The 268,630-nt window shown below is 29.2% G+C and overlaps 5 protein-coding genes and 1 long non-coding RNA gene across 7 annotated transcripts; 2 read left to right on the forward strand and 4 right to left on the reverse strand.

Moving 5' to 3' along the window:
- Positions 1-32,927: 32,927 nt before the first annotated feature.
- On the reverse strand, positions 32,928-60,870 carry LOC136982913 (NACHT and WD repeat domain-containing protein 2-like). The gene is given in 14 exon segments (XM_067279477.1): positions 32,928-33,844; positions 33,913-34,037; positions 34,110-34,294; positions 34,368-34,566; positions 34,975-36,461; positions 36,531-36,676; positions 36,679-36,733; positions 36,855-37,195; positions 37,263-37,649; positions 37,734-38,049; positions 41,547-41,746; positions 41,824-41,989; positions 43,051-43,258; positions 60,743-60,870. Coding segments are annotated over 14 exon segments (4,098 nt in total). The 5' UTR covers positions 60,811-60,870; the 3' UTR covers positions 32,928-33,629.
- On the forward strand, positions 45,783-47,240 carry LOC136982948 (uncharacterized). Its single transcript, XR_010881951.1, has 2 exons — positions 45,783-45,870; positions 46,883-47,240. It is a non-coding gene; the product is annotated as an uncharacterized lncRNA (long non-coding RNA).
- Positions 60,871-65,043: 4,173 nt separating the features above from the next.
- On the reverse strand, positions 65,044-94,401 carry CIAPIN1 (cytokine induced apoptosis inhibitor 1). The gene is made up of 8 exons (XM_067279524.1): positions 94,217-94,401; positions 88,422-88,578; positions 88,052-88,201; positions 84,635-84,711; positions 84,399-84,546; positions 81,289-81,432; positions 81,099-81,220; positions 65,044-65,565 (listed from the first exon to the last, which is right to left on the reverse strand). The coding sequence occupies exons 2-8, from the start codon at positions 88,573-88,575 to the stop codon at positions 65,452-65,454; spliced, it is 909 nt and encodes a 302-aa protein (XP_067135625.1). The 5' UTR covers positions 88,576-88,578; positions 94,217-94,401; the 3' UTR covers positions 65,044-65,451.
- Positions 94,402-97,697: 3,296 nt separating this feature from the next.
- Positions 97,698-144,403, forward strand: LOC136982918 (deubiquitinase OTUD6B). Of its 2 annotated transcripts, XM_067279488.1 has the most exons (10): positions 97,701-97,845; positions 124,054-124,193; positions 124,260-124,355; positions 129,900-130,037; positions 137,539-137,558; positions 137,630-137,675; positions 137,745-137,853; positions 137,936-137,997; positions 143,773-143,879; positions 143,945-144,403. In XM_067279488.1, exons 1-10 carry the CDS (start codon positions 97,764-97,766, stop codon positions 144,027-144,029), a joined length of 885 nt encoding a protein of 294 aa, XP_067135589.1. In that variant the 5' UTR covers positions 97,701-97,763; the 3' UTR covers positions 144,030-144,403. The 2 variants fall into 2 exon arrangements, with proteins under 2 accessions (XP_067135588.1, XP_067135589.1); XM_067279487.1 differs by lacking the exons at positions 124,054-124,193; positions 124,260-124,355; positions 129,900-130,037; ... (4 more) ...; positions 143,773-143,879; positions 143,945-144,403 and adding an exon at positions 103,090-105,178 and having other exon boundaries at positions 97,698-97,845.
- Positions 144,404-149,549: 5,146 nt separating this feature from the next.
- On the reverse strand, positions 149,550-181,869 carry Ptp61F (Protein tyrosine phosphatase 61F). Its single transcript, XM_067279472.1, has 9 exons — positions 181,671-181,869; positions 162,910-163,006; positions 162,567-162,667; positions 162,396-162,494; positions 162,163-162,312; positions 156,509-156,718; positions 151,721-151,933; positions 150,989-151,305; positions 149,550-150,917 (listed from the first exon to the last, which is right to left on the reverse strand). The coding sequence occupies exons 1-9, from the start codon at positions 181,725-181,727 to the stop codon at positions 150,725-150,727; spliced, it is 1,437 nt and encodes a 478-aa protein (XP_067135573.1). The 5' UTR covers positions 181,728-181,869; the 3' UTR covers positions 149,550-150,724.
- Positions 181,870-217,644: 35,775 nt separating this feature from the next.
- Positions 217,645-243,786, reverse strand: LOC136982909 (dual specificity protein phosphatase 22-like). Its single transcript, XM_067279473.1, has 5 exons — positions 243,061-243,786; positions 228,780-228,896; positions 226,268-226,392; positions 223,131-223,302; positions 217,645-219,885 (listed from the first exon to the last, which is right to left on the reverse strand). Exons 1-5 carry the CDS (start codon positions 243,079-243,081, stop codon positions 219,277-219,279), a joined length of 1,044 nt encoding a protein of 347 aa, XP_067135574.1. The 5' UTR covers positions 243,082-243,786; the 3' UTR covers positions 217,645-219,276.
- Between the last annotated feature and the right edge of the window lie 24,844 nt (positions 243,787-268,630).

Below are 268,630 nucleotides of genomic sequence, written 5' to 3' on the forward strand. Positions count from 1 at the left end.
ATTTAATCGTTAACTATATGATATTTATCGGCATTTAACTTATATTTTCTTCGAAAGTTCAAGGCATTTTCGTTATTTGAATATGTATAAACGTTGTTAAGTTTGTAGTTTGAAGTATTTTTCATGAATATATGCTGATATTCAATCGGGTCAAATATAATTTATGAAGATTCTCGCTGAAGTTTTCACGTGTCTATATTTTTTTCAAGTAGATACGAATAGTTAAAAGAAAAAAGTATTAATGAATGATGATGCATTTTGATATTAAATATTATTTTCAATAGCTAATAATATGTAATCAAAACTCGATAAACCAGTTTTTTACTTAATAATACATTAAATATTCACTTTGTATAAAAATTATAGAAAATCATTAGAAAAAAAATGATCAAGTAGAAAATTGATCGGCTTAAAAAAAAGGCAAAAATCATAATTCTATAATTATAATTTAAGTCATTTTTTTCTCAAATACATTTTAAAAAATGTTGATAACAAGGTTAACAAATTGTATATTTAGGCTCTGTAGATTTTTGTAGAAAAAAAAAAATAATAATAATAAAAATTCTACACAATATGTTTAATCAATTATTAATGATTAATCAATTATTAATCAATTATTAATGATTCTTTGAAAAATATTCGACATAATTTTCAAATACCATTAACATTCCTGATAAATTTTTATAAACGATTCTTTTCCCACACGCCTTTGTTTCCCTTTATAAATACCGTAGTAAATTTATTTTAGCATCGGTTATAATTTCTCGTAAAATGAAAAACATTTGTGGATGGCCCGCTCTTAAATATTTTGCTGCCGGTTAGTTATTTAAATTGAGGAAGTGACGTACGTTCGGTTCGTGGGGAGTAAGCGAATAAGCATCTAAAACGTATTATTATTATAAATTGTGTACTTTGTATTATTTTTTTAAATTCTAAAAATCTTTTATAAAATTAATAAATGGGGGGAAAACGCCGAGAATTAAATACGTTTTAACGCAAAGAATCGTTTGGCGACATCTTATTGGTCAAAGTTTCCCGCTAAGAATTCGAAATATGCAGAGGGCGTTGTTCTGGGTCAGGTCAAATTGACTTATCCAAGATTTGTCACTTATTGCTTCGTTCGGCAGAAAATCCAATTCTTAAACCACAAGAATGTTGTGAGTAAAGCAAAAGGTATTAATATAATAAACCATTTACAAACAATTTAAAATTATTCAAATTTATTTATTTTATTTTTTTTTAATAATGGTCTTCTGTGACGTAAATCGCCTTAACTTGTTGATTCGTTGAAAATTTTATATAGATAGATAAATTGTTAAGACACGTGTGACGTGTGTAATATATTTGATTTTATTTATTATCTGTTTATTATATTAATAATTTATCGCATTCTCGTAGTAACGTCTGGAAAATTCCAGACGAAATTATTGTTTGAGTTCGGGTTTTAACGAAGCGCGACGTCGTTTATTTTATTGACTTGGAGAAGATTATAAACGCGTAATTGTATCGATCGATGATTGTTAAGAAATTAATAATTGCAGTTTTAACAGTGAACTTCACAAAAATCAAGAGATCGAATTATATGTCTAATTGTCGCTTTAGGTTCTCTCTTTCTCTCTTATAGGAAATATCAATATTTTAATACGGATAATGAAAATATAGTAACTAGAGCTTGAAAATAATTGGTTAATTTGTTTCATTAACATTAATTAGATTATAGTAGAAGCAGTCTTATTTTTTTCTTCTGTGTTTTACTTAATTAATACGGATTTAATGAAGGGGAAAAAATGGGTTTAAATGTATAAATAATTAAAATTTCGTTGAAAATAAACTTTAATATGTTAAATAATTAATAATACAAATTTTTAATATTAAGTAGTGTTCATTGATACAGGCCTGTTGCTTAATTTAAGAAAAGGAATTTGCTTTTATTTTTTTTTTTTGTCTTTTTTTTATTCCGAATTTATTTTTCTTTAATGTTTTTCTGTAATTAGTTTAAATTTGTTTACTTGATCGAACTTTTACATTTTTAATAATAAAAGTAATTTTTTTTTTTAATCATAAATACTTCGTTTCAACTGAAACACGAAATTTCTATATAATGTAATTGTTCTCAATGTTCAAAATATTTTTTTTATATATATAAAAATACAGTTTATTAAACAGATTTATCTCAAAGGTAAATGGGATTTAAGGTTTAAGAATGTAGTTTATTATTGAATCAAATTAAGTCTTTAATAAATTGCAAGATTTAAAATTTTGGAAGGCATCGATAAAAATTGTATCCTTATAACAAATTATATCAAGTTTAAAATTTTCTATGATAAAACCATGTATATATTGTAAATATTCTTGTTATATATCTAATAAATATTTAGATAAATAATAGAAAAAAAAATGTTTACTTAATACATGTTTTAGGAAAATTTGACTTTTGGTTACTAAATTTAAAAATGATATTTCAAATTACATAACTTTGATGTAAAAAATTGATTTATTACGAAGCTATGAATTAAATATTTAATCCGAATGGAAAATTAAACCAGAATCTTCTAATTTATAATCTTATTGAATGCATTCAATTCCGTAGTTATCCATACGAAAATATAATAATTTCAATTAAGCAGAACGTGCGGATATTTCGATTACTGTATATAAAAGATTTGATAATTTCTATCTCCAAACGTGTATATTTTTTCATAACAACTTATTTAAAATGATCTCATATCAGTATCTAAATTATAAGCAATGAAATTTGTAACACACTAGTAGTTTTTTGTTTTGTTCGATGTTTAGCAAGTCGAGAAAGATTAAAAATTGAAGATAGTGTATATTAATCTAATTAAAATGATATTTATAAGAACTTGTTATCGTGAAACATTTTATATAATTTAAGCATAATTTATTCAAATACTACCATATTGCAGAGAATTTGAAATTAAGATTGGCATTTTAAATTAATAATTCAATAAAACTGTTACTGTACAATAATCAGGAATTAAGAAATAATACTTTTGAATTCGTGTGAATGCTAACACGAAATATTTCGTACGGTTTTATTATTATTATTAAGTGCCGGTGATAAGATTGCTATTTAAATAATTTAACTAAATATTTTAAAAATAAATGTATAATTTCAAATCATAAGTATATCACACGGCATTTGAATAAATCATTAATATCATGGTATAGTTTTATATTTGGCGAAAGAAATTTCATGAAATGAGATATATTTAAAATCATTTTGAAATGCTGTATTTTGGTTCATTCATTCATTACTTTTTATTAACGTATCTTTGTACATACATGTATATTTTTGTTTTATTTTGTATTTTAAACACGCAAAATATATTATTTATTGATACTTTTAGCTATTCACTCCTTTTTGGAGTTCGTATTTCTAAATGCCGCTGATGATGCAAAACGGACAGAAAATTGAGAAGTATTTTTGAAATAATTATTTTGATGAAATTAAGAGTGATGTATTTAATAGCATGCTTATAGAAATTATATATGAAGTTTTTAGTTTTAAATTTGAAAATTATCATCACAGCAACAAATAAGTGTGACAATAATTATTTTTCCGGAAACGTTTTTAAATAACAATTTAGTCCTAGAGCTCTGTATAATATTTGCGATCTTAATAAAAGGCTTACGATCTCAGCGCCTCTTGCGGTCAGCAGAAAAACATTTATAAGAATAATAATAGAGAATTGTATTTATTATTATAGTATATGTTAAGGAATATAAGTACTTTTATGAGTAACTGTACGTTATCGAATACTTTTAAAATTAGCTGATCGGTATAGAATTACCTGATGACCTTGCAACGGCAAAAGAAAGATTGGCAAATAACTAATTTTAGATATTACGTCAGTATGTAACGGAAATTAAATATAAATTCGTCTCCACTAGGAATTTAATAAAATAGATTTCAATTTTCTTGTTATAATATTATCTTGCTATTGGATTTTAAGCAATTTGTAGTATCTTTTACCATAAGAGAATTCAAGCGATCTCTATATACCTTTCCACTTTTTATGGTTGCTACTTCCTCTTTCTTCGTTTCCGATTTTTTTTAATCGGATATCTTCAGTACAAGTGTTTATGTTTTTATATTGTTGTTTATTCGTTCTTTTAAAACAAGAATGTATTTTAATTATTTCTTCATATCGTTCTAATTCGGAAACCCTTAGAAGCGTTTTCAAATTTATGTTTTAATCTTCATACTCCTTCTTTTCGCAGTTTGTTCTCATAGAGACTTAAATAGCCTACGTAATCAGTTTATTTAAGTTTACAATATTTCTTTGTTTCGTTGAATCTTGCTTGCAAATGCATTCGTGAATAATTTAAGACTTAATTACAATTTAGCTTATAGGATGGAATATAAGATCGAAATATCTTCATAGACGATTTATAGTTAATTTTTTCAATTAATAATAATAATATACTTGGAATATATTGTTTACATACATAAGATTTCAGATTATTTTCTATATTTTTCATAAACATGTACTTTTATTAGTGTAATATATTTCGAAAGCTACGAATAAATATCAATTTTCTGAACTGCTTTCGTAGACTTTAACTGTTTTTAATTTAAAGAATTACGTTGAATTAAAGTGTAAATATTAGACTAATAAAGAGAATTATATACTGTATATTTAGAATAATAAATCAGTTTGATTTTTCTTTTCTATAATTTGATAAACTACAGATAGTTATGTATTTCAGCAAAGCTTTCTTCTTATTATGACAAATATTTTAAATCGTTTTTTTATCAAGAAAATATTTATATAATAAAATTATTATAACACCGAAATGTTTATTCGAAATATATAGCTGTAGTTCAAAAATATTTAATCGTATTTAATTTTCAAAATTACAATTATAATGTTTGATAAAATTATATATAAATATGAAAGCATATATTTAATCTATTATTGATTATAAACGTAGATACTTTGTTGTGGAGGTTTTTATTTTTGATACGCTATTTCCCATTTTAAATATGCGTGATTTAAATAATATTTATTAAGATCATACGATTTTTATATATCTTTCATTTCGTGTAATGTATTTCGTACTGTTTCCAAATTTAATTTTTTAAAATATTTACTTACTTATTGCTTTTAACGACTTAATAGAAATTGTAATATATATATATATTTCTAATTATTAATACAGCAAACTGAAAATTGAACTGACCTATTGTATTAATAGGATAATTATTTCTGTGGGGTGAAATAGTTTTTGTAAGGAATGGAAGTTCGATTTTATTCTAAAACTTCAAATTTTTCTACATATATTTGTCAGTTATTTATTCTTAATTATTTCAAATCGAATTTTTAATTATAATAATTTATCTTTTTTTCGTGATTAATCAATTAATAGTAATAAATCTAAATAATATATAAAAACGGAGATATTGATATTTTCTATGAATGGTAGAATAATAATCTTTCGGATAACAGAGAAAGTATAAATGTGTCCCTATTCCGGGCCCCTTCACTTCCTCTATTTTCATCTGGTGGGGTGTGGTGGAGGACTGTGACACTTTCCCCTAATTTTAGGCCTTCCCCATGGGGGAAAAATCCCCAATGTAGGGTCAGTAGAACCCAGGCCCAGAGGCCAGGCTTGGGGTAGAAATGTGCAGTTCGCGCTACTTGCAAAGCTTTGTTAGATTTTCGTTTGGAAAGAATTTTAGTTTGGATATTAATTCAAAATGAATTTACATTAATTGTTTAGTTATACATTAATTTATAAATAGTTAATGTATATTACGAATTTAAGTGCAGATATTAACTGTTTTAAAATAATATAAATTCTGTTAATTTTTAAAATATAAATAAATAAATAAATAAATTATATATATATATATAAATATATATATATATTTGTCTAATTTTATTGCGTATATTTTAGTATAAAATAAGAGGTTTTAAGATTTATTATAATACACATTGCTTTTAAAATAATTTAAAAATTCTTTCTATGCGTGAGTTGATATATCATGCTTACTCGTGTTACTTCATCAATTATTTCGAATCGAATTCGATTAGTGTCGATATTTTTAATAACTAAAAGTCTAATTTAAGCTTTTATTTTTAATAATTTATCGATAACATATTTGAATTCTTTCTTGTCAAGTTGACGCTAATAATAATAGTTAATTAAATTTAATCATGTTTGAAATGTCTAAATAAATTTATTCATATAATATTTTCAATTATAATAAATCCACATAATTTTATCAATAAAACTTTAATTTAGATCCAATAAATTTAAACTTTTTATTTCAAAATGAATAATTCGGTGTTTATAATTATTCTTTGACCTCATTAATTAGGTCGGGCTGAATAATTCAAAGATTTGAGTTCTTCAGTTTTATACGCTACGATGTTGTTTATAATCTCTACATAATTGTTATGGAATATCCATCTTCTGGCGGATATAAATCTTTTTTTAAAAAAAATTAATTATGAAACTAGATAAAATGATTATTCTGAGTGATAATACTGTTTACTCTTTTTATATTGTTTGAATATATTTTATCAACTTCTTATATAAAGTACAATATAAGTTTTGTAAGTAGTCAACAAAGAAAATGAATAGAAAGGCCAATGACGTGGTTCAAATACATCCATTCAATTCCAGTTTGATTCTAAAGAGCTTTATCTGTTCGACCACAGATCAAACAAGTATGAAGAAGTGCAAATGTAGACTCACTTGTCAACTTAAAAATGGGGCGGAAAATGCCTTGTGTGATGTCGAAGCATTATAATTTTTGTAGGCTGTAGGCAGTTGTTATAGGCTACTGAATTGTATTACACAGCGATTTTCGGTTACATTAGTTAAAATAAACTATTTAATTAAATCGAATATTTGGAGTGGATTATTTTATTTTTTAGTTAAAACGTAAAAGAAATGAAATATTTTTAGTTTCATTTAAAAATATTTTTCTGTTAATTGTAAACAGTTTATCCAAAAATTTTTAATTACATTTAAATAATAAAAATCCAGAATGACAAATATAGTAAAATAAAATAATTTACTACAGAATAGTAATATATTCATGTAAACTGCTGCTGTTTCTCAACTATTATACGTGAAAATTTTTCAAGTACGGGAGAAAAATTAATTTCTTAAAGTTTTTTAAGCTTCTGTATGTGTACTGAATTTCCCTATTCTATTTAATAAAAGTTTTTATTTCGTTATATATATATACATATATATATATATATATATATACATTAAAACTATTTTTTCGAAACCTTTTTGTGTACTATTATGTACAATTATAATTTATTAACAAAGTATATTATTACAAATAAATTAAGAATTTAGTTTTACTTTATAAAAAATTTAATATTAGAAATAACAAAATTTAATTTTTATAAGTTCTAATCTAATCTAATTTTAAATGTTAAACGAAGAAATAACACGAACATAATATTACTGTCAATAAAATATCTTCTAATCTATCCAAGTAATTTAGAATCAGGAAGTTATAACCTGCCATCTTTCTATTTCGTTACGATAAAATCAAAATTTATAAGCGTTATAACATTCAAAAAATATTTATAGTGTTGTAATTTTATTCAAATTTTATATTCAAAATTTTTGAATTTATATCACCATGAAAAATTAAAATGCTATTTTGTTTCGTTGTGATTACATGTGATTACATTTCTTGATGCGTGACGTATATTTTCGATAAGTTGTGCATCTATTTAAATATTTAAAACTTGCGCCAAAATGAACAGTTAAAACAGCTTACTTTAAAACAAACTTCGACCAGAAAATATTTCATAAAACGTTAAAAAAAACTGAAAATTGAAACTTTTTTTAATTCAAATTGAAACTCAATAGTGCGGAAAATAATGTTCTTACTAACAAACGGAAGATAAAATAACAATGAAAATAATCATGATTGTTTTAAAGTACTAAATAATTGTTGTTGTAATGATTTTAGTGATATAATAAATATTCTTATATTTCAAAATAAAAATTAATTTTTATTAATTTAAAAAAAATCTTCTTATTGATGTGCACATGCACGCATTTATTTACAGATTTAATTTATGTTAACCACATTCATAACTTAATATATTAAGAAATATAATATTCAAAACATAGGCTTAATAGCTAAAACAATTAAATTTTTAATATTATAGTCAATTAAATAGGCACTCAAACATAAATTAAGGAAAACCGGTTTATTAAAAAAAATCACCGATAAAATAGATACTTTTTGATAGGTAAACATATATTTTACACGAATCATTAAATATAAGACGAATTATAATTTCTCTATTTTTAAAAAATATTAATACAAATTAATGGAACTTTCTTAAATAAATTTAATAAGTTTTAATCATATTATTAAATACTAGTTTAAATTAACCCCTACTGCTAAACAACTACAGTATCATAATAATAAGTGAATTGTTCTTCATGAAACTGCACGATTATAAGCTTTAAATAAATCGCAGAAATTTTAATATATTACTATACACATAGTAAAATACAGGGGCATATAATATAGGCTATATATTAATATACGAGCATATTATTTATAACAAGTGTAAACTTTTCTATAAAATACGCACTCGTTAAATTTCACATGCAAATTGGAAATTTTGTTTATAAAAATTTAAGTATAAATTGGTAATTAAATTTGTGAAATAACATAAATTGTAAAAAAATAACCATCTTGAGCCTGCTTTCATTAATAATTAATAATAATCCTTATTACATTTCTATCTATACTTAGGGATTTATCAAATACGTTAAAAAAAGGTAGGCATTTTAAAAAATACGTTATTTACTTATATGTCTTTATTAAGATTAGAATACAAAAATAAATTATATAAATTAACTAACAAAATAAATTAACATATTTAATATATAAATAATTTATATATTTTTAAAAACTTAAAAATATTAATAAAAATTTAGAAATATCGAAAAATTAGATATTTCTTAGCAAAACATTTACATGAGGTTTCGATAGGAATAAATACAGACCAGTCGAAATGCATGAGTGGGGATGAAGATTTGTATATCATCTCACAGGAAGGGCACCTTCCAAACATCACCAATTTTTCGGAAACTTTAATTGCACAGAAAATATTCTAAGCGATGACACGACGAATCCTTCACGTAAATCACAATAAGAAGTCAGATCCAATTATACAAGAACTTCCGCTGTTCATTCACACTTACTAATTCCGATCTGGTAAGTTCCGAAGAAGAATTGAGAAATCAAAACATTCCCCACCTGACTGTAGTTAGAAGACGTTATTGAAGTTTCACTCAGTCTTGTCATTTCATTGGATCACTCATGTTATCTCCAATAATTTAGTCCAATGAGATGTATCAGTTCTTGTGAATTTACAGCGTGGGTGGGGCTGGCGCGAAACGCTATTGGTTAAGCCAAGACAGCCACAAACCTAGTCCACTAATAGGGTTTGAAGATGTTCTGCTTATACCAATCAAATGGTAGTTTAATTATGTAGCTTGTTAGTGTCATGGCGGTCGAAGTGAGAGGACCGTTGTTGTTGGAAGATCCGTAATTTTCAATCTTGTTATACTACGAAACAACTTATAATAATATAAAATGGAAGGTTTTAAGTCTGCCGTAAGTTAACTTTGACAGGTTTAGAAGAACAACTGTTGATTCTTCATTCATATTGTGCTATTCATTTAAAGAAGTTTCTGGATTGGTTTCCGATGAAAAGTAAGTTTTTTCTTTTTTTTTAATCTCCTATTCACTTAATTATTTCCAATAATAATCCCGGAAATGGTTGTCCTTACTTATTTAAAGGGTTAATCATTTTTTAAATTAAAATTTATCAACTTTGGGAAATTTTTTTAAAAAATTTTATTTATATTCTTCATCATATATATCTAGTATTTTTTCTATTTGACATGTGCTCCATTACAGTTCTTTAAAATGTTTCAATTATTATCAATGGAAATTTCCAACTGCTACTTGCAATTTATCTGTTTAGTCATTTTCCATGTCGAACACGTGCTTAATGGATAGTTCTAAAGTTGTCTTCTCTTCAAAATTATATGTCTATCTTCATATCTCCGTGGTCCTTCAAAACTTTCCGATATTCCATATCTTTCACCGTATTCAGATAACTACATGCTGATTTTCAGCAGTGTTTATTCGTGTTCTTTAATACAGTATTTACTTACATTCGAATCCTTAAGGTGAAGTTCGGAAATCGATTAATAAATTTTTAAAGTTATTTAAAAAAAAAACTTTTTAAATGAAAAATAAATGCGAGTTTTTATTCTTGAAACTATAATTTATTTAATTTTAAGATTGATTTTTTTTTTTATGAAATCACATCAAAACTTCAATGTAATTTATAATAATATATTAACTTTGTAAATAACATAATTTTTTTAAAAACTACATTAATGTTCATTTCAAATAATGAAGCTGGACTGTTGCAAATTTTAATAAATCAAGATTCGGTGATACCGTTTCATTTGTAAATGATAGGCCTATAATGAAAATAATTAAAATTTATTATATAGAATATATATATGTTATAAAAATTAAATATTGTATTTTATTTTGACCTATTTGAAGTAACTCTGTCATACTTTATTTAAATAAAATACTGCTCAAACTTCCCTACATTGAATTGTTTGAATTTCTTATTATAGGATTTTGAGTAAGGAGTTTGTTTCATTTCAAATGGTGCAAGGTTTTTAATAATTTCTATGTTCAAATCTGATTTTATCATTATGAACTTAAAATTAAATATGATAGTGTTTTTTGAATAAATATTAATGTGTTGTATATAAACTAAAATGATATACAGTATAGTATTAGTCATTTGAATAAGAAAAAGTAAGTATAATATAATGTTATCAATAGTGAATAGTCTTATTTGAAATATACTTTTTAAAGAAAAATTATTGATTTATTAAGGAATAAGTTTATCTTTTTAGTATCACAGTTAGAATTTAGTATTTTTGTACTTAATACATTGTAGTTTTTTGTAGTTCATTTAAACAGCTTTCATTTACTTTAAATTTCAAATTTAGTTGTTTCCTATTTCTTTCTTAATTTTAATGAAGTTTAAAAAACAGTATATTTTTAATATTTTGTTTTTTTTAGATAATAATTAGCATTAACTATGTTTGTAATTATAAGTTTAAATGAAATTTTTATTAAGGCTCAATATTTTTTGATTTATTAAGACTATGAAATTAATATTACTAATTATTAGAACTTCAGAAAATATATATTTAAAATTTTATATACCACAAAAATCAGTATATAATAAAATAGAATCTTAATATTCTTTAATATTTTTTTTTAATAATAAATTTACATGTTTTAATGTTTGTATATCAAAATAAATTTGAAAGTTATAAGAATAATGAATATTTACCATTTATAAATTCAAATATTAGATAATTTTGAATACCAAATGAATGCATAAAAATGATAACTTTAAATAGAATCAAATATATAAAATAATTGGTTGGTCCAGATATTTCAAATGTAAAGTTCAAATGATTTAAAAAAAGAAGAGATTTTTCTTTTTTATAGAATTATTTAAATTGTGCAATTAATATGATTGTTAATATTAGGATAATGTTAAAAATTTAAATTTGAATAAATAAATTTTTCTTTATTTGATCATTTTCTCATGTAAAATAGTTATTTTTTATAGTTTTCATGTATTTTTACAAATATATAAATAAATAAATATATGTTTATATCATGCATTTTGTGAACAGTACATTAACAGACACTAATTCATATAATCAAAATATCTATTTAAGATATAATTTTTTAATTTTTTAAGAATAGACTTAAATAAATTGTTAAAACTGTCAAAAAAAACTTAACGTAAACTATAACCATGGTTAGATTAAATACAATGTGTTAAAATTACATATGATAGTTTAAAAATTTTTTTTATTATTTCTCTTACTAAATATTCTAAAATAAATTTTTTTCTATAAGTTTTATCATTTTTGAGTATTGAAGCTATTTTTAAAATGTAATAACTAACATAATATATTAGTTTTTTTTTAAATTTCTTTATATTGAATTGTTTACCGAGTTGTTATTTAAAAATGATTAATTAATAAATTAGAATACTTAATTCAAAAATGTAGAATTTATAATACTAACAATTCATGAGTTATAAAGACAATAATTTATGTATGCTCAGGATAAATGCTAATTTCAATGATGATGATATAAGTCTGAGTACTAATTGTAATAGCTTAAAATTGATATAAATTTTTCAATAAAATATTTGACTTTGTTTTTTATTATTAAAGAATAACAATGTAGGAAATATTAATTTACAATTTATAAATGTATCTTTCTGTGAAAGGTTTTGTTAATATAAAATATATTTACATTTTTCTTTACTGTTAACATAGTTTATTCTGTATAGGTGTTCATAAATTCTCTTAATTCATTTATCTGAAAGGCTATTTAAACTAACTGACTTATAAAAATTATTAAATTCAAATTTATATTTTCAAAAAATAAGTCGTTACAATATATTCTAAGATATCCTACCTATTTTCTAAATAAAACAGTTTAAATATTAAAATTATAATTATTTAATTGTGTATTAAATTGTAATGTATATTGTAGTAATAATTAAGAATAGAAAACTGGGTTTAATTTTGCTCATTTGAGATTGCTTTATAATTTAGGCCTATAATCCATTTTTGAATCTAAAATAGAGAATTCTAGCAAAATAGAGAGAATGCTAATTATGTTGATCTATCATTATATATAGTATAAAGTATGTTGATTTGAAAATTCTGCTTAGAAGCTGTTAGGTAACTAGTTATTTTGTACAAAAATACTTTATTCACAACTTGAATTTATAGCATCAGGTTAACTCTTAGTATTTAATAATATGCAAGTTATAACATTTTTATGTTTAATAAGTTATTTTTTCAAAATTGCAAGGTTTAATTCTGTAAATTTTTAAAAATTTCTTAAATATTAGTAATAATTAAAGCTAGTAAATTAAAATGTTGTTACACTTTTAATTCAAAAATCAAATAGTTTTTCAATATCCACAGTTTTTAATCTAATTTTTTATTATTTTATTTTATTGTGTAATTAATAATAATGCTTATAATAGCTTGTAAAAAGTATTGAGAGTTTAATTCTTTATTAATTTGTTCTAGGCTTTTGTTAAATAAGATTGGGTTGTATATTATTTAGAACTAATAAAAATCCTTATAATGACAAGTATCTTGATAATTTAGAGACTTAAATTTTGACAATCTTTTCTTCTTAAATTCAAAAAAAAATCTTATTTATAAATTTTGTCTTTCTAGAAAAATACCTATAAATATGGGCAAAACACAAATTTTCTTTCAGAAAATAAGTAAACTGACAATAAATTTAGAATCAGCAATGGTTTTATAAATTATTTATACTATGATTTTAAGTATTCTCAATGAGAGGATTGTTTCAATAAAAAATTTTAATTTTATATATAATAAAGTAAAAAAATATAACCTTTACACAACGAAGATCTGATAATCCAGTTTCAGTTGTTAGACATCTGAAGTTATCTTGTTTGAAAAATGCCTTCCATTTACTCATTAATATGGCAACATATTATAGACCTATCATTATTGTATGAATATCTGGTCAAATTATACCATTTAGTCATACAACAATACTATAAAATTTATAAATTCTATCTAGTTTAGATGTAAATTTAATGTCTATTCTTTTCACTCATACTGTTTTAAGCTTTTATATATCAAATTATGTTAGTATTTATTTCTTTGATAATACAGATAAAATTTATGTGCAAATTTTTATATGATGATAGATGATCTAGTATATTTGCAATGTGATCTTGTCAGATTTCTTGTTGGTTCCAAATGATTACAGTTTAATACAACACAATAAAATTCTAGTTTGTTGTATATTAGATTGATTTTCAAAATGTAGGAGTTTTAAAAGAATATTAGAAATTTATAATTTCTGATAAGAAATAACTAATAATTTCAAATTTCATGAATACTATAAAGAAATTTAAACACCCAGAAATAAAATTATTATTGTGTTATAATAAAAATATTTCACAAAAATCCTAGAAGTGAAAATAATATTTAATTAAATAAATTTAAAGGTTATTTCAAAGTTACTTAAGAACTTTAATTTTTATAATTAGTTTTAGAAAAATTACTTTGAGATTTAGCTTTAATTTCTACTGTATATATTTATACTTTGATCATGGAAGTTAGATGTAATTATTAAAAATAAAAGTTATCATCTTTAAAAACTAAAATTCCTAACCTATTGTAGTATTTTCAGTTTAAAAACTTGAATAATGAATAATAATTAGATATTAGATCTACATTTATTTATCTAATTTGAATATAAATTCTCTTTTAAGTTATTGGAACATCCATAATGTTTTAATTACAAATAAACATATGAACAAGAATATTCAGTTTTCACAAAGTTTTTGACTAAATGTTTTTCCTTTTTCCCTTTTGGTAGCTTTATTAATGTATTAAATACAAAATTCTTTATTAGATTAATATACCTAATTATACATAAGATGATAACAAATACTTATAAATCAACCATTTTATAAAATCAGCTAAATATTAGTTTCCTTATTAGTATGTATTTTTAATTAAACAAACTATAAAATAAAAAATATATGAATTATCACAGCATTATTCAAATAAAGTATTATGAAGTAATTTATGAAGAAAACAAGAATTTGGTTTAAATCTTTTCAATTTCTTGTTTTTCTTTTGTTGAATTTTATTAGTGTTCATATTCAAAAACAAATTTTGAAATAAAGTTCTTAACAATAAATGATAGTTTTGTCATTATCATAAGATTATTCATTAATATATGAATTCTTTTCTACTTCTCCAATAAAAATGTTGGTTGTTTTTTAATACTACATTTATACAATATAAATTAAATATTCTCTAATTGTGTGCATAATATAGAATAATAAAGCTACAAAAATAATTATTTTGTCATAGTTGTAAAAAGATAAGAATTTTTAAAATAATTCTTAAATCCTTATAAATAAGGGTTTTTTTGTAATCATAAAATCATGAAAAGTTACATTTTGATTAAATAAATATTCTGTTTATTTAATCAAAGCACAAATACTTGGTTTTTAATAGTAAATAATAAACCAAGTAAAGATTTGAATTATGCTAGATATATTAATGATTTGGTGAGTTAATATATTTAGTTACCAATTAATGATAGTATGATGCTATCTGATATTAATTTCCATTTTTATTTTAAAAAAATGGGAAAAATTGAATTATTATTAAAGATTTTCTTTACTACAATTTTGACCATTTATTATTTTTAATGAATTGACTAAATAGTTGATAGTTAATTTGTTAAATCCATTAATTGACTTTTTAATTTGTTTCAAATAAATATATTATTTCTTTGTTTCATGCATAGAATATCACACTTCAAAATTAATTAAAAGTTTTATTACTCTATAATTTACAATATAAGAAGTAAAACTGAATTCATGTTTATATATTGATGCAACAATGAAATATAGATTTAAAATCTAAAAAACAAAACCCAAAAAGTTTATTATTTTTCTGAAGTCTTTAAGAAATTATAAATTTATATATACATACATTGTGTGTGTGTGTGTTGTGTGTGTGTGTGTGTGTGTGTGGGATATTGCAGGTTAATTTTATCAGTGATTTTTCTCAAATTCTATATTTAAAGAATTTAGCATATTACATAAGATATAAGCTTATTTTTGTCATTATATTTTAAATTAGCTTAGCTTTTTTTTTTATTTGGAAAATTTTCAGTATAGCATTTAATGCAAAATAGTAATAGTTTTGTTAAAATCTGTTTCAATGCAATTATTTTATCAAAAAACATATTATGCAAGAACAATGTTGTTTACTACAGTATTTGGTTGGGAATTTTGCTTGGAGAAAAGTTTTAATTTTTTATAGTTATTGATGAATTCATAGTATTTTGTAAGAATCATAATGCTTACTTACTGACATTAATATTAATGTTGCTTACTGCTAGTATTGTTTTGCATTAGTACATCCATGCTATATATTAATGTGCAGCATTAACAGCAAAATAAAATTGCTTAATCAGCCTGTTGGGCAACTTCCCAACATATATACAAGAGTCTGTTTAGTAAGTATCAAATAGGGATAATGTGTTACATTTTTGGACTTGTAACTCTGCTACAATGCATCTGTTTCTATTTTTGCACTAAATGCTATAGATGACGATGATGAATAATTTAAAAATTGAAAAAAAAACCAATTTGGCCATGTTTTAAATATTTGAATTTGTAATATTGTAATTACTACATTATAATTCATTTTATCAGTTATGTTCTCATACAATTTTAGGCTTCAAAATAAATGTTATTCATTTGAAAGCTGTGAATTAATGTAAAAATTAAACTAAATATTGTAATTATTATATTTATTTAATCGATGATTGTTAAATGCATAGCTTTCAACTGAACAATAACATTAATTTTAAAGCCTAAAATTGCATGAGGACACATGATAATTGAATTAAATTGTAACACTTTCCATATAGAATAACAAATATTCAAGTTTTAATTATAAATAGTGTTAAGAATTCACTATGGTCAATAAAAGATCAATTAATTAATCCTTATTCACTTGCATCCTTCTAATATTTTATACTTTGTTTACTGTGGTTTTTTCATTAATCTAAATAATTATTTTTTAATGTATAATATGCAAACAAATATAACATTTTTAAGTATTTTAGTATGCAAAAATAAAGAATAAATAAAAGGAAAATATTCTAAATGAATTGAAATGGAACAAATATAGTTCATTTTAAAATGTTATCTTTTAAATGTATAAATTTAATTAAGCAAAAAGAAATTCACAATTAGAAAAAAGGTGATTTGAAATTAAATAAGGCCTAAAGTTTCATGATTTTTTAAATTTCAAGTTAATATAGTTAAGTAATTTTACATTTTACAATATATATAGCATTTATAAATTTATATAGTTTTTAGATCAAATCAAATAAATTAATTCAGACTAATTGTCAAAAGTAATTTAATTTGAAATTATTTTAACAATCTTAAATGTTCTTAAAAATAGTATTTTTCTTTAATTTGTATTTATATTTCTTCATTTAGTTATTGTTTTTTACTTACTTTGATAACCTTTTCAATAACTAATCAAATTGTAATTTACATAGCTAAACTATTCAATTTTATTTCTTGATGTGGACTTAGGATTGTGATCATTCTAAATGACTAATAAAATAAACTGTGGTCTAATCTTAAAGGATCAGTGTTAGTCTTATTCTTTCAATAATTATATCAATTCATTGTTGTATTATTTAAAATTAATATTAGTTGATTTAATGTATAATATAAAATCTTATTTATTCAGATTTTCCTTTGCAAAAGATATATTTGAACCAAAAATTAAAATGGACCATATAAAAAAAAGTAAATAATTATCAGACTTTTAAAATAATGTATTTTATTGTGTATAATAGTGTTTGTTTGATTTAAATATTTACTTTCATCAAGGATATTTTTCCGATTTTATCAGTTAGGTTTCTTAGAAAAATAGTATTCAATGTTTCTAAATATTGAAACATTATTTTTGAAAACCTATGAATTTACTGTTTTTGGATATCTAAAACTAAGTATTGAATCATAAATTAGAATTTTACTTAAAATTAAGTTTGAAATTAAAATCAATTTCTATTGAAATTTTATTTAAGATAGATAAAATTTTAAATATTTGAAATATAAAATGTTTAGAAATATTTGAAGATAAATAATTTAACAAAACAGCTAAAAAATGTGCAAAACAATTTTTCTTTAATACCAATCTTACAAGTTAGACATTCAATATATGGTCTCACCTTTGGATCTTTTTCAAACAAGCTTCATTCACATTCATTTCATTGCTTTGGATAATTTTAAAGCAGTTTCATGGTTGATATGCTACAGTTTTGTGTAATAAATACACACATACTACAGATCAGTTAATTTTGATTTTTAAATATATATAATTATTATTATAATAAATGTCTTAAGTTTCTTTTTTAAATAGTAGATATCTTATTCTAATTTTAAACAAGAGGATAATTATGTCTATAACTACACATAATATTAAAGTAACTAATTCACAAATTCTTAGAAATTTCAGAGTAATTTTACTTTTAAAATATCCTACATTTTAAAAGTGAAATTTCTCAACTTTTAATTTCATTCAATTAAAAATAATCTTGAACTGTGTTTATGTATTTTTATTGTCTGGAAATTTTATATTGATCATTGAATGAATGAGAAATGGCTTTATTAGATATATATATATATATATATACAGTAGAGCATCGATTATCTGACTTAATTGGGGACTAGGGTTGGTTGGATAATCGAAAAGTATGAAAAAATACATTATTAGTATAGTGTATTAGGCCTGGTTTAAATACTAGCCTCCCTTTCGTGGTCGAGCCAGTGCTGCCAGCTAAAACATGCAAAAATTTAACAAAAATAATATTAAAGTAGCCAAGACATAACCAAATATTGTAGCGCCACATCACTAGCGGACATTTGAATTTGCCGATTAGAACGCGGTCGGTTAACCGATGTGACGGTTGATCGGGGGTCGGATAATCGATGCTCTACTGTATTTATATTTATGATAGTTTGTAGAATTGACTACCATATAATTCTTTCTTAGTGACTAAAGTATACAAATTAGTTCAAAAATCTAATCTTAAAGAAGTATTATTACATCAGAATTGATAACTATTTCTTATATATTAAGTATTAATGATGATTTTGACTTATCAACTTTTATTGTTTTAGTTTGAAATTTTAAAAATTAATAAATTAATGAGATTGAAAATTTAACAAAGTCAATGTTCAGTTTTTAATGGAGCACAGTGAAAATTTTGTGATTATGGATTTCATTTTATCCTGCTTTCTTTTTCCAATATAAATCTAATCATTTCATTAGTATAAAACAATTCAAGCAAAAGTTTTTCAAATTTGTATACAGTGTTGAATTATATATATTAAATTTATCTGTATTAAAGCTTTTATATAAAACTATTAATTATATATAATTAAGTTTTAATATATATTATTTAGTCAAAAATTTAATGAATTAGCACAGCTCTAAAGTGTCGATTTTTCAGGATGTAAAAAAAATTTTTAAAGTTAAGGTTACAAATATTCCAATGTACTTTTTAATCTGGTGATTTGGTAAAAGTTTTAACTTGCATTTGATTGTATAAAAAACAATTTCTTCCATTTATCAATATTTGTAAACTTATTCTCATTTAAAAATACAAGTCCCTTGCAAGGAATTCTCCCCCCCCCATTTTTTTCAAAAAAAATACAGTGAACTCTGTATAACAATGGATACTTTCTGCATTATACAAACTACATGTGTTAGGTATGAATTGTGAGTGTGATGTAATGGCAAAATTGTCAATAAATTAGAAATGTTTTATGAATATTGGTCCATATAATGCATTATAAGGGGGTCCATGGATGTTTTAAAAGATTTAAGGTTCAAGTAATTCTTAATGCTTTTTAAAAATAAATTTTATTGTTACTGTATAAATTCTTCCAAAGTTTGATTTCAATTATTGCTAGCATTTAAGTTACTAGATGTATTCATTTTAGTGCCTTCAGTGTTTAGGCAGAATTTTGATTTTTGCAAAAACTGTCCTAGATTTTTCTTTTTGATCGTTGCATATTTCAATCTACTTATTAGAATATAATTAATTTTAATTATTTTATAATTTTATGTTCAAAAACATTTCAATGAAATTTTCACAATATTTCTTTTAAAATATTATCCATTCATGTCTTAGTGCATTGATAAAAGCCATTTTTTCACCATATATCGGAAGTTTTTCTCCAAATTCTACTAAAACTTCTAAGCTAATTTTGTCCTGCTTATCAGACATATAAAATTTCTATAGCTTCTAGGCATTTTTGAATTAAAGTTTTAAGTAGAAACAATGATAAATGTTCTCTTTGAACATCAAAATGTTTTTTCATTTGATAAGAATAGTAACTTGTTCTGATAGGGTTACTATATTTTTATAATAATTTGAATATTTATACATTGAACTATTAAAATCTTTTATTTAATGAAATTTTGAATTTTATTCAAGGTTCATTTAAAATTGCTATATTGAAATCAATTGCTATTTTTAAATTCTTTAATGAAATTGATTAAGTCTTAATAATTCCTTTTTTTAAAAAATTTTCTTCATAAGCTGATAATTTAATGATTGTCATTGCAATTTCAGTCTAATTTTAGCATTTTAAAGATCTTTATCAATTTTTCTTGATAGGTACTTAAAAACCTTAAAAATCTTGAACCGTGTATAAAGCAATTAAATAAATAAAATTTGTATTGAAACTTAATTTAGTTATTTCTTTTTTTACAAATTTACTATTATGTTAATTTTACTAAACAATTTAAATAGAAAGCTATTCTATAAATTCAATGTCTTAATATCCAAATGAAAATGAATAAGCAAATATAATTTCAGAAAATTCACGTGTCATTGTATTAGTTATTTTGAATGTAACTTAAAAAGCATATATTTTATAATTATACTCGCTCTATAAAATTCATATGTTTTATCTACAAATTACTTTACATTCAAATATATTTAGGAATAGAAAATTTATATCGAAAAACAGATATATATTATACAAATTCAAAAATTATTTTAAAATTATAAGCTATACATGATTTGCTGTTTTCATGAAATTAATTTTAAATTCATAAGTCAAATATTTTAAATAGTTAGATTTGATACTAAGTTAATAATCTTTTTATACTTTTACCATAGAATTGTATGTGAAAAAAGCTTACTTTTAATAACTAGTAATGTCTTTGTTAGATTTTATAAGATATTAAAGGCTTATCCATTCACAATTTTTTCTTTCCTTCTAAATTGTAAACAAACAACATTGCAACTTGCATTTATTTTATAAATCATTATCCATATTTGATTGATAAATTATATAAATTTTATCTTTTTATAATCCTTTTGGTCTGTATCTTTATATAACTGAATATTTTTTTAGTTTTGAAATAAATCATATATTTTTTTATTAATTTAATCATTTATCCAACTGTCTGTAGAAATTTATTTATACTTTTTACATTCTTTGTTAAATAATATATTATATATACTGTATATTGTATGTTATTTCCTGTGTACTTTTCTTTCAATAGGGATATCCTTAATTATTGAAATATTATTATTCAAACTATATATTACATAAATATAATGAAATTTTTATAAGTGTAGTTTTTAATGAGTATTTAATTTCTTGTATTGATGTAGAAAAATAAATCATAAATATTTTTTCATTTTAGATAATTTTATCATTATTGTAATATTCCTTAAAATAACAAATTTAATTCTGAACAACAACAAATTTTAATTTCTGGTTATTTTATTGATTTTATTTCTATATGCATTTATAGAATATGTGCAATTAAAGGGAATTATATATGATAAAAATAAGTCAGTCAACTTAATATTTAAACTATTCATTAATGACTACAGATAAAGCTTTCATTTTAGCTAAATCTATTTGAAAATTTTATAAATTGATGAATTTGAAATATGAAAAAAACATTTGTATTTCTAACTTCTAGACAGATGAAATATTTAGTTTTTATAATAACAATAAACATCCTTTAAATATCATCATAACTTATATTTTAAATAATAAATCAAGAACTGATTGTATTTAAAATATGATTAATATATATATACAACTTATTTCATTTAGTAAGTTTTTTTCTCATTTTGATTATTTACTCTTATTCTTCTACTTAATATTTTAATTAATTTCATTTCTAACTGTAATATGAAATTAATCTTAATATTTTACATAATTTTTTTTATTTATATTACATTTTTAAAAAGCTTATGAAGAATGCTGAAAATCTAATGGGACTACTAACAGACTATTTCTGTTATGAGCTGTGATAAAAGCTATTGTATTTAGCTTTTTTGTTTAAAGCTTTAAAATGAAATTAAGTTTTCATATGTGTTTGTATTAATTTTTTTTTTTTAATTTCTAATTTATTTTTATATAATGCCAATTTATTATAATTACCTTGAAACATTTTCAATATTTTCAGGAAAATTGTGTATCATATATAGTTCATTGTTATTAATAAATTTAAAAATATTTGTATAATAACAAAATTTAATTATAATGGAATCGTACACAAAAGAATTATATTGATCATATTTGTATTTCATGTTATATTAATGATTAGAACACAAATCTTTAATGGTGTTACTCTTTCTGTTTTTGTTATAAAAACAAAAAAATATAACTTGAATTGAAATTACTTTTAAATTAGAAATTAGTAAATTGAAATTAGATTAGGATATGCTGGAAAGAAAATATTTTAAGCTGTGTTTTAAACTTTTTGTTAATTTTTTTTTTTTAAATCATTGTGTATACTTCCTTTTTTTAATGAGTTGAATAATTGTATATGTGAATTAATAATTTTAGTAAATAAATTTAGAAATGAAATTAAGGACTTTTGATTAGCTTTGTTAAAATTTTAAAATATTGTAAGGTTAAAGGATGAGTAACTTTAGTAGTCTCGTAAGTTAATGAATGAATACTTATTATTTTTAATCATAAAGATTGCATTTCTAACTTCCAAAAATTGAATAAACTAATGAAAGCATGCTGATTTATTTTTTTTATCATGAATCACTTATAAATTAGGTAAATATAAATTAATAAACTTAAAACTATAAGAAATAATTGAATTAATGATAAAAGTTTTTTAATCAGAATTTTCATATGAATAAGCATCACTTTTATCAAAATACAAAAGATTATATTATTAACATTTGTTATGTATTACAAATATTTGTCTTAATGACTTGATTATGTTGAAACATTTGGTAAGATAGGCAAATACAAATAATCTTTAATTTTTGCTTAACTTTTTAATGTTTTCCATTAAAAAAAGTACATAGTATGTATTCATCTAACATTTCTAAATGCTTTCAGGTCCACAGACCTATTTTATATTTATTAAAAATTGTCCTAAGATGTTTTACAATAAAAGCGGGCCTGTTTTTGTTTATAGCACTATTTTCATATGAACTTTGCAATTTACTTTTGTAAAAGTAAATATTTTGCAGAAGAATTAATATTTAAAAATCTGTATTTTCAACATTTAATTTTGTATATATTTTTTTTCAATATAATTTCTTAGTATGTTTTTATTGCAAGATAAATTTAATTGGACAAAAATAGAAAATGTTATATAAATTTTTGAAATCTTATTTAAAATATTGATATCTAAAATTATCTTGTTTCAGTTTCTATCATGTTTGTATTCTGATTTTCAATTATTAAATCTTCAGAATATAATGTAAATCAAATTTATAACTTTTGAAAACACTTTAAAAATTTAGAAGTAATACTTAAGTGAGATGATTTATCCTCATGCTCTTTAGTCTAAAAAATTATGAAATAATACTGAAATAATTTATGTTCAATTTATAGGTCTTTTCCCAGAAATTACTTGCCTTGTATGTATATTTGCATAAAAGCATTCATGATTGATAGTTTTATGCAAAGCTAAGTTGGTAGCAATATAGTACAGACAATTCAAACAAAATATATAAAATTGGCATAATTGATTTTGATTATCGTTGTTTTAAATTAAACTATGGGGAAAATTTGTTTTTGAAATAGAAGACTTATTTTAATTATCAGATTAAATATGTTTTCTAAATATCATTCAAGTATAAATAAAACACTTATAATGTTAACAGACTATTTGAAAATGTTATATTTAATTAAAATACAGATTTAATAAAATAAATTGTCTTTTTTTTATAAAATTTTACTAGCATTGTGGATATAGATATTTTTGTAATAGAGAAAAGTATATGATGATTAATTAGAAAGAAATGCTTAAATGTGATTCTAAATTTTACTACAGACATTTTCTTTTGAAATGTCAATATCAAGTATAATAGTTCATATTCACTATTTTCATTAATTTCATTATTAAGAATGAAAGCAAAATTTAAACAATTAGCATTTATTTTTACTTTAACCAATAAGCTTGCCTGTATTTAATTTCAAATTCTTGATTCTGATTGTTAACACAGAAACAAGTGTGACAAATTTCAGTTGATTAAACACATTTCTCGCAGTGTGCTTTTAAGTATAATTAATTTAGGTGTAGTAAAATCACTATAGGAAAATTTTTTCTGAAAAATTATATGTATATATATGATAGTCCCAGTATGTATAAATAAATATATATATATGATAGTGAAAAAAATTCTACTTTAATAGATAAGTTTTTAGCATTTTATTTCAAAATAAAACAATTTTATATTACATTTGAAAGTTGCTAGTGAAGTGATGTGTATAATTTGGCATTAATTAATCAAACATTTTTATTTGTAACTTATATTTGTATTTAAAAAAAAAATTGAAATTCAAATCACAAGTCTTGATGATATACTGTAATGTAGAAAGTTCATATTTAAATAAGTTTACTTTTAATTTAAACATTAAAAGTAAACTGTTAGAAAATTTTGTATTAGAAATTTGTATTCAGCTCCTTTTTTGTTTCATTATATGAAAAACACTTTACTAAAATAAATATTGTTTTCTTATTAACAGTGCCATTTAGTTTGTATGTATGTACTGTACATAATATTAAAAAAACATAATATTTTAATATATTAATTAGTAGTATAAAATACTTTGTATTAGCAATGTTATAGCTTGATGAATAATTTAAAATTTTAACATATAATATTACATCATTTCATAAAGAATTCACTATGTAGTGTATTTCCAAATAAATATTTTAAACGTGACTATGCTCTCTACTTTCTTCATGTAATTTTTAAAACTTATTTATGTAACTAAAGTTAAAATTTATAGAAATATATAAAGAAGAATTTCTGCCTTTTTGAATTAGGAATTTATCAAAATATTAATTATAACTAGCTAGAACCTGTTAAAAATTCAGTTTGATCGGAATGACTTTCACAATAAGTCAATATCATGTCAGAATTTTGAATCATATTCATACTGAATAAAATCTCTCACAAGTGAATTTCGTAAATTATTTTCAAAATTTGAGAAAGACAATATTAATAAATTATAATATTCACAAAAACAGATAAATATAACTAATGAATAAAATTAAAGATGTCAAATTCTGAATTATTATTTATTATATTTTAGCATTATTGTCAAAATAGATATTTTCTTATTAGATGCTTAATTAAAACTGCATTTAGTTAACTAAAAAATCATAAATTGAGAAATTTTTAGAAGTATTTTTCTGTATGTTGTAATATAATCCAGCTTATGAAAGTGCAGAACAAATCACAATTCCATGAATTTGTTCTGCACTACCATAAACTGGATTCTAAACTTTATGGAATTGTTGAGTAAAGCATAAAGAATTAAGAAACACAAACATGAGTAAAACAAAGTTTATTAATTACAAAATAGAGATTTCAGGATATATTCAATTCCTTTATCACATATATGCATGCACTCATACATATATAATATATATATGTATATATTGTGTGTGTATATACTGTATAAATGATAAAAATTAAAAATAGGAAATATTCAAAAATCCTAAATGTATATTATAGGCACAAAATAAAAATCTTAATTTTAGTAATTACTTACAAGTAGAAATCCTAATCTCTAACACAAACTATGGAAAGTATTAAATTATTAATTTTCATTAAAGTTTAAGACTCAATTTTGGTTTGATTTTGAATTTTATCATTCGTGTATTCATTTTTTCTTCTTAATTTACTGAAGTGAAATATAACAGAACTTAAGATGTAGTTATTATATATAATATAATGTTATATTATATAATATAACATTATATATATATTATAATGTTGAAAATAATACATCAACTGATTTAGTTATGAAGCTATTTCTAAAACTTGGCTTAAATTTCTTTCCAAATTTTCATTGAGTGTCACTTAATTTTATATTCTGTACTATTTTGTATTTAAATCTTGGATTGTTTAAATTAGCAAGAAGTAAAATTATTCTAGCCTTTGCAAATTTTTAAAATTTTATTTTTGAAGCTTAACAATTTTCTTTAATGAGTAGAAATATTTATCATTTTCTCCTTTTAAATTAAATTTGATTTTATGAAATATTTTAAAATAATTATAGATATAACAGAAAAATATAAATTGTTAACTAAATTGCAACTGTTTTACAAAAATATTAACTAAAGTCATATATCTAATTTATATAAGAGTTTTGATATGGTTTCTTTTATATTTCATTGTTTATATTATATTTTCACCTGATTTTTATATATAAAATTTTATTAAATATAACTAATCTGCTGCAATAGTTTTGTCTTTAATTATTATTGATAACAATATATAAATTGTTATCAAAGAATTACATTTTGGTTAAATGATCTGTGAAGTTCATATTCAGATTACAATTCAATTTACAGATGGAATGGTGTATAACATACGATATCAAGAAGAAAACATATATTGCAAAAATTCTTAGAACAATTTCAAATTAAATTTTGTTTTGATAAGACTATATGCTGTATATATAAATACTATACTCTTAATATTAAATGTTACACCATTCTAATCTGTTTCATTTCAGTTTGGACAGTCAAACATATGATCAACATTTCTTTTAATAATGTGTTGACTACCTGTAAACTATTAAATGGTCACTTTGAGAACAACTTAATTTAATAATTGTAAATAGTGTAGCTTAGAAGGGAAATCTAGAAAATTATTCAATACTTTCCATTCTTAATGCAATATTATTAAAATATAAAATACATTATTGCAGAAGTAAAATAATTACCAAAACAGGTATCGTATGTAGGCCTAAGTTTGAGTTTAAAAAAAAATTTTTAATTACAGAAATATAGTATAAAATGTTTAATCTAACTGTAATTATTTTGCATAGTTTATTTTTAGAATTTTCTTTTATTAATTATTTGGAAGAATTTAATTTTCTGTATTTTTTGAATTTTTTCTAAAAAGATTTCGTTGGGATTAAAACTTTTAGAATCACGTGAGTCATACATCTGAAATAATTCTTTTCAGTTAATATTAAAGCAACAGTTAAATTTCTGACATTTTAAATAACTTGGGACTTTATATTTCGTTTTTCCTCGTTTTTTAAACAGATAATGATTAGATTACTATAAATCCGAAATATTTGATTAATATGAAAAATCTAAATTAATTTGATATATTAGAATTAAAAAACTCTTAACATATTAACACTTATAAAATATTAATTAACGATGGTATAGATTTTATAGTATCTTAAATATGTTTTTCTTATCAAAACTGTTTATATATCTTACAAATTTTTATCTGATGTTGACAAACGCTATCGATCCGGCCAGCAATACAATTTTTCCATATTGCTTGACGAAGAAAATTACAATGTTAGAAGGATATTTTACTGAACGGTTTTGTATGAAGGTATTAGTAATGTTGAAGTGACGAATCCGCTAGTAAACTAACAAGGCTTTAAAAACTAGTGTCGCAAGCTTTAGGTTTCTAGCGTCCAGCCTATAGTCGATTCTATATAACCCTCTCGTGCTCATCAGTAACACCTGCTAACCTCTCTATTGTTGTACACGTGTGTGCTTTGATTTCTTAGGTGCCCTCCATTCTTTGTTGTAAATCTAAAGCCACAGTTGTTAAAACGAAAACAGCATTTTGTAATGATCTGATTTACAAGGCTTATAATTCATCATTTCGTCGTAAAAAGTTTAGTTTCCTCCATCTGGTTTGAATTTTTTTTTAAAAATTGCCGTGTTTACTTTGTAGTAAACAATCGTGTTCTTAAGGCGTTTGACACGAAATTTGTTTAAAGGATTTCGACAATTAACGTAATTCGTTTATTGGTATGAACTATGTACTTAGTTCGTTGGTTGTAAATTCAGGTTATCACATCGCCCTCAAATTGTTGAACTTTTATTTACTTAAGTTTTGAAATACTTTTAAATGACTCTAACCGAAAGCAGTATTGCTTTATAGGATTGTTCGTACAGAAAAACTTGTTATATTGGAAAAGACTTATTTATTTACTTAGGTGCGTTCACTTCCCTTCTGCAGTTTCTGGGTCGTTTTTCCCACATCATGGGAATGAAGCTCCTGATCTGATTTTGTGACCTTATTCCACGACCCTTCGACAAACATGCGATTTAGGCAATGCGTAAAATCTTTCTTCACTATCCCTTTTTCCGATCCCAAGTTACCTTTACTGGCCTCTTATGTCGATCAGTGATTCGGAAAAATTTGCCTTTCTTCCCCGCACATTTGAAAGCCGGCTTTCGAACGCTCTTCTAAAAAGCCATTGCAATACACATACAGTAACGTCGTTTACGTCGGAAAAATCTAATTTTTAATTTTTCTCGTTTAAACGTAATTTTAACGCCAGCAAAAAAAACTTTTTTAACGTGTGAATGGAAAATGGATGTAGCATTTTGATAAAAGAAAAAACCGCCCACCCTCCCGCGGGTGAAATGGATTGTGCCATACTCTTGTGAATGAACTGCACGGTAAGGGCGACTTCATACAAGCTTCGACTACTCTCAATGGATACGATTTTGGCGGGAAAAACAGGACTCTAATCTCCCGTTTTCCGTCCGTCCATCAATTTATCGTAAAGAGGATCGCTTTCTTTTTCGAGCCGTGTTGCAGTTAGTAAGAAACGAAACAGTTGAGACGCGTAAGTACTTGTTCGTTGTGCAGTCATTCATAATTGTCAATCTACTCAACATTCATTGACATTTTGCCTTTGGTACTAACTGCTGCTTCGAACACCAGGAGCCGTCTGTATTTGGCATTTTGCCAGAGAATCTAACTATCCACTCACTATAACCGGCGATATTGCTATATTGTGGTACACGTTTCCCTCGTGGTGCGCGCAACGTAAAGTCTTCCAACGTTTCGGATTTATACTTTGCATTTCTCTCGCCAAATTGGAATATTTTAAAACACACGGTAAGATGTTATTTTAATGTCGGAATCCATTCTAACTTTAAAAATTCTCTAACCGGCAATTCACGGTGTTTTCGAAATAATGCTGCGTCGTTGCGTCATTCCTAACTCGGCGATCGCGTTATTAATTTTACCTCGATTCTTGCGCTGGTAACCGAAGAGTTCGACGCGTTAACATTGTTATAGCTTAGTTAAGCCTAATAGATGTCTTCCCGCCGAGTTCCTCCTACTTGATATTAACATCGTTCTTCTGTCCAATCGTTACGTCGCTTTTATCGGATCGTAACGCCCCTTCCTTTGATGACTTTTTATTGAGGATGAACCGTGTTCTTTTTTAAAATGTGTTGTAAAGTTATCTAATAGTATATTAAAGTAAGACGACCGAATCGTGGTTCGTAATTGCCAAATCTGTATTCGATTCGGTTAAAAATTTTTTATCCGAATTAAAAGGTAATACGGGGCATTCAAAATCATTTCGATTCAATTATCTGTTCTGCAGTAATATTTAGAACTTGATCATCGGTAATTTATTATATCTGTCTTGTAGAACGAAATATTCCAACATCCTTCTCGATATCTATCCACTGTTACCTCTTGTTAAATCCAAAACCATTTATTTTATATAATATAAAATAATTAATGAAATAAGAATTACGTGGAAATTTTTTGTTCTTTAAATATGCTATGTGGGTAAAATTTTAGTTAAAAGAAGTTATTTGCGTATGGAATATTTATGAGAATAAGTGAATATATATGTAGAGTTTGTGTGCGCGTGCCTGTGTACTTATACGTACTGTACATACATAAATACAGAATTCTTTGAGGTAGTATAAGGTATCATACCTACACACAGATCTTATATTATGCCAATATTTCTAACTCTGCTTTGAATGGTCATTTTAAGCCAATGCAAATGTTTAATAAGTTATCTTCAATAAAATTGGTGTTCCAAATATTTCTTATTTCGGAAACTGAAATTATTTAGTCATAAAATGAACTCGTGAATTTATTTTTTATGGTAGAAATAGTTGAGTTTTCCATGAGAAGCTACCGAATCATTCTATTTAACTATGTTATTATAAAATCATTAGTGTGTATTATTTTGTTGCTTGTAATTAGAATTGTACACTTTATTTAGAAGTTTAGATCTAGGCTGGATTTAAAGAATGTCTGGTCGTTTTCGTGGTTTTTACCTAGTGTCACAGCGGGCGACATATTGTTCCTTATCGCCTTACCTGCCCGAAGAATGTTGGGAATTTCACCGGATATGAACCCCACACATAACTGATGGATGGGAAAGATGTTGAACTGCTAAGCCTAAAGTCGGCTAGGCGCCTGGTATTTCACCCCAGGGGTCAAGTGCCTGGTCGGAGTTCCTGGAAAGTGTTCCCCGATATTGCCCTCTGCTGTCAAACATGCGAAGTAGTAACGACACTTATTCTTTTAGTGACGTTCGTTAATATTAGGAAAGTATCTTCGTAGCAGCGCGGAAGTTGTTTTCTTCCGGATTTTTCGCCCTTGTTATTACTCAATAAAATGTCGATTTCGTTCCTTGCCGGTTCGATGCTCGTCATTTTAATACGAGTGAAAATCAAACAATTGCCCGTGTCGCGTAAAACCGTTGGTGTATCGACCTTGAAATCGTGGCGAAAAAGTTTGTTTAAAATCTTAAATTTCTTGGGTTTAATCATTGGCTTAAAACTAATTTCAATGATCGATTGTTATGTGTTATGATAATAGCAAAATGCTGATTTCTCTTGTTCCGTTCCGACATTAAGTGCTTTTAACTTCAGCTATGTCAGCATTGATTCTCCTCCTTGGTCATTCGTGAATGATGTTAGAGTATCACGTACTTGCGTGATCAGAGTTGTCGTACGTGAGAGATCTTATTCGAGTGGTACGAATATGTTCCATTCGGTGTAGAGTCTCCTGATATTTCACCCCACAGATGATATTTGGAAGATGGCGAGTTGAGGTAATGGGGCCCTCGTTAGGGGACCAGACGCCATTGATCGAATCACCGTTGTTCGTTAATTCTCTTTGGGAATAAGAATTAAACATATCCAACGTAAAAATCATTGATTATTCTTAATTAGAAAGTATCTATTACTGTTTGCTGACACAACAAACGACTACATGTGTTTCTGTATGAAATAACAGCAATCATACTTTCTTAGCCTACGCTATCATAGCGGAAGTGGCATGGTCTGGTCGTGTTCCATTCTAGTATTAAGGGAGATGATAGGATATGAGGGAGTTAAACTAATATCGTTTTATAAATTGCTATTTTTCAATCTGCAAAATGTTATAAATTCTCTCTTTACAGATTTCGTCCGAAATGGAAACGCCGCAACGAGTAAGTACCTATTTTGGTAATATTAATAATTATTTTTAAAGGTTTTACGGAAATTAATGTTTTATAGCAAATTCTTTTTAACAGAAATAGTAATCTTTACCGTGAAAGACATGGGTAGTGAGATGCTACTAGGATCCATCTCACTACCTTGTCTTTGACGGAAAGGATGTCTTTACACGTCTTTACATATATGTCGACATGATTTTTTTTCAGTGTACGATCCCGATTCCCAGCGAAGCCATCAAAGTGGTCGTGAAATGTGTGATAAATCTTACTCATATCACAGCCACCTTTGATGAGCTAAACTGAGGAAACATCCGAAATTCACGAAACGATGCAGGATGATCGAAGAATAAGTTTAACCATTCTTTGCTCGTCAAAATGGCTATGGTGTGTTGATTTTCGATAACCATATCACAGCCATATTGATGAGTTGTGGATTGTTATTGTCGAACGAAGTCTTCTGCAGTCGGGTCTGACAGGATTGTTTACTAGCCGTTCCGCTCACAAAGTGGCTGTTGTATGTTGTTTTCTTCCATATCACAGCCAGCTTTGATGAGTGAGATGGGTAGCACAGCTGCGAATCCAAGACTCGGATCCATTACCAAAATTTCACTTACACGACTGCTAATTTTTATTTCACAACAGTATTTCGTAATTAGAATATTTTCTAAAACTAATGTTCAAAACTTATTATTCCGTATTAAATTTTTTCATGCCTTTTTAACCGAAGATTATTAAGTTCTGCTTTATTATCTCTTAATCCAATAATAATCGCCGGCTTAAAATTAATAAATAAATTCGCAAATGTTTTTAACTCATGTTTCTAGTCGTCAGAGTGGTTTTTGATATGTAAAACTCCTCTCCATATCACAGCCAGCTTTGATGAGTAGAACCATGGGTAATGTAGCTTCTGCCTTGAATTAAAAAATATTTTTTCTTTTAAAAAAACCAAAAAAAAAACTAGTCCGAGAACTTAGTTTGGGTAAATATTTAAATTTTATTTTGATTAATCCTTACAAGTTTTGAACATGGAAAACGAAAACGTGTTTTGTTTAGCTTTATAAAAGAACTGGAAATGTTTGTGAATAAAGCGTCATTTTAAAAAGTGCAAATCAACAAACAGAAGAGGGGGGAGAACTGTTTACTGGGTGATTCAAGAGGTTAATGACGTCAATGTAATGACGCTTTTATAAGATTTATGTTTCGGCCACGTCGATTCGACGACAAACGAGTTGACTTTTGATGTTAACCAATAGAATTGAGATAATTTAATACCGTAAAAGTAATAAGGATTCTTCTTAATACAAAAATATATCAAGACGATTACTAGTAAACATTTGGTTAGTGGAAATTAGGACGACTTTGTTTATTATTAGCTTCTTCTTTTACGTTCTTTCGTCTTGTAAAATTATGATGTAATGAGAAAGTAATCCAATAAAATTATGCAGATTCTTGAAATTTCATTTTTTTTTACTTTGATCACTTAAACTTTGAACACGACAACTCTAATGTCAAAGAACTTGTGCTTATTTGGCACAATTCATGTTTCCATCAAACATACAAATAGTATATACATAAAAACGACAACTGTAGGAAGTCTTTAGAGAGATAAACTAGATACGTCACTTAGAAGCGTAAAAAATGCGCAAATAATTACACAATGAGATACTGCTTTTTTAATGTGAACATCTAAAAGTAAAAACAAAAATCGCATTTTCTCACAACATTGTGTCATTACAAAAGATTAATTTTTTTAAAGATATTAGATTGGTTTTTAAATGTAAGTTTATGGAGTAAAACTAAATCAAAAATGCCATTTGATAAGAAAAGAATATTTACAATAAACTGGATAAACATTATTTACAATAAATGAAGTACTACCTGCATAGCACGATAAGGAACAGTTCCGTTAATAAAATACAATAATTTTTCTTCGAACCACCTCGTCTTTTAACTTGCTCGAAATGTTCCGATACGAAAATTTTTGGCAGTTTGTATACACTGATTCTAACGGAATTTGATATACAAATTATTACTGATGAACAAAAAACAACAGCGAACTTCATTTTCTTATTTCCGTCAGTTTTTTTTTACAAAAGCATCTTGTGCTGATTATCACAGTTTATTTCGTTTGTTGGTTTTTCTCGATTTTTAACCGTGCTGACTAACACAGAAAACTTTTCCTTTATGTTCTGGTTTCCCGTAATGACCTGTAGAAATTTGTTCATCAGCGGTCGTATTATGACAAACCACTAATGTAACTATATCTCGCTTTCCGTCTAATCCTAACACAATAGCTTTCCCGTCCATAGAAAGTTCACAACATATCAGCGATTGATCTGGAGTGAATACTGCTAAACACTCACCTAGGAGGGAAAACAAAAATTACTTAACATTTGTGGTCAAACTGATATAAAAATAACGCACAACTTACCCTTGGTCACGTCCCATAATCGTAGACTTCGATCTCTTCCCAGTGAATCGTATGTGAGACACCTGGACCCCGTTTCGCTCATTCGTATCTGATCTACTGGTGCAGTATGGCCCCTTAAAGTAAATCTGGTAGAAACCGATAAACCGTTTAGTAATTCCCGATTATAAACAGCAGTAGTATAAATCTAGAGCCCATACCTTCGTGCGCCCGTAACTAAATCCCAAATTAGAAGCCAGGTGTTTTCTAAGCCGTTAACTATACATCCTCCTTGGGACGAAATAGCGATACTGCAACTATTGCTCTCCGGTTTCCATTTTTTGAACAACGTTCCACTTTGTAAATCGTACACGATGATGAAATTAGGCGACGTATCGTGAAGTTCCTAAGAAATTCTTTGCTATTATTTTTTTCCATTCTTTTTATAATAAAACAATTACTTTTACAAAAGGACTTACTCTGCAAACAGATACGACGTAATGTCCATCATCGCTGATGGCAGAAAGTCGTGTGATGAACTCGTGATGAGGGATGCGAAGGTCATATACTAATTTACGATTTGACAAATCCCATACAAGTAAAGGAAATGGCTTTTGGGTTTCGTCACCGCACACACATATCCTTCCATTAGCACTGACTAATAAACTGTTGAGGAATCTAAATAAAATAATTCGTTTTATATTTAAAAATTGTCCATTTTCGGAATTTCTTTTTAGTTATCGGTCCCATGAATAATAATAATAATAATATCGTTGCACAATTTAAGACGCGCCTATCGAGTAGGACTACCCTACATTAGTATATAAGGAGAATTTTAATACAAATTAACGTATTAGCAATTTAAATGCTATGTTAATTATCACGACACTTCATAATTAGCATTATTTTTATATACAATGAGCCTAATATATTTAACATCCTTTAAAATAATTTTTTATAGTGAAAACATTTTATGAATATAAAATTTCACCCTTTATAATTTCACGGAGTTGATTAATATTTATAATTTGCTCATTGTGATGATTATTTTAAAATACAGTATTTAAATAATGTCGGCACACTTACCTGTCTTCGCCCACTTTAAAAGTAGTCTCTAAATCACCGGTAGTCAAATTCATCATATTAACGTACATTCTGTTGCGTGAGAGAGCAACTACATAATTTTGGTCGTGCAGTCCGTAATAGGGCATTTTTTGATTCATAACTCCTTTTAATTTTATAATCAAGTTTCCATCGTCCAAGTCGTACACTTTAAGTTCACGATTGCATAAGACTAATGCCTTGTGTTTATCGATTAATTTGATATCTCTAGGTTGCGTCACACCAGTTACAGTTCTGACGGGAATTTGTTCGTATATATTCCATACCGTGATCTCTCCCCTCTCCATCGATAGAGAGATCATGTGTGAATCATCGTCTTTGATTCTGTATAGACTCATCGGTACTTTGTTGTCTTTGGTATCTTCGTTAGCCTGAAGAGGTTCGCGAAGACAAGGTTTTAGCGGCAGAAGATTAGTTATGGAGGGGCAAGAGGAGGTTTCGAACAAAGTCCTGATCGATGGATACTTTTCGCAGTTGCTGTTATCGGTCATAATTTTCATTAATCGTCCGTACATCTGAGCAAAAAATTGCGAACCGTCGTATCGAAGAGAATAGCTGGATAATTGGATTAATTGGTACATTAATTCTATTTCTTCGTCGACCGTGTCCAAGGTTTGTTTATATATAGTTAAATCTTCTAGAAATTGATAAGGATCGGAACCTTGAAACTTAAGTAAAAGCCAATTTGGATCGAGTAGGAACTTCTTTTTTATCTCGTCTTCCGAAGTCAAACAACACAGGGGTAGTTCGTCCAGTTTACGACGATTTGGACAATTATCGAACATAATGGGCTGCTCCATAATATACCTGTGATTTCCGTTTTCCGTGTCTTCTCCCTCGTGTTTTTCCTGGTAGTAATCCTTTATAGCGTTGACACATTTCTCTAGAATATTTTTATCCACGTATTTCTCGCGCAATACATTAGCGATTCCGTAACTACAGAAAGTTAATAATCTTCCGCCGATTACTTTCGATCGGAGTTCACGACGCAGACACGAACGAATAAAATTCCAAGTGAAACACGGAACCCGTTGTATGCGGCACTTTCTGCCCCCGTAGATTCGTGTCAGGACGTCGTCGTTGCACGACAAGATATCTAAAAGTTCACTATCCGATAAGCCGTGTTTTGCGGTTACGAGTAAGCCGAAGATGAAGAACAACACATTAGATCCCACGTAATCGGAAATTTCTTTGATTATTAAATCTTCAACGTTGTTATCGGCTAACGTTTCGTAGCCCGTGTCATCGCTACTCCATTTTATGCAATAATGACCTAATAATTGGGCGTAATTAACGCTCGGCGATTTCTCCAAACAAGTTTTCACCGATTGGAACTGTTGTGCCGTTAACTGCCTCTGATGTTTTTTTAAGATTTCTCTTACCAGATCGATTCGTTCCTCTATGCTAATGTGATCGACAGAAACAAAACACGACTCTTCGCTGATCAATTTCTGTCAAGTATAAAAAAATGCGTTAATAGTTTTTGCCAGCTTTAAAAAGATAACAAGAAGAAAATCTACCTTGATCTCTTCAAACTCTCCCGTGTCGTCTCGCACCGTCAATAAAAGCTTGACATGATTAGGTAGTTCCTTAGGAAGCCATTTTAAGTCACGATTACTGTAATTGGCCGTTTGATCCAAGCCGTCGATGACGATGACCAGAGGCGTTGAGCGGACACTTTTTCTAATAATATTCCGAGAGCGGAGCCGTGTTTTTCGATACTCTACAATTATTATCCAATATTTCATCAGGGATTTTGAGTAAATTGCTACATTTCTAAATGAAACTAATATACTTTATAAAATAATAATAAACACAAACCATAAAATGGAATATGTGGATACCTCAGAAGCCACTGACGGGTGTTCTCCATAAAGAGCGCAACACTGTTCGCTTATACTGCGCAGTAAATGTTCCTGAGTTGATGATTCGGGAGTAATGTTTACGAATCTTACCACCGCGGCGGCATCCGGTAGCCACTCGCTGCATTTTTCCATTAATTTCGCTATTAATCCCGATTTACCGCATCCGGGAGGGCCGTGAAGTATGAGCGGCGTAGAAACTTTACTGTCCAAATATTCTTTGCACTTGGCTAACAGACTCTCTCTCCCTGTAAAATACTGTCCGTGTCGTTTGCACTCGTTGGCCTGCTGCATTAATTCGACACGCAAAGACCGCTCGATTCCTAAGAAAACGCATCCAAATGAATACTCTTCCCGGCTAAAAAAGTACTATTTAGATGTAAATATTACCTGAATAAAGCGTGTGCGCCTCTTCCATTAAGTCGTCTTCGATTACCGCATCGATCATTTTTTGCAGCTCTTCTCTCATGGTTTCGCATAGGTTTTCCAAGTAGCGGGCGTGTTCCGGTAATTCGTGGTTGGAAAGTCCACTCTCGTTCCACTTGACGTAAAATACTAATTTTTGCGTATCCGGCAAGTGGTCTTCCAGGTAACGCTTCATCCTGTCCACTCGTTTCCAGTCCGTGACGTTTAGAGGTCGACGAAGGCTCTCTTCCGGCGCTACGCTTTCTCCTTCTCCCTGAGGAGGAAGATGTGTAAATCTTCTCTGCACCCAAATGCATCTCTTGGCCTGGTGCAAGTCGTCCGAAACGATGTTCAAGATTTCGTCTTCGAAGACTGCCACCAAAAAACAAAAGAAAGAAAAAATAATTACTGCAACTCGGTCGTGCCATCTAGCGATAAGAATTAGCAAACATTTACCTGTAGATAAATATTTGTCTCTCTGATCTTGTTGCAGTATTTTTTTGAAAGTTTCCACGATTTTCCTCGATTCCGCTCTCCACAGATTCATGGCTTCTTGTCTGTCGGTCCAGTTTTCGCTGTTGATGTTGGGAATGTGGTCCGAAATGGGACGCAAGACGTAAGAAGTAGACTCCGAGTTCGTGTCTAACTTGTACCATTTTTGAAAAGTTTGCTTTTCTTCTTCCAATTCCACGCCGTCCATCAACGTTTCGAAGTCCGATTGTGGCATGGCACGGGGCGGTACCGATGCTCCAAGGTTGTCGTTCAAGAAAACCTTGAAATTTTTATTGTTAAAGATTTATTATAGCGAAGAAGAGCGATAAGAACGCGCACCGTAATATGTGTTGGCGTAGACGCCGATCCTTACTTTCTATTCTCGCGCTTTCGTGTTCCGATAAAATTGAGGAAATCATCGATAGAATTAATTCCAAATAAATTTTATTTATGGGAAGAGTAGAAGAAAATTACCTAAGATTTTTTTATGGCCGGGAAGAAAGTCGTTCTCCCTTTAGAACCGTATTGTCGAATTGTCGGCTCAAATTCGAAGCCTCGGCCATGTACGAACATTAACTAAGATTACCGTTATAGAATATCCCGGGCGCAATAAAGTAAAACGTCAGACCCCCGGAAATTTTAAGTGGTGATGAAATCTGATCGCAGTTGTCTTTAAAAACCAGTCCTGTGTATTTGATACCGCTATTTTCTAACAGTTGTCTCGCAGGGATACTAAATCAAAAACTAATTGTATAGGAAATTTCGGAGAATATTTATTCCATTATTCCCTAGCTCCTTTTTCACTTCCCCGTAACTACTGGCCTTTTTCAAATTTATGGTGAAAAAATGTTTAAGGTCGTTAATACAAAAGTATTTTGGTTCTTAATTTCACTTCAAAGTAGAGCCGTTATTTCTTTTGTTATAATAATAATAAGATCCAGAAATGATCTAACTTTTATTCTCCCACGGACATTTTAATCGCCTTTACTTATTCTAGACCATATTTGTAATTAAAATAGACCATCTGAAACGAACACGTTAACAGCTAAGAAGTGTTCGTCCGGACATTTATCTCGATGGTGCGTATGGAAAAAATTAAGGGGGGAAAACGAGGTTGGGGAACACCTAAGCGGGTCAACTTGGAATGCGTGTTTTCGATTTTGACTATCGAAAAATCTACGTGCCTTTTTATAAAGGTTTAATTAATAAAACTGCTTAAAAGGTCAAGACGCTACGCGGTTGAAGATTTTGGTAATTTAATTGTTAAAATTAAATTACAAGTATAATGTAAGAATTCTCATTAGAAACTGTTCGCAGTACATACAAATTAACCTTACACTAAAATAATCTATGGATATTTAAAAGTTTTCTTTAAAAAAATTCTGACAAATATGAGAGCTTTTTTTTATACCCGTTCGAATCAAAAGGAAATTTTCTCTAGCACGTATATACGCACTAAAGGCAATCACAACGTAATTATGTTAATTTAAATATTAAACAACAAATTAAAATAAATACTTGGTCTTAAAATTAAAATTTACACCCGATAACCTCTAAGAATAATGTGTTAAACGGCGGATAGAGTAAATTCAGAGTTAATAGGTTATATGTAATATACTGTATATGTTACGGCGTGTATTTCGAAAATTGCTAGGTAAAGAAATATATTCTTAACTTGTAGCGACTAATTTTCGCCCGTAAATAATTGCTAACTAATAATTTTAATTTGCGCCATCATAATTCATAAATTATACAAGTTATTCGAAACGAACCGATTAGCAATTTTGGATATAATTTTACAACTTTACAAAGTACAAACATCCATTAGCTGAAAGCAAAATGGAGAAGTAACTCCCATAATACCACCAATGGCAGTTAAAATCCGAATTGCCAAATACAAATTTAAGGAAACCATATTGGAAAATATTGGTTTCTTTTTTAACTCTCGGTTTCAATTACGTTAAATACTAAGAAAATCGAAACACATTATCCAGCAATTACAAAAATAATAATTAATAAAAACGTATTAATTAAATTGAAAACTGGCTTCTGGCCCATTCGATTATCGGTAAAAACGGATCGAATCCGTCCTTGACCCCATTGCGTCATTAATCTGTTAGTTTAGGGGCTAACAGTTCGGAAAAACATTTTCACCAGTCCGCAATATCCTATGGAATTTACGCTTATATTTAATATCAAGCCCGACGTAGACGCGTTTATCTAATCTGGCATTATAACCAAATTTATTGACATTATTTAAGTTTTATCAATTCCGAGCGTACAAACTTTTCTATCGACCTTATCTTTGGATAAAGTCGTACCTTTACGTTCCGGTACAGAAACATCTATCCCTACTTCCAAATAACTACGGCCACTTTTCTCCGTTGTAAACATAAATCTGGAATAAAGAATTACGCCCCGGGGCCGAGCGAAAATAAACTATTTGGAAGGGGGAAAGATTCGTTTTGAAACGTAGTTTCCGATTAGGTGTTTCTAATTATCGCAAACGTGGAAACGATGCCATATAAGTTACCGCTACGTGCGGATTTAATTAAGACATTTAACGGCCGAACACCTTTTTTCGAACAGGACCGACCATTCAATTTTCTCTTAATCATTGTTTTTCGCCGTTTCAAGGACGAACCGGGAAATAATAAACTAAAAAAAATGACAACCGTTTCTTTCGTAATAAATGTGTTTTTAGTGTAGAAAAGTCGCATTTGTTTTGGACCCAAACCAAAAACGTTGGCGAGATTCGGGAAGAAACGTTTTCGGATAATATAAAAAGGCCAGAAAATTCCCGACTCAACCATGGGCCGTCCGTTATACGGACGAGATAATCCGATAATTTATATATATTTATTGCAAAAGATTTTTCGTCCACGAAACTTGGTTACCGATCGAGACGAAGGAAGTTTTCGTAACTTCTTTCCGTTCGTCTTTTTGATGGACTTTTCGCGTGGAGTGCATTCCGATGGTCGCGTTTAAAAAATTAAATATAAATCTTAAAATCTCGATTATCGTCGGTCACGCTTTTTAAGAATAACGAATTTCTCAACAATTAACATTATCTGGCCGACGAACGTCGCCTCGTCTTACACCGATATGTCGGTCGCGCCACCTGGAGGCTTTTTTCTTACTTAATCCAAATTTTTAAAATTTAAAAATAATTCTCGTAATACGAATGATCGAAATCTGAACTTCCTAAAACACGCATTTTTTGAGGAAATGTCATCTACGACTTGACTTTTTTCTTGCATTAATTAACGAGAAGCCCTTCGTATTTCTTTCGGGAAGACTGGTGTCCGATAGAACATCGATTATTTGTCGGATGCGCGCGTGTCACCCTTCACTCTTCCGCCGAAAATCGCATCGATCACGAAATTTAAAACAATGCGGATTGGTCGTTGATCACTTATAATCGCATTCGTCGGCAGTTATTTCGTGATAAAAATTCGGCCTCCGTACTAATTACATAAAACCGTCCGTGTAAATCGATCCTAATCGGGAATGCCCTTTCGAATTTCGACCCATCCGAAAACTTTTACCGCTATTTTAAAACTTAATTTACCTTGTTATTTGCATAAGTCAATGCCGCGCCGAAAATCGACCGAATTAAAATATTTAACATCTATTTTATAATCCCCAACTTCCTTATTCTAAAAATTGGCTTTCGTCTAACGCTGATAAGTTATTTGAAATTGATAACGGGATTTTTCGCCCGAGTATACGCATTCAGATGATAATTTTCTAAATGAATAAATATATCGAACTCACCAGAGCCAACAAGTGTCTCCTCTGCTTCAGATCTTCCATGACGTTTATGCAGAGTTCTCGAAAACTATGATTGTAAAGACAGTCTCCCGGTATTCCCCAGTGGAGATCCACCACGTTTAATTCGTATCCCTGTTTGGCACAGTGATATCTCAGTTTTGGAAATACGTTCTCGATCAAAGCACTCCTTTCCACTTCCGTGTCTGCGAGTAAAATCGGTTTAAACGATAACGAATTTGCTCCTACGTGGAAAGATGTCGCCGTCATAAAAACTGCTTACCGTAATATCCGGCGCATAAGAAGAGCGCTATCTCTTTGGAAGGAACCACGATTTCGTTTTCGATTTTTCCCATTAGCAAATTGCGAATGTTTTCGGGAAATTTCTGAAGATCGGGAAGTCCTACGTTTTCGGCGTTTTGCATGTCTTTGTTTATGGATGAAGATATCTGAGTGGAATATAAAATGTTAATAACTGAAAACGCGCGACTATGGATTTTTAAGAATTAAAACTAAGATCGTTACGTATCTAAGCATTTAAATTTAATTTCCTCGGATATATCGAGATTTATCCAGACGGTCGACCACTAAGCGACTAATTTGAAATTTGGCTGAATCGACAACTCTATATATCTATAATAAACGTAAAATGGCTGAATACGGTACATTCGAGAGATTAAGAGATTTATTTGTGGAGATTGGAGAAAAATTAAATTTATAACTTTTTTGTTAAGTTTGAAAATCTACCGAAAAATTATCGAGATGTCGTTTGTTTCCAACTTTTCTGCTTTTAACAGCAAATATCACTTGTTTTAATCGAAAAAAGAAATAACGGGAAGAGCTCTCTCGCTCGATTTCCATGGCACTCAAACGAGACCTTAGGGGACCATTACCAAGTCGATCATTTTCAATTATATATTGATATAAAATTTAATTGATAACAATAGCTTAAAAGGAATACTTTGTCGAATTATGGTCGAAATTTCCACTTAGAAATATTGTTTTTTAAGCTTAAATATTTTTGACACACACTCAAAATTAAAAATGCGTGTGGCGCCATCTGTTGCGGGATGCTATTAAAAATAACTTTTATATTATTAATACTGTATAAAAAGGCTTAAAAACTTTTTTCTACGTTTAAACTTAAAAATGTTGCAAATCCCAATAACGAGTAAAATTTTCATTAAATTCAATTCCCTCTATCCCCAACCCTTTGACTTCCGTACTCCAAAATTTAATAGCATCAATGTTCTTCATATACAAGTCGTCATGCCAAATTTCCTTCCTTCGTCTTTACCCGTCTCAAAAGATCGAAAATTTGACACGATAACAATATTTTCCCGGCTGTGTGACATAACACGGCAAAGTAAAACGAATCTCGGATCACAATAAATTCGAACTAAATATATAACACTGATATTTAGAAAATTAAGAGAGGAATTTTTCGGATTCCTGGGTGCTACGCTTCTTACAACAGAGGATTTGAGGATATTTTTGGCATTTGACCTACCGAACCACCGGTGGGTGGTGGTGAAGTGGCAGACATTTCGCTCCATTCTCCTCCGGTGCTGTCGGATTTTGCTCCGGCAGACGTGGGCAGTTGTTCGGGTCCGTGAGCCGCGTCGCTTGGAAGTCGTGAAGATGGTGGAGATTCTTTTCCATAAGGTATGCTGTCCGTCGATCTTATGGAACTTCTTCGCCTGTCCTGAATGGGAGAACTGCGAGCAAAAAATATTATAAGATTTACAAAACAAATTCCTTTCGGTTTAATCGATAGGCAGCAGTGTCCCTACGGAAAGTCCATCCTCTTAATTATTAAATACATTTTACAGTTTAAATTTATTCATTTTCTAATTCGAAAATTGGAAAAAAGAGGAGGAAACTCTACAGAAAAAAAAAAAAATTATAAATCTAGTTTAATGAAATAACGGTTTTACAAAAATAAACAATAGTTTAAATGATTTAATTATATTATCTGCTTCAATTTAGTAATCTAACACTCGCATCTCAGAACTTTATTATAACACTTCCGGATAAAGTGTTAACTTCTGTGATGCGAGTGTTAGCCTCAAGTGTATGTGACTCCTTTTTCCTTTACACTGTATAAGACCTAATATAAGCGAGTCTTCATTGACGGGTTAAATTACTAAATTTATGATTTAATTACTTGCACTACAATATAATTATAGTTAATAAATTTATTTTACCATTAAAAAAATCTTTTAAAAATTTAATTTAACCACTGCTCCCTTTAATAGAGGAAAATTACATAAATTTAAATTTAATCTTTTTTTAGTTTCGTTTGTATTCACTTTAGTAAAAATAATATACAAAATGATCATCAGGCAAATGTGTTCTGTCCCATTAGAATTTAACAAGGTATTAGTTTCGTGAAATGTCAAAATAATAAAAACAAATCCTAGTTTTTTGTGATAATTTTAATTTTTTCTCTTATAATAACTTATTTTATAAAGTATTATTAATACTCTGCACATTTAATTAATAGTTAATGTTATATTTCTGCATTATTAAAACTTATTTCGGTCGGAAGAATCGATATTAGGCTATGTCTAGGACGATGATGAATAAATTTGAAAGTAATCCCATTACGTAATTTAGGTTTTCCAATAATTATCTTAAAAATCGACAAAATAATAATTGTTATTTTTCTGTCTATATATTCCTGTAAATTCTTTAAAACGTTAAACATTTTAATAAAAACTTGAAATGGGCGCCGAGATGATTAAAAAAATCAGCCTATCGCTCTGGGGATTGAATTCGGGTGAGCAACTCCAGGAATTTTTCGGAAGGGCGGTCTGTCCCTATGGGTCTGACAGAAAAGGACTATAATTTAGAAAGCTCTCCTAGTACCCATAAAGCAGAAAAATAAAAAAGGCTTACACTTAATCCTTTTATATATATATATATATAAGGGCTGAATTGTCTTCGACTTATTACAGCTTGATTAGCTTCCACTAGAAGGGTCCGGATTCGAGTTTGCTCAAAGAGAATTCCGTCTTTCCTCCTGAACCATTCTCGACAACTTCCAAATGGAAACTGGTTGAGTGAGAAAACTAGAACTTTCTTTTTATGACAAAGGAATAACAGTTGTAAATTGGATAATTAGCATTAAAAAAACGCTTCTTGACAGATTTAACTAAAGCAACCTTTCCTTAACCAATTTCGATACATAATTAACAATCATTTTGTCAATCTTAATTAAATAAAACTAAAATTTTCACCAAATTTCCTATAGATCTTAATTTAATAATCGCATCCCGTATCCTTTATAATCTGAAATACAGCAATATCGTAAGGCGAATTTCATCTAAAATACCACAAATGCAAATTTAGTACATTTTTCCCGTGTTTATATAAATTTTATAAATTCAATTTTGTTTTCGTTTTGGTAAACTGCCCTAAGTGTACCGATGATAATTTTATATAAGATTTGTTTATAATTTTAAATATATACTTGAATCCATTATGCAAGCCGAACATACCAATAGGCTGAGAATGATATTAATGACAGAATAAATGAATGAATGAATGCTTAAAAATATATATATGTTACACTAGGCTAAATATTAAAAATATTCTATAGAATATAAATTATTATTATTATTATCATACGTATGAATAAGTAGAAAACCTCGCAGTTATATTCAACTCAACTCTTAAGAACTCTCGAAATTGTTCTATTACCATTCTCAATTTTGTCTATCGTTGATAAATCTGATCCGAATCGCAATTAACCATTATGGAAATAAGAGATGCGAATCCAAATTTCTCAATGTACAAGTAAATATTCTTGCACCAATGGCAGATTTAAGTATGGGCCATCATAATTGGTCATTAGTATTTCGAGAAATAAATCCAATGGATAATTCGATACAATGTTGTGTCATTTCGGGCAAACTCAGTTCGTAATGAGATCGGCCAGAATGAATGTGCGCGCGAGATTTTGAAATTTTAGAAAAAATATTCTAGAAAATCTTTTAAAATTTAATATAATAATTCGAAATTTTTATCAAGAACTAGGAACAAATGTTTCCTGTGTTGACAGTCAGTTCCTCAGAGAGATCTTTATCTCCCATGACTAAAAGGCTGATTAAACCCAAAAGACTCATCATGACACCCAGTCAGAAGATCTTAATTCTTAATCTCTATTGGAGGAGAAAAATAGTATAAATAGGGGATACGCGCTAAACTCGGGGCACTTCAGCACAACACATTGTCTAGTATCCTCTTCTGACTGAGTGCCATAGTTCCTCATACAAGTAACTTCTTCCCAAAGAAATTGCTTCACATAAATCAAGATTTTACAGAGGTAATATAATATCGTTTGTAAACTCTCTCTCCTATCTCCCATTTTAGGGATTATTATATTGTTAACGCTCTCTAGTTAGATAGAATGCTTAGTTATTTTATTTGTAATTTCTTTTACTTTTTATATTATTAAATTTTATTTCCTTGTTAACTTGATGTCGTTGGAAACCAACGACATCAAGTTAACAAGGAAATAAAATTTAATAATATAAAAAGTAATCATGATAAAAGTTGAATGAAAAGTTCATGATAAGAGATCTCTTACTCACGTGTCTCCCCACTCGTCAGTTAATTAGCCCTCCTTTTTAATATTTTAAACGCGTAATAGGGCGCAAATTTCATCCCTATTTGTTGTCAACATCCTGACGGGCGACAAGATTATACGATCGTACGTCTCCATTTTTTTAACGTCATCCTTCGACATCGAGGTCGAATCTTACCGATTTTGTGTCGAGTAAGTGGTCACCGGGTATCGCCCGTGACCCTCGGCTTATCTCACAAGAGACAAAGAATGAAATCTCACCCATACGATTTACAAAAATGTAGCCTATCAAATTCGAATCCGGATCCGCCGCGGAGGCAAGAATGCCTCTTGTTGCACGGCCACATATTGAAACGAGTTAATTATGGATACGGTCCGAATAATCGAAAAATATTTTGTATAAATAATTTCCATCGTCCATTTGTGCTTTTTCATTTTTCGATTCCTCACTACGGGCACTAAGAGGTTCATTCTCATTACACATTGTGGGTTCGGTCAAGTCCACACTGGAAGCGGTCGAGGCAGACTTCCCGTGAAAACCTCCTGGGGTTGCCCACCAGAATTTGATACCGGGTCCTACAGACAGATAGCTGACGCCTTAATCGTCTAGGCCATCCAACAGTTATGTTCAACGCCAGCAGTAGCGTAGCGCCATTGAAGATATGGAAGACATATCTTCCCCTGAAAATATTGTACTTCATTCATTTTATCAAGCACCCTTTTCTTTAAAATTAAAATTTTTTTTCCGTAGGCTACCACTCTGGGAACCTTTTTTTTGGAAGGGAGGAGAAAGCCGCCCCCAGACCGGCTGCAGTTTCCTCCCATTCACGAACGGAGGATTCCCGTTTCTATTTCTTGATCCTCTATAACTTCATCCTCACGAAAAATGAATGCTAGAAACGTAAAAGTTTTACTATTTGAAAATAATAAGAAAAATAAGAAATGGAATGGAATAAGAAAGGAAATAAAAAATAACAACTGTATGATTTAGACGTGCTATTTTTGATCACATATTACCAACTCTATCTTTCAGACATTGTACAATAAAAAAGAAATCCTAACAATATCATAATAAAAAAAAAAGAAAATAATAAAATGTTTCTATTTTATCGATAAATTTTGTATTATTTTAAATTGAATACGAACTTTGATTATTTTTTAATCTATCGGCGAAGCTTCTCGGAAATAAAAACGAGTTGCGTTGGAAATTTGGTAATAAGAATTGATATCAATAACGTTAAATTTCACTTATTTTAAAATATCGCCTACAAAAAGATAATTAGAAATGTAAAAGGGTTGGATTTAAAATAATTCTTTTCGTGAAATTCTAAAGGTCTCAAATATTCCTACATTTCCACTAAAAGTTTTCATTAAAGACTCAAATATTCCTACTATTTACGTTGCAATAACATAATTAATTATATATTACATAACATATTTTACAAATATATAATTTTGAATGGATTATTTACAATAATCCAGACAAATATTTCTGATAAAATATAAAGGAAAACCTCTTATTTACGATCGACTATAAATAAATCTCCTTTTCCTACGATGTTACACAATATCAGTGTTACGTAATATTATCAAATATGTAGCGTTAATATCGAAATTTTTCATTAAAGATTTTTTATTAGCATCTTAGATTGGTTCAATTTAATTAGTATATCGTCATTTCCTACAAAAACTTGAAAAAATGTTTTAATATATTTTAAAATTAATTAAATTATATATTATTTACAACATTTCAAAATAAATTAAGTTATTTATGACTTTTAGACGTCATATAAAGTTTTTTTTTTTTTTTATATTGGTTAGAAGAGAGGACTTACTACTCGCCTGGTGTTTTATATTTAAAACCATAAAACCAATTAAAAAGTTTCATTTTTAAGTTCATTATATATTCTATATTATGATTTTATCCATAAATTTTATATTATTTTATTTTATTAGATATCAAATTGTACTTATAAAATTAATTAAAATGAATATAATGATTTTATCAAGTCCACTTAAGGTACTAATTCATTCTTAAAGTTTTTAAAGTCTGCGATTCTAAGATTACATCCAGTCCGTCGATGAATGTTTATCGTTAATTTCGAATTAATTTGAACGAAATCTATCGATTCTTTGTTTGATAAGATATTAAAATCATTCGAAATTTTATACGCCTTTCGAATATTTCATTCTAATCCGGACTCCGAAGAAGACACATTTTATTTTCAATAATTTTTTTAAGTTGATTTTATCACTCGATTTTACACATATTTTTTACATTTTTCCCCCTAACATTTCCCTCTATTTTGCTTACTTTGGAAAAAAATATTATCACAAATTAAAAGTAATAATAATGCTTCATTTTGAATGTCGAGGACTCATACTGCGTATTCATAATCAGTGGCGTGTTATCCAATAGGAAAAAAGAAAATTGCCTGGGGTCCCTAGCAACAGGAGCCCCGAACCAACGTTTTATAAGAAAATATTTTCCCCAGAAAATTACCCGAAGAAACACTGTACGTGGGGCCTTCTATTTCAAATTTGCCCGAGCCCCACGAAGCTAAAACGCGCCAACCGTTATAATTAGTCTGTAGTTGTGCTTATATTTTATCAAATATGCTAAAAAAAGAGAGAGAGAGAGAAAATTTTTCGAACTGTTGACTCAATAAAAAAATATAATTTACACGATTTTTCTTTCAGTACTAAACTATCATTGCTGATGATTGGGAATTTTCATTTGGGAACATCAGTTTTGAATTTTAGTCGGCATCCCTACTGATTATATTTATCTAGATCATCCTTTTGCTCTATTTCATTTTGTCTAAACAGATTTTAATGATAATTTATTTTAAAAAGCACCGGAGGAAGAAAAAATTATCAGCGAATTTCCGAATTACTTCGCATCAGATGATTAAATTTCCAAATCACAAGAATTGGAAATGAATTTCCTACGTCTAAATTTGTCCCTCACTTCGAATAACAAATAGACTATAGCTTTGAAATTTTAAGTAATATTGATTCCTCTTTATCATAAGGGTCGCACGATACATAATTTATAAATCGTTTCATTTCCCATAACAACCTTCTTTCTAGATTATATTACTTTGAAAGGTAATGAGCCTAGACGTTTCTTATGATAAATTTAATCGCTATATATTTATCCCTGAATCAATTGTTTACTTGTATTAAAATACGAAAATTTATGTCTTAATCAGCTCATAAAATTCTGACGTGGATAGAATTTCTGTTTTGATCGGTACATGCACTATAGAACTTTATAATAAAGTATTACAGAAGTATAAGATCCTATTCACCCGTGTATCAGCTTCTCTATATTGTTAATTTTATACGTGAATAAAATAATTCAAAATGATTTTAAAAATATTTCGGATAACTTTGCGATTAATTTTCGAGTAGAGATCTCGTTTAAATTACTTTATTCCACATCAGATATTTAATTAAGGGCAAGATTAAGTTTTAATTTCACAAATTTAATCGTTATTTATTTACCAAATTTATAAGATAATACTTTGAATTAGGCGTATTTTTGTTAAATAATGTATTAAGGTATCAGTAATTTTTTTATTTTTATCTGCGGTTACTATAATATTGATTTCTTCGGGGTGAACTTCGGGGATTTCTTCAAATTGATACATTATCATAATATGATATTAATTATTTATCCAGGTAGAAACTCGAATTTTTTGTAATAAATTGTAAAAATTTTAAACTTTCCTATTCCATCTCATATTCTCGAGGATTGTATAAGAGGAATAATAAATATAAATGTATAGAATTACTATTCATACGCTTAATGATAATCGTAAGTATAGTTTATTAGAAGAAGAATAAATCTAATCTGTTCGAAAGAATAAATTTTGACTTATTGACGACTAAATTAATTAATTTATAAAGGACTTATCTGCATCAGTGGGTTACATCAGTTTTACAGTCTGTATAAGAAAATTTAAGTAGTACAGCATGGTGGGGCTCGGACGAATTTGAATTAGGGGGCCCCCATGTACTGTACAGTGTTGACTTCAGACATTTTTCTTCGGGGAATTTTTTGGAGAAATATTTTCTTATAAAAGATTGGTTTGGGGTTCCACTAACAGGCAACTGCCCTTTTTGCCCATCGGACAACGCGTCACTGGGTAGTAAGGCGCACAAACTTTACGAAAATTATCCGTAAAGTTGTAAAAAAAAAGTAATTAATTTCTACCCGGCGTTTATTTTCTTTTAATTAAACTAAAAACAAGGACATCGGTGCAACTATGTTTATAACAATCTTTCTGTTTATTCAGTAATACTCCTTGACAAACATCAGAGATATATGCAAATTCGCCTATCGAAAATAACACTTTTAATGTAATACTAATCTTTATTATTAATTTCTCGCGGTATTATACTTAACAAATACTTCACCACTTCGATAATTTAAAACAGTTATGCTACATGATTTTTTACCTCAATTAACATTCTGACGAACGTGGAGATAAATATACCTTCGATTGCCACTTAGGACGTAGAGCAAAGAGTAAATCTTTATATTCGAACCATTTGAATATCTTTAAATATTACAATATTTGTGTCTGTGTTAGACCAATTAACTCAAATGCCAAATATGTTTGGAATATTAATCATTAAGGTTTGAAACACGCATTTCAAATTATCGCGGCAGTAAAAATATTATTTTAATCTCAATATTAGAATAAAAATTTATGAATATTATCGTCAAAATTTCTAAGTTTACTTAACGTTATTACGTGTATAAACTGTTATCCGATATCTTCGCCTAATTATAAAATGATTAAACGGTAACCGAACTGTAAACTTTATTAAATAATTTATATAATTATAATGTTTAAACCGAAGAATGCAGCTATTAAAAGACTAAAAGTTTCATTTTAAAAAATACACGAATATAAAAAAATAGAACAACTCATTCTCTATAATAAGTAAAATGACTTTTAGACTTCAATCTAAAAATGGCATTTATAGATTTTTCCGGTCTTTCTTCTTAAATTATTACCATTAGGAAATTCTAATTATATTCTTAAACAAATTTTTTTACAGATAATTAATATATAACAACGTATAATAATTGTAATAGATAAATAATACCAGGAAATTTGAATAAATTATGATTAATTCATTTTATAAAAATTGTAACTACATCGATTAGTTTTATATATATGTAAAAAATTACCTTTATTATTCGGGTTAAATTATATATTCTAATCGAATAAAAACTAAAGATATTTAAAAATTCTTTTTAATTTTAAAATAATAAGTCCGTTAATATGCTGTATAAGTTATATGTTCTTGATCTTTAAAGGGAGTGCTTCTTAAAGCAGATTTTTAAAGATAAAGGAAAAGAACATTGCCGCCATCTTTAAATAGGAAACTGCAATGTGTTGTAACGGTAAACGAATAATTATCACGAAGATTGACAGCTGAAAAAAAGGTTAATGCAGCGTCCTATCGGCAAAAAAGACAATTGTCTGGGGCCTCCACTAACGGGTCCTCATACGAATCTTTTATAAGAAAATATTTTCCCAAGAAAGACGTCCGAAATCAACGTTGTACGTGGGGGCTTCATATTTCAAATTTGCTTGGGGGACCACGAAGATATAAGGCGCCCCTGGGTTAATGTTTATAAAATAGTAGTACATCACGACTTTTTCGAGTAGTACGGTACAACAGAAGAGTAATAATTTCGCGGAGCGAAGCCGATTAAAAAAAAAAAAAAAATGCCATTATTATAAATCGAATGCTGTCTTTTCTAATGATTGTTTTAATAGGCTGTATCAATTTTTAATTCGAGTAAAATCCAAAAGTAAAATTTCGAGGATTAAAGGATTCCATTTTCTATTATAACAGACTGAAATAAATTTATTCTAGGCTTATAATACAAAGATAATATTAATTAATACGAAATTATAAGATAGTGTTATTATCGATAAGTAAATGGATTCCCTGTAATTATTTGTAATTTTTCTATTCGAGATAACGATTTAATGCCGTTTTTATGAATAGAAAACAATAGAAATCTGTCTATCATAAAATTTTCGAGAAAATTTAGGATTTCGTAAGAATGGTTCGAAGAAAAGTTCAATGCTTCTTCGATTAATTTTTCAAGATACTTCAATATCCTCCTACTAAAAATTGTGTATTATATCGGTAAATAAAAAATAAATCGGCGTGTATTTAATACATGAATCTTAGTTCAAATATATCGCATTCAATTTCTCCCTTTGAGATAGTGAAATGTTTAAATTTTTCACGAAATAAGTTTTTAAACAACACTTCTGAATAAGAAATGAAAATCACATTGTTCTTCAATGAAATTGTCGGAGAATTTGTTTCTTAATATAAAGTAAGATTTAACTTTTAGATATCACATCTACTAAAAGCTAATTTTTATGTAAGTTATTTATTATATAATTATTTGATACAAATAATATCGAAAATATCAGTAAATGGTTTTCAGTTGTGGATGAAAAGATCCTCTCGATACACGAATTTTTGTTATAAAACTCCCATTTTAACTCGGTAACTTTTCACCAAATTATAAAATATTAATATTTTACTCCAAAATAATTTCTATAAAGCTAAATTATATTGGTTTCTGATAAATTAGCCTAAATATATAAATAAATCATGCTTACGAATTGAGCCATATACCTGTTTAAAAAAATAAAATTTCGTAGCGATTTTCATTAGAGAATTTTTATTTGACTAATAAAAAGTCGCTTCTTCTAGACCGGAATTATAAAAATAAAGAAAATTTTACCACTAATTAACGGTAAAAATATAAATATAATATATATCCATTTTGTTGATACGGTAGAGAATTCTCTTACATTTTACATTTTAACGTAATAAAATCGAATATGAAATTTTAAAATATAACTGAATGTTACATTAAAATGTAATATCAATTTCTAATTATAAGAATATAATTAAAATCGAATGTAATGATTTTATGTAATCCACATTCTCATACAACGCCATTAATTCATTTTTAACTTTTTAAAGTCTGCAATAGCTTATCCAAAGATTACATTCAGATGGCCTGATGCACGCTTATCGTTAATTTCGAGTTAATTTAGAGAAACTGCATCGATTCTTCGTTCAATAGGAAATTAAATATGTGTTCTGCAATTATGTATCTTTCGAATTTTTAAACTAATTGTTATTTTCCTTTCGCCTCTAGTTTAAACTCTCGACAGTTTTCCAATGCTAAAATCTGTTATCAATTCAAAATGTGAATATGATTATTCCGAATTAATATACTTTTTTTAAAAATTTCATTTATTAATTTTGGAAGAATTCAATTTATTCCGTATAAAAATTAAAATTACGATATAAATAAAGGATGATAAATAATAAAAATTTCAGAAAATAAAGATGGAAGGAACGTCTTCATTGCTAATTTCTCTCTTACCACGAAACATCTACATGTTTTAACCTATTTTGAGTTACCTCAATTTTGATAAACAAGCAAAAAACATTAATATCTTCCATCGAAAAAATGCAATTTTAATACTATTTTAGGAAATTTGCCATTTGATAATTCGATCCATTGAATACATTTTGATTTTCGGCTTGATTTAGTAAAATCCATAAAAGTAGATGTGATAAGACGTTGATAACAAAAGAATTACATCGAAATTTCGCTTTAAAAAAAGAAAAGATCTAACGTCGAATCTATCGATTTCCATTCTCCGAAAATTTTTTCAAGGGTGTGGTGGAACATGCACTTACCCAAGCGCTTCTGTGAGCTAAAATATGGGTTGGGCAACCAATGATGAATGGCATTCTAATTGCTCGTCGTGAAAACTGATGAAATATAATATGCCGCACACTCTAAATGTATTTCGTCCGCTACTATTTACATAATTATGAATTTCCTTAAAGCTTACGTCATACGTAACCACTATTTATAAATGTAGGCATAAGTAACCTATCTAAAAAAAAATGCAAATAACTCGCAGTAGATTATATTTTTAACATACAACAATAGCAAAGTAGCCAACTACATACAAAAAAAGAAATTGCAATCAAATGAATAAATGTATTATAACTTGCAATTTAAAAAAATTGTAGACCCATATATTCCCACTGTCTGTCTGTCATTCCTTAATACGTAGTTAGTTAGATGAAAATAGAGACCTGACGTGGATATGGAAAGCTTGGGGGCAGAAGGCCTCGATTAACTACTAATTTGAGGTGGAGAGCATATACTTTAAATTAAATATATCAAAAATTCGCAGACCGGCATTGTCACCACGTCACAATTAATAATTACTCGTACTATATTACACTCCACCATTGTTACGGTAAAGTCTTTCTAATCCGGCGATTCTTTGCACAGAGGAATCCGGATTAGCAAAAGTGCCGGATTACTGAGGGTATATGACTGGTGGCCCTTCCGTACCGATTCTTTTTGGAGCTTTATTTTGTTATTGTGAAATTATTCCCAGAGATACAGTAATTGCAAGTTTAATTCTTTATTAAAGTATTGTTAATATATTTATCCGAGAGCACGAAATCGAAGTTATTTAAATACTTTGTCCCTCTTTTTTCGAAAATAGTTTATCTAGACTTTCTAAGAATAATAAGCCTAATTTTTCTGGCCTGCTGTCATTAGTAAACTAAGAAGCTTCCTTGTATAAAGTATTTGATGGATTATAAATCATTTATTGTGCTGACTTTTATCAAATTCTGAAAAAACATGCACGAATTAAATTAAACAGGGTTAAGTTCTTAACAAGAAACGAAACGACGGGCGACGTTCCCTAATATTTTAGATTAATTCCTTTTAGAGTTTTGGAGGATCGAATTATCATCCAGAAATCAGGTCGCGACATTCCAGGAGTCTTCTGTAGGAATGTACTGCACTTAGGCAATTGTGATATTCATTCATTTCTACTAATCTGTTAAATCAGATATATTGTAACAATAAAATTAATTAAAATGGACATTTTCTCAAGAAATAAGGTTCAACAGCAGTTTAAAGTATATCTCAGAATCTTAATGTATACTTTACAGATAAAGACTGTACACAGACTCTATACTATTCTATATACATTATTTACATATATTTACATAGAATCTATAAGATCCTAAGTTCTGTATTTTACTTTTCCGACCATTATATAGGGCCTATAACAAAGGGGAAAGTATAGCGATCGGTCAAAAAATGATCCTCCCCCCAAGATTTTTACATTTTTGGAATCAGGACTCCTTCAAACGTCGAAAAAATAAAAAAAATCGGGTTTTTTCTGTATGTATGGATGTTAGTGTGTGTGTAGGGGACACGATTTTGTTCACCCTGTTTGAAGCTTAACAACGCTTGTCCTTGTGGCGAAAATTTTTGAAATTTTGCAGAGAGGTTTGTTTATTAGAGGGGTTGATGCTATTAAATGTTGGTGATTAAAGGTCGAGGGAGTGGAGAGATAACGAGGGTCGTGTATATCTCCAGTAGGATCGGACTTAATGACGATTTTACTCGTTATTAGTATTTACATTTTTTTTATAAAATCCATCGCTACCCTCAAAATTAGCTTTTTGCTATTTTGTAACAGTTAAAAATATAAAAATTTTTTAAATAAAATATGATAACAGATGGCGCTATCGAGTGTCGCCGGGAAAATTAAGCAACTCGTTGTTAAATTTTTTTGTTACAGATGTTGCATTTATCTAATTTTTTCGAGAAAATAATAGAAATATAATATGTTAAATTCATATTACTTAAGATTTCCACTTGTTTACGTGTATACCAGAATGGAAAAAACGAGAAAGTAATATAAAACAGAAAATTCAGAAGAAAATCCAATTAATTTATCCTATTAATTTTAATCAAGAAAAAATAAATCATATGAAAATAAAAAATAAAAAAATTTAAATCTCATTTCTTGGAAATCTATAAATAGATTATTTCATTCTCATTTCCTGGACAACCACATGTAATACAGGAATAGGAAGATAATTATAGTATTATCTTCCTATAGTAATTATTTAATTTTGTGCTTTGTGAGTTATGTACAGTAGACAGGAGTAGCCTTATTAATTAGTTCATTGACTGATCTTTCATGATCTTGCGTGTACTTTAAAATTACATGGCATACAATCGCATTTTTAAAACTGCGATGAATATAATTTTAAAGCATGTATAAGATGATAAAAGACGTTTCGACGAACTAATTAATAAGATCGTTACCACTTACATAACTTGCGAGATACAAAACTAAATCGGCGAACTACATCACTTTTAATAATAAATTTTAATTAGTAAATTGTATAATGCATGCTATTATTAATTTGTATTGTATTTTACACAAAATAGACTCTTTTTCTCCCCCCATTCTTTCTAACGTAACTATCATATCGTTATAATTTAAGTTCAGTTTATTCTAAATTATTAATTTCAGAAAATAATATATGCGGTTACACTCGCTCACTAGGTGATATCCGAGTCACACACGCGCCAATTTAATATTTTAGTTAGACGATAAACCGGAATATTTCCGATTTTATATTATGTCGGTGTCACTGAAACTATAATCTGCTTCGAATTGTTTGGACTACGAAGCTTCAGGATTTAACAGATTATTCTTCTACCGAAGTATACGTTTATACACTTCTGAAGCTTGATGAACATACAACGTATTGTATTCCTGTAGGAATGAATTAATATTTTATTCATTCTACATGAGCTAAGAAAATATATAAAATGTATATAAATGAATAAAGAATGAAACAAAAACAATCATTTTGTATGAAATACAATAATAAAACATTATTATGGAGCTATAAAAATTTGTTTTATTTTTTATGTGGCATAAGATATAATAAGTCTAAGGGCTATCTACAAAAACAAATCGATCCTCTCTCTCTCTCTCCTCTTGGAGACTTATAAATGTAACAAGATATTTTCATTACAGAATATTTAGACTTTTTTAAAAATTTATTCCATATTTACTTAAATTTAATTATTTAAATCAAAATATACGAGTTTTACAATGCTAAACGATAATTTAAAATAATTAAGTTGTAACAATGTCACAACTTGCGAGAGGAATTTAACTGTGTAATTAAAATTAACTAATACTATAGTGCTAATTATATTATTTCAATATTACCTATTCGACCGAAAAATCCTATGGAAGTAATGTAATATTTATTCAAAATTAAAAAAATAAAAGAAATAAACTGAATAAAACACAAATAACAACATAAAAATTCGTTTAAACATTTTATATAAAGAAAATATAAAAAGTGATAAAAACTTCTGAAGCTTTCAGTTCATTACTGGCCACATGCCTAAAAGGAAAATAAAATTTAATACGTTTGAATTTTATTCATGTTTTAAGGATTTTGAAAAGTATGTTTTAAATTTATAAAAACTACAATGAGATTTGTTTATATAATTAAAATAAGAAGAAGGAGCAGGAGGAGCAGGAGGAGAATGAAAAAAGATAAAATTATAACCAAATTTTTTAAAGATTTTTTTCAATAGTCATTTTTGTAACGAAAATAAATTATTATTATATTTTATATCAGAGAAATATTATAAATGGATTAATTAGTTATGCCTAAATTAGTATCGTTCTTTAATTAAAATTATTTTAGCACGGATACAATCATTTTAATTATAGTTTAATCGACGGACTCGCCTAACGTGAATTTTATTTCGATAATAAACATAAATTTACAGATAAATAAATCATAATAATTATTTTTTTCTCTTCCAAAAAATTTTTACTTTGATTTTTTTTTAATTTTGTAAGTTATTGAACAATTGCTCATATTGTTGCTTAACAATTTTTGATAATTAAAACGACCCTTTAAATTTATTTAGATAATTACAACTGTTGGGTTAGTTTTATTGGTGCAAATATGGTTTCACCGTATCCATTCTATTGATAATTTGACTAGTTTAATTATAAATTAGTTAGAGTTAGATAACCTAATAAATAGGATTTAACAATTTTAATAATAGTAAGTTCATTGTTAGTTTTCATCCCTTTTTGGTTTTTAATATACTTAACAATATTTATTATTAATAGTGAAACCGTCTACCAGAATTCGGAAAATGTGGGAGAAAATAAGACATTTACTGGTCCCAAATAATATGATATATCACATTGTCATTGTATTGAAAAATTTTATGCTCGATAGTTTTAGTTCTTTAGTGTATGGGTTACATTAAAAATCGTAAATACAGTGCACTGTATATATTAAATATTCCTTTGTATTGGTTAACTATTAGTGTTATAATTATTATGCTGGTGCCATGTGTTTGTAAGCTGATGAGTGGTCCTTGTACCCGAAATGCATTCTTACCTAAATTTGAAATGTGATTATTAAAGAATAACTTTTTTGTAAAATATCTGGTCCTTCTTTCTGTCGGCCTTGGTGTGATAAGCCCTCCAAATTGTTAAATCCTATTTATTAGGTTATCTAACTCTATAGTCGTGGGCTAAAAGCGTCATTTATTATTAGTTTAAGTGTAATAAAAAATTTTTAGAATGAATTTTATAGCAAATAATCTGTACATATCAGAGAGATTTTGCATCTTTCATCTTAAAATAAACAAGATATAACTTTCTGAAATAAAATAAATAAGTGAGTAAAAATGTAGGCCTACACAATTAAATTATTGTAAGAATGTATACTCTATTATTAAAAATTCGAATCTTTTGGTCAATCACCCACTTTTTTATTGTTAGTTTACCTTTCCATATTTGAATTTATTAAAATTTCTGTAATTAACGCTCTTAAATTTAATGAACAGAAACAGAATATTTTTCTAATTCTAATCAATGATTTGCTTACATTTAGCATTCACGCGGTATTTTTGCTATTTCCTTTATCAAAAATATTTAAACCTACAAAAAAACAAAAAAAATCATTCTACAGAGACTAATAAGAAAAAATAAAAGAGGCTGGCTGCCATTACTCCAATTCTTTGAACTATTAGACATTTTCTTTATTATTAGAGCAATTTCCGGATGCCAAGAGAAACATTTCTAGATATATTCGATTGTTCTTCATAATTTTCGATGCTACTGACTGATATTAATTATCAGTCGATAGTAATTAATTGATCTTACGATAATTGGTAACTCGTCTGCTTAGTCATTGTATAGAAAGAGCAGGCGTTTTCCGGAGATTTCCATTCTCTAACATTCACCAGAGCATTCACACAGAGATTACGATCGGAATGCATTTAAAATTATCCAACATGTAATCACGCTACTTTCGATGCAATATTCAATAATCTATATCATATAGAAAGGTTGACGGAAATATTTCGCATTCCACCTTCGTGTCGCCTTCAGAATTATTGCAGTTTATCTGCACATATCCTATTATGCATTAGTAAGGAATGCAAACTCGCATATCGTTCTACTTATGGCCCGCGGGCCAAATCTAATTCTATATTTACAATCTATAAATTAATCAACTTTATCTTTAAAAAAATTTTTTTTTTTATTGCTGCTGCTGTTAGAAAAATCTATACAAGTTTAAAGCTACTTTTCGTAAGTAACACATTTTATTTAAGGTGTATCGATCTCACTCGTCTACGAAATAGTTTATGTCGCTACTATAAAAAAAAATTAAAATATCACGATATAAATCTTAAAAAATCAAAAATTTAGTAAATATTTTTTTAGATAAAAAATTTTATTTCAAAATATTAAGCACAGACAAAACGATAAACTATATGCATATAGAGTAATCGCTTGTATAAATCTTAAAACTTAATCCCTAGATTCTCAAAAAATCGAACACACTAATTTTCTTCCTTAATATTGAAATATGTTTATAAATATATTAAATTATAATAACTAGTAGATCAGAATCAATAATCATTTCCCTGTAAAACCCATAATGTTTCATGTTAGATGTTTCTTTAAATTTAACAAAAGGCCTTCAATTATATCCGTTTGTTACTCTAGATATATTTGTATCAATTTATTCTTCAATAATATAGATATTTTCAGGAGTTACACATTAATATCTCATTTTTCATTCATCATCATCGTGAATAATATCGGTTTAAATCCGTTCATTATAAGTTCAAGGTGTTCTTCATCTATTTTCTAATACAAATCCAATTTTGCATATATTTATCAAAAATAAAATGCAAATCCATTGCAACGGATGATATTTGATAATAGGCCTATTTCTTAAATAATTATAAACATCAAATGCTATTAAATTCTCCATTTAAAGGTAAATTTCCATAGATACGAGCATAATGGGGCCCAGGCATATTTGAATTAGAGGGTCCCACGTACAGTGTTGACTTTGGACATTTTTCTTCGAGGGAATTTTTTAAGGGATGTATTTTCTCATAGAAGATTGGTTTAGTGGGGGCCACAGGCAATTGCCTTTTTTGCCTTTAGTATAATTAAATAGGAGATCGTTTTCATATTCATCTTAAATAAAATTATAGATCAGATTTACGGAAAAGGGTCATATATTAAATCTAAAACAATAAAATAGATTAGTTAGAGTCCCATTTAATTATTTTTATTTTTCAAACAGTTATTTAAAAATATATAAGTAATGAATAAAAAAAAAATGTACTTACTATCCTCCGTGAGAAGTATGTCTTTCCTTATTCTTTTTCTTTTGGGCCGACGAGCAACTACTCCCCATATTTAATTTTTCAAAATGTCCAAATCAGGATTTCGAATTATTTTCAAAAATCATTTGGAAAATAATCTACAAATTAAATAAAAAAAAAAAAAAAAATAGAAATTACCTAAAAGTATCACACACGCGCGCACACAGATATATCGATTTATTCAAAAATAAAAATAACGATTCACTATTTTACGCGATCTTCAGGATATGATCAATAGGTCACGTGAACTGACGAACAAAGGTCAAGCTACTTCTGTTCTTACTCCGTTATTTTCCAAGACAATTATGGAACTGTGGACACACGTAACGTAAACAAGAATTTAAACGGTATCATCGTTTGTTTTTCTAGTCGTATTTTTTTGAGAAAATGAAGTCTTTTAAGGAAAGGAAATACCGTTAAATGTCCGCACGCGACAACAGCCAACCTCTCTAACCAATCTGTCGTCGGCAAGAAAAAATAAAACAGAATTTCCTTTTACGTTCTGAATAAATTTCTCTCGTTTTTCTGTTTCTACAGACCCATTTTTTTCCACGCGTAAATATTTTTTTCTTCCCCTTGTTTCAGACGGAAATTTATCGATTTATTTCGACCGATCGTCCCGAATTTCACCGTCGACACGACGGAAACAATGTTAAAATTCCTTCGCTCGTAAGATAAATATTTACAGTTTGCCTTCACCGTTAATTAGATACAAACAACGTTAGAGACGAAAGTATAACGAGGTGAAGTCTATTTTTCCCAGGAATTTTCTATAATAAATTGCTTTACTTCACGCCGAAGAGCATTAAACTCCTATAAATCGATCAATTAGTAGGAATGTACGGATTCTTTTACAGATAGCCGAGAATTTCGCTGGAAGAAACACGTAAAAAATAAAAAATAAAATAACAATATATATATATATATATACTGATCGACTAGAATAACTCGGACTTACAATACTGGTTGACTTATTCCCGACTCGGTCCCCTGTAAACCACTTTCCCAGCGTTGCAGCGAAGTATTGCGCCGAAGACTAAACTGAAATTTGTATCCTTAACGACTCGCAATTCGATCAAATTTTCTTAGCTTCTACCAATCTCTACAGTCAAGATGTTGGTTTTACTCTTCGTTCATCGCCATTTTGTGCGGTTTCGTATCTACTGCGCATTCTTGCCGTGTCATTTATCGATTCCGGTCAGACGTGTGGCCCTATTGTTCGACGTGGTACCGACGAAAAATAAGTCCGTAAATGATTTAAACACAAATTATTTATCACAACTAAATTCAAAGATGTAATCACGATTTAGGGAATTTTTTCTTTTTTTTTTAAAAAAAAAATAATTAATTCTTTCCCTAAAATCTACCAAAACTTTTGACCTATTTCAGTGTCATCGCCGGACGACAAAAATTCATTTTTTCCCTCATCTTAATTTAATATATATATTATTATATTTTATGGCGTATAAAAATATTAGAGGGGGAGATTTATTTTTAAATGCGCGATTGACGTTAATTTTAATCGTTATTTCGTCCTTTAATATATTCGGATTTAAAATTTGTAACGGTAGGGAAAAATGAGGGAAAAAACCCTAAATAATTAGATCAGAATCGGATAATTTAACACGAGGTGGAAGGACGATATACGTAATGTTAATTATCTTTAGAATTGATAGGATACGAGCGAAAAAGCATTAAAAATCTTTAAATTTGCTTTGAATTTTAATAAATTGCATCAATCCAAAGAGGACATCTCATTATTACTAATCTCTGTCACATTTTATGCATAGTTTGCCACACCCAGGCTTATTTTAGCAGAAAATTCCGATTTATGCTGGAAATTATCTTTGAATTATTTCATTTATAGAATTGTTTTACATTAAAGATAGAAAATTTATTCAAAACATTAAATTTAAAATTTTCTATCGACTAATATTTTAAGAGAAAAATCTAATAATAATCATTTCCCCCTTTCTTAAAACGAAAATGAATCGAAATTAATTCAAACCTTATTTTCGCTCGTGCCGGGTTGATTTAATCGCGCGCTCTGGTGAGCGAAATTCAAAATAATTAACGAAAAATATATTTTTTTGTACTATAAAATAATTTTTTTAAACGTTAAATACATTAAACGGACGACATTTTACAATTTTTTTTCGTTTTAATTATTTTTTTTTACTTTAAAATTTTTGAATAAATCAAAACACATGCTCAAAAATAAAAAAATAAAAAACTAGTAAATAGCAATGTTTACGTTTAAATAGTGAAAGTTTTATTAAACGCTAGTTTAAAAAGGACCAATTAAAACACGCGAAACATTTTTTAAAATGTATAAATAACCACAACTATCCAAACAAAATAATACAATTTACCATTTATCCTAAATTTACATGTTATGAAGTATTGACGAGGAAAATATTTTCAGAATATCACAATATTACAATTCGAAAATTCCGATATTTAACGTCGGAAAATGGAATTATATGGAGAAATTAATGACTTAAAACAAGCATACCTGTCAAACGAATGTGTGGCGGCTTCTTCGACAGAGCACACTGCATCCCGTTCTTCCTTTCGGAATACAGTCTTGCTTACGTCTTAACAACAATCTATGACGTCAAGCGCACGTCGATGACGTCGATATCACGAACTCCCGACTATTATTTTTCTTAAACTAATTCGTGATTAGATAGGAGAAAGCATTTTTCGAGGTAAACAATCGCTGCTGTCTTTAATCGATTTTTTTTTTCCTAATATAAAATCTGAAGGCGATTCCTAGCAGTTAAACGCTTAGCAAGCGTATGCATAATGCGAGTTGATGTGTGTGTTATTTTTTTCGAAAAGAGCGTACAACTGTATCGAATAACACTAGGTTAGTTTTTTTTTTCCTTTCGATAAAAGGCTGTCACGCTATTGTCTTCGTTCGCTTAATTCCTTACGGTCGTGACGCTCGAATGTTACAGTACAAGATCGATTTTTAACAATGTTTTAATTTTAGTTAGCGTTTATTGGTGACGTAAAACCTCGAATACAAAAAAATAATTTTGCTATAAAAACAATCTTTACGTTGTAATAACGTAATATATTTTACCTTGCAGATGAGCTCGGCGTTGATCAGGCAAGTAAGTTAATTCTCGTAACAATGGAGAATTAACTTACTCGATGATAACCTTGTATAAAAATGATTAATTTTAAATTCTAAAAAATCTTGTTTGGAACATTATATTTCGAATTTAAAACGGATTTAAATGTTCGAATTCGTCTATTTTGGATTTATTGTTTTCGGCTTACCCGAAGAGTGGAAATGATTAAAATATTTATTAATTTTCAAAATGTATACTACATGTACCGCTATTTACTTTCCTTCTCTATTATTTACACTTTATACTGACTAAAACTAACTTTCTCCTCCTTTACTCTACTAAAACGCAGTCAAAAACGCAAAAGACCGCATTTAAAATAGTATAGTAAAAGCTAAATATTTTAGGATAAGCCTTAATCCTCCCCCTCTCCTAGCGGGGGGAATTCGAAAACCCCCTTCTTAATGTACATTCCCTGACTGTGTACCAAATTTAAGCTTCTAACCGTTTGGGCTACGCGCTTATCATCATCATCATCAACCCATCTCGATTATATTATACGATTAAGTAAATTCAATCGGAAGAATTTCGAAAATACGTTCGATTCCTTGACAAATTTCGATCGATTTGCGCTCATTAATTACCATAAAAATGCGTTTTAAAGAATTAAATTCTTTATAAATTAAAAATAATTTAAACATTCTTTAAAAAAATATCTCGTATTTTTCAGCGCCAACACGTTATTACATCGTTTAAAACTATGGCAATTTCGGCATTCGACGGTTAAAATGGCATGACAACACGACATAAAAGTAAATGTTTATCGCTAAAATACCGTAATTGGTTGAAAGTAATTTATCGATCAATAGTAAACAAATATTTACACGATTCTGCCACATCGATATTCATTAAGAAAGTTAATTGCTAAGATTGTTTTAATACGAATAAATCAAATCTCGATCGCGTTTATATTGACGATATCCGGAATTAATCTACGATGATTTAATGCAAAAATATCTGTAACAAATAATGACAGAAAATTGTTCTGTTTCAAAAATATAGCCTAAAATTAAAGATAGAGTAAATTAAGTAATCCGGAACGTGATACTAAAAAAGCTCGAGATTACACGAACAATAAATTATCATCTAAATTGTTTCCACACATTAACACAGACGAGGATAATATAGATTGAAATATTCTTTATTGAAGAAAATAGAGGTGGTGTTTTTATTAATACGTTAGGAAGTATATTAAGGGAACCGAATAAAATATTTTGTACAGAAATTTCATTAAATTTACATAAAATTAAACTGAACGCAGGAAAATTATTTAAATGGTAAGGATTATTATTTTTTTTTTCTAATTGACAATCTTTTATCAATATATATTCTTCTAACTTCGTATTATCATTCTTCTGATATCTCTCATAGTTTTATATTGTTTTTCTTACTGTCACTGATGCCCAAACATTACTTTTTTCGATACCTTGTGTCCGACCAAATTTGGATTGGTGGACTTACGTGGCCCGAATTTTTTTTCTTTACAATTACGAATATGTCGAATTTTTTTTCTGTACAATTACGAATAGATGTTCATATGTCGGATTTGAGTTGCATTTCTCCAAGAGTAATTTTCTCGCCCGGTTTAAAAGCGGGCATGCCCAAATAAGGACAGGAGGAGCAGCGAAATGCGTCACCTAAATAGCACTGAAACAAAAGAATTTAGATATAAATATACAATCATTATATATATATTAATATAAATTTTTAAAATATAAAGTTTCGTAATATATCTTTATTATCTGGAAGACAAAAATGTCACCAAATTAATCATTCGCATTAAAATCAATAATTATTCTTTAAAAGCTTAGCCACAAAGGGGGGGGGAATGTATATTCTGAAACATTTTAATAATAAAATTTCTAGAAATTACGAATTCTTAATTAACATATATACGAAAATGCAATTTTCATTTCTATAAATACAGTAAAACCTGTATAAATCGGATCGCGTGATACCGAATATTTTTTCGATTTGGCAAGTTTCCGTTTTAGTCAGGTTTTACTGTAATACGTAAATAATATAGTTTATATTCTCAAAATAAATTATCAATAAAATGTAGAAAGTGGATATTTTTGAATAGATTAAAACATTTCAGTGATTATTCAAAATGTTTATACGGTTTTGATGTGTGTCCTGCACAAAAGTTGTCATTATCAATCAAAGCAGCCATTAAAAAAGTGACCACACTCCTTGCATCTGATGGCATTTTTAAAATAATGGCCTAATCCATAATTGAAAAGACAAGGCGGAAAATGGTATTATTATTCTAAGACGGTTTGTCCTCGACTCTCAGCTGAGTGCGTGAATTATCCATGTAATCCAGCATAATTCAAATATGAATCCTGATTAATCAAGAGAATCTACGAATGTATTTCTTCTAGCAGCTGTTAATATTACGGTGATTTTGCTATCCGCACAATTTTCTTTGATCAGGTTTACCAACAATTTAAAGCCAAACACCATTAAATTAGAACTGCAATTAAACATTCTCATTTGCATAATTTTTCTTATAAATTTCAATGGGTCAAAAATTAGATTTAAAAATGCAAAAACAAATCCTAAAAAAGTTCGAGTTTGAAGTCTTACTTCATCGTAGTAATAACTGCTCCTTTCCTTACATCTGAAATGCAACCAAGTGGAAGTAGGAAACAATACTAAGAAGTATCTGCAGACGTGCAGTAATAATTTCTCTGCAACAATTGCGAGAAGTGGACTACTAGAGAAAGATAAAAGAAAATTTCGAACACGAACAGGTCGGGTTGTGATTGGAACAATAAGTAACTTCGCTTGGAGAAACGGAAATTGGTCGATTGCACGGAAGAGAAAAAAAAATGGCAAGATTAAATATTGATATAAGAGGATATTACCTTAATCAATTTATTGAATAAAAAAAACTATATGATTACTAATTAATTCATTGAGTATTGCCAGACGTTTTACTTCAGTACTTAACGGAATTAGATCAGACCATCTCAAAATATACGGGGCATTGAGAGAGCCACATCGGTTTCATCATAGAAGACGATACAATCAGTGAAAACAGAGTCATGTTCATTTTTAAACGAGAATACCCCATATTTTTAGAATTAATTATTGTAATTCTACATCAAAAACAGACTTCAACCCAGAACATTTTTTCAAACGTGTATAGTACAGAAGTCGTGAGTATTTCAAGTAGTCACGTCATGTACTGTACACGTAAATCTGGATATATGAAGTTCATTAAAAAAAAAAGATGCTAAAAACATCATTAGGAAACTATTATTATTTGAGGAAATCATTCCTTTTCTTCAAAATAATGAACCGATACAAAACTAGTTCCACAGCCAACAAGCACGTCATAAAGAGACGACGTTAATCTTGATTCATCAAATAACAATTTTCTTGATTTTTAAAGCATTTTCTTCCTTTCTTTCAGTGAACTTCATACCACATCCACGAATTCACGCGTGCACCATGCGACAGCCGCGTAAAACTTCAAACGCTCATAACTTCTGATAAGTGCAGCTTTCGAAACAATGTTTTAGATAAAAGTTAGTTTGTTTTTGATGTATAATCATAATATGCAATAAAAAAAAACAGGTGTTCCTATTTAAGAAATGAAGTTTACCGTGTTTTCATTGCTTGTAACGTCATTATGATGAAACGGATAATTTCAAGAGGTCAGATAGCTAATATTTTTGGTTCAATGATGTGTATTTTTCGAGTAATTCCAGTGGACTGATTAAAATGGACCACTTTATGTTATATATAGTTAACTTTAAAATGTTCTCAATGCGGTCGATCGCCTGGAAAGCATGAGTTTTATGAATGATAAAGTTTCTAGAAAGCCTCTTAAAAGTTTCCTGGCTCATCTACATATAGGAGGAGCGGATATTTATCATTAAACAGAGTTTATTTCATCTTCGTCTCTTGTTTCCCGTGCTTGATTTTTTTTTACTTCAGCAATGATGTCATCTTAGGATAAGTTTGAAAACAGCTAAGTTATTGTCAAGATTGACAAAATCTTCGAACAACACTTTTTCATCACTAATTCCAGTAATGAGATAGGCCCGGTCATTCTCGATATAGTCGAAGGATTCTGATGGAAATTCTAATTTGTTCAAAGCGTCAACAAATTGTTGACTGAAATATGCATTATGTGAAGCAATACAAAATTTGAAATCTTCAGATCGGGGAATTGTTGATTTCGGCAATCATGCAAGTGTCTAAGTTAGAAAAAAAAAGCTCTGACATCATCCGTACTTTCTTATTTGCTGCATATTATCTAGGTAACATCTTGATATTTCGGAAACGTTACGGTTTCAAAGGTTTTCAAAATCCTTAAAATTATAACGTTTTATCTTTTTTCAAAATAAATAACGATGAAAATTTTTCATTTCCTGCCATGTTTGTTCCCAAAAGAAGTTACACGATCCTTGTTTTTTCATCTCAGTGACATGAATCATCTTTAAACACTATTGATTTGTCCAGCCGACATTTAGAAAATAAGCCAGTTTCGTCTTTTAGAATGTCACCCGAGTTATAGTTTTATACAATTTCTGGTAAACTTTTCAATCATTCGCGCAACCTTCTTCTCAGTTTTGAATTTTCACCACATATTTTATTGAAAACAATTCTGTGTTTCTTCTTAAATTTATCCAGCCATCTGCTACTAAGCTTTGAATCCCGCATGTCTCCACTTTTGTCTGAATTGCTCAGTTCTCCTCTAACAAGTTTTCCGTCGACAGGAATATTCTTATTTCTACTGTATGAACTTCTTCAGCACGCACTTTTCAGTATCTGAATGCTCACATTTACGCTTTCCAAAATTCTCTTCTTTCTCTTCATATCTAAGAAACGTACTCAATGGAATGCCAAATTCTTTCGCAATTTCTGATTTTTCTTTTTGCCTTCTTTCACTGTCTGTACCATGGATAATTTTTCTGCTATCTTTAGTTTTCTCTGGTTTGCCTTTTCTAGATAGCTTAAATTATTGAAATTCGTCTTAAAATCAAATTTAAATTTAAAAGTTTGGTTTTTATTTGATGGAATACAGCAACAACACAGGTGATTTGTCAAGAGGGGATACCTCCTAGAAGTGTATGGTAAACTGACCTCATATTTAGGTGAAGAAAACCCAGAAAACTCCATGTGACCAGCCTGATGATCAGGAACAAATCTATGACCAATCACCAGTGTTTGTGGTTTTATCTATTCAGTCAGTGTGCCAAAATTTACTTGAGTGTACCTTTTTCCAAGCATAAACATATCGATATTCTCCTAATGTATTTTTGAAACTAATCCATTCTTGAAACCTTTTTAAATATTTTCTTTAGAGCTGGTAAAAAAAGACAATAGAATAATAGGATACAGGATACTATCTACTTATTTTTTATGTAGAAGCATACAATATATAACTTGACACCAACTCTCTGGGTATCTACAAGTTCTCAAGATGCTATTAAATGAACAAAGTCCATTCCTGCAGCAGTATTATTTTTCATACTAATGATACTATTAACAGCCTGATCCAGTTGGACAATCCAAAATAAAATTTGGTTTTTAAATTGAGGCAGTCATCATGCCATTATTTTCTTCAATACATCTTTAAAAAAAATCCATTTATCTCAAATTTTACCAATCAAGTTAATGGTTCTATTTGAATAAAAACTGTCCTTAATAGTAATCACATCTTGTTGTTAAAGCTTAAAATACTAACTGCACTCAAATAGTAACAGAGTCCACTGTTCAAAGATTTCTGAAAACTTAGGGAAAAAAATGCAAAATTAATAAATATAGTACAAACTAAAGTACCATATTTATTTAATAAACTTTAATAGAAAATGAAATATGTAAAAATGTACAATTTATTGTAGACATTATTTTTAATTATTTTCTTATTATTGGTATAGAAGGTAACATTCATTATAAAGATGCTAGTTAGCTTTCAGGTATAATTTGCTTTAAAAATCAAAATTTTCATAAATATTTGAATACTTTATACAAGACATCAAATATATATATGAAAAGGAAATAACAACTGCCCTCAAATTGTAATCACAGAAAATATGCAGTTTACAATAGTAGCTGCAACAGCTACTATTGTAAACTGCATATTTTCTGTGATTACAATTCATATAAAACTGGTATCCTAAAATGAAATGAATTATTTTTTTCCCAGAATGATGATGAATCTCTACAATTTAATAACTAGTTATCAAGCTTTTGAAATATTACAATATTTTGAAAGCTAAAAAGAGAAAATATATTTATTCATTTTAGATATTTACCTAAATTTTCTGAGTAACTATTTCTCCTAAATTGATACAAAGCTACATTCTTATGTCGTTTAACTTAAAACATTATGAATCAAACTAAACTGTTGTAATTTTTACTTTCAGTACCTCATTATCAAATTTTTTAAATATTTGTTCTATATTGATATAGCTGTTACTGTCTAATTCAAATTACTTCTTCAAAAAATAATGTTCAACTTTTCTTTGATTATATAAATTTTATACTCAATAATCATAATATGGTCTATTCTGGAGTGGACAACTTTTTAAGTGTGCAAGCCAGAATTGCCTAATCAATGAGGCAAACTTTCCTCAATTTTCTCACATGCTAACCAAAATTTTTTAAATCATATTATTTAGTGTCTTAAGTACTGAAAGGGACCAACAAGTTTCACAGATCTCAAGACTGTTGACGGTTACCTATGCCAGACGTACAGAGAAGCATGCCAACGCTTAGAACTACTGGAAAACGACAACCACTGGGAATTAACACTACAAGAAGCCTCAATCACAGCCTCAGCTGAACAAATCAGAGACTTATTTGCCATAATTCTAACAACATGTAACCCATCGAATCCAAAACAGCTATGGGACTCTCTTTGAGTGATGACATACTGTACCAAATCCAACAAGCTCATCCAGAATTGGCCATTGAATTCAACAACATCTTCAATGAAACACTCATTCACCTCGTAGATAAATGTTTAGCAATAAAAAACCAGACCTTAGTACAACTTGGGATGCCAGCACCATGAAAAGATGCTTTCAGTGTGCTAAACTTTGAAATTACAAAGGAAAAAAGCTACATCATCAATGAACTACTTCAATACATTGCTCACAACAAACCACTCTTCAATGACAATCAAAATAAAAATTTACAACGTTATCATGGACCGGATCAACAACAACACTGGCGGAATTATTTACAGGTATACCCGCCTTACGTCGGTAATTGGTTCCAGGAGAGACGACGTAAGCTGAATTTACTTGTCTCCGAATTTACTTGTCACTAAGCTAAACCACAAATTACCATTTCCAGTTCTGTATTTTATTTAGCATTTTTAATAATATATTTTTAATAAGAATCTATTTGAAGCTCACAAACAAATAAATTTTAGTTTTTAATACAGTACAGAAAAAATAATCTAAATTTACGAATACATGTACTGTACTGTACATACATACTTGTAAACGTACATGTTTACAATTTGGTGATGTTTACAGTACATTGCAGACTCTTTATTTGTGAATGTTGTTTCTCTAAGACATTATAAAATAAGATGATTTTTTAAGGTTAAATAACAAATACAGTTATTAAAATTATTTTGCAATAGTAGAAAATAATTTATGTAAAATTTACCAATATCGAGTGGCGCTGACAACGACGCCAAATGGTAGATATTGAAACTACCGTGGAAAATGCCAATAATGAGCACTCAAAGACCGCTAAATAAGACAATACAGAAACACAGATGTTTTCATGTTTCCTTCTCTAGGATTTATGATGATTATATTAACATTTACTGTAAATGTACATATTTAATATGATTTTATGTGCTTTTAATGCGTTTTTAGTGATATTATGACTTCAATATTTGTGGCGGACGGATGTAAAGTTGAATAAAATGACTTAAACTTGATTTTTACTTTTCCATATACTTTTTTGACAAATGATGTATAATTGAAAATAATGTACTGGTAACTCGAGGTATACCTGTACTTAGATGCACCAGGCGGCACTGGGAAAACGTTTCTAATAAATCTATTGCTGGCGGAAATATGTGCTAAACAACACATCGCACTTGCACTGGCATCATCCAGCATTGCAGCCACACTTATGGAAGGAGGACGAACTGCCCATTCGGCCCTACAACTACTGTTGAATATAGCCGAAGAACAATTCCCGGTATGTAAAATCTCAAGAGGATCTGGATGGGGTGAACTTCTAAAACAAGCTAAAATTATCTTCTGGGACGAATGCACAATGGCATGGACAGAACATTACAAGACTTGCGAGGAAACTCTGAAGTGATGGGAGGAGCTCTCTCAAACTCCCAGGAGATTTTTGACAAACACTTCCAGTTATCCCCAATTCAACACCAGCAGACGAGATCAATGCATGCTTAAAAAAAAAATCACATATCTGGCCACACATACAAATACTGCAACTAACAAAAAATATGAGAGTTGAACTCTTGAAAGACGAAACAGCAGCACATTTTGCTCAAAAACTTTTACAAATAGGCAAAGGCACATATCCCACTGATCAGACGACTGGCCTCATTGAACTCAACAGTGATTTTTGCAACGTAGCCACTACTGAAAACAAACTCATCGACCAAATTTATCCAAACATTGTTCACAACTATACCAATCCATTGTGGCTATTTTAAAGGGCAATTTTGGCAACTAAAAATAATATTGTCGATGATATCAACTTTAATATTCAAAAGAAAATTCCCGGTGAGGAGAGACTATACAAATCGATTGACATGATGGTAAATGTTGAAGAAAGTGTCAACTTCCCTACAGAATTTCTAAACTGTTTGCAAGTACCAGGAATGCCATTATACTGCCTTCAACTGAAAATTGGATCTCCAATTATATTACTCAGAAATTTGAACTCACTGAAACCATGTAATGGAACAAGGATGATCATCAAACAGCTATTGAATAACATCATCAAAGCCAAACTTATGACTGGAAAGGACAAAGGACACACAGTATTTATCCCCAGAATACCACTGATCTCTACTGAACTGCCATTCCAATTTAAAAGACTGCAATTTCTAATCAAATTAGCCTATAGTTTTACAATTAACAAAGCACAAGGACACACTTTAAAACATTGCAGCATCAACCTCAAAGATTCCTGATTCTCTCACGGTCAACTATACGTAGCTTGCTCTCGAGTAAGAAATTCGAAAAATTTGTATATATATATCCTGGATAACAAAATGAAAAATGTTTATAAACAAGTATTGTAAATAGTTAGAATATGTTTTCAATAAAATTTTTTTACCTCTTATATTTTAAAGTTTATCCTTTTATTCCAACTACCACACAATCTCATATCAATTCCCTGAGCAAAGCCAGGTACCCCAGCTAGTTTAAAATATAGGCCTTGATTTTAGTAGTGTCTTGCCACTGTACATCATAGTTTTCTTGTTAACAATAGAATCGTGGTGGTCATCTATCTAACTCTGTTTAGAGGAAAATTTTTGAATTGAAATAATGCAACTTCTGACCCAAAATGAAGTTCATATATAGTTAATCAGGGCCTCTTGCCCCTAATCTTTCTATATCTGATCTTAATTTTCATTTATCTAACATCATTCTCAAGATTAAGAAAGGACAGACAAATGGACAACAGTGGGAATTTGTAGGTCTACAGTTTTTTCAAATTGCAGCCCATAAAGAATTGACTAACTACCTTTTCTTCAATAAACTACTTGTGTACTTTCTGCCATTTATTAAAACTAAATCATCTCTTACTTTGATATAAATCATCTTTCTTAACTTCAACGTTGTATGAAATCAACTTTGACTGCAATTTCATGACTTTTTGGTCATATCAGAACTCATTTGTACACACTCCCATCCTACTAAACTGAGTGTTTTTTTCTCAAAAATGCTTTGAACAGTATTTTTGATTATTATTAACACTATTATTTATTGGTTAAAACTATATCATCATTTATTAGTTCAAGTTTATTTCTTGTAAATTCCAAAAGGAATTTCTTCAAATTATTTTCTATTCTTTTTCTGTACAGTAGACTCTCCCTCATCCCTTAATTTAGGATATTCTGAAAGAATTTTCAAATTATTTAATAAATATTAATTATAATTATTAAAATTTAATAAGAGAGGGGGCCTGATGCTTACCTCCAGTACCAAATTACTTTTCACTACTATTAATTAATAATTAATAGTAGTGAAAAAATAGCCCAAGTTTAATCAAAGCCAAACAATTTACTGTAATGATACAGTAAATTGTTTGGCTTTGATTAAACTTGTTTTTTTTCCAACAATTCAGACATTGAATTTCTGAAAAATTTACATTAATTTGTTTATTTACAGTTATCAAATTAGAATCAGTGTGTCCAAATTTGAGCTTGCATTCCTCATGTTATTTATGGAATGCTGATTCTTAAATATTGAATCAACAGTTCTAAACTATTGTCTAACTGACAGTCAGAATGACTATTTTAAGTCATTGAATGACCTCTCTTACAAAGAGAACATTGTAAAGGATACAGATTTAATTCAATACTGGCAATTAACAATAAAAGAAAAACATCTAAGGCAGGGTGACCAACCTTTTGCATACCATGTGCCAATTTTTTGACAGACAAGTTCAGATGCGCCATATAACTCACACTTTTTATACTGTCTTATGTTCATTATTAGGGGTTGATAAATAGAGATAAGAATAAATCTGCTTCGCTTAGGGGAGAAAAAGAAATAACTTAATTATGCAGTTAAATTAATTAATTTATGCCAGTTTATTGAAGCACCAATTTACAATAGTCAGCAATGATTTGTAACCAAACATTTTTTAAAAAGTAGCCCAAAAGTAGCTAACCCCTAAAAAATTCTTTTAACCCAAGATTTGTTGATAAAATTAAAAATACCATTCGTGATTTTCCAGCAATAACTTTAATCACAATAAATGTTTTCGGCCATTTACACGCCTGTAAACTGATCGGAAATAAAGATCGCAAGACTCCAAATACATGCATACACTGTAATTTACTATGTGGAGAACAGTCATTTTATCTGCAAAGTAGACTGTACAGAATTGTGCAACAAATAAACTTGCCAAGACAGACTATAAAAAATTAATTTTTATATGTAATATTATTAATAACAAAGAAGCCAAATCTGGCCTTGTTGCTCAGAACTGACTGAAGCATCACTTGTAATCGTCCAATGCGCCACATTTTGGCCACCCGATCTAAGGCATGGTGCATCTTAACAGATTTAACAATTCTGCTCTTACTTTAAAGTACAGAATTATCATTTCTACATTAATTTTCATCTGCTCTATGTAGATGTCAGTACCCTTCTAAAAATATTATAATTTTAATATACAGGTACAGTAGACCCCCCTATAACATGCATTCGTATAACAAGGCAAAAAAATTGCAATCGTGTTCGTATAACATGCTAAAAGAGACTCGTATAATACGGTAAAACATCATTGCGGACACGTGTTGTGACAGGATTGGTCGAATCTGGAGCAATAGCGGATATTGTACAAACCATTGAGTTTAAACGAGCACTGGACCTACTAAATGACAATTATTATTCAACGACCATAAAAATTATATTTTTATTAATGATGTCACCAAAGTTAAGTTATTTTTCTGTGAAAAATTCGCCGATCAGGAAACATGCCTGTCATTCGATCGAGCCGCTCCGCGACGAAAACAAACTTAAGCAATGGTGTCGTCGAATGGTGTGCACTCGGTAAGTAATCCTACAAATTTTTGTTTATAGTATAGTTTATATGGATTATTCCCAAAAAATTATACATGATTTGGAAATGTTAAGTCAAATTAGTCTAGAATTGATTAATTTTATGGAAGAAAACCTTTCAAACAGCCATAGCCCCTAAACTGCACACATGCCGGGCTGTAATTGGCTCATGTATTTAAGTGACTCGTACAACATGGATTCATATAACATGAAATGTATCTACCATGTTATAGGGGGGGTCTACTGTATAAGCGAACAACTTAAAAATGAATGATGAAAAATTAATTTATTATCCAAGAATTTTGTATAGAAAGTAAATGTATTAAAAAAGTAAATAAATGTAGAAAGTCTATATTCTTTAATGATAAGAATATAAAAATAAATAAATTTATTTAAGATAAATATATACTTAAAGATTAGATATTAGCAAAACTGTCTTAAGTGGATGAGACAGAAATGTACAAGTTAATACTTAATAATTCAATCTAAATTTCCCAGATGTGGAATATGTTAATATGTTTCTTCTTTTTACCTCTATGTCTTTACTGTTTTACATTTCTGTGTATGTATTGTCTACAGGTAAAAATAAAGATATTTTGTTTTGACTTTTGACTAAGATCTATTCTCTTTGCTAATCAGAAACTACACCAGTATAATAAGTCCTATTAATAAACAAAGTCAAAGTAGGCAATATATACACAGATATGTTAATATATCTTCACAAATATGAATACAGGTATACCTCAGGTTACATCACTTAAGTCATTCTCGATTATACATCATTTGTCAAAAAAATATACATATATGAAAAAATAAAAATCAAGTTTAAATCATTTTATTTGACTTTACGTCTGTCCGCCACAAATATTGAAATCGTAATATCACTAGAAAAGCGTTAGAAGCACATAAAATCACGTTACTATACAATAAATAAGAGTAAAAGTATATAAAATCATGTTAAAATACATACATTTACAGTAAATGTTAATACTGTACATCATAAATCCTAGAGAACAAAATATGAAAACATCTGTGACTCTGTGTTGTCTTATTTAGCGGTCTTTATTGGTAAATTTTACATAAATTAGTTTATTTTTACTATTGCAAAATAATTTTAATAACTGTGTTTGTTATTAACCTTACAAAATCATTTTATTTTATAATGTCTTAGAGCAAACCACATTAACAAAAAAGAGTCCGTGATGTTCTGTAAACATTGCCAAATTGTAAACATGTACATTTAAAAGTTTATAGTACCATATATGTATTCGTAAATTTAGATAAATTTTAGTTTTTAATATAGTACAGAAGAAAAGTAATTTGTTTGTAAGCTTAAAATAGATTCTTATTAACCATATATTATTAAAAATGCATTAATAAATAAAATACAGAACTGGGAATGGTTATTTGTGGTTGAGCCTAGTGACAAGTAAATTCAACTTAAGTTGTTTCTCAACTTGTCGCCTCTCCTGGAACTAATTACCAACATACATATACAGGTATACCTCACCCTAATTATAATGATGCACAATTTTAAGGTTCTTAGCTATATTATATAATTAAAAATAAAAGAAATACTGTGTTTTAGAGACATATATTGAAATAAGACATAATTGTTTATGATATAGCAAATATCATACTTTCAGTAGTTTTATTGGATTTAAAATACTTCCAGTATTTTAAATCCAATAAAAGATAACTTTTATTGGATTTAAAATAAGTAAAAAAATGAAGGCACCTTATCCAATGTGATGTTATTATTAAAATTTAATAAATATAATAAATCATACATTGGTTTTTATCAATAAAAAAATCTATATAATTATCCAACTATTGTATAGTTGAAAGATATATATCAAAATAAATTTTAGTATCAAGTTAAAGAAAATGAAAAACTCTATTTTAAAAATTTATCACTCAGATAAACAAAATAATGAATAAAAGTATGAGCACAGAAAATTAAAAAATTACAAAAAAACCTTACTTTTTTTTATACTGATTTTCAAGACAATATTGCAAGAAATGATCAATCATAAAGTAATCTATTATGCAATTCTTTTGCTTAAACTCAAATGATTGATACATTTAATATAGAATTAAAGAAATATATATAAATTAAGATTATTAACAAAAATATTTCTTTTGTTTTTTTTTAATAGTCACAATGAATATATCTTTTCAGGCAATGTCATTCTGCTGATAATTATTGTTTTTCTATTCTACAAACATGTATCTCACTCTTATCTGTCATTATTTTCTCTAAAGGACCAATACAAACCTTATGGGAAATAAGTTCCAGTGAATTAGGCTAAATCTTTGATATTTTGTTGTTCTAGCAGTGCTGCTCAAAAATCTCCACAGGCATCAAAGTCAAAAATGGGCAGTTTAAGAGTTAAGTGTTCAAGTTGCAAAAAGAGTAATTTATTTGTTGTGAAGCCCGTAAATCTTTTCTGTAAATATAAAATATTTTCAAAAGTTATTCACATTTGCCATATTATCTGGATTTCTTTGTGGAAAAATCATGTGACAAATACAAGTTTGATTATCACGCTGTTTGTGTTCATTCTGCACCAGTAGATACTGTACACTCTGAGTGGCACATAGGCACTCCCTTCTCTCAACAAATTCACTCCAGAGATATTCAATAATGGTTGAAAAGGAACTCTGTTGGGATTTATTTTATATTTTGAAATGTAAAATATTTTGAACTTTACAACGCATGCATAAATGATGCTGATTTTGCATCTTGGATGCTTGGCAAATCAAAAACTGCCTAGTTTTTACTACATGCCTATGGAGATGTCTGATCATGATCACTAAAACTACAAAATATCAAATATTCAGCCAAATTCACCTAGACCCACCTTCCTTAAGGTTCATGAGGGTCTTTTCATTTGGTTTACATATTTAAGGTAACATTCTCCTGGAATTATCTTATTAAACTGCTATCATTTCAAAGTTTCACAATATAATTTGTCCCCCAATCATTAAAACAAATATTTAGTGTAATTATTCTCAACTCTCTTCATTTTATATTATCCTATCTACTGGAAAAATATTAATAAGAATTTTTAAATACTTTTAAAATAGTCACATATTAGATTTTATGCAGAAGCAATAAACTAAATTACTGTTTGGATGACAGGACACCAATTGAACATACAGCTAATTTTAGTTAGTTGTACTGTACATCATGACTTAAATCACGTGTTATTAATAATTAAATTGTTTTATTAATTTACTATTTGTAACTGAACATAAAGTTAAGCAGTGCGTTGCGTTTTTGGTAATTGATTGGTCTGTAGGTAGTAACATCATAAAAGTTTATTTTAACAAATTTGTGATCATTTCAAAAAAAAAAAAAAATCTATGGCCTTTTGCAAATTTTTCTATAGAAAACAAAAAATAGCAAAATTTGATGACACTAAATCCAAACACAAATGTATCTACAAAGGTCTTATACAGATACAACACTATCACAAATAAATAATAATCTTACAAAATTTATTAAAATTTTTAAAAAAGCCTTTCTTCTAAGGAAAAAAAAAAACTTAAAAATTCAATTCAAAATTTTTGGTATGCCTTAAAAACAGGAAAAAATGTACTATAATAATGTAAAATATGTACAGCACAATGTGTACAGGGCATACCATCAAAACTTGCACAGAGTATATAAAAAATAACCCAAGAATCACACCTCTACGACTCAAAGTTTGAGAAAATTTCAAAAGAAAATGTATGACATCACATCCAGTGCACAGAAAATAAGCTTTATTGGAAACATGAATATGGGTACTTGCATATGACATTATGCTTACATAGGAAGATGCTTAAAATGTCTATCAAGCACATCGAGGCATGCATGTGCATGCTGTAGATGGATGACTGTACATGATCTTGGTTGATTGTCTTCATGCTGCATTCACTTTTGTGGACAACACAATGCTGGATTGTGTGCAGTCAGTCATTCTATGGTGTGCACATGCATGCCTCAGTATGCACAGTGATCATTTTGAGCATCTTCCTATGTAAGCATAATGTCATATGCAAGTACCAATGTTAATGTTTGCAATAAAGCTTATTTTCTGTGCACTAGATGTGACATCATATATTTTCTTTGCATTTTTCTTGAAAACTGTGGGTTGTAGAAATATGGTTTTTGGGTCAGTTTTCTATATTTCAAGTGAAAATTCTTGCTCTGCAGAGTTTATGCAATCTTGACAGGACACCTTGTATAAATTCCATACATATAAACAACAAAAATAACACTTACAATATCATATTAAACCAATTCTAAATTTTATGAAATGTTAAAAATCAAATAACTTGTTTTATCATAATTATCATATTCATTAATTTACCGTAAATTGTTTAATATTACATATTTTTATTAGTTCTGAAAAATGCACCATTTACAATATAATAATAATGATGATGTTTTGCTTACAAATTAGAATAAGATTATTCAAATATGAAATCTTTATATATTTTACATAAAGCAAAACATTTTTAATGTGCAACAGGCACTCCTTGAAATTATGAAATTTTTATAGAATAGACCAATGATGGAAAGCCTTTTTCAAAGATGGGTCAAAAGTAAATATGAAATTTATTAACTCTCAATCCCAGACCAAATATTTTATTTGAGTATTTTATTGAAGAATAGCAAAATTAAAGTTTAAAGTGTAAAAAGAAAAAAATCCAGACTGAGTTAAAGTTGAGTTTCAAGTTAACATCCAATTTTCTCAAATTTTTCTGTGATCATAAATTTCCTGCTATCAAGCCATTTCTGAAGAATTCGTTCAGAGAATGATTACAAAATTATACACAGTTCAGATGTGTTGTCAAGGCACTCCCTTGTGTCCCAATCAGAACACTAGTAACACACTTCCAGTAAAAGGATGTTGATACAAGGTTGTAATGACATGTTTTTTGCTTGGAGATGTAGTGTTTAACTATCTTAATCATCTGTATTCACATGGAATATAAGAAAAAATGACCATAGATCAATAAGAATATCAAAGGGTAGAGGGTATATGAAAAAAAATACGATCAAGTTAAAAATATCAACAATTTTGACTTATTGAGACTGTATTATATGGAGAACACTATGTACTGCACCAAGAACAGTTTAGACAGATTAGAGTTAACACAGTTGAAAGTGAATTTTCCTGTATGTCAATATTTTTAAAAGTCAAAAATATTATATAATATAAACATAGACATAGTTATAAAATAATTTGTAACTATAAAAAATTTTCAAATTCAGCTTTGTTGGAACTGAATTTGAAAATTTTTTTAATACAAAATGCAAGATTAACAATTAACAAACATTTATATATCATATCATATGTCTAAGCGTTTAAAAAAGTCTTTAAAATTCAATGTTGAAATGATCTAAATCATATCAAAACTTACATTTCCACAAGAAGAAGTTTTATTGGTAACAGAAGTTTTTGCCTTTTCTTGTTCTAATTCTTCAGCTAAACCACAAGTGCAATTTTTACAAGCTTTTCTTTTTTTTACACTGTCACACCCAACTATAAAAATTTTTAAGTATATAAATAATTCTAATTAAAATTCTATTCAAATAACCAACTTCACTTACTTTTCAAAGATTCTGGATCAGGTTTTTTTAAATCTTCTTCATCTAATAATTGATCAGAATCCAGCAATTCCACATTTTCATCTAAAATATCTGATGATGACAAAGCCCAAATTTTTGAAACATTTTCATTTGATTTTGTTTGTCCTGTAAAAGTATAAGTAACAATATTTTAAAATTAAATCTATGTATAAAATTTTATATATATATTAACTATATCAATAATTCTAATGTTTCTTTTATGAATTCATATTAAGTTTTTTGGTAAAATATTATGAAATAAATCAGGTCATTTGCTGTAATCATTTGTAATCTAATTGAAAAATATTAAATTTATCCAAACATATAAAATTAATGCAAAAGATGGCATTATTTTAGATAGGATAACAGCATGAATGATTTTCAAAATAGATATTCATCTGATAAAAAAAAATCAGAATCAAAGAATTACATCTCATTTCTCTACATTCAAAAAAATAGTATTTATAAACAATAAATTCTACATTGTTATTTGCAAGCTTTGAAAAATGTCATTTGTACACCAATGATGATTAAAGTACAGTAGAGCTAGTCTGAATTAATTGGGATCAAGTTAGCCAAATAATTGAAATAATGCAGAAGCAAGCAGTAAAACAGGTTTGGTTTATGTAGATCCAACACCATCAATGACTTTTTGTTTGTGTGTAAGTACAGTATAGATCTGCTGTTCTAACAAGCCATGTCAAACACTGATTTATTAATTTTGCACAGTATTATTACAGTACTACGATAATACAATTTTTTTTTTGTTGTGAAATTCTAAATCTTTTTGTACCATTAATACCATTTAAATTCAACTGGAAAATACAAAATATGTATAATTTTTGCAAGCTAAAAAATTTCCTCTCCACCGACTGAAACATGCTCGAATTAGCGGTGTTTGGACTAGCGGGACTCTACATTTTTTGTTGCTAAGAGTTTTCTTAGTAAGAAAATGTAAGAGTATTTTCAGTTCAATTAACTGAAGCTATTTCTTACATTAATAATAGATATTAAGTATTAACAACTAGACAGAAATGTTTAAATTAAGTAACTTTTGTAATTTTTTCAATCAGTTTAAATTTATACTTTTAATGTTACAAGTGAAATAAAATATGTAAATTAGTAAAATCTAAAATCATTATAAAACCAGATCCAGATAATTTTCTTATACTCAACAGCATTGAGAGTTTCTTTGAATCTGTTATTTTTAAAATAGACAAACACTTGTCCAAAATTATAGCAACACACACATGTACATGGCAAAAATGCATAAATAAATGGTCCTTCATTGTAATGAATCATCCAAATGCCTTCCCTCAAGTATGCCTGATAAGTTACTGATATATCAGGTATATTTCTCCACTGTTAGTAGTTTTAGCAATGATTGATTGTCAGAAACAATCATTGTACTTCATAAGGAATATATGATAATAAATTATGAAATTATCAAAAAATACTAGGTTTGCAATTTTGCTTATTATTTTAATTTTACATTGTGGTACTACATGTAGTAATATCATTATCTATTAATACCATTGGTTATAATAAAGCTATATCAAATCAATAGTGAATATTCAATACATCTGGAAAAATAGCCTGTATGGAATGATATTCATTCCAGTTAATATAAATAAATACAAATGTGTATTTCTTAGCTATATTAACTACAGTATTACTATTTCATATATAGCTATTTGCAAAATAGTCATGGTTATCAATATAGAAAATTGGCATCAAGGATAAGACTTTCTACAATAAAATTGCATATAACAAATATAGTATATCCAAATATATGCCAAACCTTTAAAATTAGATGGTTTTGAATTTAAAAAAAAAATGCTTATTCTTAAAAAATTTTCAATAAATGCTATAGATAAATTAATTAGATAATTAATGGTATTTTTATCATAAAAAGAAAATTAATTATAGCGGAACAGAAATGTTTTGAAAACTATAAAAACTTTCTATTACAATAAAATTGTCATCATAAAAATAAAAAATGATAAGATCAATTATAAATTTTTATTTATTCTAATTTTATAGGTCATTAAGTTTCATCAAAATTTTAAATGAAATAAATTATCATATTCTGCATTATTTATAATTCTAATTCAAGCAAGCACTTATGATTCACTTTTAAACCCATATTTGTAATATCAAATACAGAATAAGTTACATTATGGACAAAAAAGCTTTATATAATTAAAATATCAACTAACAAATAGTACAGTAAATCATAAATAGGCAAACCTATTCCATCTTCATAGCTTCATCTATGGTTTATTATAGCAATTATGCTATCTGCACCAATTATATAATTAGGCAACTCTTCTTAAATTATCAACTAATCAGTTGCTTCAAAATATTAATTAATAGTTGAAGGTGCAAAGATAGTCATTCATCAATAATTCAACTTCGTTGATTATTTTATGAAATCATGTGATGCTAGAAACATAACCAAATGATTGCCTTACATATATATTAATCAGGCTATAACTCTGCTAATTTAATGATTAATACTAGGTAATTTGCAACTAGAGGTAGATGTTAGATGCCATCCCTTAATTAAATTAATAATTATAATTTTAATAATTTAATAAATAATTTAGAATTATCTGGAAGGAAAGAACTGACCCAGAGCTGGGCTTAAACCTGCAACCTTTCGCTTGCCGTGCAGTGCACTTGCTAGTTGCACCACCTAGACGCCAAGCTAGCCTTTGCTTCCAGATGTATTTAAATTTAGGTATAAGCTTACGTGGTTAATCATGGTTAATCATAGTTATAGCCTGATTATTTAAGGTGATTGATTGGTTATGTTTCTATATACATATTGGGTCTCACAATGTTTGATATACTCATGTGATGCTATTAAAATCTCTCATTTTCCCCCTCAAATTATATAATCTATACATCTTTTATTCATATTGATTTATCAAAAAATATGGATTACAATTTTCGCAATTATCAGTTAATATATTTTATGCAGTCAAGCTTACATATTTTGTCTATTAAAAGTCATTCTTTCTTGAAGATTCTAAATTATATATCAATTTTTTTATATGTTGGCAAAGTTTTAAAATATGATTTCTTACCTGTTCTAATATTTGGTAATTTCAGAGAAGAACCTATCTCAAATTTTGGCTTAAAAGCTTTTACTTCAATAAGAGAAACATCACAATCAACACCACATTCTTTCTTTAATTCATCTAATTGTGAAGATGTTAAAGGAATAGTTTCTGGCTAAAATAAAAAATAATCTTAATTAGAAATAAATTATTAAAAATATTTCAAAAATTTAATAATTATAAAAATATCACTGTATACTTACATCACTTATATCTACAAATCCAGATAACTTCAAAGCAGAAAAAAGTTTGGTAGAGGTACGTATTTGAAGTCCAATATCTGAATTAAAACAAATCACTCTCTTTCATATGAATTGAAAATACAAAAAAAAATTCACAAAGAAAATCATTATATTTTCATCAACTTATAATGTGCCTTATAATAAAACAGCATATAATGTATCTTAGAATGAAACAAAACTTATGTTAGATTTATTTAAGGAAGTAATTAAAAATTTAATATCCACTATTAATATTTAAAATATCTTAAAAGTTTCTGTACACTGTACAAAAGTAAATAAAATTCTTACACTATGATTGAGAAGAATTCTAGTAAGAATTTTGGAATTTTTAGTTTTAGTTTTTTTTTATAAGATTGCTGGAATATGATCTGAACTATAAGTAGTAGAATTTAGGAAATATAGCTTTAATAACTTCAGAAAAAGAAAAGGAATGATGATATCTGAAAATATGATAGAAAAGAGGTTTGATATTGGCTTCAGGTTGTAAATGGGAAAACCTGTGTTTAAAGTTATTATAAATATCATAAACAGATTCATCTGGAATAGCCATACATTTGGGAGGATTCTTTTAGAAAAATTAGGAATAAAACTCCAAAAAGTATGGGAGTCAGATGCAAAAGATGAGATTACATTGTTAAAATAAGTACGAAATGAAAGGTTGCATTCCTGATAGAACTGTTCTTGGATAATGTGTAGGTATAGATCTCTAGAATTGCCTAATCTTTTCCATTTGTTCCACTGAAGATTTTATAAATTTGATTAATTGATTTCATTACCAGGACTTCTATTAACAAAAAATGAAAAAGCAAGGTAATTTTAAGAAAAATATTCAATATCATATTTTCTTTAAAATGTTAAGTGCTACTAACATTCAATTCTTAATTTTTTTTTCTAATTTCAATTTCCTTCTTAATTTTTAATGTAATTTTTATTCATTTCCATAGTTTCCAAATGAGAAGCTCAAATGCAAAAAGTAATATGTCCACTAAGGAAAAAATTGACACTGCTTAGATTTTACTTAAATCTTTGCTCCAGACTCGTTACTATTTGAAACAAGCCATTATATTTTCTCTCGAATCTCATTTTAACGGATTGCAGAACAATGGAGAGAAGACTGGGTAGAAACATGCATGCTTATTCTAGTTCTCAGCACCATTGAATAAGGTTGTAGTTGAACTTTCGTTTTGAAATGAACTTGTGGCCATTGAAGAGTTCAGGCAATTCTGATGGAGCAGAAATCCCTTCTTGGATCTCAAAGATCTTCAAATTTTGTTTCCATCTTGGTTTGGGAGAGATCTGCTATTTAAAAATTCACCTAAGCTTCTTAATATACCTAAGGACTGGGTGGTTTATCTAAGACCACCCAATATCTATTGGCATTTGTTTATTGATAAAGTCTGGGTTTTATTTCCATTAATATGAAATTGATATCTAGTTCCTTTTCATAAGTTCCAAGTTTCATAACACTCCTTTGTTTTTTATCATCATCATCAGTCTCTATTGAACAAACTTAGCAAGAATGCAGAATATTCTAGAAGCCTAGAACTGAGAGCTAAAAAGCAGTTGGTTTTATCATGGTATAGCAGTACTTGATTCATTTATAAGTACAAATAATAAGCTAAGTGTTATTTACCATATAAAACAAATCGAGGAGCCATGACTTATCAAAAAATTTTGTTTATTCCGTTAATTTTCAAGAAAAAAATCCTATCAACATTCTAGAACAGGAATTTCCAAACTTTTTCATAGATTTTCTTAAAAGGAGCCAATACATAACTCCTTTTGAGAAATCTTTTTCCACTGATCCCCTTGAATATTATATACTGTACTATTTACTATAATTATATATAATATAATAATTATATATGCAACACTCTCCTACATAATTTATAAAAAACATCTTCCTGCATTTATTCAAGAGCAAAAACTAACATTTTTAATATTTTAAAATAAATTTTTTATATTTGCAAAGTTTTATTGACCCCTTCACACTTTCATTGACCCAAGGGGTCAATATCAACTCCATTGAGAAACCCTGTCTTAGAACTATGAATCTTTGAGATTCTATGTTGCAGATACAATCATTCTCCACCTCTTTTTTTTCACCACAATGATTCTCCAGTTATATAGCCTTAGTAATTTTAGGCCTTCTATTTTGTCTCCATTATTTTTTGTGGCTATCCTCAAAGTCAGATTCCTTTTCCATCATTTGTCTGTAGACAAATTTTGGCATCCAATCTAGATGCATTCTTTCAACATAATCCAGCAATTTAATTTGATTAACTTTAAAATTCTTGTTATATATGTGACACTGTGCAGCTAAAGTATTTCTGTGAGATAAACAATAGTAAACTAAAATGAAAAACAGCTATAACAGTTTGAAAATACAAGTCTACAGAGAACTTTTGATCTGGTATAAAATAATGGATGTCAAAAAAAAACCCCTCAAAAAATATGTTTATTCAAAAGTTTTTACACTTAAAATGTAGAAAAAGTAGGGCATGCTAAAGGAGGACAAAGTAAGACATTTTAACAAAGTATGAAAAGTACAAGTGGAAGTCCTGCATTATTGAAGTAAATTTTCCATGCTTTTAATAAAAACATATCATACTCATTTTTAAACTTGTTTACATTATTTTTTTATATTATCTAGAAAATATTTACCAAAACTTAATGTAAATTTTAAAAAATGTTCTGTTTCATAAATTAATAAAATGTCAGAATTTAAACAAAAATCTTATTAATGTGTTCCTTTTGATAATGTGAGTTAATGATGACTTTACTATTAATAACAATTATTATATGTAATTGTGATGAAATAGCATGTTAGAAAAGTTATCTAATACTGTACTTTATTTTTAAAAAATTATGTTTCTTTAATAATTAAAAAAGTTTAATTTTTTAGTTTACAAATTTTATCAACTGTTGATTCTTTTTACCTCTATGTCCTTAATATAGAAACGAAAAAGTAAAACATTGTCTACTTGGATACCTATGATAAGTATGTTGTCTTGTTTTTGGATGCTTTATGTTGATATTAGTGTTGTATTAATTAATTAATATTGGACAGTAAAGAAAACGTAAGTGATTTTATCTTATCTCAAATATTGTTGGATATAATATCATTGTTTAAAAAGTTTTATACAATTGTTATAACATGTAAATCTGCTGAAGAGGGGCCTATAAGTCCAAAACGCACAAAAAGAATGTACAGGTAAAATAAAGATATTTTGTTTTGACTTTTGACTAAGACTTCCTCTCTTTGCTAATCAGAAAGTAACCAGTATAATAAGCTCTATTTATAAACAAAGTCAAACAAACAAAACAATATAAAAACAAAAAATTAATCAACTACCTTAAAACTAAAATATTTCATACCTTGAGCTGTTACAGGTTCTCTTAAAATAATTTTTCCACCAGGTTTTAAAATTCTAGCAATTTCTGTTAATAATTCAGCTGGGTGATAATTGGCAGAAACGGACATAATTCCACAAGCAACAATATCAAAAGAAGATCCTACTCTACATGCTGAAATAAAATTATATAAATTTTAAAACTACAAAAAAATGCAGTCATAAATCATTTTCTTTAAATATGAAACTTTATAAATTACATTATTTCACTACATAATATAAAAAGATAATTTATTTTGATGACCTTTGATCTTAGAAATAAAGTTCACTGTTCTCTTTAAATGATAATTCTACTTAAAATTGATTAACATAAACTTTATGTTTAAAGTCCTTACACATTACTAAGCGATCAATGTTTTCAACAGCAACAAGTCCTTTCTCTCCAACTTGTTCTTTCAGATTCTGAACCATATCTGTTAAAATATCTTCAGCTACTGTTATACCCCATAACAGTAGCACCTTTTGCCCAATCTGTGGGGTCAATGTCATTTTCTGAAATAATCAAATAAAATATATGATTAAAAATTATTTTTGATATGTGAATATTGTATAGCTATATATAAAAACATAATTCAGATTATACACACACACACACACACACATTATATATATATACATACATATATATATATATAATGCATATGATGGAAGAAAAAAAAAAAAACTTATAATATCCAAAATATAAATAAAATATTTCAAGATTATTAATAAGATTTTTTCAGTTAAATTTATCTTGAATATTTATTATTATACACTTAAAATATATGTGATGAAAATGTTTAATTTTTCAAAATTAAATTATTTCTTCAATTTATTTTTAATTGATTAAAAAAAAATTTCTAGAAAAAGTTATAAAAATTGCTATAAATTATATCTTAAGGAGAATAATTTTGTACTTCACTCTCTTATTTGATTAAGGGCATAATAAAAGTTCCAACATATTCATTAATAGATAAATATGTTCATCTATTAATACAGTTTTCTAATGATAACAGAAATGATCCAGAAAGGTCATCATCATCAATTAGAAGTTATACAAATTTTAAAATTCCATAAATGTTTTGATAGATATAAAACATAACAGTCAAGTTACATTTCACAATTCTGACATTTATAAAATAAGTGAAATATTTTTAACAAATTGTTAGAATATTTTTCATTCACGATTCATTCGATTTTTTGCTTTTCAGATTAATGATAAATATTAGGATATTATACAATTTCAAAATTAATTTTAAATTTTCTGACTTTTAAGATAGTTTATGGACAAGTTTGTCCATGAAATAATAATAATAATAATAATAGTAATAGATTTTTCTTTATTGTAAAAAATTAAAATTAACAAATTGATAATTGTGATGAGTACACTTTTCTTTCTAAATTATGAATTTTCTGATTTTACAGTAATATGAAAAACTACAGACATTTTATATTAATAAATTAGATATGCCTTGCCAAACCTATTTGCATTTCACTTCTATATAACATTCCCCATCATATCTTTGCATGCTATAGCAAATAGTAGTTATAGTATCTCCAAACAAAGGAAACATTGTTTATTACACTTAGGTAACAACTTCAGATATTATCTATCAATATAAAACATTTTTATAAAATAAGATATTCTTCCTTCTTATTTATGAACTGTATTGATATTAAATGCTATTTTCATAAAATTTTTGTGAAGGCCCTTGGGCCAAAAAAACCCCATTAATTAATTGTATAATATCCTAATATTTATCAATTAATTTTATATTTAGATTTTCTGATTTTCAAGAAACCAACTTACTGACTGTTAATTAAAAATTCATATGCAATACAAATATTATATATTTTTATATCACATAAAATTGAGAATTAAAAACATATTTTAAATACAGTGCAAATTAACTAATAACTTTATAACATAACAGTTCATTTCTTTTTAATTATAGACAAAAATTTTACCTAAAATTTTTGTCTATAATTAAAAAGAAATGAACTGTTATGTTATAAAGTTATTAGTTAATTTGCACTGTATTTAAAATATGTTTTTAATTCTCAATTTTATGTGATATAAAAATATATAATATTTGTATTGCATATGAATTTTTAATTAACAGTCAGTAAGTTGGTTTCTTGAAAATCAGAAAATCTAAATATAAAATTAATTGATAAATATTAGGATATTATACAATTAATTAATGGGGTTTTTTTAGCCCAAGGGCCTTCACAAAAATTTTATGAAAATAGCATTTAATATCAATACAGTTCATAAATAAGAAGGAAGAATATCTTATTTTATAAAAATGTTTTATATTGATAGATAATATCTGAAGTTGTTACCTAAATGTAATAAACAATGTTTCCTTTGTTTGGAGATACTATAACTACTATTTGCTATAGCATGCAAAGATATGATGGGGAATGTTATATAGAAGTGAAATGCCAATAGGTTTGGCAAGGCATATCTAATTTCTAATTATTTTCTCAATGATTAATATTGGGCTTAGTAAGCCTATCTGTAACAAGAACTTTTATAATATCAATCTTTATTACTTATAAGTAACATTAAAACTAATTTTTAAAATATTCAGATTTAATGAATCTAAATATTTATTTAAATTCATATATTTTTAATTGCTAACTATAATATCAAAATATAAATCTTATTTCCTTAAGAATAAAAATAGATTGTTATATAAATAATTCTTATATGTATATTTATTTATTTCCTTTTATAAAATTAAAATGAGATTTGAAGAAATATAAATTATATTGTGAAATACTTGGGAAAAAAAATGAAGTAACTATGACATTTGATAACAAACTTTCATCTACTTCCAATTTGACTATGATTTAATAATTTAATTTTTAAATATTTCATTTAAATTCTGCTGCTCCAAAAATTTTGTTAATTGAAATTATTATTTTTAATTATCATTAAAATGAGAGGTATTCATCTAATTTTAGAATCATATCATTTGATAACAAAAGGAATAAAATATAGAATATGTATAAAATTACCTTCATTTGCTTTTAAGTAATAATTTATCTTTACTTGTTCATATAAGTTAAAAGTCTTGCACTATTTTCATTTCAAAAGCACTAAAGATACATTAATTTTGTTATTGAAGTTACGTAGGAAGTCATATATAGATAACCAAATGGGATCTTTAAATTACGCCCACCAGTGGCCAAGCGGTCTTCGTACCCTGAGCACTGAGAGTTCTGTCATGGGTTTGTGCCTCGCTCAAACAGACTGGCCACGTGGAGTTTACCGGGTTTTCTCCACGTCTGTAATGCCTAAATAGGGACCAGTTTCCCTTAAAAAGACCTCCAGGAAGACATTCCCCCAGGCAGATCACCCAAAGTGTTGCATTGCCATAATTAAACAAACAAACAAATCTTTAAATTACTTTCAAAGATCACTTAGATTGTTACCTTATAATGAGAGGAGATAATGTGAAAGTTCCAATGATAAAGAGACCATTTAATTAGTCTAAAACCATTTTCTGGATTCAAATAAATACATTTAGAACTGCATAATTTGCAACTTTAAATTTAATGAGGAGTAAAAGTGATTTCATTTTATATGACCTTGAAAAGTTCTTTTAACCACAAGGTTATCTTGTGATAAGTTTTCCTACATTAAATACATCACAGCCATATTACAAGACTATTTTCATGTCTGTTGTTTTTGTTGATTCCTTATTTTCATTTCTTTAAAATATTCTATTTAACCTAGATCATAAATTATATAAAAGCTAGCTTTCTCAAAGCTTTATAAAGAAACACTAAATTAAACTAGCCACTGTAATTAATTTAATAAAGATAGCAATACACCTTTAATAATGGGTAAGGTTGGAAAAATTCCACCTGATTAACAGGCTTTCTTTAGACAAATAGACGTAAGAAGAATCAGCTAGACACAAGGAAAAGGAAATCCATCTCATCTTAGTCTTTTAAATTATATGCTACCATCAGTCTATCTCCCCTGTTTGTTTACTCTATCCTATTTATCCTATCTAGCACCACATTCCTCTTACATCTGTTCACACCTGAAGATAGTCCATCAACAGGGTCATAAACTGTTAATACCCACTGTTAAAGGTGTATCATTAAAAATTATTAAATGTACTGTACAGTTAAAACTGTAAGAAGTGATAAAAGAAATTAATCAAATACAATTAATTAACACTAAAAATATTTAAGGAAAAATTAAATACAAAACAATTTCAAAAATAATTTGATTATATAATTATATAAAAAAATAAATTCTTTTAAGTGTAAAATTTTCACTTATAATCATTGTAATATATATATATATTTGTTGAAATCATTAGAATTGTAATTATTAAAATAAAATAAAATTTATTGCATTGTTTGCACAGTAATGAATTCATAATGCATGAATTTATAATCATCCAAGGATTACTGAACTATGAATCCAAGGATAAAATTCAAGGAAAAATTTTATAATGCTGTACTGCATTAACTTAAAAAGTTTAAATAATAAAAATATAAAATCAAATCAATAATAAAAATAAAAAGCAAATTTTTATGTAATTTTTTAATACACAGTTTGAAAAATATGATAAGAAGCTATTTTTAAGCTGTTCACATGCTTCTAATGTCAAATTGAAGTATCGACAAAAAACAGTTTTTTTTTCTAAATGTTGAAAAACAAAATACTTACTTATATATAATAATAATGTCAGAGAAATTTAATATAATTGTATATCAGTTTTAAATCATTAAAATATTTCTATATTGAAAAAAATAATTACTACTAAGATATTTTATTACTATTCATTCAAAAACTTATGAAATTATTATTCCAATATTTTAATTTTGTAACTGTTTAATGTCAATAACACTATAATAAAAATAAATACTTCAAGAAATTTAATATACATTTATTAATCACTACATTTATTTTAGTTTCTATATTTTATAATATAAAGAAAGATTATTTGTTTAGTTTATTAAATATTTACATCAATAGACACATCAACCAGTTAAAGTAGTTCACGTTACAACGAAGAAAACAGTCAATTTAAAAGTAATACTGAATAAATTTGATCAATATTTGGGTGCACAAAATTTATTCTTTATATAAATGAACAAAATTTATGTACATTTTAACGGACCAATTTATCAACAATACAAATATATATATTTTCTTTCTATATAGCACCAAAGAGGGGTTGGGAATATAAACCAACCAGAATTGCATTTGTAATCCAATTTTTTAAAAAATAAAGATGTTTCTAACCGTAATACTGTGAGATAGTCTACTGAACAAGGTTTTGGATTAAAGAGAGATTCACATACAAGAACCAATAGACAGCAACTATATTACAGTGCGAATACAAACAACATTTGAATCGGGTCGTACTCTAAGATATATTATTAAACCGAGATTTACCGTACTCGTAGCTTTTACTTAATTTTAATTAAGATTTATCAGAAATTTTAACTCAATTATAGAACTAACTATTGATAAAAAAGTGAATTTTGTTAAAATAATATACCAAAATATATTTAACAAACTCCAAAGCACCAAATCTTAAATTTCATCACATGTAGAAAAGTGGAAAAAAATTGACTAATCATTTTTCTTAATGTTTATAAACTGGAAAGTTCAACTTTTTCTTGCACATATGATCAAATTTCAAATTAAGACAGTTTTTTTAAAAACATAAGAAATTATATTAAAGTAAAATAAAATCTGTTAAAAAACACTTAATATAAGTTAATTCAGTTTAAACAAAAAGGAATTTTAAAATTATTCAATTCTTTTTATCTGTAAACCTACTTTATCTTAGATAAAACTTCACAAACATTTAAAATGAGGAAAATTAATAAATTGTATAGGTCATTGATGAACCTTATGGCGACATATTAATGACTTGTATATGCTTATAAATTATCTATGTTTGTTATAATTTATATACAATTATCTATGTAACTTCAATTATAATTGAATTTACATTTAAATGTAGTTTATCGTTAAATTTAAAACAAATTTTAATCGATATAATTTGATATAAGTTTATTAGCTTTATTATTGCAGAATGTTATTAGAATTCATGCAAAGTTGCACAATAATTAATAATTATAATGTTAATCAAATTAAAAAATTTACCTCTCGTTTAAAGTTAAGCTAAATTCTATTCTCCCAGAATAGAATTTTCAATCCAAAAGTCAATTTGAGCGTTTTATTATTAAATAATCGTTAGCGGTTGCTAAACATCGATAACCTTGTGTAATCAATGGAAGATCACGTCAAAGTTCTTTCTGCTTGTCCAACAAGCTGATATTTGCGATGTAACCGCCACCTTTGGCATTTTAATTCATATAATTTTTTTTTTTTTTTAAATCAACGAATATTATAATACTTATAAATATTTTAAGTGTATTACTTAGTTAAAACTATTAGCTATTAATAATATATGCTTATTATTGGCTTTTAGTGGAAACTTAAATTCTTATATTGTAGAGATATAATTATCATTTGAATAAAGCAAATCTTTTCGTTCACTTTTGCGTTTTAGTGTTTGGATACTTCGGGTCGAAAATCCCCAGGAATTTTTTGTGGCGGTGGTCCGTCCGGATACGTCGGGTCCCGTCCCTCACCACCCGGCTGCCCCACTGTGGGCCTGGTCGAATCCATAATGGGCTTGCTAAAAGACGACCACAGGACGGAAAGAGTTTTAAAAAAAGTGTTCGGATACTATCGATAACAATACCCATCGATATCTATCCATACTTTTATGCAAAACATCGATAATATCGATACTATCGATTATCCGATTTACAATCGATTGCTAACTTATTCGTGTAAAGTGGACATCAAATGAAGACAAATGTAAACGATCGGATTCATTTAATAAACAAACAAACTTCAATTAAAATTTTTTTTTCAGAAATATTAAATATTTTACATTTCTCTGCTTTAATCGACTTCTTTTTTCGGAGATAATGTCTCCAGTTGTCGAGAAGGTTCTCTCGGAGCTGACAAAGGAATTACAAATAAGGCCGTATTTATGATAAATTGTTTTCGGATTATCGAAATAAGAATATCTATCGTTGTTGATCCAAAGATGAAACGAGTTGGAATTTGGAAGTTCGATAGATCGTTCGATATACTGCCGAAAAGCAATAATTGCGTCCGCTGTTGAATTATTTGTATTTGGTGAATGTCTACTCTTTCTTCAAAAATCAAAAGGAGTGGGTGCATTATTTAGACTTATTTCTTTATTTTCTTGTTCGTTTTCAAGTCCGGATGATTCGGCATCCATTCAAGTTGAATTTATGTTTTTTACTTCACAACTGAATGCATAAGTAGACACTGGGCATCTTCAATATTACTCTTTATTCAGGAATATCTTACACACTGATACGCATTTTTGGCATAGGCCTACGCCCCTCTTCTGTCGGCTTTTTCTTCACGACATTTAGTAAGAGGTGTGCTAACTAATCATACGTTCTTTTTTATTTTTTAAAATACATATACAGTAGAGCATCGATTATCCGACTCAATTGGGAACTGGGGTTGATCGGATAACTGAAAAGTCGGATAACCGAAAAGTATAAAAAAATACATTATTAGTATAGTGTATTAGGCCTGGTTTAAATACTAGCCTCTCTTTCGTGGTCGAGCCAGTGCTGCCAGCTAAAACATGCGAAAATTTAACAAAAATAATATTAAAGTAGCCAAGACATAACCAAATATTGTAGCGCCACATCACTAGCGGACATTTGAATTTGCCGACTAGAACGCGGTCGGTTAACCGATAAGTCGGTTAATCGGGGGTCGGATAATCGATGCTCTACTGTATTTACAGTTGAAATTTACCGACAGTGCTCGCTGTTTTCTGAAGTGCTGTTCAGAAAATAGCGAGGTTGAGACCAAAGTTTTAAACGGGAAAACGTGTACGTCGGACGTTCGGCGCCGCTTTCCTGTAAGCCTAGAAGTTTGACAATGGCGTTTGGAATGTCGAGCATGACTTTCCAAACGCCATTGTCAAACTTAATCGCTTTACTATCTGGTGGAGAGTGATGCCTCCGACAAGAAAAACAACGTTGTAAAAACAGGATAATAAAAAAAAAGGAGAGGGAAAGAAGAAGAGAGAGAAGTCAGAAGGGATCACGGCTCTCGACGAGGAAGGTCGAGGAGAACGGGCTCTGAGTCGGAACGATGGAAGTTAGGAAATGAAACTCGACGAGAGAGGTCGAGGAGAAGAAGCCATCCGGTCTGTTAAAGGAGAACAAGAACTTCCTACTGGACTGTCAATTTTATTGGACGGATTCGACACCGACAATATTGAGAAAAGTGGATTATCGACGAAGTGAACGGGCGAGATCTACTAAAAGTGAAAAGAAAGAGCCAAGACAGGCCTCGTCGATAGGAGTAGATGATCGGAGACAACAGTAACCCCGCCCAGTATCCAGAGCATCCAGAGCAAAAACCTGGGTATTTCCACCTTCCCCTTATTCTGTCCTTATATTCTCTCTTTCTTCCTTCTTATAGTTTGTAAGTAGATTGAGTATAGATATAGACACTAGTAATAATAATTGTGTTATTTTATGTATACCGAATTTTGTATCCTCACCGCCTTACATGTTGGGATTCAATGTACAAAGAACCTGATAACATAGCGAATTAAAGAATAGTTTGTAAGTTAACAAGAAAGTGTTTGTTAATTCTCGTTTTGTTCGCGAAAAACGAAACTAATAACGTTTCATTCGCTGTCGGTTATCACACCTGTACAAAGGTGTCAGGTTTACGGAATTTTGGACCAGCTGACAGCCGGAACATGATTTAACACGCGATTCCTTCCTACCAAACTTTATTTTCAAGTCTATTTTTCATGGTTACAATTTCTGAGTGACCCTCGTGCTCAATGTTGTCTGTAGACGGCCAGATGGCCGAGCGGTTAAGGTGACAGCCTACCGCTCTGGGGATCCGGGATCGAAAAATCCCCAGGAATTTTTTTGGCGCTGGTCTCAAATCCAAGTATCAGTTCCAGAAGCGAACTGGATTTCCACTTCTGTATCACAGTTATAAGTTAATATTTATTAACTTATAATTATTAAAATTAGTTTTAATAAAGCCCGATAATTCGGATTATCTTTATAGCTAATTCTCATTGGTTATCTAATTCGAACCATCTAATATACGAGGGGGTATATAATCTTAAAACAAGTTTTCTAATTGGATAATACCTTGTGCTTTTTTTTTTTTTTTTTTTTTTTTTAACTCTTTCCGCCCTGTGGGCACTAAGAGGGCCTCTTTTAGAAGGCCCATTATGGGTTCGGCCAGGCCCACAATGGGGCGACCGGGTGATGAGGGACGGGGCCCGACATATCCGAACGGACCACCCCCCGAAAAATTCCTGGGGATTATTCGACCCGTTCGGATTCGATCCCGGGTCCCCCAGAGCGGTAGGCTGCCACCTTTACCGCTCGGCCATCCGGCCGTCCTATATCTTGTGCTAGAAACTACGTGCTCAAATCCCTATTCGTTAGCTTCTGTGATATATTATTTTTGAACTGATACGAGAACATCATTTTAAATAGTAATAATTAAAAATATATACGTCATACTATTTTTTCAATTTCGTATTTATATAGAAATCTATATTCTCACATACGTATCTTTGTTTTTCTGTTGTGACGTCACATCAAAAATGTCGACGGACGAAGTGGAAGAGTTGACATCCGAAGAGAGATTGATGCAGGCTCATAAGAGAGAAAGAAAAGAATTACAAGGTATGTATTTGAAATGTTAATTATTGTAATGTTACAGTCTGCTTTTATTTTTCATTAATAATGCGTTAAGTTAGGATTTAAGTTAGAGAACTGATTGTAACAAGATACAGTATTTTGAATCAATTCAGATTATCGAGTGCATCAGTTTCTAGTTTTAAGTATATATGAATTTAGGAGATTCACTTTGGTACTTTAGCCAGAGACGATTTTTCTTTTAATAAGTGTATAAATTAAGGAATTGTAACTAAATGATCTAAAAAAGTCAACATAGATCATATATATTTCTGTAGATGTTACTTTTAGGTTATTTCTCTCTCTATATATATATATATATATATATATATATGTGTGTGTATATTTCTGTATGCAAAGTATCTAAAAGGGTAAAATTACTGAGGAATTTGCCATCCCCAGAACTAGATCCCCTGTACAAGCATAAAAAGTCAATGGAACAGTACCTGCACATGCAACTCTTTGCAAGATATTTACCTCCAAAGTAACACTTACATTAAACCTTGTAACTGGAGTGGTTGTGCTATATGATAGCTAATGTTTTCGAGGTCCCTTCTGGGCTCTTCTTCGGGCTTTTGTATAAATAATAAGCCGGACATTGAGAATCGAATATTTTTTCTTTTGAAGAGTTTACCATTCATTTGATTTAAAAATGAAACAAGAGATGTTTTGTGTAAAGTGTATGCGCTCTGTACTATTGTTGACATAATTTTTTAAAAATGTTATTATCTAGCACGGCGGTTCCCAGCCTTTTTTGAAGAGGGATCATTTTAATTTCGTTGTTAGCAGGGACTACAAGGTTTAAGAAAAATAAACTGTGCCAATCTAAAAATAAACTTTAATCAAAACTTTTAACATAATTAATCGTTAAACTCAAGAGTAACATGCTTTAACATTACTATTATATTACAAAACATAACATTTTTAGTGAAAATTAAATTCAGTTTGTATCAGTGTGGGAATAATAATTTAAAATGAATAAAAGTTTTAAATTTTTGTGGACCATATTTTTAGCTCTTGCGGACCACTGGTTGGGAACCGCTGATCTAGCAGGATCTGCCACGCTGTTGAAAGGGCCATCTTTTCTTTAAAATTGATGCATGTGGTGTTGCATCCTGCTCTAAATATCTCCATAGCCTCCAACCATTTGAGATGTTTGGGGTGGGTGGTGGTGAGGATAATGTGCGCCGCGTCAAAGTTTGCCATAATGTCCTGATCGGTCACATGTGTTGAGAGAGCCGTTGTAGTTCTGTTATGTTGTATGTCAGCTTTATGTTCTTTAATCCTTATCCCCAATGTACATTTGGTTGAGCCAATATAAACCATTTCTCTGTCGAATCTGTGGTCTCTGAGTGGGATGGTATAAATTCCCGGTAGTCTGACCGGGTTCGGAGGGTCTTTTCCATTGCATAGTATTTGGAAAATGGTTTGGCATCTTCTGTATGTTATTCGGCTTATTATTTATACAAAAGCCTGAAGAAGAGCCCAGAAGGGGCCTCAGAAACATTAGCTATGGTCAATATAACATACAGAAGATGCCAAAGCATTTTCCAAATACTACGCAACAGAAAAGACCCTCCGAACCCGGTCAGACTACCGGGAATTTATACCATCCCACTCAGAGACCACAGATTCGACAGAGAAATGGTTTATATTGGCTCAACCAAACGTACATTGGGGATAAGGATTAAAGAACATAAAGCTGACATACAACATAACAGAACTACAACGGCTCTCTCAACACATGTGACCGATCAGGACATTATGGCAAACTTTGACGCGGCGCACAATATCCTCACCACCACCCACCCCAAACATCTCAAATGGTTGGAGGCTATGGAGATATTTAGAGCAGGATGCAACACCACATGCATCAATTTTAAAGAAAAGATGGTCCTTTCAACAGTGTGGCAGATCTTGCTAGATAATAACATTTTAAAAAAAATTATGCCAACAATAGTACAGAGTGCATGCACTTTACGCAAAACATCTCTCGTTTCATTTTTAAATCAGCTGGAAGGCTTGCATGTGTGGTGATTCGAATGGTAAACTTTTCAAAAGAAAAAATATTCAATTCTCAATGTCCGGCTTTTTATTTATACAAAAGCCTGAAGAAGAGCCTAGAAGGGGCCTTGAAAACATTAGCTATCATATAACACAACCACTCCAGTTACACGGTTTAACATAAGTGTTATTTTTACCTCATCCTGGTGTATGGAGATGATTAATTACCTTCAAAGGTCAGTTTTTACTGTGAACTGGTACTACTGCCTATTCTCCATGCTCTGCATGTAACCGTGTGCTTTGGTGTAAGTGATAGTGAGCACCAAAACACCTGCAATGCTATATAGTTTTATAAGTTATGGGGATGAGCCCCACACCCCCTAAAACAATATAACATCAAGTACTCCACAAATAGTCAAGTGTGCTATTACAGGTCTGCATGGTTGCATGGGCTATATAATTAAACACAACAGTCTTAGCAGAGTAATGTGACTCCCGATTACATGCATCCTGGAAGTAGGCTGATTTCGGGATTGCCTACAGCTCACAAAGGTTTAGAGTGTGTGTAGAGGTATGGTTTCTTTAATTGTTTGTTCTTATGGATATGGTCTACAGCTTTGGTAAGGTCCCAACTGTATCATTCACAGGTGTGATTGTGCCTCTAAAACTTTTACCTAAATTTTGTGTTTTGGAGATTGGCATTTTGAAGTTTGTTTTTTTAAACAATATTATGCCAATGTCCTATTTGATTATACTTTTTTTCAAGATACATATTGTCTTCTGACAAATGTATATTTCAGCTGATTCATTTTCCTATTTTTAAATAATTAAACAACATTTAATGAACCAAAGGTAACTTTGTAAAAATGAGTTTATTGATCCAGTGTGGATCAATAAAGCATTTTTTAGAAAGTTACTCTTAAAAAAGAAAAAGAGTATGTTATTCACTAGACACCAACCAAATGCCGAAATTCTATCGAGCTAGATATGGCTAATTACTAAATAAATTACGTAACCAATTTGGCTCTAGAGGGAGGCATTAGGCGCCATCTCTTATTAACTTCTAGGGCCAAATTTGTTATGTAATTTATTTAGTAATTAACCATATCTAGCCTGATAGAATTTCGGCATTTGGTTGGTGTCTAGCTTATAATATATTGGGTCTAGCGATGTTTATATATGAGTATGTTATTCATTTTGAATTCACATTGATACAATAGTATAACAAAAAAGCAATTGATTATTCATACTTATTTATTCAGCAATTTTAAAAGTATACATCTCTATAATGCTAAGAATTTTTGTTCATAACTCTTTAATGTTTGTTGGTCAATTTATTAGCAAAGGAATTCTGAAAAATTTACATAAATTCATGAAATTTAAGGATTATTTAATTTATAATTATAAACAATTAAAAACTATATTTAAATGTATTAATTTAACTATGTACTGTATGCAAGAAAGATATGAACTTTTACTCCATTGCTAAGATATTTTAAAATCAAATTATTGCTTTTTATTTTTTAATAATAATTGTTTTGAAAGAAATATCAATCTGTATTGTGCAGATTTAGAGAAAAACTAAGATCTGATCATTTCTCATCAAAGTGAAAATTTAGTTTAAAGTGTATAAAAATTTTCGCATGAATTTATTGTGCAAATTTGAAATTTATCAAAGCTTGTAAAATATCTTTGAAAGAAATCTAAATAGTTATTTATAATATTTACCAAAAAACATATATTATTATTACCATTAACACAACTAACTATTTTGAATACTGCAAGAAAAAATATTCATTTAAATATTCATTAATATGTATTAGATGATAGCCAAATTAGCCAAGATGGTTAAAGTATTAGTCAACCACTCTGGAAGACCTAGAATCAAATCCCTTTGACCAACCCTAGAAATTTTTAGGGGGCAGTTGTACTGGATATGTCAGGTCCTGTCATTCACTTGTCTGCTGCCATTGTGGACCTGGCTAAATGTGGACCTCATGATGGGTATGATTAAAAAGATACTTGTAGTGTTCATAGGATAAAAGACACCAAATTAAAAAAATATATATTTGTGTTAGATAAGGAAACATCATATGCATAGCATATTGATCAGCTTTCTAAATTCATAATTAAAAGTCAAGATTAAGCCATCAGCATAAATTATTGAAAATGTTTGGCTAAAGCAATTAAGACATAAGCCTACTGATGTGAGAGATCCAGGAACAAATCTGGATGAGTTTAAAAACCCCCAAGAATTTTTTGCAGGGTGCTTTCCAGATATGTTGGGCTTCATCCTTTACCACCTAGTTTGCCCATTATGAGCTTGGTACATTATAGATTTGATAAAAAGGCCCTCTTAGAGGTCATAAGATAGAGTTAAAAAAAAAAAAACCCAAAACAAAGTTTTTCTTTTAAAAACATAGAATGTTGTACCACTCAATATCAAAAAGATTATAAATAATAAGCAACTTTGTTTATTGATGTTAATGAAATTTGTTAACGTCAATAAACAGAGTTACTTCTTATTTATATTTCTTCAAAAAGTTTTCAAAAAATAGAATTTATTTTTCTCAGATAGAAATACCTTACAAGTACTGTATATTATAATCATAATTTTAAGTAAAGTAAAAAAGAGCTATATTAGAATATAAAGAAATTGTCATAGAAAAAGATAGTTATTAGCTAGAAATTATTTTGATTGATAAAATCATAAAATAGTATAGTTTATCTAATACTCTGTAGATCACAAAAATTGCAAAGATTACTGTTAAATATATTTTTATAGCGATATCAAGATTCAGTAGCAGATCTTTATTTTGGCTGTGATTATCGAAAAATTTTGTAAATTACTAATTTGCAAAATTTTTGGATAGACATATCTATTTAAGAATGTATAAAGCAGCAATTTTTATAATATTTGAATTGAAGAATATTTTAAAAACTGTAAGTTCTTACATTATATTTTAATTGTTTAATAGAAAATTGATTATTTAAGTGACAGATTTTGTGAAAGTTCGGTAATTTCCGATAATTTGTATTTTTATTCGTTTAAGTTTTGTTAATATATTATAAATTTATATATAATGTGTATTTTTAACATTTGATTAAGAAAGATTGAACCAATTGTTGATGAAATTTATTTTGTTTATAAATAGTTAAAAATATAGCAACTTCAGTTGATTGATTGAATTTATTGTGCTAGAAAAAAATTTTTTTTTTTGTTCTCAGGATCTGATACAGAATGGAAAATATTGAGTTACCAGGAATTTGAAAAGCGATATAATAAAACAATTTCTATTTCTTTCAACTTGAATGAAGTGTGTTCAACTGCTGTGACACAATATTTAAGAACTCATGCTATATCTCTAGGATGTAGTGAAAAATGTTTATTATTTCCTCTTCTCACTTGTTGTGCTGCATGTATGGGAAATGAAGCAATTATTGAAGTAACTTCTGAATGGAAAGAATCTCCTGTTTTGTGGACATTAGTGATTTCTCCAGTTACACTTAAAAGAGTGAATATCATCGAAGTTTTGAAACATCAGTTGTTGGAAGTATGGAATGAATTGAATAATATTTCATCTTCAGACGACACAGAAAAAATGATTCCACAGTTTATGTTTGAATTTTTTGATATAGATGGATTGTATGAATTACTAAAACAAAACAATGGTCATGGTTTTGGGATGTACACAAATATTGAAATTCTTCAAAAACAGGTGACATCGTCAATAGAAAAAGAAATACTTTTAAAACTAAATAATGCATTACCGTGGATATTAAATAAGAAGTCAATAGGTGGTATAATTAAAAATACTTGTGTTAATGTAACAGCTTTTTCTGAACCTGATAAATTATTTAGTATTATTTCTAGAGATAATGACTTTGCACAGTTTCTTCAAAATTGTTTTATCATCATTTGCAGTGAAGAAAAGCAATTTAGTTTTAAACATTTATTATTAGGTAGTTGTAAAGATTTTAAAAAGTTATTTAAGGATATTTTTACTCTTCACAAAAATTCCAAAATTACTTATAAATTTACTCCAGAAGCTCTTAATACTTTCCATAGGGTACAAAAAGAATTAATGGAAACGATAAGAATGCATCAGTGGAACATAAGAAAACTTCAGTTTTTCTCTTCAAGTTTATTAATTCGTCTGGCTTGTATATTACATGTTTTAGATAATATTGTAGAAGCTGTAATTTGGAATCAGTCAGTGGATATTTTTACTTGGAATAATGAAATTTCTGTTGAAGCAATTTTACATGCAAAATATTTACTTTGTTTCATACTTCTAAATCATGCAATGATAACAGAACCTTATACCAGAAATATGGTATTTATTAAAAATATAATTCAATCAATGTCTGAAGAGAGAAGAGACATTTCTTCAACAATATCAAATGCACATAAAAATGCAAGTTATTCTAGAACGGATGCTAATGGTGTACAAAATGTTAGTGCAGTCCCTTGTGCATCATCAATTACTCATGATAAACTCACAACCAACATTAATGAACCTTTCGTAGTGACACCTGGTATTCCTTTGTCAACATTAAGAAATGATAGTTCTCTTAGTGATATACACAAAAATGTAACTTCTGTTTCAAATTCCAGTGTTCTTCAGAGTATGTTAGTTTCAAAAACATCTAATGAAAAAGATGCTTCAATATCAAAACCTTCAAATTCTCAAATAGTCATATCATCCGAAAATATAGCAGATGTTTTAAAAAAATATACATACTCTTCAGATATTAAAGAATTCATAAAAGAATATCAAAATGAAATTAAAAACTTTTTAATTTGTCCAGAACGTGACTTGACTTTGCAACTTGTTACACAAAAGAAATTTTTTCATGATCCACAATCATCTGGCGAAGATCTAAATAAAGGTTATACAATTAGTTTTACACGTAATTGTCTTTCAAAATTGGAGCAGATGGGTTTTGGAACATATACAAACCTCGGTGAAAGAATTCGTAGATACACTTTTGTGAAAACACCTTACTCACAATTAAAAGCAGAATGTAAAAAGTTTTTATCAGATTTTAGTATTAATGAAAAAGACTATGATACCTGTTTTGAAAGTGATTCAGCAACCACATCTCAAAATATAACCAATGATTCTGCAAGTCATTCAACAGATCAAAAGAAGGAAACTACTGAAGATGTTGTTATTTTGGATTGAATTTTATTAAAACTTTAATAATTAAAAAGTTGTTATATATTTATCTATGTTACAGAAATTTGATCTATAGTAATATTGTACAATAACGTATTGGATGTAAGAGAATGAATCATTCCAAAAATAAATGTCTAGTAGTAAATAAACTCTAGTGGTGTGGAAAATATCAAAATGTATTAAAATTAGTTTAACTTCATATGGAAAAGTGTAAGCATTTTCCCATTAGATCAATTTTATCTTATATATATATGTATGTGTGTGTGTGTGTGTGTGTGTGTGTGTGTGTGTGTGTTAAAAAAACAAATATCATATACCTAGTCAGTATTCATTATTCTTTTTATTCCTTTCATTTTTGAGTAAATTATAACAATAAGCAGCTTATCATCATCTGTACTCTGTCCAGGAAGAAACTTTAATGGGACAAATGTTTTCAGCCTCTTTAAGGGACCTGCCTTGGGTTTTCAAGCCATTTTAAAGTTGAATGTATTTAATGCAAAAGCTTGTGAATCAGTAAAGATAATCTTTAAATTTCTTTAAATTAAATATTTAAATAACGTATTCCTTTGTGGTGTTGTTTTTTTTAAATATTTAAAGTTTTTATTTGTAAATCCCAACAATAGTTTTATTATATTATTGTAAATATTTCAAACTGTATTCCAGAGGCAGGCCCAGCCCTTAAAGAGGCTGAAAACATTTGCCCCATTAAAGTTTTTTGCTGGAAAGAATATGAAAGGTATTAAGTTGTGTATTCTTAGTGTTCCAGCTTCTCAAGAGTATATTGGAATAAATTTTTATACTCTTTTTATAAACATTGTTAATTTGTTTTAGTTAATGTTTAACTTAAAATAAAAGTAAAAATATTTTTAATTAATTGTTTAATTATATAATGGTATTTTTAAAAAAGCTTGAAATTTTGCATCATTGAATGTAATAATTTATAATTTATTATAATCAGGTGTAAAAAGCATAAAATAAATCTATTTAGTTGAGATCAAATGGCTTTTAAATTCAACAATTATAATATATTGAAATTTGAATAGATTTCATGGGACATTTTTTAGCAATTATATTCAGTGCATGAAATTTGTATTTTATTATTTAAATTATAAGTTTTATTCCTTAATTTTCCTAATTTTCTAACCTGTCTTTTCCTTAGAAAGTGATACTCAAGTAGATTTTTAAATTTTCAAGTGAAAAGAAGCATAAGAGTCAAAATATTCAGTCTATGAAAGTGTTCATCTATTTAGTTCACAAATTTTTACATACAGATTTATGACTTTACATCTATCCAATTTGAAAATTATAATTTTTAAAAATTTTTCTCATGCTTATAACATTCATATCTCAATTTTTTCATTGTATAATAATTATATTATACAGTCAAACCTGTTTTTATGCGGTCTTTTTTTGCATGATTTTTTATTTGTGCGATTTTTTTTGTGCGGTATAGTTGGCGACTAGTCTCGTGCGATTTGTCATGTCTCACGTTGACTTATTATAGCTAAATAAACTTAATATAGCATAAATGAACTTATTATAGTAATATTATTGCACGAATATGCAAAAAATGAAATAATTTATTTTTTAAGTCAACAAAACACCACTTGGACAAAAATATGTAAAACAGACGATAGACGAGACGATGCAGTCAAGTGCTGACATCTGTTGTCAATAAATTCTATTTCGTACGGTTTTGAGTTATTTTCTATGTGAGACTTTTTTTATGCGGTCCCTATTGACTGCATTAAAAAAATATTTTTTTAATTGTGTTGCGAAAACTATTTTTTATAGCCACTCGTGAAGTTTCGTGCGTTTTTTTTTATGCGGTTCCTATCACCGCATAAAAACAGGTTTGACTGTATTAATTAACAATGTTATTAATTATTAATAACTTTGTTATTTAAGACACTTTTTATTTATATTGTAACTTGAAACTTAATCACATTTTTTCTTATGTATATAGTTTCTCCTATTTGTTAATAAGTTAACTTGATTAATTGTAATACCTTATAAAGCAAAGTAAATTTTTTCTTATAAATTCAAAAATTTTGTTTTTACTTTTTAAGAATTATATCTTAAAGATTAGGTTTTTAACAGTCAATGCTTTCTTTATAAATGTGAAGATTTTTATTGGAATATTTGAAGATTATAGAATTAAATGTTGATATATGTATTTTATCTAATTGACAATTTTAAAGTATTAAACTAAATAAGAATTTTTAATGTTAAACTAATAGTAATTTTTTTAATATAGTACAGATATTTTATTATTATCCTAATCTGTACTAATCTGTTGTTTTAATATGATCAAATGTCTGGTTTGATATTTACATGTTTAATGTATTTTAATTGTTAAAATAAAGTAATCTAACTAAAATTATATTCTGGTCGTTTTTTTATAATTAAAAACCAGAAAGAACTTTTATAATAATAATAATTTTCCTTCCAACAATTTGTTAAAACTGCATTGTCTTAATTTGAGTTTTTAGTTTACTCTGAGATAATCAAAGACAAAATTATTTCTCTAGTTATCACATCGAAATAATTTAGATATGAAGCATATAATAAAACATAAAGTTATGTTATTAAATGTATTTTTATGTATCTGATAGTCTGACTCTCTTTATCCTTAGCAATCAAATTAACAGCAAATGATACATTATTTGATAGAACTATCAATATAGAATGTTCAGGAAAGCAAAAAGTTTTAGGTGGCAAGTTCAGTTGGCAAAAAAATTCAGTAGAAGTTCAGTAAAATTCAGGGTGACAAAGCTTAGATTTCTCATTGTGGTTCTTCTTTGGCTTGGGAACATAAATGAAGATTATAAATGGTACAATTGGTAGCCCATAAATGGTGTAGACTTGGTTTTCGGGCCTCATATTCATCCTATAGACCAGGGATGGGCAACCTGCGGCCTTCGGTCTGCATGCGGCCTGAAGCAATATTTTTTGTGGCCCGCGTCTCATAAAATATGAATAAATATATCAATTTTCCAGCTTAAAGAAATATGCAGCAAAAATTCAAACATTATTTTCTACAACTTATGTATGTGAATAATTTTTCCACAATAAATTTAGTAAAAAAACAAGAAACCGGCTAACAGACACATCAAATCTAATTTAAAACTAGCAGTGACTAATATTTAACCAAATATTTCTGATATATTACGTTTACATCTGTGTCAGAAGCTAAATTAAGTATACCTATGCTAATTTATAATTATATGCGAATAAAGAATTGTGATTTACCGACATTTTCCCCCTCTTTTCTCTTGTATGCGGCACGCATCAGTTCAAAAGATTTGAAATGCGGCCCTTACATAGAAAAAGGTCGCCCATCCCTGCTATAGACCTACTAATACAGGATCAATTTTTTCCTAAACAAAGCATGTGTAATGCATATTCTTGACTTTGCTATTCCTTCTTGTATTTGTGTATTTAATGCAAAAGCTTGTGAATCAGTAAAGATAATCTTTAAATTTCTTTAAATTAAATATTTAAATAACGTAATCCTTTGTGGTGTTGTTTTTTTAAATATTTAAAGTTTTTATTTGTAAATCCCAACAATAGTTTTATTATATTATTGTCAACCATAGACTTATTGTATTAATAGGACTATTATACTGGTTGCTGATTTTTGCAAAGGAGGAATTCTTATTCAGAAAACATTAATTTTTAATTTTTCGTCTCTTGTTTTCCCTGTACACACAATATACACGATATTTGTGTTTCGGACCACTAGGTCCCTCTTCAGCAGGTTTACCACAACAATGTGCTAAAAACAAGATATATAACATTTAAAAATTTTTTTACAATACTTTAAAACCTGACAATAATATATTTAACTTACAGTTTTCTTGTATCTGATTACATTAAAATATGCGTAAAATCACATTCAGAAGAATCACAATTATAATTTTATTTAAATACACCTTTCTGTATTAAAAAATTTTTTAAAACTTATTTAAATTTACAAATCTTAAAGTTGTTGATAAAATAAATTCAACTTACATAACCATCCTTGTTCATTCAAATGCATAAATTACACTTCACCTTTCACTTTTGTCTTTTTATACCCCTTGCCTATTGTGACTAGATCAACATGCAAAACTTTTTAATAATAATACTATAATAAAATTGGCAAGTCTACCAGAAATAATACTGATGAATATTAGACTTAACTTTTATCATCCTAGTCTTAAATATCTTAAAGCATGTTTCCAATAAAAAAGAAGATAAATATGATATGTATGACAAATGGATTATAATACTCATAGGAGTTCAGAAAAGGGGTAAAAAAAATAGCACTAGCTATATATTCTTCAGAATAAAAAACAAAGCTACATTACTCCAATTTTTTACCTTTTACCTTAATGTTTTTCTTATTTGTTGTTTAATTTAATTTCTAACAATTTTATGCTGTTGTAATTGTATTTGTACACTTAACCAGAAATTGTTGGTCTTGAAAAAGACTTTTAAAGATGTTATACTTTAATTCATTGTCTGCAGTCTGTAAATACCACTCATTTCACTTTCAGAATCTGACTCCAAATGAATTATTAGAAAGGATGAATCATTTCTTTCTTGAAGAACATCCAGTTCTCAAAATTGCATCTGTTTTTCAGTGACATGCCGGACAAAAGATGTCCATATTTCACGAGTAATTTTACTTACTTCTTTGAATAATTTTTTTATATTGGACAATTTAAATGTAATATTATTCCAAACCACTTAATGGCAGAAGTCAAAGTAATTTATGGCGTGCAGCAGCAGCTATATCATCTGTTTGATAGCAAATGTGTACCTTCTTTCTTTACACCAGAAGCATCAGTTCAGGCTTCACTTGTTCTGGTTGCCAAGAAAGGCCTTTTTTTGCAGACCATTTTCTGATGATCTCTTTCTTCCATGACCTTATACTGTGATGTGAGACATTCTCCATTATGATCACACTTGATGGTGGGAGTTTTGGCAGCAACTTAGAAGATCATTTTTCAAAGTAGACACCATTGCCTGTATTTTTTGACTAGACAGGAGAAGAACATTCTCTCCAAAGTATTCTGTGCATCTACAGTGAGCACAAATCAGCCCTTTCCATATGGCTCTTTCACTTCAGATAATAAGCCTCTTAAAAATGCATTCTTATCAGATTTTAGTTTTATCTTGACAACTGTGTCCAGCATTTACCAAGTTTCATCAAGTGAAAATATCTTTCTTCTGAATGATATTGTCAAAAATTTCTGATATACTGTATTTACTCGCATATAAGACGAGGTTTTTATTTATTTTTCACTGCTTCAAAAACCTAGGTTGACCTATATGCACAAGTGAAGGATTCTTTATGTCTTTGCAATAATTTTTGTGAACCGTGTATAGTTCATGCTGCCATCATAGCAGGGTGCTATCGAGGTTAAGGTGAGTGTCGCTTTCAAAGAGAAGGTCTGAAAATAGCTGGTCATTTAGCAGCAATCATTATTAATGTAATTATTTCATATTTGTTAAATTGGTATTTTTAATGTATATTTGCACATTCTGGATCATAAAAACAAAACTTTTTCTAGTCATGTGTATTATAATCTTTTGGTTTTGCTACGTGAGTATCAAGTGCGTGGAAAAGCATTTCTGAAGAGCTGATAGCAAAGTCATTCGGTAAATACTGCATTTCAAATTCACTCAATGGATCAGAGGACAATGTTTTGTGGAGTGAGAGTGAAAAAGAGGAGAGTTGTAATGAAGCTTTCGAGGACAAGTCCAAATAGACAAAAGGTGATAGCATCAAGAAAACATGGTTGTTTGCCTTAATACATGCATTTGATAATATTCTATTTGTGATTAAACAAAATAAAATTAGAATTGTATTAATAAATCTAATTTTCTTTATTTTAATCTTTAAAGTCACACCTCATCCTATATGCGAGATCGTCTTATTTGCGAGTAAATATGGTATCTGTGCCTCCAAGCTATAATTTCATATTTATTGGTCAGCACAATCTTTCTTGTGATTATGGTAAATGATAGTGATGATAATGATTTCTTTCAAAATTTTATGTAGTATTTTGGAAATGATCAGAAAATTAAGATTACTATTTACATCATTCATTATTTTGTTTGACATCAGTGACTTGTTTCTGAAAAATATTTATGTATAATACATCAAACTGCACTGCAAGAGAAACTGTCACACTTGTCATCATATCTCTCTGATCTAGAATTTCCATCTGCTACATATCATTGCTTCTCTGCTGCAAAGATGGCAAAATTCAACATACTGGTCAGCCTTGCAGTCTCTTCAACTGCTTCTTCTGTGGTTAGGATAAGATTAGCTTTCCTAATGTGTGAATATACATTTCAGCAACTTTTTTGTTTGACTTCTTAATAGTTTTTCCTTTACGGTCAGTTTGAAAATAACAATGAGAAGTATCTACCAAAGGTGGTAACATAGTTGTCAGTTGCCAAAATATGTCTTGTTGCTTGCATTGTGTAAAAAGTCAATAATTGCATCTTCAATATTTTGGTCATATTAAAAACTCATGTTCTTGAGGCAGAAACAAACTTTTAACTAAGTTAAATATATAATTTTAGAACACCAAACAAAAAGGAAATATATTAGGAAAGGAAATAACTTAATATTGAACATTTGACCATTTTTCAAAATCAATACATTTACAGGTAATGTTTTTTTATACAACAAGAATATTACAATTTATTCTATATTTATAAAATATAAACAACAACAACTCTATAAACCCAATTTTTGATTAAAGCCAGATGATTTTCTGAATATTATTTTTGGGCTGTGATTAGGATAAGGTAATAATTAACATGAAGTAATTTGTCTAGAGGTAGGCAGTTAAACTGTCATCTTGTGATAATTTTAATAATTATGGTAAATTAATTTTTAATTTAGACTTTTGGTAGAAAAGAGTCAGCTTGTGCAGGACTTGAACCCACAACTTCTGCTTACCATGCCAATTATGATATCTGCCTCTCCATCTGATCTTTGCTTCCAGAACTATTATTATTATTTATTTAGTACAAGGTACAAATACTTTTTGTACAGGGAATAAAATAAAAAGGAAAACACCAAACAAAGATTGTCCCATAATGAACAAATACAGTAAATGTAATACAATAAAAAGGTAATCTCTGTACAAGTCCAAGTCCGTATATGCAAAAACCAAAACATAATATACAATAATCATTACATATATGCAACATCCTGTGCATAATACAATTTCAGTAAATAAATAATATCCAGTACAAAAATATAATTACAAAAACATAATACAAAAACCCATACATGATAATTAGTACATATTCCAAACATACACAATTAACTAGTAAGCGAACTGTGATGACCTGATGCCATAGCATTAGAAATGAGCAGAATTTAAAATAATAAAATAAAACTAACAAATAAAAATTAAATAAATTTACCTACCTGAAAAAAATACGAAAATAAGATTTATGCAAAACAGGTTAGCTAGAGGTTGTCACAGCCAATCAACACCAGATTAACCCCCAAGAGAGCTGAATCTAACATTCTTTTAATACTGAGCAACACTGCCGCCCTTAGAACTATTATGTATTTCAGAACTTGTATGATTATATCTAGGTATAATCATACAGATCACTAATGGTGCCAATTGGAAACAACTTTAAGTATCTATGCCCTCCTCCAAGGCATTCAGCTAACTAATGCTTTATTCTGGCATTGCGTGTGTGCGTGTGCGTGTATGGGTGTGTGTAAACAACAATTCAACAAACCCAATTTTGATTAAAATCAGACAATCTGCTAAATAATTTTCCTGATTATTTGGCAGATTGTTTAGCTTTAATAAAATACTTATCTTAAAATCATTGTGACACTTTTTCCTGTCATGACAAAACCAAAATAGAAAAGGCAGACAATGGACAAAATAATTAATAAGTGATACTTACCAATAACAATTATTATTGTGGAACAAAGAGGGGTGGTTTTTGTAATAATTAATATAAACACAAATAGTGTTGTTAAGATTATAGGATGATCTCAGTTTATTTTATAACCATTTACTATTGAGACCTTGTGGATAATTATTGCTTATAGAAAGATGTTTTATTTAATAACATACTTATTTTATAATATACATTTTGACCAATTTACTAGTTTGGCTCTCTTCAGTTGTACCATAAAAATTAAAGTACATAAAATACCATGGTATTGACATCCTGAAAGTTACAATTTATAAATTATTCTAAGGGATATTTTTATGATAATTACTTAGTAAAACAGTTAATAAAAAAAGTGTTTTTATAAGTAACTTTTTAATTTTTTTTATTAATAATGTTTCCAGTTCTTTAATTTAAATTAAAGAACTGGAAACATTAAATTATTATTTTTATTTTTTTACATACTTATAAAAATTTTTTTTTAAATATTTAACTATTTAATTGTAAGTAATTATAAAAATTTTGTAAAATATCCCTTAGAATAATTTATAAATAGTAACTTTTATGTACTTTAATTTTTATGGTACAACTGAAGAGGGTCAAACTAGTAATTTGGCCAAATTGCATATTGTAAAAGAAGTATGATATTAAATAAAACATCTTTCTAAAAGTAATTATTATCCACAAGGTCTCAATAGTAAGTGGTTATAGAATAAACTGACAAGGAGACCCTACAGCTTTGGGGAAATGGATTTTGATGATCTTTGGTGTAGAGGTAGTACACCATGTGAGCGTACTATCTGTAAAATACTAAAGTGCAATACTCAAATATAATCGAGGAAAACGAACTTAATTTATTGAAGCAATATTATATAATTACATATCATTGTCAGATGTACATGATCCTGAATGATACTTTGGTAAAAACATTCAAAACAAAAATTCTGTCTACACCAAGAACAACAAATAAATGCTGCTTTTTTACAATTGCAAGGTACTTGTAAACGATCTGATGAGAAAAAACACTTCATTTACATTTGTAAAAAACTTTCTTATATCACAGAGTCCACTAGCATACCAAGCATATTTTATCATGTCACAAAATATTGGTGCTGATAATTGATGATGGATAATTGAATGTATTTTCAGGCAATCCTCTTGAGAATGAATTTCATAATTTTTATCCAGTAGTTCAGCGTTATTTTGTAATCGTTTAATAAAATTTTTTATTTGTCTATAAAAATAGACATCACATGGTTGAACTAATGGAGTACATTTTGGTGGTATAATTTTAATTGTGCTTGTAGGCATTTTTTCGTTATCTTGGAATACTTCATCATACAGTTCTGCTTTTGTTTGTCCTGTCCATCAGTCAATGAGTAAAAGAAATTTATTCTTCTGAACATATGGCATCAAACATTTTGTCAGAAAATTTGTATAGAGATCAGTGGTCAGTTTTTTTGATTTTGATGATGTGACTGTAACATTTGTATATTTTTTTTATATATTCTTCCACGTTTCTCTTTATTCTTGGCCCAAAATTACCTGTAGGCTCTTGTAAACAAATATAAACATATGGTAATAATTTTCCAGATAATGTTATACCATATTGTGCTGTATATGTGTGTGAAACCTTGTTCTTGTCTTGTGTTCTTACGAACACTGTTTTACTTCCTTTTTCCATTAATGTTCTGTTGAATTTGATTGGTATTGACATCCTGAAAATGTAACAAAATTATGATAAGTCTTATGGTTTACTTTGATTAAATGTAATAATGGAATATAAAGTACTTGGTTTATAGTTAAAAATTTTATATACCTGTTTGATCTCTATTGATGATGAAGTCACTATCAAAGTTTGATAATCATTTTGTTTGAATATGAAATGTTTCTGCAGAGGCCAAGATATCTTCCATGCTACATGCTTCTTTTTGTGATACAAATTTGAATCCAAATTTGTGATCGTTTTTTGTTTTTTTTCATTGACAAATGTAGTGTTTTTGCTTGAATTTATCTACCCACTGGTTTGACGCTTTAAATTGCAAATCAGGAAACTGACTAGCAGCAGCTAAAGCCCATTGCTGTAAATTTCTTGTGGTCACTTGTTTATAATTTTGTCTCACTTCAACAAAGCAGTCATATGTCCAAGAATTAATCAAATGATATTTATCAAAAATAGTTCCACCACATTCAACATCTTTTTCCCATAATTTTAAATGATCCATTCTTTTCAAATGACTACATCCGTTTTTTTGTAATGTTTGTAGTTTCCACATAGAGTGGGCTTTTGCTACTTGTAAAACTTTGATTTTATATTCCAGTGAAATATATTCCTTCATTCTATATTTTTTTCATCAGGTACAGTACATAGTCATCAGATGAGTCATCTTTAACTGCTTCGAAATTTCCTTCTGTACACTCTTCTTGGGAATAAATGAATTCGTCATCAATTATAAAGTTTTTTTCATTCAACACATCCAATGTATTACTGTATAATTCTGTGCTTATCAGCATAGCATCTTCAGATAGTGTATCAGATGTTGTTGCAATTAAATTATTTTCGAAAAGTAAACTCTCATAATATACTACTCCATCTTTTAGCCGCTGCTTCGATACATCACTGTATAAAGAGTTATCATCAACAGTTTTTTCGTCACAACGTGAAGAACTTGCTTCGCTTGATAACATTTTTTTAATTATAAAATAATTTTTCAAAATAAATTTCACTGCACAAATATGTCTATTCATGTTGAAATTCAGAAACGAACTGTTAAAGAGTGAGTGAAAAAGACTCTAGATCCATGTTCAAACCCGGCATAAGTAGCTCCCTCTCAACTTGAAAAAGGTGGGTTTTTCAAAGTAAAAATATTAGACTTGGAATAGTAGAAATTGAAATAAATAAATAATAAAAAACTACCAAAAAAATCAATAAATAATAAAAAAATAAATGAATGAGTACATAAATACATAATAATAATAATAATAATAATAATAAGACACATGCAGAAAATGTCACATCATGCCAGAAACTATACAACACATCACCTCTGGTTGCAAGCTCTTGGCACAGACAGATTATTTACACAGACATAATCAAGTAGCAAATATAATACACCAAGAGCTTGCAAAGAAACACAAATTAGTAGACATCCATGAACCATACTACAAATACATTCCACAGACAGTATTGGAAAACAACACGCACAAAATATACTACGACAGAGCCATAATCACAGATAAAACAATTTACCACAACAGACCAGACATCACACTCATTGACAAACACAATAAAATCACATACATTATAGACATATCCATTCCAAACACTCACAATATACAAAACGCATGCACTGAAAAAATTAGCAAGTACACAGAACTTGCCCAGGAAATAAGGCATCTGTGGAGGATGGATAGGGTGCTTATTGTACCTGTTGTTCTCTCCTCTACAGGTGTCATACCACACACACTACACAAAAGCCTGGGCACATTAGAATTGAATAGAAACACATACATCACACTACAGAAGGCCACTATATTGAATACATGTCATATTGTGAGAAAATTCCTGAATACAGACACACACACTGATACACTTCTTTAATTTCTGTTTTGGTTACTATGCCTTGACTTTGGTCCGGCATAGTACACAACCACCGGTGTTAACCGAGTATCTCTCACTTAACCCAACATAATAATAATAATAATAATAATAACAACTCTCCCATGGTCACCACCTAGTCGTGGTGGGAGAGCCCAGTAATTTTACTGATCCATAGGGCAATGCAGGCTGGAGCACAAGCTCCTGGTAGGGACACCCATGCCAGTAAGGTCTATGGGGAGAAATGAAGCTAAGAGTGACCACACACCCACATTCTGTGGAGATATGTATCATGGTAGTAACCAGATCTAAATGTGATACCGGCTCGGACGTCGCCCGGGTTAACAAGGTCCGCGTTCGTGAGTTAGGCAGAGGCTCACGTTCGAAAAATAGGCCACAGTCTCCCTTGGTTACCGGTGGCGAAAGCAGCACCGGCCCAAGCATGGCTACTGCAATGCCCTCAACAGATGTGAGGAACCAACCCAGCCTTGGTGTTTCTGTGGCAATGCATCCACAGACCACAAAGGCTGGAAAACCACGCCAACGGATGAAATGGACTGTAGAAATGAATGAGTTTATCATCCGTACTTACTACACGATCACAAAACTCGAAACAAACATGACAGCATACAGACAACAACTACACCTTAGATTCACACAACAGTATCCTCATCTCACTGTCACCGAACAAAGGGTTGTTGATCAAAAAAGAACAATTATACACAACAACCTTATTCCACAAACAACACTTGAACTTATCAAACAACAGGTTGCTGATCAAATACATCAACAGACAGAAACATCTAACATTAATGAAGATCATGTAACCTGTCAGGATAATCCAGCAACAAGCATTGATAATAACACACATACAACAATTACCACTAATGATACTACAGACACTTCCTCATCCATCACTGATAACATAGACATGGATTTAGTTAATACGCTCTCACTTATATTTCAGGAAACACTCACTAAATATACAGGCACAGATCCCACACAAAGACCACGAATACCAAAAATCAACACGTCAAAGGAAGTAGGAAAAACACTAAATTATGTAAACACTCACTTACTACCACACTACATTCATTCAATTTCTACACTCGCAGACATTCATACATTAGTTTATGCTGGGGCAGTCACAGTAGTGACACAACATGGACTGAAAGTACAATCACAGACAAATACACAGAAAACACAATTCTATCACAAACCTGCCTGGCAGAGAAGAATAGAAACACAAATAAATGACATTAGACAGCAATTAGGCAGGCTGACACAATACACTAAAAACAACATAACACCTAAATTAAGGAAACAGCTCAAAAACATTTTCAAGAAAATAAAAACACACACAAAACACGAACATCACAACACACGCATTACAGAATACATTGATACACTAAAACAAAAACTTGCTGCCAAAGCACGTAGACTCAAACGATACAAAACATGTACACTACGAAAACAACAAAATAAATTATTTACAAACAATGAAAAACTCTTTTACAGACAAATTAATAACAAAGCAAACACTGATACACAGCACAGTGGCACACCAACAGAAGAAGAACTCACAACATATTGGTCTTCTCTTTGGTCCAGTGCTGTCACGCACAATGCTGAAGCAGGCTGGATCGAGGAGGAGAACAGAAACTTACACAACATACCAACTATGCCCTGTGTTGAAATAAGCATACATGATTTCCAATACACTGTTAACAGAACACACAACTGGAAGACACCTGGTGTAGACAACATTCACAATTTCTGGTACAAAAAGTTTACATCCCTGCACCAGGAACTAGCTAAACACCTAACACACATCATCATCAATCCACAAGACATGCCAAATTTTCTTACTCAGGGCATCACCTACATGAAACCTAAAAACAACAATACCACAGACCCCACACAATACAGACCAATTACATGTCTTCCAACACTCTACAAATTATTGACATCCTGTATTGCAAACAAAATATACAAACATGTTGAAGAACACGACATTCTAACAGAACAACAAAAAGGTTGCCGTAGAAATCACAAGGGATGCAAAGAACAGTTACTCATAGATTCAGTCATTCTACGGCAAGCACACAAACAACACAGAAACATACACATGGCATATATAGACTACAGAAAAGCATTCGACAGTGTTCCACACAGTTGGCTGCTACATATTCTACACATGTACAAAATACATCCATCACTCATTACATTCTTCCAAAACGCTATGCAGCACTGGAGAACAACACTACATCTCAGGGTTCATAACACTTCCATACAAACAAACCAAATCTTTATTAGGCGAGGAATTTTTCAAGGAGATTCCTTGAGTCCTCTCTGGTTCTGCCTAGCCTTGAATCCATTATCCAACATGTTAAACAACACACAATATGGCTACAATATCAGGCATGAAAAAACAACACAGTATACACTGTCACATCTCATGTACATGGATGACATAAAACTTTATGCATCCACACAAAAACAACTTCATCAACTCCTACAAATCACACATTCATACACCAAGGACATACAAATGGAATTTGGCCTAGATAAATGCAAAACACTTCACATAGAAAAAGGAATCCTGAAGAAAGAAGATTTTGCACTTGGAAATGGAGACGTTATTGAATCCATGGAAGAGGGCGAGTTCTACAAGTATTTAGGATTCCAACAGGCCAAACTAACAGAACATGCACAAATAAAGCAAAGATTAATTAAAGAATACCAAAGTAGGTTAAATGCTATTCTCAGAACACAGTTAAATGCAAAACACACAGTTAAAGCAATAAACACATATGTCATCCCAGTACTCACATATTCTTTTGGAGTTATACATTGGACTCACACAGATCTTGAGCAACTCCAAAGGAAAACAAGAACAACACTTACTAAGCATAAACAACATCATCCTAAATCCGCCACAGAAAGATTAACCCTTCCACGTAAAGATGGCGGACGTGGCCTGATTGACATAGTTAACCTTCACTACAAACAAATACAGTCACTGCGAGAGTTTTTCTACAAAAAACAAGAAACATCACAATTACATAAAGCAGTAACTCTAGCAGACTCGAATAACACACCATTAAACTTACACTCACATCATATGGACACAACACAACATATAAAAAGCATAGACACCATTAAGCAATCGTGGGCTCGAAAGGCACTCCATGGCAGGCATCCTTATGATCTGGCCCATGATTTTGTTGACAAAACTGCGTCAAACAGCTGGTTAGCTCGGGGATGCCTCTTTGGGGAGACGGAAGGATTCATGATTGCCATACAGGATCAGGTCATAAATACTAAAAACTACAGAAAACACATACTCAAAGATGCAACACTCACAAATGACACATGCAGAAAATGTCACATCATGCCAGAAACTATACAACACATCACCTCTGGTTGCAAGCTCTTGGCACAAACAGATTATTTACACAGACATAATCAAGTAGCAAATATAATACACCAAGAGCTTGCAAAGAAACACAAATTAGTAGACATCCACGAACCATATTACAAATACATTCCACAGACAGTATTGGAAAACAACACGCACAAAATGTACTACGACAGAGCCATAATCACAGATAAAACAATTTACCACAACAGACCAGACATCACACTCATTGACAAACACAATAAAATCACATACATTATAGACATATCCATTCCAAACACTCACAATATACAAAACGCATGCACTGAAAAAATTAGCAAGTACACAGAACTCGCCCAGGAAATAAGGCATCTGTGGAGGATGGATAGGGTGCTTATTGTACCTGTTGTTCTCTCCTCTACAGGTGTCATACCACACACACTACACAAAAGCCTGGGCACATTACAATTGAATAGAAACACATACATCACACTACAGAAGGCCACTATATTGAATACATGTCATATTGTGAGAAAATTCCTGAATACAGACACACACACTGATACACTTCTTTAATTTCTGTTTTGGTTACTATGCCTTGACTTTGGTCCGGCATAGTACACAGCCACCGGTGTTAACCGAGTATATCTCACTTAACCCAATATAATAATAATAATCTTTATTTGGTGTAAAAGGCTTTCGTCTGTTACAAGGGCGTTTTATTTAAACGCATATTTACATCTCATATAATAACGTCTTAACAACATTGATATTTTCTATTTACTGATCTATAGAATTTCATTAATATTTTGTCACAATTATCATTTAATAAATTGTTTAACGTAGTTATGTAACATATAAATTGTGTTAGTATTAGCTCTATCAAATGTCTTATACATTTTCTTCTCACTAGTACAGTTAGCCAGTGGCCCAATTTGGAGCCTTTGTAGTTTATCCTTTTTGTTACAGCATTCGCATATAATATGAAGTTTAGATAAATTTTTGGTACAATTTGGACATTTAGATTGGGTGTAGTCTATATATTTATCATTTATAATTATTTCATTTTTATTTAGCCTAATCTGTATAAAAAACTTTTTAATGTTAAAGGCTAGGTTTGTCAATATATAGTTGTTATTTACTGGGTAATTTAGAATTGTTGTATACCAGCTTGTGTTTTCCTGTTTTCATAAATCTTCAATGTCTTGAACAATGGAGTGCTCCATATTGTATGTATGATCCAAAAACAGTTTTATAGAGAAACCATATTTATTTACTATCTTCGATAGCTGAATTATCCAGCTTTGTCTTAAATCCGTTTCCCTTGATTTGTGGTATAGTAAAAACAGTAATTTTGTTGTTATGTCTTCTGCCTTAATAATTTTTTTTAAAAATATTAAATATCTTTTTATTAGTATAGTATTTAATCTGAATCTATTTGTTTCTAATCTTAAGGTGCTGCCCAGGATATTATATTCTAGCTGGAATATCTTACGTATAAATATATTCTGTATTTTTTCAGTCATTAAATTTATCCATACTCCAAATTGGGGCCGCATAGCCCATTGAATTCATCACAAGCAAATTAAAAAGTTGAAAATGTGTTCCTAAGTTCTTTAGTTTAACCTTACAGAATAGACCAATTAAAATACTTATTACAATTTTTGCTTTGTTTAGTGAATTTTTATAATGTTTCTCAAACGAGAGGTTAAGTGTAAATGTTGTTCCTAAAAATTTAATTTTCTTGGCTATTTTCACTTCTTCTTTATTAATAAAAAAGGACATGTGCTTTTTGGATACATTACTACCATTTCTGAATATTATTATTATTGATTTTTTTGGATTTATTTTAACTCTTGATTTTTCCAAGTATTCACAAATTTGTTGAATCTTTCTACAGAGTGCAGCTGCAGTAGGAACTACCAGCGCAATGTCATCAGCATATGATATAGTATGTATAGCCTGATTTTTGATTTGAATTCCATCTTCGTCTCTTTTAAAGCAATTATTTAGATCAATAGATAAAAGTTGAAAAGATATGGGGACAACGGATCTCTTTGTAATAGTCCTCTGTAGGTAATGAACAGTGTCCAAATATTGTTTAATGATTGTCTTATATTTTCCAAACAGCAACCCTATCATTTTTATCAGAAGTTCATTTGCCTCACATCTCTTCATTTTACTCTGTAGGTCTGTAATGCTAATCATATCATATGCTTTTTCAAGATCCAAAAAAAGGGCAAACACTTTATGTCTTTTCTTAAGCAACTGTATTTGGATTAGTGAAAACAACAACACAAAGAGGGCTGTCTGGGTACTACCCCCTTCTACAAATGCGAATTGCGTATCATTTCTATATTTATTAGCGGCTGTCCAATGATTGAATTTACCAGCTAATACTGCAGTGAATACTTTCCGTAGACAAGACAAAAGAGCTATTGGTCTATAGTTGGTTGGGTCCTGTCTGTTCCCTTGTTTAAATATCATGGTAAAAATGATTTCGTTCCATTTGGCCGGTATTATACTATAACTGTAGAATTGATTGAATTGTCTGGTTAAATATTGAATGATTTCTAGTGGCAGCATTTTGATAAGTGAATTAGGTATTGTGTCCAGTCCCGGTGTTGATTTGTCTTTAAGTTTTTTAATACAGTTCTGAAGTTCTTTCGTCTTAATTATCTCGTCTTGATGAATTTCTGGTCTTGTCTTAGTTCCCATATAGTTTTGACAAAAATTTTTCTGTTAGTTTTCTGAGAATTTATTATAGTATTTAAGCCAAATATTATATCCTACTCTAGTCTGTATGTCCAAACCTGACTTTCTTTTGCAAAAACTGTTGATTATCCTCCAGAAAACTCTTGATTCTTTAGCTTCTGATAATTTCTTACTGATGTTTGAAAAATATAGTTTCTTTTTGGCTTTGATTAAATTATTATACATTTTCTTATACTTTAGATAATTCATTAGTGCTTTGCTGGTATTTGTTCTTCTGAAGACCTGTAAACTCTTTTGTTTTTTAATTTTGTAGCTATAACATGTATACATAAATACATTATAAGTATTTATGAATAAAAAAAAAGTATACACAACAATAGAATCGAACCTGAGCACACAAGCGTACAAGTCAGGAGCGTTACCACTCATGCCACAGCACGCTCAAGCAGAAGTATGCATAACTTATAAATAAAGTGCTAAAGAAAACTTATTTGAAGAAAACTCGATTATATTTGAGCATTGCACTTTAGTATTTTACACCAAAGATCATCAAAATCCATTTCCCCAAGGCCGTAGGGTCTCCTTGTGAGATTATCATGTAATCTCAAACACACTATTTGTGTTTATATTAATTAGGACAAAATAATGTTTATGACAAATGCTATGCAAAAAATTTAATGATAATTTGCAACATTATTTGGTACTAAATTTTACTGCAGAAACATAACCTTTCTTGATAGCTACACACTGACTTTGTTCTTTGTCCTGTGCAAAGTACAGAGGCATCACTTTTGTATGTAAGATACATCAGTTTTTGAGTGCATTTTATATACCATCAAATGTAGTAAACACACATCATTCTATCTTAGCATTCCTGACAATAATAATGTATTGATGTAGATTAATGATACTAGGTTTATTAATTAGAAAAGTCAGCAATCTCAGAAAAATGATATTTTACAATATGAAGAAGAATGAGTTTTAACAGTGACAATCTCGTAATATTACTAATGAAAATATTTTTAAATATTGTCTAATTAGAATAAAAAACAATTAACCGATAGTATTTTCATATTAAGTTACTTCTATCCTAGATTATTCAGAAGTAATTTGAATTTAATGATAAATTTAATAATGTCATATTAAGAATTTGAATCTAGATAGATATTTTTGATTCAGTTGTAAAATAGATTTTAAAGTAAAGTAAATTTCATCAGTTTTATAATATTTATATATGCCCTAGCTATAAAATCTTGTTAATAAATTTAAATTTCAAAATATCAGTACAAAAATTTAAATCATAAAATCTGAATTGATATTAATGTGTTATATTTTAAAATAATTTAAAAATTATTTCAAAACAGCAAAAATTCAAAGCTTAAAACACAGTGTTCCTAAAGGAGACAAGAAGAAAAAGAAAGAAATAACAATAGAAATAGCCCGATTAGAACTGGAATTATCAAAAAAACATGAAACTGAATTGGCAGATTTGAAATTAAATGAGGTAAATAATAATAAAATTTTGAGAAATATTAAATATATTATTTTCTAAAACCTTATTTATTTTTAGATTAATAATATAGATCAACAACTGGCACAAATGACTGAGACAGCATGTTTAATGAAAGAAAAAGTTCCAAGAATTACAAAAGCTCAAAAAAGACGTGTATGTATTTAAAGAAAATTTGAATAACAAAATATTAAAGTAATAATAAATTTTAATTGATGAGTAATGTGAAAATTGAATTTCTTATAAAGAAATAATGATAATACATAATTTTCTATCATATGTACTGTATATGTAAATTTATTCTGACTAGAAGCAGTCCTAGAATTATATCAAATTTCTGTTTATTACTAATTTATTATACAGGGTGATCACAATTAAAGAGTAGGTGTTCACTACTCTGTGTAGAAAGAACTATTGGGCAATTCTCAATCAAATTTAGTATATCATACTGTCCTGATTGTGTAATTTTGGTTTTTGGAAAAAATCTTTCTTCAAACTTCAGCCTCTAGGATGAAATTTGGCATTGCTCTCATCTTAATGTGCATATTATGTACATTTACTAACAAATTTCAAGAATTAAGAAACAAAGTGCAATTATTTCAATTACAGATGTATGTGGAGCTGATGTTATATCAAAAAAATGGCTCTGTATTAAAAAAAGTCCACAAAAACCTTTGTATCTCCAGTTGTAAAGTTTCTTATTTAACGTTTTTGATCATAAACAGATCATCTTTAGGTCCAAATACACAACCGAATCAGAATGCAAATAGAACATACTAGTTTAAAAAATTGGAACAACCAATAAACGAATACATAATGTACTTAGATATAAAATAAAATAAAATGCAATAAAAAATAAAAATGAAATATCAACAATGATTTTTAAAGCATGACAATATTTATGTGAAAAACAATTACCCCCACTGATTGATGATAAACATGATTTATGGATGCAGATTATAACTGCGCATTATATTTAAATAATATTTTAATTTTCATAATTTTAAAAAATTATAGCTGATATTTTGTTTTTATTTTAATTTAATTTAATTTTATTTTATATCTTAAGTACACTATGTACTTATTTATTGGTTGTTCCAATTTTTTAAACTAGTATGTTCTATTTCACATTCTAATTTTGTTGTGTATTTGGACCTGAAGATCTGTTTAAGATTGAAAATGTTGGTGACAAAGTTTTGGAGTAATATATATACAGTAGACCCCCACTATAACATGGTAGATACATTCTGTGTTTTATGAATTCCGTGTTGTACGAGTCACTTAGATTTTACAAATATATGAGCCGTTCACAGCCCGGCACTTGTGCAGTACGGCTGTTTGAAAGGTTTTCTTCCATAAAATTAATCAATTCTAGACTAATTTGACTCGAACATTTCCAAAACATGTATAATTTTTTGATTTTTTGGGAATAATCCTTTATATGGATTATTCCCAAAAAATCAATCATAGTTTATATCTATGCTATAAACAAAAAATTGTAGGAATACTTACCGAGTGTGCACTGTTTGAAGACACCGTTGCTTAAGCATGTTTTTGTCATGGAGCGGCTCATTGAACGACGGATGTGTTTTCTAATAAGTTATTCTTTTTGCGAAAAATTCGCTGAACTTTGGAGATATCATTAATAGAAATATAATTTTTATGGCCATTGAATAATAAATGTTTTTAGTAGGTCTGCTGCTCGTTTAAACTCAATGGTTTGTGCAATGTCCACTATTGGTCCAGATTTGACCAATCCTGTCGAGACACGAGTCGGCCATGACATTCTTTTACCATGTTATACGAAGCCTCTTTTAGTGTGTTATTCGAACACGATTGCAATTTTTCCGCCGTGTTATATGAATCCGTCTTATATGAACTCATGTTATAAGGGGGGTCTACTGTATATATTACTCCAAAACTTTGTCACCAACAAATTCCATATATATACGTGGGATTTGTTGGTGACAAATTTAGTATGCATACTGTAAGGATACTAAAGTATGCATGCTGGTACATACATTACATTAAGGATATTGCTGTTTCCTTAATGTCTATATTACATATGTTTTCTAATAAATTTTGCATAGAATTTGTTGGTGAATATATACATTTTTGTCAGACCAAACATTTTATGACTTTTTATATGCAAAATTTGTTATCAATAGTAATATACACATTAAGGGAACAGCAATGCCAAACTTTGCCTTAGTGGCTGAATTTTAAAGTAAAATTTTCATATTTATGTTTGATAGTATGTATACTAAATTTGATTGAGATTTGCTCAATAGTTCTCTCTACAGAGAACTCTGAACTCTAGTTCTACAGAGACTAATAAAATACACTACTGGCCAATAAAATTGCTACACCAGGAAGGAATGCAAATAACAGAATGATATTTATTAGACACATACATTATAGGGGAAAGAACAAGTAACCAAATTTTTAGGAAATTTGGATATAGTTAGATAGATCTGGGTATAGATCTTGAGAAATCAATACCCAGAGCAGTCATTTCTGACAGCAATAACAGCACTTATCTGCCTGGGCATGGAGTCAAACAGAGATTGGATGGCAAGTATGGGTACAGCAGCCATGCAACTTCAACATTATGCCACTAGTCATTGACCGTAGTGACTGGCGAATGGTGGTGTGCCAGTTGCTTGGCAACCATTGACCAGACATTTTCAATTCGTGAGAGATCAGGAGAATGTGCTAGCCAGGGCAACAGTTGAACATGTTCTGTATCAAGGAAGGTCAGGACAATACAGGCAACATGTGGTCGTGCATTGTCCTGCTGAAACATAGCGTTACGGAGGCCTCCAAGAATTGGCAGAGCCACGGGCCTTAACACATCAGAAATGTGACAGCTGCTGTTCAAAGGGCTGGAAATGCGAACAAGAGGTGATCGAGACATATATCCAATGGCACCCCATACCATTACTCCAGATAATGGGCCAGTATGATGAAGTCGAATGCATGCTGGCAATGTGCGTTCTCCACAATGCCACCAAACACGGATGTGGCCATCACGGTGCTCTAATCAGAATCAGGATTCATCTGAACAGACATCATGACACCATTCTTGCATCCAGGTTCGTCATTGATCATACCATTGGATGTGCTCCTGCCTGTGATGCAGCGTCAAGGGTGGCCAAAACCATGGTCACCGTGCTGACAGTGCATGCTACTGCAAATGTCGTCAAACAGTTCGTGCAGACACTTGTTGTCTTGCAAACGACCCCATTTCTTGACTAAGGGTTTGTGACTTAGCTGTATGATCCATTAAGGCCATGTGGATAAGATGTCTGTCTTCTTGGCTGTTAGTGATGGGGGCCACTGAGATCCTGCATGGTGTTTCCTTATGACTGTCCTGAACCCATTGATTCCATATTCTGCTGACAGTCATGGGATCGTGACAAACGTCAGCAGCAATGCTGCAGTACGATATGCCACAATCTCGGTAGACTACGATCAAAGTCAGACACGTGCTGATAGACATTTTTCCTTCTTACACAAGGCATAACGACAACGTTCTTACCAGAAAACCTATTATTTACTAGTAGACAGTAGAGTATGTCCACAAAATAGAATAGTCCATACGATGTTTTTGTGAATAATCGAGGTGAATATTACCTGAATGCCTGACTTAGTGTGAATATTTGCATCAATTGCATGGCAGTGTTGCCAGATGCAAGAAAATAAAATTTGTTCAATTCCATTCTCTGACAATTTCAAAACATCCAAATGCATTTTGCCTTTGCAATCAGGCCTCATCAGTGGATACAATTAACTGCCGGTTGCTGTTCTTTTTATGGCGAGTGATCACTTTCCAACGTTCATCTACATTCATTCCGGTATTCAGATTTATCACATTTGCATGTGATATGATACAAAAATGTTCAATAATTCTTCTTTTAATACAATGTATAACTTTATATAATATTTTAACATTATTTCTGTCTATAATTAAATTTCCCACAGAAAACATTTTTACATTTTCCGTAAATACCACGGAGATTCTTGTCTTTTTAACCTAATGGCTGCTTCATGTTCTTTTAGCCGTATTTCCTTCCCGTTTCTCCAATATAATACTTTGGTCTAAGACACGTACGCGATAATCTATAAACAACGCCTGCAGTTTCTAGTTGTTTTTTGTGTATATTTTGATCTTCATTATTTATAACATTAATTATATTCATCACCTTATTTTTCTGCTTTGCCACTATGCGCATAGAAAAATTTTTTAAAACCTTTTTTAAAAACTGGTTTATATTTTTCAAATAAATTATTTATATAAGGAAACTTAATATATAAATTATGTATTGTTTGATTCTTAACTTTATATCTATTTTTTATATAACAGTTGTACCACTTACACACAGTGTTTTTTGGGTAATTATTTAATAAATATTTTTTGAATAGTTGTCTCGTTGCAGTTTCTATGTCATCAAGTAGTGTCGTCCTGTTTAGTATCTTCTTTAGCTCCATTAGAAATACATTATTCTTTGTTTCTATAGGACAATATGAATAATAATTAATGGTTTTTCTTGCATTGCATAGTTTTTCATACTTACAAAAAGAATTTTTGTATCTTCTCTTTTAATAGTAAATACTTTTCGTAAGATATGAAAACTATGCAATGCAAGAAAAACCATTAATTATTATTCATATTGTCCTATAGAAACAAAGAATAATGTATTTCTAATGGAGCTAAAGAAGATACTAAACAGGACGACACTACTTGATGACATAGAAACTGCAACGAGACAACTATTCAAAAAATATTTATTAAATAATTACCCAAAAAACACTGTGTGTAAGTGGTACAACTGTTATATAAAAAATAGATATAAAGTTAAGAATCAAACAATACATAATTTATATATTAAGTTTCCTTATATAAATAATTTATTTGAAAAATATAAACCAGTTTTTAAAAAAGGTTTTAAAAAATTTTTCTATGCGCATAGTGGCAAAGCAGAAAAATAAGGTGATGAATATAATTAATGTTATAAATAATGAAGATCAAAATATACACAAAAAACAACTAGAAACTGCAGGCGTTGTTTATAGATTATCGCGTACGTGTCTTAGACCAAAGTATTATATTGGAGAAACGGGAAGGAAATACGGCTAAAAGAACATGAAGCAGCCATTAGGTTAAAAAGACAAGAATCTCCGTGGTATTTACGGAAAATGTAAAAATGTTTTCTGTGGGAAATTTAATTATAGACAGAAATAATGTTAAAATATTATATAAAGTTATACATTGTATTAAAAGAAGAATTATTGAACATTTTTGTATCATATCACATGCAAATGTGATAAATCTGAATACCGGAATGAATGTAGATGAACGTTGGAAAGTGATCACTCGCCATAAAAAGAACAGCAACTGGCAGTTAATTGTATCCACTGATGAGGCCTGATTGCAAAGGCAAAATGCATTTGGATGTTTTGAAATTGTCGAGAATGGAATTGTTAAGAATAAAAGTTTAGTATTTCTTTGTTACTTCATTTGTCTGCCTGATTAAGTCTTTCGAAGTTGGATTAGTAAAGAGCATATTTACTTGTTTTAACCTAGAACTATATTTTTTTTATTTGTAGAATCTACAATCTTATTAAGAATTTTACTAATTCCATTGTTTTAATTTTTACTTATACATTTACAACATCTTAAATCTTATTAAAATTTAGGAACGTAAAGCTAATAAAGAGAAGGAAAGAGAACAACTTATAGCACAACAAGAGAAGGAAAATCTTACAGGTGCTCGAAATGTGGAAGCTGAAAAATTAAAAAAGTTGCTTAAGGAAAAACAATTAGCAATTTTTGAGGTAAAGTAACCTATTTTCAAATTAATTCAAATTGTTATCTTAAAATATGATATAAGAATTAAAAACCATTAATCAATGTTAAATGTTTATAACATACTTGTAAACTTAAATGACTGTGAAAATGGTTAAACATTGATAAATTAATAATTAATCAATTAACTATTAGATTTGAATCCATTCAACAATTGTATATACTTTTTTAAGTGCTTATCACCCGTATATCTTATTGTATCATCTGATAAAAATATACTGGAAGGATCAGAATTGTTACAATTGGCATATCCCTCTGACATTTTACGTAGTTTTGGATCTCAACTGTTTTGATTTAAAATGTGTTTTTATACTCAGGTGAAAGAAATTATTTCTATATGCAAAGTTGCTGAACTATTATTAATTCATACCACAGCCTCAAGTATCTTCTCTGACATTATTGCAGCATGCCTCATTTTTTTTAACTTTATCAAGGTCTATAAACACAAGCTCAGAACACCAATGTTCCCTATGGAGCTGCCATATTGGATCTGTAGTTCCAGATCATAGTATAGATTTCAGTTTGCATGCCATGGAATTCCTTTTATAATTTCAAATAGAGTATCTTTTCATTTATAGGTTATTCTGACATATAATTAAATGCTTTAACTAAATAGGTTTCAAAATAAAAAGCTATGTCATTGATTCATATAATAAAGTACAAGGATAAATTTATTTAGTTTTTAAATGCAAAATTAGAGAAGAAATTTGGAGATATTTCTTAAAATAAGAACATATTTAGTTTTCTATATTCACATGCAAATTTCTATTACGTAAACTGCAAACAAGAGCTCAGAGCAAACATTTTTATAAATTAGAATTAGATCAAGAGAAAAGAAAACCATTCTCACAAACTTTAAATATGTAAAGTAAACCTTCAAAAGTATTTGCAAGAGATAATAAGAAAGTTCCTAAATGAAGGAAATAATGCAAATAAGATTATTATGCAAATAAACCAAATTTAATTATTTTTACAGAAAATTAAATAAGTATATTTATTAAAAATTTATTGAACAGTAGACTATATCAACAAATAGAAATATTAACTTCAACTTTTATTTATTATTTATTTCAAAATAAAATGATTATTAAGCAACAATTATTCATTAGAATATGCAATTTGTACTGTTACATTACTCTCAATTATTATGAAATATTAATTTAAATGACTGAAAGTTTTAATTCCAATTATGACATTTTATTTTAAATTTTAAAGTGTGATTTCAGTCCACAAACGATATATTATAACATTTACTCTGTTTAATAAGTTACATAATGTTGTTATACAATCTGTCAGAAAACTAAAACTTTACCACAAACAGTCTATAGACTAGTACTGGTCTGAGAATCATGTTTTAATCTAATTTAAAGAGGGTTAATTAAAACCACTTTAATGTTGCATACTGCAAACATTTTAGAGTAAGTGTTAAATATTAAAGCTCTTTATATAAGTTTATATACTGGATTTTTGTTTTTATCTAACAACATAAAATTTTTAAAAGAAATCTGTATTAAAACCTGATACTGTATTTTCCAATTTCACTAAAACTGTTACTTTGGAAAATGCAACATGTTCGAAAATGCAACATGTTCAAACTGAATGACAGTACATGCAGCAAATAGCATTATTTGTATCAAAATATGAATTTATAAAAGCAATAATTACAAAAAATACATAATTTCAGTTAAATTTTTCTTATTGAATATATTCAAGCAATCTTGTTCCTGCTAAAGGAAAACATCAACTAGAAGAGGAAAATAATTTTCTGTTGTTTTCTAAGCAAGTAATCATTATTTATTAAAACATTTATTATTATATTGCAAATCTCACGTAGCAGAAATCTTTACAATAATTAATAATAATAATTTAACTAATGTAAATAAAATGTTCATGAAAAATAATTAATTAGTGAATATTTCTTATGATAATATTATGTGATCCCTGTGATAAATATTTTTTTAAATCTGAAAAAGCAATATTTAATGTCCTAAAAACATTTGTTAAAAAAAAAGCTTCTAAAATGTACACAGAGCATGTTTTTACTTAATGTAAGAAAGTTGAGTACATTATCAAAGAATAAAGTGCCATTTTGTGACAGCACTTCTTCAATTCTTTACAATGAAAATTTATAATTATTCAGTTCTAATAAATCTGCTTCCTCTGTATATAATCATTAATAAACCATTACTTATATTAACTCTTAAATCATCACTCTCCTGGATCTATCTGTGGAAAAATGGAACAATCCATTTTTCCACTGATAGATTTTTCCTACACCTTTAACTGACAAACTTTTACAATTCAGTGCTGAATACAAACCATTTTAAAAAAAATAGATAACAAGAAATTTAACTAATCGAGATTGAATAAAACAAATAACCAAATTTATTCTAGAAACACCGTATACACAATATCTAAAGACTTACTATGACGACTGCCGCTATGCATCACGGTATCGTGTCCGACCTTGTGTTTACAGATCTTGAATTTACTGATGATGACAGCAACAGCAGAACGAAGTTTTTCAAAACTAAAATTAATCAAAATTTATTTAAGAAGCAGCATGTCACAACATCATCTTAGCTCTGGCTATTAGTCTATATCAATTGAAAAAACAATAGCTTGTCAACTTGATCTGAAGAAAGTGATTGACTGATTTGCAAATGAAAAAGCAAGAAAACAACAATTTTGAAGTTTTTTCATGTAGTATTATGTATTTGTTTTGAAACTAAACTTGCATGCACTTTGTCAATACAGTTTATGTAATATTTAGTAAATATTATTATGTACTCCATACTTAAACAATTATATTTTGTTTTATTATCATATTTATATTTATTAAATTGAATATCTTATTGTTGAAATGCATCGAATCTCAAAAAACTTGTTATTAATTAAGGTTTTAATATACTAATATACTAATTAAGGTTTTAATAAAATAATTAGATATACGTTTTTAAATTAAATGTTAAAAATAAATTTTGCGAGACCTCTTCTGAGGAACAAGGGGCCCACCAATTCTACTTGCTGTAGGATGCTGAATATGTAGCTATGCCACTGCATATGCTCAACATAGTATACTTCAGTGAATTGTGGTGATTGCCTTATTACTTTTTGAAATAATTGGCTGAGGAAAGACTTTTGTTATCACCTTGTGTATAACAAAAGTCTACACTTCTTGTATATTCGATAACACTAGTAAAAGAACTAGCCATTTTCAAGCCTGAGTCCATTGAGACTTTTGATCAATTAGTGAAGAACTATAGCAATTTCAGCCAATTTCACCATGGGCCAAAATCCATAAGGATAGTGTGACGTCCTTTTACTTTAGTTAGTGTTACCACCCGTCCAGTTTTCACTTGGACAGTCTGGGAATTGACTTACTGTCTGGGTGAACTATTAATTTTGTCTGGGAATTTCATAGAAATTGTGAAATTATGATGAAACAAAGTTCTTGCAAATATTTTTATAAATTTACACCATTTGAACAGCGAAAGACCTCACACTCACTGAAACTCATTTGCCATTCCGCTATGTTACTCTGTTTATGCCATGTGACGCGCGACCTGCCTCTCGACCTTTTTTTTTTCTTCTTTTTTTTTTTTGTACGTCTGTACACATCTTCTATGGAGCTAAATTATCTGTTCTTTCTTTCTTAATTTAGGTTACATATATTACTCTTAAGCAAGTCCCTAGTCCCTAACTGTAACTAATTTAGAACCGGCATGCACGTTATTTTTCACATTGTAAAGTGACATTGCTCATACGTCAGGAACTTCTGTTCGAACAAACCTGACCTGCCGTCTGGATCAGTGATTTTGTAAAGGTGGCAACACTAACTTTAGTGCATATACATGTGATAACCATTTGTCAATCAATATTGCCAACTATATATTATTTTTTGAGAAAATGCAGGAAAATGAAATTTTAATATCTACTTTGTCTTAAGATCAGTATATTGTTAGATCATTTTAAAATTCAGAGTTCTCCTCACCAGGAAAACTTGAAAAAGCAAGAAATTTTGTAGTAGTCAAGGAAACTCTTATATTTTACATTAAGTTCAAGAATTCATTCATTTCTCTGGAACATACACTAAATTGATGGCTTTGGAATGAAGTTTTTAAAGTTAAAAATGTTTTAAAATCATTTTGCAGTTTCTGATGTTATGTGCCTATGTACACAATATACAATAGTCTTAACCAATGATGATGATATTCTATGTAAGTAGCAAGTATGAAAATGAAACTTAATTAATTTAACTATGATACAGTTAATTCTTAAATTAGAATTTTTGGAAAATTGTAATTCAAAACATATTAAAGTAAGTAGATTATTTAATTTGGAATATAACATAATAATATATATATTGATAGTTTCCAAATAATGCTAATATGTTTTTCTCACTGACTCTAACATACCCTGCAACACAAAAGACAGGGTTACACAAGTTAGGGTTCAAATCAAGTGCCAGGCCTGGACTTAATTCAAAATATAATGATCCACAATAATATTTATTAGATTGAACAGTATTAGTTATATATAAACAACAATGATTATAACAAGAGTATATATTTCAAATAAAAAAAAAGTCAAGATCAGTTATATACAAAATAAACTATTAATCAATGAAAGAAATTCTTTTCCATATAAATGGAACAAATCTCCACCAAAATAATTAAACAAAGAATACGCTTCTTACAAGCTAATCACTTATGAAAGAATGCCAGACCATTCATTTCGATGAACGTTGCTAACAGGAGTTACACTACACTGTTGAACAGACGTGTCATCTTTTATCTGTATCAGTGTAACTCCGCATTGTCCTGTTTACATGTCCTGTGTCATGGGATCAATCACTGGTGTAAATTAGTATATTTACACTTTTATTTTTGAAATTAGTATATTTTGGGGGTTTCTTAGGAGTTTCCATCCAAAAAAAGATCCCATAAAGAAAGTAACTATAAGTAAAAATAATGCCCAAAACAAAATAACGATTGGACTTTGACTCCTTACAACTGTACTTATCAAAACTTCTCAAATTTATATTAAAATCATATGTGCAATTTAAACATTTTAAACATGGTAATACAGTGGGTGATCGGTTAATGAACATAATCCGTCCCAAGACTTTGTTTGCTATCCGAATTGTTCGTTAACTGATTATCGATTTACCATAGGTTTTTATGGGAATTTGATTAATTCATTCTGGAGACCCCAAAAAATAAAAAAATATATTCTTTTTTACTATGTTTATTTGTATGTAATAATAAAAATACGTATATACACAGTCTTGCATTTTTATTAGTCATGTTTTTTCCATTTGTGGGGGTTAAAGAATCTGTCTAATGTCGATTGTATTTCTCTCTTTTTCAGGATTTTTCAGAAGTAATTAATAGCATTGTAATTGTAGAGATCCCTAAGCCTATTAACCTCAACGTGGTTTGGATACCATTCTAATATCGTTGTTCTGACATCCTCCCTCTTCTTCAGAAGATCTTTAATAGCAGATGTCAACATTAATCCTCTTTTTCAGAAGAAAACATATCTCGCCAAGTTTCTTGGTGTTTTTCATTCAAGAGTTCTTCATGTTCTTCTGTCGTCAGATCAGTTTCTGGTTCCATTATGAGCTCTTCAATGTTCTTTATTTCTCAGATGTGATTTTTGTTACTCCTTTAGCTGCTTGAGTCTTCTTGATTATACAGTATCTTTCTTAGATAAGATTGAACTGCAGCCTACTGTAGACCTGTTTAAGCCATACTGCCCAGCAACATCAGAGATCTTCTGCCCACTCTCTACCTTTGCTATTATACTCTCACCTTTCGAAAATAAAAACGGATGCAAAACTTAACGAGTGCCTGCTCGACAGTCTCGCGAATACTATAAAAGAGTTGCTTCTGTCAGAAAAATAAAAGATTGGAATTACAAGGGAGAGTTTCAAAGTTTGGAGGAATACTATTCAATCAGTATATACCGGGTTGAGCAGTCATCTCCTGCACTCCGAAAAGTTTTGAATTGTTGCCTGAAGACAAGGGAAGACCAATCGGTATTCATTATTTTATGTTGCTTTTTTTTGCGTTTGTTTTGTGAGGTGTTTGTTATCTGAACACGTGTTTGTTGTTCAAGCATAAAAATCTTTTGTGAAAGTGTTCATTATCCGATTTGTTCATTAACCGATCACCCACTGTAATATGTAAGGTCGCCGACGGGGATCCGTTACTCCTGTGTCAGGATGAACCTAAGGGACGTTTGCATGTGGGTGTGGCGGAGGAGGCAAATGATGACAAGTGTTTTACATAAGGAAACCCGTTTATTGGATAACATATATGCTTACATCCACAATTGACAGTCCACTTCTCTACAGTCCTTCGGAGTGGCGAGGATTTTCCTTCCGTTAAAGCCCCAGGGCGGACGAGATGAGATGAGATTGCTGGACAGATGTTCGCAGAGGTGCTGAGGCGTCCTATATTGTTGGCGGCGACACAACACAACACAGATCATGGCTCTTTGCAGGATGCAGAGGAGACGCTCCCCGACCTTGGAGATTCCGATTTTTAGTTTTTCGCTCGCTATTCCAATTTCCGATTGGCCCCTCATCCCCTTTCCCATTTTCCGATTGGTCTCTCCTTTGTTTCTAGGCGAAACTATGGACGACTCAAGTCATGGAGAAGGTCCAATTCGGAGTGTCCATCTGGTGCCTTTCTGACCATTGTGTTCGGAGATTGTTGATAAATTTACAAGACTCGAACTCATAATTTAGCCCGTTAATTGCGATTTCTGTCATCTAGGAACTTTTATGATTCAAGCGCGATGTTTTTCTATCTATTAAAACTGTCCCCCCTTCCGAAGTTGTCTTCTTAGATCGACTATTTATGAGCACTCAAACCAGAATTTCACTTATTTATGAGCTTTTGTGTCATAATTCTGTTTATTTATGGGCTTTCATGTCAGAATTCTACCCTTCTGTTTGACATAGACGGATCGTTTTTAACACGTGTTTCAGCATGTGTTCCGACACTCGTTGTTTACATTTTGTGTCATGATGTCTAGATCAAGAGTTTTTTTTTTTCCTCTCTCTCTCTCTTTTCTATATAATCTATTGTTATGATTTAAATGCAAGAATTTCATGATTTACACACCTCGTCTGCAAACTCACAAATACACATTTTGTAACATTGTCTTTTGATTAATTTTAAACAATAAAATCTTTGCCATCTCATATTAAATGCCAACTTGACGTGCTTTAAACACACTTGCAATGATTTTGTGTCTTTTATTGCAATACAGATTCAAATCCTTAATAAATGATAAATTAAATTTTCAAAATCATAGTGAAAGCAATTGTTTTATAAGAATTAATTAATTTTTAATTTATTTGGTAACCTATTAATTAAATAGTTAATTAGTTTTACATAATGTTTAAATGAAACAATTTAAATTAAATTAACGATTACATTGAATTTTTAATTTCAGGTCCCCTCAGATGGAAATTGGTAGGTTCATATTTTATATATTAATAATTCAAGTACATTTTAAACTAATTTTAATTACATTTACATTTCAGTTTATACAAAGCAGTTGAACATCAGCTTTCATTACAGAATATAACTGTAAGTAACCTTACACGCATGAAATTATTATCTCAATGATATATTTTACAAAAGTTTTATATTTATTAGACAACAGTAGAACAACTTAGGAAATTAACATCAGAATATATGCTTTCACATACAGATGATTTTCTCCCTTTCTTAACTAATCATAATACAGATGATATAATGACTATGGGTAAATATGATTTTAAGAAAATAATATTTTTTTATTAAATTTTGTGGGATGTATACAATATTATTTATTAAATTTTATTTAGATGAATTTCAACGTTATTGTGATGATATTGTTTATACATCTACATGGGGAGGCCAAGTGGAAGTAAGGATTAAATTTGCTTATAATTACAAATTTACTTAGTTAAAAGTTTTTTAAATTTTTGCAGTTTTAGATAATCTGATACTATGTTTAGAGTTTTTATCACTAAAATTTATTTTCTGATAAGTTTGTTTATTAATAAATTTCAAATTTCATTCTTCTTGAATAGAGATTCAAAATAGATTTTTCTGTTAGAATGTAAATTTACGGGTTAATTATTGTTTTTGTTCTGGAGTGCAAAATTAACAATTCCGCATTTTTTCATATTGCACAATAAAAGATGCATTTCTGAGAAGAAAAACACAATTTTGGAAGAAATAAATATATAAATCAATCTTTTGGATAAATGATAATCAGAACACAAATTACAAATGTTAATGAAATGGTGTAATTTCTTTATTTGACTGCACTTTGCTTCTTGATAGGCATTTGGATTCATTTATCTTTATGTACTAAAATGTAACATTTAATTGCATCCTACTGTATATTATGTAGAGTTTTGAATTTAATAGATTTTTGGCATTTTCTAAAGTATACATATTAATATTTTGACAATTTTAGATTTCGTTATATTGTAAATTATAATAAGTTCTGTTAAAAAATTTTATTGAAAGTTTTATTTTAAATATACAAAGGAATATTTACAGAAGAAAAAATTTAACTTTAAGAGATTAAATATAATTTTTCATTTCCCATTTGAATTTACTAATTTGCTTTAAATCATTTTGAAAAAATTTGAACTTATTGTGTTACAAATATTACAAAATAAGTAAACAGAAAAAATGTGTTTCTGGATAGAATCTGAACCTACATCCTTTAGTTAGTTTGATAACATGCTGAATATTCTAATCCTCAGGATAGATTCATTCTGCCATCTAATGGGATTCTTTAATTCCTCCCTTTCATGTATATTTGAAAGATGGTCCTCATACAGTATGATAAATTGAGAAAAATTACCAAAATACATTTATGTTTTAATAGTTAAATCAAATTTGAAAAAAGCTACAACTAAAATGTTTTCTATTTTTTGTTACTACTACTAAAGATCTTTAAAGATTCAAATAAATCATTTGTATATTGTGAGTTTCAGGATTTAGTGTAATCTTATATAATTTTCTTTTTAAACCCTGAATAACTGAATGAAAGAATTTTTCAATATACTTTAATGAAAACATTAAAAATATAAGATTTTCCTGCTGACCAAAAATATTTTTTTTCTTAATTCTATTGATTTGAATTAATTTGTTAACTTAACTACTAGATTCAAAATTTTAATTTAATTTAGTTTTTACAAAAACTTCACTAGAATGGGATTTGCCTAAAGTGTTTTTTCCTAAAGATTGTTCATTGAATTACAATCTCAAGGAAAAGCTGGCCACTTCATAATAATAATATTTTGCCAATTTCACCAAGCATGTGCTTGTATTAATGTGTAGGAACTTTTAGCAAGACAAAGTGTTGACTGTATTCTTTTAATGCATTGTAAATATATGGGTTATGAGAGTGATCTTGCAGTATTGTTGATATTCAATACTGAGTATTTTGGTCAATGGAAAGGCCAATTTCAGCATTCTGGTAAAGATGAAAGCTGCCTAAACCATCAGGCTTTCTCCAGAGAAATTTTTAGAAAAGAAACATGGTTTTTTTTATTTGAACTTCAGGAATAATTTGAAAACTCATGTCCATCCAGGGGTTGTGCTGCATAGCACCAAAATTACCACTTGGTGATATTTTTATTAAAGTGGTGATAAAAATATAATAACTAACAATAAAAATCCTTGTTGCTTATTTCCACATTCAGCATGAAATTGAATTACAAAGCACACTTCAGGAAAAATAGCAGAATGTCTAGCTCCCATGCACCACACCTAGTGATTTCATGATGTCATGTGGCAAGTTTGGGCAGAAAAGTAAGAAGTAATGTTGAGAACCAAAGGCACTTTTTGTGCAATGCCACCCAGTGTTTCCAGACTGGGGATTTTTCTTTATCGACTGACAGAAGTTTGGGGAATTTTTTGAGGTGACTTTTTTCACTAGACTAAAACACAAATTTTGACACAACAGAATATGTGAAATACTGTTTAAACATTGTGATCAAACATGTTATTCGGAATTATTCATTACAGAATTTTTTAAAATTGATTCCTATTGCTAACAACGAGAGGACCAGATGTTCTGGTCTTTGATTCAAACAAAACTTGGTGAGCACGAAGCCTTAAACACAAACAGTTCCTTGTCCAAATATTAGGATCTACTTCTCAAGCATTTCCAAAAATTTGGCCTCTAAAAATTTTAATTTTGCTTATAAGTCTGGAAATTTCACTTGTCTGAGTGCAATAGCTGAGTGGATAAGATGCTAGGCAGTGGAGCTATCCAATGGAAGTTTCAACCTACTGAATTTTAGTTCAGTTTTGTTTTTTTTAATATGTAACATAATTTTATTGTATCATTAGCATTATTATTATTATTCCTCGTGTTTAAAGCTTATAAAACAAGAGATTAAATTGTAATGTCATTTTTCCTGTTTAGCAAAAATGAGTCTCTGTAGATTTAACTCTTTTTATGTTGTTAACAAAATTTTATTTCTTCATATTTATTTTCAGATATGATGGTATTGTGACATTTGAAGTGTAACAAACATGAGTGCGTGAACAATGTACCTTGAACCTGTTACCAGTGTGCGTTAAACGTACGATAAAGTCTATCACAAACGTTTTTGAACTGTCAAAAGTTCTTCAGGTGAATAACTGATAGAACACAGAACAAAAAGAACACGAATATTTAAAATTAGATTGAATCCATGCCTCGTGAAAATCATTATGCTGGACCTGTACACTTTGTATGGGTGGATGGTGTTGGCAATTAAAGATCGGTGTGTATAAATTAACAATTAAAAAAATAAAATGCTGCAACTAAGTTGCTCTATTTTTGTAACACTTGTCTTTTCATTCATATGCAGTAACCTCTGAAGCTTATTTGCTTGTAAGGACTTATACTTTTTATGTAATCACAAGTGAAAATATGTGAAAATAAATGAAGGAATAAGTTTAACCTCTTTTACTTTGTTAATTTAATCTACAGAGACTCGTTTTCGCTAAATAGGAAAAGTGACGTCACAATTTAATCTCTTGTTTCATAAGCTTTAAACACGAGGAATAATAATAGTAATGAGTGATTATTTATTGTGCAATTGAACCCAAGAGGGCGCCGCCCACACAGAAGGCCCAAGAAACGATGGATGGATACCATCAGGGAGAACATGCACATTGCCAACCTCAACTTGGAAGATGCCAAAGATCGTGCCAAGTGGAGACGACAGTTGCAACAAAGCTGACCCCTACTATGGGAAAAGGCAAAGAAAGAGAGAGAGTGATTATTTATTGTGACATCATCACAATGCCGGGCTGCAATTTTTAATCATATTTTTAATTTATTTCACTTAAAATATATGCTCTCCACCTGAAATTAGTGGTATCTTGTCCCTGTACATCATACTTTTCCATTAACAATAGTTGTGCCAACCATCTATTAACTGCTTTAACCTATTGGATGGTCAAAGTTTTCTCCATTGCGTGTGACGCCATGTTAAATTTGCGTCGATGTTAAGCCTAACGAAAATTACACGTTTTTGAAAAGAATAATCGTGGCTATTGTATCATTCGAAATTATTTTTTTATTTTGCGCAAACAAAATAGATATAATTTTTTTGGTTATTACATTTATTAATATATTTCGAAAGTTAATTTTGATATAAAAATTATAACAACTAGCAACATCTAGTTTCAAAAATGTTCTAATGCTGAAATGAGATATCTCAGTCGAGGTCAGAGGACACGACCCTGAGATACGTCACAGGACGGGTTAAAGGGGAACTTTTGAATTGAAATAATGTGACTTCTGGATTGCATTGGAAGTTCATATCTAGTCAGTCAGGACCTCCTGCCCCTAAGCTTCATATCTTGTCTCAGATTTCCATTCTCAAGATTAAGGAAAGATGTATAGACAGATGGACGATAGTGGAAATTTGTAGATCTACAATTTTTTTTCAAATTGCAGTCTAATAATAATGCTAATGATACAATAAAATAATTATGTTACACAAAAACAAAAAAACAAAACTGAACTAAAATTTTGAAGGTTTATTGGGTAGCTACACTGCCTAGTATCTTATCCATTCTGCTATCACCTCTCAGACACGTGAAATTTCCAAACTTATAAGCAAAACCTCAATTTTTTGAAGCCAAATTTTTGGAAATGCTTGAGAAGTGGATCCTAATATTTGGACAAGGAACTGTTGTGTTTAAGACTACATGCTAACTAAGTTTCATTTGAATCAGAGACCCAACATCTGGCCCTCTTCTTGTAAGTGACAGCTTAAACGTTTTGCTTTCCAGATGCCAAATTGATAAGGCCACCAGCAGCTGCATTAAGTAAAACTGTTGGCAACAAATAATTTAAAGTGGCAAAAAAATTTAAAACTGGCAAAATGGTGGCGATATTTTTGAATTTTTCAGAGCAACCCCTGCCCATCTAAGTTAAATATCTCCTCATCACTTAATATCACTTGAAATAAAAATTTCTTGTTGTTCTGTTTTAATGCCACAACATAAGGTGATTCCATTTAATTACCTTGGTGCTGTTTTCCAATTCTTGCTCATGTTCCCTTGACAAATTCAACCTAGCTGCCTTCTGGTTAGGTGTCAGACACTTTCTATTTTGGTATACTAAATTCTTATTTTGTGTAATTGTTCTAAGAATGAAATCTTTAGAAACAGATGAAGTTCATGAAAACTGCAAATGAATTCGAATGTTTCAAATTCATTTTAAGTTTTTGTTGATATTTGATATTGCTCTATTGATACAGTATTTGTCTCTCTTACTGTTGTGGGACATCTTACATGTTTTTAAAACCATAACTATGTTGTTTTGTCACAAAATTTTATATTGCTCCAGTTTATCTCTTTCTAGCTGATCATTATACTGCAATTTGATCTACAAGTATCCTTTGATTAATATGGTTAATCAATCACTCAATGCTACCACTTTAATCAGAATCGCATTAATCAAATACAATAGTGGTACCTCGGTACTTGATTGAACAATCACCACCTGCTAGAACAAATTTTCAGTTAGCAAATTTGATATATTTGTTGTTAACACTATTTGCTCATATAGCTGTTAAAACTGCATTAACTTAGATCTTTACTTAATTAAAATATCTGCCATGTATAAAAAGGAATTGCCCCAATTAATTTCACACGTTAATCAAATCCCATGGTAAGCAAGGGATACTTGTATTTTGAAATCCAAAAGTTTTCCTTTTCACAAGGCTGCTGCTTTCTTTCAAATAAGACAGTTTTGTTGCTTTACTAACATGTAGTGTCATTTTTACAATACTGATATTTGCCACTGTAACAATTTCTTTTTATTTAAAATCTTAAACAAATGTCTTCTTTTTCTCTCTATAATCTCAATATTAAATGTTTGTCTTATGTCTAGTTTGTCCTTTTGGATTTATTGAAGACTCAATGCTTTTTACACTGAGAAATTTGTTTTTCAGGAGAATTATCTAACCAGTAGTTTTTGTTTTATAATTTAATAAAATTTGCATGTATTGAAGTTAAAAAAATAGCTAAAAACTCTGCCGAAGCTTACTTTTATTAGTTTAAATAATTTATGTAGCTTTGTATTATAAATAATCAACATAAATATATAAGAAAAAAGATCAGAAAAATGTAAAATTATGTTTTTGTAATAGTATAAATTTAAAATTTTTAGCTCAGTGCACTCTCTCATATATACAAAGTACCTATTGAAATAATTCAAGCAGATGGTCCACAGTTGGTTATTGGAGAAGAGTATGAAAAATCTCCTCTAGTACTCTGGTAAGGAATAATGTAATATAACAATTGCTTAAGTTTGAATTATTAACTAACGATGAATATTTTAGTTACCATAGACATATTTATGGACTCGGAGAACATTATAATTCCACAATAGCAAGAGAAGATAATCCTGAAAATGCAGAATCATGACAAGAATAAATTTAAAATAAGATTACTGTCTGTGTTAATATTGACAAATTGAAATATGATCTTGTAATTGAATTACAACATGCATTTAAAAAATTAACATAAATAAAAATAATAATGTAAAATTATTACATATCAATTCAATGTCAGTGTTGTTACACTAATAACAGTGTGAATTTTGACAAAATTTTGTGATATAACAAAGCAATATGTAAGTTAGAAAACTTCACTTTTTATTGAGTATTTGGAATTGAATAATGTAACTGAAATTACATGATAGTAACATGCTAAGGCAATTCTTCTGATTAAATTTCTTTATGGAATGATTCAAGTTATTTGTAATATGAATTATGGATTATAAAATATGTTATATCAGACATTTTTGAATTATTGCATATATTTTAATAATTTTTGTATATGAAATTTTAATTGTGTATTATATTCAAAATCTTAAAACTTATTTTCTGTAATAATGAATATCCGAATCTTTGTAAATTGCAAACATTTTTGAACCAGTTAACAAACCATCTTCAGGCATACTAAAACGGAATTCCTGTTCCTTTTTAGTATGTCTAAATATAGTCTGATTTTCAATCCAGTTAATTAATGGGCTATGTTAAAAGCAAGTTTTAATTAAATAACTGCTTCTATATAGGAGAAATTTGGATAAGACATTCTTGTGTAAAGATTAACTGGAAATTAATTTTGAATTTATTAATTCTAGTTCAAATAATTGAGTGTGAGGCCAAAACAATAATGGGCTTCCTAAAAGAGACACTGTGACCACGGGGAGAGTTAAAAAAGTTCACACTGAAATATGAGCCACTGCGAAATGAATGAAACAAACAAACACTAATTTCATTTTTACTTTTTCGGCTCATTATATATAACAGATGGAAACTATGGCAATCAGTCAAAAAATGACTCCCCCAAAGATTTTTAATTTTTTTGACTCTGAAGACCTTGTAACATCTAGAAATGCAAAAAAATTTGAGTTGTTTTTTCTAAATGTATGGTGTGGGGGAGAGCGACCTTTTTCAACCACTTTGAAGCTTAATAATTTGTGCCTTTTGTTGAAAAGTTCCAAAATTTTTCAGGGAGGTTTAGTTATTAGATGTTTCTAGAAATTTTCACAAAAATTGGACCATTGGTTCCAGAAATATTGAAGGATGGGACTATATCTTTCGAACCAATCTGAGGACAAAGTTAATAATGGTAGCAATTATTAGGGGTGAATTCCCAGGTTCCACAGAACAGTAGGCTGCCACCTTGACCACTCACTATCTTCCAATGTGAACTAGAGGTGGGTAGTTCTGGTCTCTGAACGGTTCCACACCAAGTATCGAGACTAGAGGTGGGAATTCCAATTCTGCTTCTGGAGCTGGACTGATGGAACTGATCTGAGTGAGATAGCATCTAGCCCAGTAGTGGCAAACCTATGGCATGCAAGGAGAAATCATCTGGCACATAACATATATGATTTTGATTTATCATCTGTCTTTTTCAATCATCATTTCAGTTTATCGTCCAATCAGCCTTTTTTCTATCAGCTAAAGCATATTCATTTTATTTATTTAAATATCGTTGTTTGTGTGCCAAAGTTTTAAACTTCAAATATCTTTAATGGATCAGCTAGTCACTGTCAGCAATGAAAATGCCAACATGCAATTAAAACTATACAGTGAAATTTATATATAAATATTTAGTTCCAATAGTCACACAGTACATGTAAACAAACACAACTGATTGAAAATGAGAAATTTGTCAAAACTTACTTTATGTAACATTTTAAAATGTCAAGAGTCAATTTGCATGTAAGAACAAGATTATTTTAGAAGCAAAACATTAAAATTTTAAATTGTGTGTCTTGCATAGGTGTAATTTTATATACCACCATCTGCTCCCTTGAAAACATGAACTAAATCACGTTTCACAAACTTGAGATATAAGATCTCTAAGTTATCTCTGGCTAATCCATGATGATGCATTCTCTATTTATATGGGAGTTAATTTCCTTAATGTATTGAGAGTTTATAAATTTTTTGAAATTTTCAAATAATAGTTAAACTTATCTTGAATGACTGAAGTGTTTGACAGATGGCATTGAAAATCATCACTAACTTTTGCACAAAATAGTGCTTTAGCTCCTCCTCAATATAAAGTAAGTTATTACATTAATAGTACAGATACTTAGACAAAAAAAAAAAAAAAAAGAGTACAGATACCAGCAAAAGTGTATAGCTTGCATGTTCATATTTTCAATTTTTCTGTTCTGACCTATGAATATGGTGGATATGAAAAAGGCTTTTTTTCTATACCCTCCATGGGTTTATTAAGATCACATTATGAATGACTGGGTGGTTTGTCATAGACATATAGAAAGAAAAAAAAATGATACAAATTTAATATTTTGTCTCTTAAAATCCAAACTGCTGCAAAATACAAAATATTTTAATGAATCGATATTAAAAAAACATTGTTTTTAATTATACATAAATTTAAACACTTAGGAAAACAGAAAAGGAGAATTAAACCAAACTCAAAAACTGCAACATACCATGCTGTGATTGGCCTCAGCAAACTTCAAAAGAAATACACTGATGAAAAAGTACAGTAGAGCATTGATTATCTGAAAGCATTCCAGTTGGACTGTGTCGTGCCAAATCATATATTTCTTTTTTATCAAAAATGTTCACTTTAGAAGTTAATCTAATTTGTTTTTATATTTTAAAATATATTTAATTTTGTCTGTACAAAATAAAGAAACAATTTTTAACAATACAATAGCCACAATATTATAAAAATTTTCATTAGGCTTAACATCGACAAAAATTCAATGCAAAGCGACACGCAACGGAGAAAAATTTCAACATGGGATATATTAATATACTAATTACACGGGATAATTTAATATAATATATTAATTAAAAATGTATTTTTTCGTACATAATTGGTTATCCGAAAAACCGATTTTCCAAACAACCCAGTCCCCAATTGATTCGGATAATCGATGTTCTACTGTAGTTTTCTACTTTTTTAACCACTTTATTCATCCAAAAACCACTTCTAGCATTAGATGAACATTAAGTTGAAAATGAAGCACTTAATAGGTCTCAATGGAGTAACAAAGATTTAATGTCTCCAACTCGAATTTCTTTAACTCAAATTTTCTGCAAGTCGAAGGTTTTCACAGTCCCCGACACTGATTTATGTTACTTTCAACTTCCCTGACTCAAATTTTAATATTTATCAAAGGGATCCCAATTTTAAGACAGTTGTGTATCTATTGTCCAAAACCCATTTGCAAGCAATGTTACAGTCCAAAGTGAGAGGTCCTGTCACTATCTCAACAAGATGTACCCACAGAACTGTTCAATTCCATTAATTACATTGAACAATTTTCTGAAAAGCATTGCATGGGCTGTTTAAAACAAACAAACTATCAAAGATTCTTTACATAATGCAAGAGAGGTAAAAATACAATCTATTCAGAACTGACATTTTTCACTCTCATCTGCTACAGATACCATAGTTTTTCCCCCACTCCTTGGAGCTTATATATACAGTAAACCTCTAACTCTATGATTAGTATCAGTATTCAAGAAGAGTTCCTTCTGAGTTCAAGAAGTACTCAGAAACAGTTAATTCTCAGATGTTTTATTTATAAACAGTTCTTCTTGAACTCGGGTGAATATTGGATTTGAAGGACAATTTAGTTTATTTGTCCAAAAACCCGTTTTAAACTGGTTAAAAAAAAATTTAACTGAGTATATCCAGACAATATTGGTAATTTTTACTATCTTATTAAAAGTAGTTTTCTTCTTGCATATTGTATATTCATGTTAATAGCTTATTATAAAAGGCAATGCAATCTACACAATAATAGTAAGTGCATGTAGGAAATTGTGGTCTTTCCATGTCAGTTAATTTTTATAGTCTAAAAATAGTGTTTTGCATCAAACCATTTCTTTTGAAACTATGCAGGAATTTTCTCTGCTTTCTGCTTGGTGAAATACTTTCACTTATTTTGTTGTTTCCACATCTCAAAGATTCATACTCATTTACAATTTCCTCTGCCATAGTTCTAAGCACAAAAATGGGGGATTTACAATCTCTTCCCAGTATTTAAATTAACCCTTCATAAAAAAAGCAACTCCAGAGCCTGCACCAGATTTTCAGATTGTAAATGTTTCTGCTGTAACATTGTACAGCACAATTACACCTGAGCAGCCCTACCTCAGTATTTTGTTCTAATCCTTCTAAAACTTTAATATAAAAATTTATTCTTGGGTCTTATCTTCAATTCAGAATGGCATTTCAAATATTGTCATTTCAGGAACTACAGTTTTATTTGATGGATAAGTTATATCAAACAAAAAACTTATTTGTTAGTTTACTTACATCTTCCAAAAGGATCTGAAACTAACAGATGAATTCCATTTAAATTCCTATATTTGAACTGGCTGAAATTAAGTCAGTTCATGTTATTAATGTATATTTTGTAAATTGAATATTTGAACTACTGAGAAATACAATGCTGAACAGTAAAAACACTGTAAAAAACCTTAAAGTGGTTAAAGTAATTTTTAACTTCTAATCTTTGTGGCTGCTTTGAATATTTGTAAATTAAATTCTACATAATTGCACAATCAGTTTTACACCATACATTTCAGTTTACTTGAAAAGTTAAATTTAAGACAATATCTTCGAAAATATTTTAAAAATTTTTTTGAATAAAAGTGTTTTTAATATTCCTTTAATGTCGTTTTTTTTAAATAAAAAAAATCATTTAAGGCTTAATTGTCTCGTACAAAAATCGGTTCTCTTATGTTTAAGCATTCAGAGATGCTACAAGTTGCAAATACCGTACTTACTCTCATATAAGACACAGTTTTTATTCATTTATCACAGCTTCAAATTCCACGGTTGTCCTATATGAATGAGCAAATAATTTTTGTGAACCGTGTATTCGCATCTTTTACTGGATGCTTACCCTCTTGTTTTTAAAAACAAATATTTTATCTGGGTCATTTGAATTGTTCTTATATATTGACAGGAGTAAAGATGAATAGCAATAGGAAAAGCAAAGCTTTTGAATTGAATTCCAGATTGAAATTCCAAAAATCACAGGAGCACGATATAAGTTTTTATCAATTCCCACGTGAAAATAGATGATAATTCGGAAAAACTCATAACAGTTGAATCCACTCTGTCTATTACACTTAAGAATTGGCAAAAAAAAAGGTTTCCGATTGTCCAGCTTTATGTGAACAAATTATGTCGATTTTACAAGATTTTTTTCTTAAAGCTTAAAATGTTAGTAATTTTTGTGGAACAATGTGTGCATTTACATTCATTTGATGTTTTACTCGTGATTAAATGAAATAAAATTATAATTGTATTAATAAATCTAATTTCCTTTATTTTGATCTTTAAATAAGCTCCTCGTCCTATATGCGAGGTCGTCTTATATATTAAAATTACCGTATTTACTCGAATATATCTTATAATAAATAACAGACATTATAATTGAAATAATTTATTATTCATTGTTAGAATAACATATTTAACTTCAGAAACAATCATTAGAATATATATCTTGTTTGCAATGAAAAGTAATTAAAAATAAATTGTAAATTGGACAATTTTATGGATTATACAAAAAAAGTTAGAAAATTATGGAATGAATTTGTTGCCTGTTTTTTTTCCTTTATCAAATTTTATACAAATATCTAAATAGTTAATGCTCTTAAATATTCAATGAATAAAATTTTTGTTTAACAACATCTACCTTAAAATTTATTTTATGATTGACTTTTAAAATATTTGTAAGAATCTATTAAGGAAAAAAAGATAAATCTACTTTCACGCGAATGCGAGATAAAATTGTTATTCGGAGATTAAGTATATCTTAGATAAAAAAAAATTTGATAAACTGATTATTTTAAATTAAAAATAATTTCGGTTTTAAAATTTGTTTTGATTTGAAAAACATTCTTGTACAGTTGTATATTGCACTGTCACAAATTGAGCTACTTCTATCAGTATAAATTGAATTACTGATGATGATTGCTGTACATAGTGTAATGTGAGTAAATAAATTTTTAGGATTTCCATCTGGTGACCAAAAATATTTTTGAAGTTGTACTTAAGAAAATATCAAAAATAAATATGATTAAAAATCACTACAAGTAGAAATCCTGAAAATTTTCAAATATGAAGTTGGCTTTTATATCACAAGTGAATTTCTTGCAAAAAGTCTATTTAGAAAACAATCGAGTGCAAAAAGTTCTTTAACATATTTTAAAAAATTGATTAAAGTTCTTTTCTTTTTAGCAAAGTAGGAATTATTTGAATTATTTAGAAATTTTCAGAAAGACAATTGTGAAAATAAATGGAAATTGTCTACAAAATGCTTTCTAAGTCCGTACAAATATTATAAAAATATTTTAGAAATTGAAAAATATATAAAACATGGAACATATCTATTAGTATTCCATTGTATAAAAATGATAGTTCTGCTGCATTAAAGCACATCACAACATAAAACTGTTCAGCAAATAAGCTGATTATAATGAGAAAAAAAACTTTCAACATAAATTACTTCGATTAATTTAAAAATGATACAGGATTGAGACATAAAATTCAAAAAGTATCACGAATTCTTTTCTTTCTATTTAAATAATAAGGGATGGCATTTAGCTTTTAATGTAATAGACCAAAACTCCTGTCCCTAAAAGTAATATTAAACCACCTAAGGAATATTTTATTAAAGATTTTCGACGTGACCAAGCTTCTGCCTCCTGCTGTTTCCTTCTGATCTTTTGAATCAATTGGTTTGTTTTCTTTATTCGTTCTTCTCTATTTCGTTTCCGTAATTGTGAATATTCACTGTAAAAAAAAATTTTATAATTAAAGAAAATTTGAGTATAAATTCTAACAAAAAAAATTCTTTAACAAACCTTTCTTCTGTTGAAACTGTAGATTGTGGTTTAAGACTCTTTGTCTCAACAGTAGCATTCAAATGACTGCCTGCAGAATTCTCTATTGCTTTGGTGGTTGGATTTTCTGTTTCTGGAGGAGGAAACTTGACTGACACGGGAGATAAATCTGATTTAAGTCGAGGAGGTAGTGGTGGAGGTTCAACTATTTCGTATTCTTTATCATTAATACCTTCAGATATATCCGATTCAATTTCCTCGTTATCTCCTTCCGACATTGGCTGATGAGATTCTTGAGTGTCGTCATTTTCATCTGTATTTACTAAATTATCTTCATCCTGTAAAAACAAAATTTGTCAAAAAATTATCATCATTTGGTTAATATTATTTGTAATTTTGTATTAATATAGCTGATTTATTCAAGTTGCTGCTAATAAATTTTAATAGAAAGAAAAAAACTTTTCAGAATGTAATCTTTGTTCCTAAACATAAGATTAAGAGAATTAAGAGTAGAAAAATAAATAGTTTTCACTATAATTGCTATTAAAAATGTTTCCATTCAGAGAATGTGACAATATTCATTTTAGAAGAATAAGGTGCATAAAATATTCTGAAGAATGAAAAATAATAAACCATTCCTAGCAGGATGTTTTCCATTAAAAAACAGCATTAATACTTACTTAACAATTTCAGAATTTATCAGTAAACATAACACATTTTTTAAAAGTAATTAATGCAAAAGCTGAAAAATACCTTTTTATTATCAATATTTTCATTAGAATTTAATGAATTTGCAATTTGTTTTTTATTATTTTCTCTATTTAATATTTTCTTTGCTCCTTCAATGATTGCTAAGTAGGAGAATCTTAATTGATCTGGTGTTTGAATTAGACCCATTCTATAACGTCGCATTTCCAGTAAAATTTCTTGAATGTTCACTGAATTTGAATCTCCACTTTCTTCAATCTGTTAAAAAATAAATAAATTACATATATATTTAAATGGATTTCTTGAATTTATTACATATATTGCAATTTTAAACTATAAAAAACATTAGTATTAAAAAACAATTTTGCACATCGTAATTTTCCACCTCTGATGTCATGGAGATCTTATGATTGCCACAAGAGGTAATCATAACAAATGTTTGTCAGTTATTCATGACTGACGGCAAGTTCTTACAGCCTTGAACACCCATCTCGTGTTCAAAGCTGTAAGAAGGTCTAGCATCCCAGGTTAACATTTTAAAAATGTTTCTACAGCTTTTTTTCATGCCCAAAAAATACAGATAATTTTCTGATTCTTCAAAGAAACAACATAGCTCTACCATCATTTATTTCCAGCTGAACTTGTTTCACATTAAATCACACTATCACAAATTCTAAAGGGCTCTTTAAGGGAGACTGATCAAGGATATTCACTGTTCTGTAAACAAAACAATACCTTGTAAACTGAACAATATATGATGTTGAAATTGGCAAATGCAGGTAACAGACACATTGAATTTGGCAATTATGAAAAATCTTGTAATGAACAGCAATTGTTTGAAAATCAGCAGAAAATCAGTCTTATACATGTTAACATGGGTAAGGCAGTGATTTTCATTTGATCATGTTAAAAAATAGCATGTGATTGTAGGTTAAGGAATGGAATTTAACAAATTTTCATTTTGAAAGTGTTCAACTATTAGAAGATTAAAGCTATATTATTCTTTTCACCAAAATTGAAAAAATAATTTGATTAGTATAATTACATATTGAAACTATCATAAGATGTTTCTTTCAATGAATCTTTCAAATATGCAGCAGTAGCACTGATTTACATATTCTTATAATCTGTTAATATTCATTCAACACAGAATTTCACCAATAAAGATTTTTATGTAAGATCTCGCACTAATGATAAAGTACTCTTAAGATATTATTTATAAAACTTGTATACTTAATTCTATACTGCAGTAGAATAGAATTTTGCCAAAGAGAGATTCAGCTCAGATAAATTATCCACTTACAGTAAAACCATGAAATCCAAACCTATGCAAATCCTGACATTTTTTACAGTCCTGATCAAAATCTATGTTTTACTAAAAACAGCACATCCGGAAATTTGTACCCCTAGGATTCAAGATCAAGACAGTTAATTTGAAGTTCCATCTAATGAAAATATATTCCAAAATCAAGACTTTTCATATACAGTGGAACCTTGCTTAATGAGCACCTCACAATGAGTATTTCACATAACAAGCAAAACAAATTGTAAAAAATTAATCACTTAACAAGCGATGTTTTGCATAATGAGTGGCGAAGAGACGGGAAGTCCTGAATTGTGTGCATGCTCCATCAGTCTGTGTTTAGCACTCGTTCTGCTAGCATCTTAGTGTCGCTCGTGATCATACATTTTTCCAAACTTGTGTTCACACATATTATATATAAACATCGACAATCATAGCCCATTATATAGTAAACACACCAAATGATATGCCAAATTCTTGGGCTAGGTAAAGGCTATAATTAAATATTAGAAATTGATTAATTTGACTAGAGGTAGGAGTTATGCTGCATCTTGTACTAAATTTAATTACCAATTCCAAATTAAATTTTAAAAATGTCTAATAATTATAAATAAATAATTTATAATTTAATACGAGATGCACCATAACTGCCTCTAGTCAAATTAATCAATTTGTAATATTTAATTATAGCCTTTACCTAGCCCAAGAATTTGACATATCATTTGGTGTCTATCAGATATCTGTGAAGTTTTTTGTTTTCTGCAAATCAAATTCACATTCCCGGTTGGTTCATTCCGCACTAAATGAATAGATGATGATGATTCATACTCCTTAACAATAATTTTCTTTGAATAAACATTATACATAAAATATTTGAATATTTTTTTGGGCATGGAACGCATTATCGTATTTTACATTAATTTATATGGGAAAAATTGTTTCACATTACGAGTAAGATTCTGGAATGAATTATGCTTGTTAAGCAAGGTTCCACTGTACTTTTAAATGTCTGTTGACAGCTCACTTTGAATTAACATGTTAATTGTGTACATTTAAAATCTATTGTACATTGTTCAGGAAAGTATTTTGAATATTTAAGTAATTATAAAAATAAAAATAACTAAAATAATGAGTAAGTACTAGACACCAACTAAATGCTGAAACTATCGGGCTAGTTTAAGGTTGAACTAAATGAATTACATACCAATTTGGCTCTAGAGGTAAGCGTCAGGCACCATCTCATATTAACATTAATTAATTAAATTATAATTATTAATTTAAATAATTTAGAACTACTGAGAGGAAAAAAAATTGGCCTGGTGCGGGACTCTAACCCGCAACTCCTGCTTACCATCCAGATGCATTGCAGGAGGTCCAGATAGCTGGCAACTGGCAAGGCACCTCTGGACGGTAAGCAGGAGTTGTGGGTTTGAGTCCCGCTCCGGGCCAATTTTTTTCCTCCCAGTAGTTCTAAATTATTTAAATTAATAATTATAATTTAATTAATTTATGTTAATACGAGATGGTGCCTAACGCTTACCTCTAGAGCCAAATTGGTATGTAATTCATTTAGTAATTAGCCTTAAATTAGCCTGATAGTGTTTTGGCATTTGGTTGGTGTCTAGTCTTATAATATATCAGATTTAGCATTGTTGTTTATATAATGAGTAAGTAAATATCAAATTTTTATAGTCTCTTTCACATTCTAAGCATTAACAAAAAAATTTCAAATGTTTAATGGTACAGATGAATTTCTGTACTTGATTTTGATAGAAATGATATAATACAATACAATATTGTAAGTATAAAATGAAAAATCATTGCAATCACCCAAAAGCTCACTTGTATTATCTTTTGCATGAACTACATTCAGTTTCTTACATATTGCCACATGGAAACTGGATAAATGTTGTAATTGAATCTAGCTGAAGACAACCTTGGAGAATGTACCAAGTAATCACATCTAAGACATTTAGTCCATTAGCTAAAAAATCAGCTAATGGAATAAATGTCTTGGTTGGGGTTACTTGGTATGTTCTCATATGGCGATGACAATTATAGGAAACAAGTCGAAAGACTTGATGCAGGCATCAGGGCATACTAAATTGTGGTATAAAAAAAACTCACACACACAACCTCTGGCAATTTCTAGGTTTGCCGCTACACTTTGTTGGCACTTGATACACTGACAGAAACTACCCATTTTTTCAGCTTTATATAGCAGATTATTCAGAAGTGCTTTGTAAATACTGGTTTTGAAGAAAATCGAAGATGTTATTACTGATGATATGGCCACAAAAAGTTTATCATCATAGGATACTTTGCAAAGATAATGGAATCAGCATCCAGCGTAACTATTAAATATTTTTAGAATTTGACAATTTAACTGGCCTTGTATTTTGCATCATCTATCAATGATGATAACCAAAAAATCTTAACACTCACCAAAAGAGAAGTTGTCATGACATGCTGCCAACCAAAGGTGAGATTATTAACTTTTTCTTTGTTTGCATCTATTTTTTAATTGCAAAAGGTATTTATTTCATTTATATAATGAGGTATGCAACGTCAATGTCATTTATGTAGATTAAGAATGTTAAGATAGCCTAAAATAAAATAGTATTTTATGAAGTAGCAAAATATTTGTCCGAAATGAATTCCCAAGAAATTTACTTCTAAATTATAGAACTTCTGTATAACCAGACACCATCTCTAGTCCCTCAGTGTCCAGATTTCATGGTTTCACTGTAATTACAAAAATTTTCAATATGATAAAAATGAACTGAATTCATTCAGATAAACAGACTTAACTATGATTTAAAATCGAAAAAGTTTTAAAAATACTTATAGGAAAGTTCTATTGTCAAAAACTTAATCAAAACTGAAAAATGTAATAAAATCAATAATTTCAAATCTTCTGATATTTATAGTAACCATAATTATTATTCAATTTAAAGGACGTTTTCATATACTTATTAAAATACCAATAAAAACATGTTATAGTTAAAATATTCTTAGAGCAAACTGGATGTGAGACAATGAGATACAAAAACATATCTTATTGACTTCCAACAATGGGTTTAATATAATAAAAATGTTTGATCTATTCATAGGTCTTTCTCAGTTTGTTCTATTTATATAGATTCTAACTGAGAATTAACTAATGATTTCAATCTATGAATGGGTCGAAAACATTTTTTTTTTGGTGTTAAACCCACTGCTGATGAAAGTCAATAAAAGCACATTACTACTAATTGTCTTTATATAAAATAAAGCATTAAGATTAAGTTTCCTAATATATAATAAAATAGCTTAAATAATAATGAGGGCCAATATTGAAAAAACATTTATTCAAATAAAAATTTTCTTCTTTCACAATTAAATAATGTGGTTTAAGGTATTCTAAAAATGATTTTTGTTATTTGATAAAATATTGTGTATAGTATACAATATATAACATTAATTTTACACTAAAAAAACACACTGAAAAAAAGGAAAGAATTATATTATATTTAAACAAAAATACTTACTAAAACAAGACACGAATCAACAAGACAAAATGTTCCAGAACGTCCAATACCAGCGCTACAATGCACAATGGGAGGACCAACATCAGTGTTCAGAGCACCAGATTCTCGAACAGCCATCAGAAAATTTAGAAAAGCCGCAGGAGATTCTGGTACACCAAAATCAGGCCATGTTGTATAATGAAAATGAAGAACAATTCTAGATTGTCCACTCTAAAAATATATTAAAAATTTTAAGTTTAAACAAATATATTTTGTAAGATAAATCTTCATAAACAGTATTTCAAATAGTGATACCAGAAGATCAATAAATTACAGCAATGTAAGTTTTGCCTTCTTAAGAAATTAACAAATCATTTTCATGTAAAAAGCAAGTCATTTACATGTATATAGTAGTTTCTTAATCCCAAATACTGTTATTTATTCTAATAAACAGCATAACTGCAACATGAAAAAAAGTTATAGACAGCGTGCTGTTCATTAGAATAAATACATCACCCTTTTGAAAAAAACATTTATATAGTTCAGTTTGCATTTACTTGGATATCTGTCATTAAATTGTAAAATAAAAATGTACACGTACAGTTAAAACTGATTAATTTAAAAACTTAATAATTGATTCAAATTATTGGATGTTTCCTTTAAATTTCAAATTTGAACTACTTTTTTTAAAAAAGTAATTAAATTTTATTACACATTTGGATAATTCAACGCTAGTACCTCTCATACTTTGAAAATGAAATTCAAAAAAGAAAATAGTATGCAATCAACCAATTTATAAAATGCTTGTATGTAAGGAGTTGTGAAAGTGTGTGTATGTGTGCACATGCTTCTGGATGTGATTGAAATTATTGTATGTTTCACAGTTTTAGTGACATTATGCTAGATAGCAAATGTTTTTTTTTTACAATTCTTAAACACAAATTTATCTTTAAATTAATCACATCAACCTTTTAAACTAAAGGTGTAGAAAAAAAACATGATATTAGCAAAGGAACATGGAATATTGATGAACATAAATAATGTTTAGAGACTCCTCCTTTTCTGCATTCCCAATAGCACTACACACACCTCTTCACTTAATGACCTACCTGTTTAATGACTGCTTGGACTTACAAATCAGCTCTCCAGTGCAGGGAATCCCCTTTTTCAGTCTGAATCTTGGAAATCTTTCTTAGTCTCATTCCTGCAATATTCACTACATGAAACTCGCAATCTCCAAGACTACATATTTTGTGTATAAATTTTTACTTTATTGCACACCCCATACAAGATGCTGGCAAAAAGGAAGAGCATGACTTCACTGGGAAGAAGCACCAAGGATTGAAGAAAGATTATTGACTTTGAGATAAAAATGATTACTATAAATAACTATGAACTGATTAAAAAAAAAACAAAGTGATAGCATGTGACCTGAAAGATAGAGGTGGTGTGAAATATAGGAGGCAGTGAAAATGTCAACATGATTATAGCCATAAAAGTTAGACAGAAAACACCTCATTCATGAAATGAAGAAATTGCTCTGACAATCAGATAAAAAAAAATGCCAATAAGCCTTTAATAATTCAAGCTAAAGCTCACAGTATCTGAGATTTTGAAGGAGAATGAAGATGAAAAATTGACAAACATTTATGACAAGCAATGGATGGTTTCAACAGTTTTGTTCAACCTGCATAATTGAAGTATCAGCAGTGAGGTGAACACTTAGAAGCAGTGGAAAAATTTTTTGATCAATTTCATGAAATCATAATGAATGAAGCCAGACCTTTTTGGGGAATGCCCAAAAGGTCCTACATACAAAGAAGTCAAAACAATGTCTGTTACAAGGTTTTAAGTGCTTACTTTCTTTTTAGAGTAAACTTTAATTATTTTTGATACATTAGTACAAATATTTTAGTTTTTAATTGTTGCAGACCATATTTTTATGTTCTGTAGTAAGAGATGCAAGTTAAAACAAACTTATCAAAGTGGAGTTTCCTTTAGACCTTTTCTTTACCCAGAATAAATAAGAACAATTAAGTTCCTCATTTATTGATCAATTTGTTTAACAACCATGACTGGAACTCTGTTATTAAGTGAGAAGTGTCTGTATTCTAATCTCTTTTGCACAAATGCTTCATTCTTCATTTAAATTACCATTCAGAAACTAGTATCCAGCAAAATATTGTTCTAAAAAAAATTGTTAAATTACAAATAATTAGAGAAAATAAAGAAAGAAAAATTACAAAATTTACTAACTTCTTTTAAATTTCTTGGCATACATAGCTTTTGTGTAAATATTTTCAGAGTTAATTTGTCATGCAGAAATGAATATGTAAGTTGACATTTAATCAAATGTAGTGTTTTGTTTTTTACTTGCCCACCTGTAAGAATTCTTCATAATTAGGCACCATTTTATTAGATAGCAATGACATCAGTCTTCCCAAATTTAATTTACAATAATCTTTCTATTAACAATATAAAATTAAAGAAATAATCAGAAATCAACAAAAGAACTTCAACCTGAAGTTATTTTTACAATGTGTTACTTGATTATTAGATGGGAACTGTGTGAACCGCAGATTTTTTAATGTTTAAGAAAGCAATCCTGATCATTGGAAAGACAACAATGTTGCAAGGAATATAGCAAATGATAATTGAAGGAGGAAAATAATCTGGAAAACTAAAGAAATATTACTGATAAACAGAATGAAAACCCTAATCAACAGCCTTCTAGAGATGATACACAAGAGTGAAACTGGATGAAGTGAATGCATCACTCAGTTTCAAACAAACTATGTTGTTGGGGTATCCATCTATGTTCTGTAACAGGCAGAATACTCTCATGCAATTGATACAAAAGTGTAAGCCTGCCAGTTTAAGGGCAAGATTTTTGGAAATTTTAGAAACTTTTATATTGGTAAATCATTCTTTTTTAAAGAAAAGCTCATGTAAATATCCATCGTGATCGGTAGAGGAAAAAAAAAAAGCCATCGCATAGCATCGGATAGGACAACTCAACTGTCAACAACCAAGTGGGAAAATCAACACGTTGCGAAATGAAGGTGGTCCATTACAAAACAACTCTCCAAAGAATGCAAGTCATCACACATCTGCAGAAGTAACCTTTGGGATTGTAAGCAACAAACGAACATGTGATCCATTTCCCACAAAAATCATATAAAAAATGGAGACACCGGAAGCTCGAGGCGATCGGCCCAGGAAGTTGTACATGTGATAGTGCCCATGTTAATCTCCCGTGTCTCGATCCTGTCCAAGAAGACAATTTAGGACATTCACATCTTCCAGACAGTGAACGATCATCACATACAATTCTCCATTAAAACTTAGAGGTATTTTGGCTAGAAACTGTAAACTCTCTGCAAAAAAGGAATTAGACACACGACATAGAAATTAGTTGCCATTCTTGTCTGTAGATAATTTGCATGTTAACTGCATTTAACCTTGTATAATCTGTATGTATTTAGACTTAGATCTTCAATAAATTCTTTTGTTATTTGTTAAACCCTGTCTATTATTCGGAATGGACACCTATCAGCGTACTTGCACACTCCCCACTTGAAATAGCCCTCCTACTCATCTAAATTGTTAAGAATTGAAGTTAGGATGTGATTTTAAATTATTTAAAATTTATCCTAACTGGTGTTAGTCCTGACGTTGGCTGGATCTTGCAATCCCCAACAATTTATCCCCCAGGCCATCCAACAACCCCGAGGTCAGATATAGCCTACCCATTCTGCGTAAGTGGTCATTAGGGATTGTCCCAGTGGCCCCCAGCTTATCTCATACAAGACATCTTGGTTTACACATAAGCTCTCTCTAGTAAGCAGAATAAATTAATAGGAAAATCCCAGATAATAAGTAATGTTTTAGCAAACATAATAGCTTGAAAAGTTGAAACAGAGGAATAAAGAGAAATCACATCTTTTATAAAACTGATAAACTGTATCTGAGATTTTGAAGGCGTAGCCAAGACAAAAATTGTGGTTTGCTTGGCATTCACTGAACCTGGTAACATTGAGCACTTAAGGACAAAAATTCATACTGCTTGAGCCCTATACATGTCTCAGATGATGTACAATATTTACTGTCCAGTAAAGATGAGAGTAAACTTTTCTGGGAATCATTATTTACAAACCTTAACCAGTCAACACTTCCATACTGTCCTTTCTGGAGCATTGGCTGCATGTTTGCAAGTTTTTGTTCATGCTAGATGTAGCCAAGCCATTCACCACCTAACAACTTTCACCTTAATGATCTAAGTATTCTCTGCACCTGTGTACACATGCAACAGTTCATTTAGGTCTTTATTTTTATTCCTATTTTTGTCTTTTTATGTAGTTACTTTTTTTTAATTAATTTCCTGCTATTACCAACATATCTGTAAAACAATGTTCCATTAACCTGTCCCGTGTTGTTCCCGAATATTTTCATGTTGACCTCACTTGACCTGCCCTGGCAATCCTGAATATATTCGTTTCTGCATCAGAACGTTTTTGATACTAGATACCGCTATGCGTCATAATTTTTATATTAAAACAAACTTTCAAAATATATTGAAAAATATTAAAAAAAAATTAAATTTATTTTGTTTGTGCAAAAGAAAAAAATAATTTTAGCCACAATTATTATTTTTTTTAAAAATTTTTTGTTAGGCTTAACATCGACAAAAGTTCAACATGGTGGCCACATGCAATGGAGAAAAATTTTAACATGAGACAGGTTAAAATTTGTAAAAGCTTTGTTCCATTTTTTTTTTTGTTTCTGAATAAGCTGGCAATGCCACAAGTGAAAGTGCTTGAATTAAATCTTTGTTTATTTCACTTTTCCCCCCCCACTTGTTGTGTCTTAGTTTTTAATTCCTGATTCAAAATATCAAATTTTATTTAATGATTGTGGTGTATGGTCTCCACTAATTTTCTTAAAATACAAAAACAGACAATTTATCTAATGTTCAAGATATTATAATTTAAGTTCATCTATTCTCACATTTCTATACAAAATTTTTTTTTTTTTTGTAGAATATCTGGTTTTATAAAATTTTGAAGATATTCTACAAAAAAAAAAAAATATTTGTGTAGAAATGTGAGAATAGATGAACTCAAATTCATTTTTATGAGTATATAATTTGAGTGAATTTTGAATTATCCAAACTATTTCTATAGAATTGATACAAAAACTTAAAATTTGCCAATAGTATAAAAATATTAAAAAAGCGATTGCAAGACATTATGATTTTAAAAAATTTACTTTAGAAAATTACACTGTTCAAGACTATGTATGAATTAGCCATGTTGGCACAAGAACAAGCTCTAATCTATCATCAATCAAATTATGAATCCATCATCTCAAATAAAAAAAATACTTTTCCACAGTCAAAACAATATTCAATAATTAGCTACAATAAAAGTAATTAACCTAGTAAGATTTTTAAACACCTTAGTTAATGTAGGATTTTTTTTGATTAATAAATTTACAGCCTAGTAGGAAAAACTAACATTTTGAATTACTGTATGCAATCGCATACATCTTAAATAGTATTGCAATATAAAGTAGTTTCAATAATAAAAGCTATGTATTGGGTATGATACATTAATACTACTGCTAGCGTTTGTTTGTAGAATATCTTAGAAAATTTTGAGAAGTATTATACAAACCTGCAAATCAGTTAGTTTTAATTCCCCATAAGTATAATGTGAAAAGTCTTTCTTTTTCAAAAATGTAACTTTGAGACTGACATCATTTAAAATCATATCATCATCTCCCCCGTTGCAACTTCCAAGAGGCCAATACTGATGACATTTTACCTGAAATCATATAAGTATATTAAGTAGGAACATTGAAAAGAAAATTCTAGGCATTAAATTTTTTACTTAAAATAAATTCTCACTGTATTTTTTTCTATAATCCTATTGAGCATTAAAACAGCTTTGGATTTTTGTTCCCAAACCATTAACCAGAAATGACCAGCAGTAACTGGCAAAGGACCCTGAAAAAAAATAGTTGTATATAATTAAAATTATTTTTCAAATTTTATCTTAAGTATTAACAAATTACTTACTTGAGTTAAAATGTAGGCACGTTTAGCAGCTGGGAGTGCAACAAGGCTAGCATTAATATAATCTTTGTCCCCTCGTTCCAATCGCACACGACTGTGATCATCTATTAATAGATGACAGAGTAAAGTGACAATTTATTTAAAGAAAACTTTTTTAATGATATTGAAGAGCATTAAATTTTCAAAAAAATATTTGAAGGTGGTGATCAACTCAAGAATTTTTTTTAAATTTAAAAACCATTAAAAAAATGTTTTAAATGGCAAATAATGGATTGTTTTGAATTGTAAAAAGTTCAGAACATAGATTTTGTACTGTTTTGATATCTATATTAAGATAAACACTTACATGGGTTGACATCTCTGTAGCGATTTAAATTCTTATTTTCAATTTTCTTGGCATCTTTATAAGAATAATCATAATTGCTAGATTGATACCTAATTTGCTGAAATTAAATCGAATTTTTTAATAAAATAATAAGTTTAATTTTATTTCACAGTTAAATTTATTTATAACATGCATTAAATAAAAAATAAGATTACTTCTTATAATTTGATTACAAACTATTTTTTGTCAGATCACTTTTATAATGATTACAGATCTTTGTTTCTTTTTTAAATAATTCTGGATCTAAGGGCCCTCAAAAATATTAAACAGTTAAATTATACTTTAATCAAACAGGCACTGTGATTAAATAGTGTCATTTGACTTCTTTAAATACTAGTAATAATAGTTTGTAATCAATGACAAATTTGACAAGGTTTCATGGAAATAAAATATTAATTTGTTTATTTTTTATTATCATAAATTAATATTCTTATCACAAGATTATAAAATGTACAGTGGAACCTCGTTTAACGAACACTTTTTACAATTTATTTTGTTCATTATGCAAGGTGCTCATTAAGTGAGGTTCCACTGTATTTAAAAAAGGAATGTGTTAAAGTAATAAATTTAAAAATAAAGAAAAGCAGTTTTTTCATAGGAATTTAAACTGATTTTACTTTAACTGACATTTTAAATTATAAAAACAATTAAGAAGCTTTTATTTGTAATGTTACCAAACAGAAATGACTGAAACTTCAAATAAATAAATTATCCAAAAAGTGACTTCAGAGTATTAATTCCAAAAATTACAGTTATCATAAAATAATGATTGTTGGCAATCTTAGGTCCACTATTGAACTCTCATTATCAACACTAATGTTAATGTTATTTACAGTTAATATAAAAGCATGATTAATGAGTCACAAATATTAATTTGGTTTGAAACGCAACCCAAGCAGCTTTTTCGACTAACAAACAAGCCAGGAATTTAACAAGTTAAAAAAAATAAATAAAAAAAACTATGTAAAACAAAACAAAGTAAGCAACTTCTTAAAAAACTAATTTTTTCAAGAGTATTATACAGTCAAACCTGTTTTTATGCGCTCTTTTTATGTGCGATTTTTTTAATGTGAATTTTTAATTTGTGTGGTATAGTTGGCGACTAGTCTCGTGCGATTCGTCATGTCTTACGTTGACTTATTATAGCATAAATGCACTTATTGTAGTAATATTATTGCATGAATATGCGAAAAATGAAATAATTTACTTTTTAAGTCAACAAAACACCACCTGGACAAAAATATGTAAAACAGACGATAGACCAGACGATGCAGTCAAGTGCTGACATCTGTTGTCAATAAATTCTATTTCGTACGGTTTTGAGTTATTTTCTATGTGAGACTTTTTTTATGCGGTCCCTGTTGACCGCATAAAAAAATATTTTTTAATTGTGTCGCGAAAACTATTATTTACAGCCATTCGTAAAGTTTCGTGAGATTTTTTTAATGCGTTTTTTTAATGCGGTCCCTATCCCCCGCATAAAAACAGGTTTGACTGTATTTAGTAATAAAATTAATATTAAATAATGCATTTCTTACTTTAAAATTTCATCAAGACATTGTAAATTGCAATGAAAGACTGTATAATTTATTAAAAATAAGCACTAATTTTTTTTGTTGTTTCTTATTCATATGTATTAAATTTTTATGCCTTCAACTTTTTTACTATTGTACTAGAATTAAATATCTTAAGTAAAAATGTATTTATTATATCTCTATTCTTTCTCTACCAGCTACAATTAATTATTTGAAATTGTTCTGCCCTGATTATTTTGAATAATCAACACACTACTATAATAATTTTAGTATATATCCAATAGTGCTAATGCATGTATAAATTTTCTGAAAATTTACTTTAAAAAATTTTTTTTTATAAATGCTAATATGTAAAATTGTCTAAGTCCAACCCTATTGGAGATACACACGACCCCCTTCTCAACTTTTAACAACCAAAATTGAAAAATTGCATCAATCCCCTAATAAACATACCTGTAAACTTTCAGAAATTTGACAAAAAGAACAGGAGTTATTAAGCTTCAAACAGGGCAAACAAAATCATGCCTCCCAACACACTAACGTCCATTACATACAGGAATTACCTCTGAATCTTCTTGCATTTCTCAACGTTTCTAGGTGCTGAGCCCAAAAGTGTAAAAAAATCTGGGGAGGTCATTTATTGCCAGATCGCAATACCTTCCCCTGTTATAATAGCCAGGAAAGTAATAGTTAATTAATGTAAAAATTCTTAATAGGCACAATGAATAATTGTATCTATTGATTCAGATAAGTCTTTTTAAAGGGCAATTTAAATGAAATAAACCCATTCAGATTTAATTATTAGCAATGAGAAAATAATGTGTTTCTAATTTATAAGTATGCAATATTAGAAAAATTGAACCAACTTTGTAAAATACAAATGTAATTTGAACTGTAAAATCTGAGAATACATGTATTTTTTTTGTTTAAATAAAAATATACATCAAAACAATTCACTGTTAAATAAAAATCTGAAAAATTTTTCATTTATTTATTTATTTATTTATTATTAAAACTTTATCCCATATTTAAATACACACTTTTAAAAATAACCTTGCTTTGAGAAACAATAGTTAATTAAATATTTTTTTCTTTTCTTTACAACTGTTTTTAAAATGCTTATTGTATGCATTTTTAATTGTAAAAATTTCATTAAAAATTCTTAACTATCATTCATATATTTAAGATTTTAAAAAATGCAATTAATTTGTCATATCTAAAATTTTATACGTTAAGAAATTTATATGAGCAATTTAGATGAGAAGTATAACTTATACCCAATAATATACTATTTAAAAAAGAATAAATTATTAATAAGCTGTTATTTCAAATTCTCACAAATAATTCTTATAATGAAATTTCCAAAAAAAAAATAAAAAAAAAACTTTATCAGTATGTATTAAAATCTATTACATAAATATTTTATGTGAGTGAGGCCAGCTTTAAGTAGAAAAGAATTTGCATCAAGAATTATTATAAAACTGCAACATATATGCACTGCATTGCAAAGCAACTAAAATGGCAAGTCTAGACAGATGATAATCAGACAGCAGAATCCCTTGTTTGAAAAATGTTTGTCTTAATACATGATGAATAGAAAACAAAACCGAACACTATAATGTGCATGATCGGAAAATGTTTAATTTTTAATGAATCAGAATGTGCTAATTAAAAATCCATTAATCCATTAAAAATAACAATTTAACATAACGATGATTATAAATGTAGTTATTTCATTTAAGTTACCTGTATTTCATTAATGATTTTAAGTAAAGGAGGAACTACTTTCTGCAGACAAATGAGATGCAATGCGGTTTTTAATTGATGGACGTAGGTTTAAACTAATAAACAAAGGGGAGTGTATCTAGTTGGTTTACAGTAGGTGCCATCTTACAATAAATAGACTGTAGATCTATAATGGCAGCTTGAACTATACATGGTTCACAGAAATTATTGCAAGAATGCAAAGAATCCTCCATACATGCATATAGGACAACCTAGGTTTTTGAAGCAGTGAAAAATGAATGAAAACCTCGTCTTATACACAAGTAAATATAGTAATTTGTATAAATTCTATTGTATTCAAAAATTCACATTAAAATATTTTTATCATATACTAAAAAACTAAATGTGTATTAATGGAAGATAATCACATAGCCTTCATAAATTCCAGTGAAATGATTTAATTAGATTAACAACATTTTTGGCCTCTCTGGTCAGCTTCATGTTATAGCATTTATCATAAACCGAAAGAATAAAATGTTCTATTGATAGAATTTGTAAACATTTGATAATTTTAATTGCTAAATGTTACTATTTTTGAAGAATTTGAAATTTATATATAATAAAATGTCTAATACAATTTTACTGAGTTATGAAAATTGATTTTTCAAAAACTTTACTAATCAAAAATTTGAAAAATTTATTAGTAATGTTTAATATATTAGTAAACAACATTAATTTTACTTTTCTATATCACTGCACAATATCAAAATAATATTCTCAATTTTTGAAATGCAGAAATATTGTTAATTTTTGTGAATCCATTTTAAAAGCAATCTGTTGAATTTTAAATTTTATAGTAATCATTATGGGTATATCCAGGAGATGCAGTACCATCTTGATACTGTAGAAATCAGGTTTTGTTACATAATAATGCACATTACACCATATTTGCAAAACCCTGGATAGACCATATTTTAATATTATAGCTATTTTAAATTAATAAATCATAGACAGAGAATTACATATTGTAATGGCAATGCACAGAGACAAGAGTATGCTTTCAATCATGATCAAATTATATTTGGCAAATACATCACATCACAATTCTGAAAATTATCAATTAGTATATTTCCAGGGGGGGGAACATTACTTCCAGATATTTGAGGAAATCAAAGAAATTTATAAAATAACCAAAATGCCTTATCTTAAATTATGTGTATTTACTGTTTATCAAAATAGAATTTTTTAGGGTCTGGGAATGGATTAATTGATTTGGACTTTGCATAGCCTCCTAAAATGAGTTAAAATTGAGGTACAAAGCACCACTTGTATATTTCGATAAATAATTCTAAAATAAACTAGTATAATGAGCATATAGTTATGGTTATAATAACCTATTGCCGTCATATTTTGTTATTGGTACATTATTGTTTTCCATAAATTGCATTAAAATCAATTACTTTTATTCTTTACTGTAAAGTGTTACAGGTGATGCCGTTTAGGCAAGATGAACCTACCAAATAAACAAAAAAAAAAAAGTAAAACAAAGTCATTTACTAGATAATTTGGTAATGATTTTGCTTTTTTATGTATTCAAGGCAGAGGGCCAAATGGGAAGGTAGTAAATCAATAATAGATTGAAAATTGATGAAAACAAATACAAGTATAATAGAGCATCAATTATCCGGCCGCGTTCTAGTCTGCAAATTCAAATGTCTGCTAGTGATGTGGCGCTACAATATTTGGTTATGTCTTGGCTACTTTATTATTATTTTTGTTAAATTTTTGCATATTTTAGCTGGCAGCACTGGCTCGATCATGAAAGGGAGGCTAGTATTTAAACCAGGCCTAATACACTATACTAATAATGTATTTTTTCATACTTTTTGGTTATTTGACTTTTCAGTTATCCGACCAACCCCAGTCCCCAATTAAGTCGGATAATCGATGCTCTACTGTACTTAACTCAATATTTATTTATAAAAACAAAAAAAAAAAAAATCAATATTTGGATTAATTCAATCAAAAAGCATGTCTTAAGTTAATTATTCAGACATTTATTAAATTACTTTATTTTCAAGAGGGTCAATTATATGTATTTAAAAAATATTAAATCAAAATAAATTAATAAAATTTGAAATTATAATTAGAAATAAAAAGTTTATGGTTTTATAAAAAAAAAAGTTTCAATGAGTTCATTCCATTTTTCTTAGATATCCAGATATTTATTCTATGTTAATTCATTAAAAGAAACTTAATTTTATTTCAAGGTCAAATAATCATCTAACTTTGATAAATTTCACATTTTCCAGTATTTATAGTTAAGTTCCTCCTTTGCATTATCAGATGACCTAACATGTTTCTAACATGGAAATGATATAAATTCAGTAACTCAAATTTTATTGCAGAACTCAAATGCATCTATACATTTACAAAAAAAATTAGGTATAAATTACTATTTATATTTGAAGTAAATACATCAATATGATTCTTCAATCATTTAAAAAAAAATTGTATGCTAGATTTTAAATTTTATTTATACATGTCTGAAGCAAATTTATTCATTATTATAGATATTTGGATTAGTTAAAATATAGGAAAAAGATAAGCTTATTTAATTAATACTAGTAATAATTAAACAGTTTGAATTATTTTATAAAAACATTTTAAAACTTTAAAAAATGATTTTAATAGATTCAAGAGATTTCAGGTTTCATAGACATGGAAAAAATAATAAAACAATCTTACACAAAATATTCATTATTATTCATCCATTTTAACTAATTAATTATGAAATGTATATTCATTCAATTCAAAAATTATCTTTATGATAAATTCATCAAAAAGTTTAAAATTATTTCTTACAAAAAAAAAGTCTTTTAAAATAAACATTTGGGATTAAATCATGTATATCATATCTTCAAATCAACTGATTTAAATACATGATAAACTCATTGTTTTCAACAGACTTTATTATAAGGAATATTTTTAGGTGTGCAGTTTCAATATTCAAATATAGAAAACATTTTATAACTAATATACTTCACATTAAATCATTTACAGAAAAAAAATACATGCAAACAAAAATTATGTTTGAGAATTCTTGCTCAAGAATTTTGAAAAGGGAGGAAAAAAAAAAAAATCAGAATTATTATTATTATTTGTGATGTTCTTATTCCTCAAAATTAGTTTTAACTAAGGCTTTTGATTCATCTTTGAGATATTGCCAAATTTTGTGGAGAATATTTTTAAAAAAGTAGTGTATTTAAGCATTACTGTGCCTTTGACACTTAGCCCCAAATTATTTTTTACTGTATTCTAGTTTTAAAAAAAAGTAAAATTAGAAAGTACACTTATTTACCAGAAAAAAGAAAAGTTTAAAAGTAATTTAAAGTTTACCATTAAAGTATTCTACATGAATACATGCAAATGCTGCATACTAATACTAATTATATGTTTAAACAATAATATTTTTATTCAAGAATTGGGCTAGATACAGCAGCAGACTGGGACATGGTTTTGGGTCTGGCAATATCACTTTACTAACTAGTGTCAGATAATATTTGAGAAAAAAAATTGGGTGAAGGGGCAGTAAAATAAAACCAAAAGTAATAAATATGAAAATTTCAGCAAACAGCACTTTTACATATACAATTTCTAATTGTACTGGCCTATTTTGGCACTGGCCCTTCTGGCATTTGCCATGGCCAGTCTGCCCCTGGCTAGGTAGAGATTACCTGTAACCCATGAAGGCTGTTTAGAAAATTCATTAGCCTATGAGAGATTGTAACTTCACATATAAGACAGGACAAATTTTGATCCTTCTTTTTGGACAAAAATTGTTTCTTATATGCCATAAAATATGATAGTTTTCTTATTTTTTAATGAACATTCTTTACTTTCTGGTCAATCCTCATATGGATCATTTATTTTGAAAGTGGTGTTTATGTTTTCTTTCAAGATATTTAAACATTTGCATTTTAGTTGATTCAAATATATAAATAAAGTGTGCTAAGTTTGACAATGTTTCTATGACTTATGCAATCAACTTACATATTTCTAAAAGACTTCTATATGAATTTAACTAAACTAATATATTTTTTCTTGGCCATAAATGGATTTACACCACTTTCATAATTATTGAACTGTACAATTCATTAAATTTCTATTATTATGTAAAACTCAATTTCACTTGAAACACATTATGTTTTATTCTGATTTTGTTTATATATATAATAACAAGAAATAAAATGTTTATTCTAAACATTAACAATAAGTACATATTTTTAAACTATTTTATGATAAGTATCATTATTTTGATCTTACCATTAGACACTGCTTTTCATTTAGTTTCATTACATGGTTTTTTTTCTAGCGCTAACAAAAACGAATCAACAAGACTTCCTGTCACATACAACCCATATGTTAGAAGAGTATATGGAGAAATAGCAAAGAGACAGCAGATGCAGATAGTGTATCGACGAGGTCCCACAGTAGCCGACATCCTAAAAAATTGCAAGGACCCTCCGGATCTCAACAGAATGTATGGAGTGTATTCTATCCCTCTAATGGATAATAGATGGCAAAGAATTCATTTACATCGGTTCTACTAAGCGCTCGTAATTTATACAGTTTGAAATAAATATAATAAAATGCATAAAGTTTCTTGTATGTTTCATTTCTACTTATGGTATCTATCATTCATAAAGTGATGAAGGTTTTAATGGGGGTTGAGTTATGTTGGACATCCAAAGAGAGGAAGGGGTTACAAAAACTTGGACAAACTGGGACAATAGGAGGGGGGGAGTAAAAATTTCAAGAAAAATGCAGGATGTAATTTATGGACAGCCCAAGTGCTTAATTAAACTGCAGAAAATGGACTTGCACCACTTTCAAAATAAACAGTCCATATATATGTGCAGTCCTGGAGTTTGACAACTTGCTTTTTTGTACATGACACTAATACCTTTAACTCTCTTCACACACATCAAACTTGCACTTTTCATATATTTTTCACTTGAAAAATTTCAAATAATAGCACTTCTTGCCCGTTTTGATTTTGATAACCTCAAAACATTTGTGGTATTTTGTGTAAAACTTCAAAATCTTCATTTTTAATGTCTGTTTAAAATGTTAAGACTTGTAATTAACATTTAACAATTCAGCAATGTTTTACATTTTGTTACATATTTGTTATAAAAACTAAAGAATTTCTATATTTATAAAAATCTTAGCTATTTGGAATGAACTACCTTTCTCACATGTGTGATTATTTTGAAAAATTAATAATTAGTGATGATTTCAAAGAGTATAGTGTCTTCTGGATTTGGAAGCTTCACCAGAATAATGCTATTGATTTGAGTTGGTCTAAAATATAAAAATCTTATTAAAAGTTTAGTTATTTGTTCTAATTTCTACTTTTCACCCATGAAACACTGGACATATCTGCTGTTTATATGTATGATCTTATCCAATTTTCAATATTATTCCTTGATTAACTACAATACAAACTAAACTAATGTATGGCCTATTTAATTTTAAAAAACAATTTTATTGATACTGTAGATCATACTATAGAAGTATAGATATTGCTATATGGCAATGTCCACTGGTAACTTAAAATTTTAAATTGTAGATTTCCAATTATATAAAATATTGTAAACACACTGTTGACTAAGATAATATTCAACATTTATGGTTTGTTATTCCTTGGCTGTCTTTTCCCCCACTGCTTACATTTAATATATATGATATATATGTTACAGTCAAAACCTGTTTTTAGTTAGAATGCATTTTAACTAGTTGAAACTAGTTTATACTAGATGTCTTTGTTAAAACCCGTTTTAACTAGACAAAACGGGTTTTAACAAAGACATCCAGTATAAAATAATTAAAACACATCCTAACTAAAACTGGTTTGACTGCAACATATAGAGTGATTCAGGGTAAGATGGTAAGCAGGGAAAGATGCCTACTTTGATATTTTCAAACGGTGACGTCAGATATTGTCGTGTGTTTGTATGATGAATCGTTGGGCTAATATTGAGTGCGGAAAGCTGTAGTTTGCTACTGTTATCTCATTTTCTACATCTGAGAAGAATAAAAGCAAGATATGAACGAAGTTTTTGTTGTGAAATGTTTCTAGAATCATTTTAAAACTAAAAGTTAAAATAGAATTTATTAAAAATTGCAGAATTAATCTGATGTAGTTAAGGGTCTAAAGTTTCCATTGTGAGCTACTGCCAACCCCGATCAGACATGCTAGAACACGTACAACATAGGCATCTTACCCTGACAAATGGAAAAGATGCCACATTTTTCATGGGGTGACAAGCCTATTTTTTGTTAAAAATAGGCATATTGGAATTCAATTAATAAATTTTTGTTTTCTTGTTTTATTGCAGGATATGCATAGAAATTATATAAGGACTTTTTGAAAAGTTTTTTGGACTGAAAAAAAGCTTTCAGCTAGCTATAGAGCATGTTAGAATGGGCGGAAACTTAACAATACTTATACTGCACTGTTATACTTACTATGAAGTACTTTGTACTACATATGCAATAAATTAAATTTGGTTAAGATATTTGAAAATTAATTTTATGCAATTATATTTGTTATCTTACCCTAATGGCATTTGGCATCTCACCCGGATACTTAGGGTGAGATGCCTAAAATGCCAGACAGTAAAAAAGTCGTCTTTGCAAACACAATATACAATTATTTTTCATATACTCCAAAGTTTTATTTGAAAAACATGCTCAAGAATATAATATTTTCGTTAGAGGCCTCCAAAACCCAAATTGTCGCTATAATTTCCTTTATAAGCATGATGTTAGGCATCTTCCCCCAAATCACTATACATAAACTTTATTTCCCCCAAACATATTTATGTAGCTAAAATTAGTTTTAACTAATGTTAAAAGTTAAAACTAGTTTTATCTAAAATCAAAACATGTACAGCAGTAAATTAACTAGACAAAAACGGGTTTTAACAAAGACATCCAGTATAAACTAGTTTCAACTGGTTAAAACGCATTCTAACTAAAAACCTAACTAATTAACTAACTACTAACTAACTAACTAACTAAAACCTAACTAACTAATTCTAACTAACTAAGATTTTGACTGTAACATATATATATATATATACACACACACCTATCCCTCGTTTTACACGGTACTTCTTTTACACGTTTTCGCTTTTACATGGTTTAAAAAATAAATGTAGAAAATAAACCGGCTATGATCAAAAGGAACAATTTTTAACTCTAATCTACTCTCTAATATTCCAATCCACCTTAATTATATGTTATAGTTGATATTTAGGATACTAGGTGACAGTTTTATTTCAATCCGTCAAATAGTAACTGATAAACCGATATAGGGTACTCCCCCATACGCATGAAGTTGCATTCATTGCACATAGTTTTAAACCAGAAAATTTTAATAATTTTTCATATTTATAAGTAACAAACGATTACATTATTTTTAATTACATTTTTTATATTACATTACTCAATTACATTACATTTTTATGAATCTTTCAGATTTTATTTTTTGTTCCTTTGTACTTTGTATTTAATTAATAAAAGAATATATATTTTTCTCTGCTTTTCAATATTTTTGTTTGATTTATGTACCTTTAAAAAATTGAAAAAATTCATAATTAATAAACAACGAAATTATGCGTTTTTTGCATACTTTGATTTACACAGTTTTACATTCAAAAAGATACAAATTCTATTTACATGTTTTTCTCAGGAACCTATCTTCCGTGTAAATCGAGGGATAGGTGTATATCATAGTTGCATTGCATCTATAGATATTAGATATTATACAGGTATCCCTTGATTAATGCAGTTAATTAATCTCTCAAATGCTATCACACATCAAAATTGCATTAATCAAAACACAGTGGTAACTCTGTACTCGACCAAACAATCACCACCTGCTAGAACAAATTTTCAGTTAATAATAAACAAAAATAGCAAATTCACCAACACCTTATTTGCCAAAAAAAAATCCATGTTAAGTAAAGACAGCTGTTAAAGCTGTGTTAATTAAAATTTCTGCCACGTATAAAAAGGGATTACCAAAATTAATTTTGTGAGTTAATCAAATCCTGCATTAAGCAAGGAATACCTGTATTTAATTCTAGTAGTTAATGTTTTATTAGTATTGGGTAAGATTATAAGAAAATAATTTTACCAGGGTATAAAGCCATTGTATATTTTGGTGAAACAGATTGATTTCAAAGAAATAATAAAATGTTACTAATATTAGTATCGTCTTTTCAGATCCATAACTTCCATAGTAAATGTAGAGGAATATGTATTTGTTGCAATTTGTCACATGAAAATGAAATTCATGGATATTAAGAGTAATATGACAGAAAATTTTATAAAAATGACTATAAATAACTCAGTATGCATATTGGTAAATAAATAAATTTAAAATAGCTGAATCAGTGCTCGATGAAAAAAGAAAGTAATCGTTACTTTTTTTCATGTAAGTTTTTTGGATTTGATCCTCTTGCATAAATATGCAAATTTCAAGTTACAGTTTATTAATACATTGAGAAATTTATCATCTCATTCACTGAAATACACAATGACTTCCTAAACACCTGATATATATCATTCACCTTTAAGTAACCTATTGATTGTTTTGTCAGAATATAATTTCAAATATTTCTTAATAAATTATCTGATTCAATTTTAAAATTTATGTTTATTTTGTCATTCTTTTAACTTATGAGAGAATATTATTTTACTTTATATCTATTGTAAAACACTTTTATAGAAGTTTTCTACAGTAGTGACTTTTAAGTCATCTATTAAAGAAAATAATAAAATTGAATGTTTCACCAAGTGCTACTTTAATATTCAATAGAGAAATTTTTTTGACAAATTAAATTTGTAGAAACTGTTGGATTAAAATTATAAAGAAAATTACTTTTTACAGATCAAACTATCAAAAACAATACTAAACTATTAAATAATGCAATGATTATCATCATCATTTAATATGGATACGATCTATCTTAAAAAAAAGAGTAAATTAATACTTAGTCTATTTTTACTATTCTAAGAACTTTTTCTTCATTTGTTAAAAAGTACATAATTTTACACAAATTATTCAGTTTAAAAGTATGCATATTTTCTATAATATATAAAACCAATAACAAAATTGTCTTTCTTGAAAAAAGTAATAAAGCTAGAAGTTAAAAATCAGTTAAAATAGGAAAAGTCTGCATTAAAATTACATGTGAAAAGTAATAAATTCATTCCTTCTCACAGCAATAAGAAAGTAAATTCTTAAGTGGAATGAATGTCAACATCCTGACATCTGAACTCCTATGCAATACAACTACACATTCAATCTGGAATCACTTTAGCCTCAAACAGTCATTTAAAATTTTTCCATCAATTATTGGAAAGACTAAAGATAAAGCAAGAATCACAACACTATTTCAATAGAGAAAAACAACTATATTAATTGATTGTTTTATCAGCATGAATAAACAATTAGCTCTATTTTAAGAAATCAAAGAACTCTGCTCTTTAAATGATTTTTGAATTCAACATTTCATGTTTTACTTATTATTCTTTTGTATTATATTATATTTCAATAATGCTGTAGAAAGATTTAAGTACCTAAGTTCTCAAGTACTCAGTGCCCGAGTGCCTATAATTAAAAAGGTTTTATTACAATAGAAGAAATAAAAAAAATCCTGACGTATTTAAAAAGGTTATAAAAAACTAAATAGGAATCCATCTAGTTAATACATTGATTACTGATCAATTACAGTTCTGTTGCAATTTTCTTGCAACAGAACCATATTGTTTATAAATCTAATTATCCTTATTTAACATTACTTATAGGGAATATCAATAGAAAGAAAGTTCCAAATGCCAAATACTTTAGTTATGCCTGTGTTTGGAAAAATTTTTCTATAATAAATGCCTGGACTTATGTTACTGTAAGATAAGTTTTGCTTATTTCATTTATCAAAAGCAACATCACAATAAAAGCAGAAAACTGATAAAAATTCAGCACTGAGTTGATTAACTTTCCTGGGAACATTTAATACTGAATGTGGTGCAATCTTATATAAAAAGTTTAATAAAATATTATTATAAAATGGCAGAGCTTAATTTTGATGGTAGGGATGAGTTTTATAAAAAATTGTAAATGCTAATAACAAATAAAATCTTCATTAGGCCTGACCCAAGTTGAGATATGACATATCATCCCCTCTATCTCCTCACCAACAAAATATAATAGTATCAATCCCTCTAATACACAAACTTCCCTGCAAAAATTTCAGAAATTTTGAAGAAAAATCACAGGAGATAAGCTTCAAAGCTGGGGGAACAAAATCATGCTAAACACTCAAACACACACTCATATATACAGGAAAAAACCCCTGAAGTTTTTTGTATTTTTCAAAATACAAAAAACTCAAAAGATCCTGAGCCCAAAAATGTAAAAATCTGAAGGATCACTTTTTGAATGATTGCCATACTTTCCTGGCTGTTATATATAACTGAGGGAAAGTAATGACTTATTCATAAAAATTTTTCATTTTTAATAAAAAATAAATAGTCTAAACTGATTTGTGACTAAGTTAAATTTGAAACAAAAATTACTTTTTTGGAAACAATAAAAATTTTTAACAATAAATTTACCAAATATATTATTTAAAAAGCATTAAATTTTGCATTAATATGGTAAAGTCATGCGTTTTCTAAATTTTTTGAAACCTATATGATACATTTTAAATAATGTATTAATTTGGTAAGCAAATTTATATACTGTTGTTTTCTACAAAATTAAAAAAAAAAAATTAGTACAAGTGTAAAATCACAGATCTTATCAACACTACTAAAATTTTGATATGAGATGTACTTCTACATTTATGTACAGTACAAGAATAAAACAGTTATCAAATTTGAACAGAAACAATGATATAAAATAAAGGAAACAACAAAATAAGAGACAGAAGCAAATGTTAATTTTCAGAAACAAAAGTAGCATAAATCATAATCTGATTACTAATTAAGTTGTTACATAATTTTACATGATATACAAAATAAAACTGATTGTTTATATTACATTGTAAGTTCAAAAAATGGAGGTTTAAACACAATCATAATATGATTTTTAAAAAATTGCATGAAGTAATTTCAAGTATCCATTCAATACAGATATGCTTAGCTAAATTAATTCACTGGAGTACAGAAATTTTGAATTAATAGAAAATTTCTGGTCCATATGTCATATGTGAAAATTAACATCTTGTTAAATATAAAAGCATTTTAAAATTAATTGAATTGACAGGTTATTTCATTCAAATCCAAGAGTGACAAATTAACTTTATGCCACAGCTAAAGTGTCTCCACACATCATCCAACGACAAATAAGAAATTTTTTTTGTGTTTTTGTCAAATTTAAATTTTGTTTTGAGAACATTATTCATTTAGTTAAATAAATTAAAGTTTATTTTCCAAAAAATGTTTGTTCATTTATTTCAATTTAGATTGTGTACTTGTTTATTACGGTATCAGAACTATGAGGAGTACATAAGCAATAATACATATAGAAAACTTTTCTGTGAAACCAAACTTCTCATACATACTTTTTAAATCACAAATTATCTCCTTAAGTTAAAACAGATGAACTAATTAATTTGTCAATTTTTTAATATATGCATTTGGAGAACCTACTTTATTACATAATGGACTTTTGGCTTTAACAGACATCCCTTTATCCAAATTAGTGTAAGAAATCAAGGTTTTACTGTACTTGGATATAAAAATTTCTCTAATGTTCATTTAAATAAAACAATAACAATTTTAGTATTTTTAAATAATATATATATATTTTTATCAAACTTGTATCAAAATGCCTAATAAATTAATATTAGAAATAGTAAGGAATAAATATTAATATTAAAATAATATTTGTGACTTTAAAAATTTGTATGAAGTAAGTAGTGATCCACTCCTTTTATATGACAAGATATTAACATAAATCTATATATAACATATATCATCATAAATCTGTATATTTATACTTTTAGATTTGAAAGAAAATCTAGTCTAGATAAAATAATTTAAACAATCATTAAATATGTTCAAATTCAAAAATATTCTCTCTCTCTCTGTTTGTTAAATTTATTCAAATTACTCAAATTTCCAGATTTGATATCTAATCCCAGTGATACACCATAAGGAAGGCTATCTTTATAGTAGGTTGTTTAAATGCCCAGTGTATTGTCAAGTGATTAACTATCATATTTTTTAAAATTGAGCTAGCTACATTGGTTCCCTTACTCATCTATCCTCCAGGTAAATTAGCCTGGCAACTAGTAGTCTAATGGATATCTACTCAAACAGTCCTCTTTGTTAATTCATCTACCATCATGAAAGAAATCTTGCTTGTTAGTAAGCACTAAAATCAATTCTTATATTTATATTACAATAAAACAAAAAAATTATATTAATTTGCACTGTTATGTTTTTTCTTTGTTACTATTACCATTTATGAACATTGTAAGAATATATTACAATAGATTATAACTAAAATATCTGTAGTTTAAAAAGACATTCTATTATACATTTATTTAGTCAGTCTATATAAATTTTATGTTCAAGTATTATGAGGCAAAATCTAATAATATGCAAGTCTTTGCATTCTTAATTGTAATCCTCATTCTGCTGATATAGTCTGTCTAAAATTTGTAGTTGTCCTCTCAAGACTATTATCCACATTCCTCAAAAATAAATGATATTTTGCACATGAGATAATTGACAGTCATTGCACTGCCTTACCTTCTTGTAAACAGTTATGAATTCCCTCAACAATATCTGACAAATCAAATTTATGAATCCATAGTGCTTTCCTTTTATTTAAAAACATACTAAAAGTACAATAGCAAACTAGTTATACATATTTTAAAAAGGAAATATTTTTAACCACTGTTGTTATACTATTTCTCTAATGAAAAAGAACTGTAGGTGGCTAGATTAACACCTAGAGTAGTCAGGTGGCATCTATCCATTAGCCATCACCCACTACTCTACTAACCAATCATGCCTCTTGCCTCCAGCAATGTGGCCATGTTGTCTCAACCATCCAGCCATCTATATAATTATTATTGGAACAAAAATGCCACTTATTTCAATTATCATCAGTTTAATATCAGAATTAATCTGATAAGATGAATCAATGATATTAAATTTTGAAAGGCAATTTCTTCAGTTTATTTAAAAATTTCTATATTTTATTTTATCCTAAATTAAAAAAAAAATAAATAGGACTTACTACATGTAGTCATGTTGTTACTCCTTACATTCATTGTTATTGATATGGGATAAATCGTTAAAAACACAGGCCTATAGTAAGCAAATACACTTGATTCCTGTCTAGATCAGTGTTTCTCAACATGGGGGTCGTCGTGATATTAAAGGGAGGTCGCGAGACAATAACGAAATCATTTTATGAGAAAAAAAATCATTTATTATAAACTTAACATTTTACTTACAATAAGTACACATGTAAAAAAAAATTAATGTGATGGTTTCATTCGTTTTTCATTTAAAATTTTCTCCATATGTAGATCAAATTACAAAGAGCATGTACACATCAAGTTGAAACTTGTAAATTGCTCGTGTATGTACATGTCATACATGTGTGTTCATACCTGTCGCTATAAACGCAGCGACATAAAATAATAGGAATAGTTGTATTACATTTTTTATACTGTCGGTATTTTATTAATGTATAAAATTAGTGCAATGCGATTATATAATATTTAAAAACATTTACATTTATAATTACAGTAGAACCTCGATTATCCGGACCTCTATTATCTGGATTTTCGATTATCTGGATTGTTCAAAATAAAACAAAAATTGTACGAATTTGCTGATTTGCACTTGGCGAATTGCGACACTGTTGTACGTACGCGATCGAATGCATGGAACAAAATTTTGAAAAGACCATTAGTAAATTCCAGTAACACAGTAGAAAGTAGTATAGGAGACATTGCGGAAGCAATAGCACAAATTTCAATATGTGCCGAATGTGATGAAGATGCAACCGAGTGGTTAAATTGCGATGTGAACGATCCTGGATTCCAAATTTTGATTGATGACGAAATAATTAAAGATATATCTGCCTTAGATGAACAAGATCAAGAAGACGAAGAAGAAATATTGGTCCTACATATTCTGAAGCTTTTCAGTGCTTAGATGTTGCCATGAAGTGGTTTAAGAGCTAAGACGAGTGTAACTCAGAACAACTTATGTCTTAAAAGTATTCGCAATTTAGCAGCTTCAAAAAGAACAGCTAGCTTTAAACAAAAATCGTTAATTGAATTTCTTAATAAAAAATAATTTAATATTGAAGCTATATGTAAATCTAGACAAATAAAAATTATTCATACTACATGCACTGTCAATTATTATTGTTTTCGATTATCCGGATTTTACCTTATCCGGACTACATTCATCCCCAATTAGTCCGGATAATAGAGGTTCTACTGTACAGTCAAAATTCAATTAGTAATAGTAAGGCTTACTGTTATTATTCCTTTGGGTGGGGGGGACGCAAAATATTAATTTTATTTATATTTACAATTTGGGGGGGTCGCGGAGCTAAGAAGGTTGAGAATCACTGGTCTAGATTATGACCAAATTTGACTTTATATATTGAATAAAACATTATCCAATACTAGATCTTAGAGCACTTTAAATAAATTATTTTTCCTCATTTCACTATGAAATATTGCTGCTTTATAAATACATTTACACTTTTTACTTGTATTTGTATACATTTTAATACGAACAGGAATTAACAAGTCATTCATATGAATACAAATGTGACTATTCACATAAATTTATGACTTGTTGATTCACATTAAGTTACAGATGAAAATTTTGTCAAATGCATCAAAAATACATAATGAAATATAGTTCTTAAAAAAGGGTATTAAATTTTTAATATTTACATATAAAAATCAATATTTGTTAAGTTTATATAAGACAGTTACATAAAGAAATGGTTACTATTTTAAAGTTTGCTACAGAAAAAGTTATGTTAACCTTGTTTTGAGAATTGGTTATAAAATTTTAATTATATTCAAACAATAAGTAATTGTTTGGTATAAATCTTCAACAAATTCATTAAATAGCAATTTGAGTAGAGAAATTTACGCAATAGAATAATGTAACGACGAACAACGAAATATATTTGGTTAAGCCATTCTGAGTTTACACATTCCAGATTTTATAAAACTGTAATAATGAAATTTATAAGAATACATTTATTAATTGATTTTTTCAGCATGTCATTCATTGAAAAGAAAATTACGGTGTCAAGTTATATAGTTACAATGTTTTTATGGGTAATAATTTGCTCTTTATTTCAATAATTAAAAAATATAAAGTGCTTACTTGATACACAAGTGCCCAAGAATTTTTCTGATCAATTTCTCTAAATTCTTCTTCCATTATGTACACAATAACATCCTCTTTCAAAAATTCACTAATTACTAATAAAATTTCGTCATAATTTAATCAAAAAAACGACTTAAAAAGAGCTCTAAATTTACATTTATTTGTCAGAATGACACTCTATAACGGAAGTAAAGTAGCGCCATCTGATTTTGTCAAATATATTCCACTTTTTCAAAAAAGGAATTATAATATTTTATTTAATTGTACTTTAATTAATTATAACTATATTAAGTAATAAAATAATATTGCATACTTAAATTTTATTTAAAATAAACTGTATTTTTAAAAATTTTACATTAAAAATGAATAATGTATGCAAAATAAGTAATAAATTAAGCAACTGTTTATATATATATTTTTTTTACTAAAGATATAAATATTTTTTGATAAAAGTTTAGTATTTTATTTTATTAAATAATAATAATTTTAACCAATTAAGTATTACTTATTTGTAAGGTCAGTAACTGTTACTTATTAATTAATAGTTATTAATAGCGACATCTATGCTTCATGAAACATTTTTTAATATTAATGTAATAAATTTTTATTATAAATAAAACGTATCTATTGATATAATAAATCGTATATATTTTTTTAATTAAAAAAAATTAAACTTATATAACAATAAAGATTGCGTAATTCTCTAATTTCAAAATATCGAGACGTAAATATTATGGGCGTCAGCAAAATTTATTTTTGGAAGAGATTAATGTTGACTAAAATAGAGTTATATTATCTCCATACCATAATTTTTTATGCTCTTCCCGTATTGAAAATCAATATAAATGTTAGCGAAACGATGCGACAATATATTTTTATATTTTTCCAAATTGAAATTTAGTTTTGAAAATGTATAAACATTTTTTTTTACTATGAAAGTTTTGCTGAATAAATATGCAAATTTTTAATTAATTACATGAGATAGCCATTGACTTAATTACAAAAATATTTCGATAACCATACTTATATAATAGAAAGGAATTAATCGAACGCGCTCTCATTTGCAGACGTGACAATACTTTGTGTGTGAAGTATCTGTCGAGAGCGAAACCTTTCAAAAACATTAAAATATCCATAAAAATGGATAGAAATAAGTTTTCTATTAAGAATATTGTATTCAGTGAGACATTCGAAAAGTAATACGTGAAAATTATAAATTGATTTCAAATAAAAATAATTTGAATTTTAAATAAATTTATTTCTTTTTTTTATAAACTAATTTTGTAAAGACAAGAAAGACGAGAATAACATTTATGGAAGTATTTAGAGATTCAGTATGAATGCGATTCAAAATTCAACATCAAATTAATAGGCAAATCTCCGATCAACGAAATATTTAACAGTTTTACTAAAAACTATAAATGTTAACGTAAAAACGTAATTTTTTTGCAATTTTTAATATTAAAAGTTTTCATTTTATACACTAAAATTGCAGACGACTTCTATCTGCTCTAAATCTGTTTACAACTTCATTCATATTGTCTTGTTTATTTTCATTCATGTAACTTCTATGAATGCTTAAAATATAGAAACTTGGCAAACGATCTTCGCTAATGATGGATCAGAGCCAAGATTTCGTTCTTTTCAATGAACTGAAAACTTGTGTTCGATTGTGAAAGTAGACATTGGCGGAGAATGAATTATAAAACCGACACGTTTTATGGAAGAGAAAGATTTGATTATTTTGTTCCAGCAGGATGTCACGTCATTGCAGTTGTATCAACGACACCATTAATTATGAATTGTGTAATACTGTTTTAACATTAATTATCGCTATAGTGTGATTCTTTTGTAAAATTTTATTTGGCATTAGTGACATTCAAATGCACTGATTTAAGTAAAATATAAAAAATGTGCAGTTTGGCAGCTTGGTACTTAATAAAATGGTGACCTTTCACGAAGTTTTTTAGCGCCTACTCTATTCTAAATCCTTTGAAATAAGCATTTGAGACTTATTCCGAAAAGTTATGGCAATCGAAGAGTAAATTCATAAATATCATCTGGCTTTGGAATTTTCAATAGCTGCTAAACCAGTTGGATCACTGACACTGAAAAGACATTTGCTTAACGTTCTAAGGAATCAGGTTTCTTTCCCTGATCGGATCTTCAGATTCAGAGTAACAAATGATTTATTATTAGTGTAGTCTGAATATTTTGAATATATTCCCAACTCCCAGACATCCTATCATTCGGTCTCATAATAACTTAAGATATGTATGTTAAAAACCCTTGTAGCATTCCTTATCTACATAAAGCAAATAAAACTGGTATTTTGAGCATAGTGCACCTTGAATCATTTTCGTAATCAGGAATGGATCTAGGTTTTTCGGGGCCTAGGGCTTATTGAAATCCAATGGGGCCACATGTTTTGTTGGATTAAGAATCTTTATATTGATTACAATAAAACAAATAATTGTATAAATTATCATTATTATTATATTATTAACTATTTTTTACTATATGATAAGTGCTCATTGTTAATGAAAAAGTATTAAAAATTGATAATAACAATTCAATTTTTGTGTGCCCTTGTCACTTGGGGCCCATTATCGCATAGACAAATGTCTAGGGCCCGGTTTTTTGAAGGGCCCGGTCAAACTGTCTATTTCGAAAAGATTTGTAAATAAGATAGTTTACTTTTCTGTTGGACAACTGTATATAATAAACAAATATACAAAAATATATTGCTTTTTATATGGTTATTACGAATTCTAAAATCTAAAGAAAATGTGTTCTTATGTTCCTTCTTGTGAAAGAGGGAGGGGGCCCGGTAAGAAAAAAATGTTTAGGGCCCCAAAGTGGATTAATCCGGCCCTGTTGGGGCCCAGGACTTAAGCCCTATTAGACCCTATATAGATCCGCCCCTGTTCGTGGTTAATACTTTTTGGCATCTATCAGAAAACAGTCAAAACATCTGGTAACATTGTTACAGGTAGTTATGTAATAAAATTTTTAGGAGGGTAGTCAGTATTCTGTAGACGTCATTGTGGTCAAAAGGTTTTTTGTTGTCTTAGTAAAATTTTGATGTCGATATTTAGTTTCCTGAGAACAACAGACATCGTCAGAGAGAAAATCGTTAGTTTTAGTTCACGGATTAGATGGAGATAAGATGCAATAATTTTCAAGTTTTCAACATCAATTACAGACAACAAATTTACTTTTCTTAACAAGTGCAGTCTCTTGTATTATCTTGAAACGCACAAGCATCTTGTACCTCGAAACACATCATAATCACCATTTTAAAATATTAAGTCCCATTATTTTTCAGACGAAAATGCCAAGCAGTAAATCTAGTATCAAGAGGCCAACAACAGATACAAAAAACTTGAAAAAGGCTTCTAAAGCTATCACAGTTCTTCCATTATGCATGACTCTCCCGTCTTAGAATGCTATTGCAAATGATAAAAAGCATCCAGACAAATGAGATTATATTTAGAATTAATAACGCATCATGCTGTTCTATTTTTATTTATAGCCTAAACTGTAATGTTTCAAGGTAAAAGAGGATATGACATTTAAAGAACGTTTAAAAGAAATTTCTTACATATAGATTTAAGAATAGTAAATCTATTAGGTTCATTGTGTAAGAGTGTGAGTTTTCTTTCATTTTAGCGCTATGGTAAAAGAGCGTTGTTATTGATTTGTTTAAAAAAAAAGCAGAAAGAGTCCCAAGGTATAACGGCTCCTATTATACAACTTAACACTTTAACTCAGTGTTTCTCAAACTTTTTGGACTGCGACCCCTCTTCTGCACTTAAAAATTTCAAAGGACCCCCGATGAATAAGTATGTGTCGAAAAACATCCCGGAGGGAGGGGGTTAGGCTCGTATTTAAATATTTATATTATTTTTATTATTTATATGTGCAATTTATTTAAGTAAAAATTATTTTATATATTTTTTATTTCTATTATTTCTAAACATGAATCCATAGTAAATTTATAAAATATTTGAAAAAATTGATCTGGCATCAATTTTTTAGCGACCCCCCAAATAATTTTCACGACCCCCACTTTGAGAACCACTGCTTTAACTTATAAATTCATATCATATAATGATTTTATTATATACAGTTAAGGTAATAACGGAGTAGTCGAGATGGTCTTTAGTACGACTGAGACTCGACGAGGCTAAAGCCAAATTGATCGCCGGATGGTCGAGGCAATTAAGACGTCAGCCTACTGCTCTAGGAATTCGGGAACGAATCAGGTCGAATAGAAATGCCCAAGAATCTTTCAGAAGCCTGGGTATGTCGGATTCCGCCTCTTACCATCCGGCCGCTCCATTGTGGGCCTGGGCGAATCCATAATGTGCTTGCTAAAAAAAACCCTCTTAGTTCTCACGGGGGGGAAGTTAAAAAAGAGTATAGGCTACTTTTTCTACCTAATCGCATTCCGATTTTTAAAATATATATAACAACTTTTTAAATGAAGTATAAGTTAGTGTATACGGTTTGGTTTATTCGTATACAATAGCGTTTTTCAACCTTTTTTATTTCACGGCACACTTAAACCTATAATTAAATTTTCCGCGAAATGCCTCCCGGGAGGACATTTTAGGAAAACTGGCCCCCATTTAGATGTTACAAACGTGAAGAACACCCAGAAAACTCCACGTTACCCAGTGTTCAGTGATTTTACCACTCGGCCACTGGTGGGTTTAGTCCTAGGCATCAAAACGTTTTAAATCGTCTGGTGTAAACGTGTTAAAATATAAATAAAATTAGAGTGTTTTTGAATTCTTTACACTGTAGCCATTAATATGGCCTTTTTTCAAATCCATCGTGGTTTCGGATCCACGATGGAGCGACCGGTTGGTGAGGGATGGGACCGACATATCCGGGACAGACCATAAGCGAAAAATTTCTGAGGAAAAAAAAATTTTTTTCGAACGCTCGTATTCACAACCGGATCCCTCAAAGCTATAGGTTGACGTCTTAATCGCCTCGGTCGTCCGGCGGCCTCAATTAAATTAGATATTAACTAAATTCAAATTCAATGTTATCTCTAGTGTTAGAATTGCAGCGTCTATTCTTGGATTCTTTTACCTTGTATTGTCACGCGTTTAGCGGTCGACGAACTTTACTTATCGAATCTTCATACTATAGCTAATTATTTATTCGTGTTTTATACGTGAGAAATGATTAGCGCTTTTTTTAGACTTTCGTTCGTGTTATAAAAACGATTTTTTTATTTCCATAATTACAAATTATCTATATTCTGTTTATTGAAGAATAGATATTTATTTAAAGTTATTTGTAATCCGGAGTTGAGAAACTTTTTTTTTTTTTAATCGGAAGACTACATCCTATTTCAGAAGGAACTCTTAAAGTATTGCAGGTTGAATAAGTATAAACATTTAATAATATATATATATATATATATATATATATATAATACAGTATATATATATATATATACTGCCCCATGGAGCTAAGTGATATTTGAAGTGATAAGTGAAATTTCTTGGGTCATATGGGGCCTTATGAAGTCTTATGGGGCCCCATTTTTTGTTAGATTAAGAATTTTTAAATTGGGGTTTAAAATTTCTTTTTAATTACATCAAAATCAGAGTTAAATATATTTATTTATGAAATGGTGTTGAATGACAAACTTTATATCGATAAGTGCTCATTGTTAATGAAAAAGTTTTAAAAATTTATGATAATTCAATTTTTGTGGGCCCTTGACACTCAGGGACGCAGGACTTAAGCCCTATTAGTCCTATGTAGATCCATCCCTGTACATAGGGGATGATTTTATTAAAAAAAAGAACGGAAAACATATTTTCATAACTTATTAGTTATGAAAATATGTTTTCCGTTCTATTTCTCTGTTTTTTTTTTAATAATATTTTATCAGGACGCACTAGAAGTAACAAAAGTTACAGGCAACAATTCAACAATTCAATTCCATTGTTTTGATCGTGCGTGCTTGCGTATATATATTTAAAACATTTTTTTAATTACAATTAAAAGTAATTAAACACAACTTTGTAATAATTACATAACAAAATTTGTTGAGAGAAATGATAAATAAGGTTTACATTTTTTAAAATACAATTAATTTGATAAGAAATAAAATAATGTGACAAATTTTAAAAAAATCCAGCGACGAGTTGCGTAACTTTCTTGGTATGTTAAAAATTGTTTGTGGCGCCATCTATTATGAGATTAATAATATAAAAAAAAATTTTTTTTAAATAAAATTACAATAGATTCGTCAAGATCTAAATAAGCAAAACAGGTGGACGGATCAGTTATCATTTATCTTTCCTTTTGATATTAATTTATAATTTATATTGAAAAATATAAATTACACGAATATTTGTGTAATTGTTAAGTTTCACACGTAGAAGTTATTATCAATAATGCATAATTTTATTTCGTTATATAATATACAGTGACTCCGGTTTACCAGGATTTTAAAAATTTTATATTATAAACATTTGGGCTGTGGAACCATACAAATATATTGGGTCATGCGAGCAAAACGTTTGAGAAAACTCTGATCTAGATCGCTTTTAAATTTATGTGAATGATGGCCGAGGTAGTTAAGCATCAACCTACTGCTCCGGAAGAGCTGAGATTGAATATAAACAAAGTTTTCCAGGAACTTTTGGAGGATGGTCTGCCCTGGATATATTGTGTGCTGTTCCTCACCACACAGCTACTCCATTGTGAACCAAGCTGAACATAATTAAAAAAGGTCCTCTTATTGCACACACAGAAAGGAGTCAAAAAATGGAAAAAAATTATGTTGGTCCAATGACTGGATCAAAGCATTTTTGAGGTAGCAAGACTTGTAGGATATTCAGTTATCTAAGGTTAGCACCTTCAAAAAATGCTCTAGGGAGGGAAGAACATTGAATCCGTGAGGCATAGACCACTGTGGATTATTGATCATACAGTGAGTTTTGGCTTTTTTATATGATAGAGCTAAGTGATATTGTGGCATAAATCACAGAAAATTTCAAATGTTGGTGATAGGACAATGTGTCTGAACATACAGTATGTCAAATCCTGCTGCAGATATGGTGCATAGCCACAGACTACTCAGAGTACTTATGCTCTTTTCAGTTCACCATCAAAAGTATAGTACCTACAATGAGCATGTGGGTATTAAAACTAGACCTTGAATGATTTGGAAAAGGTCCAATAAGTTATCCTAATAAGTTTCCTACTGCACTTTGTATCAATATGGTTCAGCAGGAAATGTAACTTATTGGAGGCTGAGTATTTGTGCACTGAAGAGATGCACTCTAGGATGCACAGTGGGACAAACTGGTAGCAAGGGTGCAATGATTTGGGTTGTATTCTGCTAGAAAATACTGGGTCAAGTTGTTCAAGTGAAGCAAACTTAGACATTAACCACCTACCAGAACATCACAGATGACCAAATATGTCCATTCGTGGCCACAATGTTTCTGAAGTATCTTTTTTCAATGCTATGCCATACTCTCCAAATTGTTCAAGAATGGTTTATGGAATATGAGGAATTCTAGATACTATTCTGGCCTTCAAATTTTTAAGCTCTTGACCTAATTGAGTATCTGTGATCGGTATGGGAAAAGCAAATTTGGTCTGATGTACCTTAAACAGGAGTTTGAAGATCTGCCGATAATATGTTGTCATCAGATAGCAGAAGACGCCTTTAGACATCTTGCACAATCTGTACCTTGCAACATAAGAGTTATTTTGCAATTTGAGGAGACTCCACATATGTGTGTGGTCATAATGGCTCTTCAATGTGAATTTGTGATTGACTTCAGTATTTCAGGTAAGATCCTTAGAACTGAGAATAGATTTAGTTGTTTTATATTTTTTTGTTTCATTTTTTGAATTTTTATTTCATTTTGGTCAAATTTAGGGTTGGGAAATTAAAGGAATTTTTCTTGTTTGGAAATAACAATTTTTATTCCCAAACAGAGAAATCCAATTAATTTAATTGTTAACTTTGTATATTTCAACAATTATGGAAATTTTTATGATTATATTATCAATGATTAAGTGGCTCAAACAATTATATTATTCCTTCCACTCTGGATAACACATTTTTGAGTCTATTTCAGATCATTAGTAGTTTTTCAGATGCTGCCCAGAAATTTTGGACCCTGCCCCTCCTATTTTCACCACCTTGTGAGCTTCTGTGAGCTTGTAATAATTATAAGTGTCGGTTAATGTTACCTTAGGTAGCCAAGATGGCAGCTCGTTTCTAATTCCAGCAAGGGAACAGTGGAACGCATGTTCTAACCTAACCCAACCTATCCTAATAGGTTACCTCTATTCTAATAATTTGGTTGCTAATAATTATGGTAATCTGTTAGGATAGGTTTGGTTTGGTTTGGTTAGGTTAGAACGTGCGTTACACTGTTTCCTTGCTGGAATTAGAGACGAGCCACCACCTTGGCTACTTCCAAGGTAACATTAACCTAAGTGTCTTGTATTCTTACTATCTAGAGCAGAAAGGGTTAACGTCACCTCTTGTAATTACTTAAATTGATATGTTCTTAAATGAACTATTAAAAATAAATTAGATTTGCACATATAAAACTGCAAAATGTTATTTTATCATTTTCAATTGTTAAATTTTATAATTAAACAGAATCATTTATCATAGAAATTATGCAATGGTAAATTCTAAATCAACATTTATTCATTTCCAATCATTGTATGGATTCAGAGAGTAACAAATACCGTACTTTTAATGGTTTCTTCTTTTGAAAATTATATTTAATAGCAATATAAAAATTAAAGCCATTAGAAGTACTTTTGAAATACCTAAACTAGATTTTAAATGATCCCAGTTTATACACAAATTTAAAAAATAGATGCATAAGAAATGAATCAGAACAATGAGACACTTTTAAAACTTTTTCTAAGACTGTGTGAGATAAGTTACAAAAACTTTTTGCATTACTAGATAAATGTAAGCTAAATACATTTCTTTATCAGTCATTGCTGTAATCAATTAATGAAAGGCAAAATTTGGAGGTGTTTTTAGAAGGGTTAGCTTGGGATACAAAGTGAGTTGCTTGGATTATCACAATTACTCTGAAATTTGAAAATGAAAATGGAAAGTAAAGATATCTTAATTATTTATTTTTACTGGTTTATTTTTTATATATCTTGAGCAAAAAAGTTCATAATCAAAACAAAAATTTGTAGATGAATTGCAAAGATTCTTCTTCAAATTTTGATAAGAGTTAAAATATTTCATGTTTAATATAATAAGTTCATCCAAATTCTTAATAACTTTTACAATTTGAAAAAAATATACTACTGTGTTTTATTACTTTTAGTGTCATTTATTAACATCTTTTTCTGTAAGTGCAGTAATAATATATTATGCAATTAGTTTATAATATAGGCAATTATGGCATTCATGGCAAGGCCTTGCGGTAGATTTTCTCAGTATGATGCAAGTCTGAAATTCTGCCCCTTAAATGTTTTTTATGCTGCCCCTTACGGTGCCGCCTGATGCGGCCGCCTCTCTGTATCATAGCACGGCATGGCCCTGATTCATGGAAATTGGCCCATTCACTCCATTCGTGTGCCAATTTCCATGAATGCAATAATTTCTAATTATAAACGAATTTGTGGTTAGACTACCTATAACACTATACTTAACTCAAAATTGTGTATAAACACAGTGTTTGTGGCATCTGTGCCATAAACTTTTTATGGCAAAGGTGCCACAAACACTGTATTTATACACAATTTTGAGTTACATAAGTATAGTGTTACAGGTGTAGTCAACCATAAAAGTAATTTATTTATATTATTTATTTCCTCCCTCAGTCATTTTTCTAAAAGCTAAAAGTTAGATATTAATACAGTCAAACCTGTTTTTATGCGCTCTTTTTATGTGCGATTTTTTTAATGCGAATTTTTAATTTGTGTGGTATAGTTGGCGACTAGTCTCGTGCGATTCGTCATGTCTTACGTTGACTTATTATAGCTAAATAAACTTATTATAGCATAAATGCACTTATTATAGTAATATTATTGCATGAATATGCGAAAAATGAAATAATTTACTTTTTAAGTCAACAAAACACCACCTGGACAAAAATATGTAAAACAGACGATAGACCAGACGATGCAGTCAAGTGCTGACATCTGTTGTCAATAAATTCTATTTCGTACGGTTTTGAGTTATTTTCTATGTGAGACTTTTTTTATGCGGTCCCTGTTGACCGCATAAAAAAATATTTTTTAATTGTGTTGCGAAAACTATTATTTACAGCCATTCGTGAAGTTTCGTGAGATTTTTTTTTATGCGTTTTTTTTAATGCGGTCCCTATCCCCCGCATAAAAACAGGTTTGACTGTATTATATAATTTCAAATAAAGATTTTAACTAAAACATCCTGGATAATTAAATTAAAAAAAAAATCAACTGATAAAAGACAAAGTATTAATTGCATAAAACATTTTGCAATTTTACGTCAATATAACTAAAGCACATATCTACTAATGGGTAATTATTTATTGTGGCATCACAATGCTGCAGTTTTTAATCGTATTCTTAATTTATTAAATTTAAAATATATGTTCTCCATTTCAAATTTGTAATGTCTTGCCCCAGTACATCATGCTTTTCCTGATAACAACAGTCATGCTGATCATCTATGTAACTCCATTCAGGAGAAACTTTTTGAATTGAATTCATGTGATTTCCAGTATAGAAGTTTGTATATAATCAATCAGGACCTCCTGCCTGTAAGCTTTCTGTATCTGGTCTTGACTTTCGTCTAATACCATTCTCAAGATTAAGGAATGATAGCTGACAGACAGTGGAAATTGATGTCTACAATTTTTTCAAATTGCAGCCCAAAAACCTAAATATAAAACTGAATTTTATAAAAAAAATATGTTTTTATTTGGATGTTTTATTATATCATACAATCATTTATAAAAATGAATGCATCTATATATGAATGATATATTTTCCATAATATATGTGCACATTTGTCTGAAGGGAACATAGTAAATAAAAGAATTTTAGTTATAATTTTATAATTTTTTTTCAATTTTGGTTTATTGTTTAATATTTTCAGCTTCAGTCTATAACAGGGGTGGGCAAGCAAAAGTTCAGTGGGAGCCAAAATGTAGGTTTTGCAAAATGCATGGGAGCCGCAGTTCTGTACTTTTTTATTCTATACTGCAGTTCTGTACCGCAATTTTATTATATAATATAAATATAATATAAAACAAATATTGAATTTTTTTAATAAACATATTTTCACAAAATTGTGGAAATAAAACTGTAAAAATAATAATAAAAAGCAGAAATTAACACTTTCAGCAAGAGCCACATGTAACTCAAAAAGAGCCGCATTTGACCATGTCTGGTCTATAATATGTACAGTATCTTATCTGTATACATTGCACCTAAGTATTGAAAAAATTTTTTAAAACATTTGATTGGCAAAGTAATTGTGTGTGTTCTTCATAGATTGGGTATTTATTATAAGCAGGCCATTTATTCAATTATTTTCCTATATTAGGCAAAATGAGAAATTCACAAAATTTTCTTGCATTCTTTATGAGAAAAACTGGGAATATTGAAAATAAGAAAGCATACATTGCTGAAATTAGTGTTACAAAAATCAGATTTATGCTGCTTAAAAGCTTGTGAGAGATTAGTTCTGCACCCTTTTTTGTTCTCTTGCAACTTGTGCAAAGGAGAACACAATAATTAACCATATTAAACAATTTTTATAAATTTCAAAAATCACTAGAAGTATTTCACCCTTAGTAAACATATAAGACATGGTTGCTGAAATGGCCTCTTTGCTAGCATCCCTAGCAGTAACCTTGCACCATTTTGATGTAAACAGATTTCAAAGCTAAGGTCTTGCTTGATATAATATAGGTTGTCTTGTCTCACCTATCTGATTGACGCTTAATTTCTGTTAAAACAAAATCTGAAGAGAAAATTAATCTCTATTCTGTACAGAAAACAGAGAATTTATTGTAAGACCATGTATTTTAATTATTTTATTAAGTTAATTAATGGTTTTAATTAGCATAACATAATGTATATTATTGTGACAACCGGGTTAAACCAACCAGTCCGATTTTAAAATGTTCTTGTTCGAATCCCCTCGGGAGATAGCGATCAAAATCGGAGATAGTGATCAAGATTCAAAGGATGTGCAGCCTTCCGCCTTCAAACACGCTTCCCTCCTCTCCGGATCCGACTTCTGAGTCACGGAGCTTGACTCATCACCCACCGTCGCGATTGGTGATTGCAGCGGACGAGACCTGGAGTATATAAAGGGGGAAGATATCTGAGAACGGGGTCGCTGAAGGTCCGCATAAGACGCTCGACCCGTAGGATCAGTCCCGAGAATCGAGGGCCGAACCCCCGAAGCCACCGAAGCCCGCCGACGACGAGCCGCCCCGACCGATCCTCCTGCTTACCTCCACGACCGGAGAGCCGAGACGATTTCACCTTCGATTCCAACCGAGATATCAGAAGACGAGGTATTATCCCCCAACATGTGTAAACTCTCTCTCTCGCGATTAGGGACGGGACGCGTTAGATTTCCATATTTTGTTTGTCTGTCTAAATAAATCGTCATGTGTTTTCATCCTGGGTCCATTTATTCAAATATCGCCATAAACTTATCGACGAACCCACACACTTTCTCCACTCGACCTGACAATTAATTACTTAATCCTGACAAGTCGGGATATCAAAAAAATTTAGCCATCCTTGACAGTGGGGTGGGTCTTGCTGACCTGTTCGCTGAAGAAAAAAAGAGGTCAGACTCCGTCTTACCTCCCGGCGTTTCCCACAAATTGGAGTCAGGAGTGGGGTTCGACTTCTTCGAACTATCGATAAGAGAGAAAAAAAGGCCATATTCGAGTAACAAGGTCGATTTGAGTCGAATTAGGGACTTAATTATAAGTGGATATAATGGAACCTAATCCTCAACCCGCGACAGGGCCCGCTAACCCAGCGAACCCCGGACTGAACCCCCTAACGTTAGGCGGTCTAGGCAGAATAATTCCATTGCTGCCCGTATTCTCAGGAGACCCGCAAGGCCCCCGTGTAACGGACTTTTTTGATTCGTTAGCAGATATCATGAAGGTTGCCGCATAGTCGAAAGCACAAATGCTGGCAGTAGCGAAATTAAAACTAGCGGGGATAGCCCGGGAATTCGTACGAAAGGATCGGCGAATCAAGGAAGTTGACGATTTTGATGAATTCAAAAAACTTATGCTCCAGCCAAAGTAAGAGGCACTCGATCGAAGCAAACGAGTGCCTCTTACTTTTAGATTAAATATATTTTATTCTTACGTTCAAAGAAGGGATGAAGATGTTCAAGAGTATGCCGCCCGGTTGCAAGCGCTAGCGACAGAGATAGAAATCACGCCGGAACCCGGTGCAGACGCGGCAGAAACCGCTATCATTCAGCGAGTGCAAAGAAAAGAGTTAGACGAACGCTTAAAGGTCCAATTCTTGAACGGAATCACGCCGAGGATCCAACAACGGGTAATGAGCCGTGCCCCAAAAACCTTTGATGAGGCTCTAGATGCCGCAATTAATGAGGAAACAATTGAAGAACTCATCGCGCGTTCACGCGGGAACATGCGAACAATTAACCTGCGATCAACCGATCATCCCCCGTTAGACGATTTAACGCAGTTAACGGAGACGCTGGAAGAACTTAAAGGTAGAGTGGACGGGCTCACTCGAGGTACAATTCCACGCAATTATAGGACCCCCTCGGGGAGACGAAACGATCGGGGAAGTTTTGCGAATCCCACCTATGTCAATCCCAACCGCAGACCCGACCGACTGAGCGACCAAAATCAACACCAGAACCGATATAATAACAATAACGACATAGGAAATGATAGAAATAGAGTTCGATTCAGATCCCAGTCTCCAGCAGAGGATCGAGATCGCTGGAGAGGCCAAGTGCGAAGTGTCAAAGGTCAACGACCTCGAATTAGACCTAAAAGAAATCCTATAGTTGAGCGGAACCGACGATATACTGATTCCTGCAGAACTTTTTCTCCCCCTTATACCGATTCGACAGGAGAGGAGAGCGACGCGAAATGGAAAGGCAGGATCGGATTAACGAGAACCTCTTCCAGACCTAAACCTATCATTTTAGTTTACATTAATAATATTCCTGTGAAGATGCAAGTTGATCTCGGAGCTGAAAGCACGCTTATATCAACTAATCTAGCAAACAACTTGAAGGGTAAAGCACCCGTTAAATTTGGTATCAAAAGGAAGATGGCAGGCTCCCAGGGAAATTCTGTCCCGACCGTAGGTACGGCGGTTTCCATCTTTAAATTAAAGGGACACAAGTTCCCCCAGGTTTGCAGAATCGTTCGAGCAGAGATCACCTCTCCGTGTGACGGCATAATAGGGCAAGACATTCTTGAAACTGTGCGATTGAATCTCGATTTCCATAATAGCCAGGTGATTCTACCGGATGGAAAGGTCGTTCACTTTTGTTCACCTTCCAAACCCGTAAAACGGAAGATAAAAGGATCCAAGAGTCAGGAGAAACGTCCTCCTGAACCAGGGCAAATACAAACGCTCTGAGCGCCTTCCACCAGGGACGCTATAACAAATCGGAAAAAGAAACGACGAAGAAGTACGGCCCATAGGAAGATTAAGCAACCGAAAATACAGCGGAATGACGCTGACATGACCGTCGATCAATCGGAGGTATCACAAGGAGAAGACACATTAAGGATCACGCTACCACCTAGCGAACTACCCGACCCTTGGGATGAAACTATTCTGGCCTCCGTACTCCCTCCACTACCGAAAGAACTGTCGGAACCAGAAAGTGAAAGCGAGTTAGAGGAATCCGAGCTAGAAAGCGAAATGTGTGAAGCGGAAACGACTGGGGAACAAGAAATCATGCCCCCATATGCACTTCGAAGTCGCGGCCCGGTGGAAGACCAACCGTGGGTTATGCCTAGACATAGCCGCATACCTCGATTAATCTCTTCCGCCACGAGTCGATCGTCCTCCCCTTAAACTTTACGTTGACTATTGAAATTATCGATAACACTATAATCGCATGCTGAGCGTAGAAAAAGGTCGATCGAATTCTAGTAAACAACCTTTCTATATATATATATATATATTGTCAATCATAACCTATTCCCCCCCCCATTGGAGAACCATTACTCCCCAAACGGACGTTAATGCTAATACCCATATTTCCCTATTTTAGGGAGGAAAGAAGTTGACTCGGGAAAAGTGCCCTATCAAAGCGACCATATTCTACTCCCCTCAACATCTTGTCCACTCAATCAGCCTTAAATTCAGAGATAGAAGCCATAAAACAAAGAGGGACTAATTCAGTTATTACGATCTCTTCTAAACGGAGCCTTAACCATAATATATATTTACCAACTCCTGGAAAGTTACGTGATGTTCGAACCTATACATCCGGTTTCGCTATTTAAATATTATCCAGGGTAGTCAAACGCGGTAGCCCTAACTGTCAATTTAAGCATCTTTGCAAGTCGAGACTAAACATCCGAGGATCGCGCTATCTAGGGATAGGCAGTCCTATATGCTACGGCAACGTCACGACTTAACTACGTGTAAGACCACTTACTTCCCTACGTGCTCATTAGACTGCCCCATACAACGAGAGCTGCAGAAAAAACTGTGAATAGTCACTATTTAGTAGCAAGGAAACCAAGGTCAAAGCCAAAGCAAAATTTTGCAATAATTGTTAATCTTATTATCCTCCATAACCCCACTTACCCAAACAATTATCCATATATGTATATTGTTAGCACTTCTCGTATTCATAGGTTATATCTTTCTAATTAACAATATTAAAGTTTCGTATATTCATAGGAATATCGGAAATTGTATTTGATTATTAATTTTTACCTTTAGAAATTTGAATATTAGCGTTTAGAGAGAAATGTTTATATTTTGTTATCTAAATAATTAGCTATAATTCTCCGAGAGAGAGTAATATCCCAATCTACGTATGTGTTTACATACCTCTATCCTCTATGTCAATGAACTTTAATCCAATTACTTTCTATGCTAATACGTTTTTGAATACCAAGACAGTATCCACCACCAGTCACACCGGACGGATGTCGACTCCTACAATGTTACCACCATTCGATCCACCAAAAATCTCATCTATGCGCTCATCGAACTGATGACCATCTCTCTTTACTTCCTATTAGGAACTTTACAAGAATCCTATCAAGAACTTACCTGCGATTTTTCGCCGACCGCTACCATCTAATATCCAGTAATATAACATCAACTTACGAACCAACCTACCACGAACAAAGGAAATCTAACAACCACGTGTCTCCTCAAAATACGAACTTCCACACTCACACCCAACCCGACCAATCAATCAACTGCTTGACAACCGATCAACAAATTAGATTGAACGTATTGTAACCAGTCCACCTAGCCATCGAATTTACCGTATTGTTTTAATATTGTTTCTTAATAAATACAATTGTAACGCATCAATCTATACAATCTCGATACAATCTTAATACGCTGCAATCTTATTACGATGTTCGATACAATTCTATCAAGTCAATCTATACAATTGTAACGCGTCTCAAATAACCTAGCTATACTTATTTATAGTAGTATGTATCGACACGAGAGAGTAATAATCCATGTACACCCCAATATAAAATTAAAATCAAACTAGTCCCGTTTAGGACAAGTTAGATTTAGAAAGTCCGATGTAATGTGACGACCGGGTTAAACCGGCCAGTCCGATTTTTGAAATGTTCTTGTTTGAATCCCCTCAGGAGATAGCGATCAAAATTGGAGATAGCGATCAAGATTCAAAGGATGTGCAGCCTTCTGCCGTCAAACACGCTTCCCTCCTCTCTGGATCCGACTTCTGAGTCACGGAGCTCGACTCATCACCCACCGTCGCGATTGGTGATCGCAGCGGACGAGACCTGGAGTATATAAAGGGGGAAGATATCTGAGAACGGGGTCGCTGAAGGTCCGCATAAGACGCTCGACCCGTAGGATCAGTCCCGAGAATCGAGGGCCGAACCCCCGAAGCCACCGAAGCCCGCCGACGACGAGCCGCCCCGACCGATCCTCCTGCTTACCTCCACGACCGGAGAGCCGAGACGATTTCACCTTCGATTCCAACCGAGATATCAGAAGACGAGGTATGATCCCCCAACATGTGTAAACTCTCTCTCTTGCGATTAGGGACGGGACACGTTAGATTTCTGTATTTTGTTTGTTTGTCTAAATAAATCGTCATGTGTTTTCATCCTGGGTCCGTTTATTCGAATATCGCCATAAACTTATCGACGAACCCACACACTTCCTCCACTCGACCTGACAATTAATTACTTAATCCTGACGAGTCGGGATATCAAAAAAATTTAGCCATCCTTGACAGTGGGGTGGGTCTTGCCGACCTGTTCGCCGAAGAAAAAAAGAGGTCAGACTCCGTCCTACTTCCCGGCGTTTCCCACATTATATTACCTTTTACAGGCCTAAAGTATATATTCTCTAGAATTCATTTGAAAACTTTATTATATTAAAGAAAACATTTTAACACACATTATGTTTTTGAAAATAAGTAAACATTTATTCAACAGACTAAAATTTCATTAACAATTCATTTATCTACCTGTTACAAATAACAGCATTATTGGCATTAGTTTTATTTTCTAAAAATAGTTTTAATTAACAGTAAAACAAAATTAATTAATATCACTTTTCATCTCATTGAGTTATAGAATTCTTAACTACATGAAAAATGACATAATTGATTAAGAAATTTAATTATTTTTTTAAATATAATAAGTTCTAAATTAATTAATTTATAACAAAGTATGATATATAAAAGGGTATAAGAAAACATATACAAAATTATGCATTAAACATTATAATGGAATGTCAAATTTTTATTTGCCATTTAAAAATAAGGTTTAACTTATAATTGAAATCTAATATTCCATAATAAAATAAAATAACAAGTAATTCAAGATTATATTTAAAGAACATCCAGATGCTTTTACAAATGAAACTGCATTAATAAAAACTTTTATTTTTATGTGCATTTCATTAATAAAAAAATACAAATCAATATTCATTTCAATGGAAATCTATACAATTTAATTATTATTTACAATCAAATAAAAATACAAGCTAAATGTAAGTAAATTATATTTACAATACCATACATTTATAGGCGATTTTTCAAATTCAACTTGAAACTGGGCGGACAACAAAACCTATTCATCGAATATCATTAGTAGATTTTTAGTAGAATAATTTCTTTCTTTACATTTTGAATGTTTGTCGTTGTTTCTTTCAAAATGCATTTAAGGCTTTAGTTCTCAAACATTTAATCCTTTTTGTAAACCTTAATACCACCAAAAGGACGATTTCAGTATCATTAAAATCTGATTTTTTAAAAGCTCAGACTACCTTCATTTCACATATTAATAAAATCTTATAAATTTCCTTCATCTTTGCTAACAAAATGCAAATGATGTCTATTATAAGTTATTTTTGTGGTTATCATCCAAAATTCCTGTAATGAATACACCATAATTTGGGTGGAATTAAATTGACATACATATATAAATTGGAAAATAATATGATGCATTTATTTAAATTTTACTTTATTGGACACTTTATATGGACGATATTTGCATAGAATATTTACAGGATGGTATATTTTACAATATTTTTAAATGCTCAACATTATGCAATTTTACCATATTCTGCAAATGATTATTAAGTACATCATTACAAGACACATATTTTAAGCTAAGGCAATAATGATAGAGTAAGATTAGAAACATGATTATTAATATTAGAAAGTGATATGATTTAGAATATTCAAATTTCTTTTGATTATTTTGATATCAATCTCTGATTCTTCTCCTAACAAGTTACTAAAAATATTATTATATAAGAACTTATCACATCTTATCACAAATTAACTGATTGAAATGATTCAATCAGTATTTCTCAATTCTTACACTTTCCTGTGCACTTCTCACTTTTGTAATTTTACAAATTTTGATTTTTTCTTTTTATTTTTTGAGGTGTCAGAGAATATTCTTATTCTCTGACATTTTTGTTGGTAAAAAGCACTTTCTCATAATTATTTCTGAGAATAAATAATCTCAAACAAAAAAATATGAAAATAAATATATACATTACTAATCATTTATGCATTAGTAAGCAGCATTTTACATTTTAAGGAACATTTATTTTTAATTAAAAGCACTGTAAATACATAATGAATGAATCAACATTAATGAATTTATGAATTGTATTACATTTACTATCTATTTTTATAATTATTCAATTGTTCATTAATTATATTTACAGTTTTTGGGCCATTTTTGACCACCTCCCTCCTCACTGTATACCATATTTTTCACAACTGTCTCTCCCTTAAGCTGTACAGTACATGTAATTAAAAGCAAGCTCCAATAGATTTTTTTTTAAAATTTGATTTAATTACAAAAAAACAAATATTTGTTATGAATCATTTAATTTATAAAATTAAACTTTTTGTTATTACTTTCATTTAAAAAATATTATTATTATTAAGAGAATTCATTTTTATTTAGCATGTTGTAGAATGTCAAAATATGTATATGCTTGCATGTGTTTTATATAGAAATCATTTTATTTTGCCATATTTATTCTTGTAATTTTTATTTTTGTTAATTGTTTATGCTTGTTTTTATTGTTTCTATACTTGTTAACTTATATAAAATAATTCTTTATTTAAATAATAACATTTTATAAAATGTTATAGATAAAAATAAAATTTAAGAATTAAATTTTCATGTTATATTTACATATAAAAGCATTTAATTAATATAAACAGCACATCTAAATACAAGGGTAATCCAAAAGTAAGGTCTCCTAATTTTTTAAATACAAAGAAATGTTTATACAAAAATAAAGTTCATATAATTTTAAAGCTTGAACATTTATCTATTTTTCTACGTAATCACCATTTCGTTCGATGCATTTTTGTATGCCCATGTCATACCAGCTCATCGTCATGTCGTGTTAAACCAATTGAAATTCATTGGCAATTGACGGAAGTGTGTGGCGAGTCGTGCATAGATGTCAAAAACATCTTCAAATGGTATAGGTAGTTTGCAGCTGATCATACTGAAATTCATGATGAAGAAGAAGCAGAAGACTGTCAATTTCCGACAAGACAGTCGCGAAGGTTGAGCAAACGATGCGTAAAGATCAGTGAATCACTCTGGATGATCTCTGCATTTTGGTTATTGGGCTTTCCCCAAGACAATTCATAGGATTTTAATGGAAAAGTTGCAATATTGGAAGGTGTACAAGATGGGACCCACGACGTGGTGGCGAGCAGGTATGACATGGGCATACAAAAAATTGCTACAGTGCCTACAAAAATGCATCGATTGAAATGGTGATTATGTAGAAAAATAGATAAATGTTCAAGCTTTAAAATGATATAAACTTTATTTTTGTATAAACGTTTCTTTGTATTTAAAAAAAAAAAAATAGGAGACCTTACTTTTGAGATTACCCTCGTATTTAAATATTGCTTAATTATTTTTAAGCATGTTACTGTTAAGCATTATGAGAATTTCAATTTTTAAATTATAAGAAGTAAGTTTTTATCTCATTTATAGACAGTTAAACTTAATACAATAGACTAGTGATATTACTGTACATTTAACAATAAAAAAAAAGAAGAAGAATAAGGAATGTATATTCTTACTAATTCAATTTATTTACAACATTTGTAGCATTGACTATTTTTTAACAGTGTAGTAAAACATTATAGACACATTTCAAAAAATGAAATTTATTCTTAGGAATTTTGGGAGATATTAACTTTGAGATATGAGGTGAGAATTTTGATTACAAAAATTTAATGATAACAAATTATTCTGATTTTTTAAATTTAAATTAAAGAAATATCAGTTTCAGTATTTCAAATATAGTAGAACTTTCTAACCCATTTTTGTATATTTGTGATTTGCAAAATTAACATAATCTATCTGAAATGAATCAATTTTATTTCACATGTGTAGATTATTCTGTTTAAGTTTTGTAAAAACATAAAAATAAATACTACTAATAAAAAGACACCATAATAGTCAATTTACTTTTTGTTAATACAGTATCCAACAAAATATCTGGCAAGCTTGGACTAGAAGAAGTTTGGATTTCTGGATTTTCCAGTTTTCTGAACTCAGGTTAAATAAATATGTATTTAAAATAAACAATGGAAAATAAAAAACAACATTGTATACCAACAGTTTTTACTGGAACTGGTAGTGTGTGAAATGTACTCCATGAAAATCAAAACAAAGTACTTACACAGCAAACTACAACTACTACAACTTGCCAAATTCAAAAATAGCCAATTTTCTGATAATTCCAGATTTCCGGAAGCCAGATATTTGGTCCAGTAATATTTATTATATAGTCAATTTAAAGTCTTGCTATATTCAAATAATATTTCAAATAATGCTAAATAGAACAATAATGGTATTAGTAAAGTTTTTATTTATATTTTTGCAATATAGATATTACAAGCAGGTAAATGAATATAGCTGTTAAGAAAACATGACAAATTTTTAAATTATTACAACATTTTCATTTAGGATTACATTTTATTTGCAAGTATGAAAACAAGAAGAAAGATGCAATGTTCAAATAGATGGAGTCCAAATTTTACTTGGTTAAATTAAACATTTTTGGGATCAAACATCTCATCATCAGATCTTACAGATTTGGAATTAGAATGACAAAAGAGGCATTTGAATGCTTTTGAGCATTTGGATGATTCAGCTAACTCATTTTATAGTTTGAATATATAGTGGTAAATAAAGCAGGAACAAAAGATTGAAATCCCAAACTGGAAGAAAATCACAAGAGACAAACAAAACATTTTAAGTTCAAGCACAATACTTAAATTTAATATCTCTAACATTTTCAGGGTTATATTTAATGATCATCATCATAACATAATTTTAATATGTAAATAGCATGTGTAAATTTTTATCAATTGTGCTACAGATTCCATTTTTCAAATAGGAATTTCAAATTTGATCAATTATATGGTACATTCTTTGTCTAATGATGGTCATTAAATATGACTAAAAACATTAGCGATATTGAATTGAAGTATTGTGCTGAACTTAAAATATTTTAGTTGCGTTAAAGTACCATTTTTTTTAATTCCTATTTAATATTTTTATTTATTACTTATCTTATTTTGTTTCCATTTTATCTTTTATTTTCTGCTACATGTTCAAATATTTAAATAATTTATCCCAATACTCCAAAGCTTTCAATCACTTCTTCAATGTACTAGTTTCAAATCTGTAGAAAGTGATGAAGGGATATTTGGTTCCAAAAATAATTTAACCCCAAATAAAATTTAGATGCATTTTATTTTAGCATTGGTTTTTCTTACTTCCTTTGGAGTCAGATAATCTGCTTAAAAGTATGAAAACATCATTCAAGAAAAATAAAATATCAATAAATCAGTAGATTTAATTTTATATAGTATTATACTATATAATATTATTCACTATCATTTCCATGTGAAACTATTATATAACCGTACTGTAAATAATTATATAAATAATAAATCTGATAAGAATGAATGTAAAATATTGGTTAACATGCTTTTCAAGTTGAAATATATTTCTAAACATAAATATCAATGAGAGATATGAAACATGCACAGCATATTGCAATCTAATTATGCACTTATTAAGAATGTTTAAAATATTAAAATATTTAGAATCTTTTTGTGAAAAGAAAACTGTAGTAAAATGCACTATTATTTAATTTGCACATTTTTAGTTATAATATTTTGTGCATAAAGAATAATTTAAGAGGCACATAGTCATTGATCAATAGGATTTGAATCTAAACATCTATACATTTTTTAGATAAAACTAAATTCTAAAATATATATTTAAACTGTAAAATTATGAAATTTTACACAATAAAATAAATACAGAAAAAGAGAACAAATATGTATAACAGTTATATAGGAATAAAGGTGATTGATTTTATACATTCTAAGCTAATACAACAATCATTACATCCAAAGTTCCTATCTTTAATTAAATGAAATAAAAATTTACAATATATCATAAATTCTAATCAAAATTTAAAAATTATCATCCTATCTATATACTTATATTTATAGTTTGGCAATTCAATATTCTTTGTAAAATTCTCACTACTGCACAATATAAACATGTAGATAATTTATATAAAAGTACAATAATATGTTATGTACAGCATATTGCAATCTATCTATAACACTTCAATACTTCTGTAGTTCTAAATTCATTGATACAATGATGTAAGATATTAAGCACTCATAACAATTCATAGAATGAATTACATGTTTTAAAATTAAATATTAACAACAATGTTTTGCCAGTAATTTGGAAACATACAGAATAGGTATAAAATAATAAGCAAATCAGTGATGCCCAAACTTTTTGATTGGCAGACCAAATTGTGCCTAAGTTGTAGGTAGGCAGATCATAAATATTTTGTAACTGGTATAATAAATGTTACTTCTGGATACTTTTTTGTGGGAGATGAAATTTCAGCAAAAAATTCAAAAAACGTCATAAAATCAAGCAAAAACAAAATGTTTAAATCTCCCAAAAATCGTTTTATCAATTAATACATTCATAAAATCAATATATTGTTTAGTTGTTTTAGCAGTGAACGTATTATTACCAAATGCTAAAATATTATCATAATTGATTTTAGATAAATCTTGAACACTTTTAAAAAGATTTCACAACACTGTTAATGTTATTATTCTTTGGTTTGTCATTTAATATATAAATATTTTGGTTGTATTCCTTTCCTTTCTATTTACTGTTTGCTAGTTACCTTTCTGTTTACTTTTCCTAATTTCCAGTCCTTTTACTTTTCCACTTTCTTTACAAATTACCTTTCTGTTTTGTTCATTCCTTTCCAATTTCTTTTCTGGTTACATGTTTCCTTTTACTTTTTTAAAAATATATAAAGATTTAGAAAGACTTCTTGAGTATTTCAGGCTATGGGATTTTGAAAACAAAAGTAAAAAGGAATTTGTCGAAATGTATAAAGTCATTGTAAGAACAATCGACAATTACATTAAAAAGCATAATATTCATTATGAAAAACGTGTGTTTGGTGTTAATATTCCAAGAGATAAACGTGGAAGATATTCATTAAGCAGCAACACTGTTCATGACCCTAAGGGTATTTTCACTAGATTATCTACTCAAGGTCCAGATGATATTTTAAATGAGCATAGTAAACAGAGGCATGACAAAATAAGCTCTTTGGATGCTAAGAAAACACAAATCAATAAGAACTTTAATAATAACCTTTCAGATTTTAAGAACCCAAAGATAGATTTAAACTTGTTAAACAGCGTCACTGCTCAAGACCCAATACGGTTATCAAAGCCATCAAAACAACAAACAGTCTAACTTATCCAGAAAAGATAAAGTGGATTCAGGCTGCTGTGAAAATGTAGACCTTTAGTCCAAAAATGTTCCGTGTTAAGCTGTAGGGATAATTATAAAAAACAATAAAACATTTTCTACTTTAGTTGAAGAAACCGAAGGATCCTTTAATAAAGCTAAAGAAAGAAAATATAACAGCAATATTGTAAAAATATATTAATAAAACTATTAAAGATATTGAAGGACATTTCAGGTCTTGAGCAGCTTCTAAAAAAGAAATCCATACTTGTATTGAAAGAATAATTTAAAAAATATGAAAACCATACTAAAAAGGGCACTAATTTAGAAATAAAATGCTATGCACTCTAGAAACTAAGGTTAAATGGAGATGTTAACCAACACTTGTATTTTGTTGTTGTTGGTGTTCACAAATTCCGGTTAGCCCGTTAAATACCAGAGAAAGGATGTTTAGTTTTATCTCCGTTTATGGCAGCATTTAGTACTAGCTGGAGATGGAAAGACAACATCATGACTTTGGACCCAGTTGCTGGTAAATAGCGATTAAATTCAACTAAATGGAGGGATGGTATTACATGCCCTAAAAGTATTAGTGAATAGTAACTATTCTCATCATTCCACTTACTCAGTCATTTGGTATCTTGTTTTCTTATTGACAATTGTATCCCTACAAAATTTATTTCATTGCAGGGATACAATTGAGATCATCTCACAACTGAAGATGGCAGGAAAAGCTTCTGGTGACACAGTAAGTAGAATTGGTTTCTCATGTTTTGTGATGTTCCTTGATCAACTTGTAGATAATTAATTAATAACTTTGCAAAATTTGTAGGGTTGCACCTTGAAGGCATCTATGACAGTAAGCTTCAAAGACATATTAGAGGCTGACAGCTTTGTGGACAAACATCTTCTGATAGAGGCTCTTTTTTCTCATCGTGATGATCACCACACCAAGGCAGTTTGGGAAATTGGTCAACTTGGATATGCTACATTTATTCTTGGAGTTGGAGATAGATGTTGATGGAAAGGAGAAAGCAGATGGACTCAAAATGCACCACAAACTTTTCAAGAAGAAGACATTGAAGATCACAGAGAAACAAGATATTGTGAACATGCATTTTGGAAAGTATCCCGTGACGTTTGTTAGCTTCTACACCTCCTCTCCTGTCCGCAGTGAAGTAGAAGCACTGACAGCCTGTAGAAAGACGAAACATAAGGTCTACAAAATGCACAGCTACCTCTACAAACATGACACTGAAAAAAAATTAAAAGACTATGAGAAAAAGAAATGCCAGCAATAGAGTGTGGATCCTGCCTATGAGAGCTTTGAGAAGTGTCATGTTGTCTCAGCTTTGAAAGAGTTGTCCAAAAGGCACAACTTTGGAAATGAAAAGCCACAGTTGTCCCTGATTATGGGACAGCATTAAAATAAGCATTTTACCATCTCTTTTATTAGAAGACGAGTAGGTGGCTATTATGGATGAACTGAAAGTTGAGCCGAACGAGAACATAGAAAAATGCATAGCCAAGTGGTTTAAGGAGCACAAGGATGCCGGAACACAGCTGCTTGAGAAGTCCATGACTCTTTAATAGAACTTGATTATTTTGGATTTCAGCTGCGGCTCTTTAGAGAGCATGTTTATTGAGCTGAGTAAGTGTATTTTTTGTGATTTAGAATCTAATACTATACTATCCTCAGTTGTTTCTGCTTAACAAGTAGTTAATCCTTAAAAATGTCAAAGTTATTAGAAAAACCAACTTAGTTTCCATTATTGCCAGTGTCAGTTATTCCAAATTCCTGTCTTTCTCCCCTGTTCTTTTGTACTTCATAAATAAAAATGGTTAGAAGCTAAAAATTTGTAGTTTTGAGCATCCAATTTCATTTACAAATTCTTTCGTCGTCCTGAATTTTCAGACATATTTTAATTTAAAGCTCACATGTCAGAGTCCAAGTCTTAGAAATCCTCGGGCACGGATCAGTACTGGCTTTTTATCAGGTACATTTGCTTTGTGTGTATATATATATATATATATACGTACACACATATATACATGTATATATATATATATATATGATTAGCATTTTTTTACGACATGTAGCGTAGTGAGTGTGCTAGAAAAAAAGAACTTAATATTTAATGGTTCTATCATGAATGACTTTTTTATCAGCTTTGCCACAGTATTTCTTTTTGCAATTACACCAGAGGTGCTAAAAATCCAAAGAATTCGAAGGATTCTTGAACAAAGTTAAAGGGGTTGTTTTTGATGGCTTTAGTGGCTTTTTTAATTTCCCACATAGGGAGTGTCCAGAAATATTATCGATATTTCATGGTAAAAAATGTTGTGGGATATTAAAAACTCAATAAAAGTAGAAAAAAACTCTCAAAAATGGGTAAAAAGATTTTAAAATTTTAGCCTTTTTCGTGAAAATTTATCTCCCATTGAGGTAGTACCCAGAAATGCAAACGTGTTTTTTGTGACGAGAGATGGTGTTTTAGCCTTTTTTCATGGTTTTGATGGTTTGTTGTTGTGTGTTTTTTCTGGTTTTTTTGTGCTTTTTGATGGTGTTTTTTTTTGGTGAAAATTTATCTCCCACTGAGGTAGTATCCAGAAATGTCATTGATTTTGGGAGATTTAAAAAAATGGTCTTTTTGTTTCATTTTTAGAGGTTTTTTTGAATTTTTTGCTGTTTTTTTAGGTGGCTTTTTCTGAAATTTCATCTCCCACAAAAAAGTATCCAGAAGTAACATTTATTATACTACTTTTGTATATTCCATATATACAAAAAGTAAGACTACTTCTATCATAAGGGATGTCAAAATGATTACAAGCCAGATTAACATATGCCGAAGGCTGGATTTGGCCTGGGACAATAGTTTGGTCACCATTGGAGTAAATTATTAAAAGCTTAGATAAATTATTTAGAATCTTTACTACATGACTAATTACTATCCACTTTTATAATGCTTATTATATTAATGAAATACCACAAAGCCACTACATACTTAAACTAGTTTATTAAATTTTCCACTCTTAAGTAGCTTAGACAATTTTGTCTTTGTCAGAAACAATTAAAATGTAAAACTATTAAATTTTTTGCACTTATAATTTTAATATATAATAATTTTATCTGGAGAAACAGAAAAAAGAAAACAAAATAAAATTTATTTTCTTCTTTTATGTTAATATTTCTAAATCATATATATTTAAATATGACCAGGACTATGAAAGCTTGGTTAATATGAGAAAAGAAGTTTTTGGGTTTACATGTGGTGGCCTCCATCAAATTTAACTGATCCTTTGTCCTCTTCCTATCTTGTTGTCATAATTGTATTCTGTAAAAAATATCAGTAATTTTTTTATTACAAAACAGATATATATATAATAACAGCATGAGAGAAAATAATATATATTTCTTTTTTCCTGTGGTTTTTCCAAACATTCTTGCTTGTTAATGTTCATTTCTTAATTTTTACACTTTTTATTCCTCATCATTAGATAAAAATTGTGATGCAGCAATTGGTTTGTTAAGTTTTGTTGCAGAGATCATTTCAATTCCTACAGAATTCACTGAAAACTCAATATTTGTATATTAACACATTAACCACTTTACATAATCCAGGTCACATGTCATGTGCAGACATTTTAAAAGCATTATTAGTGTCAAATATTAATAAATACAACAAAAAATTCTTATATTTTGATATCCCTACAATCTGCATCTCATAATATTGTACTAAATAGTAAAGAATTTCATCATTTCAAAAACAAATCAATACCTTTTTTTCTGATCATGTATGTGTAGTAGCTTGTATGATAATATTAATTCCTAGTTAAAGATTTTTTGTTTTTGTAATACAAAAATAATAATAATAATAATAATAATAATAGCAAAAGTATAATAAATAAAATTTGTAAACTATATATATATATAGTTAGTTTACAAATTTTATATTTTATCATTATATATATATAGTAATAATAAAAAGTATTACAATTGTAAAAAGAAAGCTAATATAATATAAATATTCCAGATTTCTTATCAGTTATTAAAACATTCAAAAAAAGAAAAGTGATCAAGTAATTCTCATTAAAGTCTTGGAAATTCTGCAATTTTTTTACACATGAAAACTCTAATATTTTTCCTTATCTATTTCATGCTTTAAATTATTTAATTATCTCAAATAACTAATTGGTAGAGACATGCAAGGCTTATCAAACTGTAATGGAGTCACATAATCGAGATCACATCAAGGAAAGAAGACAAATTTTATTTGTGCATTGCATCCTACAAATAAAATTAGTCTTCTTTTCTTAATGTTATCTCGATTACGCAAGCAAACGATTTTTTGCGTTTTTGCAATAATTTTTGTGAAGAGTGTATTCGCATTTTTACTAAATGCTCACCCTCTAATGTTTAAAAACTGGGTCATTTCAATCATTCTTGTGTATTGTCAGGAGTAAAGATGAATAGCAGTAGGAAAAGCAAAGCTTTTGAATTGAATTCCAAAATAACATGGGAGCCTGATATAAGTTTTAATCCATTCCCACATGAAAACAGATGATTATTTGGAAATCAGAATTCAGAGAAACTCATAAATGTGATCGAGTTTGGATTCGACTGTTTTGAACTGGCAGGAAGGTTCCTGATTGTCCAGCTTTACGTGAACAGAATTATGTTGTCGATTTTACAAGATTTTTCCTTAAAGTTTAAAATGCCAGTAATTTTTGTGGGACATTGTGTGTATTTATGTGCATTTGATATTTTATTCGTAGTTAAACAAAATAAAATTAGAATTGTATTAATAAATCTAATTTTCTTTATTTTGATCTTTAAAGTCATACCTCGTCCTATATGCGAGATCGTCTTATACGTGAGTAAATACAGTAATTAATCATTCAAGATGATAATCAGCTTTTCAATAATTTTCAACAATTTTCTAAATATTTGGCTAGTAATAATAATAAAATCGACTTCTGTTCACTTTGTCATTAATGTAAACTTATTTTATTGAAATAAAAAAATAAATAAAATTCATTTCCTGTAAATATTATGAAATAAATAAATGTATTTAAAATTATTTTAAATACATTTCATTAATAAAATCAATATCCTAAAGTAATTAATTTATATCTTTCATATAAAAAATATATTTCATTTATACAGGGTGTTCAGAAAGTCACTGTGCACTTTTTTAATCATATTTTTGCATTATTTCAAAAGATGTATGGCCTCCATGCTCACCAGATGTAAATCCACCAGACTTTTATTTATGGGGAGCAACAAAATCTGCAGCGTATTGAGATCATCTGCACATGCTAGATGACAGCATTCATTCAGTCTATTTCAAGCAAGCAACTGATAGAGGTGTTTAGAAACAAAAGAAGGATCCAAGCCTGTATTGATGCTAATGGAAGTCACTTTCAACATTGTCATTCATATTTATCTTCTGTATTCTATATTGAAACATGTCTGTTAATAAATATATAAGTGCGCAGTGACTTTCTGAACACCCTGTACATGCAACTACATGGAGAAGACTATTTCTTTATCATAAATATAATTGGAGAATTGATGAAATATATAAATATCCTCTATAAAAATATATCAATAAATTTTCTATAAATTAAATAATTGATATTTTTATATATATATAAAAAAAAATTCATATTTCAAGTCCTTTCTTAACACACTTTTGCAAAGTTATGTTAAATAAATAAAAGTTATAATTATTCAGAAATGAATAAAATGAAATCAAATCAAAATAAATTAAAACAGGAAATTATAAACTTACTGAATAAAAATTTAATTTGGTTTCCAGAATTAAGTGTTTCTCCCCTTATTAATGACTTGAAACCATGTCGCGCTTGATTCTTGTTGACTACGAACACAATATAGTGCTTTCGACGATCACTTGGCCTGTTATTTAGTTCAACTAAATAACAGGCAGAAGAAAAGCCAAGTGATCGTCGAAAACACTATTGTGTTCGTAGTCAACATTTCTCCCCTTATCATTATATATATATATATATATAAAGATTATATTGATAGATATGTTTTATTGTTAACATATCTTATTAACACTGCTCATATGAATGCAGCATGGCAATAAACTTTTTTAAACCTTTGAAACATCAATACCACTTATAAAAAAAATAAACAAAACCAAAAATAATTTTTAAAATTTTATTTATTTCCTGTGGAATCCACTTATTGTAATCACTTTGGGACTTGCCAAAACTGATTAATAAATAATACCACAAATTAGTAAAAATTCTATTTTTATTAACATTGGCATTAAAACATGTTAAGACAATTGAAAAATATAATAAATAAATTTTCAAGTTATACAATTACAACTATAATTATTATTATAACTTACATATTTTAGGACACGTAAATTATGATAACATTATCCATGATTACAATAAACAGATTCTGCTGTATATTGATTAACCATTATATTTTCATAACGTTTTCACATCATTATTTATACTAAAACTTATTAAAGAATTTCCTAATATATTTTCTTTATTTTAAATTGGTCTGATTTGTTTCAATTAATTCTAAATACAGTGTTTTGGAATATATCTTTACTATTCATTTATTTTATTTCAAAATGGTAGAAAAAAAGCAAAATGATAGATTTTGTTTTTAATCTGAATCTATTAATATTAACAAATTTCTCTGTAACAGTTCTTACAACTGCTTCCCTAAGAATGATACCAATTGAAATCATATGTTAATGGTATATGATTTCCAGTGATATAATATCAGTTATCAAGTATTGTCATATCATATATCCTGACATCAAGTTCTATTTGGCAAATGATATGACTTGATGTCAGTTGTCAGGAAACGATATGACATAAGAACAAGTGATTTAACTTGATGCTATCTGTTAAAATATTTTCTGTTTTCAATTTCCAAACCTGTGACATAAAATGATTGAAATTATTTGATATCATCTTATCATCTAGTATCATTTGACATCATGTCTAGAAGTTTTTGAAAATATCTTAAAAAATATTTTATTGTTAAAGATTTCTTGACTTCTATAAAATTGTTTAACAGTGCCTTGTTTTTAATAGCAGAATAGACATGTCAGTTACATGAAATACAGTGATCTTCAATCAATAGCTAAAGTCACTCATATCATTCTCAAAAAAATTTTACTTCTGAATTAGTAACAAATAATCATATAGCCAATTGACAGTACTTGATATCATTTAACATCAATTGAAAAAACAGTTTTCAGTAACCATCTCATATTTTGTTCATGTCATTGGAAACTGTCCAAAAATCATTTCATGATTTTCAAATAGTTTTCAATGACATGAAATGATCAAGTAATATCATTCAGTCATTTGAAATCAGTTCATCGGTTGATATAAACTGGTATCATGCCACACTTTGAAATTTGTCATTTGAAACTGTCAAAAAATTATTTCAAATATATTATCACTTGATATTTAAAAATGATGGAATATATTTACTAGGGTAGTTATAATTAGATTATTCAGCATACATTATAGAATTTTAACTCTATGTATTTATAATTATCATATTTCATTATGCCATTTAATATTAGTTAATGGAAATGAAAGACTGAAATCATTATAAATGGAACTATAAATCATTTACTGATAAAATATAATTCTTTAAAATACTGAGACAATTGAATAATTATGGTATTTTAATGGAACATATTTAAATATTTTAAAATCAATTCTTTTCTTTGTGAAATACACAAAAAGATATTTATCAAATTTATAAAATAAATGTATAATAAGATGTATTTAAAAATTATAAATAAATCTCATTTAAACTAATTGACAAAAGCTGACATTTATTTCGCTTTACTCTTCAAAAAAATAATCTCTTGTAATTTATATCTTTATTTTAGTTTTAGTGATCTCTTAAATGAAATTTATTCATTAAGAGAATTTATTCATTAGTTTTTTCTGAGTATTTCTGTTTAACTTCACTGAAAAAATATCCCATTTACAAAAATTAATTACTTAAAATAATAACTAATTTTGTGCTGAATGACTTTTCACAGTTGATCTGTTGAAAGTATATTAATTCAGCAGATTATGTACAGTAGCTAGTTCATCCTTGTTAATTATTTTTGTGCATTATAACAGCTTTTAACAAAATCTAAGATATTTAAAAAACAATCAATATCATCCAAATATTTCTTATTGAAATAAACATGTGCAACACATGATAAATATCTGATCAATTAACAAACAGTTCAGTTGTTAAATTAAATTTTGTCTTCAATTGGTAAAAAATTATTCTAGTTTAATCAATATAAAATTATAAAAATAATAATTATAATTTATCAAAAGCATTTTAATGCTAAAAGTAATAATATAATAGAAATGACTTTCATATTTTAATTAAGAAGAAAACTAAACACCTAAAAATTGAAGTTTATAAATTTTGATAATTAAAATTAATAATGTATCTTCGAAACTTCACAAAAATTGAATATTTGAATATTGAATATTACAAATTAATATATTAATATATATATATTTATTTCACATTATTTTTAAAAACTGATATATTCTAGGAAACATTTCTTAGATACATTGGTTTTTAAGACTAACAAAATATAATTCCTGGAGACTAACTCATTAACATGTTTAATTTGTAACTATACCTTTACAAAAAGAAAATTTACTTTTAGATTAACTAAGTAGAATTAAAAAAGAAATCATTAAATATAAAATTAAAGACATGTTTTTAAATAGTGAATGTCATACTGAACTGGAAAAATGAACTACAAAAAAAGATCATCAAATTGAATAGCTAACAAATGAAATTTCTGTATTATTTTTTCATTTAATATCAAACGTTTAAAAATTTTTCAATTTACATTAAAATATGAACATACATATGAAATTCCAGTTGGTTTGTCATGCATCTATAAAAGTATTTCTTTTTGCAAGCATCTGCAATCCTGTTTTGATTACACAGCATAAGCATTATAAAACAAGATTGCAAGTACTTTCATAATCCCTTTCTTTATATTAGAATAGAATTAATTTGGATATGAATACACATTTAGAGGTATTTTTAGGATGACGAATATTATCCACAATATTTGTAACTTATAAGTGAAATGGAATAAATGATTTTTACAAATTTTAAAAGCACTTTAAAATAAATTTATGATTTATTAATTCCCAATGTATTTATCAGATCATTACTTACAATAATGTGAAAATGTTTCTTCAACCAATTATTCAGAAAAAATTTCTATCATTTAGAAAAATAATAACTATTTTTATATTTCAATACATAACATTTTTAATTATAGATGAATAAGGCCAAATGATCTGTCAGATTATAAGTGGACAATCTGCCAGATTATGGCAGATTTTTGGCTTCAATCAAAAATATTTGTATAAATACATAATATAATAGATTTTAATAGAATTATATGCAAGTATCTAATGATAATTAAGAATATATTTCATCATTCACACACAATTAAAAAGTATAAGAAGATAGTTTAATATTGTAATATTTTTGTGCAAAACAGATTTTGTACAGAATTATTTGATATGCTTTAGTTTACATACCATAGAAGAATAAAGTCCTTAATTCTTATTTTGAAACAAAACATACAGGATTAACTATTTAAAATTCAATTTAACTTTATTTACTGACAAAATATTATATTGTTTTAAAATAAATTTAATTAATAATTTTCTGAATAGAACTGAAAATTTATTTAATTAATAACTATGTTTAGTAAGAATTATTTTAGGCTGATTATTTTGATGATTGTAATCAACAAAACTAAGTTTTTAAATGAAAATTTAAAATAATGCTATGAAAAAAGTTTCAAAAAATTTCTAATAAATATGAATTACAGTATTATATTTTCAATGATTTTGTTGTTTAAATTCTTTTATTAAAATATTTATTAGTTACAAAGTAAAACATTTAAAATTTATTCTATTTGCACATTAAAAAAATATATATTTTAAGAATTTGATTAATACACTACAATATCTTTTTATAAAAGTTTTAAATAAAAGTTAAGTCTTTTTTTGATGTTTCCACAAATTTTATTTCTAAAAAATGTTTTTATTTTTTTATTACTTAAATGGAAAATGTAAAAATTTTAATGAAATCTTTTATCATCAAAATAAGTTTATTTGAAACATAATATATGTAAATTTTTCTTTGATATAATTTTTATTCATGGATTAATTCTGTTGACAGATATTAATAATTCATATTTTCAAAAGTTATAAATCAGTTTAGAATCTTTATATAGTTGTCTTGTTAAACTTTTTTGTGTAATTTCTTAAATACAGAAAACATTTCAAGAAGGAACTTTTTTCAAGATAGTTATTTTCAAGTTTGGAAACACAACAAAATGTAGTACACAAAAAAGTTTATAATTCATTTTTCAATTTCAAATTTAAAAAAATAAAACTATGAAGCATCTTATAAAATATAAATTTAATGAATTCTTAAACATTTCAATTATATTACACATTATTATTCAAGGAATACCTATTTTTTGACAATAAATTTGCACAGTTCATTTCACAAATTTCAGAACAACCATACGATTATGTAAAGAAGTTAACATTTGTTATAAAAAATAATGCACTATATTAACTTGGAAAAATTTATATTTATTATGCTTCTAGTTTTTTATATTTTGAAAATGTGCTGTTCTAAAATATTTATTATTTAAAAAATAAAACAACAGTTTTTCTAAAACTTAATCAACTTTATTTTTCAATTAATGGGAATAATATGATATATTACTGCAGTTGACCAATCTTCGTATTGACCATATGCATTAGAAATGCTTTTTAATAATAATAAATATTTCAAAAGGTCTAGCTAAGTTATAAATTAATTTAACTTCTTTATGTAGTTGTTGTTGTTGTTGTTCTGAATTTTATTTTTTGATTTAAACATTCCAATAAACTAAAATACATTTGAATTATATGTTTATGAAACTTTCAGTTTTAATAGTTTATTTTGTGAATTAATTTAAAATTTACAATGTAAGTAAGGATAAAATTAGTCTAAATTTATGATAATTTATTTTTTGATTCTGTAATTCAATTATTTAAATTTAAAAGTTTTATATTTGAGTTGGTACGTGCCAATTTTTTAAATTGTTTAATTTTAAATATAAGTGTCCTCTAAAGAAAAATGTATAATATAATCAAAATGTTGTTAAATATTTTTTAAATTAAATATAAAATTCTTCATAGAATAATATACTTTAGAACTGGAACATATTAATTATCAAATTAAACAGTTTTGTAATTTTATTACATTAAATTATTATTATAAAATGCTTTATTTAAAAAAATATATCCTTTTTACTTATTAAATTTAAAAAGACATTTTAAAACCAGGATATTATCATTGTATTATTGTGTATATTCAAATTTTCATATAAATCTTCATTTAGGTGCTATTAATTTATGAAATGGAAATTCAACAAAAATACAATCATACTTATAAAAGTTATACAAATTAAATTTTAATCATCAAATTGAATTATTTAACTATAAATATTAATTTAACAATTTTTTGATATTAGTTTCTTCTTTAAAATTTAAAAGTTCTAAGCTTTGATTTTCTAATTTCATGTTTTAATAGTATTATAATAGTTTATTCTGAAATATTAATTTAAATTGTATGGCTTGTGTAGATTCTATTTTATTAAAGTTCTAATTTATGTGTCATTTTGATTATATGTCAAAGTGGCTGTAAATAAACTTTTCAATTGTTTTATTTCTATTTTAGAACATTATACAGAATTATTTAGAACTAACACGGTTGTTACTATATTACTTCTTTCTTTTTAATATTCATTATTAGAAAGAAGAAATGCAATTTAGTTTAAATATCATGCTTGAAGTACAAAAATCTCTTTATTAATACTGCTTATTAAAGTATAAATTAAAATTTTTTGCAGTGGGCAATTTTAGAGCATGCAAATCAGATATGAAGAGTTATAATGCTTGGCAGGTACATGGCACTTGCAAGAAAGGCACATACAATTGCTTCCATTGTTAAACTAATTCTTGCTCAAAACATTTTATAAAGAATTTTTCCTATGCAAAATATGAAAAAACAACCTGATGATAAGACATCAATTTAATTAATTATAAGTGATTTTCATTACTAGTGTTGTGAATGTTCCAAAAATAATATAAATAGGTAAATTGAATACTATTATATCACTATAAAAAATAAATATAATGATATATATTTCTCCATATGATGAACATAATTAAACAAATTGAAGTAAAATGAAATAAATTAATATTTTAACCAATTCATAAATTTTTATTTTAAAAATGATAAATAAGTAAAAAAATTCTTTAAAATAAAATATTATGCAATGGAAAAATCTGAGTTTCATTTTATATATACTTCACAACAGCTTCTAAAATCCACATTAGATCAATGGAAGAACAGTTTGAGAAATGTATATTAAATGTTCTTGGAGTAGTCAATTGACTTGAAGATAATGTAGAATTACCTTTGGCAAGAATAAGCAATTTTTTAGAATTTTAGTTTTAATTTCTTTTCTAGTTGAGGATAATTGTCTTATCCTCAGTAACTCAAGCTCTATATAAACAAAAAAAATAAAAGAGATAGCAACCAGACTATTTTTCAACATGTTAACATAGCCAATTTCATTATATCCGCAAATCAAATGTGGACTCTACAAGTTGTCACAAACTACAGATTTAATCTATTATATAATGAACATTCATATTAGAATTAAGTCAGCATAATGAAACTTCATTTCAATATATGCTGTATGTAATAAATTTCCATTTGTTTTATTTTTACTGTAGCATAAATTCTGAAAATTTTTGTAAGCATATAGATTTCAATATGGACTTGTGATTACTATATATTTTAGTAATCTTGCAAAATATCATTAGTGAACTTTGAAAAGCAATACTTTTAATTGAGCAGATTTTATTGTAAAGAATAAGCAATGCCAATGCTATTCTAATAGTCATGATAGTCATGATGATCTAAAAATACCCATAAAAGGATATCGAGAGCGCCTTGGTGAAGGTGGTGGAGTTTGGTTATTATTAGAAGTTGTAGATAATATATTGAAACGTGACCTTGCAGGAGAAGGAGGTGGTTGAGGTGTTTGATTATGTAACTGCTGTGAAGGATTATTCACAGGAGAAGATGGTGAATGTGGGGAACGAGATCGTATTGGCGAAGAAGAGGTACGCGGAGACCGAGAGTAATCAGATGACGAAGTATATAAAGATCGAGATCGCACAGGAGAAGGGGGGGTTGGAGGAGAATGAGAGATTAATGATGATGAGTGCACAAGTGCTCTATTACGAACAGGAGATGCTAGCGCTTGTGGCAGCTGTGAATACATAGGAGAAGTAGATGGTTGTGGAGATCTAGAACGCACAGGAGAGGACGGAGAATGTGGAGATCTAGATCTTGCTGAACGTCGAGGAGAAGGTGGTGGTTGTAAACTACGACGGCATATACAAGCTTCTCTTGGACGTGGTGAATTATGATAATTAATTAAAACTTTTTGGCATTCAATTTCATCATCATCAAAATTTAAATCTGGATAATTATCTTTCATTCTTCGTCTTTCCTTTATTTTTTTATAAAGTTTGAATTATTTGATACTGAATTTATAATATATTAATTTAATAAACTTTAATAATTGTTTACTTATGAATTCAGGAATAGATAAAATAGTAAATAAATCATTTAATTTTTCAACAGTTTAGCTTTAATATAGTAGATGCTATCTAAAATATTTTTATTCATATAACTTAGAGTACAAATATTTAATCATATATAAATAAACAACTACTAACCCGTTATTGATAAAGATCAACCAATGCCGAATTATCGGGCTAGCACATGGCTATTATTATTATTATTATAGCCATGTGCTAGCCCGATAATTCGGCATTGGTTGATCTTTATTTAATCATATTTGTTATTACATGCTTTAATAAATACAAAAATGAAATAAATAACTTAAACTTTTACCTGTTCTTTCATTGTTAGTAACATAAGTTACTTTTTCAAGAAATTTAAAAAAAATAATTTTTAATTAAGTATGAAATGTTATAGAGTCCGAGCGCAAGTTACTCGCGTGCCGCCCTGGTGGCAAATATTTACATAACATATAGGAGTTCGCTAAAGAATGCATATGCGTTATATCTGAGACATTTCGAAAACCGTACCTAGTTCAGTAAATCGCTTATTGTTTTTTAATTTGTATTTGAGTTATAATATTAAAAATGGGTAAATCAAATGTAAATTGTTGTGTTTGGACGTTCTAATACACTAGCAAACACGCAACATGTAACGCCGAAAGTTTCATTTTATTGTTTTCTGGCAGGTCTACACCTTAAACAGAAGCGCCAAATTTGGATAAATTTTGCTAAAAGACAAAAGGAAGAAATACAAAATTTATTGTTAATTTTTAAAAAATTGACACGAATAATTTTATAAAAATATCCTTGTAAATTTAGTAAAAACGGATCACAGTGGCTACCCTCTAAATCAGCGCGGATATGCAGTATGCATTTTATAGATGGGGAAAAAAGTGAAGATCCAAGATGTCCAAATTATAATCCAACAATCTATCCCGAAAAAAGAAGCAATGAAGAAAATTGTCGACACGAACAGTCAATGAAGAGATATAAACACCTAATGAACAGAAGGAATATTTTATTTGAAGAAGCAGGAAGACACCTTTGATGTAGCAATTGAAAACAATTTTTTAGACCCTAAACAAAAACAAAAACGTGATTTTGGAACTCAAACAGAGGTTACAAACGAACGGTTTGGAGACTTAAAAATTTTTTATTTGCATGACTAGTAACAATGTTTCTGAAACTCAAGTTTCCCATATTAAAATGATTTCAAAAGAATGTGGAGAAAATCATAGGTCATGTCATTTTAGTGGTGTAGCAAATTTTCATGATGATCAATCTTTAAAAGATCTAATATCAGTAGGATTCGATGTTTTCAATTTACTTTTAGACACGCTTCCAAACAGTCCTGTTAGAATTTATGAATTGTCTTGGGAAAATAAGTTACTAATTTTTCTAATGAAGTTAAAGTTGGGTTTGTGCTATTCAGCATTAGGTGCATTGTTTGGAATTCATAGAACCACCATTAAAACATAGTTTTTACAAATTTTAGAAATTATTTTTGTTGCAACACAAGATTGGATTATTTGGCTAACAAAATTATCTATTAAGGCTACATTATCTCAATCATTTAAAGAAAATTATCCCGAAACAAGAGTAATCATCGATTGTACAGAAATTAAAACTGAGAAGCCATCATCAGTTCAACATCAAATTCAGTTTTATTCCTACTATAAATCTGCTTGTACTGTAAAATATTTAATTGGAATTGCCCCATCAGGACATAACTTTTCTTTCTAGTGGGTATGGAGGAAGAAGTACAGATTCGTTTATAACAAATGATTGTGATATTCTACAAAAACTGGAGGAGGGAGATATTGTTATAGCTGATAGAGGGTTTCCTCAAATTAAATTGGGTGTCGAAAATAAAAATTTATTTTAATTATGCCTCCTTTTTCAAAACCAAATCAAAATCAGTTTAGTGCTAATGAAATGGACGAAACATACAAAATTGCTCGTGTAAGAATTCACGTTGAGAGAACCATTGGTAGAATTAAAATTTTTGAAATATTGAACTGTAGATTACCCATTTCACTTCTTCCATATGTAGATAAAATAATGTTTGTTTGTGCAGTATTAGTAAATCTGCAGCCACCAATTATAAATGAGTGAAATTTTTTTATTGTGAAAACACTGAAACTTAATACTATTTACAATTGCAGGTAAATAATAATTAAAGTAGAACATTTGCATCTTCTCTAATAGTGAATAAATGAACGTCTCATTTTTTTCCACTTTAAGTATTACATTTTGTACAGTACATCATTATAGATAAATAAATAAGAAAATTGAATATTTGTTACATATAAAGCTAATTGGATTTGTGTATAATATATGCTATTTTCTTTTAAATAAAGTTTAGAACTTTTAAACTCTAAATATTTTACAAATATCTCATTTGTCTCGAAATCAACAATTTTTTAAAAAATCTTTACACGTGTAAGGGCGTTTAATTTCGAGTAAGCTAAACTAAAACTAAAAGCTAAATTAAAAAACAATAAAGCGATTTACTGAACTAGGTACGGTTTTCGAAATGTCTCAGATATAACGCATATGCACTCTTTAGCGAACTCCTATGTGTTATGTAAATATTTGCCACCAGGCGGCACGCGAGTAACTTGCGCTCGGACTCTATAATTAATTATATGCTATAATCTATGAAAAAAACACTACTTTATGAAAAATAAAAACAAAAACTCTTCTTACTTTTAGCAAATTTTATATAATAGAATTAATTTGAGAAATAAATCTGAACCATCAGAGCTTGAAAAAAAAAAAAACAGCCTACTTACATTATTTTGTATAAAAGTTTTAATTACTGTATAGTGCAAATTATGTACAGTATTTCATTTATTTATTTATTATATTGCTTTTTGTTTGTTTACTTTATAAACTATATTAAATTTTTAGCAAAATTCAGTACAGCACTAATTACAATTCTATATAACAATTTTTTCATCACTTAACCTAGGTGACTACTTCATTTATGTAACCAGAAATAGTATAACCTAAAGGTGGCTACAGAAGTGAATTTTACTGTATTTAAAATACAAAATGTCTTCTGTTTCAATTTAGCATCTACTATATTAAAATATTTTATTTGAACTAATTATAGATAATTAACAAACAACTACATTTATTAATTTATGATTAAAATAATATTTACCTCAGTTAACCTGTAACTTTCAAATTGATTTAGCTGCTTTTGAAAACCTACATTAGGATTAGCTATTTCTCTCGCATTTCGAACAACTTTCAATGCATCACGACTATTTAAACTAGTGATTGACATAATGTATGCAACAACAATTGTAACACTTCGAGATACTCCAGCAAGACTGAAACAAAATAATTTCAGTATAAATAATGCATATTCTTTAATCTCAAATAATTTTGTAATATTATAATATAATTTAAACTACAATAAAATAGAGTCAAATATATCTTACATCTATACTTATCTTTCTTTGTAATCTATGAACTACAATATAATTTAAAACAAACTAGTTGCTGTTATATACCTAGTTCCATTTAAATAAATATTTATTTAATGTGCAATTATAGTGACACATTTAAAGATAAAATGTACTGTACATTTTATACATAATTATACCTTTTCCCATAATATTCTCTTTTGCTATATATATATATATATGAAATTTTTTATATTACATATAAGAAAATATTTTAAAAGTTTAAGAAAATTATTGAACAGTTGGCTTCTTATATAACATTTTAATTTCAAAAACTCTTTAAAAAGCTTCAGTTTAAATTATATTTGTTTTAGAACTATTACATTTGACATTTTTTTTTCAATGTGGGGTATCATTTTGAAACTAGGATCTGTTGCCTATTTCTTTTCAAAAATTGTTCTGTATTAAACATTTTTTTAAACTTTTTATTGGTAAACATTTATTGAGATACATATTTCTCCATTTTCAAATACTAAATAGCAGACTATAAGATTATTTTGAGGTTCAAAAGTCTTGAAATATTTTAATCAATACTTAAAAAATCTCTGCTTATTTACAGAATTTAATTAAGAATGTATATAAAAATAAAGTCAAATTAGAATTTGTTTAAATTAATATACAAAAACTAGAAATTGATAAATTTTGCTTTTTCTACTAACACAGGGTTGGGGAGGAAAGGAAAGACATTTTTAAAAAAATCACATCATCTGTAATTGTTACTATAAAAGATATTTGTTGGAAGATGCGAGTTTGTATTAAAATAGCATTTTACAGAATCAAGTGTGATAAACAACATCTTCCATGTTGTGTCCTTTATCAGTGAGGCATTTCTGGAGGTGATTTTAGTGAATAGCTTCCTTCAGTTCTTGCAAAGAATGGACTTATGCTCATAAATACGTGCCTCAAGGTGTCCCCACAAGAAATAACTGTACATGGATAGGTCGGGTGAACAAGGAGGCCAATGAATGTCACCAAACCTGGAAATGAGGCGACCAGAGAAGAGACAACGAATAATGTCAATTGATGCTCTAGCTGTGTGGGCTGTCGCTCCATCCTGTTGAAACCACACACGTCTGATGGGAATACGTTTCCATTGTACACAAGGATATGGAAATGTATTCCCATCAGATGTATACAACTGAACGATCTCCTTTGCGTATGACTGTTTCCTCAGTCATATACAAATAGATGGTGATCTATCATCCACAGCTCCATGCCTTCAACTGAAAAGCTAAAATTTCTTTTCTTGTCTATACTTGACTTGTCTGTTCTAGAAAAAGTCTTTGTTTAGAAAAACTGAACATATTAAAGTTGCTGTAAATAAAGTGTCATATGATGTGTAAGAAGAAATTTTCATTTTTGTATTAAATAATGTTATGTTTATAACTTTCATAATGCTATTGTTAGGTAATCACATTTTTTTTAAATTTCTGGAATGTCACATACAAAAATTCAAAATTAATTTTCTTCATACATGCCTGCACATGCCTAAGTCTAATAATTTTTATGATAGTAATTCTTCTAAGAATTGAAATCTATTATTATTTTACCAGAAACATTGCCAATGAATTCAAACTTTTATATAAAAAATAACCCAAAATTATATCATATCACTACTAAAACAAAATTGAATAAAAACTTGAATTACTGTAATAATCTTCAAATTTCAACAAATTAACTAAGGTGATTAACTTTTTTATTCAGTTCTCCTAAAATGAAATATTAGTCTTCATCTTATTAAAAAAAAAGAGAGAGACTATCTGACAGTTTGTGAAAGTTACTAACATTGATTTTCTGTATGTGAGATATAATTAACTGAAATTTTTGAATAATTATAAAAAGAGAATTCTGTCACCTGTGTTAAAAAGTTCAGTTGCTGGATGCTTTGCGTGTTATGACTGATTGTTGCTGTTCTCTAATTTAAGGACAGAAATTTTTTGAGTTGATATTATTTCCTTTGGTTATTATTTGGAATTGATAGTAGATAAATTCTCTGTAGTCTGGGTGCTTTGTATTTATTTGTTGTGGAAATTATTAATGGTGGTGTTTTTCTCACTATAAATTTGTGAAATCTGTATCTGCAGTTTGGGAGAATCTTATCTGAAAATTTGAGAAAGTTATTAACATTGGTTCTTTATTTTTGGTTTTGTAATCAGTTGTTGATTTGTATTATTTAAGTATTTTGGATAGTTCTCCCCAAGTTAATTTTCAGGAATTTATGTTTTGTATATATTATATTATTTTGATTGTATCAGCATTCATGTTGTTATAATGGGTTGTATAATAGATTTGTCATAATTTTCTCCTCATATCAGAGTATATTAATGAATAAATAATAAAATAAGCATAAAAGAAAATTACAATCAGTAAAGATCATAAATAAATAATTTCATCTAGGAATAAAACTTAAATTTTAAAAGAAAATTCATTGCTATTTGAATGAGCTAACATTTTTAAAATCAATAATTTATCATGATTTATTTATCATGATGAGTTTACCAGATGAGCCTTGACATAATTCATCTCCATTAATAGTATATGAGAATCTCAATAATTTTTAAGCATTTTTTAATAGATTATGAATAAATTTTACAAAAATAAAATTTCAAGCAATTATTTTGAAAGTTTTTTGTAGCTTTCCACTTTAGAAAGTTCTTAATCTGTAACAAGATTAAGAACTTCCTATCCTTTCATAATGAACATCAAAAATAAGAGCTAGGCAAATGTCAAAAGAACATGACCTGTTTATAAAGAGTGGGAAAAATAAGAGTAATTTTTTAGAACAATTATTTGTTTTATTTGTCTGTAATTGAAAAATTATTATACTTACCAATGAATGAGAACTTTCCCTCCTTTTAAACGTGCATTATGTATAAAGTCATTGCATTGAGAAAAGAATTGACTGAGATTCTGTCCAGGAGAATCAGATGCCTGGATACATAAATACTCCATATCCTATTAAATAAAAAATTAATTAATTAATTAATTAATTATTTTTGATTCAAATATAATTTTTGAAAAGCACACATTTTTGCATTCTATTTCATTTTAATAAATTACATAATTACTGGCATTAAAACAAATATTAAATATAGACAGCATTAAAAGATACAATAATAACCAGTAGATAATTTATACATTATAATACTAAAAGCTGTACAATATTAAATAATAATGGTTTGCTGAAGGTAAAAATTGTTTCAATGCTGAATAATATTGTATACAGTAGAACTCTGATTATCCAAATTAATTTGTTCTGCAGGTGATTCAGATATTCAAAAATTCAGATAAGTGGATTAATATGTAAAGAATGAAATTACATGGTGATAACACAATATTGTACATGTACTGTATTTATTTATTCATCAATGTGCAAGTAGCATCCTATTTATCATTTCGATCTGTTACAGCAAACAGATGCATGATGTAAAAGAACTGCAATGTGATGACAGTGGGGGAGAGAAAGCAGAGCAAATGGTGGTTTGGATAATCAGAATTCTATTGTATTATAATTAATGTCATTATTTTTTCATTTAAAAACAAAAATAAGAAAATTTGCTTTAAAAATGAACAATTATTATGCTAAGAAGTGAATTTTATACAATTCCTATGTGTATGTTTATATGTATGTAAGTTAAGAACAGTTTGCATTTTGAATTATTACTTTGATATAGATTTGACATTCATGCAACTGTTTCATATATGAAATAAGGAACTGTATATTTTCATAATAATATATCCAAAAAATTAGTTATACAGTAAATATAGGGTATTAAAAAACATTCAGCATGTAAACTGAGGTGCCAAAAAATTAAAGATAGCAATGTTTTCACCCTCTATCCACAGGAAATGCTTTGAGCTGGAACATTTGCATTTGATACCATAGGTGCAATACTTATCGGTTATAAATGAGCTTGGTTAGAGCAGCAATGTGGTTTTGTTGCCATTTATTTATGGACAGATTGTTGGAACAAGAAGACTCGGTCACTATCAGCAAGATGGCCAATGCTCTTGGATTTTCTTGTGCAACAGTTTCAAGGGTTTAACAAGAATACTTCAATTCCAGACAGACATCAGCAGCACATCTACAGTGGGGATGCCTATATACAAGAATGACTGCTGGTGGCTAACCAGGTTAGTAACCATACAATGAAGGATAACTCAGCACTAAATCACATCAGACTTCAACAGGGATGCTGCTGAACTCATCAGTCAACACACTGTACAACATACACTGAATTCCTTGGCATTTGGAAGTCACCAATCCAATCTGGTATCACTACTAACACCCAAGCATCAGACAATGAACCTTGCCTGGACCAGAGAACATCGAAATTGGACTGTGAATGGCTGGCACAGTGTTATGTGGTCAGATGAATCTCACTTCAACTCTTTTGAGTTGATAGTCATGTTTGTATGTGGCAACAACTACATGAAGCCATGAATCCATCGTGTCAGCAAGGTGGTGTGCAAGCTGATGGTGGCACTATCCTGGTTTGGAGTGTGCTCTATTGGTGTGAACACACTCCAACTAATGGTGAGACTGCAGTTGACTTTGACAGGTGTAATGTGTACTAATCCTGTGATAGATGTTGTGCACCCCTTTATACTTACTATGTTTCCCTGATAGTAATGGTTTGTAATAGGATAATGCTACTTCTCACATGGCATGGGTGGCATAATGGTTCAAGAACACTTGACAGGTTTTCCTTTGGCCTCCTTGGTCACCAGACTTGAACCCCATCAAGTATTTATGGGACACTGTGCAAATGTTACTCAATGCCTTGCAGAACTATCCAACAAATGCAACTGAATTATGAAGAATCACTGAATGTGTCAGAATTGAAATACCTGTGCAACAACTCAGACACCTTGTAGAGTCTATATCACATCTTGTAGCCAGTGTTATTCAGGCTCAGGGAGGACCTACACATTATTAGGTAGGTGTCTATAATTTTTTGGCACTTCAGTTTATATGTTAAATAATACACATCATATTGAATAAAAAAAAAAAACCTTAGTAATCATAGGTTGTAAACTCAGCAGTTTCTGACATATTAACAATTTTGTACATTAGTATTGTGACTTATTGGCTTTTTACATGTCGCATGAGATGTGAAGAAAGGACCATTTGAGCCGTAAAGGACAAGTTTGAGGGTGAGGTGCAAACATATACTGTAAGAACTATGCTAATAATTCATTGTACACAGTAAAACTTATAATAATGCATAATTCAAATGGAATTTAAATTAGTTTTAAAAATTTGCTTGAAATAAGCTCTTTATAACAAAAGTTTGTTGGTTCTTTACAATCTATTTTATATTAATGCTTGCTTAATTTACCTCATGTACTTCTCTGGCATTGTCATGGATGGAAACAATGTGAGTAATTTCATTGGCTCGGAGTTGTTCTTCATCTTTGGCATCTCTAAAATTTCCAACATAAAGGCCAGGTAGGACCTAAATCATATTAATATTATAACTGTTCAGAACTGTTCAAATATATACAAATAAATTATTTTGTATTAGCAATATTTTATTAAGACAGCCAATTTTTTTCTGTTTAGTGTTGTTAATAGCTACTCAAAACACTACACATGGAGGAAAAATTACACATATAACAGAATATATTCTATGATCCTGAAAATTGGATCAGTAAACACCTGTCGTAACTCAATCTGCTCATTTAAAATTATATTATCATCATCATTTATTACATATTGTAACTACCTTCTTAATTTGTGACTATATACCAGTACTGTAATTCAAAGTTATGAAATTTCATATGTTTGTTGCTTATCATTATTTAATTATTATAAAAATTAAAATAAAAACTTAACTCATAAATTATAATATACAAAAATTATTGAATTATAAATATAAGAAAAATTTACACCATTAACAATAAACCAATACTTTAATTGCAAATTTTTTCAAAGAAAAATTGGAACAGAGCAAATAGTAACTAATATGAATGATTTAATTTTGAAATTTTTGTTCTAACATATTTAAAATATAACTTAGATTATGATAAGTTAAATTTTTGTTTTTTTGTATCAGTTATTTTTGCACTGTTCCACTTCCACTTCCAATTTTTCTGTTGTTTGATGCCTGTTGATGTGGCCTATAATCAGGTTAAAAATATTTGTTCATTATTATAATGGGAGTTTTTTAGTTTATATTTAATATTATTCCTGTTCTTCATCAACTACTGAAACTCACTATTTAATAATTTATAATTGAACATTCTTCTTATAAATTCATAATTAAAAGAAAAGAATTTAAGTAGAGGTTTTCATTTTTAAACATTTTTGAATTAATTAAAGTTTCATTTTAATTATACATTTAGAAAAGTTAAAAATAGGAAAAGTTTATAGTTCTACAATCTCTCATTTATTATGTAATAGCAGTAAATCTGAAAAAGCAATACAAAAGTAAAAATAATAATAAGAAACATCTCAAAAATCTCCTTAAGGACAAGGCAAATACTGTAATATATATATATATATATATATATAATAATTATATAAATACAGTGGGTAATCGGCTAACGAACATAATTCATCCAAGACCATGTTTGCTACCTGAATTGTTCGTTAACTGATTATTAACTTACCATAGATTTTTATGGAAATTTGTTTAATCCGTTCTGGAGACCCCAAAAATAAAAAAAATATATACTTTCTTACTACATTTTTTTATATGTAACAATAACAATAACAATAATAATAATAATAATAATAATAACAACTCTCCCATGGTCACCACCTGGTCGTGATGGGAGAGCCCAGTAATTTTACTGATCCATAGGGCAATGCAGGCTGGAGCACAAGCTCCTGGTAGGGACACCCATGCCAGTAAGGTCTATGGGGAGAAATGAAACTAAGAGTGACCACACACCCACATTCTGTGGAGATATTTATTATGGTAGTAACCAGATCCAAAGTGTGATACCGGCTCGGACGTCGCCCGGGTTAACAAGGTCCGCGTTCGTGAGTTAGGCAGAGGCTCACGTTCGAAAAATAGGCCACAGTCTCCCTGGTTACCGGTGGCGAAAGCAGCACCGGCCCAAGCATGGCTACTGCAATGCCCTCAACAGATGTGAGGAACCAACCCAGCCTTGGTGTTTCTGTGGCAATGCATCCACAGATCACAAAGGCTGGAAAACCACGCCAACGGATGAAATGGACTGTAGAAATGAATGAGTTTATCATCCGTACTTACTACACGATCACAAAACTCGAAACAAACATGACAGCATACAGACAACAACTACACCTTAGATTCACACAACAGTATCCTCATCTCACTGTCACCGAACAAAGGGTTGTTGATCAAAAAAGAACAATTATACACAACAACCTTATTCCACAAACAACACTTGAACTTATCAAACAACAGGTTGCTGATCAAATACATCAACAGACAGAAACATCTAACATTAATGAAGATCATGTAACCTGTCAGGATAATCCAGCAACAAGCATTGATAATAACACACATACAACAATTACCACTAATGATACTACAGACACTTCCTCATCCATCACTGATAACATAGACATGGATTTAGTTAATACGCTCTCACTTATATTTCAGGAAACACTCACTAAATATACAGGCACAGATCCCACACAAAGACCACGAATACCAAAAATCAACACGTCGAAGGAAGTAGGAAAAACACTAAATTATGTAAACACTCACTTACTACCACACTACATTCATTCAATTTCTACACTCTCAGACATTCATACATTAGTTTATGCTGGGGCAGTCACAGTAGTGACACAACATGGACTGAAAGTACAATCACAGACAAATACACAGAAAACACAATTCTATCACAAACCTGCCTGGCAGAGAAGAATAGAAACACAAATAAATGACATTAGACAGCAATTAGGCAGGCTGACACAATACACTAAAAACAACATAACACCTAAATTAAGGAAACAGCTCAAAAACATTTTCAAGAAAATAAAAACACACACAAAACATGAACGTCACAACACACACATTACAGAATACATTGATACACTAAAACAAAAACTTGCTGCCAAAGCACGTAGACTCAAACGATACAAAACATGTACACTACGAAAACAACAAAATAAATTATTTACAAACAATGAAAAACTCTTTTACAGACAAATTAATAACAAAGCAAACACTGATACACAGCACAGTGGCACACCAACAGAAGAAGAACTCACAACATATTGGTCTTCTCTTTGGTCCAGTGCTGTCACGCACAATGCTGATGCAGGCTGGATCGAGGAGGAGAACAGAAACTTGCACAACATACCAACTATGCCCTGTGTTGAAATAAGCATACATGATTTCCAATACACTGTTAACAGAACACACAACTGGAAGACACCTGGTGTAGACAACATTCACAATTTCTGGTACAAAAAGTTTACATCACTGCACCAGGAACTAGCTAAACACCTAACACACATCATCATCAATCCACAAGACATGCCAAATTTTCTTACTCAGGGCATCACCTACATGAAACCTAAAAACAACAATACCACAGACCCCACACAATACAGACCAATTACATGTCTTCCAACACTCTACAAATTATTGACATCCTGTATTGCAAACAAAATATACAAACATGTTGAAGAACACGACATTCTAACAGAACAACAAAAAGGTTGCCGTAGAAATCACAAGGGATGCAAAGAACAGTTACTCATAGATTCAGTCATTCTACGGCAAGCACACAAACAACACAGAAACATACACATGGCATATATAGACTACAGAAAAGCATTCAACAGTGTTCCACACAGTTGGCTGCTACATATTCTACACATGTACAAAATACATCCATCACTCATTACATTCTTTCAAAACGCTATGCAGCACTGGAGAACAACACTACATCTCAGGGTTCATAACACTTCCATACAAACAAACCAAATCTTTATTAGGCGAGGAATTTTTCAAGGAGATTCCTTGAGTCCTCTCTGGTTCTGCCTAGCCTTGAATCCATTATCCAACATGTTAAACAACACACAATATGGTTACAATATCAGACACGAAAAAACAACACAGTTTACACTGTCACATCTCATGTACATGGATGACATAAAACTTTATGCATCCACACAAAAACAACTTCATCAACTCCTACAAATCACACATTCATACACCAAGGACATACAAATGGAATTTGGCCTAGATAAATGCAAAACACTTCACATAGAAAAAGGAATCCTGAAGAAAGAAGATTTTGCACTTGGAAATGGAGACGTTATTGAATCCATGGAAGAGGGCGAGTTCTACAAGTATTTAGGATTCCAACAGGCCAAACTAACAGAACATGCACAAATAAAGCAAAGATTAATTAAAGAATACCAAAGTAGGTTAAATGCTATTCTCAGAACACAGTTAAATGCAAAACACACAGTTAAAGCAATAAACACATATGTCATCCCAGTACTCACATATTCTTTTGGAGTTATACATTGGACTCACACAGATCTTGAGCAACTCCAAAGGAAAACAAGAACAACACTTACTAAGCATAAACAACATCATCCTAAATCCGCCACAGAAAGATTAACCCTTCCACGTAAAGATGGCGGACGTGGCCTGATTGACATAGTTAACCTTCACTACAAACAAATACAGTCACTGCGAGAGTTTTTCTACAAAAAACAAGAAACATCACAATTACATAAAGCAGTAACTCTAGCAGACTCGAATAACACACCATTAAACTTACACTCACATCATATGGACACAACACAACATATAAAAAGCATAGACACCATTAAGCAATCGTGGGCTCGAAAGGCACTCCATGGCAGGCATCCTTATGATCTGGCCCATGATTTTGTTGACAAAACTGCATCAAACAGCTGGTTAGCTCGGGGATGCCTCTTTGGGGAGACGGAAGGATTCATGATTGCCATACAGGATCAGGTCATAAATACTAAAAACTACAGAAAACACATACTCAAAGATGCAACACTCACAAATGACACATGCAGAAAATGTCACATCATGCCAGAAACTATACAACACATCACCTCTGGTTGCAAGCTCTTGGCACAAACAGATTATTTACACAGACATAATCAAGTAGCAAATATAATACACCAAGAGCTTGCAAAGAAACACAAATTAGTAGACATCCACGAACCATATTACAAATACATTCCACAGACAGTATTGGAAAACAACACGCACAAAATGTACTACGACAGAGCCGTAATCACAGATAAAACAATTTACCACAACAGACCAGACATCACACTCATTGACAAACACAATAAAATCACATACATTATAGACATATCCATTCCAAACACTCACAATATACAAAACGCATGCACTGAAAAAATTAGCAAGTACACAGAACTCGCCCAGGAAATAAGGCATCTGTGGAGGATGGATAGGGTGCTTATTGTACCTGTTGTTCTCTCCTCTACAGGTGTCATACCACACACACTACACAAAAGCCTGGGCACTTTACAATTGAATAGAAACACATACATCATACTACAGAAGGCCACTATATTGAATACATGTCATATTGTGAGAAAATTCCTGAATACAGACACACACACTGATACACTTCTTTAATTTCTGTTTTGGTTACTATGCCTTGACTTTGGTCTGGCATAGTACACAGCCACCGGTGTTAACCGAGTATATCTCACTTAACCCAACATAATAATAATAATAATATATACATATACAATCTTGCATTTTTATCAGTCATGTTTTTTTTCATTTGTAGGCATTAAAGAATATGTCCAATGTTGATTGCTTTTCCCTCTTCAGGAATTTTCAGAAGTAATTAATAGCATTGTTGTTGTAGAGATCCCTAAGCCTATTAACCTCAATGTGGTTTGGATACCATTCTAATATCGTTGTTCTGACATCCTCCCACTTCTTCAAAAGATCTTTAATAGCAGATATCGGCATTAATCCTCTTTTTCAGAAGAAAACATCTCACCAAGTTTCTTGGTGTTCTTCTGTCATCAGATCCGTTTCAGGTTCCATTATGAGCTCTTCAATGTTCTTTGTTTCTCAGATGTGATTTTTGTTACTCCTTTAGCTGCTTGAGTCTCCTTGATTATACTGTATCTTTCTTAGATAAGATTGAACTGTGGCCTACTGCAACCCATTCAAGCCATACTGCCCAGCAACATCAGAGATCTTCTGCCCACTCTCTACCTTTGCTATTATACTCTCACCTTTCGAAAATAAAACAGACGCAAAACTTAACGAGTGCCCACCCAACAGTCTCGCGAATACCATAAAAAAATTCTTTCTGTCAGAAAAAGAAAAATCTGGAATTACAAGGGAGAGTTTCAAAGTTTGAAGGAATACTATCCAATTAGTACCAGGTAGAGCATTGATGTTGTCATCATCCCACACTCTGAAAAGTTTTGAATTGTTGCCAGAAGACCAATCGGTATTCATTATTTTATGTCGCTTCTTCTTGTGTTTGTTCTGTGAGGTGTTCGTTATCCAAACATAAATCTATGGTAAATTGATAATAGGTTAATGAACAATTTGGATAGCAAACACAGTTTTTGAACGGATTATGTTCGTTAACCGATCACACACTGTATTGCCTATACAGTATATGATATATCTTTGAGAATTTTAACGTTTAAGTTAATATGTCAAAATGGTCATTGGCAATTAATAATTAAATTTTATGATTGATTTCTTATTAACTTAATTAACTTAATAGTTTTTCTGTAGCCAAATTAAAAAAGGGAAGAATGAAAACCAATGTAATAGAAAGTTGATTATCTGAAATGATTATAAAGAAAACTAGAACTAGAAATTAAAACAAAATGTAATATACAGAGACCAAAAATCTTTCACAAAAGTGTTCATTATCCAAACTGTTTGTTAACTGATCACCCACTGTACTTAAATAGTAGAAAATGCATTTTAGTGTTTTTGGTAAATTTAGCTTTTACAATATTTTAAATATATCTTGTCTTTTTTTATATTGGGACAAATATAATTCAAAATTTAAAAGTTTTGTCCAATTGTATAGGTTCTATCAAGAGAATGATAGCTATGACTAAATTTGTGAAGCTGGATTCCTATATGATTTTATCGTAATATTTTCTAAGTGAATATATGTACAATAGATAAACAAAATTATTTTTAATTAATGCTCATATTAGTAAAGAAATCATGTTTTATACTTTTTTAAAAACTAATTTATTAATTTTCCATCTTCTTTAATTCTACAATAAGTTTAATCAGTATTACTAATTTCACACTGATATCTTTAAATGCAATATATTTTTAATTATACTTTAACTTAAAATATCCTGCATTTAAAGGCATCAGTGTAAAATTAGTAATATTATCAAAGTGTAATTTTTTCGAACCAGTTTAATCAGTTTTATTCAGTAAGACTAATCATTCTGTAATAAGAACAATAAAACTTTGAAAATTTAATTTGCACAATTAGCTATGCAAAATATAAAAATATTTTCATCCATTTTTAAATAGACTATTTTAAGCAAATTATTCGCTCATATGAACTTATAAAATATTGATTAAATTACATTCAACTTTATTTATATTATTAACAATTTTTATTTAATTGAATTAGTTGTGTGCAACTACCTTGCTTCATGCCTGATTGTCACACAAGCTACTTATCTGCTTAGTCTACCTCATGATTTTACCAAGTATCTAATCAATTTTGTCTGAAATTATTTTACTTTAAGAAAAAAAAAAATGCAACTTATACTAATCAATATTTTAGTTTTACTATATTTTTATAGTATCTTATTAACAGCAAAAATTAAATATAGGTTTAAAAAATTTATTTATTGATAATTTACGTAGTCATACAATTTAATCGATATTTTTATTACTTCTTTTAATTGAAACTTTTTATTTAGAAACTTGAACATATTTAATTTCTATCATTTATTTTCATCACATATTTAGTTTTTAAAATATGAGTACAAGAAGAAATTAACATTTTACTTTCTTCATCAGATTGTTTAAATTTTTCAGTTTTGAAAAATTTAAACAATCTTTAGGACCAGTTATATAAAAACATTAATTTATAAAGAAGTTGCAAAAGTAATAATTTGATATGAATAATTTTTTTTAATACTTTGAATGATTTAAGAAATATTAAAATTATGCACTAAGGAAACATTGAAATTAAATTAAACTTTATTGCAAATGCAACAGTAAGAGTAATAAATGATTTACAGTATCTTAGCAAAAGAAAATTTCTTGTGAAACAACAGTAGAATTTAAAGGAACCTTTCATACCTTGTAGGACCATTTCTTGCCTGGATACACGCAGCAGTATGGTCAAACATAGAAGACATACAGGTGTGAAAATTCGAACCCGCCGGAACCAAAATGCTAATAATAAAATATTTTATTGTTTGGTTTCCACGGAGAAAACATGAATCATGAGGAACAACATTCGAATAATCCTGGTTGGTGAAAAAGCAAAACGTGACCCGAGACGATAAAAGGGCGACGAGAGCGGGAAAAGGCGTCGGTTACGTAGTGTCCTTTAACCAGTGTGTGCGCGTCCCGAACCCGACGAAACATGCCCATACAAGAGGAACCGGAGCCGAGGATCCCTTGAACGGAGACAAGACCCACTCAGACACAGAGGTATGCCCTACCCAAGTAGTGTAAACTCTCCCTCTGCGCATCGAAACTTAGACAACGGTAGCTCGCCCCTATTTCATTGTAGCTTTTAGTCATAATAAATTGTTGTTGTTTTTATACGTTGTCAATGTCCTTTATTCGAGTATTGGCGCCGCTCTATCGTCGGACCCATCAACTTCCTCCACTCACGTAACGTGTGACGCGTAACGAATCCGACTTGCCATCTTGACGTGGTCAGGTCTCACCAACCTGTTAGCCGACAAAAAGGGAGGTGCGACTCCGTCCACCTCCAGGCACACCCACAAATCCCAGCGCTACCAGCCAGTGGGGTTCGACTCCTTCGAATTATCGATAGAGCGGAAAGGACCATATTCGAATAATAAGGACAATTCCAGTCGAAGTAGGGACTTAAATCATAAGTAGAAAGACTAGGAATATTATCGGAGTTATTCCAATCTAAGTGAAACTATTAGGAAGAATGGAGGGCGATCCGCACCCTGCGGCAGGGCCCGCTCATCCAAACCCGAATCCAAATCCCCTCATGCTAGGAGGGTTGGGCGGAATAATTCCGTTGCTGCCCGTGTTTACTGGAGAAATGGGAGGCATTAGAGTTACAGATTTTTTTGACTCTTTAGCAGACGTGACAAAAGTAGCGGCATGGTCAAAGGCCCAAATGCTGGCCGTAGCCAAGCTTAAACTCACCGGAATAGCTCAGGAATTCGTCCGGAAAGACCGACGAATTAAAGAGGTCGACGACTTTGACGAATTCAAGCGCTTAATGATCGCGTGGTTCGAGCGAGAACCTTTTCCATTCAGGCTTAGTCGATTCTATACCTGCATACAAAGACGGGACGAGGACGTACAAGCATATGCCGCCCGACTTCAAGCGCTTGCTATGGAAATCGAGATCACGCCAGAGCCCGGAGCAGATGCCGCGAAAGCTGCTATTATTCAGCGCATTCAAAGGAAGGAGTTAGACGAATGGTTAAAAGCGCAATTTCTTAACGGAATAGATATATGGATCCGCAGAAGGGTAATGAGCCGTGAGGCTGAAACCTTTGACGAGGCGCTCAAAGCCACCATCCGCGAGGAGACGATTGAACAGCTCACCTCCCATCCTCAGGGAATATTGCAAACTGTTAGAGATAGTGAGTGGGTGACAGACTCCCCCTCATAGGACGAGATAGCTCAATTAATGTTGGCTATGCAGGAACTTAAAGCCAGAGTGGAAGGGCTAACCCGAACCTCATCGACATGTAATGCTAGAACCCCTCCAGGGAGGCGAAATAATCGGGGAAATAATTGAGGTAATCAGAATAACCCGCTTTTCCGGCGAGGAGGATACCGCCCAGGTAACCCTAGCCCCAGCCCAACCGGGCTAGGGCTATGAGCCTCAACCCTATAGGACCCGGAATCCCTCCGATCGCCAAGATAATAATAGTAGCGATTCTCCTACCCGTCCACAAAGTGACACCCCAAGAAGGCGTGAAGACAATGAGAGCAATAGGGCTCATGCAAGGGAGGAGAAACCTAACCGGTGGAAAGGAAACGTGCAAAGCGTCGAGGGTCGGCGATCTCCGTATAATAACCAGAAAAGTCCAGGGACCCGTCATCGAAGGAGGCCCTCCTGAGCCGGATACAATCCCGTACAGTACAAAAAGCAAAAATTGCGATCCGGGAGGCCAAGGGCTCAATCGGTAACTGCTATTACCTATCCCGACATTCGGAGCGAAGCCACTTTTGAATGTTACATAGGAGGGAGCCCGGCCATAGTGCAGATTGACACCGGAGCTAAAGTATCCCTCTTATCTAAGGCCTTTGCCAAAACCATGAAGGAAAATGTAGGGTTCGCAATACCATACGTTTGAATGAAATGGCTGGTAGCGCTGGGATTTGTGGGTGTGCCTGGAGGTGGACGGAGTCGCACCTCCCTTTTTGTCGGCTAACAGGTTGGTGAGACCTGACCACGTCAAGATGGCAAGTCGGATTCGTTACGCGTCACACGTTACGTGAGTGGAGGAAGTTGATGGGTCCGACGATAGAGCGGCGCCAATACTCGAATAAAGGACATTGACAACGTATAAAAACAACAACAATTTATTATGACTAAAAGCTACAATGAAATAGGGGCGAGCTACCGTTGTCTAAGTTTCGATGCGCAGAGGGAGAGTTTACACTACTTGGGTAGGGCATACCTCTGTGTCTGAGTGGGTCTTGTCTCCGTTCAAGGGATCCTCGGCTCCGGTTCCTCTTGTATGGGCATGTTTCGTCGGGTTCGGGACGCGCACACACTGGTTAAAGGACACTACGTAACCGACGCCTTTTCCCGCTCTCGTCGCCCTTTTATCGTCTCGGGTCACGTTTTGCTTTTTCACCAACCAGGATTATTCGAATGTTGTTCCTCATGATTCATGTTTTCTCCGTGGAAACCAAACAATAAAATATTTTATTATTAGCATTTTGGTTCCGGCGGGTTCGAATTTTCACACCGGCATCTTATATTAGCCTACAAGAGGTTTGCCCATAGATGTTGCAACAGCCATTCCAGATCCTTCACACTCACAGATGGCTGTAGCTAGCATTTCATCTGATTTGCAAATGCTCAATGAGCAAGCCAAGGGAGTATGGAAAGTGGCAACATGACAGACATTCCTGAGAATACCCTAACTGTATGAGGCTAAGGATATCTTGCTGAAAAATGGTTGTTTGCAACCCTGTCATGAAAGGCAGCACATAAGAGTACAAACTTTCCTGAATGTACCTCTTACATCACATTATGACTAAGGGTGACCAATTGTCATATGACAATTGGTCACCCTTACCATCTCACCAGCATTGGAGCAGTGTGCCATTCAAAGTAAAAATAGAATTGAACAATGATCCTTCACACTCCAACATTATTGTCATCCATTCCCAAACAGAACTAGGATTTGTCACTTGATGATATACTGTCATGTGCAATAACAGAGAAGCATGAACTGCTATGGACTGTCAGTCCATAGCAGTCCATGCTTCTCTGTTATTGCACCACTGCAAACAAAACTAACAATGTTTAGCTGCTAATAGGCCTAGTAGGATATGTAGCAGTTGTTGTGCATGCAAACTTGCACTTGCTAGATCTTGGTTGCTTGCTGTTCTCTTTACTATATGTATTTTCATAGCATAGGGTTGCTGTTAAGAACAACTCACACAGAAACACTTTTAGTGGAAAAAGGTTAATTTATTGATAGGAATGGATATGCATTTTGGGCTTAATGCCCCTCTTCAGTCCTATTATAACAGATTTATCAGCAAAATTATTACAGATTGCACTTGCTAGTTGCCTGCAAGTGTTATGGGAAGAGATAGGATTCTGTAGCAAAGCTTTCACTTGTCTCTGGATAGTGAACAAAAATGCTGTTCAGTTGTTTATGCTTGTCTCAAAATCATACAATCATCTCTCTTGTTGGTCTGTCTGCAGTGTCTAGAGCCTGCTTGCTGTGTGTGTGTGTGTGTGTGTGTGCCCTGATATATCCACCGCTCACAGCCCTAACATATCCTCCATACAGTCAGGTAAGAACAATCCAAATGACAGACAATTTTCAAATTCCATCAATTATATGTAATGTTTTATGTGTCCATTGTACAGCTTTTTTATAGGATTCATCATGGAGAATTTTAAAGCATTACCTGACATGTAATCTGACCATAATTGTAATGATTTACTTACCAGTCTAAAACATAGCAATATGTTGGGTTTTTTTCAGTAATCAGACTGTTCTATATGGGTACATAACTTTATCTGTCAATGAGTGTACTTAAGCTTTCATTCTTATTGAATTGGTAAATTTTCATAAGTTTATGTTGTTACTACTTTTATGAAATTTATTTATATGTCTAATATATAAAATATTTATAACATTTATCAGCTATAAATATTCTATTCTTGAAAAGTTACCTTTTTAATAGATATATTTCTACTATGGTACTATTTTGAATTAGGAAAACAAGCATGACAATCACAGCTGTTATTATTTGCTTCTTAATTTAAAATCCTGAGCTTTGTACATAAATAAACACAACTAAGAACAATAGTGTTATTAATATTTGGCAGTTACGTCATTGATATCTCTTGTTTAAAGTTTCTAAAATGAAGAAAATCAGTAAAACCAGTTTTGTGATCTGAATCATTTGTCCTTTTGTTTTACATATCATTTTTATTCTAATTAAACTTGTCTTAGATATGTGGACTACAAAAGAGACTATTGATTCTTTTAACTTTAAACAAAATGAATCAGAAAAATTCACTATAGAAATAACTGGTTTATGGTAAATAAGCATTTATGAAGGATGTCACTGTTTGATCCTTCAATGCTGTTTTTATTTTCATTATAAAAGTTATTTTTTTTACATAGTTTTTGTGGAACATTAAAAGTTCAAATATAAGAAATTTCCAATTTTAATTTTTTTATCATTTGAGTATTCAATGAAAATTTTTACTTATGATCATAGGCCTATATTTATTTTGGTATTAAGTATACTGTCAAGTTAAATATTTTTATAAATTTTAATTCCAGCTTCCAAATATATTGTAAATATTTCAAAGTTAAAGCATATGTCTATGATATAGCTTTGAAGTTTCATAATATATTCAGAAAATAAAAAAATAAAATTTTAACTTTTAAATGCATTTAATTGGATAAACTGAATAATTTCAAATGAAAATAACTTAAATATTATTTTAATCATATATGTAACTTAGAATTCATTCAATTAGAATTTTGGCTTTACGAAACCTCATAACAGTTATGTAGCTAAGACTGGCATGAGAATAAAAACATGTACAATCACAAATATTAATTATACATAGTTGTTCTCTTTGAACTCTTTAAACTCTTCACAAACTGCTTTGCATAACAAATAATAAACTACACAAATCACCATATTTTAAAAGCATTCCATAATGAATTTATCATTAGTACAAATTGGGCAGCATTCAATTTTGTTTTTCTTGAAAAAGGTTGCAGAGTAAAAAAGGTGGTTTGTGTAGTTTATTACATAGCTGTTCTTAATTAATACTAAAGTAAGCTTTTTAATAGAAATAGTTAAAATAATTGTTATCTACAGCTATGGTATATGCTGTAAATAGTTATTAATAATAGCATGAATCTCAACTCTGTATAATGATAAATGAGACAGAAGAGTTTTTTTTTCTGAAAGTCAAAAGGAAACTTTATTTCTTAAACATTTGGAAAATATTTAACTTAATTTACACTATCAGAAACTACACATATCTAAAATGTTACACCATTGAAAAAGGTAATGAACATAAAATTAGCAATAATGAAAATGGTTGAAAATAACATGCATGTGTCTTTTACATGATTTATTTTTAAATTTAATATTAAATAAATGCATATATTATCCTGTAAAATTTTAGAAATTAATTACTATTTTATATTTCTACAAAAAAAATGATCATGCTCCTCCTTTTCAATATAGTTTTATATTATTATTTTTTTAAGCTTTGGAATGAGCAATTAATTCATAGTATTTGAAGAAGAATTAAATAAAATTATTCATATTTCAGCAAGCATTTATCTTTCTATTCAGCAGAAGAAAAACTTTTAAGTGATTGATGGAATTTTATTTATTTAATTAAAAATAAAAAGATTAATTTTTTAAAATCGTTTTTGGGGTTCGTTTTTAAACTTTAAATCTGTTTATGAGGAAAGCAAAATAAAATAACATTTTTGCATTTTAATTAATTTTGATTAATAACTGTTTGATCAATTCTTCATATTGGTTTTTATTCATTTCTCTTATGAAATAAATCTAAATTGAATTCTGTTGAATAAATTTTATTTTTTCATTAAAAATCTAATGAAATTAATAAGAAATATATTTAAACATTAAATCAATAATTTATAGTAAAAATTTAAAATGTAAAAGTTCAAATCTAAATCAATTTTTAAAAAAAGTAAGAAAAAAATACCTTGTTCATTCCATTTCCCATGGCGATGTTTATTTTTCAAGTTAACCAAATTGTAGAAAAAGACTTAGTTTAAAATCATGATTCACCAGTTTTTTTAAATAATTAATAAATCGAATACTAGAATTTCATATTTATTGCTAATTCGTTGATATGAGTCTTTTATATAAATATTTCACTGTAAAAAATATGTACAACTGATTCTAAAATGGATACTTTAAAAGAGAAATGTCGACTTTCCAGCAATATTTATAAGAATGCAGAAATTCACATCACTTGTGAAATATAATTTATTAACTTCAAGTTTCATTGGACATTTTAAATTTGAAATTCACATTTAAAAACAGAAAAAAACAAATGAAAGAAATCTACAAATTATATTTCTTTCGGCCTAAAATACATTCATCACAAGAAAATAATATATATAAAAATTGAAAACCTATTGATACTTAGCAAATTAGTATCTGTAATATCCATTAATTATAAATCCGTATCGGTGACGTCACAAATCAAATCCAATGAGGCATGATCATCGTTACGTAAAAACTTTTTAAAATTACGCGTCGATGTTTATAAACACAAAATACGGAAGTAAATTATAACACCACATCGCCGATCCTTACATCACATTATATAATCTAACATTAAACTGTATACTGGATGTTCCCTTCCCTGCTAAAACGTTCGATTCCTATTGACCAGATACGGGTATTCGCTTTTCGGATCACTCGTGGGCCTGTCACGTGACTAATCATGTGACCTCGATTGAAGGCGACTAAAATTTTGAATTTTTTTTTCATTTGTGTATATAAGCAGTAAGCAGAATATTTTCTATATTTTATACTAATTTAAAAATAAGTGCGAAAATTATGTATAAGAATGGAAATCAAAAGTGATATTTTTATAATGTATTATTTTATATGAACATATATTTATTTCAATATTAGTTTCATTTCCGGTAAATTATATATATAATATATTTTTTCGAGTGTCTAAATATCTGAACAGCTTCCAAAAATCTAAGAAAAGTCATTGTTCTTTTGTAAACCTATCTATTTTTGGATTAAATAGCAAATAAATAAATAGAAGAAATAAGACGTATTACAAAGAACAATACTTTAAAATAACTACAATAAAAAGTTTAAATATTAGAATAAATTAAAGATTGTTCGAGATAAAAAATACACGATTTGATTATTTTATAAATAAACCATAGAAATTTAATCGATTAAGCGTCATATAAATTCTATAAATCGTTTTAACCTTTATTATAATTAATTGATACTTAAAATTTTTTATTGTCTAATATTTATTACTTTAAGAATGTATATAATAATTATTACGAATTTATTATAAATAAAATAAATTAATCAATAATAATAAATGATAGTAAATAATAAATAAAGAAATTTAATTTGCGGTTATTTTATTATATTTATAGAATGTTAAAAAATAAATAAATTTATATTCTGAAATTGTATGTTTTTAATTGATATTTTATTGTTTAATAAATGTGTTTTTCAAAATTATATCTTAATAAATAATTAAATAGAAAATGTAAAAGAATTCAGAATTTATTTTATTTCAAATATCCAATGCCATCATTATTTAACGCGTTGAAGTAATAAGCTATTAAAATTATAATCACTTAATTATTCATAAAACATCATTAAATATAAAAAAAATAAAGTTTTAAAATATAAGATATTCGAATTTTAGTTTTATTTTCCCTCTACTAAATAAAGTTTTACCAACGCCCTGTCTATTGTTGAATTCGTTTTTATTGTTGACTTCTCAGAACATGGATACGTTTGATGCATTCCTATTTTAGTGTTGAAATAAATTCTAACAGGAAAACATTTATGACCTATTTAATAGTAGTCTTGCAAATCAATATTTGTCTCTGGAGAAATGTTTTACTCTCAGATCATAAACTGTAAAAAAGAAATAAATGATTATCCAGCTCTGTTTATAAACGAATAAGCGCTTTCTAATCCTGTCACGAAGATCGTTAAGTATGAACCCTTTTAATAAATTACGATTAAATTATATTTTCGTAACTTAACGTTATCTTCTAAATCTGGTCTGGATTTGCAATATGTGAATTACAATTGGAAGATAAAAATATGATTTTACTTTCAATTTCTTGAAATTTTTATTTCGTTTTAAATGAAGATCAATTTTAAAGTGAGCTCAGCATATTTTAGTTTGATAAAATTTTAAAATTTATGATTTTTTCTGTATTACTTTTATGGATGATCTTTTCAGACAATGACGTTAATCAGCTATGATTAACTTTTTTTTAAAATTTAAATTATCGATTTTTATATAACTTACTCGTTTATTTCCACTCTTAAGTATACTCACTTTAAACGAATAGCAATTTGTTTTAACAGAATTCATTGTTTTTAATTTACAGGGCTAAATAAATGCAAACTTTTCACATTTACTATAAACTTTCACTTTAGAAACAGTGACAAATTAGTTAATACAAGTAGAGGCGCCAATTAATTTTAGACCTCTAGAACGTTCTGTATGCAATTATTTCTAATGGATCCCTTAAGTTAATGGACTTCAAGCTTAATTTGCTTATTGGATAATCTGCTACTGTTCAGGAATTTACATAAAATAGGCTTTATATATAGGCTACATACATAGAGTCATACAAAACAATTTTCTGACTTAAATTATTGCTTTTATAATAGAACAAATTATCATAATAAGTGCAAGTTTTATACGTAAAATAATTTTAAAAATAATTAATTTTTAAGGAAAATTTTGGAAAAACTATCAAATTATATTATCATATTTATATTTAACATCACATTGCATAATATCTTTGGAGATTCGTAAATTCATCATACTATGATCGTTATTTCTAAGAATAAAATACTTTTATATTTTAAATTCTATATTTTAGTAGAATTATGTAAATTTTAAGCAAAAAACTTTCTTCCTTTCTATTTATTATATAGTATAACATAAGCTGCATATTAAAAAGCTGATATTCGAAAATGTTTATACTGTATATAGTGTGTATGTGAGTTATATACAGTTTCTAACAATTGAAAATGTGAAAATGTAAATAAACAGTTTAAATTTTAAAATGAATTTTTTTTTAAAATAAAAAAAGTAAATAAATAATTTCCTATTTTAAAACAGAAATAATTTACTGTAGGCTATATGTATTTGACTCAACTGCATCAATATAAACTACAGCCTACTCAAGTTCTGAGTGATCGTAGAGAGAAAATTGAAAAATAAATAAATAAATAACAGATATTAGGCCTATTTAAAAATGGCCAGAGCTATTTCTATAGTGAGGCAGATAGGCAAAAACCTTAGCAGCCATATGAGGAAGGGATACTAAAAAGGCGTCATAATGTTTTTAGAAATATAAATACATTTGCGCTGTTTTTAGGCATGCCTCAGAAATCAAAATTATTCCGAACGATCCGGAAAATAGTAAATGAAAATTACAAAAAACATAAGTTAAATGTTTAGTATTTATCAAAATTTAACAAATTATATATGTTACCGGCCAAACCCGATTTCAGGCCAAACTAGTTTATCCTACGCGTGTCAGACAAAACTAGTTTGTCCTAGGCCGAACTGATCTATGTACTCTAAATAGGTGCCAGTGTAAAAAAAAAAAAAATGATTTTGTGTAATACGAAATGCCACCACAGTACACCCTGTAAAAATAAATAAAAGATAAAATATTTTATATGTTACGCTAAGAAGCACAAATAAGTTCATTTTTAATTTTAGTTTGACTCTAAAAGTTATTTTTATTATTTCGTTTGAATTTTTGAAAATATTTTCGAAAGTTAATTACCTTTAAAAGTGCATTGCTTAATAAAAAAAAAAAAAAAATACAAACTGATAAGTACTGATTAGCTTATTTTTATTTTATAGTTTTGTACAAGTGTTGTGTCACTTCTAATCAATACCGTTTTTTGATTAATGTTACCCTAGGTATCGAAGATGGCGGCTCGTCTCCGATTCCAGCAATCAGAAGACAGGGAACAGTGGGGACGCACGTTCTAACCTAACGTAACCTATTCTAATAATTATGGTAATTATTAGAATAGTGTTCCTTGTCTTCTGATTGCTGGAATCGGAGACGAGCCGCCATCTTCGCTACCTAGGGTAACATTAACCCCGTTTTTATAATTAAGTAGACTATGTTTGAATAAATATTGTTCATTAATTTATTGCCTTTTAATTTTACTTTAACCATTAATATACTTGAATAATAATTCTAAATCAGTTCGGCCTAGGACAAACTAGTTATGTTTGACACACGTAGGATAAACTAATTTGGCCTGAAATCGGGTTTGGCCTGAATTGGGTTTGGCCGGTAACATATACAAACTACCTGAAGACTGTATAATTTATTAAGTATACAGTTTTCAAGTTGATGAAAAATCATAGAAGGAAAACGTAAAATTGAGTAGGTTATTTTTATATTCAGGCCATCGAGAGAGAGATTTTCCCCCAAGCCGGGATAAAACTTAGAGGACCGTAATGGTTACTTATAAAATTAATGCTTTTACTAACAAAATAATATCTTTAAGATTGATTTTTATTAATAAAGAAACATTAAACATATTTCATTCATTTAAAATTATAGCTAAAGGGGCTTCCTCCATACAAGCTGTAGACAGACCTGGGTTTGATTACTGCATAATTGATATTTTGATACATCTGTTCAATAATTATATAAATGAATACTAAAAAGTTCATATAAATATTCATTAAAACAATCAAGATTTATAATCCAATAAAGATCCATTAAAATATTCATATTTATTGACACTAATGAAGAAAGAATGCCTGTTAAAATATTTTATCGTAAACATTATAGGCCTATATATTAATTTATTTTTGAACAATTTCAATACAGATTTTCCTTTTTCTTTTCTTTATTTTATTTTATTTATTTTTTTTTTTGCTATAAAAGTGAAATTTGCATTTTTAGAGCGATCTCAGCTTAAAAACTTAATGAGTAATTAATTACAGTAATTAATGCTTAAAAACTTTTTAACGATAAACAAGTTTAATTGTTTAAATATAGCATATTGTATGAACAAACCAAAATGCATCTAACTATATAAATATTATCCACATACAGTTATTTAAAGCGAAATTCAGATCTAGTTTGCTGTATTAAAAATTAAAAAAATAATAGTGATAATTCTGTTCAATAATTATGAAAATCTTTAATTAATGAATGTATTCCGTATTTTTTGATGAAAGAAAATTTTTCATCTCGGAAACTATAACAGTGATTTTACATTAAAATATAACTTTCGAAAATTTATACTGTTATCTTGAGTATTTATTCATTGTATAACCTTAAGCAAATTTACGTTATAATAATATAGCGCATAATGCTTATATTTCTAAGTATACAATACACTAAGTTAAATTTAACTGTTATAATGTAATACAAACAAATTATACATATTATAATTAAATTTTTTTATTATATATAATATTTTATTTGTTTGAATATATATTTATAAGATTATATGAAATTTGAATATGTATTCAATAAATTTAGAAATTTACTTTCTAAACATGATGTTTATTACTCATTGATGCTAAATCTAATAATTTATTTATGATAAATACAAAATTTAGAATAAATTATTATATTCTAATAATTATATTAAGTATAATTTCATTAAAAATTATCAGAAGAAAGATTAAAATAACCGTATCCAATGTATAATATTAATTGTATCTAACAAAACCCGAATTATTATTTAACCATGCAAAAATGCCAACGAAATCATTTAAATGTTAATGAAAAATCTATTATTTTATTTATTTTTTTAGAATAATAACATTTTAGTCAAATTTTAATATAAAAATGGGTTACTTTTGTGTATATTTATAACTTTCTGCTTTAAAAATTACATCAAAATACAAAACTTCAAGCCATAGTTAGCGGTTATCTTCGATTACACGAAAAAATATAAACCACATAGAAACAGCAATAAATGGATATTAAAAGACAATAGTACGGCTGTTAAAATATTTCGATCCATTTTCATTCATAATAAAACTGTATAAAATATTGGGATGGAGATTACTCTCTGAATTATACAGAAAAACCAGAATGTAACACTTGGATCGATCCGTCTGAGAAAGACGTCAGGCCGACGGATTGTTCCAGTCAAGATGACTCCAATGTTTCTGTTTTTATAAAATAGTAAAGATTAAATTTTTTATATTGCGTTATAGAAACTGTTGCTTTTCCAGAGAACTAACTCAATTTCAAGTATCTTTTAGTTTCTTAATAATATACTGTTTTATTTTTAAACAATATAAGAAATAATTTTTATACTAACATATAATTTTGTTCCTGTTTTTGTAATTTTATATTGTTGATTTAATTTATTTTGTTTACATTTTTTAAAACTTTGTCATCTTAAATTTTATTAGTTTATGTGAGTAAAATTACTTGGAATAATTTTGTTGTGTTGTTTCCACGTATTAAAAAAAAGATAAACAATAATGATAAAAAAAAAACGGGAAAAAAGAAAAGAAAATTTCATGTACTTTTATTTAAAATCTAATAAGTAAACTTATTCATAAGTATCTCATTTCTATATAATTTTTTTAAAATTAGTTTGTTAAACTACAGAATCATTAAATTAACTTTAATTATAAAATTATGACTTCATCAGACCTAATGGCTCGGATCTTTTCCAAGAAGTTTGTGATCATTATCATTAACTCGACGATTTTTAGTTTATTTTCTCTTTTAAAATTTCCTGATTATTCTTCTGATGGCTATTTTCATCTATCTTCTATCTCTTTTTAAGGACATACTTAACTTTTGATGGTTGTCTGTCGTATTCATTGTTGAACATAAGATTTACTTTAAATTATTGTAAATATATAGGCTAATAAAAACTTATGAAATATAAAGTTAACTATAAATTACTCATAGCTATATATTAATTTGTAAGAAATCAATTTTGAATTATTTCAAAAACTGATTTACTACTAAAACAATCTTATTGTAAGTAATTTAAATCCGCAAAGATGATAAAATTTCTCTTCTACTATTAATAATTTAAATATTGATTATTCGTGTAAATCTCTTCATGTAAAGTTAAATCCTGTTTACGGTTTTGTATCTGTCAGCAGGGACGTTAAAATAAATATTTTATAAAGTAACATCTGTAAATTTAATAAAGTATGGAATATTATCTTTAAAAATAATTTCCACATATTCGAATGATGATGCTATCTTCTTCCTTATCAAGTGATAAAATTAAATATTGATGAAAGAATCTTTCTACCTCTTTCCATTCGTTGCCAGTTTGCAACGAATGGAAAGAGGTAGAAAGAGGTAAAAATCGATAGCAAACCAGCCTTTTCTCTTTAGAAATGAAAAAAAAATATGATAAATAAATAGTATATATAGAATTTTCTTCGGGAAATTTAATTTATGTATATATCATTTATAGAGTAAATATTATTTATATAAAAGTTACAAATTATCAAAAGAACATATTATCTGTAATGACGTCAATGCAAATTTATTTACAGAAGAGCTGTTTAAAGCCTAACATATAAATTTAATTTAATTCACTTTATATATGCTAATATTTTCCATAATAATCTTGATAAAAAGAGTTAATTTATTGTCAATGTATCTAATTTCTTCAGTTTAAATATTCTATTCTAGTTTAATTTAATGTTTAAAAGATGTGAACTTTACATTGATATTAAAATTATTATAATGAAAACTTATTTTCAAATAAATATACATAATGTTATCTACGTATATTTCCTGTATATATTAACAGAAAATAATGTAAATTTTTCTGTAATGATTTTATAATAGAATATAAAAATCAGTATTTCTTAATTGTGAAGACATTACAATTTTTAATAAAATGAATAAGTCGAAATAAATAGCCTAAATAACAAAAATAATGCTAAAAAATTTTCCAAATAATTAAAATGAGGTCTGTTCTATAATTTATTATTTTTCTAGCTTAATTGATTAGGGCTATGTATTTTACTTCCATTTATATAGATTGAAAAAAGTATAGTTGTGTCTTATAAATGAGTTGCTTAAAGATTGACTATAATGTTAATTGATTAGAAATAAAAGTTTACTATTTAAGGAAAACTCATTAAATTGAAAATACTTTTCTTTTAGAATTTTTGTCGTTATTCAAAAATTTATAAAAGCGAAAAATTAAGTTTACTTAACATTACATTTTGTTTTTGCATATTATAGTAATAGGCTAAAAGAAAGTTATGGATCTGATTGAAGAGTTTTATCGTTAATTTTTACAGTATAATAATTAAATTTATAAATGAATACACAATTAAAACTTATACAGTATCTTATATTCTACCGAGCAAACGAGATATACTGTAGTACTATGAGAATCATCCAGAATTAGAGTTATCCATTAAACTAGGAGATTTTTAGTGATTATAAAATAAGTATGTTTACGATACTTGCTGTGTTTAATGGACTTAATATTGTGGATTTATCATTTTGTTACATATAATTGATGAATTAAATTATTTATGATCTAAATCTGATCGATCGATGTCAATTTTACGATGTGTTTAATGTAATCAGGATGAATGTAACATGAACAAGTTGTTGCATTTCTAAACAATTACGATAAATGTTAAATATGTTTTAAGCTTAGGAATGTAACAACAAATTTATTCAATACGTTTGCTACGCTATGCATTATTACAGTTTATATTTTTCCGAATTTCTGTATACTTTGGGTTTGCCATAACCTTTAATTTTACTGGGATCATAGTGTTTTCTAGCAACAAACAGTATGTATATAGTCAAATCTCGATACAGCGACTTCTTAAATAGTGCTACCCTTTCAAAGCGCCAATGAATACTTGTGATCGAATGTTCCTCATAAATATTAAATAGAGAATTTCAATATACGTGAATAAAAATGATAATCTTGACGTCACTATTGGATGGATATTTAAGTCTCTCTGAATGCATTAGCCTTAGATTGAATTTGCTTTCTTTATTGAATTAGACAGACCTGCATGAGAAATTATTAATGGATTTTATTGACAAGAGATGCTTTAATACACTTGTTTTCGAATATGCAGCTTTGCCTCACCTTAAGTGGGTCAGTAGGTCACTTAATTGACATTTTGAAAACCTTATTTGAGCATTTAAACTTTAGAAACGGATTTATTGTGTTAAAGTTAATAATTGGAGTAAATATTCTTAAGTTCTGTTAAGTGTTTTTTACTTATTTAGCAAAATTGATTTTCAGATTTTAATTTTAGTAATAAATGCAGTCTTGTTTCTTGCTATTGAAATCGTGACATTCATCACTCTATTAATTTATTTTATCAGTTAAGGAAGGTTTGACAATTGAATAAGAAATTTGTATTTAAAATATAAAATTATTTATTATAGAAACCTGTGTAAACCGGAATCGCTCGGTACCGAATATTTTTCCAGTTTTTCCGTTTAGGCAGGTTTCCGTTTTGGACAGGTTTTGTTGTATAAATATTTCGCGAAAACAGAAATGGTAAAAAGGTAATAAGTTTATTCATTCTAAACAATTTTACTGTTATAAGAGAATAGTTTATAAACTGCAAAATTACATCAGGCACTATATTATAACATATGGATGGAGTGAAGAAAGAGAGTGAAATGAAGTCTCTTAAAAACTTTATTATTTAGAGGTCTTCTGAAATATATCGTCTATTTTAGAATTTTTTGGGACGCCATTAGATCTCTACATCCATGGAAAAAATCACAATGGAGAGGGTAGATATATCTTTATTTGTTATTTCCAATGGGAAGCTTTCTTTATCTTAAAATGTTCTTCTGCTTAATCTATAAACTGCTAGTGCCAACACTTAAAAGATGCATTATGAGATATTTACCTTAATACAAGTATACGAGATAGTTGGATTATTTCCTTAAGAAGCGTTTGATAATACCTATAGAATGAAAGATAAAACAGATACAGATAAAAAGCTACTGATATCAAAATTGATTCGATTCGAGTTATTTTTAGTTTGTCGCTAGCATGTACGGTGTCGGCTTCCGGATAAAAGGCGAATAAATAAAAGTAATTAAGCAATTTGAGGCTATCTCATCCTACATAATCTAAAACACAAATGAATTTAACGTAAGCGTATTTAATTTGTGAATAATGTAGATAACGGAATTAATTTAATGTATAGAATTTATTTATTTATGTAAATTCGTAATTATTTGTAAACAAACATATAAATTTATATAAACAAAATACAAATTTATTCATAATTATATTTTAAATTGCGTATTTATCGAATAAAGAATTTTATAGAGTGACTCAAATAGTATATTTTTACCCAGAAAAAATTATTTATTACGGGGGCGACTTTTTTTGTGCACTTTGTTAACTTGGAAGGACCGTAGTGTTGGCTATTTTCATTCAATTAATTTTACTAAACAAAGTTTTATTTCAAATTCTATATAATATTTTTGAAGAAATACTACATACTAATTAAAATGCAACGTTCGCCCGTCAAAAGAGGGAGACCACCGCTAAATCGTGCTAAACAGGGTAGTAAAAAAGACTTGTCTTCTCCGTCCACATCTAAACTTATAACGGATTATAACTTGCTCGATGATAAAGTTTCACAAGAATCATCTTCGGCTGCTATTGATTTGTTTCAAGATATAACTCCCCATAGCCCGCAAAGACCACCAGGTGAGCCAAATATTTCTTTAAATAATCCGAACATTTCGCCGGACATCTTAACAGTTCTATGGGACAAAATTTCTGACTTAATTATTTCTTGTAATTAAAAACTTTCAACCTAGATATCGTCTATTAAGGAAGATCTGGACCTTATACGCGAAAGTATTCGAGAAACCGAAGAGCAATATAAAGATATGCAAGGACAAATTAATAACCCTAAAACAGCAAATTGAGACTTTAAAATCAGAAAAAGAAATGACGTAATACAAAATGGATGTTCTAATTAATGAATTTCATCGTAATAATGTAATTCTTTATAATTATCGACCTCAAGGAATATTTCAAAAGTAGAAATACATAATTTTATTACTACAGTATTGAATATACAAAATGCATCACATGAAGATATTCTGGAGATTACTCAACTGACTAAATCAATGAACCGCAATCTCCCATGATCTAACAAAGGAATCCAAAATTAGACGTAAACTATTACTCCTAATCTTTCATGATATTAGAAAACAAAACCAGCAAGTAAAATTACTCAACGATATGTTAATAATAGGTCGAGACAGACTGACATTCAGTGCTGTTTTGGGAAAACTGGTTCACGTAGAGACTTTTCTCCCTTTTTCCTTGCCAAGGACAACTACAAGTTGATGTCCGTTGAAACAGAGTACATTACATCAGAAGAAACCTACTTTAATTAATCAGCCCTTTGTGATCATGAACTGGAACTGCCAGGGATTTAAAACTAAAATACCAGTACTCAATTTTTTACAATACAAATTTAGTCCCGATATTGGAATAACCGAGACATGAATGACATCTAACTTAGTATATAAATCAAATTTGTTTAACCATTTCATAATTGAAACAGCATTAGCATGTAAACCAACAGGACCTGGTCGCCCTAGTGGTGGATTATGTATTTTATTAAAAAAGAACCTTTGTACAATTCTTCACACGGAAAAATCTGATAACTATACGTTATTATTAATATCCATGAAAGAATCTATACTTGGAAATGAAAATAATAAATTAATTATGGTAATGATTACCTATATTCCATCCAATTCCTTGGAAACACTAAAAGCAATTTTTAACATTATTGATGTCTGGCAACATATCACTCCATTTATTTTATTACTGGGAGATTTTAATTCACGTATTTCTAACTTGATGGATTCTTGGTATGATGGTCCTAATTCCCGCATTCAGAACATTCGTCTTTCTAAAGATAAGTATACTAATAGACTTGGAATCAACTTAATCAAAATAATAACTGATAACAAATTATTCATTCTTAACGGACGTATTAAACCCGATTATCCGGCTGAATTTACCTGTCTAGCATAATGGAAAATTCAACATCGATTATACGATTTGCTCAGAATTCCTATTAGACTGTTGCTCCGAATTCATCACAACAATTGACTCATCTGATCACTTCCCAATTATAACTAAATTTTTAATATTCTCGCAAAAGAAAGCTATAAATCTAAGAAGAATCAAAAAATTAGCTACAATACTTCAAGATATTTAACAGAAATTGAGAATCTTTTTTTTTTAATATTCCTGATCCTACTGACTCTAATAGTAATGACAGCTATAATCTTATGATTCAAATAATGAATAATTATATTCAAGTCAAAAAGATTAAAGGTAATAGATACACTAAGTATAAAAACGCCTGGTACGACCATCACTGCCACAAAATGAAAAAAATTAATAGAAAGGATCCGAATACTGTAAGCTTTTCTAATTATACAAAGGGTAAACAAACTTACAATAATCTGCTTAAGGCAAAAAAAGAGGAATTATTTTAGAAACATCGAATCAACCCTAATCAATAACAGTAAGGGCAATATCTTATTTTGGAACACTATACGTAAATTTTGCTTCAACATAAATCCTAGTACCAATTCTTCAGCTATAGACTTTAATGTATGGAAAAGTTTCTATCAAAGATTATCAGATATTCAACCAATCTCACCAATAAGTTTTATTATTGATACTCATAATGAATATTTAAATATTTACTTTACAAATAATGACTTAGAAGATGCTATTAATAAAATCAAATCTACGCCAGGTAGCGACAACATCCCTACTAGCTTTCTAAAGATGCTTCCTCATCAGGTTCAGAGAAAACTGCTAAAAATATTTAATTCTATTTACAAAGAAATTACATACCCTGACTCTTGGAATTCAGCTACGATTATAATGATATATAAAAAAGGCGGCCATTTTTTTCCGGATAATTATAGATCCATTGCTTTGCTTTCAGTATTAAGGAAATGCTTTACGTCAATGCTAGCCTCTAAATTTTGTCAGTGGACCAAAGATACGGATCTAGATGCACAATTTCAATATGCTTACACCAAGAATAAAGGAACCGAATTCGCGATTTTTCTACTACTGTCTATAATACAATTTCAATTAATAATAAAACATAGGAAAATATACGCAGCATTTATAGATGTCAAAAAGGCTTTTGACTCTGTCTTCGTTCCTCTACTGGTTCATAAATTAAAAATTAAGGGTGCAGGTGACCGATTTTCAACAACAGTACTTAAATTATTTTCAAACTATTGTATAAAAATTAAACAGGGAAACTCCATTTCTCCATCATTAAATTTATCACCGTAATGGGATACTTCAGGGCGACCCTCTCTCACCGTATCTATTCAATTTTTACTTATCTGATCTAGATCATCTTTTTCTCCGATCCAGTGATGGGATTGAGATCGCTGACAGAGTTTTTCACTATATTCAATTTGCTGACGATTTAGTTTTAATTGCACCTACTAAAATTTCTTTACAGAGGAAAATTAATCAATTAAACTCGCATCTCAATTCGCTACATCTAACGATAAACTCCGCTAAAACAAAGATGATAATATTCCGTAATAATTGTAAAATTTCACAAACAAAATCGAAGTTGTATCTAAATAATACTCCCTACAAATAGTTAAAGAAGTTAATTTTTCGGGAGTCATATTTGATTGGAATATTACCTTCAAAGCACATCTAACTACTATTAATAACAAAGGAAAGCTGGCAATTGACAATCTCTTGTATCTATGTTCTACTCTGAAAACGTCATCCATATGAAGTTATATAATTCAATAATTAATCTCATAATAATTATACTATGCCAGTCCAATTTGGGATCTCGATTACTTATATAAACTGGAATCTTTTCAAATTTATTTTCTTCGTAAACTTCTCCATCTAGAAAGGTCTATTCGTGGTTATGCTATACGTAATGAAACCAACCGTATATGCTCATTCCCTTTTTTTCTCAAACGTATAATAAAATTCTACTACAGTATAAAATTTAAAAGTGATGATAATTTAATTGTTCTACAATCAGGAAATTATCAAAAAAAAAAAAAAAAAAAAAAAAGCAAAAACAAGTTCAAATCGACTATGGCAAACTAAGTTTCAAACAATTTAAACTCATTCGGTGAATCTGACTTGCTATTCAAAGATAATTTGCAAGACTGGAAATATGGCTATATACTCTATTAATCGAAACTGCAATATCTCAGTCTATTAAGAAGGATCAAACAAGTTTAAATCAGAGTAAATATCATTCCTGGTACACCAATCTGCTCCATATTCCATCTTCACAACCATATATATCTAAATCAATTAATTTAAATGTGAAAAGATTAATAGCACAAATACGCCTTAATAAATATTCTATTTACATCAACAACAGTTATTTTAATTTTGCAAATAATCATTGTATTTGGTGCAATTCCGAAAAACACTCACTCTAACATCTGATACAGGATTGTCAAGGCTTAACAAATGTACGCAACTCACTTGATATCAAACGAACAATTCAATGTAAATCACTCTTTGAACTTATGTTAGAATGAATATCAACAAAGATAATAAAAAAGTTTTATATAAACTATATAATTACTTTATCAAAATTACAGAAATATTAAAAAACCTAACTTAATAGTTCATTGTTCATTACTACTAAATAACTGTGATTTTATCTGTATTAATAACTTTAAGGCTTTGATTGTTAATAGCGAGGTTGAGGCCGAAGTTTTAAACGCAAAAACGTGTACGTCGGACGTTCAGCGCCGCTTTCCTGTAAGCCTAGAAGTTTGACAATGGCGTTTGGAATGTCGAGCTTTCCACTGACTTTCCAAACGCCATTGTCAAACTTCTAGGTTTACAGAAAGGCGGCGCTCAATGTCCGACGCACACGTTTTCGCGTTTAAAACTTCGGCCTCTACCTAGCTATTATCCAACAAAAATATACTTGTAATTAATGTTATAATGATTATTATTTATATATGTAAACTGTTCAACCTTTTTTGTAATTTTCTCTATTAAATGTAACACTCCCTTAACAGGGAAACTCCCTTTTTGTGGATAAACGTTTATTATTATTTATGTAAACTGAAAGATATTGTTTATTTAATAAGATAATTATCTTCACATCACGGGTGTAAACTCAAGTTAATAAACGATTATTGATCGATTAAAAATTATTTATTACAGAATTTTAAAATTCTTTATATACAAGTATTAATTAATTCTTCGTTAAACAATAACTTATTTTTAAATCATTCAATAAAACAATGTGAATAATTTTATTCTTAGTTTTTACCTATAGCCCAATGTTATTTTTATGTAACTTTTTAAAAATTATTTTACCTTAATTAAAATCATTTAAGAACTTCGAAATTTTTTATAAGTCTCATTTGTTCAATATTTTTATGATGGCAATAATAGGATTATTTTCAGCTAATTCTTTTGATTCAAAAACTTCCGATTTTTCTTTTATTTTATAATTTTAAACTTGATTCCTGGTGTTTTTAAAACGAACTTAAGATAAAGAAAAAAGTATCAAAAATTGTTCCAAAGTTTCCTAAATGCAATTAAAAAATTAGCTTCCTGTAAAAGAAAATCTATTTTAGAACATTTAATACTTTCTATATTATCCAATTAAGTTAATTTGATTATACTATATTTTAACATTTTTATTTTAAATTTATTTGTACTAAATATTGTAGGAATTTTAAATATAACGATAACTCGATAGAATCTAAGTTAAAATCGGATATAGATGTTAAGAACATCTAGGAAATAAATGGTTTTCTATTTATATAAACGAAAAAATGTATATATATAGGCTATATATATATATCAAATTTATTTATTTAATGTCATTTATTTTCAAATATACTGGTACAAAACTAAATCAATTTTGATTCATTCAAGTTACAATTTTCTTGAATAATGAAAATTAATATACCTAATTCCGTTAAATAAATATAATATTAATTATATTAAGCAAACAAATTTAAATTAAATTTTTATGTAAATATTTCAGTGTAATATAAATATATATATATATATATTTTATAAGCAAAAGTTTCCTTATTTATTAATAAGGAAACTTTCGCTTATTCGAGAATCGATATAGCGTAATAATAAAAAAATTATTAGAATTATCAGATTGAATTTTTTAACTATTTATTATCGAAATTTAATAAATTTTTTGTAAATTTTTACAAATAAGAAAACAAAACGGTTAGAACGTTATAAACTATTATCGGAGATCTTTCACGCTCTAAATACACATACGTAGAAAGTATGATGCGTTATCTTTATCATTTTATATGATTATGATTGATGAAACTGTAACAGTGAAGTAAAATCCTTCAAATTTGACTGATTATACTTATTTATCACAACCAGAAATATATTGAAGAGGTGATAAAATTACAGCTTTCTAAATGGATATTCGTAAAAAATTGAAGAAGAAAAACGTTAAGATAAGAGTTACCTTATCAGATTGTTAGTAGAAAAAAAAATTACTCCGTATTTTTTCCTTTGCTGCTTTTACTTAATATAATTTCTAGCACTCTAACTTTCAAACTTGTTTAATTATTTATCATTAAATTGGTAACAGAAGCATTAAGACTTCACAAATTTATAGAAGGTCATTAAAGTAATCGATTAGAGTTCTGTTATTTAACTTCATCAGAACATTTTCCTTTTTTAATTGAGAAAATGGCTTGAGAGATTAATCAGAAATCATCTAGTTTATCATTTGAAGAGAATCTATTATTTAATTAATAAACTTTTATTTACAAAAAGGAAGAGTTTCCCTGTTAAGGTGGTGTTACGTTTAATAGGGGAAATTACAAAAAAAGGGGGTGAATAGTTTATATATATAAATAATAGTCATTATAACATTAATTACAAGAATACTTTTGTTGGATAACATCAGTCAAAACCTTAAACTTATTAATACAAATAAAAACACAGCTATAGAGTTGTAATTAACAATAAAACTATTAAGTTGGATTATTTAACATTTCTGTGGTTTTGATGAAGAGATTTTGAACAGGTTACATATATAAATAATAATAATCATAACGTTAGTTACAAGTATACTTTTGTTGAATAACAACAATCAAAACCTTAAAGTTATTAATGCAGATGAAATCACAGTTATAAAGTAGTAATGACAATGAAACTATTAAGTTAGGTTTTTTAATATTTCTGTAATTTTTATAAAGTAATTGTATGGTTTATATAAAACTTTTTTATTATTGTTGTTGATATTCATTTTAAGTTCAAGGAGTGATTTACATTGAATTGTTCGTTTGATATCAAGTGAGTCGCGCACATTTGTTAAGCTTTGACAATCCTGTATCAGATGGTAGAGTGTGAGTTTTTCGAAATTGCACCAAATACGATGATTATTTGCAAAATTAATATAGCTGTTGTTGATGTAAATAGAATATTTATTAAGGCGTAATTATTTAATTAATATTAGACTTCATAAAATTCGGATTTGATGATAGGATAAGGCAAAGCAACACATGGGAGATCTGCCAAAAGGGATGCCTCCCGAGAGGACTTTCGAACATCTACATGTCTAAATGGGGGCTCGAAAGATCCCCATTTAGGTGTTAGACACGTAAATAAAATTCAAAACACGCCATACCAGCCAGGTGATCGGGCTTGAATCCGCGACCCAACTACCTGTGGTCAGTGTGGTTTTAACCACTGGGTCACTAGTGGAAAAAAATAATATTAAACATATAGTTTTTTATTAACATATTAAATTGTTATTATATATGCGTGAATTGAATTATATTTAAAATAATATTATATCGTAATAACTCTTTATTTTTAAATATAGTATACAATACATATCTTAAAAATATAAATAATTAGGTCAACTATTTTAATCATATGACATTTTTTAGCTTCAGATAAATTCAGACAACCATAAATTTTTAAGTAAACAGTTTTTAAAAAGAAATTCCTCATAGAAAAACAATTTGTTCACTTGCTTACGTGCCTGACACTTTTTAATTAACGGAGAAGGTAATAAATAATATCTGAACAGAAGCACGCTAAATTTAATATTGATTAAATATTCGTAGCTAAAAATAAATAAATTTTAATTAGCTTATTCTTGAAAATTAATTGTGGCAATGATTATAAGTTTAATTATAATATGAATTATACTGAAGAGATCTAAATTTGAAATTGAATGTAGCAAAATATTCAGCAATAAACATTGTGTGATAAATCAAATTATTAATTTTTGAAGATGGAATTAAATTCAAGTTTTCAAATAAAAATATTCAAGAAACAACAGAAGTTTTTTTACACAGACTGTTTTGAATTTCTTAATAATAATTAAATTATCATTACAAGATTCATTTAAACTTAAAAATATTTTTTATAAACTAAAGGAGGAATAAAGAAACATTGTAAATGTATTGAATAACGTATTTAAAATGCGGAGAAGTAGCTAGGAATCAATTTTGGTAGAGGCTAACAAATAACAGTAGTGATGTATATTCTTATATTTTATTAAAGTTAAAATAAAAAAAAATTACGTAGCTAATTTCAAAACAAATTTGTATTAGTATTTCTTAAAATTAAAATTGATAAAGAAAATTAAATTTTAAATTTTATATTAAAGTTATTGTTTTATTTTGTAGGCTATAACTTTAGCCTTTTTGGCGACGCCAATGTTAGAATGATATTAATATTTACAGAGCTGAAATGAAAATTGAAAAATTATGAATAAATAATTTGTTTATTATATTACTTCTTAATTAATCGAGCATTGACGATATAAGCAGTAATTAGATTTATTTTATATTTATGAATACTTATTTTTTATTACTGTAAATATATTAGATTATGTCTACATGTTTGCAAGTAATTATTCTTCAAATATTCTGTTAAATATTGTTGTGTTAATGAATTGTAATCAAGAACGTTTTGCTTTTAGAAACTATAAATAAAAGTTATATCAGACAGTGATGTAGAACGAAGTTAGATAGATGAAAGACGAGACCAGATATGGAAACCTCTGGAGCAGAAGGCCCCGATTAACTATATACCGCATTTACTCGCGTATAAGACGATCTCGCATATAGGACGAGGTGTGACTTTAAAGATCAAAATAAAGAAAATTAGATTTATTAATACAATTCTAATTTTATATCAAATGCACGTAAATGCACACATTGTCCCGCAAAAATTACTGGCATTTTAAACTTTAAGGACAAATCTTGTAAAATCGACAACGTAATTTGTTCATGTAAAGCTGGACAATCCGGAACCTTCTTTGCCTATTCTTAACAGTCGAATCCACTCTCCGTCGATTACACTTATGAGTTTCTCAGAATTATGATTTCCGAATAATCATCTTCAAAAGCTTTGCTTTTCCTGTTGCTATTCATCTTTAGTCTTGACAATACACAAGAACGATTCAAACGACCTAGATAAAATACTTTTGTTTTTAAACACCATAGTGTGAGCATCCGGTAAAAAATGTGAATACATGGTTCACAAAAATTATTGCAAAAACGCAAAGAATCTTTCGATCGCTTTTGAAGCAGTGAAAAATGAATAAAAACTTCGTCTTATATGCGAGTAAATACGGTATATGAACTTTTGGTCTGAGACCGGAAGTCATGTTATTTCAATTTAAAAATTATATGCAGAAAGGATGACTGGCATGACTCTATTGTCAGGAAAAGTATGATGTACAAGGTCAAGACACTAATAAAGTCGAGAGCATATAATTTAAATAAAATATGTTAAAAATTTGATTCGAAATTGCAGTCCGAAAATTATTTTTTCTTTTTAATATTATTCTTAAAAATTAATTGTGGCAATGATTATAAGTTTAATTATAATATGAATTATACTGAAATGACAAATTGTATCGAAATAGTTTTCAGACTGAAGAGATCCAAATTTGAAATTGAATGTAGCAAAATATTCAGCAATAAACATTGTGTGATAAATCAAATTATTAATTTTTGAAGATGGAATTAAATTCAAGTTTTCAAAGTCAAAATTTAGCCCAAGTACATATACAAAATTAGCATAGAAGTTATTTCTTATTCTTCATTAGTCTGAAAAATATAATGAAACCATTATTCTAGGATATTAAGACATTGCGTAGCCAAAAAAGAACTAAGGGATACAGTCCCTGAAAGAAAATAATTTAAATAAAAATTTAATTACAGTAGTGCAAATATATACTGTATTTTATTTGCACTACTGTAATTTATTTGATAGCCTTTACCAAACTTAATTCTTAAGTACACTACTGTATCGAGAAGAAAACCTTTCAATACTGAAACAAAAATAGCCAATGAAATGATTTCCGAAATAATCTTATCTCACTTCTAATGGATGAATTTAGATAAATCAGTGACAGGACGTTCCATCTAATCAGATGAATGGATCCGTTATTGCATGATTAGAGATACCAGTCATAGTACTGATTAATTGATACGTTAATATCTTTAACTTCAATGAAATCATCAATCTCTCATTGATCAATCTTAGATTGAATTCATCACATTTAATGGTTCCAAAAGCATGCTTTGGAAAGAAAATCGAATATGGGTTTTATTTGGATTAATAAAATTATTTATCTATCTGATCTGGATAATGAATCAGTTAATTTATCATTTTCATTCTTTAATTCATCGAATATATCAGTTTTTTTTAATCAAAGTCGTTAAATCTATTAAGTGTAATGAAAAACAGATTTTCTTAAGATTCGATATAAGATTTAATCTAGCAGAAAAATATACAATAGTCCATCTTTTTCCGCACACATAATGTAATGTCAGAAAAGTTTCATCATTTACTACATAGAAACTTAACCGTTAACGTGAGGAACGATGACGACTTGCACGTTACGTAAAATTTATTTTTAAAATTTTTAATGACTCACTGAAAAATTAATATTTCGAAAAGAGAAATAGAAATGAAGATTTTTTGAATTTCTCCAATGCATTGAAAGTGTTTAAATTTACATGGAATGAGTCGGATGCGAAAGCATGTAACCACTTCGATGTGAAGTTTCCGTAACGGTATAACAAGAAAGTCTCGTGCGCGAGAAGAAATTAAAAAGAAATGAAAAAATTGGACAGCCGTGACCAAAATTCGAACCTGGGTTATTTCGGTTACAACGCAATATTTTCACCACGGCCATGCGTCTGACGAATGGTACGCTTTCGAGTGACTGGATTGTCGCTGACTGCTGTGAACGAGGCATTCGACCGTCGCGATATTGTAGTTGACCTTTTCGCGGCAATTTGAAAGCAATGGTAGAAAAATCTCTTGCATTGTATAGTACTTGAAATGGACGGAAGACAACGCGATCTGAGTTGGAACGTTTCAAAGGCATAGAAAGTAAGCTGTCGTCGCAGGTTCAGAGTTAAATGAGCATGGAAAAGAAAGTGTTTCCGTTCCTCGGTAGTATAGTGGTGAGTATCCCCGCCTGTCACGCGGGAGACCGGGGTTCGATTCCCCGCCGGATGTTTTAAATGTATATTAAGTGGTGTGTATAAGCGTTTTATCAGTTGTTTTAGGTTCCGTATTATGTATAAGTGTTAGAAGGTCAGTTGTGATATAGTTTGCTAGTCTCATTATGTAGTATTTGTGAACTATAACGGAAAATATATCGTTCCTTTGTCTGCTGCCACGTGTTCGGACCGTTCGCCATTGTTTCATTTACAACTGGTTCAAAGTTACAGGTAAATTTTGGAACTGTTTCGTGTACACGTGTTTATAAGACTATTCAGGTAATTTTATACGTCGACTAAATTCTCTGATTGTTTGGAAATTTTTTTTTCTATGTTAAAGATTGTTTAATGTAAGAAGCATGTACTAATTACGGTATTACGTATCAATTGTTTAAACGCTATATAGATTTGCTTTGTAACGGTCTCTTATAAACTTATGTTAGAACGTGAAATTATATTCGCGTTAATTCTTTTACTTAGTTGTTAATATTTGCTTGTTATAAAATGAACACTGTAACGGGTAACGAGGACAACAACGCGAGTCAGTCAATTGTCTGTTATGTCGACACCGCCGTATTTAGGTGTCGTTTCGAAAATTGTAACTTCTTTAGTTTTTTAAGCAAAGGAATTCAACAGCACTACACTTCTCATAAGAAAAAATTAGAGGTTAAATGGTGCTGTGATTCTTGCGATCTTTATTATATATCAAGAAAAGAACTGATCGACCACAGGTTCAACGTGCACGACCAACCATTGCCCCAGGCTCCTTCTCCGCTGATACCAACCGACCTTCCCCCTGGGGTGCAAGCGTTCGACTACAACATCGGAAGCAACGTTAGAAAGTTTCCCTGTCCCTTCATTACCATGACAACATGCGAAATGGCAACTGATCGGGTTGATTCTCTATGTAGACATTGTTTAACAGCTCACAAAACCTATATTCGTCCAATATATCAATGTCAACAGTGCCATTTCCGCTCGCATGTTGCGTACGATCTCAAGGCTCACGTATCACAGAACTGCCCAATCGCATCCGATAGCGATACTCATGAAGGGGATTTGACTGACGAGTTTTCGGAGTGTGAACGCGCACATCTGATTAAATCTATAGAGATAGTAGGCTGGAGAGTCGAAGATCTGAAACATCTGCTGCGCATGAAGGGAATAGTCAAATCGTTGGAGGAAATTAAGAACATGCTCGATAAGTTGGGACCGCGAAGGAACAGCATAAAAATTAAGAAAATCAAAAGAGGCTATAAACCTCCTAATAAGGATGTAACTAACGTTCCTGCAGTGAGATCTTCTCAATCAACAACAGATGGTCAACAACACACTCACAGTTTAGAAACTAATACCGGTGAAACAATAATAGCGATTGAGCCTAGTAGACGACTTACAGAAGATGAATGTCTTCTGCCACAATCAGTATCTGCTTTATGTCAGGAGGAAAATAACTGCGTAAATCTAAATAAACAAACGCTGAGTATCCCGAATAACTTACTCTTAGACGACAGGTCAGCGTCAGCCGCTGAAATTAATATATCTTCCGATATCGTAGCGACAAATGAGTACAGATTAGCCGACACTCAGCTACAGACTTCGATGTCTAACGATGTCGCCATGGATAATCTACACCAACCGGTCACCCCGAATAATACTAACGTCATAAATTCAGCCCACTACGAAACTGGATCAGAGGACTCCTTAGTACACCCTTGTGTTTTAAACCCTGACGCTACTGTTTTTATACCGACAACCCACCAACAATCAGACAACATCCCTACTTCGCAACAACAAATTGAAATCGCAAAAGCAGGAATTGGCCACCGACCCACGGGTGAGGAAAACGTCTTACAGGAGGACCCTGCTCTAATTACATCCTCCCTACATTCAACACGTGAGAGGACTCCTGTGTGGAAGCAGCAACTTCGTCCCCCTATAATTAAAACAGCCGAGGAATGGGATCAAGTGATAGAAACGATCAACGAAATCAGCACACGATTTAACATCGATGAACACGACAGCTGGCGTGACATCGAACAAAAAGACCGAAATCTACGATCGGCCCTGTATAGTATAATACGAGGTCTCACAAATAAAAGCGCAAGTAATGCCCCATCTCAACGCCAAATGCCGAACGGTAACATTTCGAGGCAAAACAACCCGCAAATTACTTACAACCGAAGAAACCAACCAAACGAATTAAATGAAATTAACACCCAACTAAGAAGTAACCATCTCACCTGTCGTGATAGGGGTAACCTCTTGAGAGCAAGGAGACGCATAACGGACGAGAGATCTTCCACATTTTGGAGACGAAAATATCAGTATCGACCAAAAGAAGTATTTAAACAACTGATCGAGGAAGAAATATCACCCAGATGTCAACTTCCAACTGATGTAGTGGAAGAGACATTCAAAAAACGATACTCTAACGAAAAAGGGGGAAAACTAGATCACGCTTCTGCACCAAATGACAGAAAATTTGCCTTGAGGGAACCATCTGAAAAGGATATAGATGCTATACTGAAGAAGTTTAATCAAAACTCCAGTGCCGGATTCGATGGAATCACGTATAAAATATGGAGGATGTTCCCACCACTACACAAATGGCTATCCAAACTATTTATCAGTTGCTATAAACATAAAAAGATCCCGACAGAATGGCAACTATCGAAAATAATTCTCCTCCACAAAAAGGGTGACACAAACGAGATCAGCAATTGGAGACCAATTAGCCTACAGCTAACGATTGCTAAACTATATTCATCCCTCATCGAAAGGCTGATAAGAGAAGTAGTGACAGAAGAACAGCTTATCTCCAACAACCAAAAAGGGTTTATGCCAACCCAGGGATGCATGGAACATGATTATGCAATACATGCTTTCATCAGACATGCCAGAAGAACTAATGGAGATATATATGTATGCTCCTATGATTTTAAAGATGCCTTTGGATCAATTGACCATAATCTGATAGAAAAAGCCCTCATTTCACATGGCTTTGACAACGAAGCCACAGAATGCGTCATGTCTCTCTATGAAAACGTTCAGTTCTGGGTGCAAACTGAGAACGGCTCGACTAACTTGATACGACAGAAAAGAGGAGTTAGGCAGGGCGACCCCTCTTCTCCGCTAATATATAATTTAGTAGTTGATCATTTATCACGCATATTAAATAAGCACCCGAAAACCAGTTTAGGCTTCAATCACCTTCTATATGCGGATGATCTAACGATTCTTGCAGAAACACCACAATTGTTTCGCCTTCTACACGAAGAGGTACTAAAGTTCTGTGAGGCAACAACGATAGATATAAATCCTCTCAAATGCAAAATACTCGCAAATAAAGGCCGTGGAAAAGGTAGAGGAAGGAGACAAGACATAAGAGCTTTTAAGTTATATATCAACAACACGCCCATCCCTACCTGTAGTAACAACGACGCCATAAAGTACCTAGGAAATAGGTTAGGGACACAACAAAAATGTCTATACTCATCTTTTCACGATCTACTGAAAGACACAAAGCGTCTGCTAAACAAGACTGCCAACTGTTGCCTGAACATCTTTCAAAAAAACCATGTCATTAAAACATTTATAATACCGAGATGGGAATACTTTATCAGAATAAATGGTCTAGGCATCTACCACTCCGACCTACTTGGCCGGGCGATAAGGTCAGCAGTTAGGAAATACATCAAATTACCGGCACACACTCATCGCGCTCTCTTCCACTGCAGAACGTTTGACGGAGGCCTAAACATCCCTGAGCCTTGGAGTTGGAGCTGTGCTGCACAAGTGAAACACGTGATCAGCTTGCTAAACTCAAAAGACACCACCATTAAGCAAATCATCAGAAATGAAATCATCACACTGCTGAGGTTAAGATACTACACTGAAAACATTCAAAATAAGTCACAAAACGAAATGATAGCCGAGTTCCTCAATGGTAAATTAGAAAATCAAAAAAAGGCAAGAACCATGGATTGTATGGAT

This window comes from Centruroides vittatus, unplaced genomic scaffold, assembly GCF_030686945.1.
Source record: "Centruroides vittatus isolate TY-2023 unplaced genomic scaffold, ASM3068694v2 contig_874, whole genome shotgun sequence".
Taxonomy (NCBI): Eukaryota; Metazoa; Arthropoda; class Arachnida; order Scorpiones; family Buthidae; genus Centruroides; species Centruroides vittatus.

Coding starts and splice junctions, on each gene's coding strand:
- CIAPIN1 (XM_067279524.1), bottom strand. CDS start 88,575: ATGACATTGACCCCACAGATTGGGCAAAAGGTGCTACTGTTATGGGGT. Junction 88,202..88,421: donor CATTGATCGCTTAGTAATGT/GTAAGGACTTTA, acceptor ATTTTATTTCAG/CATGTAGAGTAGGATCTTCT. Junction 84,547..84,634: donor GATTTGTAGATATAAGTGAT/GTAAGTATACAG, acceptor TTTTTATTTTAG/CCAGAAACTATTCCTTTAAC.
- LOC136982918 (XM_067279487.1), top strand. CDS start 97,764: ATGTCGACGGACGAAGTGGAAGAGTTGACATCCGAAGAGAGATTGATG. Junction 97,846..103,089: donor AGAAAGAAAAGAATTACAAG/GTATGTATTTGA, acceptor TTTTGTTCTCAG/GATCTGATACAGAATGGAAA.
- Ptp61F (XM_067279472.1), bottom strand. CDS start 181,727: ATGGAAGAAGAATTTAGAGAAATTGATCAGAAAAATTCTTGGGCACTT. Junction 162,313..162,395: donor GGATTATAGAAAAAAATACA/GTGAGAATTTAT, acceptor ATATGATTTCAG/GTAAAATGTCATCAGTATTG. Junction 151,934..156,508: donor TTGATTCGTGTCTTGTTTTA/GTAAGTATTTTT, acceptor ATTTTTTAACAG/ATTGAAGAAAGTGGAGATTC.
- LOC136982909 (XM_067279473.1), bottom strand. CDS start 243,081: ATGGGAAATGGAATGAACAAG. Junction 223,303..226,267: donor GGGAAAGTTCTCATTCATTG/GTAAGTATAATA, acceptor ATTTTGTTTCAG/TCTTGCTGGAGTATCTCGAA. Junction 219,886..223,130: donor AAAGTTACAGGTTAACTGAG/GTAAATATTATT, acceptor AAAAAAATAAAG/GAAAGACGAAGAATGAAAGA.